Genomic DNA, 288,358 nt, shown 5'->3' on the forward strand with positions numbered 1-288,358 from the left:
TATGTAGGTGGCTCTCAGGGCCCCAGCTCCCTGGCACAGCCCCTGGGAGCACCTAAAGGATCAGATACAGACAAGGACTTTCAGTTGCCCAACAAAAAGCCCACAGACCACCCTCATGCGGTGCCTATTGCCAAAGGATTTGGGGATATCACCACTGGTAGTGGTCTTAACAGTAAAATGAGGCGTCTGGACTCTCTCCTGCATGCAGACCTCTCTTTCTTTTGACCACACACAGTACAGCTGCCACCCTTGTGCCTTTGGTGCAACAGGTTTGCTTGCAAATCCAAGCCAGTAACCTCTGCCATGTCCAGGTGCAGTCTTAATGTTGCATTGGTACATACCTCAGTTTGGATTCCCCAGTTTAGAGAGGCAAGAGCATCACTTGAACTTGCCACTGAACTTGTCACTGTCCTGGAGGGACATGAAGTACCCAGAATGTAAACTTAACTTTGTATTAATTGAGCTCTCTGTCAGCAAATTTAGATGTTAATCAATTCATGGTTGTCAAACTAAAAAGCCTGCTAGGACCTTCAAGTCCTGTATCTCAGCAGAGTGCTGCATAGGTGCAGCATAGGTACTCTGGAAATGAGTGAAATTAAATAAAACTGAGTGGTGCAGAGTCAAAAGCCTTCATATCCAAAAAGGATGTATTAAAAAAAATAAACAAATGAAAACAAGACATGAACACTGCAATAATAACAACACAAGACCTTCAGGATTTTTATTGGAGAGAGAAAAAAAAAAGGCAACAACAAAAAGCCACAGGAATGGGGAGGAGAAGGGAAGGAGAAAAGGAAGGAGAACGGGAAGGAGAAGAACGGAAAGGCGTTACGACGAGCATCCCTTTTTAGCAAATATGCTTCAATGAGACACATTTTCAAGAGCACATCAACTGTGTCCGAGGCTTCAGCCATCAGGTTTTCAGGTGTGGACCCATTCATATTATAGGCACCCATGTGCTTATGCGTGTATATGTATCTCAATCCGACTACTTAGTCGTGAGCCAGTTTTGGTTACGCACTATGCGAAGAAGAGAAAGATGGTCTATAAAATGTGTAACTTAACCAAAAAGCCATATGTGTGCAGACAGAATCCCGGGGGTGGACAAGCAAGTTATGAGTCAGTATTACTCAAGAGGATAAGCATTTGTCTTAGTGCACCAGCAGTCTAACCCCAATACATTTTTTGTAGGCTTTACAAGAAAAGAGCTTTGCAGAGGAGTCTGGGGGAGGATCGCGAGATGGCTCTGCGGGTATTTATGGGAAGCTCATCCCACACAGGAAGGGTAGCCTGGGAGAATTGCAAAGCTGGTTAACATGTGGAAAGTGAAAGCTGGCACTATAGCCTGGTCAGACACGGTGACTTGCTCCTTCACAACAAGTGAGAGGAGATAAATTATTTTCTGTGAGAGCATTTGGGCCTGCGGTGGTTTTGAGCCTGAGCTCCACATCCCTGGTGCAGTTTTGACTGAAGAAATGTTGGTGACCAAGCACAGGATACCATTTTGGGAATACGTCTAGATGGATATGAGGTATCTTGCATCTTGCTTGGTCATTTGTGTAGGTTTGTAAATATTTATGCAGTACTTTATGCAAATACTACTAAGCCTCGTTGATTGCTGTGGGCTTTTATGAGATACTTCATACAGATAGCAATACAGGTGTCTTCTGTCCCATGCAAATAATCTTGCCAAGCAGTTTTCCGTCTGTGTCTTTGCATCCATAGCTTTGGCGTCTGTCCTTTATAAGTGTGTTTTTCCATGAGATGCAGTGTGTGAACGTGAGTTTATCCATTTCTTAAATTCTGTATTTTCCAGTGCCTGTACAGGTACTCAGCTGGGTTATGAGAACTCCAGCACAGATCTGTTAGAACATTTTGGCAGGTGCTGTAGAGTTTGTTCCTTAACATGTCTCGTCTAATAAAACAAGCCTGCTACGAACAATTTCTTGTATAATTAGGTACCTTATTTTTGAATGGCAGTTCAGCACTGTCGGAAAGAGTGGGCTTGTCACACACTTCCAGCATCTCTGCCTGCCTGCTTTGTGACCTGTGGCAGGCAATCTTATGATGGCCTTGAACTTTGATCAGGCCCCTAAAGAGTGCCAGGGAATTCACAGGTCTCCTGAGGCCGAGAAGTTTAGAAACATCTGGTTGCTTATTCATTAAGTGGGATTTTACATTGCATAGTAGCTTGAAGCTAAATCAAAGTGATTTTTCTCCATGTACATGTCACTGTATGAGCCAAAAATGAGCCAAAAGTTTTGCCACAGCGTTTCTGTTCACAGACAAGAGACCTTTCCCCATGACTGCTAGCAGTGGTACCAGGACCAAGAGCATCTGAGGAGCTGTCTAATATTCTAGGGCTAACTTGTACCAAAAAAAAAATGCCATTCTTGCACAGTTGCAATTCGCCTTGCAAGGTTAAATCACTCTGATCCTTGTTATCTGTGCTATTTACATCCCACACACTCCTGCCTACGGAGAAAATCACTAATCACTGCTTGAGAAGATCACATGCGTATAGGAAGAACCAAAATTAATTTATAGGAATTTATGTTAAGTATGATCTCTTGCAATCATTTACCTTGCTTTCTTGCATAAATTGTGCACTGATGATGATTAAAACTATTAATATACTCTTAAGAGCAGTAATTCCGACGTATTCCAAATTATAAACCCAGTTGCAGCATATGTATCTCATTCAGTTTGATTTCTCATTCTGGTAATATTAGTCAAGTCAGTTTTGCTGCGCTCAGACCACTGCGACCTAGTGTGCATTAGCACCTTTTTATAGAGCTGGAAAGAGAAACCAAAGCCCTTGATTTTTTCAGTAAAACCAAGCACGTAACATTTTGAGCTACTGCTGTTGACTTCAGAGGATGCAAAACTGAGCCTTGACTGTGGTGAAGAATGTGAAGCAGAGAGGAAAGAAACCTCCTTGAAAATAACTTGCAGTAATAAGAGATAATACAAATTTGGTCTTCAAGCATGGTCTGTTTTTTTTTGCTCTAGGTCTACTGCTATTACATCCAACATTGCTAGCTATTTGCGCTGTCAAATATTTCCCCTGAATCTTCTCTTTGATTATTCTGGCAGAGAATAGCACAGTTCATGTAACATGGTCATCGTGGGTTTCTTTGATTTACTCAGATTTTGAGGTCATATATCTGAATAAAAGCAAGTGTTGCATGATCAGTACCTAGTAGGCCCGAGTGATTTCTCTAAAGATTGAATGTGTATGAAACAGGGCAGAGCTTGTACTAGAGGAGTGTATGGAAAGAGATGCTTGCACTTTAATATATTGCACATTTTCAGCCACAATGGCAAAGAAAAGGAGAAACTCTTGTGATTTATTCCTTATGTGACTTAAAAAGAAAAAAAAACAAAAAAACAAAAAAACGGGAAAGCAGCATTAAGATGTTAAAAAACAGCTTACAAGGCGAGGCGTGCTGTCAAACATTAAGTTAAAAACCGAGCAACCAAAACCTCATCCTATTTGGAAAAACTGGACAAAAATAACTTATTTTGCTCTTTCGTGCAGGAACAACACCGCTGATTATTACAGAGATAAAAATAAGACTGGGGAACGGATAAGACTCCGTGGTAACACTGGTATCTATAATGTTTTTTCTGTATCAAGTGTTGTGGGTATTAAGTAATTAGAGCGTTTGTTTTATCCAACAATTTTCAGCTTCCCGTGTACAGTGCAAAAACTATCCAAATAGCTGGAAGTAGCGCCAGCACTGACTGCGAGGCACAGCCAGCAAGTGTGGAAAATGAGGGATACCTTTACGTGTACGTGCAACTGAACTTTTATAAAGTGAAACAGCAGCAGTGTAGGGAAGTTGGTGTGTTTTTAAGCGACGGGGGCTGCTCAGGAGTGCAGCCGAGGAGGGTGCCTGTGAGCACGGCCACCTCCTGGGGACATTCCCCCTGGGTGACCTCACAGCGGCTGCAGCAGGCACTTCTGCGGCACCGACCCTTCCCTCCAGGCGACCCCCTGAAGCCCCAAAGCCGGGATTTGGCCACCCCAACCCCTTCAGAGGGCCTGGGGAGCGAGATCTGCGGCGTCCCAGGTGAGCGGGCAGGGCCGGGCGTGAGGCAGGGCGAGGGGCGGGGAGCGCGGCGAGGCCGCCCGGCTGCGAGGCGGGCGGGGGCAGCGTGTCCGGCACAGACCCCTCCTCCCCGCCGCCTGCCTCCGCCCGCCCGCCCGCAACGCTCTCCGGGGGACGCGGGGAGACGCCGCCGAGGCCCGGACCGAGCGCCGGGGCCGCCCCTTTTCTTCTTCTCCTTCCTCCTCCTCCTCTTCCTCCTCCTCCTCCTGCCGCCGCCGAGCCCCGCTGCCTTCCATGTAGCGCGGCGCCCCGCGGGGGCTGCAGCAAGATGGCGGGTAGGGAGCGCCCCCCTCCCCCTTTCCGCCGCCTCCTCCTTCCTCCTCCTCCTCCTCTTCCTCCTCCTCCTCCTCCTCTGCTCTCCCGTGCGGGTGCGGGGGGCTGCGGGGTGGGGTCGGCACGGAGGGAGGGAGGGAAGGAAGGAAGGGAAGGAGGGAGGCAGTGTGTGAGTGTGTATGGGCTGATGGTGTGCGTGTCCCCGCAGATCTGTCGCTGCTCCAGGAGGACCTGCAGGAGGAGATCGACGGATGTGAGTGGGGACGGGAATGGGACGGGATGGGATGGAGGGAAGGGAAGGGAAGGGAAGGGAAGCCGCGGGGCTGCTGCCGGGCGAGGAAGTCGCTTCAAATGTGGATGCCCGGGGTGCATTGTGGGAGGAGGAGGAGGAGGAGGAGGAGGAAAAAAAGAGGAGGAGGAGGAGGAGGAGGAGGAGGAGGAGAGGCCATGCTCGGCGCTGCCCATGAAGCACGGCCGGGGCTGCGCGGGGCTCCGCAGGGCTCCCCCGCGGCAGCGCCGGGGTGCGTGAGGCGCCCGTTGGCGGCGGGTAACGGGCGGCGGGGGGCGCCCCCAGGGGCTGAGGAGGAGGAGGGATGAAGGAGGGATGAAGGAAGGGAGAGGGGGTCAGGGTGGTGGTGGGGGTCGCCTTGCACGCCCATGGCCTCGCCTGGGCAGCCCCGAGGGGAGGAAGGCGGTGGGGGGGTGGGTTGGGGTCTCCCCACCCCGCCCCTCGCCTGTGGGAGAAGGGGCTGTGTGAGGGGCTGTGAGAGGGGCGGTGTGAGGCACAGGACCCAGTTCTGGCTCCAAATATGAGCTCAGGGGTGCCAGGTACCAGGTACTGCTGTGCATAACGTTACCCAGGTGAGGCGGCGTCTCTCAGCGGGGCCAGCGCCCAGGCAGCGTTGGCAGCACAACGAGCATCAGGTAGGGAGTGAAAATGGAGGCAGCAGCCCTCTCTGAGGCGGCTCCTGACGTAGGATCCTGCCTGGCAGCCCACAGTGGGTGAGCAGACCCTTGCCACCGTCTGGAGGTGCGTGTCTGCTGCACAGCATGCTCACGAGGAGGCCAGGCTGCAGGAGAAACCCCCCATCTTTTAGTTGTTTTTGTTTTTTTTTTTGCTTCATTTTTACTTCTGGGGGTGTTATTTTAGCTTATCAGAGCCCAACCGAACGTTTTACATCTCCTTCTCTCAGTTTTGGGATCAGATGTGTGAAGGCTTTTTGTTGTGTGTTGCCTCACACAAAGAGAGAGCCTTTTTTTTGCCAGGCTTCATTTTTTTTGTTTGCTTCTGCTCGGCCTGAGAGCAGAGCTCTTTGGAAACTTTCTGTGATTACAGGAGGGCTTCCTCAGAAGTGGCACGCTTTGAAAAGCCAATGCCTTCTGAAATGTCTACTTAGGTTATGATTTTTCATGACTGTAAGACAGGAGTTGGAGGAGGATATGACTGTAGTCATCGGAGAGATGATTCTGAATCTATGGTTTCCCTGGTGGTGGTTTGAATGTTATGATCTTGTCTTTAAAAAGGGAGAAATTATATATGCTGGGATCTATATGACTCAGTCCAGATGAGAGCATTCTGAAGGCAAGAGCCAGAGAAGTCTAAAAACTTGCAACCTCATTAAAAATGACTGAGGTTTTGATGGAAGCAGATAAAAGTCAATAGCTCGATATTTCAGTGTTTTACTTAAACGCGAGAGGAATCGGTATGAATCAATGTGCGCTGTCTGGGCATAAGTCAGTCACACGATGTCTTTTATGGTTCTTAATTTCGTATGGTTTTGCTCTTGTGAGGTGGGCGTGAGTTACCAAAAAGTGATGATACAGAGCAGGGAGACTGTACGTCCCTAGGGACGGTTTTTGTACTTGCTTGAAATAACCAGATCTTGTATCCGTGTACAACAGGTCTCAAGCGATTTGTGAAGGTTTTTGCAAGTGATGCATTATCTGGGATTACATTTCATGGTTGCAGGGATTAAAAAGACAGTTTCAAAACAAAAAACAGAAATACCACAAAAAGCCACTATTTTTGCCTGGCATTACCAGACCTGAACCCCACCCTATAGGACCTTGCTGAAAATATTTCAAATGGTTACAGCTCTTCTGAGCAGAGGAGTTAGAAACTGTTTGGGAGGTGTATTCCTGCATGCTAGAATGCAACTGTGAGAAAATTGGGAGTGCTGGCAGCTTTTACGCGTGTGTGATTCTGGCAGCTGTGCTCCTGCTATTAAACGTGCTGCACAAGGAGAAAGAAGTGAATTGTGTGAGAAGGCTGAGATGGGGCCAGCTGATAGACTATTGAGAAAAGCCAACTGTGTAATTTCAGTCCTCGTGCTTCTGACTGATCTGGTATCCGCCGACAGCGAAATGTCCGTGACGTTCACTGGAAAAAGCCAGGAGGAGTGATACAAAAAGTAAGACTAGATACGTGTGTAAAGATCTGGACTGGGCATCTGAAGCTGGTATCCACTTAGGCCCACGCCTTGGTGTGCTTCAGGAGGTTAGGCCTTCAGTTGTAGCTCATCGGCAGGTCCAGGTTTGATGCTGAATCACAGAAGTGTATTTTTTATGGTGATAATTCCTAAGGTGAGTCACCATTTTCTAATGCAGTAAGAGTATTACAGGAAATAAGGACGTGGAATCAATAAGGTAACTAACAGATAGCTTTTATTGGTCGGGTTGTAAAACAGTAGGAGAAAGTCCCGGAGCTGAGCAAACAACAATACACAGTTGGTGCTACAAGTAATAAACTAGGCATCTGTACAGCTTCTCAGAGCTGACAACAGCTATTTTATGGTCTTGGTGTTTAAGGTCTGTAAAACAAAGTATTTTAGCAGAAAAGTGGCATTTAATGAACAACTTGCACAACTCTATCTTTTGTGCCACCCCTCGGTTCTTGTGCCTGTTCACTGCATGCTGATTGACCTGGACTAGCAAACAATAAATTATCTTTACCTTTGCAGTGCTGTTTCAATGGTTGCTCGTAAAAGAAAGTTTACCTTTTCCTAAAGAGGACTTGATAAATATTTAAGTTCACTGTAACTTTTTCCTAGATATCAGTAGAGAGTAGTGATCTGCTTTTGGGGTTGGGGAAGATCTTCAGGGTGCATGCAGAAAGCACCTATTTAGAAATTGCCTTTTGTTTATTTGTTTAAGAGGTCAGAGATTAAACAGGAGCTCTTATAAGAAAGGCTTTTAGAGAGCGGCTGACAAACCAGCTGGATTGACTTTTAAATAATTAATTTTGGCTGTGGTTTGCTTTTCTATTTTGAAAGCTTCGTATTTTCTGCTCTCAGTTGCTTGGTAACCACGGGAAAGCTCAGATTTTTATTTTTCAGGTGAATGCATGCTTCACACCTGACAGGACATTACCCAGATGATTCCTTGAAGTAGTTGCAGAGCTTGGCGAGTGGTATTTCAGTGCTTGAATTCCAGCTGATATTTTGTGTCTGTCCAGGTAGCTCCTGATATTAAAGGCTATGATAGTAATTAAAGAGATTCTGTTTCTCCCGTGGTCAGCCAGCGGCTTTTCCTTGTTTGGAAGTTTGAAGATTAAAGCAAAAAACCTCAGTGGATGCATTCTAGCAGGATGTACAGAAGGTTATAAAAGAAATTTAATTCCTAAATGGAAGTTCTTACTGTGAAAGCAGCTTTGCTCTTAACTGTAGTCGTCATTGTGTTCTGTCCCCGCCCGGTTAGTAACATTTGGTTGCATTTTGTCCGTGTGGAGGTGAGCCTAACAGAAATCCTAGCGTGATATCCATGAAGGTAAAACAGGAGGGAAAAGAAATCCATGATGGTAAGAGGGTGAAAACTCAGAGTGGAAGCCTGCAAGAAGATTCCCCATCCCATCTGGCCACTATGCAGAATAAGATAGCAGCTCAGTTTCAGCTGGGCAGTTACACTACTTGAACTGTCAGTTTTGGTTTTCCATTGGAAATGTTGTACAGTACGTGTAGAGACATCTGGAAATTTGGCTTTTGTTCAAATACCTGTTTTGGGCATTCAAAATAGGAAGTGTAGCAAGCTAAGGGGAGATCAGGAAAGAAAATAACCACGACCAATGATCGAAAAGTAAACACGAGGAGTGTAGAATTACTTATTTTTGCTGATAAACAAAAAAAGCCTTTCTGATTCCTCCCAGATGTATTCTACCTCCCTCCCTTCCCCATGGATGCTTCTGAAGATAGAACTGATCAGTCCAGATAGATGCAATCAAACGTACCGTGATGCTTGCTCCTTTCAGTCTGCTCATCGATGTGTGCAGGCTGCGTGCTCTGAAAAAGAGAGCTATCTGTAACCAGGATTCAGGTTGTGAAACAGGATAGCTTGATTTCATTCAGGATTTTAATTGTGATTTAAATCGAGGGAAGGGAGAGATTCTGATTTAATAACTGGTTTTACTATTTTGCCTTTTTTTTTTTTTTTTTTTAAAGTTTATTCTCATTGATAACTGACAGCTACATTTACATACAGCTTTTGGACTTTTGACAATCACAAGTCTTACATGCGTGCTTGGGTGATTTAGTAGCCTAACATCCAGATGCTGAAGCTTTACCATTTGTCATGTTGGCAAACAGTGATAGTTAGTGTTATCTGTGCAGATAGTGTCCACGTGATTTAAAAATAAAGGGACTGGTATTTTAAAATCTAAATGTAGTTTAGACAGGCTATAACTTTTAAACGAGGCTTTATAGCTAAATATATATACGTGTGTGTATATATAAAATTGTTTTCCTCAGTATTAGGCTTTAGCATTAAGATGGTATCTTTTTGTTAAACTTTAACACTAGCCTCATTAACTGTAAAAACTAATTGGATTTTACTGGTGGATAGAGCAGTCCTAAAGATTTTTTTTAAAAAAAGAGTCCAATAACTTTTATCTAATAGATCTCTGCTTTTGGTATCTAGTTCTTTTTTCAGTGATTGGAAAAGGAGGCCAGGTCTTTTTAGCCTTCTCTGCCAGCGAATGAATGAACCAGTTATTTAGCTGAGCTGAAGAAAATGCTCTTTGTGCATCTGCAGATGTCAAAAGCTGGTTTATCACTGACGTTTTCATGTTCCAGGTAATCAGCAAATCATCTGGCATTAGCAGTGAGTTTGTGTTGGTTGAATGCTTTTAATTAAATTATTCTATTAGACTTTGGGTTGTGCAGAAGTATCTTCCCAAACAGGAGCTTATTTCCATTTGAAATATTTAATTTCAATTGCATTTTTGATTTTTTTTTTTTCAGCAATACTTAAAGTCAAAAGATTTTTTTTTCCCAATTAAATAGGTCTGCCTTTCCCTGTGGTGTCAAATCACAGTTTGACACCGTGTTTTAGCTCTTGTTCTCTTGCAGTGAATTGAGTATTGTGTACTGAGACACCGTGCTATGTTAAAATTCACCTTTGCTTTCTCACAGCCGTACACGGTACCAATGTGATGGTCAAATGCTGTGCTGCAGTACTGGCCTCGTGGTCTCGTCAGAGAGACAGCTCTGGTGAAGGAACACCAAGATATTTGGAGTCAGTGGGTTGGTGTTTCAGTAGCATGCCACCCGTCTCTGCACTGCAAAAATTAACAGCAATTAATGGCAGACATGCTGTAGTGCTCGGGATCAATTCTCTGGCGTGACTGAGGTTCTGGTCAATTGGGAATCTAATAATCAGTTTTCAACGCTAATGAAGCGTACTTGTTCACTCTTTTTTTCCCCGGAGGTCATGCTTTAATTCTCCTGACTCCTCAGTTCATTTCTTTGTCTTTTAACTGACCCTCACAGAAACTGGGAGACTCAGGTGCTTGGCTGTGTCCCCACGGAATTACAGTTGTGGGCGTCTCAGGTGGGTAATAGGTAGTCTCTCTTTCTTGAGAAACCTCTTAGGATCCTAGAGAGGAGCTGATGATTTGAGGAAAGGGTTGTGCTTGAATTGATACAGGCTAATGAACCTTCCTCGTGCAGCTGCACGTTTTCTCCATTACCCGTAGCAGAGGATTGAAGGAGAGGTAATTTTCCAGGCTTTCAGCTTTCCAAGGTCAGTAGCATCACTTTTGATGTGGAAATACGTTTTTCACCAGCCACCTTTTATGTTCCTGGCTCTGGCAGAAATCCTCGGTCAAGGTTGCCAGCTCCTGTTTTTTTTTTTTTTCCTTTTGATTTTCTCCTAGGGCTACAGGTATTCTCCGCCTCTTCCCTTCCTCTCCCACTTGGAGAAAAAGGGGAAGGAGGGGAGAGAGTCAGGACAGAGATGAAAGTTACCAAAACCTTAAGATAACATGAAACCTCGGCGTTCGTGCAGTTCGTTCTGCTGACCTGTTGTGGAGGTGGCCGACTGCAGCGTGTTGAAGATGAAATGCCTCTTTCCTCTGTGTGTCTTTTGCTGCTGAGACTCTCTCGCTGTGTGGGCAGAAAGTTTTCATTCTAAGAGCAGCTGCTGCAAGAGGTGGCTTGGGCAGGAGCTGAACTGGCTGAAACGGCAGCCTCTGCTGCGAGAGCTGGAGTAACAATTCTGTTTTCAGAAGGCTGAGCCAGGAACAGCTTCTCCTGAAGGAACCCAGGACAGCAGGGCATCTCTGCCTGCTTTGGAAGGTATAGCATGAGAAAAGTCAGCATGGCTTTCAGGACAACTGCACTAAGAGTTGAAAGCATTGCTTGTTTGGTTTTTCCTACTATTTTGAAGGCAAAGGAAAATGAAAGGTAAATAGCACAAAAAATGTGCTGTTCCAGGATACAATTTCCATAATAGCTAGAAATATGAAGAAATGAAAATGTTGTTCTGTGGGAACCCTAATGCAGCCCGTTGGAATGTTTTTCTCTAACAAACAAGCCTGCTTAGGTATTTTTCTTTTTGTCTTGTCGCCATGGTGCCTAAATAGCTCCCAAATCTTTGAATGTAAGCGAGACCACCTTTTCCTTCCTCTCTGGCCTGCAGGACAAATAGCTTGATGTATCCGTAGGGATACTTCATGTGTGTTTGCTTGTGTGTGTGTGTGTTATTAGAGGAAATGGCTTTCGGTAACGTTGAAATTAACATCCATGGTTGTTCTTACTTTTTCTAAGTGTGAGTCCAACACATTCAGTGCTACTTCGTCTTTTCCCCTTGACCAACTTTACACTTTGGGCACAAACAGGAAAAGTGTGAGGAGCTGCAGAAACAAGAGGAGTGTGAGGAGTCACAGAAAGAGCTTCCTCCTGTGAGTGCTCAGGAAACACTCAGGCTTATCCCAGCGCGCGTCTTGAATTCTGTCACAAAATAAAAGTCTGCAGAGCATTTAAGTGGGGAGAGGAGAAGGACAGCTAGGAAGTTCCAAGTGGTTGATGTTGCAGAGCTGCATTTTACAGACTGTGGATGTACCAGTCACAAAGCTTGCCTTTGCTACTTTTGGCCCAAGTAAGCAAGTTTGAGATAGTGTGCTCGAACCAGCAACGTATCTGCACAGAGAAGCAGTGCTTGATCCGAGTGGAGCACTTGGATTTGTAGCTGATGTGGTATAATGCAGTGTCACGTCATGGCTGAAGCCTTTAAGCTTCAGCATTTGAGCTTCAACTGCTTGCTTTGTAATGCTCTCCCATCCAAGCTTAAAACACAGTTCGAGCTCGATGGTTTTGTGTGTAACATCTGCCCAGTTAGGGGCAGAATGTGAGTGTGGCTCCAGGCACAGTCCGTGTGGGCATCCTGTCATGGCAGGACCAGGCAGAGCATCTTGGTGGAAGTGGGGTTCTTTCCACAGCGCCACAAGACTCAAATAGTCGTGCAGACGATCAAAAACCCCAGAAGCAGCAGCGGGACACGTTCAGAGGGTGGATACCTTTGACTGTAAGGCACTCAGAGCGGAGGAAAAAAAGTGCCTTAGAGTAACTTCCTGCTTGCACTGTCTTTGACTTCGCTCCAGCCTCCTTCCAGGAGCCTTAATTGCAGGCAGTGCAAACAGCAAGGGACACGGATACCATGGGGATGGGTGTGACATGTTCCCTGCAGGAAACTGGTGGACGAAATATAAACTGCTGATTGTTTTAGCTGGTAGCTTGGATGTCCTCTTTGTTTCAGTTTCCTGCAGACCAGCGCTTGTTGCAGGTCTGGCCGTTAACCGGTAGAAGGTCCATTCTGCTGCTGTGCTACAGAAGGAGTAGTGGGCAAGAAGAGATGGAGCTTTATTTCCTTCACTTCGGAGCAGATTTGGTTTTGCAGTGCTGTCTGTGTGTGCCTTGAAGAGACAAACCTGTTTGTAGCTGCACCTGTCCTTGGTGCTTTTAAAGGATTTTGTATCACCCCTCGTTTTCTCTTCTGTTTGAGGAGAAAGGCAACTCCTTTGGCATGTCTGATAACTGTCTTTTTTTATTTTTGAAGGCTTTTGCTAGACTAAAATATTCCCTTAGTCTGTTATGTCTAGTGGCTCCTTTGTATTTGCTGTACACGGGTTCTGTGTGCAAACAGCTGCTGATTTGGATTCCTGCATCTTTCTTTCATCTGCTAAATGCTCCCCTCCTGAAGCCTGCAGTCAGGTCTGATTTTAACGGGTTTGCTCTTTGCGTCAAGCTGTTCGCAGCCTTTACTATGCAAGTGCTGATGTGGTAAGCCTTGCTGGTAGCACGGCAACTTGGGATCAGAGCTGCTTTGCACCTTCCCCTCGTCTTCCTTGCTTCTGCCTCTCTCCCCTTTCTCTGCTACCACCGAGCCTGGAGTGCTGACGGGGAGGTGTGTGCATACAGGTGAGATTTAACACGCATGGAGCAGGAGCTGAAGTGGGGATAGCACTTCGTGCTTCACAGCAGAGTTGGGGTGAGAGACAGAAAAGGGGAAGTGTGGTTCTTATTTCTACTGATAGGTGGCCAGACAGAAATCTCCAGTCACCACCTGCAGATCCTTTCTATACTTCCACTCACCTGTCTTGTATTTTGCCGAGTGTAATCACTCGCTGTTCAAACTTGCATTTTTCTCTTACAGCGTTTACAAAATCAGGGTAAACTTGAGACACCTTACTTGCATTTTCAGCCTCCGAAATCTGCTGTCTGCTTTTCTACTGTAGTATCTCATGGACAAGGCAGCTCTCGCGTTCTGCGATCAGTAGTGAGTAGTATTAGGCAGGTGAGGCGGTGGAACTTGGCGTTACACACACCTTTTGTGATATCTGTTTTGTTGCTCAGCTCAGAGAAATAAAGAACCCCTCCTATTCAGAACGCCTCTCTGCTCATTGCTGACTTTCTGTGCCCAAATGAAGGAGGCTGTGTTCGTGCCATGGAGCCCATAGCAGATGCAGAAGAATACACGTGACCTTGCTACTGAACAGTCCGTGGTAGAAAGTCATTCGTGTATTATTAAATATAAAAAAAAAAAAAAGCAGTGATTATTTTTTCAAACGTGATCTTTTGTGCCTGTCTGTAAAGACATGACATGAACAAGACCTTTGTGAACGATCTTAGGAAGATGAGACTTAGAGTAGAAAAATGAGCTCCCTTGAAAATTGGCCTGCAGGCAACAGTTTTATAGGGGGCTGAGCTGTAAATGGACTTCACTGTGTTGCATGTAACTTCTCAGCCAAACTTGTCAGTGGTTGGCTAAGCACAATCTGTCTCAGCAAGATGGCTTTGTAGTGTTAGTTAATAACTGGGGCAAATAATTGTTGTATCCCTGCCGTAAAACAGAGAACTTAAGGTAGGTGTGTGTCTATATATTCTTGGTATGGTGTGGATCAGATGCAAGACAGAGACAGGCCTGAAAAACTTGCACGAAAGAGTCAAACAAATGATTGGGCAGGAAAACAAAGGCAGAGAGGGGAATTACGTGGCTTGTGTCATACATGTCAGTGACAGCCAGACACTAAAACAAAATTCAGTGCTTTTCTTGTTACTTTGTACTGCCTTGTGTTTCATGGTGGTAGCGTAGAGTTTTGAAGAATCGAGAATTTCCAGAATGGCAGTTTGCAAACTCCCAAGTACAAACCTGGGCCATCTAGATAAATGAATGCATCTATTAATTTTGCACTGCTTGGTTCGTATGGACAGAAAGTAGTGGCACTGCGACTGCTTTTCATGCTGTTGGCCAAAGCGTTCCTCACCCCACCACCACTAGGGACTTCGAGTTAGTGGGAGAGGATGTTTTTATAGAAACCCCTAATTTCCTAGGGGTTCCCTTCTCTGCCCTGTTGGTGTTCGTGTTGCTTTTACCAGGGTGCTGCCATTTGAATGAACTCTCTGGCTAAAAGCTGAGGTGCTGGGGCTGAGTAGCGCTGCTGAGTAGTATCAGTAGCAGAGGCAGATCAAGCCTGGTGCAATGCTCAACTTAATTTTACAATGTGCAAAACACTGCAGAGTCAAATGCACGTACCTGATTTTCTGTTTGATTTAGAACGAGACCGCAAACAGAAATTGTAAGTAGCTCCCAATATTTATGTGTATCATCTTGATATTTGTCATTGATACATCTGACACTGGTTTGGCCAGGCGAAAATTACGAGAACATTCAGTTCACTTAAATCAAAGGCATCAGACCAGATGTCTGTATTTGTGTGCCAGTATTTGTATGGCATAAATAGACTGCGTGACTAGTTTGTATGGCATAAATGGAGTGAGCTGTCTTCGTGCCCTGCAACGATTAAGATGATGTCCGCCTTGGACCACTGTAGGAGTAGCAGACCAAGGAGAAATGAAGAGGGGGGGAAAAGGGAGGCGTTGAACACAAAGTTGAGGTTGAGAGGAGAGAAATAGAGGAAGTAAATTAGCGGAGGTTGGTGTGATGTCAGCGTATTTATCGATACTTTTGATAAATAAAATAATAATTCTTTTGGCGACTGTATTTGACATGGTTTCCGCAGTTTATACATGCAAAGGTATAGTCTGATCTACAGACTTTAATCTAGGAATGTAAGATCCTGTTATAAAATTAATTTCACTTGAATATTCGAGTGTCATTGTCCCCGCCAGTTGATTATTTTTGGAGTTTAGAAATCAACCTGAGTGCAGTGGATTAGCCACCTAGTGAAGGTAATGACTGTAGTGATTAAAAATAAATAGTGCAGCTCATTTCTTGGGATGAGGACTATGCATCTGACTTAATTCATGTATGGGTGCTGCAGAATGAGTTCATAGCGTCAAAAGCATGTCTTGTATCAGCCCTGTGAAAGCAGGACCTCTTCTACAGCAGTAAGACAAGTTGGTGTGAGAAAGGTGTGTGTGCAGAGGTGTCTTGGTGTAAGTACTAACACAGGAAAACCTCTGGTTTCAGTTGAATTTGATTCTGTGAAAGGCTGTAACCTGCTTCTTGGTAATTTACCTAATCCGAACTTGCTTTGTATGTTTTTACCTTCCCTCACCTTTTCCTGAAAAAATAAAACTGGGTCTCGAGGAGGAGAGGAGAGAAACCAACCAACCAAAACAAACCCAGCAACACCCAGAAAACAAAATAAACCCACAAACCCGAACCCTTGTGCCTCGGTCCCCTAAGGTCTGGGCAAACAGAAGTTCAAACAGTTGTGTAAACCCGGGTTGCTAAGTGCTTGTCCTTCCTGCTGCAACAGCTTTATGCAACTGACCTTTCTTCAAGCCTTCCTCCTCCTCCCCCCGCAGTGTTCCCCTCTACCTTGGGCATATCTGAGAGCACTACTTTGTCTCTCAAAATTGCTCTTCCAGCTGCTTTGGCTCTCTCTGTATGTTTTTTTCCTTGCCACTCTCTGATTCCTCTTGTGCCCTGCTCTTTTCCCCATCGCTTCTTTGCTTGCTGTCAAGGATTTGCATGTGCTGCCAGCGAATGCAGAATTTGGACCTTCATCCAGGCATAGGATTTATTTATGACCACTTAAACGATATCACTGTTTCTTTACTGAGAAGATGGAGAACTAATTTGCTGGTAAACGGATGCAATTAATTCAATTTAGGTGTGAAAATATTACTCTTCTATAGACCTTTGGTTGTTAATTCTTTTAGCATTTGAAATATGATGAGGAAGACATTCAGAAAGTGCTAGCTGCTTAGGTATTCTGACTGTCGAATATTGAGGTTAATGGTGCTGTGTCTGATAATCAATATACTGTAGCTGTATGGAAGGGAAGATGTGAGTAATCTTTTTCTCCACAGATTTTACTTTTTTTTTTTTAAAAAAATCATCATTAGACTTAAAGAACAGTCGACCTATCTATATTTGTCAGCTTTCAAAAGGCTTTTCAGATAAAAGCCCAAAGAGTAAGTTGTAGCATACTGCAGTGTCCCATTTTCAGGGGTGAAGCTGGTGACCTGGGATAGCCCTTGCAAATAAGGAATTGCATTTAAGTTGTTGCAAATAAGTTGTTGCGTTTGCAGGCTAGGTTTGTTATCAGTCTGCGGTGTCGCGTAGCTTAGAGGGCATACGGAAACTAAAAAACGTGGTAGTTCAAGTCCTAATACTTCAAGCAGCTTCGCAGAGCAGGGCTGGACCCTTTTTCCAGTTCGTTGTGGTTTCTGTTCCTGTGAAGTTGTCTTTTGACAGGCTGGTTAGTAATTGTGCAGTAGGTGAACTGTACCTGGTTTTTATTTGGTAGTCAGATAACAGCAAGGCACCTGAACTTTTTAACATACTTTTTTTTTTTTTTTTAAATGCTTTTTGTTGCGCTAGATGTTGCGTTACCTCTGGACTAATTGCACCTATGATTTTAGTCTGTGTATGTTCAAAAAGCTGATTTTAGAATTAGCTAAAAGTCACTTGCCTGATTTTATATACATATGTATATAGTATAAATGTCAGATTAAAATAGCATGAGCCTCGTATGTTTAGTGAAATGTCATGGTTGGGAATTTAGAGACAATACCTAAAAATTGGATTAAATGAATTTTGAGTAAATGACTTTTGTATAGGAAAGGCTTCCTGGGGGCTGGGGAAAGGCAGGGGAAATGATTTAGTGCAGCTAGTAAATATATTGTCATCAGAGCCTTGCCTAGACTTGTGTATTTCAGCCCAACAACAGACATCATTTTAGTGTTAAACTACTGTGATTATAAGGAGTATTTCTGATGTCTCTGATAGTTGGTGTGGATGACTACAGCTCAGAGTCTGATGTGATTATTATACCTTCAGCCCTGGACTTTGTCTCACAAGATGAAATGTTGACACCTTTGGGAAGACTGGACAAGTACGCTGCAAGTGAGAACATATTCAACAGGTATGCTTTTTAAATGTCTGCCTAACAGTGTGCAAGCTATTAATCTGATTCAAATCTGACAAGTTAATTTGCATGAAATACAAATAATTATTAAAATATATATATATTTAAGAATTCTTCAGTTTCCACTCCTCCTTTTCTTTGCTGATGCTTCCTCTACTTATAGATAGCAAAATGTTCTTCATAGCAGAAACTTACCCTTTAATATTGTAGTTAACTTACCCGTTAACATTAACTTATCCATTAATATTGTAGTCTGCGTTTACCCACTTTTATGACGGTAATGCCACTGAGCTAATCGCTTCACTTAAAAGCACAGGTATTGTAGAATACTTCACAGGCCTGCGCCCACACACGGTTCCATTGGAGGAAGAAATTCAAACCCAACATTTAATTGTAACTGTAAACAGATCACAGAAATGTATAAAACTACTTTTTCTAGTGTTTTATTTTAACATAGTTTTGTTTGGTCTCCAAATACATCTTTAATAAAACCTGCTTGCTTTTACGTTGAATTCTCTGATTTAGTAGCATATGGAAGATAAATCTGTGATCAACCACCCTGTGGACTAGCCTCTCAATTTTTGTTGGTCATGGTCCCTTCTGTATGATTTAGCCACATGCTTCAGTCATGTGAAATATGTTTAAAATTCCGTACTACATACATGAACATCTCCCAGTTTGGAAGGTTGGTTTATTTTCCTTCTTATTTAACTGAAGCTAAGAAATGTATTATGGTTTCTCTTACAGCCTGCACGAATCTGTCTGTATAAATTAGTTCTGAAATGACCAATTTTAAAGTTTTTGTTTGTTTTCCTGAAATTCAAAGTTTGTAGCATTTTAGAGTTTGAGGTCAAGCCAGTAACTTGCCACCCAGCAGGGTGGGTGTTTTTTGTTCAAATTTTGTGGGGAGGGAGGGATGAGGAGACAGCTTTTAGATTTATAGGTATTTCATTGTGACAGTCACCTAATAAAAGCCTGTAGAGTGAAGAATGAACTTGGAAATTCAAGTTATGTGAAACTTGAGTTTTCATCAAGAATAGAAGTCCTAATGTTTTACTGGGATGTGAGGCATGCAAAAACTTGAAGTCTTTTGATGCTGCTGCCCACCTTTATGCATCCTGTGCTTACCTCTGTCTTTCTGCAGGGGAAAGTGGGTGGAGTAACTATAATTTTCTCTGGTTTTTGTTTTGTTATAAGTGTCTTGCTTAATCCTAGCTGTCTTTGTTAGGCCTAGGTGTGTTATGTAGCATAAGAAAATATAGGAAATAGCATATGGTAGTCATTAGTGATAAGACTAAGTAGCAGTTCAACTTGAATGAGTTAAGTATTACAGACAGGTTATGATGACTTAGCATCAGGCAGGAAATATGGGAGAGATTTTTGCTCACAGAGGTGAATTGGAGCATTTCATAGGCAGAAGATTGGAATAAACAGCTTAAGTATAAATTAGTTTCTGTCTTATTGAAATGCTGTAATCACATCCAATTACTTTATGTATAGGTTCAGATTCACTTATATTATGATTAAGTTAATAAAACTAAGTTCCTGTGACCTTGAACCTACATTCGTGTTCAGGCTTCACATAGTAGATTCCCAAACCCTTGAAACTCAATCATTGAGCCTAAGTAAATTGGAATAAGGTTTTTTCTTTAATTAAATGGATGAGTTTATATATAGAAAAATATATCTTTACAGGTCATTTTAAAGTATTTTTTTCTTTTTGCATTGTTTTTATTTCCATTTTCTATCTGGTTCGTCATCTGCTTATGTATCACATTTACGGTGATGATTATATTGAATAAATTGAAATTATTTTTACTGATTACTACAGAAGCCTAGTCTTTGGGTGGATTCCTGGAGCACTTGCAATTTCTTAGTTGGTTTCTGAAGGTCAAAGGTAGTTCCTCTGAAATGGAAATTGATCTGTCTGGATCCTAAGAAGTATTAGCAGATAAGACTTGAATTTGTAAAGAGGAATTGCCTCTTTATTTAAATATATATAACTCCTGATGGGATGAACTGGAAAAAGAGTATAAGCTAGGTTAGGGAATCCTTTACCAGCTTTCCGAATGGCAGGAGTGGTTGCTGTAATAATTTTTAGCATATTGTGGTCTGCATCCTCACTCTTTGTACGGGTTTTCCGAAGCTTTGTCACCATTAACTTGTTTCTGCTCATCATTAAGAAGGCTCAAAGTGCACAACAGTCATTAGTAGGTCTATCTGAATGGCGAGATAGTACCTGAACAACAGACCAGTTCCTTGTGATCAGCCTGCTTCCTGAGGAATTGCTGTTGCCCATTCTCTTTGTGGCGTATGGGCTGCTGCAGTGGAAGTTAACATCCCAGCCAGACCCGGTACATTCTTCAAACGAAAGCAGATCTTGGTGGCAGACTTCCATTCATCAGTACGATCAGCCCAGGCTATCAGTGAGGATATTTAAAGTTACCTTCTTGCCACGCTGCTTTGTTTTCTGAAGTACTTCTTCACTTTTCCCTTAGAAAATAGTACTTAAGAAGTTGTAGAAGAGTCCTGTTGTGTACCAGTGTAGGAGCTCTAGCAGAGGCTACCTACTGGCCAGGCTTTCTCAGCTGTGAGAAAACCTCATCCATCCGTCCATCAGAAGAATCCACCTTGTGACTGAGTATCTGGAAATGCTCTGTCTCTTCTCTGTAGGCATCCTCTTCTTTGGATGAGGCTCATTTAGGTCCCAGAACTGGTGATAGTGATTTCAGGATGTTTTAGGATGATCTCAGGTTGTCTGCGTTTTTTTTACCAATTCTATTAATACCTGATATTTTTTGAAATACTAGGTCTTTTTTTTTTCCCCTTTTATTAGTAGTTTTAATTTCAAAAAATAGTTTAATTTCAAAATAGTGGTAGAGCAGCACTCAGTGGTAACTGAAGATATATTAGATCTCAAGAGGGATTATGTGTAGGTGTGCTTGCTCATGTACAGTTTATCAGTAGCACTTCTGCTGTCTACAGTATAGGTGAATATCTGCCCTAAAGCAGTCTGGGTGATCTGTCTTTTTTTGCCTTCATGGCACAGGCATATTATTTTTGATACAGCCTGTGGAAAGTAGACTTCCTGCTTTCTGGACTGCAGATGGACTTTAATGTGGCTTTTTGATTCCTAACTCCAACAGCACAGTATCCAGTTTGCTTTGACATTTCTGTGATTCTTTAGCCAATCTCGAAATTTGTAGAATATATGCTCTACTGTGGAGTGAGATTTTTCAGGAACTGAGAAGTCCATTTCTTCCCAAAGAATTAAGGGTAAGGATGAATTTTTAGAAATCAGTGTCTCAGGTCCTTATGTTGATTGTTGAGCAACACTATCAAGACCTTCCATTAGTTTCAGAAATTACCTTGCCTTATTTTCGTTCAGATCAGATTATAGCCAACAAGCTGATTCAGAGTTTGGTTATCCAAAGCTACCCCATCTCTTTTTTCCTCACCACATTCCCTTTCCCTCTGTCTGTGCAGCCTAGCCCGGTGTAACCTTTCTGTTTTCTGTTTATTTGGTGAGTACTGACAATAAGGAAATGAAAGCTCATGCAAAACCCATGCAAGTGCCATTTCTTCTGACTAGGATGTTTCTCAAGGAACTTGTCATTTAGGATAAATCAGGTTAATTTTTACAATTTCTAGCTTCTCTTTCCTGCGTACTGATGTTTCAGTCCTTCTGATCCCCCTGTATGTCAAAAAATAAAATGTAGTAAAAATGAAACAACCCCCAAAACACAGAATTGCAGATACATACATGCCAAATTAAATTTTAACATAAATTTAAGTTAATTTTACTTTAATGTACACTTTTAAGTTAAATTTAAGTTATACAAGCAAAACTATAACACATCATAATTTTCCCTAAACACTAAAAGTAGTCTCCATTACTCCTGATATTTGTAATAACAAAGGGAGCATGTACCTCTGTGCATTTAGCCTTTCTCCTTAAGAAAGGTGTAAAGATGTTCATTTTGAAATTGGCATTTGATTCAGAATAGCTTCTGAGATTGCTTTGCGAAAAAAGTGCCATGCTAAGCTACTACCACTGATACTCATGTAAAAATAAGAGGTCCTCAATTCTTATCTTAGAACTTGTCTAAAAACAGGCAAAGAAAAATTTTTCTTTCACTCTTTCTCTTTTATTTTTTTGGTAAGGTTAGTAAAGTATTCTTGCTGGCTAAATGCACCCCTTCATCCAGATGAACTCTAATTTAAATTTCATGGTGTAAATTTAGTAAGGGGCTAATAATGATTGGTACACAGCAATTACATCAGTCCCAGTACTGATTCCAAATAAGGGCAGTGTATAAAAGGGGTTTGAATGAGCCAGGCAAAGGTATTTATAGCTCTTCTTGGACTGTATCACTGTATATCCCAATTATGTCCTTGTGCGCAGTTTTCGAAATGTCTGTGCCATGCAAGTGGTCGTAAATAAAGGCAGGGAGTTTGTAATCTATCCACATTTTCTTCTGCTAGTTACAGTGAAGTAGTGCCTACGAATATCCTAAGTGCAAGTCCATCAGTTTTTCTAGTGTTTTGTGAGCTCTCCTTGTGCATGCTGATTTAAAAACAAACAAACAAAAAACAACAACAAAAAAAAACCTTGAACAGGTAAAGTTGAACTTCACAAATTGTCTTGCTTCTCTTGAGCATTGAGCCTGTTCACTTCTTTTGTTTTCATATCCATGTCTAGCTCAGACAAGTCATCCTTCAGAGCTCTGTTACAATTTCACCAACGCTCACCTGGCAGCTGCTGGGCAGGCATGTGCTATGCTACTATCCATGAATAGTTCATTCTGCTGTAAGCTTTTCGTAGCTAGCCCACCAGTGTTTGCGTGAGAAGGATTAGGCTGCTTGGGCACTGGGGACCTTTCCTTACTCTCTACTCTCCAGCTTGTGGTAAATGTGAGGTAGATTTAGCTCAGTCTCCCCTGTTTGTGATTTGGAAGCACCTGGAGAATTTGGATAGATTGTTGGGGATAGTGGCAGAACTAAGAGCCCCTGATGTTTTAGGGGACCTGAGTGAACATCGTCTCCCAGAGCACTGGGCAGATGGAGGTAGAGATTACCCTGTCATTAGAGGCTGTTTACCAAGTTGTGTTTTCTACAAATAAGCCTAACTTGCCCTGTTGCCTTCTCTTGTAATGCTTCTTAGCAGAATCTACTAAAAGCAAAAGTAAATGATTCCTGTATGAGCAAAGGAGAGAAGTATCACAATATCTTCTATCTTCAGTACATGAGAAAAGTTGAATGTCTCTTTGAGTGGATTTAACAAGAAGTCATTTCTATTTCAGGTTAAGTTTTGTGTTTTCATCTCTTCTTGAGCAGAAGGTTTGTGGCCTTCAGTGTACAGGGTGGTTTATTCAACACAATTTATACCTCTTCTGGGTCATCAGGGTAAAAGGTTATCGACAGTATGCTTGATTGGAAGCATGTTGCTCTAAAACTCAGTTCTGTCTCCATGCCCAGCTGGGAACAGTGTCTGGGGTGTGTGTTTTTGCTCGATTGTACCAGGAGTTGCTGACCACCATCTCTTACAGCTACATGTGGCATCTGTCTGCCCTCCAGTCACTGTTCATGTGTCTACATCAGTAGGCTGAAAATCCCAACCCGGTGGGTCGGCTGTCATGTCTCTTTTGCTTTTCAAGGTTATGCTTAATGTGTAGGAGAGACAGGCATCCAGGCAGGCTGGTGCATGAAATACGCTTCATATGTTCCTCTTCTCTTTTCAGAGCTGTCCAGCCCTTTAAAAGACCAAGCCAACCCTGCTTCTAGGTTAGTCTGTTTCCCTCCATTAGGATTTTGATAGCTGAACTTGCGACTGAAAATCAAGATCCCTGCCTAGAGACATTGCGCTTTTACCATGTTGAAGAGCGAGGAAAAGGAAATCTGTTAAAGGCAAAGAGTGTTTTTTGAGCTTGTTTGGTTTAGAGGATTTTGTTCATCTGTGTGTCAAAACAGTTTAATTTAAAAGAGTTCTGCAAGTGGCCAATGTCAAACAGTTTAAATTACTGATTTTTCAGCTTGAGAAAACTTAAATATTTACTTGACGTTGGGAATTCATGAAAGCCTACTGCGTTTCTCCGATGGCGTAGGACTGTGAAGTTCTCAGGCTCCCCCTGTACGCTCGGAATCCAACCATCTGTTTGTTACCAGCTTGTGGCAACTGCTCGCAGCCACCACTTGTTGTGAACACGACCACGTTTATTTATGTTTCCGTCCTTGTTTACAGCACTGCTGTTTGTCAACAGTCCTTATATCCAGGCTACACCCTAACAGTGGTTCTGTCAGTCAGTCCTGGAAATATCTGGCACTTGACCCCTGCTGCTGCTTTAGCGTTTTGATAAACTGCTCAGGGGCAGTGCAGGAGGTAGCAGCACGTTGGGCAGGGCTCCTTGGCCCATTCTGCTGTTGGGATCATCCTGCTAGCTCTCTGAGCTGATGTTCTCCAGCCACGTTGATCAAATGGGGGAAGAACAAAGTCAAGATGGCCATATGTCAATACAGGCTGTTATTGGGAAGGGTTGCTCGCTACACTGTCAGCTGCTTTGGTTAAAAACTTAGGGTTTAGAGCTCTGTGACTGATGAGTATGACTTTGTAACATAGGCTGCAAGGGACTGGTAGGAGGAAAAAAAACCATTTGGCTGCATCTTGTCACTGAGAAGTTAACCCTTAGAAAAAATCCTCGTGTATTAATAGTAACTGAGGTGATTCTGACTCTTTTCCTGTTTCCCTAATATTTCATTTGCTGCTTTGCTTAACCTGTGTCCCAGGTGCACGTGTGCTTGTGTGTGTGTTCTTTTTATTAGCACAGGATGTGCCCACTGCTCGCTCTATCATTTGAATGAAGCTCAGCCTTTAAATGTCATCACTGGTATGGAAATCTTCGGCTTAAAGTTTTCACACTTTAGTTATAAAAATAAGTTCGTAATTATGACTGAAACTGTTCTGACAATGGTGGTGTTGTCACGCTTTGTATGAATCAAGTGAGGGAATTCGGAGGTGAGGATGGAAGGCTGACACTGGCTCCTAACTTCCCACGCTCCTCTTTGCTCACTTGGCAGATGGTTACCATTGCTTAAAGTTGTGGCTGGTTTCTCTTACTCTTGTAAGCTGAAGAGATATTTTTTAATGTTACATTTAAAGTAAACAGTTCTTCAGAATTATGCTGAATATTGGAATTGATAATTCCCAAAGCAGGGCTAACTAAATTTACTGAATTAAAAGTGAACTTATGCAGAATTTTATTGTTTAAGAAACTTGCACAACTTTTTGATTTGGCTGTGTTTCTGGGCACAAATAATTCTCTCTCTATATTTTTTAATTTTTCCTCGTAAACTAGGCAAATGGTGGCTCGAAGTTTGCTGGACACTTTGAAGGAAGTCAGTGATGATGAGAGAGATTGCATTGCTGTGTTGGAGAGAATCAGCAGATTAGCTGATGATTCAGGTAAGTAGCATTACACATTTTACTGGGTTAATGAGGGAATATCAGAAGTGCTCAAGTTGGACCAAAATCTCTTCATCGATATTCAAATTAGGTTTCTACAGAGTGCAATAATGCCATAAAATTGCATTTTCCTCAATAACATCTCCCCTCCCCTTCCCCCAAGACGTTTTTCCTTACTATTTTCCTTGACAAAATTAATCCCCTTCAAGGTGTGTGACTACCACTTTCCATCAGTATAATTTAAAAAAAATTGTATGTACTTTGGCTACTCATCAGATTTACATGGTTATTTTAGATTTGTAGATAAAAAAAAAAATTATTGCTTTGAAAAGGATCTTGCAAAGCATCTGTGCCAATCTCCCATTACTTTTGATAGAATTTGAGTGCTGAAGGTGTTCTTTTGGTCCCTTTTGGGCAACCAGTGGTGAAGATGAGAGGCAGCAGGAACTGGTAGGCAAGATGCAGATAAAAGTAGTGAGTAAGAAGGAGATGTGCTTCTACTCATGAATTTCTTGAGACTGCTGGGTGTTTGGAATAAAATGTAGAAGTAGGAGAATAATGAAAAACAAATGCGAGAGGAAGGAGGAGCTCTTTAAAGAGGGCTGTCTTGGGGAAAGGGTTGAGGGGAAAAATGGTGTGGACAGAGCTGCAATAAAATTCAAGGCTGAAGATTTCTCTGTAAAAAAATTAAAAGGACTTGACTGGAATCGTGCTGATATGGTTGAGGCACCAGAAGAAAGAAATAAAAGGCTTTAGCAACAAAGCATTAGAGAAATGCATTTGTCATTGGTGAATGCTATGAAGAAATAGAAAAAACTTTTTGTTAAATTTAGTAAAAGATTAAAATTTGTTCCTTTTGTTTAAGGTGTGTTAGTTCTTCTCCCTTCCAGAATTGCATAGCGCAATGCTTTCCAAAAGTAAAAGAAGTACTCTGCAAGATCCTACTGTTCTCAGTTGAAATGCACGTTTTTACTTTTGTGAGCTAATGTCCTTGTTTAGCCAGGAAAAACAGCCTGTCATAAGCATTACCTAATTGTATTGACTACTTCTGCAACACTTCTTTAAGAGGAAGAAAACGTCACTATTCATTTCAAACAAAATGGTTTTAATCATGAACAGGGGCATGCAACTGTTCCAGAGCGCTTAGCTAACTAAGCTCTGCTTCTCTACACATTTTGTGTGGCACTCTTAACAGCTTTGAGCACCAGGAACTTGCTGAAGTTTCATTTCGGCCTTGGAAATAAGACAGATGTATGGAGGAGAAAATGACTTTGTGCAGCAACTTCGTAGCCTTAGGCTTTTCCTTGGTGATCAACCAAGTGTGTCAAAGTCAGGCTTGTTTAGGTAGAAACGTAATGATTGCCAAGAATTGAGCTCAAATCAATTTGTTGCCTTTAACAGGGGTGGAGTACATTTTTAGTCAGGGTTGATATTTTCCCAGCGTCAGTAAAAGCAGCATTTCAGGCTTTTCCTGCGTTGTAGAGGTTGTCTTGGCTCTGCCAAACTAGTAGCACTGGATTCTGCAGCTGCTCCACAAATTAAATTTCTGCAAACTTAGCTGTGAGTTTCACGCCTCGAGCAGTTGCAGTGTTGGACTTGGTATATTTCTGTACCAGGGGTGATTAGAATAACCTTACGTCTTTAACCATACCAAAATTCATTAGGAAACTAGATCTGCTTTGTAGCCTTACAATGTGTGTTCTTTCATACTATTTAAACGGCAGCGTAGTGGGGTTGTTTTGTTTTGTTAAGGTTGCTATTAATAGAATTGTTTTTCATTTTTCTCATATCTGACGCTTTCTTTTCCATAATTTTTCCTACTTGCTTTGTAAAACATATAAAATAGCTGAATTTGGAAGAAGAAAACATAATATCAGCTGTGCATTTTGACTTGCTTGGTTTGAGCCGTGTGTAATATGGTCAGGGCCATCCTGGAGTCAAATCATGTTTAAATACATAAATAAAAAACTGCTGGGAGGTCAGCCTAAACTGTGCGCAGGTCTTCTGATTTCTAATAGCTGATACTTACTAGCCTGTTCTCCAACTTTGGGGAGTGTTTTCTTGTCAAATCAAGTCAGAGAAAGTATGACACTTTTTTGGTTTTTGACAGTAGTTGCTATGTTAAGGTTTGAATTGAAGAATGCAGCTGGGATATACAATATCCATGCTGTCTTTGTACTGCTGGTGTTATCTAAAACACTGTAAAGATATCTAAGCAGTCCTTTGCCCTATTAATACCCTGTAACTTCTGAAGTCCTGTTGCTGGGCTGATGTTTTTCAGACACGTTCTTTGCTCCTCTGCCTGAAAAATGTTTCCTCCTGTTTTTGGATGAGTTGGGACTACAATGAGACAGCTGTTTCTTGTTGTGTTTGAGGGCAAGAGAATTTCAAAACTAATTATTGTTATTGTTGTACTGTGATAACACTGCATGAATCTAAATGACATCGTTGTTGTGCTAAACACTGCATTCATGTGAAATAAAAATCTTTACTAGAAGATCTGCATTCAGATATGTGATTGCAGGAGGGAAAGAACAAAAATCCATGAGATGTATGTGTCAGTATGGTATTAATATCATGCTGACACATCTTGATACACCAATCCCTATACAAGCCCATCTTGATATACCAATGGGCTAGCCGTGATGTAAATTTTTGAGGGATCATGACAAATATCAGCTAAAACTACTTATAAAAAAAAAAAAAGGTGATACAAAAATTGTCAGGTATCTTTTGGTAGGAAGTCACCTGGACTTTTCAAGTAGTCTTGTTAGCATTACTTATTTATGAAAGTTTCTTTGTTAGGGTATGGAGGAGGAGAATTAAGTATTGCCTATTGAATAGTGTTTGTGCAAGGGAGTTGTGTCTACCGTTGTGTAGTTACACGTACAAATTGTATGAAGTGGGTCTCTTCCTGGCAGGGTATTTTGGGTGTTTTCTAACGGAGGGATTCCACATTGTTTGTGGCTTTGCAGCTTAGTGTTAGATCACTAGTATCCACTTGAGACAATGCTGAAAATGAGGTGCTGCCAGCTTTGGTGTGCTGAGGGAATGCAGGACTTCCTGTGTCCTAGCATCATACCCTGCTGTAAGTGGCAGCAAAAAATACTTACTTCACTGGAGGAAAAGCATCAGTGACAGTTTAGGAATAATCTGCTGCTTCCAACCCCCTTACTTGCCAAATAAACTTTTTCTTCCCTATGATCTTTGGTAGTGAGTTATCTAGCATAGTTCCAGCTGTGCTAGGAAGGTGATAGTAGATTTCAAAGAAATATAAGGTATTTAATCATGTTGTAATTTCTCTCTTTCTTTAGGGTTGCTAGGTATTGCTTCTCACTTAAGTGTTCTTATGGTGTCTTTGAACCCATGCAGGCTTGGTGATTGGCAAATGTGATTTTATTCCTCAAGAAACCCTTGTTAGTGTTAGAAACAGCTGGGCTGTCTTCATTCTCAAGTGTAGACTAGTTACAGACTTTCATGAGTTTGAACAAGGCCCTTATGTCTTTTTCACTTGTATGAATTTGTATTCATTTCTTTTTATGCCAGCCTGTGAATGGATTGTATAATGCAGGGCTTCATTGCTGCGTGCACAAGTACCATTAGCTTGCTTTGAAAGTTAGCCTCGGCCAGAATTGAAACATTCTTGGCATTTTGCTTCGTGTGACTGCAGTGCTGTGCACCAGAAGCTTTCCGTCTTTTGCAAGGGTTCTTTTAGAGGGAGAGCCTGGGTCTTCATTTTTAAAAATGGATGTGGTATTTTAGTGTCCTGGGAAATAAATACACACAGGTATTCTAAAGAAATGCTGCAAAAAAAGAAAGTGAATTCCTGGAGGAGTTGTACTTACTTGCTTGAATGTAACCAACTAGAAACTTTTCTCCTGAATGAAAATAGTCTTTTTTTTTCTTTTTTTTTCTGCATAGAATCAGTTGTGGATGCAGTTTGCAGAGCACACTGAGTTTTAGAAACAATTATTAGCCTAATTGGTCATTAAGCTTCGAAGCTGTGTAATCAGCCTTAATGTGGATGGCCTTGCAACCTTAATTACTTAATAGTGTGTTTAACCTGTGTTAGCAACACCATTCAAATCAAATTGCAGTTGTTACAGTGAGAGGTGCCAACAGTGTCTGTCTGACAGCACATAGTATGGCACTGCATTTAACGAGATCTTAACATTCATGAAATATCAGTGGGAGCAGGGAGTTCCCTTTCCCTGCTGACAGTAGCTACCCTCATACCTCTTCCCCCACCTCCTGCTACGTGATTTTTTCCCTTCTGCTGCTGCAATCCTTTTTCATCTCCCTGTGCTTCTAATTGATGACTAATGGGGACTTTCCCCTCACTCATTACTTAACTGTGCTTCACTCCTGGTTTGTCAATCAGTAATGAAATTGATTTCTAGTTAGTAAAAGAAAATAACCTGACTAGTGAAGCAGCACGCAAATCAGACACATCCGTCTGTCTGATGGACCCTTAAGCTAAAAGGATGGGCTCTGGGCACACAGTGGATTTTCACTTGTCTAGGTTTTCTTTTGCCTTCAAAAAAAAAAAAAGGTAAGAAAGGTGGAGGGATATATGAAATAGGAAACGAGAGAAATTGAAAAGAGCAATGTAGTTAATGCTAGAAGAAAAAAAGAGGGGGAAGGAAACATACTTGGGAACAAAGAGGGTGAAGTTTGAATTGGTAAACTGCAGAATTTATTTAATTTAAAGTTTATTTTTGACCATGCAAATGACTCTTTCCATTACTATCTAAAATGATGTTGATAGATTTTCATCTCCAGTACGTTGTCGACTTCATACTCCGGCTGAATACATAAGTGAGCATCTGTACAGGGGGATGGGTATGAAGGTGTTTTCCACATGGCTTGTTTCTCTCTAGTACATGCAAATCAATATTTTCATTTGGTCTTTCACCATAAGATTTTTTAAAGAATGAATGTGTAAATGGAAAGCTATGAATTCACACATTTCTTTCTTACTCAAAACCCTCTGTCTATGAAAATAAATATTAATACTGAGGTGTACTTAAAACATTAATCATAGGCGTAAGTTGAGGCAGCCTTAACATCACCAAGTCGTTTTGTGTTGGTAGCAACACAAAAACATCACAGCTCCTCACAGATGCAGGGGAAATTGGTCATTTTGGGATAACCAAAGCTTTGCAGAATTTGTTCCAAATACTGTATGTGTTGCAGAATAACCAATTGTGAAATAAGTCTAATTGTGAGTTGGCTCTGGAATAATGACTTCATTTAAAAATAACTGTTCTGGAGCAATTAGTCTGCAGTAATCCCCTTTTCATTTTCAGTATGCAGCTCTAACCATGGTGCTTCACTTCCTCATAGCTGAAGAATACAGTAAGCATTGCACATTTATATAGGAAATTTGAGGGAGGTAGAACTGTATCATTTTATTATGGCAACTTCTTTATGAAGTTATTCCACAAACAGAAGAAATAGAAGTTTATTTTCACTTCTTCTGTCATTCTTTTGGATTGATTTCTAAAACTCAGTTCAGTAATTCTGTGTCTAGAGAATACAAGAGAGCTGACAGAATGAAATAAAGTGCTAATGAATGAGAAAAACGATTGAGTTTGCTCCTGAAATCTAATCTGGTGTTAATGTTTCTTTCCAAATTTTCTTTGTTTTGACAAGTTGCAGGGTTTTTTCAGTAGCCTGCTACTTTAAGGCATAGGCTTGTACCTTCAGGAGATAGTATTTTTAAATGTGCTTTTCAAACTTACTCTTCCAAATGGAAATAGTTATGTTCTGAGCAAATGGTGTGGAGAACCTAATCGTACACGGTAATTTTCCAGAGTGCTTAGAATAGAAACTCTTAATCTTGACATGAAGTGAAATTCTCCATCCAGATTTGGTTTGTATTTTGTGAAAGCCTGGTCCTGACTCTGTGCAGTGTAAAAAATAAAAAATAAATATATTTTTTATATATATATATATATATATATATATATATATATATATATATATACATATTATATATGAAATACAGATGTGTTCCCCATCTGGATAAGCTTCTAATTTAAGAAGCGTCATGTAATAATTCTGTTTGATACTTCCACAGTTCATTTGCTGTGTTGATGACCGAGGCATAAATGTGGTTATAAACTACTGAGAAGTTAAAACTAAAATGGCAGGCACTGTGTTGAAGCCTGCTGACAGGCCTTAGGAGCTGCAGCCCGGCAAAGCCGAGGAATGAATTACAGGAATGACAAAGTGCAGGATCTTTAGTAGAAGTCTTTGGCATTGAGTTATGTTTCCTAAAGACCCAAGCAACAGCAAGAAAAAAAATTGCTCAGCTGTAACCTTGTCAGACTGCAAGATTAGACGCTATTCAGTACACACTGGAACATATGCTGCAGTGTTTGGAAGAATTGAGGTCTTATCTAAATTGGGAAGCTTACAGTTCAGGTTCTTGCACAGCAGCAGTAACTCTCTGGAGCAGCACAGAGCCTTTTTGGTAGTAGATTACAGCGTTGCTTTACAGAGCCAACGACACACAGTGCAGGTTTGTTTGCTGGTTTTAATCAAGATTACTAAGATGTCAGAGCCACGTACGTAAAAATTAGGAGATGTACGAACCAAGATGCCTTTACGGTCCTAATTCATTCCTGGGCATGAATTTTTCACGTCTTTAATTGTAGCATCCCAGCTGTTCTACAAGAGTGCTTCATAAAGAAATTCGTGAAGTCATTTCCACAGCAAAACCAGTTGGTTTAGGGAAAAGGAAGCGTTGTTGTGATGCTATCAGTGGGCACGTAAACTGCAGAGGTATCAAAGTCAAAGCAGCCTGCCCATCGTGAGTGCCTGGTGTCTGGAGCTTCAGACGTGGCTCTGGGTACGCTTAATGTGGAGCTCTTGTTGGGTTTGATTGCAGCGATAGCCTTTATCCAGCAGTGAAGCCAGAGTTTAAGGCTCAAATTGAATGAAGTAGCGTGCAATTAGTGCGTGAAGGGTTTGGCTTAAGCATTTCACACAGCTTCGTGCTGGACAAAGGAGCAAATCAAGCTCCTCTGAGGTATTTTGCTGCTCCTGCTCTATTCAGATAATAGTGTCACAGTAAGTAGTCCCTGTGCCCTCTTTTACTCTCTTCTTGCTTCTGTCATCAGAAAGTTCTGCTGCTTGACAGAGATGTGATTGCAGAGGGAAACCAATCCAAGTGCCAGTTCTTTCTGTTTAATCATCCTCATGTGGTGGGGCAAGAGCTGTGTCAGCCAGATCAGTCCCTTGATAGGGCTTGTTGGCTGGCTGCATTGGCATAATGGAAGGGCCAGCTGCAAGGTTGGGGTTTGGGAGGGTGGGAACCGCCTGAAGCAAATTCAGGAAGAGTTTAAGAAGCGCTGCTGCCAAACACAAAGCCTCAGCTGAATTTCTTCTCCTCTTTCCCACTCCTCTTCCCAACCACCCCTATCCCCCCGGTAAGTATCAGTCATCTTCCTTTTGCCACAGGGAGCAAGGCAGGGGTCCGAAGAAGTGAGGAGATCCTAGTGATAAGCATTTTGACACAAGCCTGGTGTACCCTTAGATCATGTCCTGGACATGTTTTGAAGTAGCAGCCTTATGAGAAAGGTGGGAGGAAATCCCTCCAGCCCTGGCGTTGGGCCCTGCTTCCAGTTTCTTGTCCAAAGTAAAGCTAGGCCTTATCTGATGAAGGGAACAGAATTCAACGTAGGAAGAAATCAGATGGTCTTGCCAAGTTCGGTCTTGAAAACAGCTGATCTGCTTTTGGTTTTTCCTGGGAAAACCTCATCCAGTGAAGATCAACAGCTTACGCTGTCCTGTGTGCTAATGAATCTTTGGTGAATTTTTATAAGGAAGTGAAAGATGAGGTACTGTGTATTAGGCAACTTTAAAGCTAGGAGGTGCTGAAAGCTTCCAAAAGAAAACTAAACATAAATTAGAAAAAACAGACTGAAGATGGTAAATTTTTATTTTCAAAGCTTTTTAGAAAAATAATAATAATCCTTTTAGCAAGAATTAGTATTTCCTTCCATTATGTTAATGTGATACATAGTTTTTGTTTTTTTTTTCTTTCAAAAATTAATGATCTCATTAAAGTTTATCCTATGTGCAGGTGCTTAGTTTGGTCAGCTATTATGTTTAATGTTAACAAACACTGTGTTCAAACTGAAATCCAAGTCTTCTGGTATCTGTTCGTTTTCATTATTTCAGGTTTACTAAAACTTGCACGTAGTTTGAGTAGTATTTTTCAAGATCTGGCTTCTTCAGTGCCAACTTCTGTGTGTATACATATGTGTATTGCTTATGGAGTTCAACCTGCACGTGTTTCAGAACAACTGAAATTTAAATAAGAAAGCATTTGTCATATATGTTCTTATTTTATTGTTTTAAGAAGAGAAACAAAGCAGACTGGGAGACTTTTTCTTTATTATCATGAACAGCAAACCTATTCAGTATTGATTTGTCTGGGATTTCATTTTGTATTTTGAACTTTGCCAGGAGGTCATAAACTCTACAGAGCTTTTTTTTTGTATTTTTTTTCTATAGGAAAAATAATTTAAGTCTATAGTCAAAGAAATGGAGCAAACAGACGTTTGATAACTTTGTGTGCTATGATTCTGTTCTCATCCTCAGTGAAGAGACTACACAAAGCATGGTACTTGCTTTGTCTTTGTTCTGTTTTATTCAGTCTTAAGCTGTCACTTCTAACTAATGCTCAAGAAAGCTAAGAGCTGCATGCATTATCCATGTAAAATACAAATCACATGTTCCTATTTAGCAAAAGTTTATGGTTTTAATGTTTCATGTTAATTCCAGGTATATTCTAGGAAATATGGTTTTGTCACACCATTGAGTTTTACCTGGACAATTGCTTAGTAAAAATCTAGTAAGGCACACGTATCCCATGAACAGTATAATTTTCAGTATTTTTAAAATATTATAAATCAGTTTATTTTCACTTGAGAGCAATTGATGGGTTTTCAGTATGTGTTCTTGTAGGTAATCAGTTCTCTAGCAGTAACCACAGATGTAAACAAATTTTGAAAGGAGAGAAATACTTAGTACTTAGGTCTGAAATGATTTTATTTTATTCATGTGGATAAGTGGACTATTAGGCATGTGGTAATGCCCTACTTCTTCAATTGAATATGTTCTTTTAATACTCAGTTGGAATTTAATCCATATTTAATTTTTCTTGTTTCTCCTCTCATTCCCCAAATAGACGAGCCCGTTCTGCAGGGATTAGGACTCATTCAAGCAGTGCAGCGTTTTCTTAATTGAAAAAGTAAATTAAGTATTCTTGAACCAGTCACCAACTCTGATGAAAAACTTATCTAAAAGGTTTAAGAAACAACTGGAAGGACTCAGGACTATTTCTATGTGACAAGAATATTGGTAGACTTAAAAAAGCATAGAATGAAAAAAGCGTCTGTGGTTGTGGCTGTTTATCCTGCTTAGTGAATCTTTCCCACATGAAAGGCTGCAGCCAGGCCAGTTCGAAACCAGTTTGTTTCTTCCCATAGTGGTAGCAGTGTTGGGATGACTTCCTGCAGAGCATTTTTCTTGGAAGCAGGTGATGCTTGTAGGGAATTTGGTTGGATTCTGATACTCAGTGTTTGATAACTTGCTCTTTTGTGTCTGTGGTGTTGTTGGTGTCTTATTTATTTATTGTAATTGATAATATGGGCCAAGGCTAAATATTTTGTAGAAGTTAGGAGTACACAGTATATTTGTACCTGGTTGTGCAAGAAGATGGTGCTTATTGAAATGACACTCACTGTAAAGATACTGAAATGAGCACTTGAGAATGCAGTTTGTATGTACAGAACTGTGAAAAGGCTTATCCTGGCAATATCTGGCAGTATGTTAACATTTACAATGCCTTTTTTGGTTTTATTTTGACCCTGACAGAGCCTACAGTGCGGGCAGAACTGATGGAACAGGTGCCTCATATTGCTATGTTTTGTCAGGAAAACAGACCTTCAATCCCATATGCTTTTTCCAAATACTTGCTACCTATTGTGGTACGGTACCTTGCAGACCAGAACAACCAGGTAAGTGTCTTGTAAAAACAGTTTATAAGCTAGTTAAATATTTCTGTTGTGAGGTTTTTCAACTTAGCTTATTTAGGATCATATAAATGGGTCATATTTTTAAGTGAAAAAGGTTTTGAATGAGTTGAAGTACATGGTACTCTGAAATCATTAAGAACTTTGAATATTTTTCACTTAAAGTGATCTCTTCTGATCTTGGGGCTTTCATATGGTATTATGTTCTTACGGGCAAAATCAAACAGTCATTTTTCTAAGCTAACATAATTAAATTCTGGCAAAAAGGGAATTTAATAGTTACAAAAAAGCTGACTTCTTGTTGTAATTCAATTTTTTAAGCGCTGTTACGTACTTTCATATCCAGTTCTTTGTATAATGATCCAGTAATTGCTGTTTTATAAGCTGAATTTGCACAGAACTTTGTGTGGTTTTTATGTCTTCATGTATGAATTATCTCATCTGAACTTTTCTGTAGGATTCTCCAAGTCATTTCAGAGTCAATCCTAGCTGGAGTTTTATCTCAAGTAATTTAGAACTCTGAGCTTTAGTCATTATTATATATATATATATTTTTTTTTAACTTTTGCCAGGTTTTCCATAATTAAAAGTAGGTATCAAAACCAGGCATAATGCTTTTCTACTGATACACATGACCTTGTGTTTGCAAGTATTAAGTTCATGTAGTACAAATGAGCTTTCAATTTATCTGGATTGTTCCAGTTGACTCCAGCAATTTCTGAATCATCTCCAAACTTTTTATCAGTAACTCTGGATTTTTTTTCCCAAATGATAGCAAATGCATGATGTTACATTTGTCAGTGCTAGGTAGACAAATACTGAAGAGCACTGAGGACTAATTCCCCTAGAAACAGTTATATTGAGTAATAATTATCTCCATCAAATTACTTTTTGAGTGTCAGTAGTTAACTACATATGAAGTCCAATTAGTAGTGGTCATCCTATTTTTGTACATTTTTTTTTTTGCTAGATGGAACAAAACAGAATTGACTTTAGGAATTTAAAGCATGTTCAAAAAAAATGCAGTTATTTATTGTCAATCAAACTCAGTAATCTCAGAAAAAAGAGGATTTGTTTAATGAACCTCATGCCATAGAACTTTGTTACTCCCAATTAGCTATGCTGCTTCTCCTCTAGGGCTTTTTTTTTTTGGCATGGCTGTCATGACTTTTGGGAAATACGTAGGCGGACACTCTTATAATAGCGTTGCATTAGTATATAATAAGCTGGCATTCTTGGATCTGATGTTTTGTTTCAAACACTAAGTGTTTGCAAAAGCTTTTTTGGAACACTTGTCTCCTCTCTCTGAGTCCCACAAAGAGTAGGTGTGTAGCAGTGGGTATGTACAGCTCCCAAAATACTAGAACAGTTTTTTTTTTTTGTTTTTAAAAAAAAAAAAAAAAAAGCCAAACCACTTTAAACTCCTTGGTTTGATTTTTGTCTTCTTCTGTCAGGTAAGAAAAACAAGCCAGGCAGCATTGTTAGTTCTGCTGGAACAAGAACTCATAGAGAGATATGATGTGGAGACCAAAGTATGCCCTGTTCTGATAGATCTGACAGCTCCAGACAGCAATGATGATGTGAAGACAGAAGCCGTGGCTGTAAGTAACAGCAGCGTTGAACTATACAGTACAGCATTTGCTTGAATGGTTGGTGTTGCCATGCTGCCATGTTTCCAAAGATGCACATCAATGTGGTGAGAGAGAGGAAAATTTACATTTCTATCCGTAACTAATCCATAATTTTTTTTTTCCATGCTGTCTTACACAAGTCAAGTTTAAACTCTATAGCTTGTATGTGCTATGAAGAAAAACCCAACTGGACAAGCTGAGGATTAATTTTATTGACTCCTAAAGCATCTGCTATTGATGGTTTCTTGTTTTTTTGCAGGTTTCTTTTGTGGAGGTTTAAATTACATATGTGGAAAATTTCCACCAGTGGAAAATGTTTAATGCTTGAATTCTTTTGGTCTTTATATTTGCTCTCTTTATTGATTTTTTTTTTTTTGATTGGACAAAATAGAAAGCATTTGAATTGACTTCTTTTTTGTTTGTTTTTGCATTGGATACAACCTTGATAATTAAAAATTCCTGTGTGCCAAATTAAAATAGAAAGCAAATTAAAAATTCATAAAGGAGAAAGGGCAGAGGCTGTGTGTGCAAATGCTTCTGTTTAATTTTTTTTAGTTTGTGTTGATGGTTTTTGCTGGATGAATTTTTTGTTCTGAGTGGATAAGAAAAACCTCATTAATATTTTACTGTCATAATGTGGCCGGATTACTAAATTGGCTGGGCATTTGACACCAAATTTACAATACTTTCTTGATGAAGCTTACAAATCTGTAAAGGAATAGAATTCAAAGCAGAGATTGCTTTATGCATCTTCGTTGTTTTGAAGATACTGAAACTTGAGAAAGATTTCTGTACTAAACTAAGTATTTATTAGTATAAAAATGAACGTAAGTAGGTATATGGATATGAGTAGGAAAGTTAAAATTCTTCTAGACTACCTTCTTTTAAAAAAACTTGTAAAAATCAGAATGAAAGAGCAAGGTAAAGCTGGTATGATATGATTCTTTGTATGATATATTTGGTATGGTATGATACATTTCTTTGGTATGATACAATTTTTCTCAGTAATTTTATGTTAAGGAATTAGAGGTAACCAATATCAACTATTGTAATTAATTTTAAAATCATACAGGAGATATAGAAGTCACTTAACCATATTAATTGTCAATGCTTTTCTGTTAACTGTCAAAGAATTCCTCAGGTACTGGAATAGTGAAAGTGTTGTAGTTACCGATTTATTTTTTTTTGACTATAATTCAGTTTGGAAAAAACACATGTAATTTCTGAGAGCTCACTTATTTTAATTGGTTTTCATTCTGATTTAACTCATTGAAAGGCCAATGTCTCCTACAACTGCATTGCATTATAGCAGGGAGAAGGTTAAAAAAGAAAAAGATAAAAGGAAGGGGGAAAAAAAAGCTTTTAGCTTTTTTGTAGGAGTGGCCAAACCTTTTCAATTCAAGATCTAGATTTCTTCCAATATTTTTCACAATTCTCAGTTTTTTGTATCAGAATAAAAAGTAAATGTAAAAAGGCTCTGCTTAACTGACACGGAGTTGTCTTGTGCAGTCATTCCTAATTATTGTCTGTCTTGCCACTAGATAATGTGCAAAATGGCCTCCATGGTGGGAAAAGACATCACAGAACGACTTGTTCTTCCTAGGTTTTGTGAGATGTGCTGTGACTGCAGAATGTTTCATGTTCGTAAGGTATGAATTATCAGCATCTAGTCTGGTTTATCTGTGAAAGGAGTGTCATCAACTTGGGACTTGCCTTTGTCTAAATGACATTGTCCTGCTAGATTTCATTTGTGACGTTTGTAAGTGAAAGCTATGGGGTTTTTTTGTAGCTTGTCTTTCCACAGATTGTGTATTTGACACTTGAGTTTTTTTTCCAGAGTACCTACTTTTATTATCAGAAACAAAGAAAGAAGCTGTATGTCCTTATGATTGTGCAGGTAGCCATGAAAATGTGACCCAGCTGTATCTGATAAAGCATCAGCTACCTGAGCTCATAGCTTAGTACTTAGAATTAAAGATGCTCATTAAGATGAAGCAAACCAGTATTTTATCATGGAACTTAGGTGCTGAGGCTGTGTTTCGGTTTCACCCTGCCATTGTATAACTTCTTTTTCTTTATAATTGCTTGGGGTGTTTCATCTGACAGCACTTTGAACATATTTAATCTTCCTTTGCTTTCACTTAAGTTTTGGGGTGCTCCTTTAATGATTTTTAAAAGGCTGATTAAAGTTGAAGATTTTTTATTATTTTGTTATTTTTATTTATTATCATTATTATTTTTAAACTGTAGAAATTGATGGATTGGGGAAGTGGCTGATTTTGAGTTAGCACCAAAACTGCTTTTATGGTTTTAAAAGCTGTTTAGACTTTTCATGCTGTATTAAAACAATTGTTTTAGTAGTTATCTCTTTCATTTTGTCTGCAAGGTATGTGCAGCCAACTTTGGAGATATCTGCAGTGTGGTTGGGCAGCAAGCCACTGAAGAAATGCTGGTAAGACACCATCTCTTAAAGGTTTATTCTTTTTAATAAGAGTCCGTAGTGGAGTTAGACAAGGTATACAGAAGGACAACTGAAACTATTAGGAAACTGCTACGTTTCCCTGGTAAGGAGAGACTGAAATGCTGGGACTCTTAGTTTAAGTGATAGGAGGTTGTGACTGAGGTTTGCAAAATCTTTGAAGACCGTTACCATGAATACAGACCTCTTAGTTGCCAAATCACACAGTCTAGAGCTTAGGGGTACTAAACCTAGAGGGGTATTAAACCTAGGGGAAGGGTTTAAAACTGACCAAAGAAAATACTTCAGGTTGTAAAGACAGAGTACCAGCAAATTCAAAAAGGCAAGAAGTAGGCAGGAGTGTGTCTGCTAATGTCCGTAATGCAATGTGAGATTGAGAAAATGAGACCTAGTCTGATCCTCAAGAGGTTTCTTATTTTCTTACGGTATTTGCTGCATTTTCCTTAGGTACTGTGTGATTCAAGCAATTTGATAACGGAGTATCTTTGCTCAGATTTACATCCTACATGCTTCTTAATTAGGGATGTAAATTGATTTCTTTTACACAGATGCTGTCTTAGTGATACGTGTCAAGAATTTGGATTGGAGTATTAAAAAAAAAAAAGTGGTTATTAGTATGTCAAAGCAATATCACGTAGCTAGACTGTTCTTAAAAATGTTGGGAATGTCTTTCCATAACGAAAAATGCTGTTTTGCGTGTTCTTTGTCATGTGAAGTTAGTTAAACTAATTCATCTGTTGAGTATGAGGGCAGAGAACTTGATGAAGGAAGTGGATAGGAAAAAAGAACCCACTTTGAAACAAATATTGTCTGCCAAGACTTGCAAACTTGCTATGTCCTGAACAGTTGCCGAGGTTTTTCCAGCTCTGCTCTGATAACGTGTGGGGAGTTCGAAAAGCCTGCGCTGAATGCTTCATGGCCGTTTCTTGTGCAACATCACAAGAAGTCCGACGGACGAAGTTGTCAACCCTTTTTATTAATTTGATTAGTGATCCTTCACGATGGGTAAGAACTGTTTTTTATTTCTTGAATAACTGTTAATGTTTAAGGTTTTTACTGTGGTATTCCGTATGTAACTTCTCCCCATAGGTATGGATACCACGGGTTTCACACATCTTGAGCAATTCTTGTTGGAATGCTTAGTTTGTCAATAGGCATAAAGATTTCCTCACATTTCCACTGTATGTAAGAAAAATTATGTCACTAGGACAGCTTTTCTTAGTCACAGAACTACCTGTGACTTCATGTTGCTAAAAATCATCAACAGATCTAAAAAACTAGATGCTATTTACTGATATTTCTCAGGTCCGTATCACCATCTCCTTTTTGTCCTCATGGTCTACTCTTCAAACACTGAGGTTGTTGAGCAGACTACTTCTAAAGAGCCAAAAGTGAACTTTTGCAAGCTGTGTTTAAAAAAAAAAAAAAAGTCATGCGAGGTGTGGCCCAGCAGAATTAATCTAATAATAGATATGAACATAGATAGGATCAGTGGTGGGAGGGGAAGAATAAATAGCAGGAGAAAGGAGAGGAGCAAATGAAGGATGTAATGAACTCAAAAGGGAAAAAATACTAAGCTTGTCATAAGTCAAATTCATGATACTGAAATGTGTTTTTGCCACACCACAACTCTTTCCTTCCAGGTCGTTAAAATTCTTAACTGAGCTTTCAAATTTATACTTCTGATATTTAAATAATTTCTTTGGTTGTGGGGAATGAGCCTGTCAACATACAGTTACCTGTGACTTAAATGTTTTTACGCTGTTTTTTCTTAACGTTTTTCACCTATCAGTCTAGATGTACAGCTGGCTTGCTTTTCTAGAAAAGAGCCTCTGCTGTTGCTTTCCTTCATAGATCTACAACCCTTAGGTCCTCCTAACAGTGGTCTCTTATGTTTTGTAGGATAGCACTATTTATATAACTTCTTTTTTTTTTTTTTTCTTGGACCCTTTCCACTAGGTCCGTCAAGCTGCTTTTCAATCTCTGGGGCCTTTCATATCAACTTTTGCTAATCCCTCCAGCAGTGGTCAGTATTTTAAAGAAGAAGATGGTAAAAACCCAGAGGATCATGGTTCTTCACAGGAAAACAGGTAAAGAATTTCCTAAATCTACAGATTATTTTTTCTCCTTGTTTTTTCTTCTATGTGAACTTCAAGTTCAGAAAGTTAACTTTACTGCATAAATCTTGGAAAAATCGGGAACTTCTCATCTTACTGAACAGACGACCAGAATTTTCAGTTATTTACAAAAAATTACCTGGTAGATGAGGGGAGAACAGCAGATATTGTCTACGTAGAATTCAGTGAGATTTTTTGACACCATCTTCCATAAGATCTTCACAGAGAAGCTGTTGTTGACTTATGGGGCTGGATGGGTGGACAGTGAGGTGGATTTCAAACCGCCTGAAGAGCCAGGATCAGGGGCTGGTGATGAGTGGCATGAAGTTTAGTTGGAGGTAACTAGCAGTGTGCCCCAGGGGATCAATACTGGGTCCAGTTCTGTTCAACATCTTCAGTAATGATCTGGATGACCGGGCAAGGTGCACCCTCAGTGAGTTTGCAGGTGACATAAGACTGGGAGGAGCAGCTGAGACACCAGAGGGTTGTGCTGCCATCCAGAGGGATCTTGAAAGGCTGGAGAAACGGGCTGGCAGGAATTTTGTGACGTTCAGCAAGGGGAAGTGCACAGTCTAGCACTTGGAGAAGAACAACCCCAGGCACCAGCACATGGTGTGAGCTGCCTGGCTGGAAGACAGCTCTGGAAAGCAGAAAAGGTCCTGGGGGTCCTGGTGGACACCAAATTGAATGTGAATCAACGTGCCCTTGTGGTAAAGAAGTCTAGTGGTATCCTGGGCTGCATTTAGGAATGTTTCTGGCAGGTCAAGGAAGGATCATCCTTGCCATCTACTCATCAATGGTAAGGATGCATCTGAAGTGCTGTGCTGAGTTCTCGCAAACCTGACAAAGACTGAACAACTGGAGGAAGTCCAGCAAAGGGCTAGAGGATGATGGACTGGAGCATCTATCCTGTCAGGACAGGATAAACAGAGCTGGGACTGTTCAGCTTACAGATGAGAAGGCTCGGGAGGGGATGTTATTAATGTATAATACCTGAAGTCAGACTCTTTTCTGTGGTGCCCAGTGCCAGGACAAGAGGCAGTGGGCACAGAGTGGAGCCCAGCTTCCCTCTGAACATCAGGAGGCACTTCTGTGCTGTGAGCTCTACTGAGCACTGGGACAGGTTGTCGAGGGAGGCTGAGGAGCCTTCCTCCTTGGGTATCTTCAAAACCTTTCTGAACGTGGCCAAGGTGTCACTGCTTGAGCAAGGGGCTTGGACCAGATGACCTCCTGAAGTCCCTTCTAATCTCAACCATTATCCTTTGGTTCTGTGATTAATTTTGCTATGCTGTAAGTAAATATAATGTGATAAATAACAAGCTGATAGTATCTTTATGAATTTTCAAAAATAACTGTTTGCAACAAGTTTATTTTTTTAAATAGTCTGTTTGCTTTGTCACTCAACAGTGAACAAATCAGAACCCCAGAAGATGTCACAGCAGAGGATGAGCACAACAGAACAGAGGATCTGTCTTCACGTGTCGATAGTGATGATTTTGCAAGAAAACTTGAAAATGCCGTGGGAGATCAAAATGCAGTGGCAAATCACTCGCAGCGGGAAAGCGATTTCCAGGCGGAGTCACCCTTTCATTGCACTTCATCTTCAGAACCATGCGGGGAAACGGCTGACGAGAACGAGCGAAGTTCTCATCACTGTACAGCAGGACTGCGGGAGGCCGGGCAAAGTTCACAGGAAACCTCTCTTTCAGAGCAGGAACTGTACAACTCCTTTCATTTCTGGAGGACTCCACTTCCTGAGATAGATATTGACTTTGAGCTTCAGCAGACCTCTGAGATAATACTCGATAGAGAAATTCAGGAACTCACAATGCCGGTGTCTCCAAACATTCCTATGGCAACAAGGAAAGAGCTGGAAGAAATGATAGAAAATTTGGAACCCCACATAGACGATCCAGATGTAAAAGGTATTGTAAAGATACTGAAGCATTTTTGGTGTTTGGAGGTGTGTGTGTGTTGTGTTAGCAGTTTGGGCTTGAACCTTATCTCAGAGTCAGCAGAGCTACTTTCTCCTCGTCCTTGAAGAAATCATTTCTATTTTGATTTAAGTGGGAGAAGTGATGATGTACCAAAATGGAACTTGCATTTGTATAAAAATGTTTCAAGGTAGCATAATCCCTTCCATAAACTGAATGCACCTAGCACTATAAAATTTTAACTGCCTCTTTTGACAGTGCAATCAAATAGATGGCTCAGCGGTATAAGCTGTAGGTTGCGATATGATTTTCTAATTAGCACACGTGCAAAACAAAGCAGATAAAGGTTTTTTGAAACACCAAAATACGAGAAACTTGGCTTTCATTTTATGAGTTGCCTATTTTGTTCTTAATGAATCAGTCTTATGGATTTTTCTATAAGATCTTGATTATTGCAGTCTCATGTTGTCTACTTCAGTGTGCCAAGTGGAAAATTGATCCAAGATGAGTTTTTTGAAGTGAACACACATCTTGCATTTTAAAAGCTTGACTAGCTGGTACGGTATCACCTCAGAGATGCCTCCTGGGCTAAAATGATGTGGCTGTTTCACACCTACCTCCTGGAGATAGGTGTCCTTGAAACTCATACGCTGAATAAATCTTAAGGCACATCAACTTCGAGGGTTACAGCTAGAAAAAATCCAGAGCTACCACTGAGGAAGAAAGCAAATGATTCTGAAGCTGAAGAATCCCTAGAGGAAAGCATGCATCTATACAGGAAAAAGTAGGAAGGAACAAGGGGGGGAAGTTTGGAGTGGGGAAAAGCAGATGTTTTAGAACAACCTGTTACTGCTTTGAACTGCTTTTTATTCTGTTAGTTGGGTGATATGCTAAGAATATGATTCAGATCCACTTTGGATTACTTCTAGCTGGTCTACTGTAAAATCAGCAGATTTTAAAAAATTTCTTTTTAAAACTTTAAGAACGCTGTGGGCAGTCTGTCTTTCTAAGGAAGGAGGAAAAAAAATCAGCCTTACTGATGATCCCAGTCTTTAAATAACCCGTCTCTGAAGGCCACTGTTAAAACTTTCGCACAGCTCTGTCCAGTTACAAAAGATACCTTAAACAGTTTTCATTAAGATTGATGTAGGCAATGTGTTGTGCATCCAGATTTGTGTTATGGGGTTGTTTCTGTCAAGTGTTCTCATGTCTTGTCCCAGGGCCTTGTTTTGTAGCTCTTTTTTTGACCCTCTGCCAAGAGGTGTTTTGTCCAGCTGCTGACCTGTGCTGGTGCATTTCAGGAGAAGAAAACTAGATTGTCAACACCATGAGTGCCAAGTGCCCATGAGTTTAGGAAGGCTTTGAACTGGGGTTACCAGGGCCATTTATTCTGGTTTGTTTCTTTGTTTTGGCCTGAGTTACGCAGTGACCCTTCAGAACCTCTGACTTGGTCGAGGCTGTGTACTGAAGCCCCATGAAACACAACTTGAACACCTTGCACTCAGTGCAGAGCTGCTTGGTTCGCTTCTTTCCCTCGCATGTGCTCTCATAATTTCATCCAAATACTTCAGAAGCCAGAACTTCACAACACGCCTGTTTTGACTGGGTAGCGTTGCTTTTAATTTTACACTGCAGTTTTAATTTAGCAGTGCGTTGAGGCATTAAAAAACGAGACCAAAACTGATAGAATGAGCACTGAAACACTGAAGCATACATAAAGCGATGGGCGTCCAGACCTGAATCTGTTAGTAGCTGACTTAATGACGATGATTTGGGACTTACACTCTGCATACTGTGGTAATGGGGGGGTGGGCAAGAAGTTTGGAGCCCTGACCCTGCCTCCTTGCTTCTGGCAGTACAAGGAGGAATATTTCTCTCGTAATTATCTGAGGCTGTTTTTGCAAAGCAGTGGTTTAAATATTCAGTCTGAAGTTTGTCTCAATTTGTTATCCTCGTGGCAATATTACAAAATTTCTTAATTTCACAGGTTACTGTCATCTTCAGTATCACTTGTCCTGCAACTGTTTGCCAAACAGTCCCGGTCCCAAGTGTTACTTAGGGTTTGTATGTTTTTCCTCTGAGACCAGCCACTGCTTTTTTATGAGCTTTGTACTCCGAGTCTGCTGGTTCTTGACAACAAAGACTGAGCATGCAGTGAATTTTCTCTTCTCTTCCCCCTGACTTCGGTCTGTCTGTCTCTTTTCTCCCTGCATACCCAGCCACAGGAACCACTGGACATTTGCATTTGAATCCCTTCCTCCATACACATTTCCCCTCCTGCTTCCCTTTTTTTTTTCCATTTCCCTTTCTTCCTATATTCCACGTTCCCCTCTACTTCACACCTCGCCCCTGTACATTGTGTAGAGGTGCTGCTTTCTCACCTGCTTGCACCTTCATAGGGGAAGGCACGAGAAAGAAGTGCCACTTAGAAATACTCGTGTCTTCTCGTGAAACATCAGGAGAAACATACAACGGCAGTGCAGTATATTGAAAGGGCAGAAACTCCTGAGGAGCAGAGTGTGTAATAAGGCCAGGTAAAAAAGGATTTTTGAATTCAAAGGTTGTGCCAGTTGTTTTAGGATGTGGGTGCAGTAACCAAGAGTAAAAAGTTCCGTGCTAAAAAGTGCCTGAACCTGAAGTCAGAGGAAGAAAGAATTAATTAGAGGATGGTTTAAGTTCTAGTGAACGCTGACTGTCTTACCAGTGCAAACTCTTTGTGAAAGAAGGGGAGGAGAAGCAGCCCCTGCAGTGAGAAGGGTGTGTGATGCCACGATGAGGGGATGTGCCCCAGCAGAGAAGACAGCTCATCAGGATGCTCTTGAGTTTCAGGATCTTCAAGGCCTGGAGCCTTGCAAACATGAGCACATACTCACGCAAGCAGTCTCTGTTTCTTGTCCTGCTTTATACTTCATCACTTCCTAGTCTTACGTGGATTTGGCTTTTTATTTTGGCTAGGACCTTAAGATATTTATGGATTTCAGGTAATTCACCTTCCAGTGAATTGGCAGCCTTCCCTGGGTGTGACAGGACCTATGGAGGAGCAGTCAAAAAAAAAAAATAAAATAGGGAGGCATTTGGTGCCTTCCAGACAGGGTTTAAGCAGTTTGTGGTGTCCAAAGAAGCCTTCGTGAAAAATGTCTCCTCGATGTGTGGCAGGATATAATTCCATTTAATTTTCTTGTTTGGTTTCTCTAAATGAGAATAAACTAGCACTCTGGCTGGCATATCTTGCCTTAGCAAAGGCTCTGAAACGTCCGCCTATTTTGCATGGCTTTTAGTTGGTGGATTTTGGGGTTTTGCTTTCCGTATGTGAGGTGTGTTTTTTTTTCTCATTTGATTTGTTTTGGAGAAATTTACTGACCTTGATCCCGTTCACTCTCATGGACCCTGAGGTTCTGAGGATTATTGTCAGTGGAGTAACACTCGAATAGAGAAGTTGGAGCAAGCTTTTGTTAACCTTAAGACTTCTAGTGTGAAATTCCTAATGCTATGCTGTGATTATACATGAAAGGTGCATTATTATGTTAGGATTTTTTTTTTGGTGGAATTATTGCTATGGTGTTGGCTTCGTTTTTGAAGTGTCTGATTTTCCGTAGCTTTTTCCTGTTGAGGTGAATTGCAGTAATTTTAGGGAAAGAAAATCTTCCAGATATTTTAGAAACTTGACCCAGCTCTGGAGCAGGCATTGCATATCGAAAAGAATCATCTTTGCTTCTGCTTAGCAGACCTCACCTAGAAACCACTCAACCAGCTGAGTGTTATACAATTTTTCCTAGCTGAGACTGTGTTGAGTTACAGTTGTGCTTCTTGTAATGGATATATTGCACAGAAAAAACGCCTTCTATCTACAAATGAGCCCAACTTTTTGTCTAATTCTTGTTGGTAACTATCAAAAAAACTGGAGCAAGAGATTCTGTAACTTGGTATGGCAAAGTGAGATTGGACACAAGCGTGTTGTTTGTCATTTAATGAGCGTAGCCTTTAAGAAACCTTAGGAAAGCCATTTGTCTGCCGAGCAGAGCTGCTGGACGGCTGGGTAAATGTAATGGCTCGGGAGGTAGAGGAAAAGAAGACAACATAAATCAATCTGCACTGAACTTTGTGCTGCTTGCAGGGAAGGTTGCTCGTGATACCGATCCGCTTCAGTCAGGCTCAACATTGCTCAACAGAAGTTGTGGGTTTTTTATCTTTTTTTTTTTTTTTTAATTAGCAGGAGGCAGAGGGTTGGAAAGCAGAGGAGTCTCAGAACTGCTGGATCTCTTTCAAAAGAGTGGATGGCAGAGCATGAAGTGCTAACGCACCCTTTGATGAGAGGACATCAAGCAGTGCAGCCTGCCTTAGTGGTGTGGAGGCACAAGGAGTATAAAGAAACTGTCCTGCACAGTTTCTGGGGTCTAGGGCCTCCCTACATAGATCCAGCTGGCGTTGCTATGAGAACTCGGTCTAGATCTTGAATTCGTTGTCTGTGTAGCTCTTCAGCTGTTCTTCAAGTTATTAGTCAATGTCTAAAAGTTGCTTTGTGGCCTTGCTAAAAGTTTATTGCAGCTCAGCCCCTCATGTTTTCTTCTTTTTCCTATGCTGCAGCACAAGTGGAGGTGCTGTCTGCTGCACTCAGAGCATCCAGTCTGGACCCTCAGGAAGAGACGACGAGCAGCGTGGGCAAGGGAACAGACTCCCAGGCTGAGCTAACCATCAGTGACCAACAGAACTTTAAACCTATCCTGGGTGATATCGTGCCTTTAATCGGTGACGCTGTTGAGGTAAGATGTGTGCTTTGTGCTTCTGTTTTTTTCCCCACTCAGATTTCCAGGGCTCCAGTAATAGAGCTGTATTCTGTATTTGTGCAGGAATTGCAGTCAAAAGCTTCCTCCTTTGGCTGGCGTGATGTTTGGTTTTGTTGGCTGGGATCGAAACGCCAGCTACTAAAATAAAAATGAGTCGTTTGGGGTATTTTTATTTTTGCTGGGTTTGTGTTTATCCAGATAAATTCTTGAAATTGTTTCCATTAACATCTTTGTTGTGACTATCATATTTTAAGATGTTTTAATACTACTGCAGCTTATTACTGTGCAAGTGCCTTGCTTATAACAGAGTCCTGCTTGACAGTAAGTGAATGTACCCACTGCATTGCCCTCCCTTGCTCCCTCTTTTTTTTTTTGGTGTGCAGAAAGAGGTAGGTTGTTTCCATGCTCCTTGGAGAAGGGTTTTATGGTAGTTTAGAGAAGTTCAGGACCTGAAATGTAGAATGTTGTGTGGATAGTGGAAAGAGAAACTATTCTAGCAACTAGGAAACTTTTGAAGGTTTTTTTGGTTGTTTTTGCACCTCTTTTTTCACCATTCTGCCACTGTCCTTAGCCTGCCTGAAGTCTGGTATTTGATACTACTACTCTTAATTTTCTGTTACCTACAGTGTCAAAAACACTACGTCAAAAACAACTGGTCACTGCACGTAGTTCTGCAACTTGTAATTAAATAGAAAGCAATGGTTCCCAAATACAATTTCCATTATCTACAACAAGTGATTTGTTGAACCATGTTGCGTAAATGGCATGTGCAGATGACATTTTGATAAGTGTCCGTGAGAAGTCCAGGAGCTGACGTCAGCCCAGTGCAGGCTTTTTCAGCCCTCTTTAATTAGAGCAGCGTTTCTAGATGATAATTAACGTTTCATCTAAGCTGTTGGACTGTAGAACCCAAAAACATTTGGTGAGTGGAGGAATGTTGTGTGTGTTTGGGTACTGCTCTGTATACACAGTCATAATGTAACACTGCAAATGTGTTTGTCCTTTTTTAAACCAAAAGCACACACCCCAAATCCTGATATCCTGCTTGATGTGTTTCTTTATCACAGCATCCTTTGTAGTCAATTTTTTAATATTAACCTGGAAAAGGACAGCGTGAATGAATCCTGTCCTTCTGATTTTGGGGAATAATGAGGGTAGTCTTTGTTCAGAGGGACCTGTGCTTGCATTTTAGTGCTTTACAGAACAGGGTGCTGACAAAGGGTAAGAACGTGTCACGTTTTTGGTATACATTGTTTTCACATGCTTCAGTTTTGCTCTTTGAAAGGATGCTCGTGATCTGCCAGTTCCTTGTTTGTTTCTGGCCCTGAACCAAATGCTTATTTTACAAGTGAAGGGATGTCACAGAGGTGACCTAGAATTTGGGCATCAAGCTGTGATCTGTTGGGCGAGTGGCCTGTTGCCTCTGGCAGTGAAGAGAGCTCTGATTTTCGCAGGTGGCTGAGGTCTTTTTGTTGTTGCTTCATTTTGATTTTTATTTTGTTTTAGGTCTCGGTGCAGCGAAGAATCGGTAGGGGAACTGAACTGGGAGCTTTAGAAAAATCAGGCTAGAGTATTCTATATTTGAAAGCAGCCTTCACAGTTCTGCACACAAAGCAAAATCAAACTGCTTGTCCTCCTCCAGCTGTATAGGCTCCTGAGTGAGTTAGAGCTAAATGCTAGAGATTCTCTATTTAAATGAAAAAAAAAAGATATAATAAAGAGAGCAGATAAGGCTTTGGAACATAGATGTAGCTTGTTGGTTGAGTGTGAGGTTCCTTCTTTCATTTTTTTTCTCAAGAACAGCCATTTTGGTTTTCTTTAGTTTGTCTGCTCTCTGCAAGATTTCAGAGGATGAGTGTGGGCATCCCCTCTTTTTGGTTGAAGGCAGAGGGAGCAAGAGGAGGCGAATAAAGGGATAGGAAACTCAAATACAATCAGCCCATCTCTGTCGGGCTCACATACCTCCCTCTACGAAGAGGGGGGGTGCCACGAGGAGGCTGGGGGCTCCAATCTGGACCCCTGGGACTGGCCCCTGCTCTCCGTGTGTTGGCTTTCTGCCCTGACTGTTGGCATCTCGGAGGTGGTCGCTCACCAGGTTGAGATGCAGAAAGTTTAAGACTAAACCCTGCTATGTTCTGATGTTGTGGCTCTGCACTCTTCAATTCAGTGTGTGCAGGTAACACGGAGGAAACAGAGGGTAAATTGCACCTGCAGGAACAGAGGTGATGCTGAAAATCAGTGCTTGGATGAAAGCAGGTCATGGACGAGGAAAAGCGAGTGTCTGAAGTCAAACCAAGGAAGGCAGGTGGTATCATGGGTGCTGTTTTGAAGGTGCTTATAGTTTTTTGAAGGTGCTTATAGTCTTGTTATCAAACAGATCTGAACAGCTCGCAGAGCTGGCATGCTTTTGGAGCTTATACTGACCCGAGAGCTCACCCTGCGGTGTTTATAGATAATCTGGATCATACCGGGCACAAAGGTCTTTGCCCTGTTCTACCAGACAGCAGCCTGATCTGCATTTCAAATATTCTTCTCATACTTCTTGAAATTCACAAGCTGATGATGCAAAGCTCACTGCATTTGGAGGACTCCACTGATACAGAAAGTGACACAGCTGATCATAGCGCATCAAACCTTTGCATCATGTTCCAGTTCTGAAACAGACTTGGAGCCTTCGTCCTTATCTTCAAGGCACAGATATGCACCCAGGATGCTTGAGTGATTGCCCAAAAAACCCAATTTGCTTAAAAAAACAACTGCTGAGAGGTTTGAAGACTGGTGCCAACAGCCATTGTCCACTCGGGCACTGCTTTATAAGGTGAAGCTCATCTGTGGAGATGATTATAGAGTAATCACCTCCAGGAAAGGAGCAACAGCATCATCAGTTTCCACTCCTGTGTGTAAGAGTGGCTTTATTTTGACCTTTTCCTAGCACAAATGCAAAGCACCAAATCCAACAAAATCCACTACAGATGTTTTCTCGTTTTCCCTTCGGGGAAGAAGCGATGTGACCCACATATTATTTACATTTTCCTTAATGCAGTTTCAAAGGTAGTCCTCTCCTGTGATTTTCCTTCCTTCAGAACCAAAATGGAGCAGATTAGGAGGAGTCCTTGTTTGAAATTTAAAGCAGAAAGATTTATCTAATAAGACTTCTGATTTCAGGCTGCATCAAAATTGGATTTGATAGTAAAACATGCATTTCTTTAATCTAAGACAAAGGCCCTGAGCTGAGGGTAGCAGTGCCTGATGTTGACGGTTTTGTTTTAATCCTTAAATGAATTTTTATGTTTTTGTCTATTTTTAACAGAACATGGATTCCACACTTCACTATATCCATAATGACTCGGATTTGAGCACCAATAGTAGTTTCAGTCCTGATGAAGAAAGAAAATCCAAAGTACAGGTAAATGACTGTGATTTCTGTTTTTCCTGCGTATGTCAGAGTAGTAGGATTTTTAAATAAATGCGGAGACTTCTTTTATGCTGTCAGTCTGATGCAGTCAGTCTCATTAAGTCATTTTGTATGTAATTTCTCTAAAATATGGCAAACCTCTTAAGTAAGTAATTTAAAAATACTCAGTGTTTCCAGAGATAATGGCTTAATTTGGCAGTTGCTTCTGTTTTAATTATGTATAAGAGATGACAGTGGTTTTTTTTTGTTTGATGCAAGAACAACTATCGTAGACTTCCAGGTTCTGGTTTCGTTGGGTTTCATTTTCTGTGGGAGCCGTTCTGTAACGGAAATCAGGTTATTAAGGAAACGAGGTTTTTTGTTAAATGTTTTGAGTGGAAGCACCCTCATCCCGTGACAGCTTTTTGAAGAGAAGGTGTGAAAGCATTTCATTAAACTCAAGCTGGCTCTGTCATTTTTTTTCTGAGGGAATTTTTGTTGTTCTGGAGTTCAGTATAACATGCGACACCCCGCACACCGCGACTCTTTGAGTGGGAGCCTCAGTCACTCCGGCTGCTGCTGGGAGCTGAGCTATTCAGCAGCTGTGTGCTGGGGAAATGCTCCTGGGCAGAGTCAGTGCCTGAGATGAAGTGACAACAGCTGAAGCAAAGATGGTGGTGAAAAACAACACAGAGGCTTTCAAAAAAGTTCGTTTCAGATGCTTTAATTTCCTCGGTGGAGAGAAAGATGGGTCTTCATCAGGGTTCTCTGCCTCTGGAGAAACCTTTTCCTTCATGGTGACTATAATCTGTCTCCCAATTCCTCCCAACCACAGGATTTTAATTCGTGTTTCTCCTCTTCCCCCAAAAGACAAGCTTTTGAGAGGAACAGCAAAACAATTTTTGAAACGTTTGCTCTTCTGCTCATTTTATGGATGAGTTAAAATAGGCAATTTGTACAGCCTGTGAGACTGAATGTTTGTGGAAAGGTAAAAATGTAGTCTCTTCAACCTCCTGCTTTGCCGAAGTAGACAGTGATCCACCCACCGCTCATCTGTTATGTCGGTCTGTATATTTTCTGATAGCCTCCAGACATGTCATCATTTCTTGGGAACTTTTTTGGTGGAACGTTGTACGAAATATAAAACTTCTGCGTTCTTATTAAGAGCCTGCAGTTAAATAATTCTCTACAGTTGTGGAAAAAATGTTCTTCTGATGGCGTTCCTGGAATCTTAATCAACTTTGGAGGTTGTGTTGAAAATGATACCAACTCTCTACCCTTCTCTTGCTGTAGGATGTTGTACCTCAGGCCTTGCTGGATCAGTATTTATCAATGACCGATCCATCTCGCGCACAAACCGTTGATACTGAGATCGCCAAACACTGTGCCTACAGCCTGCCAGGCGTGGCGCTGACATTGGGCAGGCAGAACTGGCACTGCTTGAAAGATACCTATGAGACTCTGGCGTCTGACATGCAGGTAAGCTCAAGAAAATCTGGGGAAAAAAAAAAAAGCATAATGTGAAGGTTTAGGATCACTTCTCTTGTTTAGTGGGCGTTGGTTGCTTTGCTTTTTATGTGGAGCTCCCTGTTGCTAATGTTAGGTGTTCATATAATGAGCTGAAGTACAAGTGGGGGTGTGTGGTGTTCGGGCAACGAGGAAATGGGGCAGTTGGAGTGCATTTGTGGAGCTGGATCTCTGTTGGCAATGTGAGGAAAGGTCTTTGATCTCTTCTGCTTGCTTGAGATCTCACCACGGCAGTGCTTGTGATTCTCCTCGGTCTGAGAATCCGGGCTGTGGGGCTGTGTGTGAGCAGCCATGTGCCCGTGCAGGCATGTCTGGAGCTTGGTGAGTCAGCCTCACGCCAGGATCTGGTGGCCTTTTGATGCTGTATCCAGTTAGTCATAAGGGGATAGCATCACTATCACAATGCAGCATCGCTGGTTTAAAAACAAAGGCTGGAAATAGCAGCATTTTCCTTGTCAGGTGGTGAGGAGGTGGCTTTGTGCATTTTACTGTTTCGCAGTTGTTTCCCAGTCCTCTGTTCCTTCCTTTTTTGGAGATTGTCTCTTTCTTTGAGGCATTCTCAGACTACTTCACCTCTTTTGAACTTGCTGCTTGCGATGTCAGAGCAGCAATTCTCAGTGATATGTAGTGAGTAATTTTATACGTGGCTATTGCTCATATTTTCCTAACTGTTCCGCAGCCTTTAAAAGCAACCAGCTAATAAATTTAAAACACACATAAAAATAAATTACCCTGCTTTCAAAACTGTTCAGTTTCATCGCCACTCTCATCTGGGTTAAGACTGAATCACCAAATCCAGGTAAAGGGATAGTACCCATAATAATTGGAAGGTGCTAAAGAAGAGATGTTACTTAATGGCACAACTAGATGCTTTTAAAAATTATAACATGGAGCTTTCACTCAACAAATGGAGTGAAAATGCACTTACCAGTCCTTGGACTACTGGGCGCTCTCTGTGGGTGAATCTTTACCTATTAGGGAAGCTAAAAGGTGCCAGCTGAAGTAGTGTGGGATATATTTTTTGTTCTGTTTTATAAGTTAAACAAGTAAAAGAATGGTAGCGTGGGACTGATTTAAGCGAAAAGATTTGAGGCGAAGAATTCTGAGATATTCAGGTGCAGGAAATGAGACTATCGTTTGTCTTGGATTTGTAAATACTCTCTCTTAAGTCCAGCAAAGATGCTGACTGTCAGTTTGAAATTGGAACATATCAGATGATCCAGAGATGAAAATTATTTATCAATTTATTCATTTCTTTATTTCAGTGGAAAGTTCGGCGGACACTAGCATTTTCCATCCACGAACTTGCCGTCATCCTTGGAGACCAGCTTACAGCTGGAGATTTAGTTCCTGTGTTCAATGGCTTTTTAAAAGACCTAGATGAAGTTAGGATAGGTGTGCTTAAACACTTGCATGACTTTCTGAAGGTACGTCTGTGTTCATCTTTGGTCCAATGAAATAATTTTTGTGTGTGCCTGCTGTTTAACATAACACCAGTGTAACTCTTGATGGGAACCCAGTCAGGTATCTGTTGAATGCTGGGGTGTATTTAACATCCGCATCACAAATCTTCTGCATTCTTTTCTGTTTATTCAATGCACAGGTGCTAGGGGACTCAGTTAAATTTCTTTTTGCTACCTCTAAGCTCTCTGCAGCAACTTAATTCTCAAACTTTTCTGTAACTGCCTCATTTTTGGAACTGAAATACACGAATCATAAAAACCTTTAAAAATCACTACTTTACCACTTACCCTTCTGGGTTCCTAGAGTACAAGTAGAGACGAGATCAGATTTTGCTTTCATAATGCCCCATGCGATTTTACTGACTAAAGCATGATAGAGCTCAGCCCAGAAAAGCAACACTATTGCTAAAGATTAATTATTTTGAATCAAAACAAGTGTTTCATTAATTGTATTTTAAAGCTCTTGTGCCTGGTTGTTCATAAGCTGCATTTCTCCACATAAACTTATGTTTACTGTTACAGCTCCTTCATCTCGACAAAAGACGAGAGTATCTTTATCAGCTCCAGGAATTCCTAGTGACTGATAACAGCAGGAACTGGCGTTTCCGTGCAGAGCTGGCTGAGTACGTGGTTTTCTGGCTGCTTGTTTTTATTCTTGTGGGTGTTTACAAATTTTACAGTGATGAAACTAATGGAAAAATGATGCTTTAAGACATTTGTTTTTACTTCGTGTAAGCTGATTTTGGCTTTTTCGTGGAACTGGTAGGTGGAATGGCATCTCTGGTGGGAGGCATCTCTGAAGGGTGAGGTTGCTTCGGAAAGCTGACAGATTTTTAAGAACAGCGTCCTGCAAATGAAAGGATGGTCCATCTGGGTGCTCAGAAGCAAAGAGATTTATCAGGAGCCCAGCTTGGCTAAGAAGGGAACGCATAACTCAGCTTGAAAGCAAATAGAGATTATCCGGGAGGTGAAGGCAGCAACAGGGTGCAAAGGAGGCATTTAGAAACGTTGCCCAGGCATGTGGCATTATATTAGGAAAGCCACAGCTCAGCTAGAGCTGAGGCTTGCAAGGGCTGTCAGGGGCAACGAGAGTTTCTACAGCTATGTCAGCAATGAAAGAGTAAAGGAAAGGAAAATAGAGCTGTGGCTGAAGAATGTGGGTAGTTTAGTGATGGGAGATGCAGAGAAGGCTGAGGTACTGTGTTCTGCACCTCAGTCTTTACTCATAAGGTTTTCCAAGCCTCTGCTTAGATTAGAGTAGAATTCAGTGGTGGTTGATGATCCATCCATGTCTACAGGGGCTGCAACTGAGTGTGCTGACGGAGCTGGCCCATGTCACAGCAGGGCTGTTTGCCATCATCGTGGAAAGATGGTGGAGTTTAGGGCAGCTCACCAGGAACTCCTTGAGGTTCTGTCCAGCCTGAAGTTTCTTAGGATCCCACAGTTTGCTTGATGAAACAAGGAGTGTGTTTACAGCGTTTATTACAGTAGCGTTCTTGAGTAGGAATGATGAAATGAGCACACTTTAATGACTCATCACAGGGTCTTTTGAATTCAATCTTGAACATATAAATGACTCTTTTTGCAGTTAAAGATAAAGTTTTCATTATTCTAATATTCCCTGCCTGGTGGTTCTTCCGTCCTGCAGGCAGCTGATCTTGCTTCTAGACCTGTACAGCGCCAGAGACATCTATGACTACTTGCGACCTATCGCGTTCAGCCTCTGTGCAGATAAAGTGTCTTCTGTCCGCTGGATTTCGTACAAGCTGGTAAAGTAACCTGAGGAAATTCGGGATTTCAGACTTCTGAGAGCTGGTGGTCAGAAATAAACGTTTTTTTCCTTCCTTCCTTCCCATTTCTTCTAGGTTAGTGAAATGGTAAAAAAGCTGTACATGGCTTCAACATCAACCTTTGTGGTAGACCTCATGAACGAGCTTGTTGAAAAGTTCTGTAGATGCCGCAAATGGTCTGGTCGGCAGACTTTTGTCTTCATCTGCCAGGTGAAACGTCTTTGCTTTTTTTTATTGGAGGAGGGATTATTTTTAATGCATTAATAATAATACAATTATTATTTTGATGGGAAGAATTATGGGGAGATGAGCACCTGGAACTCTTTAAGCTGTCTGTTGACAATTTTTTCATGAATGTTTGAGAACTTGTTGCCAAGGAAATGGATTTGATGGCTGCATCCTCAAGCATTGCCCCATAGATGAGCAAGCGTGCATCTTCAGCTTAGCTATCGGCCTCGGGTTGTCAGATCTGATATTGGATGTAAAACCAAGTCATTAAAATAATCCCTGAGTTGGGAAGCTGCTTTGTTACTCAGCGTGAAGTGAGATTTTATAATATGCTTCAGCAGCTGGACACCCTTTTGCATTATCATTCAGAAATCAAGTTCTCGGAGCTGCTTGTACCTCTGTAGCCAGCTAGTGTAGGTTGGTCAAAACCAAAGTATTCTCTGCAAAATAAGCAGAAAGAAATGGTGAAATGTAGAGGCTGTAGCAAAAGTGCTGTCCGTGAGCCATCATGACAGTTGCTTAAATAGGGCAGCGCTTTGAAGCGTTTAGAGAAATGTGAGCGTTGAGCTTATTTAGAGAAGCATGTTGGGTTACAGTGGATGTTTATTGAGACAAACTGTTCTTGCCTTAATATGACACCTAGTTACAACGAAGACAAAATTTGTGTTAAAAGATAAGGCAGGAAGCCTTTGACTTTTTTTCTCCTGCTTTCAAATGTTAGTGATTGAAAATGAGTTACTAGACTTCATACAAAATAAAATGAGCCTCTAACTAAGCCTGAATTTCCTCAGCCCTAATGTGCTGCATCATTTATGACTTGGTGCTATTAAGTACTGTACCACATTTTAAAACCTAGTGAATACTCCATACTGTATTCATGCTAGGAAAGTAATAAGATCTGTCAGTTCTGGTTATGTGTTGGGATTTTATCTTCACGGTGCTGAAATCTAATGAAATTGCCTCTGTCTCCTTGCCAGACTATCAGTGAAGATGACTGCCTGCCCATGGACCAGTTTGCTGTGCATCTGTTGCCACACTTGCTACACTTGGCATCTGACAGGGTTCCAAATGTTCGAGTCCTGCTTGCAAAAACATTAAAGCAAACGCTTTTAGAGAAAGGTTAGTGGTCAGAAACAGTTGCAGTGGGCTGACTCTTATCTTTTTGTCGCTTCCCTTCCCTATGCTCAGCTGGGAAAGAAGCAGCAGCGTGAGATGTGGGTCAGACGAGCTTTTACAGCCTGTTTGGTGTGGGGTGCTGCCTTGGCTGAGATAAAACCATAAACCTTGTTGTGTTATCAGAGCCACTGTTCCATAAATCTGGAAAGTAAAGAGTTCATGCTCATATGCCAGCCTTTTCTTTTTTCTTCTTGCACTATTTTCCCTGAATGAGCTAAGTTATAGGGGGCGATCAGGGTACAGCGAGTATGTGTGAACTGTGAAGCGTATAATAAGGATAAAGAAGAAAAATCCTTCCATAGAAACCTGGCATCTGTTCTTTCACTGGGGTAGAAGAGATGGCTGCTGTTTGCTTTAAATTTTATGGTAGCAGTGAGAAGAAAGTTTCCCTGGAGTGCCTTCATTTGCAAGCTTTGCTTAGGAGAGGCTCCTCAATGCATAGCAGATGCCAGAGGAGTCAGCAGTGCTCAGATTCCAAAGCACTGCAATGGAAAATAGCATTAGAAATATTGTGCCATTTTGTAGAGCAGCTATATTTACACTTGAAATGCTTTGTTTCTGGTGACTTTCTTCCTCGAAACATACACCAGCTCGAGAACTGCCATTGCTAGCACGGAAAACTTTAGGAAATATGGCAATGGTATGAATTAAAATGCAAAATGTTTAAAATACTGGACAATGCAAAGGATGCATACTCCGAACTGGGCTGTTGCTAGCTGTCATGTGTGTGCTGGAGGCTCTGAGTAATCATATGTAGACAGCTACTGTGGATCGGCTGATGTGCAGTGATTTGTTATCCTCTGTTAACCGTGCCAAGGCTGTCACCATTCTTGCTGTTATCGTGTAGTTTTGGTGGTTGTCCTCATTATTTTTGTGTTCCCCTCCTGGATCCTACAACTCCGTTCTGTATCTGTCTCTTCCTCCTATAAGTCTTGTGCGTTTTCTCTTCTAGAGTATTTTCTAAACTCTGCCAACTCGCATCAAGAGGCCGTGGAGCAAACAATTATGGCGCTTCAGATGGACGACGACAGTGATGTCAAGTATTTCGCAAGCATACACCCTGCCAGTACCAAAATCGCAGATGATGCTATGAGCACTGCTTCATCAACGTATTAAAAACTTCCTGAATGTTGCTATAATTAAAAAAAAAAAATTGAAACAAACTATCCTCATGCTTCTAAAATGGTTGATATAGGACAACCTCTTTGGAAGGAGAGTTTTCTTGCCAGACTTAACAGGTGGATGCTATCTAAACCTGATACCAGGGATTTTAAGTCAAGAAAAAGTAAACATAATTATGTCAGCTTGACTGTAGAAAAACACTGCTCAGAGGATTATTTTTGCCACCGAAGCCTTAAATCTTCTGTCTTCCTGAACAAATGAAACTTGAATTGGCAGATCATTTTCATTGTAGAAAGGATGGGATTTCCAGACACCTGCATTGTTTCTCCTGAGGAGTTAACTTAGCAAGTATTTTCTATAGCAACTGATAGCTGAAATGGCTGGAAAGGCAAATTTATGCCAGGATGTAAGACCTCCAGTATTAGCGCTCAGAGTTTTTATCGTTCAAGGACTTGATCTGTGTGCAGCTGGGCACACCCTTAAGTGGGAATAGCTTTGATGTGTGTAAATGGGGAAAGTAGAAATTTGGATTTCTCTTAAGGGCTCAGTGCTAACACTAAACTAGAATTTGATTTTAATCCTTAAATGCAGCATATTGCTGTACCCATTAGCAGAAAACTTTGCTGAGTACCTGTGTCCTAATTATTTTCATGCTGGTCATGACCTAAAGGAAATTTATTAGCACATATACTTTAAGTCAGGTATTTTTAACTTGATCATGATCAGCTCTGAGGTGCAACGTTTTTCTTCATTTACTGTACATATCTGTGAGCCTCCTTGGAGTGCTGCAGTCTTTAATCATGTTGTTTAAAGCTGTTGTGATACAAGTTGTTCTCTACTTGTCCAAATAAAATTTATTAATAAGATTGAAAGCAATCTTGTGACCTTTTTAAGACATTAAAAGAATAAGTTTGAAATTCGTGTCTTTTTTTTTTTTCTCTTCTGGTTCTCTATGCTTTGATGACTGTGGTGGGGAAAAGGGATTGCGTTAGGATTGTGAAGGGATCTGTATTCAGAGATGGCGTGGATGCACTTCGGTGTGTCACTGAGGTTTTGCTAGGTTCTCTTTCCAGAGTCCCTGTTTCTCTTGGGAACCTGCCCCTCCAGTGTGCAATGGCAGCTCTGGGTTGCTGAAGCGAATCCAAACATCCACCTCAGCCCTGACTGATGGGAAGCCGTAAGCCCCAGCTGCCCTTAACCTGTGTTCAGTCCTGTGGCTGCTTTTCTTTCCCCTCGTTTAAAATCACTGATGCAGTGCCTGCTTGTGTCTTCCAGGGGCAACGTGCCTGTGTCGGCTTCCCTCCAGCCTGTGGAACCTGAAGTGCGAGAAGCTTTGTTTTCCTGAGGAGGTAGAAATGGCTCCGGCAGCTGGCCTGTGATGTGTGTTAGCAGAACGCTTCCATTTATTAGTTGGGTGACTGATAACCCTGTGTTAAAAATGCAACCCTGCATCCTGTTCGAAAGCTTCTGTAGCACAGGTAACTATTCTGGTCAGATGTGCTTCTCCTCAGGTCCTCCTGTACTTGGTCAGAAATGGTGCAGATCACTGGACCGTGCGTTGCGCCGAGTGGCAGCGGGTTGTCAGAAAGCTGTGACCTTCAGGCAGGAGGAGTCCCGAGCTCTCCCTGCTGCCATACAGAGAGCAACTGGGAATAAGAAACTACTCCTCTCCCAGGCCACATGATTCCCATTACAGAAATATGCACTGAAGTCCCATCAACTTCCCCGTTTTGTTCGGGGGACATAAATCCCTCCCTGTTTTTCCTCAGTGTAAAGGCAATTGAGTTGGTGCTGGGTCGTGGGTATATTTTGAAGTGAATGGGATCAGCTGGTCAGAGCAGAGCATCCTTCACGTAATCCTGTACTTGTGAGCAGAGCCTAGCATTCATGGGAGGAGTTTTTTGGTGCTTCAGGTGAAATCCTAGTGTTTGGAGTTAGGAAGTTTGGAAGTGAAGGGGAAGGGAGGACTTGCCTTATTCTCCGAGCTGCCCCAGAGCATTCAATCTGCAGCTGGGGGGCTGGGGTCTCTTCACTTAACTCCAACAGGGAGTTTTTTCAGGCAAGCAATGCTAGAAATGTCAGATGTCCCTGAGGGTGTGGCTTGGGGAAATGGAGATCTCACTTTGGAGTGGTGAAAAAGGAGCTGCCTTTTTTTCTGTGTGGGGCAGCGTCTGGGAAGGCTGCCAAAGATGCTGTGACACTCCCTCTTGTGCGTGCTTCTTCTCGTGAAAGCCTGGAGCTGCGTGTCTGTGCATTCGTTCCTTTGCTGCTCGGTGTGTCTGAGCAGACACTGGGGGAGCTCCCACGTTGTCATCTGCTGGTCCAGGGTTGCCCAAAGCAGTGTCGCAGTTCTGCCCATGCCAAGTCAGTCTTTAACTGGAAAACAATGAGAATTGTTCGTCAAAGTCTTGGCTCACTCGTCTTGGAGTATTTTTGCTGGGAAATATATATTTTTTTTCCCCTATGTCCCGGTTGCAGCAGTGTCTGCGTTTCTCCCACGCGCTGTGTTTCACAGTGGGGACCCTGTCCTCTGTTGTGCCCTCCCCAGAGACCCGTAAGGATTTGGAGGGCCTTTCGTCACTGCACTTTCTTGCAGACTTCACGCCAATAAAACCGGTAAATGCGTGGAACCATCTAGAGGGAAGTTTGCTTTTAACCTAGTCACGACTGTTGTTTGAAAAATCATCTTTTTTTTTTTCCTATTTTGAATGTCCCCAGTGGCTTTTGCACAAATTCCTGGCCCCCTGGGTATGATCCTGCTTTCATGAGGACTGCAGAGCAGCTGGTTTGGTTTCAGCCCCGCTGAAATAAATGTTTGTGTGGGTTCAGCAGCCTCGGTGAAAGACCAGGGAACCCTCCTGGACAGGCGTAGGTCTGGTTTAATTTAATCGAGCTCCCTTGGTTGTTTGTTACCTGTGTGTTGTTGCTGGCCCCTTCCGTCTGCAGTCCTCAGAGGTTGGGCGCAGGGGTGGCTGATCCCAAAGGGGCAGGGCCGGTGGGAAGAGGGAAGTCCAGGCTGTGGCTCGGGATGGATGTTTTGGTCAGGGCTCTTCCTGCCAGCAAGGCTTCCTTTTGTTCTCTTGGCCTTTGCTAGGGAAAACTTGGTTTAATGCTCATGTTCTCCAGACTAATTTCAGCCCGGGAACCTTGCTCTTGTTAGGATGAGGAGTCTGAGACTGGAAGGTGGCTAAAAACTGAGGCTGTTCTCCACATGTTTTCTCACATGGGTTCTCTCTGACACTGATGGCAAAGGCTTTTCTTCCTGCCTATGCTGGCATTCAGGCAACACACAAAATGCATTTAAAGTGATTAACCTCTTGTTTGGATGCAGAGTTGGGCTAGCCTACCCATAGACCACCGTAAATATGTAAGACTATGACAGGACAGCTCATTTAGCATGTGTGATGTCAACTCCTCCCTTCCCTTTCCTCTCCTGGTTCTGATTAAACTCCGTTGAGAAGTAGCAAAGATAAGTGAACAGATTTGGAAACATCTTACAGCTCTGCCATCATAACCAGCCTGCTTTGAGTGCTGTGACCTCTTTCTGCCGAGATGGAGCCATGTGGCTGCACGTGAGGGACTTCAAAAGGCTGCAGGTCCTTCTGAATCCCAGTTGTTAAAAGTGGAAGTACCGAGTGTGTTTTTAAATGTTTTACCAAGAGCAGAAGAGATGCAGTGTTTGAATGTCAAGAGAAACTCCAGTTGTCTTCCATCATTGCAGGTTTCTCTCCTCTCCCAAGTCCAGCAGTGCTGGGGGAGGTGCTGTTCAGAGCACGGCAGCCTGGGTCTCTTGATAAGAAGGCACCTTGGAGGGGTAAGGCAGCCTCAAAAACAGCACCTGAGCACCCTCAGCTCCTCACCTGCTGTTCATTAGACAAGTACTTGGAGATAATGTGAAAGAAAATTTTCAAGAAACATTTCAGCAGTTTGGAAACTAAACTGCTCACAGCTGCTGTGGGCCAGCAGAAGCAGCAATTCCACCTGAGTCAGATCTGACTGGTGAAGGCAGCAGGAACAAGCACAGCTGGTCCTGTGCTGGAAGTAATGACATGAGTAAAATAGAATGCATCTCTAATAATCCTTAATTTGATCAAATTGAACTTGATTTTCAGCTTAATTGTGGAAATTGTCTATGAAATTTGATTGTGGACAACGTTCTCTTAGAGGAGCACCAAATTCATTTTTGTATCAGGTGCAGGGAGCTATCCAGGAAGGGTGACTTGTTTGCTTTAGAAAAATGTATTACATGTTATGAAGCAGATAAACTAGAAACTTCTTTCAAATGGCTGTTGAATTTATTTGCTTGATAAATACAATCCTAACAAAATAAAAGTTAACCAATATTAAGAGATTTTTCTGAAGAACATTAGAAAAATCCATGACAATTCAATAGGAATTAGTGTGAAATAAACAAACAAAAAAAAAGTTTAAATATTGCCAGCAAATATAAAATGTATGTAACGAAGGCAAGGGAGAATGCTTTAGTTTACATTTGTCATCTGACCACATTTTTCTGTGTTTATAAACTTTTTTCCCCAAATTTTAAAAAAATACTATGCCGTTTTCTCTAACATATCAAAGCATTATTTGTACAAAATCAAATCATGGCCAATGATTCACAACAGTGCAATAGATACAGAATATAACCACATCCAACAGGTGCCGAAAATAAATACCCAGATTTAAAAAATACGACAGGCTCTCTGCACGCTGTGGAGCTTGCTGTCTATCCTCGCCGTGACGGACGCGTCTCATGAGCATCTGCAACACTGAATGGCCCTGAAGCACCGCCTGACCGGAGGCTTTAGGGGCATGGAGGCATTGAAACAGCCAAACCAAAAGCAAGTCCCAGGGTGGTGGGGGTTAAACAACAAAAAGAGGCTCTCACTGAACCCTCGCTGCCTCCAGCAAGCACAAGAGAGTTGCGTTAGTGCAGCTGGAAGTAGGTATTGCTTGGTTGGGCAGGTTTCCCCATTACTGCCTAAAGCATCCGTCAGTGGCTCACTCCGAGGGACCGGGACACGAAATGGGTTAAAAGAAAGCTGTTGGCTAAAGGGCAGCAGCAGGAACACGGCCTATCCTACACAGGTACGATGAGGGCTGGTTTATAAATGAGCAAATGGGGTAACTACGCTGCTAAAAGAGGTAAGCGGCTCTCGCTGAACGGTTCATCATACAGAGACATAAATAACACCTGTAAAGTTTTACATTTATTCAGTACATCTTAAAACAAAAGAGAAATTTAAGGGCATGTTAGGTAAACATGATACCCCCCAGTCTCCCAACTTTTCAGCCAACCCAGAATAAATTTAAAGCTCCCGTGTATATAATCTGCATCAGAAAGGTATCAAAGGCACAAGCAAGAAGTGACTAGGTTAATAAGCAGAAATGATGGTGAATGAGAATGAGCAGATTCACAAGGCAAATAATAAGTGTGGGTGGGTTTTTGTTCATTTACTGAAAATGAGATCTTCAGTTCTGCTCTGATGAATGTAAATAATGGTTTTGGTTTAAAATAAAACTGTTACTGAATTATTTTAAATCACCTGAAGGAAACCAGTCTTGAAATAATCTGATACTAACTGGAAAACTCTTCTGGCCTTTCTCAACTCACCTGAGTCTGATGAGTAGAAGCCACAAGTGCTGGAGACAAAAGTCTCCAGGGCTTAAAAGAAGTTTCTTTACATAATGTACACAGCCAGCAATAATTGTGCAGTTTGACTCAAGTTACAGTAATTTGCACAGTTCAGTTGATTTTAAGAACCTCCAAGGAGCCCGATCAAATGGGAGTTTCTTTCCTGTCTTTACTGGGTGATGGCTTGACTTGCTGCTCCTTGCTTGCTTTTGGCTGCTCTTTGGCTGCTTTTGTCTCCAGGACACTGTCTCTGGGCTGCTGAGAAACACCCCCACGTTTTTCCGCCTCTTCTTCTTCCTGCACCTGCTGCTCTGATTTCGCTCGCTGCAGCAGCCGCAGCTGCACACGCAGTTCGATGATGGCCTCTCGCTCCTCATGAATTGCTTGGTTCAGGTGATTGTTCTTTATCTTTTTGGGAAGGAAAACAAACATCAGTGCTCCTTAAACACAACTGCTGCAGCCTGGGGAGGCCAGTAAGCGTTGCACAATGAAGCTTTGCTGCTAACCCAGACAGCAGCGTGGCCTCGCACGCAGCAGCGAGTTAAAAACAGAGCATGTGGGTTTCATGCCTAGGCATGACCGACACAACATAATCTGTTAGCACACGTGCAGGCACCTCTGTGTAGCAAGTCACCACTGAGGAGGAGAACACCCGTCAATACTAGGCTTCGAGTCTTACCTCCAACTCCTCGTTCTGCCGCTGCAGATCTTCCAGGATGACCTGCAGCTCCTCCTCATCTTCGCTCTCACTCTCGCTCTCAGAAGAATATTCCTCTGTTTCGCTTCGGCCGTGCTGCTGGCGACTGAAAGAGCAAGGACACACCCAGATTGAAACGCTTCCTCAAGTTTGCCAGAATGGTAGCAAATTAAAAAGGTTAATTTATGGCTAGCAAATAATCTAAAATGGTTTTAAAAACAAAATCAGAATTTGGTTTAAAATCCTAATTTAACAAATCAGTGATTTCCTGTGGAGGTGGTTTTCTTGGTGCAAACGCCTCGTTCTCTTTGTATTGTCACTGCGTTGTTATATTAACAGGAAAGATCCGGAAAGGTGCAAAGATGGGAGGTTTCAATAAAAGGAAGAGGCTTTCAAATGCGCTGGTGTGCACAGGGTGATCTTTTCAGTGTGGCTCAAAGTATTGTTTCAGGAGAGCACACATGCACGTCAGCGTGCGTGCCTGGCTGTGGATCTGACCCGAGCAGTCTGCCTTTTACCTTTGTATTTCTGCTATTTCTGCGCGGAGGCGATCGATTTCTTCCTTCTCCGAGGCAATTTGTCTCCGCAGAAACTGCTCCATGGCCAGCAGTTCTTCTTGCTCCGTTAAGATCTCGTTCTCCTGCAATGATCAGTTAGTTCACTCAGAGCCTTGCCTTTGTGTTCTGTGGGAGCACGGGCAGGGGCTGCTCCGCTGCTGTGCCCTGGGAAGCGCTGAGATAGGCAGTTCTCTAACCACCTCCAGGAGAGGTGCTTAGCGCGCCTGCTTTGAACTGAGTCACCTAGACCACAAGCCAAATCCAAGTTCCAAACCATCACTGCCTGCTCTGATTCCTCAAGGTGATCGCTGCACTGAATAGTTGTGGCGACGATGCACCAAGTCCTGGCATGTTTGGCTGTTTCCTTAAATCACAGGGGAAAGCTCTGGATAACTAGAAAAACTAAATTCTAACATGGCTTTGAAGATGGATATAAAGAGGAAAGTGCAGAAGAGAGAAGATCAAAGCAACTGCAGGCAGAGGCAGGCAAAAAAGCCAGAAGAGTTGCCTTATTTCCTTTGATCAGCAGTAAAATCATTAACAGTACTACAGCTGGTTAGATTTGGAGTGCTTTCTAAACACGTAACCAACACAGCCTGCTTTTGTTGTTGCAGCATCTCCTTTCTGCCCTTAACAACAGAGCCCAGTTCCAGGCTCACTCTGGCAGGTAGCATTCTTCCCCTACTTTATTTAGACTTAATACCTGAAAGACACAGAACAAGAAGATACTAGCAGACAAATCCGTGCTTGCCATCTACCTGTGCAAGTAGAATATTTATAACTTCTTCATTCTCATTCATTTCTTCTTTGGAGACGTCCTCCTTCGAAAGGCTAGCGATTTCTTGTGCAATCTTTGTTTCACACTCCTGCCAAAGAAAAAGTACAGTTTTCAAACCACAGCTGGAGGATCACGATACTGCTCCTCAGCCTTTTAAGAACTAAGATGAAAAAGCCTGCATCAAAAAGACTGAAAGGTGGTTTGATCTGACTGGGTTGCCCTTGCACATTATCAAAATTTAGGGAATGCTCAGATAGTTTGTTCTGAGTCATACGAATTGTAAGAGTTTCAAGTAAGTAAACTCGTATGAACAGCAGGAAATAATAGCGAAACACCTCGGTGGCACCCACACTTTGTAAATCCACATTACAGCCCCCAGCATCCTGACCTGTACCGGAACCATCTCACAGTTACAGTATTTTCAACTGTAATGCTGAATGATGCGACCCAATAAACAGGGGTAAACAGTGAAAAACTTATAGCCATGGAACTTGGGAAGAATGGATGTTGTTAAAAATACCCTGACATAATTTTCATCTGTGATTTACATTTGGCCAATAAATAGGTTACCCACCTGCCTCTTAGCTTCTCTCAGTTTCCTCTTAAGAGCTGTTAAAATTCTTTGCACCTCCCAGAGTCTCTCTTCTTTGGATAAGTCTTTTATCCCTGCTTGCAAGTCTCGGTGTAAACAGTTCAGTAGGAACTCCTAGAAATATTGTCAAAGCAATTACGTGTCTGTAAGTATATCACAGCAGGGCAGAATGGGAAAAAAAATAGTTTTGGCTTCATGACAAAAGGCTTGGAGTTCTGCTTTTCAAAGCATTACATGTGGTAACCCGCACAGGACAACTGTGATATAACCACAAAGTGCATTATTATATGCTTATAAGAATTTATCTTTGTCCTGGACTTGCCACATTCAGTAGAAACAAGAACACTGAAGTAATCACCAACCTGGCGTCTGATTTCTTCTTTGATGCTTTCTTGTGTTTCTGGCAGTGCTGGCATGGTTGCCATATTTGACCAACGGAGAGGTTTTGTCACCTGTTTTAGGGTCACATTCCCGAAGAACTCTTGGACATGTGTAAAAAATACATAGAGGACACGGTTGCTGATCTGCAAAGAAAGAACAGGGCGGTTAAGAACACTGCTTAGGGTGATTTCTGCATATCACCTGTATCTGTGAAGCACAACATCTTTCTCCAGAAATGCAACAGCCTTTAGTATCCGTTTCTGTAGTCTTAGTTTGCACAAAAAGATTAAAAGCTGGGTGAAAAATTCTACCTTAGATGGCCCAGTACTGGCCTCAAGGAATCACTAGGCTGTCTCTTAGCTGTGCAGCCGAGGTGTTTTCATGCTAAGCTTGGCATTTTCACGTCTCACCCTGCCACAATTATTTCCATCACTTATATTCATATAGAATTTAAGTGATACAGAAATTAATTAATTTTTTCTTCTTGACCACATAATGAGAGTTAGTGATAGCAAGAGGTAAGAGGGGAACACCAACCATACTGTGCTATGGCTGGCCACTTTCTCTCCCCTCCCAAAACCTCAGAGTATTTTCTACAACTTCCCCTCTCCGATGATTTAAAATAGTAGATAAAAAAGTAGTTGAAAGGAGCTGGTACTGTATTCCTTGCTTTAACATGAGACAGAAGCACATACGGATTCTGATACTACATCATCCAATAAAATGTAAAAGTTTATCCTGAAAGAAGAACTAGAATTGTCGCTACCTGTATTTTAATTGCTAAAATCTACTTCACAAGAAAGCGTGATTGGGCCTGCACCATTTTACATTAATTGTTGCTGCTTTTGTTACCTAGAAAATGACTGGCCCAGCAAAACAGCAGAGAATAACACCCAGCCCTTTTGCTGCTGAGCCGCCACCTTGACTCTTAATAAAAAAGCAAAGCTTTTCCGAAGTGTGGTTTTTCTTCTAGAAGCCCCACACCCCGTGCCACGTTCCCATCGTGGACAGGACTGATTCTGAGCTGCGTTTAATTCTCTGCAAGAGAATTCCTACAGAGAAAGCTTTTTTTGGGCTGAAGTTCTGCCCTAACGCTTGCTGTGTGCTGCACGTACCTGGACAGTAGGGCTGAGCACTATGGAAATGTTCTGGATGTTCATCTTTGTTTCCAGCTCCTTTGCAATGACGTGGTCCATATGCACAACCAGCCACGAGATGAGGAGGTGGTTACACTCCGGCAGCTCTTTCAGCAGCCTCTGGCACTCCTGAACCTTCTCAGCTTCTGTGCTCTTGCCACAAGCATCCTCAAAGCGGGGCATTAGCTCTTTGGTAAGCAAGTTTTCAGGCAGTTCTCGTAGGTATTGTTTCAGCAAGCTGGCTACAGTATTGGGCTCATATTCTTCCAGGTTGGGAGATTCTTCTCGATCGTAGGCTGCTTTTAGCTCGTCGACTTTTGATTTTATTCCTTAAAATATTTAGATCAAGAATTAAGAGAAATCTTCAACTGTACATGTGCAATAGTTAGAAAGGTTTTTTTTTTTTTTTTTTTTGAGATGCACCTCTCCTTACAATTAGGTTAATCGAGGAATACCTCTAAAAGTTATCTACACATGGCACAGTTAAAATCATGACTTAAAATTACCTGATCGCTGCATCTGAAAGCACTGAGCTCTCCTGTGAGGCTAACCCAGAGCATTTCTGATGTTCTGACTCAGAACTGAGGTCAGCAGATGCCCTTGCATCAAGGGACATGAAATAAGCAAGGAAGGGTAGGGGAATGTAAAAGCAATCATTTATCTGACTTCTTCCAGGCTGCTCACTTCTACAGCCCTAAGCCAATTCGCAAATACGGCCTTATCAACTCCAACACCATGCAACGGGTTCTACCTATGGGTGTTTTTATAGCTCAGTGATACTCACATCTTCCAAAAGTCAGACAAGTTTCGTTCTGAAAGCTCAAATGCTCACCTGACTTTCACTGACTTAACGCATTGCCATGGCTTGGCTCAGATCAGGAAACAAAGCTAGGTGCAGCTAGCCCATGGCTAATGCCAGGTGAATTGTGCTCTATTTCACGCCCAAATAAGTTGTCACAGCTGCTAAAAGCCACTGCAATCGTCTTTCTGAGCTCTCTAAACAATCTTACCCACACCAGAGGGTGCTATTGCACTGGAGAACACATAGGAAGCGCAAATGTCAAAAACGCCTTACAGCAAACAAACCTTCTGTGAAAATTCCCAACACATCATGCCTTGAAAAAAAAAAACACACAGACAGGCTGTTCCAACAGGCAATACCAAGAAACAGCTTAAACTGCCGTGGCATTTATGCACCCCTACCAAATACCACGCAAGTCAGCAGCATACAGGCAGCTTAATGAAGCCTTGAAAAATTGTTTGATTGCTGCTTTGCAGTGCTGGATCATAACTTGCTTCCAAAGCTTCTCCTCGAGTTCCTTTTCTCACTAAACTTTCCCCTAAACGTTCACACGGAAGTACTTACGTGAGATTGAGGGCACGAGGAGTTCACAAAGGGCCTGTTTTGTTTAACGTGGCTAAAACCGACTGCGATTTATGTAAGCTGCTGTTACACAACTGCCGTGGTTAATTACCCTGGCTGTGGCTAAGGCTAAATGCCGAAACTCGCGTTTTCTGCCTATTAGTGGCTCTGCTTGAACAAAAGGAGTTTTTATGAAAAAAAAAACCAAAAAACAAACAACGGAAAAAGCAACAGTGGGAAGCTTAAGTAATGAAAAGGCTACTTCTCTTCTTTGCCCTTCCCATCAATTAGCAGAGTAATTCTTAATGCAGAAGTAAAAAATAAAAATTATGTACAAGCTTGCCAATCCAGGGAGCTTTATTCATAATTACCAACCTCTCAGGAAAGGCCCAAAGCTGCGTATTTTTACGGCCATTAGCAGTACCCTCGTGTTAGCAACTTCTCTGCTATTGCAGCCCGAGGGGGTGTGCTGAGCCGGAGCTACCTGATTATCTTTGAGATAGCTGAAATCTGTATCAAGACACTATAAACAGTGTCTCGAGGTGCTGGAAGTGGTAAAACAACGCAAAACGTGCAAGACCTTAACCACCTGCACGGCCGCGCGCCCGCAGTACCTGACACTCGGTAGATGCCTTCGCACTTCATGCCGTACTTCTCGACGTAGTCTATACATTCACGGAACACGGCCGGCAGGCGGATGCCATCGTACATCATGGTCCTGTCCACTGCGTCAGACAAAGGAATGCCAAACACAGGCCTGTGACTGGGCACATCCACTTGAGGTATCTCTGGCTCCTGAATTGGCTTCTTCTTTTTCTTCTTCTCTTTCCACTGTTTTACGACGTCCGCTGCGGTTAAGTCTTTTGACTTCTTCTCTTTATGCTTGTCTTCCTTATGCTTGTCTTCCTTGTGTTTTTCATCTTTGGGTTTCTCTTTTATTTTAAAATCCTTTTCCTTCTTTTTGGAAAAGCTGGGCTTCTTGAAGACGTGTATTCCCTTGGACCGCTTCAACTTGGAAGGGCTTTCAGCCTCGTCACCGGAGCTGTCCTCCTGAAAGGCAGCGTAACCTTCGGCTGGTAGGAAAGGGGGGCAAGAGGAAAAGCAAGAGGACAGCTGTGAGTTTGTTCACTTTCTAGACATAAAAATAGGAGAGAAAAGGTAATATATAAGAAGGAGAGAGCAGTTGTGTGTTAAAGCAGTGCCTGCCTGACTCTTCAAGAAGGTTTTCTACAGCTGTTACACAATTAAGTGGACAGAGACTAAATGAAGGTCACACAGTTGCATCAAAGAAGCCTCAGGGCTCCTGAACAATCCAAACAATTAATGCTTCGTGTACTTACTCATAATGGCAATGTCCATCCTAAGGGCTAGCTTCCCATCTAATTGTCAAGGAAATGCAAAATAAAAACAACTGTCTGGCAACTTCTCTACGGTCCTGTAAGCAACAGTATAAGAGTCGCTGTTAAGGATCGGCCACCACACACACGGAAGGCTAACAACAGACTTCAGACCAAACTACACGTCAGCCCCAACCCCGCTCCAAAGCGTTACGCATTTGCAGATGAGCACAAAGCTCATGAAATTTCAGCCTCGAAAAAAAAAAAAAAAGTCAAAAAAAAAAAAAAAGGAAAAAGTCCAAGCAAACTTACTTTTCCACAGGGAGGATAAAACAACTGCAGTACCACTAGCACAATACCTGCCGGTGAAGCCGTGCGTTTGCCTTAACAAGCGTGGGGGAGAGCTTCAAACGAGTCCTTGGGCAGAAGGCACTGTCTCAGCAGCAAAACACCAAGCGTCATTTAAAGCACGGGCACTGGGGCTTTTACTAATTCCGCCTCTGCAGCTGGCCCTGCCTAGCCTCCAGGCAAGAAGGAGGAAATCTTTAAAGGTAGATTACGACAACAAAAAACCAACCAACCCACCCCAACAACAAGCACGACCTAAACCAACGTACAAACCAGAGCCACTTCCAATCAACGACTTGTGATTTTACATACACAGAGCCTCGTGTGGGGAAGGCAAGCCTGAAACCTGTTCAAGGAAGAGACATTTTACCTGTCTCTAACACGGAACTACCATCAAAGAATTACAGCTGTTTGACCAGCTTTCCCATCCTGGGCTCTTCCCTAGGCCTACCGAACACACACGCTTCCAGGGAAGAAATTTCCTGTCCAAGTGAATTTTTAATATAAAAAATATAAAAATGCAAATGTTAACTGGAGAACGACCAGCAACCAGGCCTCATCTTCCTACTTGACTGGCTGTATCATCGCTGACTCTTTTTGTAAACTAAAAACTGGAATGGGAAAGGAGTAAGGACTCCAGTCCCACTGTGATAAGGAGAGAACTGCTGAGAACATCACCGCTAGGTTTTGTGAGATTGAGATGGGGCTGGCACTGAGAGTAAGACAAGGTTCACAGATGGCATTCCCCAGCAGAAAGCTAAACCTTCACCAGACAGAGCCCCAGACTTCCCAGTGGCTCCCCCTGCAGATCACTGTGACCACTACTGGCACATTCTCAGCACCAGCAGAGGGAATCACGCTCAGAGGCTGATTTCAGCAGCAGGCAAAGCGCCCCTGTCGCCTCTTTCCGCGCCTGGTGTCGCAACACAGGCTTTATAGGGCTCTGCCAGATCTTTGGTAATGTAACACCAGCAATGGCCCGTTCCTGAAACTGGTATTTCTTGACTTTGCGAGAAGACAAGAAGCAGCAAGTCACAGACATAACCAGTCTACCCCAATCTGTCCCAGCAACGTAAGTTTGGAAATACGTACTGAGTACAGATTCACCGGGAATCTCTCACCCATACCATCAGGGGGCTTCTACATCTTTCAGAGCAGGCCGACTCCGCTTAGAAATAACCACAGCTCTGGTAATAAAATCACTCTAGCTGCTTCATCAGAGATACATTTTCTTCTGTATAAATGTAGGTTGTTTACCAAAAGCACTTGATAAATAAGAACAATTACCTATCACTAGTGAATGATTTCTGCTCACTGTTTCCTCAAGGCTCTCGGCGCTAACAGCCTGCGTCTCCCACCACCCTGTAATATGTGCCAGAGATGTTTTCCTGCACTTACAGGGGATAAGTATCAATTTAATAAATACTCCACTGCCACAAATGTAACGGCTGGACTACCTGCAGCTCTGTGCTCCAGCATCATTAGAACTTCCCCAGATGTGTTAGTGAGTGCTTATACTGTGCATGATGTTGCAAGTATAGCTTTTGGCTTACTGAAAATAATGAAAATCTCTTCAAAATACATTAAAAGACTCAGTGTTACTCTGGTAGAATCTGATTTACAGAACTAAAAGCTTTGTCATGCAGTAAGGCCACTGTTCCTATGAGTCTGCAAACTCGGGAGTACTCGTTTCCTGAACCCTCCCAGCGAAGCTACAAATTCATGCTGTAGCACTTACTGTTAACACAAAGGGCTCTACAAAATGTAGAACTGCAACACTGCAAACCTACTGTAAGACAGATTTTGTGCATCAGGTTTCTGACGAGTTTCACATCATTTGTACTTCTCTATCTTATTTTGGTTCCCTGGGGATCTGCATGCCTCTGCAGTTAGCTCACTAGAAGAAAACACGGACTGTTTTTACACACAGAAGATCAGTGGGTGAAACGTGACTATAAAGGCCAACAAGCAATGTTAGTATCGGTTATTTATTCCGTTTGTCAGAGGCTTTGCCACCAACTTGTACAGCCTTTCTAAATAAAATGATAAGAAGGACACACAAGCATAATGACTTTCAATTATATGGTGTTGCTTTTAATTCACATTCAGCTCAGCAATAAAATCCGATCACTCCCAAACAAGTTCTGCACTCATGTTGCTTCGCTTCCCCTTGCAAGCAGAGCAAACAAAGTTTGCTCTCATGTGCATCACAGGCAGCAAATTCCAGTGATGTCTTATTCTCTAGACCTGGGAACTGCCTTCAGAGCTGCTCAACACATGAAATCAATAAAAATAATGTTTTCTTTCCAATGGCAGCCGCTCGGTTATTGTGCAAGATGACAATGGCCTCCTCACAATTTCTAACAGCCCTCTCTCTGAAGAGCTGGTCTCCACTGCTAGGACTCATTTCCATCAGCATTTTGCACAGAACGGAAGGATCGTAAGCACAGAGACAACTCATCATTTCAGGGCTTTATCTGGAACAGCTGGGAATACCATGAGCGCTTTTGTGTGGCTGCCAGACAGCCACACTGCTGATACATTCCTGAGCAGAAATCAGTTAGGAGAAAAATCCCACAGGATGATGACAGGCTCCTGTCTTCTAGCTGTTGGTGCCCATCATAAAGAGCTGCAGATTCCTAGGACCCCACACAAGATAGAAACTCAGGAGAAGATAAAGGTTAGCACACAGGTGGGGACCAAGCAGTGTTCAGAGCAGGTCCCCAAGTCAGTAGCAGAAGTATTTACGTTCTCATCTACATCCCCCAAAACATGGGAAACCTTCCCCAGGACATTAGGAATTCAGACTTCAAAAAGACTGCCTGAAAAATTCAGAAGATATCGTTATCCCTTCACAAGACAGTTTAGTTTACAATTCAACCAATTCTCTATTCTCTAAAGAAACATTTAAAGAAAATGGTTACAAATAAAAAAAAAATCCTAGCTCCATATTGAACCCATTTAGCCCAGTGGTAAGATATCACAGAATCACAGAATTTCTAGGTTGGAAGAGACCTCAAGATCATCGAGTCCAACCTCTGACCTAACACTAACTGTCCCCAAGATATAGCTCTTTCTTCATAAGTATTTCTTACAATCTTTTGTAAGGAATTGCATCTTTTATGCATTTTACTTTTTTTTTTTTTATCAACACGTGATTACTGAAAGGAGGTTAAACATTTACTTTGTAACATCGGTTCTTCTGGTCACTGTCTCATAAAAGCCATTCCTGCTTCAATAAAAATCTGTTTTTGCTCTCATGCTGCACAAGTTCTTCCATGATGCACAAGGGTTGTTTTGAGTCAGGAAACAGATTCAAATTAAAACTATCCCCATAAAAAGAAAATACATTTTAACCCCTTAAGTCACCTAAAATAACTCTACAGCTGACCTCCACTCTGGCTACCACAGAGGAGTGGGGAATAGAAACCGTAGGCACATAAAAACCAATACGCCATTTTTTTTTTTTTTTTAACCATTTCCAAAATATCTTTAGCATTTTTTCTTAGAGTAATTGCTGTGTATTATTAGGTTATTGCCACTAACGTTAAAAATAGCAAATCACTATATTATCCATATAGAATAAGTGATCCCTTGCAAGCATACCATTTTTTTTTTTCAATACATAACACTACCGAAGTAAGGAGTACCTTGCTCCTCCTGCAGGTAAGATTTATCTTAAAAACTCACCCAAATAACTATGGGGTATCTGTCCTTCTCTCTCCATATACCCTCCTGTTCTTAAAGCATTACTGAAATTTATACTTAAGACTATTAAAAAAATACCTCCACATCTTTATAGGATTAAACTTGCATACAGTTTCAGGAGTTTGGATGACAACGTCATTGATTCAGTAATATTTTAATTTCAATACACATTCACTCTGTCATCACGTAGTATCAACACTTGTCTTTTTTTTTTTCTCAATGAAATGTTCGATTGTGTTTGTTTAAATCCCAAATTACTTGGCCATAGCAGGCTGTGTATTGCCTAAATGTCAAAGCATGGGGCGAGAAAAGCTACCAGAGAAAAGAAACAATCTGAGCGCGTGCAACAGAATAAGGTGGAATTTAAAGTACAGAAGGAATAACAAGAGCCTAAGCTGGAAGGGGAATTCTTGAAATCAGCCACGTTAAGCAACTGTAAAGAACCCTTGTTCCATTACATAAGTGGAATGCCTCCTCAGAGTACATTTACAGAAATGTCCATGTTTGGATTGCATGAGAGATACCGAAAGCTTTCTATTTAACTTACTCTTGTATCTGACTGGCAATTATAGGACTTGCGTACAATAGGGCTAAGATGTGCTGAATGTGTTTCACATTACAGCTGCAAGAGATAATTTGATTCTTCCTGCAGTTTGCATTTTTGTGGTTTTGATGATTTTTCACATCTTTCAAGTTTCAAAAATGCTTTACATCAGCTACACAATGCGTTATAATCTCTTGTGGAAGAAAGCAGTTACTTTGCTAATGTGCACAGACCCGCATTTACTTGCTAAAGAAGCATTTTTCCTCTTCATTCTTCAGTTTGCCTATAGGCATGAGACATGCCGAATTACACCACAAGGAAACCCACTCTGTGTAATGCTGACCTCTAACAATTCTAAATTTAGAGGCATCTCATTGAGAATTATAAAAGAAAGCTGATGTGCGAAGAGGGAAAAAAAGAGCTAATGGCTTTATTTTAGACCCATCCGATACAGCTTTTTTTTTCTACCACCAATTCAGTATTAGTATTAGGTTAATGTCATTTACAAGAGAAAGAAAAAAATAAGGTATCGGTTTCAAGCACCAACTTAAACTGCTAGTTTTAATTAAAGAATAACACATTTTTGAGTTACAGTATCCTTTGGGCACACAGCCATTAGTTAGTAACAATAGCCCTCCGAAACTGTGGCAGAAGCAACAATTCCTGCATTCCTGGAAATTGGTTTGATTTATAGTGCTGTGGCAGCAAATTCTTCAAGAGTTATTATTTAAATATGTGCGTGCTTGTTAAAAATAGTCACTATCTTCATTCTAACACGCCAGAATATTGCCTACTGTCTCACTGGTTTTGATCTTCCAAATTGCACTTTTAGGAAGCAGCAAGGTGCAACAGCATCCAGAGCTTCCTGCCTTCTGAGACACAGGCAATGGAGAACATGAATATTATTTTGAAACTCTGTTTAAACAAATAAATCACTGACATTCAGGCCGTGATACTTGGGTGTTAGAGGGTTGGACAGTAGGGATCTTTCGGACACAGAGTGCTCAGCGTCAGCTCAGTATTTCTAAGTGCTTTGTTCTTTCAGATTATGTAGGAAAATTATAGGAAAAAAAAAAAAGCAATTTCACGTTTCCAAAATTTTCTACACCACTCCAAAGTTGGCAATCAAGATTTCTCTTCTGTTATTCTGGGTGGTTGGGTGGGGGTATTTCCCTTAAAGGAAAGTTTCCAGTTTGGATACAGGTACACTGACAAAGACCAACTCTTATAGTCTTTTACTTTCTTTCAACCCTTACTCTGCCAGTTCCTAATCCAATGCTAGCTTGCACATTTTTGAATTCTTCCATAATACCTAGGTAATGCTGGAGGATACCACGTGGCTAGACTAAACTAAGAAGCTAAAGAAAAAAGGACCCATTTTATGACTCTTCCAGCAGTGGTACAGTGTGCCTCTTGAGGTGGTATGCACTAGCAAACCCCAAATACAGGTGTCACAAAGGAAGGGGGTCAAAGTTCTTCAAACTGGCTCTTCCAAAGTTAGAAGTGTAAAATTCAGGTCAAACTTACAGCTCTATTTTAGCTAGCGTTTCAGCTAAAATGTCAAACAGCACGTATTTCGAAATCCACTTCAAAATCTCTACTTAGAATCAGAGCAGATAATGAGGTAAGAACCCCGTGCCAGGCAATTACTAACACTTTGTTAAAGATGTTGGATAAACATGTTTATTGGTAATTCTGGCATGTGCTTGGCACCTGTGCCCATGCAATCCTTTATGTGGTTAGGGGATTTTTTGGAAGAGAAACAGGTATTGCATACAAAGTCTGTTTGAGTAAGCTCACTTCCTTCACAGTTAAACAAGTTTAAGGAAAAAGAAACAACAGCAAACCAGTGGGAATACTGAGCAATTCTGAGAAAGAAAGAAAGAGAGAAAGAGAAATGGGAAGCACGAAATAAGCCAAGTTGCCTACTCACTTCTTTTTTCTTTCTTCTTAAATTTTCCTTTCTTCTTCCCATGCTCCTTTTCATCATCAGATACTATATCTGGAGGCTCATGCAAGCTGTCATGAGGTGGCGAGGGCTCACCGGTGCGGTACAACCCCGGGAATTTTGTAGGACTGATTTCTTCAGAGCTGGGAGTACGAGCAAGACCCCCGCTGTGTTCTACCCGACGGTGTTCACTGGGGCTGCTAGTGGGAGGCAGGAAGCACTCGGTCATTCTGATTCCCTGATATCCAAGTGAAAGCTTCTGCTACCTGTCCATCACACCTGGAGCAGGGAAAAGAAAAATAAAAACATCACAATTTTAAGCACTGGTTTTCAAACACCTTGTTTAGAACTCCGTCCAGAAAATATTACAGACAGCAACGCCATTTGCAATGAACACTGAAACTGATGTCACGAGGCAGGAATATAACAGCAGGTCCTAAGCTCAGTGTTTGCAGAATCTGCCCATTAACTCCTAAGCCATGTTAACAGAGTAAGAGAGCTGCTATTTCAGCCACCTCTGCTTTATACTGTGTAAAACATTACATATTAAGTCTGTATTTTTACATTTGAAGCAACTCTTACAGAACTCAGAGGCAGTTTGCATGCTGATTGTTAACATTTATTATGAAATAGTCTTTAAATTTGTTACATAAAATAGGGTTGTCTGGAAGCTCGGGGTGTTTGTGAGCACTGCAGCTGCACGAAGATAATTTTCATCTTTCCCAAGCATATTTTATAGATGCAAATAAGAACTTGCTTAGCCTGTTGCAGTAAGACAGAAAAAAAAAGTCTTGAAATCAAATCCATCTTCAGATCATGCTAATGCAAAGTAAAGAAGGTAAAACAAGAACAATCAAGTTTTTTAATCATCTACAGCAATCACAACTTCAAGTTTGAAGAAGTTGTGTATTGGGTCATCAGCACCCAGATGCTGCTATGTCGTTTGCTTGGGAGTTGTAGCAAAATAAAAACGAAAAAGCAAAAAATATTTCCATCCATGCAGCTGGATGACAGCTCAAGTCACTGTCAGACACTAACTCTCATCTAGCTCGCGTCTGTGCTGCTGTTTAAAGGAGCGCTTAAATCTACTGGAAGACAAACAGAAGGGAGAGCGATGATTTTTAAAGCTCCATCAGCTCCATAACCTGGCTGTCTCTGCAGCCACTCAAACGCCACGGCAACTCACAAAGTCATCGAGGTGGCTGTGGAGCCGCTGCCCCAGAAAACAGAATTAAAGCACGTTACGATTGCACACCAGGGCACATCAGACCTACCTCCACGAGTATTTGAGGTACAACAACAGCACATCCAGCTGTAATAGCTCTGGCTTCTGCCCTAGCCATCAGCCTCTAAAGCACTCGCACTGTTTAATGCAGATAGGGAGATCACAAGGAAGGACAAAGTAGCCAACACTTTGCTAAGCTAGACAAATGATCACAGATACTCAGTATTTTATGAAATCCTCATTCAGGGAAACAAAAGATACCTACTGGCTAAGCAGGAACTCAACGTCCAGGTCCCTAAAGCTTTAGGCTAAAGAGATATCCAAAAAAAGGTCAATATTTGCAATTACAGAAGCACATTCACTACCACCAGCAGCACGGTCATACCTCACCTGAGTATGGGAACGAGCAGTACACGTCCTACGCATCACCTCTCTTATTTCATTCACCAAAAAACCACAACCTCAAAAGCTGTTGAGCAGCAGACACCATTTCAACAGTAACTCATGGAATGAAATTAGAAAGACTACACATCATTTCTTCTAGTGAACAGGATGCCCCTTAGCCTCTGGTCTATGTCTAGAGTGGGCAAGACAGGTAAGTGTGAAGAGGGAAAGGATAAGGTCGCTGTGAAGGATGGAAAGAGCAACCTGGAGAAGAGCTGCCTCGCCTCTGGCCTCCAGCACGTTATACAACACCCTACAGCAGTGTTTTACTCAGCTGCTCAGCTCCTGGGGTCTTATTTACAGACTGGGAGAATACAGAAAACAACACTGAATTGTGTTTTGCCGGGTTAATAATCTTAAATGTGTCCAGCTAAGTGTTGTTGTTGTTTTTTTTTTTCTTCCATTATTTTTAAACCCTCCTCCTTCGGTTCTCTGCAGGCAAACCAGAGCGAAAAATTAATGACACGTGAAACAAAGTAGCTCGCTGCAGGACAGCACTCAGGGAGTGCTTATGGAAGGAGCAGCTCCTCAGCTGCGGATTTGAATAGGGCACAGCGAGACACAGGACTGGGAAGGGAAACAAAATATTAATGAGATCTTTTATATTGCTCATTCTGTATTCTAGAGACACTAAGAACAAGAAGAAGGGTCCTGCTGGGAGGATCCTCTCTCCGCCGTGACCCTTTCTTCCCGGCCTGTTACTGCGTCAGTGCTCTGAAGGCACCTGCCCCCTCTCTGAGCAGCTCAGGGCTGTGGTACAGCTCCATCACCCACACCGCACTTCGTTCTCTGCATTTTCCCTGTCCTTTCCAGCTTTGTTTTCGTTACCGCCCACTGCTAGCGCTGCCACAGCTCCAGCCTGATTTCTGTTTCATCCTCAGCAGGTCACACACAACATGCTTCGGCCTCTCTGCCCCACTCCTTGCTCAGGCTCACGTTTGCTCCTCCCTTGTTCTTTATTCAGTCGGTTCCTCCCCTCCAGCTGCACGCTGCTTGCTTCCAGATGCGCCTGCTCAGACCTACCTATCCTCTTCAGTTCTCCCAAAAACAAGGTTCAGGGAAAGTCTTCCTGCCCAACGTGGAGCTGAGCATGCAGAATAACTGTGTCACAAAAATTGGCACCAACACATTAAAGAGGCCCTGTTTGAAGGACCAAACTCACAGCCCTCTTTCATTCGGTACAGAAGGCTCCTTTATTTCTGTTTCGCACTGAGCCTGTATTAGGATTTTGGGCCTTGTAACAAATTGCAACAGCTGAAGTGAATTGAAGCAGGTGACTGCAGGCACGGATGCTGCTTCGTAAAACTGGAGAGCAGAGTAAGAGACACTGGGAGTTCTGCTGCAGGAATTACACAAGACCACAGCTGAAGTGTGGAGGACGTCCCCAGGTCACCCCACTTGGCCACACACTGAAAATTCGGATGTCCCACTGAAAATAGCCCCAGCAGAGGACGGAGGCGGAGTGAGAACCCGCTGCCTTCACTCCATGAGAGCAGGGTCCAGACCACAGCCATGTTTCTCATCACTGGTGTTCAGCCCAAAACACCTGGCCACACGTGAAGAAGTGATGTTACTCAAAGACACGAGGCAAGCTGCTTTGGGGGGAAATCACCCCAGTAATAAGCACAGCTCCACTTTGGAAAGTAGTGAGATGGAAGAGGAAAGGAGAAAAACTGCCAGCTGTGGTCTACGCACATCAGAGCGCTTCAGAAACTGTGAGTGGTGCTCCCTGATACGACGGATGGTGAAAAAAGATGACTTGGAGGTGAGAAGACAGAGTCTGAAGCGAGTTACTGAGACTACACAACACCTGAGACGTGGCTAAGTTCTGCACCTAGCTCAGGCTGCTGCAAAGCCGTGGGCCTTCCAGGATGGCACAGCTTAGGAAGCCCCAAATGAGTCATCTTGTATCTCCTGATGGCTGTCAACTACAGCGACAGCTTGGGCAAAGAGCAACGTTTCTACTCGCTCTTTTATTCACCCACCAGTCCCCAGGTGCACCAACAGCGCCCCTTTCTCGGCTGAACAGGGCAACGTGAGCATGGGAAGAGAAAGCCAAGTGCATCAAGCAGACGAGTAAAGCAAGTTTACAACTTCACCAGCCAGAGCAGTCACACAAACAGCATGGAGTAACCCTCAGGAGCCATTCACTTTCCACAACTGGCACTAATTAAAGCTTCAGTACACTGATTTCTCGTTCCATGGTCTAGCCCCACAGCTTCCAGGCTCAACCCTTCTCCTTTAGTTTCTCCATTTCCTCTCCCGCAGCCCTGTTCCTCCACCACCAGCCCTGTCCCTCTCCTCTCTCACAACCTCCTGCTCACCACCAAGACCTGCACAACTTCAGTTTCACCATTCCTCCTCTCCACACCCAATACTTCATCTAATCTCACTTCTTGGCTGCTCGCTGCCTCCTAGGTTTTCCCTTACCACCTTCTGTTCCTTCCACGTTCAGTCCTGCTTTTAGGGCTTCTGAGAAGTACGCTCCAGCCACAAGCAAGGATATTTGGGAGTTCATGTCCTGCCAGACTTAGGTTTCCCCTCTAAAACACAAATAGCATTAACAAGGTTAGCCCAATTACTGGAACACTTTTTCATTACAGAAAAGGGATTTTCTTCCCTGCTACCTTAATTCTCAGAAGTAGCTTGAAGGATTTGGTTAGTGCTTTTTAGATTTTTGAACACCAGCTACTGGTATCGTTCACTCACACTCCACTCCCTCCACTCAGCCAGCTTGAAGACAGCAGTTCATTCGGTGGAGCCAGTCTGAAAAAAACAAAAGCAAAACCAAAAATAACCCCCCGACCGGCTGGACTGAACGTACTAAAAATGCTACTCAAAAAAGCAAATTCTAATCAACTGAGTGAAGAAAAAATGAAGCAGATTAGAAGCTGACAGATTTGGCATCAAATACTTCATGGACGTGCTGCTTCAGCTGCATGAATTTAAGCCCATGGGGCCTGATGGGATTCATCCCAGGGTCCTCAGAGAGCTGGCTGGTGTCATTGCAAGACCTCTCTCAATTATTTTTCAATGGTCTGGGGAATGCGGAGAGGTCCCGGTTGAGTGGAAGCTGGCAAACGCTGTTCCAATTTGCAAGAAGGGCAAGAAAGAAGACCCTGTTAATTACAGGCCTGTCAGTCTCACTTCAGTGCCTGGTAAAATTATGGAGAAGATTATTCTGGGAGTTACTGAAAAACACCTGAAAGACAATGTGGTCACTGGTCACAGCCAACATGGGTTCATGAGGGGAAAGTCCTGTCTAACGAACTTAATTTGCTCTAATGACAAGGTCACCCACCTAGCTGGGTAAGGGAAGGCAGCTGATATCTGTCTGTGTTTCAGCAAAGCTTTCAATGCTGTTTCTCATGGTACCCTTCAGGACAGACTGTCCAGCATACAGCCAGACAGAAACATAACGTGGTGGGTGAACAATGGGATGACAGCTCCAGCGTAAGGGGTTACAGGAAATGGGGTTACATCAGGCTGGCAGCCAGACACTAATGGGGTTCTACAGGGCTCCCTTTTAGGGTCAGTTCTCTTCACCATTTTCATAAATCATGTGGACGCAGAACTATAAGATACACTGAATATGTTTGAGAACAGCATTAAATTGTGAGGAGCAATTGACTCCATTGAAGGTAGAGAGGCCTTGCAGAGAGATCTGGACAAATCAGAGGCTGGGCAATCACCAACAATATGGAGTTCAGCACGAAAAAGTGCTGGATTCTGCACCTGGAGGGGAAGACATATGAGGAGCAGCTGAGGTCCCTTGGTGTGCTCAGCCCCGAGCAGAGCAGGCTGAGGGGAGGCCTCATGGCGGCCTGCAGCTCCCTCACGAGGGGAGCGGAGGGGCAGGCGCTGAGCTCTGCTCTCTGGGGACAGCGACAGGACCCGAGGGGACGGCGTGGAGCTGGGACAGGGGAGGGTCAGGATGGGGGTTAGGGAAAGGGTCTGCACCCAGAGGGGGGTCAGGCACTGGGACAGGCTGCCCAGGGTTAGTGGTCATGACACTGAGCTTGCAGAGTTCAAGAAGCATTTGGACAACACTCTCACACATAGGGTCTGGTTTCTGGGTGGCCCTGTGTGGAGCCAGGAGCTGGACTCGATGGTCCTTGTGGGTGCCTTGCAGCTCAGGATACTCTGTGATTTTAGTTTCAAGCATTTCTGATATCATTTCTAGAGCACCTACAGACTGAGCAGGGTGGATCATGCAATGGAAAACCAGAACCCAGTGTTCCCAACAGGCCAGAACTCCGCACCCTCAGTTTTGTCACACAACTCAAAAACCTAAGGCTATGTATGGCCCAGAGTCTAAATCCAACCCTCCCGCCCCCGTTTCTTAAACACTGCAGATGACAAGCGTTAACAGCAAGTATGACAGACACTTTGCTTTGGCTTTAGCCCTGGTAACAAGCCTGGGACATGCCTATACACCAGAAATACGCAATAGCACTCTGGTATATCTGCACCAACAGCTATTTGCCTGGCAAAAACAGCAGCAGCAGCGCGATAGCACCCGAGGCCCCTGCCAGCAGCTGTGTGGAGCCCTGGGAACCCCCTCAGCTCACACACAGGCAGACACCACCAGCACTGCACGTGCACCAACACCTTTCTTACCCATGCCAATCACTCCCTGACAGAGTCCCTTCCCAGCTTTCCTGTAGGCTCCTTTTAGGTACTGGCAGCCCAGGGTAGGGTTGGCTTCTTGGGCTGCTGGCACACGCTGCCAGCTCACGTTGAGCTTCTCATCCACCACCACCCCCAGGTCCTTCTCCTCAGGGCTGCTCTCAATCCATTCTCCACCCAGCCTCTATTTGTGCTTGGGATTGCCCCGGTCCAGGTGCAGGACCTTGCACTGGGCCTTGTTGAACTCCATGAGGCTCGCACATGCCCCTCTCCAGCCTGTCCAGGTCCCTCTGGATGGCATTTCTGCTCTCCTGCATGTCAGCCACACCACTCAGCCTGGTGTCATCGGCAAACTCGCTGAGGGTGCACTCGCTCCCGCTGTCCCCTGTCACCGACAGAGATGTTAAATAATAATCCTTTAACTGGCAGGCCAGCGTTAATGGTTGTCTTACCATTGAATGAATATTCAGCTCTGAGGCCTATCACTCCCAGAAACAAGCATTTCCTAAAAGTAAAAGTAACACCAAACGAACCTTTTGTGTTAAAACTGTAAAAAGTAAGTTTCCTGAGCCTTACATTCAATTTTTGCCACCATGTATTGAACACAAGAAGAGTTCTATAAATTACAAGCTGTCACTTGAACTGACAACTCCATAACCTAACGAGAAACTAAAAACAGCTTTACTTGGATGCCTTCAAAATGTGACACATGACACAGATGATCAGTTCCTACAGATGATTTTTTTTGCCTTGATCCAATATAATTCAAGCAAATCATATCCAACTTCTTTCTGGTGAACATGAAAAAAGAACTGTGGTGGTTGCTCATTCTGTAGCAGCAGAAAGGAAAAGCAAAGATTTCGATGCAGCAAAACTGGTTGTGTAACAGCTTCTCTGATCATTTTTTAAAACTATTTACTAATTTTGTGTCTCAGCCAAAACCAAAGATGTTGCAGAGAAAGAGTCCTGCGTAGTAGCAAGGTAACACCAGTGGCTCCTGACCCAGACACTAAAGTTAACAAAAAAATCTCCCCTCCTGCCTTCACCAGGCTTTGCATTACCCCCACATACACTACACACTAGGTTGCATTCAAATGTTTTCCCAACCTAACTGGAATGGATAGAGTGGGATTTTTCTGCATTCCCAGCACAGCAGTTTTAGCAAAACCTTATTTTTTTAAGCAGTCTTATCCACCAAAACATTTTTTTTTTTCTGGTATAGCTCATTGCATTTGGAGATCTGCACTGAGTCATGCCAACAAAGCAATTGTTTCATCAATCTGTGTTACATCCACAGGAGCGCAAGCTGCTGAAGGAGAGGCCGATGCCTTTCATACAGATCCTATATGTAAAAGAAAATGATCTTTTTTAATTAGTTTGGTTTAGGAGTTTCTCCACAAAAAACAGGACCACACAATCTCCTCTTTTCGAGCATATTCCCATTAATGCCAATGTCAGCTCTTCATCACGACCACGTGAAGCATTTAGCCTTTATGTAAACTTAAGTTTTGTCATTTTGTTCAGTATCCTAGCTAGAGTTGGGCCTGACGAATTCTGTTTTGCACCTCTGCCCCAGATCTGCCCACCACCCAAGAGGAGAGTCGATTTAAATACGTGTAAGCTCAGCAGATTGTTCCTTCTGATTAACATCACCACCTCCAGGGCAGAGATGTTGCAAAGTGCCGGGCAAGGTGTGGCACCCGTGGTGTGGGGCAGCACCGGGGCTCTGCAGTACCTGTAGGGCCAACAGCCTGTGGCAGGGACCAAACTCCACGGAGGTAAACTGGGAAGGTGCCTTGGGCCCGTTTCCCACTGCTCAAACAGCTGTCGTACCCTGCAATACCCACAAGTCTTCATAGCCAGGCAGCCTTACGAGAAAAGGCATACGAAACACCATCCTTCTACAAAAACAGAGGCATCTTTAGAATTTCAGGTTAAATTCACATGCATTTGCTAAAACCAGCTTCAGAGTACCATTAAAAACAAACACCAAAACACATTACCCCACAAAATGCACAACTGCTGTTTTTAACTTGATTACTAAATATAATAAAAATGAACGGAGTAACAACACAAGCAGACGCTAAAACAGGGCACGTGCCACCTCTGGCCAAGAAATTAATTATCGCACAGCACAGGACAGAACAAGGTCTGAGTGCCCTCCCACACCTGCTGCGTAGCCCTGCCTACACAACAAGTCAGCTTACTTTAAATAAAATTAGTGTAGGTACTCTAATGGAAGCCCGGGTGTACACAGGCTAAAATAGCATCATCCTCCCCCCACCTCTAAAAGAAAATAAAACTGCCTCAGCTGGTATAAGGCATTTTTAAGAGTGGTAAAATCCTTGCTGTTTAGGGCTAAGAAATACCTAACGTAAACTACCTGTGAAAAACACAGATCTGAAACTGACTGCTTCAATGCCAACACTAACTCTAAGCGTCATCGATGTACAGTTGTGGATGTGTTGGATGCTTTCAAAGTCTGGCTGAAATAGCGTATTAAAAACTTACTTGTGAAAGAAGAACTTAGAAAGAACCGGTGACCAAGATAAAGCTGAACCATGACAGAGAAAGGTAAGCCAGGTCGCCATAAAACTGTCAGCACAAAAAGACTACTGAAGGGAACAACAGATGCAACTTTTTTTTTTTTGATAGAGGATTTTGGCACATTCAAAGATAAGTTTGCAACAGTCGTTGCCAGAAAATTTGTTCTTTTAAATTATCTTTGTTGTAGAACTTGATTTCAATCTACGCCTACATGTGACAGTCACATTAATGCACAGAGCCATCTAGACAACAAAAATCCCAACTGCATATATGCAGCAGTTCCTCCTTCACCTGGAAAGCTGAGTTTCGGTTCTTTTAAAGTCATTTTCAGAACAAGACATAAAAAACCACTTGATCACATGAGCTAAATACGCTGTGGAGAAGTGCAAACCAAAATTTCAGGATTAAAACTTCAGAAGTACAACCTGTGAAAAATCTTTTCCTTTAAGATTAGCTGTCTTATGTGTCTAGTCCATTCAATCAATTAAAATATCCTGTCAAATATGAAAAACTCTTTAAACTGTCTGGAAAAGCATCATTTCTGAAGAAGCCTCAAGTGAAAATTAAAGAGGAGGGTATCAGAAAATACTTTTTTTCCACATTCAATTAAAAAAGAAGATATTTTAGCTTTTATACAGACTGGTGTTGTGCTTTTATATAGCAGTTTGTTCTCAATATTAAAACTACAAATACAGTAAAATATCTGCAAGTTTACCATGTTAGATCAGGCAGCATTACTGAATAGACTAACGTAAGTGAAAGCTGTGTATTGGAAAGAGGAAAAAATAGTCATGCAGTTCCATAGTGACAGGGTAGAAAAACACTACTAATACCATGAAGTAAGGGAGTTTCGTTGCTGGCATGTTTACCTTTGGAATTTGCATTTTGCATTTGATGCACTTCTTGCTAATAAAAACCAGTGAAAATTTGTTTCCATTGCAACATCCCAAAAAATGTTGCTCCGCGACTGGTGATGTGAATTTATGTTTAAAATGCACCTGGACAGGCTAGAAGCACAAATAGAGCAATAAGCCTAATTACCAGGGTAAGTTAAATATTAAATTTCACAAGTTATTATTAAAAAATATATATATTAAAATTATAGCTTCTAATGTGAGGTGCAACTCCCACTTTAAAAAGTTCGGTATGGTTTTAAAGAGAAGTGATGCTCTTGCAGAAATCTTACTACAATTTTTGAGAGAAAGGCAAGCTGCAATTTCTGTCAGTGTGATAGCTTTTTCCCAAGGTGCCAAGTTAACAGCACTGCTATCATATACGGTGGTTTTAAAAACCCTTTTTCCAGCTCAAGCTATGGTTGCATCACAGCTCGATGTTCAGACCCAAGAGCTCCTTCCTGCCAGATGTCTTTTTTCTAGCGAGAAGCTCAGTTATTCTTAATACAAAAGCCAAGGGAAGCAGTCAAAGCTGTAAAACAGGAACTGAATTTTGTTATCAACTTCATCTAGATCATATACACAGAAATGTGACATTTTTCAGACAATGCAGGACAAAAATATACAGATGAAATGCATTTTTGTTTCATAGCTACATGAATTAAGTGAGTAGTGTTTCACTGACTGCTATCAAATGTACAAAAGAGCAACATGAGACCAGATTCATTTGGCTTAAAATTATTTTCAGTTTGCTCCAAAGTTGTGCCCGCTCTGCACTCCTCCTCTGCAGCAGCTGCCTGGCCCCGTCCCTCCTTATGCAAGCAGCCAGCGCTCATCCCTTTCTACCCTTGTACGCCTCCAGAGACCAAACCAGCCAGTCCAAAAAGCTCAGCTCCTTGCGAGCAAGGTGAAAAAAGGCAGCAATGTGGAAATGAGAAAGCTGCTGCTACTACTTCCAAAGCTGCCCCTTCCATTGCACTGAAGCAGAGGGCAGCAGACACTTGTACAAGAACACCTTTCCCCACAAGTTAAAATTGTGAATCTTGACACACTGAGGCGAGGGCTTCCCCGGCTTTGGAAGTGAGCTGGGGACTGCCCACGAGGTCATACCAAGAGCTGTAATCCTTCTTTTGAAGAAATTTCAGAGCTGAATCAATCACTTAAGGTCTACATACTTTCCTAGCACTTAAAGGAAACGCACAGATGACAAACTATTAACGATTAAGGGTGCACCAATGAGGATGAAGTGACTTCCTTAAATTATTATAATAATATAATACCAACAGAATAATGACACAATTAATTCCGTACCTAGAAGACTACTTCGCTTGGTTATTTAAAACTAAACATTTTCTCTACCAACGCTAACTAGGTTACCTACCACAATCACCTGAACTATTCTAATTATTCAGACTGATATTATTATTGTTTTAGCAACTGGTGAGAACCAGTTTCTTTATTCACTATTTCTCTCTTTATTATTTTAAAATTCATTAAGCAATTAGTGCTATTTTTTATTCACAATCTTATGTCAAGCTGCTTCTGGAAGAAACTGCAACTCACTCAAGATGATAACTGCTTATCATCTGTATTTTTCTCTGCTTGGTATTAGAGAAGCTATGCAAGAAAAAAAAAAACCAACCACGTTCTCTATTTAAATACACCTTACTTGCGTACCAAAGGAAACACCACTGGCTGTGAGCTGATTGCTCCTGAACATTGCGATCTCGTGGCTTTGAATTGGTAGATCTCAGTCTCGCACACATACTTTGAATTCATAGATAAGATAAGAAAAACCAAAGCTGCTGCTTTTTTGATTTGAATAATAAACGACACCTAGAACTCCTATTACATCTCCCAAAGCTTTTTGTAGGGCATGTTTTGTTTAGCTGTTAACTTCGGTTTGTATCTCCCCAATAAATTACACCACCCTCCGAAGCTGCTCTACTTTTTCTTCATCTTTTTCACAAATGCTTCCATGCTAGTTCAAAACTGTCACGATACTTTACAAAACCTAAACCGACAATGCTTCCTGGTGCACTGTCTCCTTGTAACAAAAGAGAGGAGTCTCTCATTTCTCTGGATACCTTCCAGCTGAGCTCTGCACACGCCTCTGTGCTGGCTCTGGCTCCCCTCGGGTCCCGAGGTGGTTGTACATCCCTCCCCAGAGCACTGCCCCAGGAAAGCCCCTCTCACCGCCACACGCCTGGGGATCCAGCTAAGCACCAGCCTCTTGCAGGTCACTCCCAGCCCAGCGACATGCTCGGTTGATTCCGTTGTTGTTGGCTTGGTTTTTTAAAGCAACAACTTGCAAATTACGGTCCGCGAGACACTGGTGAGTTGAAGAAAGCTGACGAATTCTTTAGGTGAAAATCTGAAGCCGACATATGGCAAACCAGGACTATTTTTAAGGGTTGTGAGTCATTCACTGAATTCAAAATAATCAGATGCGCTGGTTCAGAGAAAAGCTTAGCAGATTATACCAAACATACAATTAAATGGAGATAAATGTCATACTACACTTTATTTTGACATTTTGAGGCCAGCTACATGACACCAAGCTTTACAGAAAGAACCTAAATTTGCATTTGTTGGTATTTATTGCTAGACAACAGCATCTTCCCTTTTTTCTCCCAAATAGCTTGTCAGAAATAGCAGCGTGTGCTGAAAAAGCATTCTAAGCCTTGCTGTAAGAAAATATAGCCGAAACATTTTAGGGACGTGCCTAAACGACACACGTGAGATCAGAACCCCGAAGTGCTAGGTGCACACGTGCACCAGTTGAGCTTCACCTGCCCCTACGCAGTGTAGCCACGCAGCACACAGAAATGGAAACAAGGCACCCTATAGAAGAAACCTCTCCCCTGTACAGCCGTAACCACGTAAGGGCTTCTACAGCAAAATCGTTACTTTTGGAGAAAAATAGCATCTCCTCTATCCCCCCCAAAGCACCTTCATTCATGATGGAATAATGCCAGAATGACAGTGGATTAGACCTCTGAGGCAGCTACTCCCACCTTCTGTTTCATATATGAGAATATTAGGGAACACAGCTGATTTTCCCAAAGTCAGAATTGAGAACCCCAGCACAGACAGCTCCAAGCGCCCTGCTTCTCCTTAACAAATAGCCTCCTTCCGACCTAGTTACCTGAACACTGCAGCAGGGCTGTTTGCTAAATTTCAAGCACCCCAAGTAGCAAACACTCAAACCCCATGACAGCTTGCAAGCTTTTTTTCCCCATTTCACTTCTCTGTAGAGGAGAGCCCCTCAAGAGCACGTGCTGCACCGACTGTACAAGGCTATGCTAAAGCGATCTGCAGGAAGCCTACACCATGTTTCATCAGCAACTGTGTGTAACAGCATAAAAAAATCTATTCGAAGGGACCTCTCCCCAATTTTTTTAAGCTTGCTGATGAATGTGAATCATTGCAATCCTGGATCACATCCCCCAGGGCCTTACTATCGCCCTTAGAAGGGTGTATGACAGGTGGAGTGTCCCGGTGAGCTGCTCACAGAAAGGCTTGGGTTGGAGGAGCGCTTAACGACCGGTTGGCTCCAACCTCGCTTTCCAGGTGAGAAACAGGCACAAGGGATGCTGCCACAGCTGCCTTGCTGCGCTGGAAGGAAAAGACCCACGCAAACCCACCTCTTTTACGCGACTTCCCCAAAGACCTCTGCCTATTATTACTCTATTTAACAAGAAAACCACCAACCCCAGGACACCCAGGGGAGGGCCACACACAGCATTTTCGGGGACAGACCCCCTACAGCCTGGCTTCCCCACACACAAGCACCCCGCCAGCTGCCCCACAGCCCCCCACACCCCCTCAGGGCTCCCCCACCCCAAACCCGGGCACTGAGCAGCACCAGGGGCACCCCCGACACCACACGAGGGCAGGGAGCAGCCAGCACACCCCTCACCCTCCCCACCCCCCCCCACAGCCCCAGGCCGCCCCCCCCCTTCCCGGGGACGCCTCATGAGGCGCTGCCCCCCCCCCCCCCCTCCCCCTCAGCAGCCGTTAACGGCCGGGGGGGGGGGTTCGCGCCGCCCGTTACCCCCCTCCCAGCCCTGGAAGCGGCTTCCTCAGCGGGGTTACCGGCGGTAGCGGGGCTCCCCCCGCGGGCACTGACCGTCGGGGTCCCGCTCGCCGGCGCTGCGGCTCCGCCTGCGGTGCCCATCCCGGCCCCAGCCCCGGCCCCGGCCCGCAAGGACGCCTGAGGAGCGGCGCGAGCTCGCCCGCCGCGCGCATGCGCGGGGAGCCCCCCCGCGACGGGTTGCGGGGAGCTGCGCATGCGCCGCGTAGGGAGGGGGCTGAGGGGTGGTGGGGCCCGCGCGCGGTGCGTGATGGGTGTTGTAGTTCCAAGGGAAGGGGTGTCGGAAGGGGGGGCGGAGCGCGGCTTCCGGCCGCCGGACTACAACTCCCAGCTGGCTTTGCGGTCGCCTTATGCCCACCGCTCCTGTGTGGAGGGGGAGTTTTTACAAATAAACGTGTCCGTTAGTGACGGTTACAGCAGCACACGACTGAACCCGCTGTGGTTTAACGCCCCTTAACGTCTGTAACGGCACAAGCACCGAGCACACGGGGCACAGCCCGCCACAGCCCCGGGGGCGCTGCCCCCTGGTCCTCCTGTGTGGCAGGAGGAGCCGCCTCCTAGGGCTCCACCTCCTAAAATACAGCTTATAATGTTACAACCTGGGTATAACATTATAAATTGGGTTAAATTGGGTCATAAATTGCCGCTTGGCAGGACGTGAGGTGACGGAGAGTCGCCCCGTGCCAAGACCCGTCGCCAGCTGGGCGCGCATCCTGTTTACGGAGACATTTGGAGCAATTTTACCCTCTTCTAACGCGAGTTTCTGTCACGTTAGGCACCTGCGGATCTTGAGCCCTTTTCAGGATTGCTGGCCCACAAGGGGATCTGCCTCAGTACGAAGCGCCCCGGCTCGTTCCCGCTGCCGGAGCCCCCGGAGCATGAACATGGTGGCAGCGTGCCACCTGCTCCCGTCAGCCGCTCGAGGCTCAATGCTGCTCAGTCCCCGTCAAAGGGGCTCTTTGTGTGGCCTCCTGGGGTAGTGGAAGAGGTCCCCCGCAGGAATTGGTGCTATTCAGTAGGCAGCACAAAGGGGAGGGCTGTAAACGCTCCCGATTAGTGTTGGAGAGCACGGGGATGTTGTCCCCGCAATGTTACATATTATTATTACATAACCACGTGGCTTCCAGTGCACCTCCTCCCTTCCCCAAGAAATGGTTTAACACCAAGTTACCTTCTGGTTTATTTAACTTCACGTCGCAGCTAATGCTCTGGGGGATTTCCGTCGGGGAAAGGCTGGACTGCTCCTGGCAGCAGAAGAGAGGGAGGTTACTTGGGTGACATCCGAAGGCATCCGGGATGATCGCCTGTGAGGAGCTCCACTCGAAGCGACAGTCGCCAGAGGCTCTCAGTTCTGAAGAATAAGCATTATCAGCGGCTGTTGCCAACACAAGTTTGCACACAATGGGCCCATCAGCTAATGAACACGGAATGAGCCCTCTCCCATTTTTTGATGAAGACAAACAAGAGACTGTGAGCAGAGCTTAGAAGACCAATTTCCTGCCATGTGAAATACATTTGGCTGACTCCTGACTTTACAAAACTCGTTGTGGTCTGAAGCCTGCTTAGACAGAGGCACGTTCTTACCCTACACACCCTGCATTTACTCCTCCTAAAACTGTTTTAAGGACAAAGTCAAGCAGAGATGGCAAGCTCTCTGCTTTGAAATTTGTCTTGCTGTTGCATCTGAGCCTCTTATGTGTAATGAAATAATAATGGAGATACAGAAAGCATTTTTGTCAGGAAAAAAAAAAGGGAGAAAAAAAGCACAGCTGTGTAAATGAGTAATTCCCTGCCATTTTCTCTCAGTTGAAATACCTCTTCAAGAAAGCCAGCTCAATGGTTGAGGTTGTCTGTTTATTAGTGAAAGCTAATAACTTCTTCTGATCATCAGTCTAAAGTAGCCCCTCAGAAGCCATTTTAGTATCTCATGTTCTAAGTTTGTCCAAAATTAGTCAGAAAATAATGCTCCTTTGAACAAGATGGCTCCTCCCAAATATGATCAGCTCAATAGTTAAAGCATGTTCAGTGGTTCACTGGCACTCGGTCTATGTGGTTGGATCTGCTGGTACCATGGATGAACTCCCCAGGAAATAAAGCGCTGTGAAGTCATTTTTTGCTTACACAACTAAAAGAGCTGTGCACACAGTGGAAAGTACCAGATAACTTCCAGAAATCAATTCCACATCATGACCAAAGGCCAAAGCAAGCGCACTCATTTTAGTGCAGAAACCATCCATCTTCCTTCCTTGACTAGCCACATAATTGAACTGAGAGTTGAACTTGGTATTGTCATGAAACACCCGGTCCTTCAGAGGTGAAGAAAAACTGGCAGAACTTGAAAAAAGGGCCTGCGCTCCCCACGGCCTCTGTTTCTCCCAGTCCTGACTGCACCACGACTTAGTTTCAATGGGGAGAGGGGGTGATGAGAAATGCTCTCTCAAAACCCTCAAAGAGGGTGGGTGCCTGTACAACTCCCTTGAGAGTTATGGAGGTACGCTATTTTAAAGTCTTTGCACTCATTCAGATTAGTAACTTTTATACTATGCTTCCTGGTAACATTTGCCTTGACAAAATCACGAGAATGAAAACACAAGAAACAGTAATGTCTTTTTATTAAAATACCTCTTAAAACACTCATCGTAATAAAATACATTTGCTATTGCTGTATGACATTAGCATACACGCAACGCTTACAGCAAACTCTAGACAGCATTAAGAATTACAAAAATAAGGCAAGCCCCAGAAAGTGTGCATCCTCACTACCTACTCTCAGGCCATTACACAGACCGATCTATTTACAATTTTATGCTGTTCCCCCAGGGTTTCCCAGACACGTGTTAGGCAAGTCTCCTCCACCCTCGCTGTTCCTTTGACTTGACCTCAGTGAAATCCTGGTGATGTGAGCGGAGTCGGTGTCACAGATCCACGACAGCACGTGCCTACCCAGAAACATCAGCTCTGTTTTATTTTGTTTTGTTTTTCCTCTCATAGAAGATTCTGAACTACGGTAGCGTTTCAAATAATTTAACATTTTGAAGTCTTAAACATGCTAGCGACCTGCAGGAATGCTCACTACGTGCCTTCTGAATTGGTGAAGAACAACGCATCGTCCTCCAGCCAGAAGCGGGCACAGCTGCTCCTAACATATTCTTTCTCTCATTCATTTTAAGGAAATCAGGAAAAAGAAAAGATAACATGAATCGTCAGATATGCAAAGATCAACTCCTTCATTACAAGCTAGGTTCTTCTATTCACATCTACAACTTTTTATCACTTAATTGCAAGTTTAAAGTATGCCGGTACTCCGTTATCTGCTAGTTCAAAACAAACTGTCATCTTTCAAGTACTTCTTTACAGCTGGAAAAGAGACTGAAGAAAGTAACGTTATTTCACAAGAGTTATTTATATATTGGCTTGTTGAAAGAGCTGTATGAAAAAACCACCCAGGCAACCTTTCAGTAAAATAAATGTAAAATGACTGCTTTCATTTGTACACGGTACAGATACACAGGAGTGACTAGAAACAGTGGAATCCCTCTGGACTGAGGTTAGTGAGAGAAACAGGACTAGTCAAATTCTTTGTGTGTGCATATAGATAAACGCATATATGCATTAAAAAAACAAGGAGTTAAAAAATACACCATTATAAATACCAGAAGCTGATCCTAAACTACTCACGCACTTTATTCCTGTACTCAGTACCATGATCAGTGGAGACTTCATTGGGTCCTAACAATCACCATGTAACATGTTACAATTCTTTTTTACAGACATGGACAAGGTTCTGTACCCAGAACACCCTCACTTTGCCTTTGAGGACACATCTTCAATGACAACATCTGAAGGGAAAAAAAAAGGATTAAGTTTTGGAATAAATATTCAGAGCAAACTAAATGTGAAGGTGTCTGCTGCCAACTGCTCAACCATAGCACCTGCTAGTTCACGCTGTTTCATTCTTCTTTATTCACTTAGTCATTAAATTCATAATAAACTTTCATGTTCCCTTTGCTGCACCGAATGTTCAGAAATTAAGCGTCCCTAGAGAACAGTGCAAAAAGAGGGAGATGCAACTGCACCTAACGTATTCAAGAAGACTGAAAAGATTTTTTTTCAGTTCCCAACGTACTGAAAAGTGCAGGGCAAACAAAACTTGTAGAAGTGTCCCATACAGTGTTGTGTTGGGCAGCCCTTCTAAGAAGCTAGGATTTTATCCATGACAGCCCACATTTTGAATTTGAAGGGAAAGCATTACTTATTCTTCAAATACCGTTTTCACAATAAAAGGCTACGCTCAGAAACTGAAAGGTAATAAGATTTGAAAATAAAAACCTAAAGAACTCTCCCTCTTCAACTCAGTATCCTTTTAATTACTTGTTGAACTTAGACGATGGGAATCTCATTACCACGTGCTTAAGGCTTCCCTACCCTAACTACTAGCTCTAGTATTACCTCCTGAAAACCAATACAGTCGATAGTTTCAAATCAGAGGAAAGCAAATCAGAACAGCAAGGATGAGCACAGCTGTACCATTCGAACAGAAACAAAGAAAAATAAACTTAAAACGTAATGTCAAAACATCTACAAGTTAGCCTTGCTTGAATTAAAAAACAAAAAAAGGAAAAAAGTTTCAAATTTTATACATCTTTTTTCAACCAGCTACATTTAGTTGCAACCAGTAGGCACTCCACCACAAGGCAGTGTTTTCCAATCCCCAGCTCGGAACTGCGAGGGATTACTTTGGCCTCCATAGTACTGTATTTCACTTTTCCTGCTTCAAAACATACAGTTCATGCATTTTACAGTTTTGCTGCCGTAGTCGATGCATTCTGGGCCGATACACTCACAGCAGGCGTTGTGAAACCATCGGTACTTGGACGCTCCCATGGACTCGCAAGAGATCTTGCACTGATGTATTGACATGCAGTCATCAAAATACACCACAGTACACATGTGTTCTAAACCAAGAGGGGGAAAAAATGGTTTTAAAGGTCTTAAGGTACTTTAAAAGGTCAGTTAAAAATTAATTACACATATAGCTTTCGAGGTAGGAGTGCAATCATCATGACTATGAAGCATAAAGGGAAAAAAAGGCGATAGGGAAAGCAGAGAGAGGAGGCAGAGACCCTAGGGGAGTGAGATCTGTCAATTTTAAGTTCTCAGTGTCTACAACTCAGTCTGTTGTCTGCTAGGATGAGCTACGCTGAAATAACAAACCAGCACGTGTCCTCTGGAGGTACAATCTTTAGCATTAAGATACCACTTTTGCTGTTGCTGGCAGTTTTTGTATGTTATCACAAAATACTTACATTTCAGAGAAGTTGTTTTAAAAACATCAAACCCCACTCATTTAAGTATAAACATTTTCTCCTCGCCCCCCTGGTTCAACACTACTCTCACACCACATTTAATCAGTGCGTCTAGAGCCACAGAGCCCCGTTTTCCTTGGCTTCAAACAGCACGCTTTTTTAATTATTGTCTTCAGCAGCACCAGTTTTACTATGACGATTAGGAAATCCTCTCTGCCTTGTTGTCTAAGCGCTCTCTTTGTTGTTCAGTGGCTTGAAATGCCCTGAAGTTTGGTGGTGTAACCCAAAACCGGAGCTGAGGCTTTTACCACAGCTCCAAAACAAAAAGCAGCCCTCCACGGCCGGCTTCCAAGTCCCCGAGCTGACGGCTCCCTCCAACTTTTCTCTCTGCTGCGCCTGTGATTACCCCACAGATAACTCTTCATCCTCCAAAGGATCTTGACTGCAGGACATTTACCCCCAGGACTTGTGAGCTGGGAGCAGCAGGAGGCTTTCTAGCCTCTTTCTGCTTGAAGTGTGTGGACCCAGAAGAAACATACTGACCTACACCCCAGGTGGATTAGGAAAATGTGATCCAAACAGACATAATAAATCAGACCGTGTTGGTTTCATTGTTGTTTTTCTTTTTTTATAGTGATTATGGAGAAGGGGAAGCAACCAAAGGATGCCAGGCGCGATGCAGCTGTTAACCACAGCTTTCATGCTGCCAGCCCACTGAAAGCAAGGGAGTGTTGGCTGCTTTGTTCAGGCTCTGAGCTGACAACCTTCTCGCAGGCACCACGCACAAAGCGAGAGGCATGAGGAGCCCTGAGGAGGAAGCGCGGAGCCATAGCTGAAGCAGTTCTCAGCTCTCAGGAAAGCTGTGCTGTGAGTAAAGCTGCAGTTATTCAAGAAATCTCGGAGAACTTGAAGTACTGCTGGGAATGTCAACAAAAAACGCAGTGGCTGCCTAAGTCCCGTCCCGTTCTTGGCACTTCTCTTTCTACAGCCCTTGAAAATAAAGCCCAGCAGGCACCCTCGTACACCAAACAGTCCCAGGATACCAGGGCAGCCCCGTTTCTGTCCCCCTCACTGCTCACAGGAGGTTCTCAGGCATCAAATGGAGGCCCAGAGCTTCTGCCACAGGCGCTCCTAAATCTTCCTGGATTAGCTGGGATTAGAAGAGTTCAGTAGGAAAGGACCTACAAAGATCTCTGAGCCCGACCGCCTGCCCACGTCAGGGCTAACCAAAACTTACCGCATATTACCGAGGGCATTATCCAAATCTCTCGCTGCGAAATCAGCTTTGGAGGCGCCACCTCCACCTGACTGCCCCTAATCTCCGGACTAGCTGCAGAAGGCACAGCCTCTCGTGGCTGAACAGCAGCAAAACAACCTTGGAAAAAAAGCTGGAATACGTAATTTTTAGGCCGCAAAAATCAACGACACCGAACTACCCCTGGCTGAAGTTGCAGTCTCCTGCTCCGTGCGATGCAGCCCACACGTGCTCTGCGTCGGTGGCTCAGGGCACAGGGACAGCCTGTGGAAAAAGCAGGGCTGTAACCCAAAGAGCAGAGCACACGGAGCTACACGCAGCTACACAGCCCTGCTCCTCCTCAGCAGAGCCGGTGTTTCCGCCCAGACGCCAAATTTTGGAAAGAGCTCCTCACACCAAGCATGAAATCCCCCTTCACAGGCTGCAGAAACAGGGTCGTAAAAAAAGAACTTCGACCAACCAAAAGTGCTGGCTCAGTGGGGATCTGGGGGAGTATTTAAATTGTTGAACAAACTTAATTAGGCAGGCACTGCTGCCTCCCTGGGTGTAGATAAAAGGGATGGACAGGGAAGGGGAAGAGGAGCGGCAGGAGGCTGCCAGCTCCCTAGCTCTTTTTTGCCATATCACCTGTTAGAAGTCAAAAAACAACAAAAGCAGCATTTTTTCAGTATCTTCTTGGCACAGCTTCAGAGGCCGATGCCCTTTACGGCCCTGCCAGACCTCCTCTACCTGGCTGGCACTCGCGGGAAGCCTGGGCCCAGAGCTGCCACCATGCGCCGTGTCACCGAGCAGTTTGAGTCGGAAACCCTCAAACTACAAAGCAGATTTTGTTTCATCAGCTGCCAAAAGATTATCTGACTTCCCCCTCTCCCTCCTGCCAACATCCTGTCATCATCTGCAGTGCTTCGGCTCGTTCAACCATCTCAACCCGCTGCTCAGAGCTCCGAGGGTATCAGCTAAAAGCAAAGCCAAAAGGAAGAAGAAGAAAGCTCAGATGCAACCCCAGATTCATAACCACGGTGAGCAGTGGCTCCAACGCCTGAAGCCACCGATACGAAGAGCTCCACCTTCACCGGAGGGGAGGGAAGGCACTCGTTAGGGTAATAATAATAGGGGAAGCTCGAGGTGGTAGCTGTGGTAGGCTGAGGCAGGGCAGGGATGCTTTACATCCTGCTGCATCCCCCCTTGGCGCTGATCCGCAGCCTTCTTCCTTCTTTTCCTCCTCCTCCTCCTCCTCCTGGGGCCCGGTGGCTCCCCACCGCCATGCACAAAGACCTTCGGTTCCCCAAAAGCCGGCGCTGCTTTTCCTGGCAGCCGCCCAGGGCTGCAGAGAGCAAGTCTGGCGGCCCACAGCAGCTTCACGCCGATCCCCGCGCGAGGGCGGGCTGAAATTAAAATCAGAGGCGAGGGGTATTTATAGGCCGAGCCTCTCCAAATTTGGGGATGTTTTCCATAGGGCAACGCGCAGCCTGCTGTCCCCTGACCAAAATCTTCATCTCTCCCTTTACAGGCAACAAAAGAAGAGGGGCTGCTGGCAGCGCACCACGCTGGAGCAAAGCACGCACGGCTCCGCAGAAGCAGCCCAAAATAGCGAGGGAGAAAACAGAAAGCATCTGTGTTCCCGCTCACAGGGGGATTTTTTTCAAAGCCCCCGAATGCCACGGCCTTAAAGACAACCGCCATCCGGAAGGCATCTCCATCTGCAAGATCTGCCGCTAGGACTAGCAGCGTGTCTGGCAAGCAGGGAAGGGCACGGAGGCCGTCTGCAGTTTCTTCAGCTGCAGGCAAAATTTGTGTTTCCTGCGACTGAGCAGGCAGCCCCGCGTGCACACCGCCCCATCCTCTCCCACAGCGCTTCTTCTCCCACGTGCTGGCTTGTTAAACCACAGCGACGTGATTATGGGACCCAGCTCTGCATGGGAAGCAGCCGCCAGGCTCCTGCAACTTCCTGGGCTCCCTCCCTCCTTCTAACCAGGCTCTCGGGCACTTCACCTCCTACCCCTCCACCTCTCAGTCATTGCTTCCCCCATAAACTCAGTCAAAATGTTTTAGCAACAGTGGCACCGCACGGGCGGCGTAACGTTCAGCACACCAGAGGCAGCTGGCCACGTGTCCTTGCTTCCACCATACCAAAAACATCAACTGCCCGAGGCCGGCAGCTAATTTTTCTTTCCACCTCTTGTTCCCACACCTCAACTCAGAGTTTTTAGAAGCAAACCTTAGCACAACTCCACAACAGGGTGACGTATTTAAAAGTATAAGAAATTGAAAGCCATTTTTCTACCTTTTCCTATTCTTCACTGATCCCGAAGATGGAGGAGGCAGAGCCAGAGGTTACAGAAATGGCTCTGACATTTATTTCTCTTCTAAGTGTCTCCTGAAGCCCCAAAACCCGAGGTATTTGGAAGCTATTTCCAAATATAACTGTTGGTTTTGGAACGCCATCCTTCCAGTGGAAGCTCTCCCAGCCTCATCTCTACCAGGTCCTTAGCAAATGAGACGAAGGAGACTTTTGACGGCGAAAAAAAATTGCAGTTACGTATTTTCTGTGTTGTTAAACTCAGAACTCCTCCACACCCTTGAGATGCAATCCCAATTCCAAGTTTAATCCAAAGCTATCATTAGCCCGTCCTGCTGGTGCGGGAGGAAAGGGCTGTCGGGGAACGGCCATCCGGCTGCTCTACCTAAGTACAGCGGGCTACATTCAAGGTTGTTCCAAGCACAGGTTTTTTTTCCAAGTATAATTTACCTCCTGAAATGCTGTCGTGTTTGCACACATGGCTTTTTGTGGCTTGCCATTTAACGTGGCTTTCTGCATCGCTCTCAGAATGGTGACCAAGCGTTTTAATAACGTCAAAGGCTCGCAAATGAGATGTTTGCTGACCATCTGGCTTCCCGGTTCTGGAATTAATTTCTTTTTCTACCATGCCTTAACCAAAGGAAGTTAGAAAAGTTGCCATTACGGTTCCGTTTAATCAATAGCAGGCCTGCTCAGAGACATAACTAGGTCAAAGGTTCACGATGGCATGGAAAAGCAGCACGTCCATCAGTATCTTGCCTTGATAAGATAAAAGCGCCATCACAACAGCGACACGTGGGGTTATTAGTGCTTAAAAGTGTGTGTTGGGAAGGAAGCAAAGCATTAATTACACTACAATAAAACAAATCAGATGCTCTTTTCCCCTGTTAAGCAGCAATCTTACTGAGAGCTGTTTGTAAGAGTCCTTTAAGTCTGATGTAATGATTTGCACGAAAGAGTATTTCAGGTTTAGTATAGAAACTGAGAGGCACTGAGAAGTTTTCTTATCCCACTGCTGTCATGCCTCAAACTTCTCATCTTTTACTCTCTCACCCAGCACACAATACTCTGGAGTGTGTCCTCCAAACTGAAGGTGGAAATATATTTTATATGTATGTATAAAATAAATATAATTACATAGACATATATATAAATAAGGGCAGGAAGTCCTTATATAAGTTGAAAGCCTGCAACCCCAAAGTACTTATTTTTAAAATTCTCTGTCAAATCCCTCCTCACCTTGCTAATCTTACTCAGGTTTACTATAAATGCTGGATTTTCCACAAACCGGACGGAGTTCAAGTCATGCCAGCTCAGACCTCAGGAGTAAACACCCAGCCCAGGTGCCGTGGTTTGTGGCACGTTGCTTCCTCACGCCTCTGAAGCCGTGCATTTCAGTCACCTAGCGCTGCACTGACACGGTGAGGTGGGTTCAGTTTTGGCCAGTCCTGTCTCCTAAGCTCCAGGTGTCTGCTTCAAAGGACATTACCTGCTGGTGCCCGTGAAATTATCTGAACAAACTGCCTCATGCTACAGGAGGAGCTATACAGGTGACAAACTCGCATCATTCAGTGTCTCCTAAGACCCTCGGTCACTTTAACATCATCCTCCAGGTTCCTCAATGCTTTTGCTTCACTCCTTCTTATGTCACGCTCAGAATTAGCCTCAACTTTTTAGGTATGTTATATGGGAAAAGAAGCAGCTAGCACAGAGCAGCACAGAAGATGCCCTGAGAAAGCTCCTGGAAGAGACCGGAGGAAGTGCCGGGAATTTCTCACCCTCTGCTCATTTACCTTTGTCGCTAGAGTAAGGTGCGTGGACGTTGTTGCTCGGCACAGAGACGTTCTGATGCTGCGGCTGGTTGACTGTTTCTAAAAAGGAAACGAGGTTCTCGTGGTGCGACAGTTCTTCTGCAACGGGGAAGGAAACAATATTCCAGTTCAGCTGGGTATCCCCTTCCGTGAGCGCCCGGAACAGCGAAGGGATCGGTTCGTGCAGCTCCTCTACAGTGCTCTTGGACGTTGGCGGCGTGTCGCTGTAATTGCGAGGGTTGCACATGCCTGCAGAGGAACGAGAGAGCGAGTTACACAAAAAAACACGCCTGCGACCTGTGAGATCCAAGAGAAAAGAAAAAAACCCTCTTTTTCACTTCTCTTTCCATGCTCTAGCATTACATATCAGATCACGAGGAGTTCAGCGGAAGGTTTGTTCCCCCTGGGAAAGGAGACAAAGCGCGGCGTAATCGATAGCGGCACGAATCTGGACTGGAAGCTCCCGACTGAACCCAGATAGCATCTTGACAAGGCCGGAGGTACACGAAGCTTTTGATCACAATTCAAGTATTCGATCTCCTTTGCTTCAGCAGCGTACTAGATCTTACTAGTCACCTGCCAGGGGTGCAAAGATCAGTATCAGGAGCGAGCAGGAGTCTGAATTACTTCACCTGCTTAGCCACGGCTGAGGTGTTCCTGGCTTTTCTACTTAGTTGGAGGGATCGCTACAGGCAAAAACGTTCATTTCCAGCCTACCTCTTCCACATTTTTCTCCATCTCCTGGGGAATCTTTTTTGAAGCCTATTGTCCACCTCTGCAATCCTCTTTGACAGTTCCTACAGACAAGTTTTGTGATGTGCAGTGTGCAGGGGGCAGTTTTTCATTAACCATTTAAGCACAACTGTTTACTACCAGCAAGGAAACTGCAGGGTATCTTCATCTCATCAAAACACTGAAACCTCCAAAACTGAAAATAAAAGTTGTATCTGCAGAGGTATTTAAACCCAGAAGCCATAAAATACTATCAGAAGTCACCTGGCAAGAGACAGAGAAATCTATTTTCCTCACGTACATCTGGATATCATTTTGGGTAGTTTCACAGATAGTTTTAGCCAGCTACAGCTGCAGAGCAAACCAGTCCTTCACTACTCTTCTTTCAAAGCCATATGGGATGTACATGTTTGAAGTCTACCTGCCCCACACGCTCAGAAAAGCATCTCTTGCCCCGTAGACCCATCAGGAGTCCAGCTTCAGAACTCATGTTTAACCAGAACTTTACACAAAACCACAATCTTTTCAATTTCAGTCGGCATATTTCCCTAATGGACAACGAGCAAAGTTTGCCTGTAACAATTTCAGCGTGAGGTCTGACAGGACTCAGGCGTGCTGTCAGCATTACCAGCAACATCTAGCAACAGGAACAGCACCTGACAGGCAACTTCTGTAGAAAGGTGAGCCAAGTACTGGCAAAAAAGGAAAAGCCTCTTCCAAAGAACATCAGGTCACACTAAAAAACAATTCCACTTAAGCCAGCTTCCCACTGCGAACGCTTTATTTTGCTACCCCTCATAAAACAACTTGTTATTCACAGATGTTCTTGGACTCCGTGCTTGAACTAAGCATTTACACCACTGCATTACCGCCTTTTAGGGAACCCTTGGAATATTCACAATAAACTTGTAATAAGGAAAGCCCATCCAAAATTTAATGAGGAAGGACTCAACGTGGCACAGACATGTCAAGAGACATTGCTGTGAAAGGGAAACCAACAAGCTTTTCCAGAAGCCACCTCTGTCAAGTGAGACTTGAAGGTGGCTTTCACTGATAAGAAAGACATGTGGGGAGGAAAAAAAGCATAAAAGCAGAAAGAATGTTTATCAAATGATTGCAGTTTGTGTGTGTATCAATCCAATAAGAAGATACAATCTTATAATGAACCAAGAAACCACTGCTCATGCCACTGGTAATTGCTCATTCCACAAAGATCCTTCCTCTTACCATTTGTTATGGTATTTTAACGTGTAATTACAGTACAGTAGCTTTGGTTAAAATGAAAATAAAGAGCTTAACTTACGAGCAACTGGTAAGGAACAAACATGTCCACATCACTGCTTTGGAAGGCAATGATTTATGACAAAATACAGTAACTAGATTTTAAAACATAACTGAGACACTATGCTAGAGCTAGGTCTCTTGTCATGGAAGGAAATGCAGATGTGTTCCACTGTAAAAAAAAAAAATAAATAAAATATTCGTGCCAATTTAGGTACTTTCCTTTCTTTCCTGCCTTCCTCTTACCCAACTCTCTCAGTACAGACTTACTGAAAATCTAAGCTCCCGACCAGCATCACAGCCCCCCCAGGGATTTCAGCCAGCCACAGAGCTGTACCCTGCGTTCCCAAGCACTCCCAATCCATCTTCCTTGGGCACGGATGGAAAGATGCAGAAATGGACTGCAGAAACAAGGGAAGCAAGAATGCCAGGGAAACCTCTCACCCCCACCCTATGTTAAAGGGAAGCATAATTCCTGCTGAGCAGGACCACACCACGCAGCCAACAAGTTCGGAGGCACCAGCAGAACCATCAGGAGATGTTTTTGGCTACCCAGTGATGGGAAACGGAAACTAAAGCCTTGCTAGCTTCTCTCCTGGATAACACTACAGGAAACAGCAGCGGAACAGGGAGTAACCTGTGGATTTGGAAACAAAAATCCCCATGTGTAGACTTTTTTTTTTCTTCACAATCCCAATAGCTAGGTTCTTTCCCCTCCTGCAGTACATCTGCATGCTGAGCCTTGCTTCCTACAGCAGATGATGCATTGTTCTGGAGGAGGGAAGCCACCTCCTCTCCTCCCCACCCTCACGACTGAACATGACCACAGTGCTCTTTGGTATTTCATTACAAAAAGCAAGAAGACGTTGGAAGGGCAAAGGGGATGGGGGAAAAAAGAATATATATCACTTTGTAGTGAGCCCATTAAAAGATTTCAGCTCAAATAGAAAAACCAAACTCAAGACCTCCTCCTAAATTTACAGCCAGAACAGGTGCAGGGGCTGAAAATACTTTGTGCCACTGGGGAGAATGAGGTTAAGGATGGGAGCGTGCCACGCTGCTGCTTCCTGCAGGATGGAAAGCAAGAGTAAGTGAGTGAGAACCACGCAAGAAGCAATTTTGTCATATTCACATCGTGATGGAATGGGAGAAGCAGAGAACAGTGAAAAAGAGCACTTTGAAGCTCATCATCCTCATGGACTCTGAGAAGAACCAGCAGGCAGAGAAGCTGAGCTCAGGTACAGCAGTCAGGATGCATCCCCCCTCGTGGGAGCCAGAGGGATTGTGAACAGCAGGAGACTTCCAGCAACCACAGAAGGATGAAGCTCTCAGCACATTGAAAACCCAAGGCAGAACAAGAACATGCCCTCCTTCAGCAGGGGCAGCTTTCACTTGCGGAAACCTTGGGGCTCTGAACACAATCTGCTAGTAACAATGCTGTTCTTGTCAGGGCTGTCACCTACTACAGCGCGATGCCTCTCTCTCACCTTCCAGAAAGAGCTCTTTTGGCAAACAGAAGAGCGATGGAAGAGTTGGGCCATGCATATTTACGACTAATCCCGAAGATTCACAGGGGAACTCAAAGCTAAAATTGTCCCTGCGTGGTACCTGTCGGTCCAACTCACAGTCAGAAACCTCCCTACAGCGTCCATCCCACAAAGCAGGTGCTGCGTGCTTGCACTGATGACAAGTTGACAAAAAGTCTGTGTTTTAGAGGCAAAACAAATGCGAACTTACCAACGCAGTCACAGCACTCATCCCAAAGTGTGCCGAGGCAGAGCATGCACTCCTTGCAGCAGGAACAGTTCCCTTCCCCTGGGCGGCACTGACACAGCTCCTGAAAAACACATCAGCGTGTTACACCGCAGCAGACCCAGACGTGAAACGCCAGCAGGGCACAACAATTCCTCCTCCAGCTCAAACTAAAAGAGCTCAGGACACTCACAGAGTGAGTAAATGGTAAAGCACTTGTAGCCAAAGCAGCAATCCGAGTTTACAAAAGGATCTTTTGTGAGTGTTTTTTTTTTAAAAAGACTAAATTCTAAACAGAGACCTGAAGTCAGCTAACAAGCATTTAAAAGAGAAAAAAATCCTATTCACGAGAAGCTGTTTGCTTCTGTGTGCCTGAATCTACAAGTTCTTTGAATGCTTTTCCCTCTTCCAGAGGAAATTCAAAGAAGGATGTTTCTTTATATATAAATAGCGAGCAGGAGTTATAATTTAGCTAAAAAAGGAAGTTACCATAAACAGTGCACATACTCGGAGGACGTGCAATGCCTGCCATCACACCTATCCCTGGATGCTAAGAGGAACTTACTTGGTTAAGTCAGCTGGACAAAACCATTTTGTGCATCTCTGGATGCTTGCTACGCCTTGCTCTCCATCTGCAGTGCCAGTAACTGTATGTCAATTTTTTATCCCAGGTCCAGCTGATTTACTTTTTGCTCTGAAGGAAACAACCTTCTCCCTCCTCCTGCAAAATAACACCCTGGGCACTTCAAAGCCTTCAGCGGCTTCCAGAAAGTAGAGCAGTGTGCACGTGTGTTTTTCTGTAATCACAAAGGCCTGGAAGCAAGAAGACAACCCCCGTTTTCGTATTACCCAAACCTGAAGGCAGAGGTTTAGCAGCCCCGCTGAAGGCGTGCACTGGAAGCATGGAAACATCCTCCACGTCCAGAGGAAATCTAAAAACCAGGCGGTGTGCTTCCTCTGGCTCACAAGCACGTAGCAGCAGTTCCAGTTTGGCCAAAAGACCGCGGCTAGCGGATGACAATCCATGGGCTTGGATTACGCCCTGGGCAAAACCTCACTTGTTAAACAAAAATCCCTCATTCCGGTATCATTCTCTTAGCTTCATCGCAGCTTAAGAATTACAAATCCTCTTAAAGACAGCAAAAAGACCAAATGCCCAAACTACTGTGTTCTGCACGATGCTGAGAAGCTACTGCCTGGGTAGTTTAATCCGAAGTGTTTGCACTTTTGGGGGATTGAGTGTGAGCTCTCTGTCCACACGCGTTCCTGCGATGCGCAGCCTTAAGCCTTATTTTATTTACAGAGTGGAAAAGTACCAAGGCTTCTGACTTCTTCACTCTCCAAGTTTATTCATGTCACCTATTACTCCGCTGTTTCCAAGCGAAGGATGGAAAACAGGCTCATTAAGGAGATATCCAAAGTTTTCCACAAGAGGAGACGCCACAGCCTCCGAAAGATGACTTATGTGAATGAATGACGCATTTCTAAAATATTTATCTTACAGCTCAACAAACAGATTGTGTCAGCCTCCGGAATAAAAAAGCCTGCATAGAGCAACTTTTAAAACCAGCCCCGAGTAAAGTACGGTTAGATGGGCCAGAAAGGAATATTAATATGTATTAATGTTGAAATAAAACTATGTATTTGTTCTTCAACAATACAACCAGGCAAACAACCTCACACTCATTAAAGACGTTGCAACACCAGCGAGCCAGTGTGTGGGAGGAGGTAATGCTCCATAAACCATTAAATGCAACATTATGAATCAAAGCCAGAGAAATCACCGAATTCAAGCTGTTTCAGCTCTAAAGACCAGCACCGTGAGAGCCTAAGAGAAGAGTATTGTTACAGAACTAAGCGTAACCTTAAATCCTGTACTTGCAATAGGAAAAAATCTTCTTGGTGTCCATGTGTCCGGACCACCTATCTTACCGACGTTGTTTTTACAGGGAGGGCTCACGAACACTGTGATTTTTAAAAATTTAACTTTGGTTTGCTTCTTTTTGTTAGCTTGGAGGAGGAAGATGGAAGAAGTGGCAGCCAAGCTGGTCTTCCGCGGGCGGTCTCCGTGTGTTTTTCCGTACGCGCCTTCCTCGCACGGAGATGATTTCCTTGCACCCCTCCTGGGCTCCTCCGACTGACTCACCCCCCGGACACCCGCACAGGACACATCTCTGGCAAAGAACGCTTCCACGGGCCGGGGGCGAAGCGGAGCCGAGGAGGAACGCTCCCTGTCGATAGCCGGGGGTGGCGAGGCGTCAGTGGAAGAAAGCATTACTCATGAGCGGGGCTGGCAGCCGCCCAGCCCCAACAGCCCAAGGTGCACCAGAGAACCTATTTTGCTGGGCAAGAAATAAGCCTCCCAGCCTAAAAATACGGCACTGCCTAGGAAGCAGACATGTTTGTACAATCGAGATATTTCTGTTCCGCAGAGCAAATAAAAGAATTTCTTTTTTTTTTTTTTTTTTTTTTTTCTGCATTTTTTCAAAGCTTTCTTGAAGCGACACAGGCTATTTTCTCGGCGCGGTGAGAAACAGGACCTGAAGGCATTGGCAGCCTCTTTGCAAACTGGAGGGGGGAGCGAAAGAAAAAGAGCTAATGTGTTTTTTCTTCTTTTTTTTTTTTCCTAGAACAGTTAATAACAGCAAATCTCCTGGAAGCAAACCAGCCGGAATAATGCTGTTAACCCAACTGTGTTACGTACTACGGCTACAGAACGCGGGCCGGCAGCAAGCTTTAGATACGTCAGCCCCAAAGCGGAAAGGGGGTGTTTATTTCATACCATGGGGCAAAAAAAAAAAAAAAAAAAAGGTCTTGGAAATGCTGAGGAGCTTGGGCCTGAGATTCCCAGGAGGTGAAGACCCAGAGGAAGGGAGATTTTAAGGGGAACGAAGGGCAGAGCCTCACGCTCCACTTCATTAACCGGAGGGATCTGCAAGATCCTGGAATGCAGGCGTGGGGCATGGCTCAGGGTCAGCTGCCTACCTGGGAAACGATGCAACAGCCACTCTAATCCTAATCCTAACCCCAAAACCAACCCTAACCCCAACCCCAAGTCGCTGGGGCCCAGGAAGGAGCTGCATCCAAAGCCTTGGAGGGAACCAACTTTGTGGTCCCTCCCTGCCTACGCTTGTAGGTCCCACCCGCAGCTCCTCTACCAACTGCAGGGAGCTGCAAAGTTTCCACGCAGGCTAAGCTGATGCGGAGAGGTGCCTCCAGCTATTTTCTTGCAGATCTTTGCTTACAGAAAACAAAAAAGCACAACACGAAAGCACCAGCGAAGCCAGGGCCCTCCAGACGCAAGCCGCAAGCCGAATGCGTGCGAGCTGTTGATCTCATGCTCCATCCTGGACCTAACAAAATAAATATTTATGTAGGGACCACCCTTACGCAGAGCAGCTCGCGAGGAGTGGCCGTGAGGACTGTGCTGACTTCTAGCAATGCTGGCAAGAAATATTTACATTAACCGTGTGCTTTTCAGGGCGCTTTTTCTTCTGCCTCCCCGCTCTGCTCAGCCAGGCACAGCCCCACGTCCTGCCTGCAGCTGGCAAACGCCACGTCCTGCTTGCTCCTCTCTCGGCTGCAAGCCGTGGCTCGTGCCAAGCTGGGAGGGTTGTGAAAATAGGACAGGGAACCGCGTGATGTGATGGTCAAGCGAACCCCCTTACTTTGGGCAGGCTTCACGCCTGGAGGTGGCACGAAAAAACGCAAGGGAAGGATGGCTGGCACATCTACACAAACACCAGCACCGTCTTCAAGAAGGAGAAAGTCAAAAGCTCCTCTCTCGCCCACACATTTAACAACTCTATAGACAATGGCTGAGCTAGGAGAAGCAGCATTTTTTCTTTACTATCCTTATTTATTTTTAATTTAAAGCGATGGTGGTGTAGAAGCCACAAAGAAGGTGGCTCAGCCGACAGCCAGTCTTCATTCTGCTGGGTGCGCTTGTGAATCTGGCAACTATTTTTATGCACAAACCAGATAAATAAGATTTATACAGAATGAAGTGCACATGGAGATGCTTCATGCCACCTCCGCATCGTTTTTCAGATCGTAATTGTACATTTACTGAATGACTTACTAGCATATGGTATCTGTGCTCTCTGCTTTTCCTTTCCCAGTCTACCAAGGGGTACTAAGAAATGGTTTAAAGAAGCTGGAGCTGACCATATGAAGGCTGGACTCGTGTTTAACACCCACTGCCCCCTCATTCACCTCACGGGTCCATTCTTAGGTAGCCCTGCCTGCTAATCAAGCATCGCTAACGAAGAGACAAGGCTCCAAAAACCTACTGACCCTACCTGGATGAGGCATTTGCTGACATCGCTGGCACACAGGGCCTTGTTGCAGCCGGCAGCCGGCTGGGCCCACAGCAGGAGCAGCAGCAGCAGCGCCGTGGCCGTGGGCGCCGCCACGTGCCGGGGCCTCATGGTGCCGAGAGGGCAACCTCGAGGGGCTGCTGGAGCCGATGGTTAAATCTCAATTCCTCTCCCCCTCGCCGTTCCTGGAAAGAAAAGAGATTAAATATGGCATTTTTGGCAGCATAAGGGAGGTCGGAGCCCTCCTCCCCCCAGGATCAAACTTCTTCATCTGGAGCTTTCTGCTGCGGCTCCTCTGGGCTAACGCCGCGGTGAGGCTGAGGTGAGCGGCCCCAAGCTCGCCCTGCACCCCATAAGCAGCAACAAGGAAAAAAAATAAAATAAAAATAAAAATAAAAATAAAAAAAAGGGGGAAAATCCCAACGGGGACACCCATGGGGCTGGCAGATAGCCCCGGGTGACCACAGCGGAGCCAAACCGGCGTCACCCCCAATTCAGCCGCCGCTGCCGGGGGCACGCAGGAAGCTGTTAAGTTTTATTTTCGGGCTGAAAAATAAAATAAATAAATAAACAAGTAAATAAATAAGAGTTAAACGGGGCTAAAAAAAAAAAAAAAGCCCCCAAGCCCGATCCCGGTGCGGCTCCCGGAGGCTTCGCAGCGCGGCGCGGCGCTCCCCGGGGCGCTGCAGGTGGCCGGAGCGGAGCAGCGGCGAAGCGAACCCGAAGAAAAAGGACAAAAAAAAACAAACAAACAAAAACACAAAAATACAAAAAATACACACACACACACACACACAAAAAAAGAGCCGGGACCGGGACGCGCCGGGCTCTCGGCGAGGCCGCATTGTTCTCACTGAGGGGGGGGAGAAAAAGCCCCGGGCCGGGCCGCCTCCCTCCGGCTGCCGGGGCACCAAAGGCCCCGCTCGGCTCCCTCGGCTTCTCCCCGAGCCCCCCCCCCCGGCCCCTCACCGCCTCCCCCCGGGGCTCCCCTCACCGCTCGGCGGCGCCGCGGGCCGGGGGCAGCCCCCGCGCTCCAGCGGCGGCTCCGGGGCTCCGGCAGGGACGGCGCGGATGGGCCCGGCCCGGCCCGGCCCGGCCCTCGCTCGGCCGCGGGCGGCCCCGCCTCGGGGAGCCGCCGGGACCCGCCCTCCGAGCGCAACCGGGGCGGGTTTGGGGCTGAGGGGAGCCGAAAAGGAGCCGGGGAGGGGTTTTTTGGGGGGTGCTCGGAGGAACAAAGGGGTCGGGAGCCGGGCTGGCGGCAGCCGCTAGGGGCGGCGCGGGGAGCAGGTGGAGGAGGAGGAGGAGAGGGGTAGGGGGATGAAGGCTCCGCGGGGCCGTGAGGTGGCATCTGCGGGCAGCCCTCGGGGTGGGGGGGGGGGGGAAGAAAGCTGCGAAGTCGTGCACCGCCCGCTGGCTGCTGCTCGGAAATAAAGCTGGAGACAAGGGGATCTGATCCCCAAAACGGCCACGTGGCGCTGCTTCACCCCCCCAGGTGCCCAGTCCCAAAAAACAAGCTCGGTCCCTGGCAGCAAGGGACCAAAAAAAAGCCAGGAGAAACCCAACAATCCCCCCTCAAGGCTTCCAGGAGGCAGCCTGGCTCTTTGGAGGGGATCACGGCCTTCTCCCCAGCGAGGTGATGCCGTGCTTCGCCTCAGCCCTCCCGGCTCGCATGGCACCGTGGAAATGCTGGAGGCACGCGCTGGGTCCTCACACAGTGTAAACGTGCACAAACGGGGCTGGAACACAATCCGGATTCACACAGGGAGTGTTGTCCCTGGGACTGCGACGCTTGAGGCTAGGCGACGTGGGCAAGGCGACGTTTACTGATTGGTATCAAAACATAACCTGTTGTGTGACACCGATACCAGCAAGGCATCTCCCCGTGTTAAGGCTATGCCTGAGAAACATCCATCTGTGGATCTCCATATAAGTTGTACTGTCAAAATAATTTTAATTCATCCAAGAATGTGCTGAAACTCCCAGAGCACTGTGAACAGCTTGAAGCCTTGCCCCTGCTCAGCCCTCCTGGACCCGCTCGCTGCCTGTGCAAGCTGCGGCTCTGCTCGATTCCCCCATCCCAACTCCACATCCACCCCATCACCTCCTCCAAACCCTCCTCCAAACTTTTTGTCACTCACTTCTTGCCTAACACACTCCCACAACCCAATGCAGCCGCTCTGTTCTTCATGAGGCATTCACATCCCATACTCCAAGAAACCTATAGTAGGTTTGCCCACTTCCAGATTTGTACGTTTACTTTTTATTACTCTGTAAATAATCTGACGGAAATAAATTCACACCCATTTACTAGTTGCAGTTTTATCCATTTTTTTCTTTTTCAGCAGGTGACAACTCAGATTTCTGTGTCATTTTAAAAACTCATCCAAAAGCAGCTGTGAAAATTTGACTTTCAGAATAACACTGTGTTTGCATTTTCCTTACTCTGCTTTCAATTCTCTGTGACATCAGGTAGGCAGTCCCGTATAAAAGCACAAACAACTCCTTCCTCCAATACCTTGCAAATTAAAAGCTGGGAAAAAAAAGAAGCACAGGGCAGGAATTACATATAAATGTATGCTTAATCCAGTTTTACTGTGCTTGAGTTACTGTCACTTTATTCTTGACTTGAACTGGCACCGATGTGCATACAGGAAGGAGTCTGCTGTCTGTGTAGTCTCTCATTCAACGCTCAGTTTGCTCTCCATCACCACAAAGGTACCTGGGCATTCACACAGACATAAGGAGTGAGTGTTCTTTCACCTGGTATTTAAAAAACAGTTCAAACCAAGTACTATAATCTCTTTTCCAGGTAACCGCCTCTCTTGCAAAAGCCCCATTTCTTTCAAAATGAATTTCACAGACACCAGATCCCAAGCATTCTTGAATAATTTATGGACTAGACTGTAACAAATCTTTTTCATGAATATCTATAACCTTCTCATAGTAAATAATTAACTAACTACTCACAGTTCTAAGGATTAAAAAAAAAAAAAGCATAAAATTTTGGTTTTGGTTGAGCCTCCCTACATACATCCTATAACAGGAATGATGACATTTCATAATAATCAAATGTTACAAATTAAGAAGAAATTCCAACTAGTAACATGACCAATAAAATTTATTAAACATTGTATTTACACATATTTACATATCCTTCCATAGATTATTAAAATAGACAATATACAATTTAAGAATTTTCATTCAAAGGCATTTTGTTGGAAAAAATAGGCTCTATTACGAGACCACCATATAAGAGAATTTTTTTTTTGTCGTGTTTTTGTTGTTTTTGTTTTACACAAAAATATTTTCAGCATAGTAAGTCATAGGTATGGCATTACAACAGCAGACTAATATGAAATATGTTTTTTGTAAATGCTACAGTTGTTTAGGTATCAGTTACTGAAGTAAAGGAGTTACGGGTTCTGTGAAGCATGCAATACAGTTCAGTTTCAATTCTTTTACAGTTATGGTGATGAAACAATCAGCTCAACTCAAACACATGCCATATTAAAAAGAACTGCCAACCAGGAACACACTACACTTAATAAAAACAACAACTTTGGTCCAATAAAACATTAGACAAAAACAGTTTTACAGTTAAAATATCTATATTATACAGGTTTGAACATTAATTACAAGACTATTTACATTTACACAATATGTATAAAATAAATTATTTAAAAATGAAGACAATATTACATCTTTTTTTTTTCCCCAAAAAAGAAAACTGTACAGTAATTTACAAAATATAATAAGATTAATAGACTATTTTCCTCCAAGTCATATATTGTCTTCCACAGGCTTTTTCATCATTTTTCTGTGGGAGTTCAACTGTTACTGAAATTTCATTATACAAAGCTTTATAGCAGATTTTAGTTTTTTTTTTTTTTTTTTGGTGGCTGTTTTTGTTATTAACAGCTTCCAGCGCTGTTAACTCACCATGTTTCGTCATCTTTTTCAGCAATAAGCTCTAAAGCTGTAAGCATTTTTAAAATACAGATAATGGTATTTACTAGGAAACTAACTTCAAAATTAGCATCCGTCTTCTGTATTGCGAACAAGACCCCACACAACATTTTTCTGAAGGAATACCTGAATTATTAAGAAAGGCAGTATTCCACAGAATTAAGTGCCCCGTCTTAAACAAACAAACAAAACCTTGTGTATCACTGCACCTCAGTCTCTAGTTTTCCATGGGAAGGGCCAGAAGATACGAGTTGTCATATTGGTGTCAATTCAAAGTCGTCATTAACATCAACAAGAGGAACATAAAACTCTTGAATTTCATAAATGCTGATAGATTTGTAAGTAGCAGGATCAAGTTCTTGCAGTTTAAGCTGCCACTCCAGTCTTTGTACTGCGTTTAAAGCTGCTGCTTCATGCTGCTGCCTCATCAAAAGGCACGTCTATTTTGAAATTAGAAAGAAGAAATTTAAATATTTGAAAAAAAAAACAACCCACACACCACATTGCAACAAAAATATTAAGAACAGAAAAAAGATCTAGGAGCATCTTTGATGGTAGTAACTGCCCCACTACATATTTAAGATGTTACAGATTATTCCATTAAATTATATGGCAACATTTTTTTTTTAAATATTACTAGACCTTCATTCATGTTGCCCTTAACATATTTACAATAACTTAAAATTTTGCGAATATATACAAATACATATACAAATCTATGGTTTCTTAATGTAGTTATTCATCTCATCTTTGTAGTTTGTAGTGACATTAGAGGCACTTTTTCCCCTAAAGATATGGAGAGATGAAGATGTATACCTTCAATTTGTCAAACTTATCGTCAACGTCCTGTAACCACGACATAAACTGTCTCGCGTTGAATCGATCCCTCACTGATGTTTTGCTGTCATCAGCCTGCCAAAAACAAACAAAAACAAAGGGTAAGTTATTTGATAATTCATCTTAGACATGCTTTAAAAACATAGAAGCATACTTTGTGGGAGCTTCATAATCAGTGCTTCAGATGGAAAAATAAACTCCAAGTCAGTGAATCAAGGTTTGTATGTACATGTGAGCAAATATGTTGACCACCACTCTCACTGTCAGCCAGCTACTCACTAAAAAAGGTTATTCCCAGATTCCTCCCAGCTAAAGCTTTCCTCTATTTTTAAAATTAGAGTAGGAGGCTTCAAGATTTATGCCTTAAAGTCTTAATCAGTACAAGGCATATCTTCCACAAAAATTGCTATCTCTTTTCTCGTTCCTTTGAAAATTCAGTAACAAATTAAATGAATGTCCCCTAGGGGAAAAACAAAACATTAATCAAGGAAAACTTGAGCAATCTGACTTCACTGGCTGCACAAGTATTCAAAAGCAATTTAAAACAAAAAGTTACCACAAAAATCTGCAAAAGGGGATTTAAAAAATGTCTTATTTGTCCTGCCCAATGAAAGCTTTCAATACTTTAAAAAAAAACTATTTCATAAGAATCTGGAATATCACATTCATCCATTGTAAGAAACTAGATATTGCATAGCTAGTCCTAAAGCCAGACTATGTCAATTTAACATTTAAATAAGCATCACTAAACAGCACAAGCTCCTGTTACATTTTTAGAAAAGAAAGCCACCTCTTTTGCAAGAGTACATAGACTGCAGTAATGGGCAAGAACAGGGGGAAAAATGCAGACGCTGAGATCTCCAGAAAACAGCTGCCTGAGATTTCAGATGTTCCTCAAGGGAAAACTGACTGGAACAGAAAGAGCCCTCAGCAACACTGGTCTTGTGGTCCCACACTGTTCAGGTGAGCTGTACCCAGCTAACAGTCTGATCTCCTCAAACTTGCGCCTTTTTCCTCCCCCATCTTTGGTTTGGTGCATATGAGTACAGTTCTCAAGGTCTGCATGAGATTAGAAGCTGCAAAGGCAAGCCCTGAAACATCAAGAAATCCCACAGACACAGCTCCCAGACAGTCATGTTCCTACAAAATAAACCAGATCTCTGCTCGCAGATCTTTCCCAACTATTTGCTCAAATAAAAGTTGAGTTAGAAATGTTTCTTCATCGTAGAACAAGAGCTGCTAGATGGATAGCAGGAAAGCATCAGAATGAATTACAAGGGAATGATTTCTGATCTGTTTATATTCTTCCAGTGAAGATTTAAATTAACACATCGATTTCAAGCTGGCAGCTTCACACATTGTCTTCACTGATAATTAAAAATATATTTAATACTTTGGTGAACATTATGTGTGGTATTTTCATTTTCTAAGAAAAATTAGCACAGAGGTAAGGAGAGGCATTTTACTACTATTACTACCATTACTGTATGAGGATAGTCAAAACAGCAGCAGCATGGTGAAAAAAACTTCTCCCCCTATAAAGATCCTTTTGTCTTATATAATGATCCTATATTTGAATCGCATTTAAAATCAATTGAAAAATGTTAATAATAAAAAATGCAGATATGTAGAATACAAACGCATCTCAAGTTCTAAGCACTAATAGTAATAGCCTCTGAATTAGGGCAAAAAAATGATTCTGAAGTTCAGAACTAACAATGACTGTATTTTGACTGTTAGGAAAAGAGAAAATTCTCTTCAGAAGATGATGACTTAAAAATTTGTCGGTATAAGGCTTAAAATGGGAGAAAAATACAGCTTCCATAAAAGTGGTATTTTCTGCTGAATCACCTTCTTGTCCGCAGCTCGTTTTTTAAAGATGGAAAAAATGTAATGACACAGATTGAGGAAACGTTGAAACCTGTAATAAATGTGTAAGGGGTTCCAGGTCTCAAGTAAAATTCCACATGTCAGAAGCGTAGGTGTTTCATTTAAAAATGCCCACCATTCAGTACCTCAAAACTTTTATTACCTCTATAAAAGCCAATTTCTTCCTTGCATTACATGCTTCTCAGTCACCGAAACAGGTACTGAATGCAGTTTCCACTGCTGTTAGTAGAACCATTCACAGAATACTGACACCATGAAATCATATTCCCTACGAAACATGGCTGTGGTAAACTTCTGAGTGGTAGCCCACACAAGATATGCAGATTAAAAGCATAGTGCTCACCTTATCGTTTAACCAGAAACTAAATACTAACACTGAACGTGTAAACAACATGGAGCATGTAATATAGAGCTTGAGATGATTTTGAAAAAACCCTACTTTTATCTTGTAGAGTTCTCCATTTCACTGCTGGTCTTTTTTTTTTTTTTTCTTTTTCTTTTTTCATATAGAACAGTTCTAACGCCTGCCTTACAGAGAAGAAGAAAACCTTACACGAGTGTCTCCACAGACTATTTCCAAATCTTTCAAGCCAGTCTCACACATTGCTTTTGTCACTAGTCCAGAGAACTGGGATGCAGCAGTCTTATTTTCTGACATTTTTTTGTTTTGCTTAAGATGTATTTGTGAGCTTCCAAAACAGGTTCTATTTGCAATTTAAATTTGACTTCATAAAATAGAACAACAAACAAACAGCAGTCATGTTCCTATTTTATCTCTCACATCATTTGTGGAGGTGAAAGAAAAACAGACACAGTACAAAACAGAAAACCAAGAAAACCAGTGTACATACCTGCGCCCTCTTGTTATCGCACGCCTGACTTGGTGTGCAATATGAGGCCTGATCAAAATAACCTACAACATGCAAAGTCTTGATCCCAAGGAAATCAATGACAACTTCAGTATGGGAACAGAATTCTCTCCGAACGCTCAATTTGAGTCAGACTAGAAAGGTTTCTTGTTTGAAAATCTGAAACGTATCTCTTTACCTGAGCATCCAGAGGCACATTATACACCTCGGCATCCAGCAGAACAGTGCAGGCACTGAATGGTAGTGTTTGATTAGCTAGAGTTCTTGCTGCTCGATAATGAACGCGTAGAACTTCTTGCTCATTAGAAACAATAAGCTTTTCCTAATTGAAAAATGCAAAAGGATATAAATACATGGATAAAAAGGATATAAACGGTGATGCATTTGATATAAATTATTTCAGTTTGATTCATAAAAACATCTATGCATTTAAACATCTCTCTTTTAAGGCTTACGATTCTGAGAGGTGTGAGAGGTGGACTGACAGGGAAAGGGGTAGCTGTTTATCCAATCAACTCCAAAATTCCAGTTTATTGATGCAAAGAATGTTCCCTGCATCTCAGAACTGGAAACATTCCCTCCTCCCCCACTGCTGGGTGAATGCTATGCCCGTATTTTCCACTCAGTGCTGATGAAGCAAGCTGTAGTTGATGAAGGTGAAGGATGAAAGGCTGAGGCACAGGACTGGGATATAGGTTTGCAAATCTCAACTGTACGAAGAATTTTACACAAAGTCAGGTCAGGTACCAAGGCCAAGCAATATCCTTTGCAGATTTTTTATTTTGTTGTTTTTAATTAATAAAATAACATGCAGAACTCCCTAAGTTCATAGCTAGACAAAGTTTCTTGTCTCAGTTCAGGAAAGAATGTGCCTCAGCCTATCTTGACATACAGTTGTATAAAAGTGGATTCTATCTGAAGAGCAGTTTATTTGAGCAAAATAAATTATTTCGTATTTAAGACATAATAAAGGAATTTACTGCTCTGCAACATAATGGCTCTAATTTTTTATCAAAATAAAACACAGTGGATGAAAAAAAAAATAAGCCCATAAAACAGCACCTTTCCTTCATTTGGTCACAAGTATTTTCTTTCAGAAGTGAATACAGAACTTGAACCATATTTACATTCTTTGTGCTTGTTAATTTTTACCTAGCTTTACACTGTAATACCAAATTCAAGTAGAACCTCCTCCCTCGACTGGTTTGGTAATCCACATTAAAATTAACATAATCAAAAAACCCTACATTGTGTTTTAATGAGCTAGCTGCTTGTGTAAACTGTGTGGAAACCCTTAACACGCAGTCCGCATGAAAAAGGGGCCCTGCCTGTGTCCACAAGCAGTGTGACCAGACACCTAAGCCTAGGCTGCCTGGACAACACAAAGAATATTCTTAAACTAGGGATATTGTCTTAATTTCTGTGTTCAAATTCAGCGAAGCCTACACATGGTGTTCTAAAATAATTTTAGACAGTTAATGGAAGCAGAATATTGCAAACGGTGTTTTAGTCAGAACTTAGGAGAATTGCTCCACCTCCAGGGGACTGGAGCACCTCTCCTACGAAGAGAAGCTAAGGGAGTTAGGGTTGTTTGGCCTGGAGAAGAGATGGCTCCAGGGAGACCTCATAGGTCTATGAATACCTAGAGGCCTTCTATAGGCCTTCCAGTACCTCTCAGGCCTATAGAAGAGCTGGGGAGGCTCTGTCAGGGAGTGCAGTGAAAGGCCAAGGGGGAAAGGCTTTAAACTAAAAGAGGGCAACTTTAGATTATGTATTTGGAAGAAGTTCATCACCCAGAGGGCGGTGAGGCACTGGCACAGGCTGCGCAGTGAAGCTGTGGGTGCCCCATCCCTGGAGGTGCTCAAGGCCAGGCTGGATGGGGCTTTGGGCAACCTGGTCTGGTGGGAGGTGTCCCTGCCCATGGCTGCGGGGTTGGAAATGGGTGATCTTTAAGGTCCCTTCCGACCCAAACCATTCTGTGATTCTGTGATTCTAACTATGTGTCTTCTACCAATACAGAATTTACTGTTGTTTAAATTCTTTTAACTAAGTTCTGAAGTCTACAACGATTATTAGCCTTCACAACTGGAGGCTACTCTACTTCTTCCCCCTACCTGCTGCCCCTAGGGAAAAATCTGAGACACATCTTAGAGCAGTAAAGAGGAAAAAGCTGCTGTCTTACTGACTTGAGTATTCTGGTAACAGTTGTCCAAACTATCATATAACACTGAACTAGTTTTACTTATTTATATATTTACAAGTTGCTCCAATTCACAGATTTGGTTAGAAGGCAGTTTAGTTCTAAAACACTGTTAAATTGAGCAAAACCGTGTATCTATTGAAAAGAAAAACCCTGAGGTTGGGAAATAAAAAAACCAACTGCTTTATTCTTACCCTTTCAATACTGTGCTGTAAGCGTAGCTTCATCCTTACAACCTCCTGTTGTTTAAACAGTTCCTTAAGAGGGTCCGATAGCGAGGGAGGTGGTGTAATCTATGGAAAAAGTTTCATAAATAGTAGAGTGAATATATATTTAATGTATGTTCAACATTGCCTTGAGCAACTTGAGCATTTACTAAAAAAGCACAAGGTTATTTTTTTTAAAGGGAAAATGAATTTTGTACATGCCATTAATTATATGACATCAATCCATTTGCAATAAAAGGTTTTAAGGTTTCTTTACTATGAAGTTAATGAACCTGCCTGAAATGGCATTTCAAACCACTGAATGCTTTTAACCTACCATTGGAAGCATGTAACCTTTCTTTAAAAGACTTGTACATTAGAAGATATGCAACATACAACTTTCTTTCAATTTTAAAGACTTTTTAAAGTACCATTATTCATTCTGAAAAAAATACAGATACAAATACAGATACAAATACAATACAGATCCCTCAACTGTCAAAAAATAAGAAATGCATCATGAAAACATGGATGTTACTAGTTACTTTACACGTTGTATTATGAGTGTCAATCTTGCTTCTATACTCTCCAGTAACAAAGTGATTTATTGTTTGGAAGATTATTTCAGGACAATTCTTCTTCCAGCTGGAAGTTAACCAAGGTTTTTGGAATTAAAGAACACATTGGTTAACTAACTGTGGTGTATTCTTCACATCATTATGTAGTATAAAATTAGATGCAACTCCATGTTTCAAACCTCTGAACGACACACACTTCACTTCTCTCTTAATGAAAACTCTCCAGCTCTCAAAACACTGAGTTTATGGCACGTGCTATTTTATTATGCAAGTCATCAGTGTTAAAAAAAAAACAACAAACAAACACAAGAACAAAACAAAACACATGCACACACACAAAAAACCACACCTATGGCACTCATCTGTCTTAGTTATAGTGGATTTCATTATGTTTGAGTTCAGCATGAGGTATTTTGCAGTCTAGATTTGCCTGGAAACTTTGTATTTATGGCATGCTATAACATTGCTGCCTTATTTTTTCAGTAAAATAAGACAAGATGCTCCTAACTATACCATATCTTGCAAAGATCTCTCAGAAAGCTCAGTGCCTTTGTTAATAGAAAAGCATACAGCACAAGCAAAATAAACAATCCGTCAATAAATGTTGATTTGATGCAGCTAATTTATCCAGAAACAAAAATGTCAGAGTTGACAAGCATCCGTATCAGCTGAACAATTTAAAATTGTACTAACAAATGTTTTTCTTTTAAATTCACATACCATGTAATTTTGCAACACGGTAGAAAATAACTGGAAAGGACTGGATTATTTAGACAGTGAACTTGTATGCACTTTATTTAAATATCAAAGAAAACTCTCACCTCTGTGAAGCTGCTATTGCACAACAGCTTTTAATAAAAGTGTTTTTCAGATCCCAGAACTGTTTTATTAGATTACTGATTGGCCACATCTGTATTTTCTAACCAGTATTTAAAAAAGAAAATGGAAGTTTCATGCCACCTAGTAGCTAGCAAGTTTTCAGTAGCCAATCTCACTAAGACCCATGGCACAATAAAGTCATTTCAAGCAGCAGGTGGCACCCTAAAACCGTAAATCAAAAGGCACTGAAGTTTAGCTCTTGCTGACAGATTCCTTTTGCAACTCAGGATGTTGATTAACCATGCCTTGACTCTGTTTCAAAATTGAAATTTCATTTCCTTGTAGGACATAAATGTACATTCTAGAGATCCAACCATGCTAGAAGAACCGTACCACCAGGCTGAGGGCTTCTGAATTGCAATAATTGTGGCCTTCCAATGAAGGTTGAACCCCAAACACTCCCTGCAAACTCTCAGCAACTCTGTGCAAACACTACGAGCAGTATGAAAAGCAACAAGAGATATTTATGATCCCAGAGATTACTACAGCCTCTGGATAAATTTTTAAACACTTGATTCCAGTAAGCCTTACCTTGTCTTCTAAAACATAAAGCTCAGTACAGGACTGAATTTGTTTCCTGTAATCCCTCCAAATAATTTCTCCCCCTCTCTTTTTGGAAAGACTGGAAGAAAGCCTCAGATCCCCAGATTCTGCAATCTGAATTCCAGTAGTCTGACACCACCTACTGGAAATCCCAGATTGTGAACTGACGCCGGATTTGGACAGAGGAAATGAACTTTCTGGCCTCAAAGGAAACTGAAGTAAAAGGTTTCAAGGGAACCTGAGGACAGCCAGAGGAGTCTCACTGATCCTCTGCTCAGAGAGGCCGCCAGTAAGAAGACAACAAGAAGTGTGCAGGGAAAAGATGACCACATATGTTGGCACTGCAAGAAGAGAGCATGAAACAGGATGCCACAAGGAAAAAGTGACCTCAGTTTCTTGTATAACCCAAGTAAATTATCAGACCAGTTTCTTAAGGGGCCCAGGCTCCACACAGACCACCGGTGGACAGACGACCCCTGCCTTCTCACACGCTCTCTAATCCTAGGCTGAGCAGCTACCAAAGGAATCTGGGCAGCATCCAGCCCTTCACCTCTTTGCTCCACAGCACTAGCAGGCAGACACCTGAAGGGTTTTGTTTGGTAGCAGCTAGGGATCGAGACATACCTGCAACACATTACAATAAATTACAAAAGTTTCTTGCATGCTTTGCGTCCTTCTTAACGACTGCCACAGGATTAATTCTGTAAACCTTCAGTTCTCATTTGTGGCTGCTGCAAGAAAGAGCAGCACTTCAGCTAGCAGATTAACACAAACACAAAATTTCCAAGATTATTTGCATACAGCCCTCTCCATCTCTATCTCTCCTTGCCAACTGGCCTGCTCTGTTGCTGTTCCATCTCATTTATTTAGGAAGCAAGCTTCTGGTAACATCACTAAAATTAGCTTTACCACTTAAGTTTCTACAGCAATGCCAGGGAGACTGGACAGAATCCCTTTTATTAGAAACGTATCTGCTAGATAGCCAGGGAAAGCTGGAAATGAATAACCTTGGCACCTCTTCTCAGGAGGCAGTAGAGATAAAGGTGACTAAACCCCAGTAAACACACCGACGTAGGGCAACATAGCTAAGTACAATTTAAATTAAGTCTTAGAAGATTCAGATTTGTTTCCTTCTGTTTTGAACTAACCCGATATCACCTCTCTTATACTTCACATTTGCACTGCTAAGAGGGAAGCCACAATTCACATGTGACTATCATTACAGCCTTAGGTGATATGGGTCATAAATTGCAGTATATAAACAAGGTAGTGGAAATCAAACTTGAACACACCATCTCGTGCTTCCCACCTACAGGATGTTTGAAGTTCATCAAGATACACAGCACTGTGTCATTAAAATTCCAACGCAGAGAACAGTGCGTTACACAAACTGCTCCGAGTCTCAGAGCTAAATATGTTGTCTTCATGCAGACATTCACACAGTGATACCTAAAATACAGGAATGCTTTAAGAACAAATATCTGCCTTCCTGTAGTCTATGTATGAAGCAGGAATGAGGTTAACAGAGAATCACCTAAGGAAAAATATAGAAACAATCCCAACAGAAGGGTCATTTTACTGTTGCACGTTACATTATGCATATAATAATGCATAATAACACGTGCAGATGACTCCAGACTGGGAGGAGTGGCTGATACACCAGAGGGTTGTGCTGCCATCCAGAGGGACCTGGACAGGCTGGAGAAATGGGCTGGCAGAAACCTCATGAGGATCAAGAAGGGGAAGAGCCAAGTCTGCACCTGGGGAGGAACAACCCCAGGCACCAGCACGTGCTGGGGCACCCAGCTGGGAAGCAGCCTGACCAAAAAGGACCTGGGAGTCCTGGTAGACACCAAGTTGAGTGTGAGCTTGCTGCTAAGAAGGCCAGGGGTGTCCTGGGCTGCATTAGGCCACACTGGGGTGTGGGGTCCAGTTCTGGGGCCAAGTAAAAAGACGTTTTAATCCAAAATGTCTATTTCTACAAGTGACAGTAATTAAACAAAAGAAGCATTTAGATGATGAAACAAAATGAAAATGCTTAAAATATCTTCAGCATTTTTTCCTTATGTTCCTAACAATAGGAAGTAAAAAGCTTCACCCATTCTTAATGCCTGAAGGGAAGAAACAGCCCAGAAATCTAAACCAGATAAAAATCACTAACTGCAATCCTTCAAGTATACAAATCACATTTTTGTCAACCTGTTAAAAAGAAAAAACCTTTTAAAATTAATTAAAAGCCATGAGAATGGGGAGCATGTGTTCACCTCTGATATTTACTGGACATAACTTACCCGAGAAATTGGGCTACACAACCACTTAAATTTATCCTCATGAACTACAGAATCCCTATTAGACACATCAAGAGACAGGAAGGGAAGAACGAGGTTGTTCTAAATACCAAGTCATCACCCTCCCTTTCTTCTAGTGCCATTTATGACAGGGAAATGAGCTCCGTTGCCCAGGTAGAAGATGGATCATGGAAAAATGTAAGCTGCATTTCTTCACTTTCCAATTATCCCAAATTAAGCACTGAAGTTTGGTGCCAGAACACTCAGTTGTAGCTTGGAAACAGCAGCTGCTAGTCAAGTACATGCTATAAAAAATAAATCTTTGCCTCTGGTGATAAAGATATACTCCTGTGGCTGCAACAGCTACTTAGAAAGTTTTCTAGGCCAAGGACGGTCTGGTACGTTGTAACAAAACTCATAATACATTCTAGTTTGTTACAGACCAAGTAAAATGGTCCCACATACTCCCTCAGATTATAATGAGCTTCCTAATTTCAAAGAACTCTGGTCACCATCAGATGAGACAGAACTCAAGGTTAGAGTATGTACATACATCCTCTCTCAGGAAGATGGAGGGCACAGTGGACAAAATTAGAGGAGACAACTTACATGGAGATTATGACTACCTCTGGAATGAAGCACAAGCTTTAAAATGTACTTTTATGTATGAAATTTGTGTTCATTGCTTGATCAGAAATAATCTTCAACTCAATTGGAGAAAGCTCTACAGCATCTCAAGTAGGAGCAAGTTATCTTCACCGAACCAACATAGTAACACTATGCTATTCAGAAATAGAGACTGAAGACTGGATGCTTAGACTGTGCACACGAGCTTTCAGATCTACAAAGAAGCTCAGGCATTTTTGCCATTAGAGGATTAGGATAGTCTCCTCATTGCTCCTAAACTCAGATTTCTCCTTAACTTGACACAGTAATGGGCATACAACCAAATCCTACTGAATTCTGACATTATCAAGCTACTGTACGTCAGCCAAACAACTATTCTGGGAAATCAAACACACGGTCTCAGCCTATTTCAGCTCTTAAGTGTGTCTGTCAGCTTAAACCATTCAAATGGGTTTAAGCTAGTATGCTTTACCTCAGAACTAGACAAGTTTAAGTGTAGTCACAGTCAGTTAAAGAGCATCAGATAACAGATGGAAAACTAGAAAACTTCCTTCTACTCCCAGGAGTAACAATACTCGAAGGCGGCTAGCAAAAAACCCTCAATGCACAATGTGCTGGGTCCTTCCTCTTCCCCCACCTACATGCAGTATCAGGTCTGCTGAGGAGCAAGGAAAGGAAGTTTGAGTCGAACGCTACCAGGATTATGCTGACTTCAAAGTAGAGCCCAGCAGTTCCAGGTTATTGTCAGATACGTTGAGGGGCACCTCCCCAGCAAACAGAGATATTAACTGCACTTCTGTGCAGGCAATTCTGTGCTGCCTTGCACACAGGAGTCCCAAATTATAAGCGTCTTCTCTGCTGTCATAAGGAATATGCCCATGCCAGAGCCACGGAGAGCTTAGAACTGAATAATTTTTAACCAGATTATTTCCAGCAGAAATTTGGAGAAGCTCTAAACAACTGACCTTACAGCTTACTTTTGAAATGGTAGCTTCTACAGGAATAAACACTTTGAAATATATTTGTTTGCCTCTCACAGATTTCATGCATGATGGTTTGTATTGTAATGACTTTGACTCTACTGTTTGTATTTCCACCAAATGGGGCTTTTAAATACGACATTACTAGTCAATGTTAATTTGACATATTTCAACCTTATTTGCAGCACAAGTATTCAGAAGCGAGTTAGGAAATACATGCAAGTTACAAAAATAAAACCAAAACATGCCTTTCCTTGTACTGCATAATTAAAGACCACGTTACTTACAGTTGGAATGCATATCTTGCTCAAGGGATTGCCATCCAGTAGATACGATCCATTGAAGGTCACATATTCATCATAATATTGAGGTGCCTGAGGAATAACACTGCACAGTAATTTACGCTTCTCTTCTATCTTCTTCCTTATGTGCAAGTACTCAAAATACGGATTTGCTCTCTCGGAACTGTATGGCTGAATCTCTTCGAGTTTCAAAGAATCAACAATAGCTGCCAGCGACTGCTGGGTTTTCTCTTTAGCTTGCAGTAAAGAAGGGTTCACTTGCACAGGCTGAGGCACACGAGACACCTTTCTTTTACGTGGATGATGTACCTGAGCATCTTCATCTTCAGTTAATCTAATCCTTCCTTTCAGAGATGCTGATGAGTCAGTCTCCTTTTCTAATGTCTGCATGCAGCTGACAGGATTCTGCTTGCCCTGGTTTGCAAGCAAATTTGCTCTGTTTCTCGTGATTCTTTGAGGTACTTCTTGCTGTTCCACCTTCTGATCCTCAGCAATTTCTTCCTCTAGTTTAACTATTTGGCTGTATTTATGCACCTCTTCCTGTATAATCTGTTGTGAACTATTTTCCAAGTTGGATAAAGGGTACTGTGGTGGATCATCTGTCAACACATCGTCTCTGTCTTCAGCACAGGGTTTTTTATTAGCTGATTCGTTCCCAATTCCTGACATTCCTGAACTTAGTTCACAGAGATCAGTGTCAGCTTTATTATTAACAACATGTACTGAAACCAAATTTTCTTGCTGTCCTTTTTCATTTCTAATGTCTGCAATATCTGCTGTGTTACCATCTGCTTCAATCTGAGCATTCTTGCAAACAACTTTATTGAATGCATACAAATTTACATTTAACTGTGAACTGCCATCACATTCAGGACTATCTTTTTCTAACAATACCACAGGTAAATCATTCACCCTTTCACAGCTCTGTGAAGTAGCTTTCACAGAGCTCTCAGAATATACAGCAATAGGTGCATCAGGCTTCTTACTGTTTGAGGGGAAGAAACTGTTTTCCATCTCTCTGGTACTACTAGCATCTGTACTCAAAGCAGAAGATGCAGCTTGAACTACACTTTGTTGTTGTACAAATAATGAATCTTGACTGCTATTGCCTGGTAAAGAAATGTGTTTAGACATATCTGGGAGTGGCTGAATAGGTAAAGAACAAGGCGACTGTGAAGGAAAAAATGATGCAGATTCTTGAGAACCGGAATTTCCCTTGCTTTCAGCATGCTGAGGCAAAAATTCAGATACTTTTTGTTCTTTTAAAGTCCTGTTTTCAGAACTGTGCACTGCTATAACATTATTAGTATCTTGCTCTGATACACCGTAACCTGAGCTGTTATACTCACTGTTTAATGAATTAAGTCTGTCAAAAGGCACATCCCACGGTTTGGCTGGCTGAGTCACACCACTTTGACTACATGGCTCTAAATGCGTATTGCGTTCTTCTGAAGGGCTCATCTGAACAACATTTTTAATGGTAGTCGTACCCACTGTTACCTGCTTGTTGCTACCAGTTCCAGCTGGGGATGACTGCAAACCAGACATACTGCACTGAAAGTCTCTCTCGGGCACGCTACATGGTAGTTCTGGTTTAGGAGAAGTGCTCGCGTATGTCTGAATCGACAGTTGAGGGTTCTGGTTATTTTCTTCTGATATTCGAGGCTGTCTGTTGTGTTCAGGCACAGCAGCGGGCATGCTGCATCTTCGAACCTCTACGACAGGTCTACACTCATTTAAAACCAGTTTGACGTCTTCAACAGATGCCGATCTAATGTATGCTGGTGGAAGCCTGTTTGCGAAAGGCGGCTTAATCCGATCTGGCAACTCGGTAATGCCATCGGCCTCTCTTTCAAGAAGGGCTGGTGATTTGGCACTTGCCAAAAATGGCGATTGTGAAAAAGGCGTTTGGGATTCAGAACCTTCTAGCATGACATCTGAATCATATTCAATTACAGGCCTTGGCGTAGTTACTGTGGTATGGCAAGAATCCTCAGAGCTCGCAACTGAAACCATGGACACCGATTTGGAGCTCAGGCCCATCTTCTCACTTTCTGATTTGGGGGATTTATTTAAATTATCTAAAACCAACAAAGGCCTTATGACATTTACATTTCTTGTATCTACTGACTGGGACCTACTACTTGTAGCGTCTTTCTGCTGTTTTTCCTTCGTGCAAACATCTGGCAGCTCTGAGCTTTTCGAACGAATCAGTTCTTTGCTTTTCACTTCAGCTAATGACTGTTTGGGTTTTTCTTTCATCTTGTTGAGTTCTAAACAAGTGCGGTTTCTTAAGCGCTCCTTCTCTTTCTGTTTTATTTTTTCTTTGTGTTTTCTATGCCACTGCTCTATTTCCAGATCTTTAAGGCTAAGCATTCTTTCAAAACTAGTCTGCATTAAATCATCATTGACTAATCTTTTCTCTTTAGGCCGAGCATCCTTTGGTGCAGGAGATGGTTTAGGCTTAAGTTTCTCATGTTCAAGTTTTAGCTTATGTAAACCACTTTGATGCAGTTTATCTTTATGTTTGTCTCTCTCTTTGTATCTGTCTATGTCTTTATCTTTTTTATCCTTCTCTCTACCGTCTGGAGTTTTCAATAAATCGTCTTTTGGTTTTTCTTTCAAAGACGACAATTTGTCATGCGTTGTTTTGTTACCTTCTGTAATACTACATCTTCTTTCTTCTTGCATGTGTTTTGAGTTTGCCACTGCTGAGCTCTCTTTGTCTTTGGATTTGTCTTTTTTTTCAGATTCCTTTTCTTTGTCTTTACTTCTATTTTTTTCTGACTTAGTATATTCAGATTCTTTTTCAGACTGTTTCACTTTTCTTTCAATGCAGTGTTTTTCTTTGCTGTCAGCCAAATGTTTTTCTTTATCAACTTTTTCTTTGTCGTGCTTCTTATCAGCCTTTTCTTTATTTTTTTCTTTGTCATCAGTTTTTTTAAGAGTAGCTGTGCTTTTAATTTTATCGTTTTCCTTATGGCATCTTTCTGCTTGCTGGAAATTGGGCTTTTCCTTTCCTTTCTCTACAGTTTCATTTACTTCTGCTTTCTCTGTCTTGTATTCATGTTTTACTTTTTTCTCTTTTTCTGCATTTTTTCTTTCCATCTTGTCAGCATCTTTTTCTTTGGCTGAGGTTCGCTTTTCAGTCCTTTCTTTATTTTCTTTTAAATTCTTTTCTTGCTTTTCACTATCTGTTTCCTTTTCTATTAAGTGCATGCTGATCACCTCATCTTTAACACTAAGGCAGAACAATTCCATTTCTTTATCTGCAAGCGTAATTTCCTTTTCTTCTTTTGTATCTTTTATTTTTTCATCCTTAAGAAACCTCTCATTTTCCTTTTTGCTCTTCTCTTTCTCTCTTTCTTCTCTAGCATTTCTCTCCTTGTGGAACTGTCTCTCCTTAACTACCTTGTCTTCTTTTGACACAGCTTTTTCCAACTTTGATTTTCTGTCTGAAGAAAGAGATTCATGTTCTATATTTAACAACATATCATCAGTTTCATCACTTTTGAAAAAGTTCTCTTTCCAAAATTCTCTGTCAAACTCAATACTTCTTTGGACTTCTTTATCTTTGTGTTTATGTTTTTCCTTTTCCCCATCCTGCTCCTTCTTGTGCTTGTCCTTTTCTCTTTCTTTGTGCTTTAATTTATGCTTTTTAAATGCTTTACCTTCCTTGTCAATCTTTCTCAGGGTATACTCTGAGTTCTCAAACGTTGGGCTATTATCTTCATCTTTAATTTTAGGACTAGATTTTTCACCAAATTCTAACTGAAAATCTTTCTGATGATGCTTGCTTTTTTCTTTATGCTTGCAAGATTTGCCACTAGAACTTTCTACCAGATAGTCAGAATCAGTGTTGTGATCATACCGAACTAATTCGGATTGCAATGTTATTTCAGAGCCTCCTGGTGATAAGCAAGTTTTGGTGTTTTCTTGCTTTAATGCTGTTGCTTGCTTTTCACTTAATCCACAGGGATGCTTAGGAGATTTGCCGGCAGTAATGTGAAATAGGTGTAAAGAAGAATCTTCTTTTGGGCTGAAAGACTTCTTAAAAGTTTCTTCCTCTCTAGTTTTATCTAAAGAATCTAAAACAGAAGCAGCTATATTTGTTACTCTAGCATTTTCTTTTTCTTGCTTTAGTTCTTGATTCTCTTTATTTTTACTCTGATTTTTTACTTTCCTTTTAACTTTGCCTTTTTGTTTGTGTTCATTTGTAACAATATATTCCTTCTTCACTCTTACATCAGAATTTGATGTCTCTGAAATAGAGCAAGGAGAGACTATCTTCTTGTCCTGAAGTATTTCTTCATCTGAACTTTCAGAACTTGAATACAAAACTCTAGATGGTTTCTGTTTCTTGTTTTTAAGTGATTTTGAAATGACAACCTTTTCCTGTTTCACAAATAAGCTGTTCTTTTCAACTTCAGGCTCATCCTCTTTCCTTACGTCTTTTCTAAGAATATGTCTGTCATCACTCATTTTTTTCATTTCATCTTCATCATCATCTTTAAACTCATACTCATCATGAGCAGATTGAAGTGGTGCCTTACTAGGGACCGTTTGTTTGTTTTCGTTGGCTACAGAGTCTTTCTCTACTTCTGAATCAACGTTCCCCTCTACACTGGAAAGATTTACAGATGGAGCTTCTTCAGATTCTAGATGGAGAAAAACAGAAATTAGTTGAATGTTAATTGGACATTTTTCTACTTCAGTTCAGGACAAAAATGGAAATTTTACAGAAAAATATATAAAAAGAATATCATTAGGAACATGGTCTATTCAAAAAAGTGATCACCATTGCTGCTGTTCTTGTCACATAATAATTGATCCTCACAGAAACCAAACCAAAACATACCAAGATTTTAAATCACATAGTTCCTACCAATATGCTCAAATATCTTAAAACATGCTCTTAAATCCATTAACTTTTTTGTATGAAGCAAGATTCTTAGTGTGTTTTTCTATAAGATTATGAATTTTTCCAAGTAAATATGAAAATAAAGATTGAAGAAAGAGTGATAGACATACAGAATTTTTAGCAACAGAAGTCATGTCAGACCATTAATTCATGAGTTTCAGTACATTTTATAAAAGCATTAATCTTATTTTAGTCTCCATTTGTATCCCTAAGAGGTCTACCATATGAACAAAAGGGTAACGAAACAAGACATCTGTCATAGCGCTAAATAACTGAAAGAAGAAAACACCCTCGAAACACATAATACACTTTCTTACTAGAATTAGGCTTTTCAAGCAAAATCGAGAGAAACCCTCACACTTCACAGGTGTCACCCAGGTACATAAAGACATTGATTACCGTTCATATCCCAATCTAATACAAGCAACTCTTTAAATTTAGCAAACCTCATCTATTATGTGCAGTGCCTGCAAAACCTTTTTCTCAAGGGCATCCTTCAGTGATGATTCATTCCCAGAGGAATTCATCAACTCTCATGCTCTCTAACAACTAAACCACATTCTCCTCCACATGAACTATTTCAGTCAAAGTACCTTGTTTCAACAGTTGATGAGTTTAATTCTTAAAAGACAAAGAACTGCTGGTGTAAAGAAATTACCTTATGAATCTTTAAACACGTGATGCAGACAGCCTAAAGTAGGCTCTGCTATAATTCTCTACAACTGATCTCTGCTGTATGAGTGCACAGTGTGAAGCAAGTATGATGTCCTGGACATCCTCTCAACTGTTCCTCAAGTTAAATTTTACACAACATATGCAGTGTTATCATTAACTGATCAAATGAAAATTTAGAAATCAAAAATCTTTTAGAAATCTTTCTGGATGTATTGCTCCTTCTAGATAAGGTCCCAAGCCAAGCCTCTCCAGATGAATCTATCCATTTGTTTTTTTAAAAGAATTGAATTCAGTGACATTTAGTACTATCTCTAGAGAATTCACATACCAAATAAGAAGCAACAAAAGAGTTTGAAATAATAGCATAAGGAAATAATGAAGCAGTTTCAATGCATTAGAATTTTGAAAGAAGTAAAAAATACATTCTGCTGCAAAATTCCCCCTCATTTCCCGTAGCATCCGCTGTGAACCAACTGCCAGTAAGCAATGGTTAAGAAGTGTATCTTGCTAGGAAGCTTCTCAGCTGCTTTGTATTTTACACAGTGCCAATAAAATAGAACCTTGAAGTCACCATTATTTTCTGCATTATCTTCAGCATCCAGAATATATTGCTAGTTCATGCTATCAATTTTTTATTCCTCCCTCCCCATCTCTAATATGTACGTGTCATCCTCCTCCTGTCTTTAGCTCTAATCACTCTTTCCAGATTGTTTGTGCCTTCCCTTTACCCTTTTCCTATAAAGCAGTTGCTGCTTCTTTCTTCCTTCTCCTTATATATATCTCTTAGATCGCAATTCTTCCACTGAGGATATGAAGTGACTTCAGGGGATATTTTTCCCCAAAGAGACCTCTCAGGAACCTCCTTGTATTCTAGTAAATATGGTATTTTCCTCTGTATTTTTTTCTCTGATATAACCACCACTCTGAGGTAAGCTTGATTTGGATGGTGGAAAGGGATTAATGAAGAGAGATGGAGATAAAGACAAAAAAAAAAATGGAGCAATCAATTCAACAGAAAAATTTGAAAATCACTTCTAAAACTTAAAGTAGAAAACAACCTTAAAAATTGCACTTGCTACTTACAGCAATTCTTCCTAGCTAACACTATGCAAAAGATTAAAAACACCTAATTTCAGATGAATTGATGCACTTTAATTATGCAGTGAAATGCCTACTTTTACCTGAGCAGCTGTCCTCATCATCAGAGATAGGCACTTCTCTTTTCAATAGCATTTCCAACTCTTCAGTTTCAGCGACATCAACAGGTCTCTCCCCATGCTTATTGGCTTGAAATGGATTTCCACCATGTCGAAGCAACAACTTCACAATCTACAGCATTAAATAGAAGAACGTTGAGGTTTTCTACAACATTAATTTACCAGTATAAAAACCTTCCATTGGACAGAAAAGGCAGATAATGTGCCACATAATTCCAAACACCTGTCTCTGAAGTTGATACCACAAAGCAAGACTTCAACAACTAAAATGTAAAATCCAAGTATGTAATATGCTTGTTAAAAGAGCTTATGGGGAAGACTAAAGAAAGTTGTCCATGATCACACAGATACAATATCATCATAAAGAACAGCAACACTGACATCTTTCTCACTGTTCTGGCATCAATTTGTACCATTTAGCTGGTTCCTCACCTACCAAGCTCTCTAATCCTGTGCACTCAGTTCACCTCCTTGCTCCAAGTTTTATAGCATTTAACTATTTAACAAACAGGAAAGGTTTCTCAAGCAGCAGTATTATTGGTTTGCATGGCATTTCAGAAAAGCCCTATTGGAGATCTAAGTGTCACTGGAGGAACAAACTACTCCCCATACCCAACTGTTACCATACTGTGAAATCACCAATGTCTGTCATCATGGCCAGAAGTGTTAAAAGGCAACGATAACATGGCCACTGCATTTTCATGACAGTATCCAGTATCAGTTACTTTTTTTTTGTTGTCCTGCATGCTAAGAATGGGGAAATCCAGCAGACAGTGACATGTTCACAAGAAACTTCAAACTTTTCTGATACATGCTACTGAGATGGTCACAGATATATATACCAAGACCAGATAAGCAAGACATTCTGTTCTCCAAACCTCTACTACAATTCTATGAGCACTCCACCTAAGGACCACTTCCGTTTTGATACCCGTAAGAAACCATTACTAAACACTTAGCGGAAATTTCACAGATTATTGTGTATATGAATAACACAATTATTCATGTAATAACATCACAATAGACAATGTCAATTATTATACTGTACAATACTGATTACATATTCTGTAATAAACATAAAATATAAGTATTATATGAGAGAGAGAGAGTTTGGAGACATTTTCTTATTGAGAATTCTATACAGTACAAGTCTTAAAGTTCATTAAAATGTGTATTTATTTAAAATAATGTGAAATTTTAAATATTTAAGAAGCAGATGCTAGCACAAGGCATCTTGCAATAGCATTACAGTGAAGAGCAAGATGTAACAAAGCAAAACAAAAAAAATAAGATGTCCCTAGAACAGCAGAAGCAGCATTGTAAAACCCTGCGAGACCGATCTGGACAGTTAGGATTTGTTGTAATGACTGAGTATTTCAAACAACTTAGATACTTCCCCTGCTCTCACAGCACACTCACATTTCTATGCCCACTGCTAGCAGAATCATGAAGTGGAGTATCATCATCCAAGCCCTGCGTGTTCACGTCAGCTCCTGCTGCTATCAGGACTTTAGCAACATCATAGTAACCAACATTGCAAGCTTCATGCAGTGGTGTCCAACCTGTAAGAAAGAGTGGTCAGTGTAAGTTTGAAAGGTCAAAGTTTTGTTTGTTTGTTTGTTTTTGGTTTGGTTTTCTACTGCACTATCAATCTATGGCCTTGAAACATTTCAATACACATTCATATACCAGTTCAGAGGAAAGTAATGCCATCCGTTTAATGAATATGTGCTTTACCAATCCTGGCCCTCACAGCAATAAGTTATACATTTTACCATGAATACACTGAACAGAGAAATCAATAATCAAATAAATTAAAAACCTGGCATAAAATCCCCAGACTAAACACGTTAGAAATTCTTCTACTAGTACATATTAGATTGCATTATTAGGTATATATAAATATCATCATTATATATAGAAACAGATTACCAATCATACTATTGGGAAATATGGAAATTGCCACAACAAGTGTACATTTAGAGCCATTGAACATGTACCAAGTATCACTAATAACATTCAGCAACGATTAGTCAAGATAGCAAGCTGTTAACAAATACTGGCAGGGAACTTCCTCCAGATACTTCTTAGAATATTAGTCCTTAGCAATTTTGATTTCACATTGATAATCTCAAGCTCACTGCTCATTTTTTTTGCAGCAGAGCCTCAAGTGAAGATGATGAGAAATCCAAACCCACACATACTACATTCCATACCTCAATCTCCTCTTCCCAACTGGATGCATCCCATTTCATAGCTATCCTGAACTTCCAGGCTATTTTTGATGACTTTCCAAAGACTAGCTCTGGAAAAGGATTCAACTTCTGTCTTAAATAACCGGTGCAAGTCTGGAAGAGTTTACTCACTATACTCCACATTTTGTAAGTAATGGTCCTGTACCTCTGTTCAGAAACCCATGATTTATCCAATACTTCACCAAGGAAATTCCTCATCTTCATGTCTTACTGAACTTCTGACCTTCCACTTGTTTAAAAAATAAAACTGACAGCAGCAGCAAAAAACAAACAAACAAAAAAGCAACTTCTAACTTACTCTGTAGCAAAACACTTCCTATTATTTGTAAATTAATTTTTTTCCCCCATCATCACGTGGATCGTTCACTTCCAGCACTGCCTGGCTACCACCTTCTTCTTTCCATTTTCTTGTCATCTGCCCCTTTCCCACTATCCCACAGTGAAAACACTGTTCTGCTTCCAGCCCTTTGATCCCTGCCTTCTTCCCCCTAACAATGTCATACTTAATTTTCTCCATAATTCATTCTTCCCTGTGTTTTACTGCTTTGCCTTTCTATCCTATCAAAACGTCCAGCCGGCCAACACTAGTCCTGGCTTGCTCTCAACATCTGTTTCCTTTACTCCTGTTCTCACACAGCAGTATTGTTCTGGCAGATACCCCATGAGCAGGGTTACTTCCTCCATTACTAATTCATTTTCTCCTCCTTTAGTTCTGCCAGCTTCTTAGCTAAAAAACTCTAATTCTCTAAACTTCACTGCATCCTAAATTCATACTTTTTGTCCAATCGTGACTCACTTGTCAAACCCTCCCCCCTCTTCTTGACTTCTTCCTTTGCACAGCATTTTGAAGCTCAGCCACCTCTGCTTCTCCCTTTGGATTACCAATGGAAATTATCTCATTTGATCCCAAACACCTCGTCAAGAGTTCTGAATGAAGCCTTTAATGACTTGCTCTCAATCAATTCCTGGAACCAGCTCTCAACCGTTCTCCTCATGTTTCCATCTACCTTTGAAACCGGTTACGTATCTGTACTGGGCCTGCCTGGGAAGAACTTAAAAAATTAACTTCTTTCATAGCAGCACATATGGTGCTCTGTTTTCCATTTGTGGGTAAACTGTGTTGATAACACACCAGCATTTTGGCTACTGCTGAGCAGTGCTTGCAGTGTCAATGTCTTCTCCCTCTCTCCCTGCTTTGCCCCCAAGAAAGCAGGCTGGATGAAAAGCTCAACAAGAGCCAGCAGTGTGTGCTTGCAGCCCAAAAGGTCGACTGCATCCTGGGCTGCATCACCAGAAGGGTTGCCAGCAGGGGAGGGAAGTGACTGTGTCCCTCTGCTCTGCCCTTGTGAGGCCCCACCTGGAGTGCTGTGTCCAGGGCTGGGGCCCCCAGCACAAGAAGGATGTGGGGCTGGTAGAGTGGGTCTAGAGGAGGGCCACATGGATGATCAGAGGGCTGGAGCACCTCTCCTATGAAGAAAGGATGGGAGAGCTGGGGATGTTCAGCCTGGAGAAGGCTCTGGGATGACCTCACTGCAGCCTTTCAATACTTTAAATAGGCTATAAAAAAGATGGAGAGCAACTTTTTGCTCAGGCAGAAATGACGCGACAAGGGGGAATAGCTTTAAACCAAAGAGGGAAGATTTAGATTAGCATTAGGAGGAAGTTTTTCACTCAGAGCGTGGTGAGGCACTAGAACAGGTTGCCCAGAGAAGCTGTGGATGCCCCATCCCTGGAGGTGCTCAACGCCAGGCTGGATGGGGCTTTCGGTATCCTAATCTAGTGGGAGGTGTCCCTGCCCATGGCAGGGGAGTTGGAACTGAGTGGTCTTTAAGGTCCCTTCCAACCCAGACCACTCTGTGATTTGATTCTATGAAACAAGATACTATGTACCAGTGTCTAAGCCCAATCATTTTCTTCAAAAAAGAAATTTGAAAACCTCCAATTAATTTTAAATTATATTTTTTCATTTAAATATAGCACGAAGTGAACTAAAACCTGTTAACAACTTCAGTATCAATTTTGAATTCATGCAGTTAAGCAAGCATGTATCAACTTACCTGCAAAATCTTTTACATTCACATTTGCACCTAAACTGATGAGTTCTTTAACTTGTTTAACATCCCCTCTAATTGCTGCCATATGTAAAGGAGTTTCCCCTCGTTCATTTCTTTTGTTAACTTTGTCTTTTTGTCTTGAAGAGGAAGTTGGAGTTTTCTTCTGTGCTGGTGTTTGTAAGGAATGATTTAAGTTGGAATCTACAAAATAAATTTTTAAATGGTCATTACAAGTTATGTAACAGTATTTTTTACTTCATTATAATGCTTGTATGAAAAGATAATTATCAGTGAATAATTAAATAAAGGATGTTTTTGACACCACGTGTATTAACACAACACCTATTTGCAATATAAAAATGGTGTTTTACAAAGTCTTACTGTTTTTAAAATAGTTTTCAAGAACGGACAAATTCTATCCAAACTACAAAGTTGACATACTCTGGCATAAATTGTTCTTAAACAAGACAAAGCATCACCATGCAGATTAGTCTCTACCCTGCTTCTCTCTTCCTCTGGTATATGTCATCTAGATCTTTAGTGCAAAGCCAGTATAGGAATTACCAGCTGTGTGTTGTACCCTGCACTTCCTTAGCTGTGCCAACACAATTACTTTGGGGGGTGGGGAGGTGGGTAGTGAACTAAAGTTTCCTCAGAAAATTTTCAAAAAAGAAAAAAGAAGCTTTAATAACATGTGACAGGGAGCTACGGACTATCCGTCTGGTTATTTTCACCTTCATGATTCCTTAGGTTTAATTTCTCAAGGAACACATGCCTATGAGACAGAGACTCCAGTGTTTTATATATGCGGCAGAATTCCCCAGTATGAGAGAATAAACAATATCCCTTTTTCCTCCTAAATTATTTGAGTCTCAGTTTTTTTAAAAGATACTTCCTCCTTCCATGAAATTGTCTTGCCTTTCTCTACACAGACTTAAACACAGCAGGATACCGCTAACCAACACCAAATTCTTAAAGAAATGCAGACATTCACTTTTAAAAAATGCAGATTTTGTAAAAACACATTTTTACAAACAAAAACACATTTATAAAAACAAGATTTTTTTTTTTAAATACAGCTGGAGCAAGGATAGTTTGAAGTTCTGAGTTAAAAACAAGGCATCTCTCATTAAAGAGGGTGTCCGCCCCCCTTTAAATCCTAAGAAGTTGAATCATTTTCCTACTAAATGGAAATCCCACTCCAAAATAGAGGCAATGAGACTGTACTTAAACTCCATAAAAAAGTAGCACTTCAGTTTAAATAAGTGCATGGAACAGTGTCTGAGAGGTAAAACATAAAAATAAAAACAAAATTAAAATAATAAAAATAAAATAAAATAAATAAAATAAAATAAATAACATAACATAACATAACAGGAAGAAGAAAACTGTTAGCTATGTAAGATCACCTGGACTGTTGTCTCTTGCTGTCATCTGCATGAGAAGTGCCATCTGCTTGCGCTCTGACAGAGGATAACCAAAAAGGATGCTAACTGGTGCTGATTTCTTGTTTGCAGCATCCTTCTTCGTTTTCTTTTTCTCCGGACCTTCCTTCTCTGGAAATATGAACATTGTAAGGCTCAAATTGCTATTCTGCTATAAACTTTTTCTAGAAGTAAAACCATCTTTTCAAGGTATGTGAACCGGTGATTGATGACAGAAGATAAACAGAAATTGCATCTCTAATTTGCTGCATTTGCATTAATTTTGGTTACCTTTTTAATTATATTAGGCTAAAAGCTCCCGAGTTGAAGTACTCAGAGCTGTAAGAAGGAGTACTAAAAGAAAGACAAAACCTGTTTCACATTGCAGTAAGACTCACAATTTCAAACCTTGGAGTAACAAGTCAGATCCTTAAAAAGTGCTTTAAGATCAGCCAGTTCCCTTCAGCCTCTTATACACATTTAAGACTCTTCTCTCAAGACCTCATGTTAAAAATTAGGAAAAGTCTTGTTAATACTGATGTTTGTTAGATAATGGAATACAAGATTTCTTCTCTCATTCTGTTACTTCACCTTAAAAGCAATTCCTTCTTGGAAATTCATACCCTTCCAAAACATACACCTATTTCATATATTTTACAAGTATAACTTCTTTTATCAATATTTACTGAAGATATGTGATACTCCACATCCAAATTTTGAGCCAGGAGATAAAATTATACATCTGAATAAACAGATAATTTCTAAAGCTATCTCAGTACCTAAGAATTCTCACAGATCTCAAGATCAGTTAAGTGCACTCTGAAATCAGATAACTTTTTGATATATTAAAAATTTCAAAACGAATATTTTATTTGTATAACTTGGAACATTTGTTTGATCTATATCTTCCATCCTTTTCAAACATTCTTCCTTCATTTTTTACACCAATATTTCCTAAACCAAACACAAGCATTCACCTTGAAATATAACAGAAAACAACTGATTTGTGATGTAGTGACTAAATTGCTTTTAACTGGAACAATCTTTAATGATCTCAATATCAGACAAGTATAAACTTCCCATGCATCATATTTCTTTTCCTACAACTATTTCCCATACACCTCCCTACCTTGTAACTGTATTTTCCAGAGATGTAATAGTTTGCATTTATTCATAGTGAAGACCATTTACTTCATGTAATTATCTCAGCTTTCCAGAAAATTGCTCTTTTTTTTTTTGTCTGAGAAGGTTCTTGTCAAATTTAGCATTTTCTATTTCATTAAGGAGCTTAGTATTATGTGTTAGATATGTAACGTCTACCTTTTTCTTCAGCCCCTAAGGTTACTGCTTGAAAGTAAACATCCTTGGTTATTTCGAATTAAAATTTTTGAAAGCAGTACAAAAAAAAAAAATCTAATTGATACTATCAAAAAGGAACAGCCTGTTTTCTAAAATAGGCTTAAATTAACAGAACATCTCAAAATTCTGAGCAAATACTTCCCTTGGTTCCCTTCCCTAGAAGCCCAGGGTCATTATGAGCTTCTCCTGTTCATTCTGCCGCACCCTCTCCTTTTGGTAGATTCCCTGCCTTCCACGTTCCCGACATACCTTGAAACAGTCAGACATTGCTCTGCACCCTACAGTCACTGGGAACCCCAATTCACCCTCCAGACTGGACTACTGAGCACAGAGATAAGGGAAGGATTCAAGAAGGAGGAAGGTCGTCTGTTGGCTGCTTTCTCCTCTGTGACTAGCTAAGCCATAAACTTTATGTTGTTGCTTGAGATCTAAAAATTACAATCAAGAACATGTAATAAGAGAAAGGGGAAAAAATGTTGGACTGATGAGCTGGGTTTGACTCTATGAAAATGCTAAAATTTGGTCAGGGATTGTTACTGTTAGTAAAATAAGCTTGGTTGCCACACTGATGACTTTAGTTCTTTGTGCAGCACCTTCTCGCATCTTACCCTTACTGTAATCAATTATCATCTGATGAGGCACTGCTCATCCAGTTTTAGTTAACCTTAGTATTTGGGGACATATTAAAAAAACATGGGAAGTGCAGTTAAGGTACAGTTGGAGGGGAGGGGATGGATTTCATTTCATCACTGTCCCTGTGATTATATTGATCTTCCAGTTTCCTTTCCAACATCTCAACCTCAAAGCACCCCTAAGATAAAAGCTTCATTAAAAATCTGCTATCTGCAGAAGATGAAAATCTCAAAAGACTCCACTGAGGCAAACTTCACTTCACCGCAAACTTTCTGCAGAGGAACAAAAATTAATAAAAATTACAAGTAAGAAGCTTAAGTCCCACTGAGGTTCCTAGGCATGTACCATTCCACACTTCATTAATCCCCAAACTGACCTTTTTTTATCTTTTGATATTCTCTACTTGTTTCCAGACCTCTCTCCGGGCCCCTCCTCATTTCATTCATTTCCTCTTAACTCATTTTCTGCCTTCCTAGCCCTCTCTAAATCTCACCTTCTAGGTTTGCTTATATACAAAGGCTCCAGTAGTGCAATGCTCTAAAGGCACAGAAAGCCATGCAACCAGTGCACATTTTCAACTCCATACTGACCAAATAAGAAATATATGCTTTTACAGACTGAACAATTACAATAAAATTATTTTAAGAATGGAAAGGAGCAGACATACATGTAAAACCTACAAATTTATCCGTGTTTAAAAAGGAAACAAGGAGATCCCTTTTACACATGTAATTGTTGAGATTTTTCTGAACTGCATGCATCTCACAGTTGTGAACATCTAAAAATACATACAATGTCTAAATCAAGCCTGCTTCCCTGTTTGTAGAAAGTCTGCATATAGGAAAACCTAAAGAAAACCTACAATAAAATTTTACTTTCAGGTTTTCAATGTGATTATGCTGTTCTCTCTCCGAAGAGAGCATACTCTGTAACCTTCATCGGCTAATATAGTATTTCCAGCAAAACAACATATTTCAGTTTGTCTGGCACGATTTGCTGTTTCTTAGTTTATGCTATTTACCACTTATGATTCTTTTTCAAAACAAAACAAAACAAAACACACATTCATTTGCATTCTGAATCATTCAAAACAATTTTATAACTATATTCAGCTTGGGAAAACAATACATCCAAATGATAGCGTGGGTTTTGTTTGTTTATGCTTTTATTTTTTTTTTAATCATTTTATTAGAAATACCTATTAAGCATATGAGTGAAATTCAATCATGTATCATGGTTAGTGTTGTGAAACAACACCGAAGTCCTACCCAATATTCCAAAGCTTTTCACTGGTGCAACAGTGTTTACAGAGCATTTCTAGGTCTTACCAATTGCTCTCACCAAGTAGATGCTAGACTACGTATGGATTTTCAGAAAATCTGAACAGTTCAATACACAAAATGAGTATGACCAACAATAAAGCAAAAAAAAAAAAAAAAAAAAAGTGTCTTGGGACTACAGCAGGTGCACCTAATAATCCATTTACTGGAGTACATCCGCAAAGAAGCTAGTAATTTTTCCCCAACTCCAGTTCTCATGCATATGGCCTAGATTTAAACTAGAGGATAAAAACAAAACAAAACAAAACACAGAACAAATGTGTGGAAGGAATCGAAGGGGAAATAGTAGGGCATATAAAAGAGAAATTTAGATAAACTAAAAAAAAAAAAGTACTTTTTTGATCCAAGAAAAACAACTCTACAACTGCTGATAAAGACATTATACAAAGCCACAGAAAAATCTTATAAATGATTGGGAACTCCCACTGTGCTAATTGCACAACAGATTATTCGTTTTCACTGCTCCAAGATTATCATCACACTATACTTCATTTCGCAGGAAAAAGACTAACTTAACAATCTAAAGCCTCGACTATTTAATTATTCTTTATCTCGTGTTAAACAAAAACTTTTCACAGCCATGTTCTTGACGTCCATACAATTTGAACAGTAATAACTTCCTTAATATGGAGATAATATCAGTTTGAGAAATATAAATATAAAATTTCACTTATAAAACTGTTGAAGTCAATTTAATTTTTTTTATTTTTTTTTAAGTTTTGAATATTTTGTTTTCAATGTCTATGAAGTGCAAATATCTTCTTTCATATTCACTTTCTTGTCACTTTTTGATATTCTTCAGCAGTTAGGACATCAGGGAATTTCTTACATGTTATTAACTACAATCCAAACTCTTCAAATGGATCCATGTATGATTTTCTTTATTAAACACCCTTCATAATACGCAACTAAATCTATTTGGACAACATTCCTTGTAATATTTTCCTTTTGCAGTGTAAGTTTTCCACATAACACTTAAAAAAAAAAGTTCAAAAATAGTTATGTGAAACAGTGCTATAACTGCATTTAAGCACTTATTTTTGTATAAATTCATGAAATTCACTCACACTTTTGAAATGTATCAGCAGCAAAAACATCATCAGCAATTACTTTAAGAGAATGTACGCTTCACAGATAATGTCCCAAGACAACTGATAATGTACCTGTTTGTTTTGGATTTGGATAAGTTACAAACACTGGATCAACTTATTTCTAAGTGGTTTAGGAAAATAAGTTGGTAAATAAAATTACATATGGATTCCTCAAAACAAATCATGCCAAACTAACAGAGTATACCATATTGTAAAATAACCACTTTGGTGGATAAAGGAAAAAGCAAACAGAGCAAATTCCAACTTCAGGGCTTGTTCCAATTCTACTTTTACATCAAACTCCTGTCAGTGCAAATTATAAGGAATAACTGCACCAAGAAATAGGACCACATGAAGCTAAAATATAAACTGCTTGACATAAAATAAACGTGTCTACAGCAGCTAAATCATTAAGTGATATAGACCAAGACACTAATATCCTTATTACTGGCAAAAGCAGAAGACAGGTCATGGTGATCAAATCTGCAGATGAAGTTATTATTTTTAAGAGAAACACATCAAGATTGACTGCTGCTTCCTACACTCAGTTAAAGAGAAAGACTAGAATGTGATGCAGGGAACTCGTAGTATACTGTACACTTTAGAGAAATTTAAGGTACTGTTGTGATGCTTAATTAAGTTAATAGCAAATATTTACTGAAACTTATACACACATGCACAAAGACACATCTACTTTCCTGTCTCTGGCTCATACATTAGATAAAGAAACTTGTCACGGTTTAAGAGCTGAAATCCAGCAAGTAGTACCACAGTTGTCCAAACAGTCCTTTTAGAGTCCCACTAGCCTGTCTATAGGAAGCACACATATATGCACTGTTAGGATGAGGTACACATGGAACAGTCTTCTCTGGGTATCTATTACATGATAGAAGAAATGACTGTGCTATGCTTGGACTACGTTAAAGGCAGGAATTGCTGAGGTCAGATAACAAAACCAAGGTATTACTACAAACAGAAAATCTGGAAGACGTTATCTCCAAGGAAAGTGACAAGTTGGTGTGTAACTGTAACTCTTACTGTTCTTTGTGAATAATCAACTATGTAACAAGATTAAAAAATGCCTATGCTTAAAATGTCTATACTTACCTTCACCATGAAAATATTTTTCCATTCTGCAGTTACATGTAATTATATAGAGAAACACAAATTTGGTTCTTCAGATTAATAAGGTGGTGCAAGCAAACAAACTTGTCCTTTAAAATAGTAGCACTTGCCTGCTGTGTTCTCACTCAGAGAATCTATCACAAAAATGGATTATTTAAGAATAACCAAATCAATTAAATTACTGAAATTTAAAGAATGCTATTTAAGTACTCTAAATAAGTAGTCCTTCATGCAAATGGTGATTTTGGATTGGGAAACTTCAAATCAGGGAACTTATTAAAAAAAGTTATGAAAAATGTTTCTTCCTCCACCATCAATTCCACCAGTCTTACGCAAATCTTAAATGTAAAATCCTCCATAAGGTTATGGGAAATTAACTTCAATAAAGGTTAAAGCTACACTGCAATTAAATTTGACACACACACGCATATATATAGCATTAGCTTTTTGTGGTTGCTCTTGATCACAGAATGGGGATGTCGTAACAGAGACTTCAGCTTAGGATAAGCATCCAAACAAGGACAGCACACGCAAGCCAGATCTGCTCAAACAAATAACAGCAGTATAATAGACACACACCTGCACAATAAAAGAAAGTAAGAACAGGGTTCTGTTGATTAAAAATTGGCACACAGTGCCATTCCAGGTGCTGGAGCTGTCCCATAACAGATCTCCCACAGCTCATGTTGTAAGTCAGCTTAAATCTGTGCAGACTTAGCGACCGCAGGCATCTCAGCTGGCATTGCATGCCTACATTTAGTCAACGGGATTTGATCCTATCCAGTATGAAATTATTAAGAAAGGAACCTACAAGCTAGATATTAAAATATTTTTCATTAATTTAATGCACCAGTTTCTTAGGCAAAAGCTAATACAACTAATTTAAATGCAAATCTTAATAAACAGCAAGACTAAGCGTTGCTCTAGACTCTTACAGGACACTACAAATGCAGTTTGTTTTCAGACTTCCCAAAACTGACTGGATGTAACATTTACTTTATACACAGCTTAGTAGGAATCAATTTTTTAAAATACATTTCCAAGTGAAGTTAACATCCTTTTGGATGTCCATGTTTATTATCACTTATATAGTTTCTTGACAATACCTGAATGAAAAGAAAAAAACAAAACACAACAAAACACCAAACACAAAACAAAAAACCATACCACAAGAAACCAAAAATACCAGGAAGAGGAAGCAATAGGTAGAATTTAGGGAGAGAGGCTGAAGCTGGTGAGAGAAACATGTCACAAGAGGCAGCATTTCAATCCAAAGGAGAGAAACCGGATAAAAATCAGTATTTGTCAAATAAAGGTGATTAAAAAAAAATAAAAATCTTAGTTTATGTATGCATATTCTGGAAATAGATCTGAGACAAGTCCAATGACGTAGTGCTCTAAAAATAAGATATTCCCATTTTTCCAGTAACTCATTTACCTTCCTAAATAGGAGGGAACCCAATTATCATGGGGTTTCTATCATCAGCTAGCAACCCTATCATGTGTTTTGGAGATAAACCATTTATTATGAACAGTTGTTCACTAAATTAGAACTCTTACCCTAAATTTACTTTTCATGGCACTCCTTGATTTTTGTTTACCCAGAGATGTTTTTAGATGACACCAAGTCTTTAAAAACATTTGGAAAGCAAACACAATGGTGTTTTATTGATTACAAATAAACTATTTAGCAAACTAGTGAGAACATTTTTACTATACTTAACTCTGAAAAAAATATATTGGAAGTCAATTAAAAGTAAAACAACAAGGAAAGGATAAAATACATCCTGGAACTATAATGGACAGGGTGAAGAATGCAGTAGTTCCACAATTTTTCTGAACTTTTCTTATTATGAATTGTGTACATAACCTCTGATCATCTTCCCTAGACTGCTTCTACATATTTTCAACATGTACCAGAAGAAAACAGAATCCTGCACCCCTTTTTTTTTTAAGAAAACAACACCCCTTTCATGCCCCCAACCCACTAGTACTACTAGCTAACAAGAAGCATTTCATCCCCTCTTCTTGATTCCATATCTGGTTACTCTGTCACCTCCAAAACTTTCTTTCTTCCCAAATAATATTTGCCATTCTCTGTACCTAGTTAGCAAGGAGACACTTCTGCCAGAGGTAAGAATTCAGCAGCTTGGCAGCAATATGTAAGTAGTTAATGCTCACTGGTCTAAGCCAATTGGTTAGGTACAGAATCAGCAAGACAAGAACTGTTCTTTGTTGTTATTTGGTTTTGGTCCCAGTAATGGTCCCAGACTCTATGGCCTTTGGAAAGCCTAGGTACCAAGTTCCTCACCTGTGAAACAGGATAGTTATCTTGCCTTCCTTCCTCAGCAGTAATGCACACAGAAGTTTGCAACATGTCAACAATGAATCAGACAATAAGCACTGATGTTTGCTACAAAATAATTAAGAGTTATGTGCCTTCCATTGTTCTGTGAAGTATTTCTTGCCCCTACTTGAACTGTTTCCATCATCCCTCTGCTACAACTTAAAAGGTTTTGTAGTGTATGCACTGCACTGTCTGTGCTTGTCTAGACAGCTAGACTAATCCATCTTGTTTGCGGCAACTGTGACAATAGATGCTAGAGCAAGAGAAAACACAAAATTTTACATTACCTTACAAGATGTTGTGACAATGAATTAAAGTTGATGGAGATGGTGAGAAATGACAAAAGATTTCCAACACAGAACACATTAAATAAGTGCTAAAGACTACTTCTAAATACATTTAATTCCACTACAAAAAAACAGTTATGGTATAACACCAAACAGTAAAATCAACAAAGCAAATGCTGGGAGCATACATATATAACTTACACATGGTCTTTTCAGAATCAAGTGGTATTATGAATAGTATACGACTGTAGAATTCTGTAAACACACTGAAAACTGAGCTTTAAATCCAAAAGTTCTGGTTTGCAATGCAACTATTTCAAATTTGGATTTTATACCACATTCTCTTTACATTAACAAAAATATGTTTGTAACATCCAAGAATCAAATTGTCTGCAAGAAATCAATCCTGGACGAAAAGTATGTACATACTTAGGTACATAACTAGAATTAAATACAAGTATGTTAACTAATTAACTTTTCTGAAAAAAATTATGGAAAGTACTAAATGAGAAACTGTCAGACTGAACGGGTGAGAAATGTGGGGAGCAGACCTTCTGGTGACCATCCAGAGGGCTTGGATACTGTCTTGCTGGCAACAGAACTGTTACTGGACTACTGCATATACCTAATTAGGTTAATTGTACTCTTGGAATTACATTTAGATTCCTCCATCTTGATTTGAAAAGAGCCATGTTAAGAATGATATTTTGAAGTCTTCAAATCAGTTGTAATAGAATATGCTTAAGTCAGGAAAAACTACCAGCCTGTGCAGAAAAGGCATCCTGAGCAGATCAGAGGAGCTCAAACTGAAAGAAGTTTGTTCTCCATAGCTAGTTCAGTTAGTTCCATAACCTTAGCAACTTTTGTATATAGGACAGAGCACTCCCCATCTTCCCCCCCACCAACAACAGGCTACAAAAGGCTAAGATCTGTGCCACAAATCAAGGCACTTACACATCTTTCCATCAATTTACTTGCTTTAGCAAATGGACCTCTAGAGATGACCATGAAAATAAAGTCTTAATGACTAAAATGGAAGCAAAAGAACAAGGTTAGGAAAGATCTGGAAAATGTAGATAAACTACAATGGCATGCTAGCTTTTGGTAACATCTGATAGGATGAAAGCCTATCAGACTGAGATGCAACAATCAGAAGCAAGCAAGCAACGTTTATACTTAGTATCCTTTTTAGAGGGAAAAATCAATGTAAAAACATAATATACAATTAATTAAAATAGGATGTATTTTACCAACAAATAATTAGTTAAGGAAATAAAAAGGTTCTACCTGTGTCTGAATTGCGATCTTCATTTCTGGATGGACTAATAGTAAAAGGAAGTTTACGTTTCATGGAAGACTTTTCTTTCATCTCCTTCCCCACATCACTCCTATCCACTTTTGGAGTTTTGCTGTAGGATGCAATCTTGTCCTTGCTCTAATATAAATAAAAAGTATACTAAGTAATTTTTGCATAAAGCAGGAGAGTCTCATAACGTATACAGACTGAAAAGACTGCTATGTGAGAGCGTATGTGCAAGTACTTGTATCATTACATAGTAGCTCATTCAAAACCTTTTAAGGTAACCTTACTGAAAATAATCAATAGCATTTCTTTCCTTTTAAAGTGAGAATCTTCTGTGTTATATCTACTTCCAGGTACATCACTGTAGAAGTGCTGTTTGCTACTCGAGCCTTAATTAATGGTCAAAGGAACACCACCAACTGGACAAGACTTTGCTGAGTCTCAGAACCTTTAATGACCACGCCCATTTGTTTCCCTGACTATAGTACAATAATCACATTAACAGTACATTAAAAGCCCACACTGCCATTCAGACTGAGCAATAACACAATAACAAAAACCCCTAAGAACCTTCCCCTGCCTCCTCCCCATCCCCAAACCCATCCATACAGAGAGCTTCCCTTCCATTTCAACAGGGATAGTTAGTGCATCATCTTCAGAAGCAAAATTTTCCAAGAACATAGACAAGCTATACCGAAATTTTATTTAACTGGTATGAAATTCATGAAAAAATATGTACAATTTGGAATTTTTAGGTGCATAAATCTAGTATTTTTGCTTATAAGACATTTTACAATAAACAGAGAAAAATGGGATGGACTCAATAACTTATGAACAATTGTTTGATAATCTAGGAGCTTGAAGTATGGAAAAGGCAGCAAGTTAGTAAGATGAATGCTTAAAAGATCCCTCTGCAAAGCCCAACATTTTTGCATACCAATCAAGAGCCAATGCAGAGAAATGACATTTTCTCTTCATTATGTGCTGTAGAGGTACATTATTCAGTTACCCCAACTCCACAGCTCTGTATTATTCAACAGCTGATCGAGTGAAAACACTAGTAGATTCATTTTCTAAAGGTAGAAGAGGAACATACACTTACTTGCCAATCAGCACAAAACTAAAGGCTGTTCCTTCATGCTTTTGAAGCAAGAAGTTAAAAGATTTATTCTGATTAGAGGAAACTAGCAAGCAACGCCAAGCAAAAGCACTCAAGAGCACTCGTCCTTTATTTTAAAACATAGGCAGGTAAGAAGGGTAGCTTGATTATATCATCTGATACTCCGAGTTTAAACTGTCGCCTAGAGGACAGGCAGCAATGATTACAAAGAGAACCCACAAACATCCCCCCTACGTGGTTCAGACAACAGATGTCCGTACCAGGGAAGTCACAAAGAAGGGTAGGAATCAGTCTATTTAAGGAGAATTCCTGAAGTAGCGGGCTGATGCCCCCAGAGAAACCTATAGTCAGTCCAAGTTTGGAAACCTGGAAAAAAAAAGCAAAAAATACACCCCTTACCCATCTCTCCCCCCAAACCAGAACAAGCCAAAACAGAAAATAGAGCCCACATACCAAAACCACCCCTCTCCAAAACCCCAAAGAAAGCAAACACCTCCCCAGGCCTTTTCCTTAAATGTTAGAAGAAAATCTAGAAAACCCTAAGATTCCCCTAAGCTCTTGGTAGGTAAAATGTGAATGTTACTACCTTTAAATGAAGCTAACCAATCTAACAGAACTGATCATTAATGTCTGCAAACACACATATCCATTGACAAGGACAGACCTAAACTACATTAAGTCCACTCTGAGCTCTTCTACTAAAGTCTTCCACTTCTGCCCAGTCTCACCAGGAGCATTCTTTCCTTGTCCCAGACAGCTTAATCCAGTTATTTCTCATACATACCTATAAGAATCTCCCACAACATGATAGAATGACAGTACATTTTTATTGCTGTCTTTAGGATATTATCTTACATTAGTTACAAGGCAAAAGAAAGCATCAGTTAAGATTTGTAAACAAGAAACACTCAAATAACTGGTTTAACCTTGTTTTGTAGAAAAAAGACAAGCCTTTCCCAATTGGAAATCCTTAAAAAGCAACATTTTTTTAGAACTAGTTAGTTCTAAAACTAATTAGCAGGTGTTTAAAGAAGCACAAGCTGCTAAAATAAGTTGATAACTTCGCATTTATTCCTGTGTACATGCATTATGTGAAATTTGATTGGCACACTACTTTTGTTTTTGTTTTGTTAATCACTGAATATTCATTTGTATGATCATCTACTTAAAAGGAGAGCATGCTCAAAATGTATACTTTCAGACAAATAAAAATGCAATGAAGTGAAAGAACATGCTGCACACAATACACAGAAATTACAAGACACATCTTAGAATGAGTATTTTGTTCCTTAGCTATTGTGGAAATAAACATTTATCCTTTTCAAATGAGAAGTATCCTAAAATTTGCACCTCTTTACGTGATGTTCATTGTATTAAATTTACTTGCTTTGAAAGCAAGCAAGTTTCCCACTCTGTGAGAAACAAAATATATTAAAATGGTATATAGCAGAGTACTCGATAAAGCTTTAAATCAAGTAAGCATCCAATACAAATTAGGCAGTGACCACATACAAACAACAAAGCACACCGAATAGGCTAAAGGGCTACTTAGAATGTCATGAACAACCAGGGGCTGCCTTTCCAATCCGAAGGATGCAATGAACAAACAGGCTGTTTGAGAAGTCAGTGCCAAACCCAATGCTATTTAGTATTTCCAGTGACTACGCTGATAGAGATGCAATTAGGTATGCAGACAGTATCACGCCTGGGCAAGAGGGAGTTGCAAAGATCAATAGCAAATTAAAAATATAATCACTAGCGAATTTGTAGAGCAGTCTTCATTTGATAATAGTTTAAATACAAAACAAAAGGAAAAGAACAGGATAAAAACAAGGTTCTTCAGACTCTTCAAAGACCCCACATAAAAATTCAGGTAACTCGTAACAGCCTCCTGGATTCAATTTCAAGTAAAGGAAGGCAAGAGGAGGCAGCCCGCCCTGTGAGTTAGAACAGGTACTTCAGCTTAAAGAGTGAGCATTCCCTGTTGCACCTACTCCTGCTCCCACCTACATCTTTTTCAGGGTCCACGCAGGGTTCAAAATTCAGCCTGAATAAGTCTATTGATTAGCTTCCTGCGATCCACAAAAGCAAACTAAAATGAAGCTGACACCTTTCCTTCAGGGGCCTATAATTCAGAACATCTGTGGATTTTCTATGGCAGATCATTCATCTAAACTACCAACTGAATAAAACATTGAATAAAGACATGATAATGTTCAGATCCGTAAACTAAAAAAGTGCTCCAAAACAAAATGCATTGCATATTCTCCTTGTCCACTAGACTCAGAGAATGTTTAATGGCTTTTGACTACAAGGGGCAAGTAAAGGTAATTTACCTTTCCACTCTTTCCAACTGCCCAAGGAAACTGTGGAGTTTCCACCAGTCAAGGCTTCAAAGAAAAGGTCTGGCCAAGATTTGTCAAGAACCGTGTACAGCTTGTTGTGCTCTGGGGCAAATGGATGAACCAGAGCTGCGCATCTCAACATTGAACACATGCCTCACTGGGAGGTGTAGTAACGAGAAGAATTTTCTACCTCAGCAAAACCATACTGATGTGCTACCATGAGGACATTTGTAATCTGTTCCACAGAAACAGTCTCAGGAGGTTAACAAACAGCAGCCTGGACAATCTCTTAATATCCCATTCCAGCTCTATTTTCTGCTATGTCTACAATCAATGACAATACACAAAAGGAGACAACGCAGTGCCATATAATTTATAATCTAGCAGATGTACTAAACCTCAGTAGAATGAGCATTTCTTTCTGCCTATCAAAAATAATTACATACTGAAGCACGTTCTGCATGGTACTAAAATGGCTTTGGGAATAACTGTTGTTGGAGCCTTCTAAGATGAGATTTACTTTTTACAAAGCGAAAATGCATTTCTCCTTTGGACCACAGATCTACCTTTTACTTGCAGACTTTCTGCCATTGAAGATATACATTCAGAAAAATTAAAATTTCCTTATGTTTATAAAATACCTCTTGCAAACACTGAAGGATCTACCTGTTGTACAGTCTTATCAATTTTTATGTTCGTAGGGCAAGCAACAAAAATAGAAACACATATAACATATATGCTAGAAGCTCGTTTTATTAACCTGAATATTACTCCATGCATGTTCTTAAGTTCTCAAAAGAACTAAAAAAAATTAGCTAGTTCACATAGCTATTTACTGGTTATCAGAACAGCATAGTAAATATCAACTTTCACTCAACAAGTATGAAAGATTAAGTCTTATAGCAACAGTAACTTTAGGACTGTTGAATGTAAGAACACCTATAATTAAACTACCTATCTTCCATCCATATAGTCAGAGAAATTAAGCTCTACAAGTAGATCAAAAATACTTCTGCACCAAAAAACTTGTATTAGTGGACACAGAAGTAAGAACAAATTTACATGTCGAAGTGCAGAAGTGGTTCGATTGCACTCTCCTACCAAAAGATTTGAAAAGAAAGCCAAAGCTACATGAAAAATAGAATGCATTTTTTATACTAAGGACCACTAAAAATTTTTACTTCTTTATTCTTTATACCTCCAGCAGCATCACCTCCTTACGGTATTACATTAGGTTAACTAATCTTTTTCATAAGAAGTTCTAACGCTTAAATTATTATTGCTTTTAAATCCATGGTTGCAGATATGTACATATTACATATCTAATACGTATCTTTATCTGCTTTACAGAAATTTCAACTACTTTCTAAGGATACTTCACTTTAAATAATCACTATCCAATTTTGCCTAATCCATCTTCACTTTAGTTTCATGTTTGTGCGATACAATTTTGCCCCTTGATTTACTTTGTTTCTAACTCAAATTTTAGTGTTACCCTGTTGTCTGTTGAATTTCAAGTCATTTTCCAGGCTGAATCCAAATGATTACATTTTGGCAATATTTTGTCTATTTTTTTCCTAATACAGGAGGAGAAACTGCACATTATTCAAGGGCCAGCTGAACACTACTGCCTATTGCTTGTTTTTATGTTGAAGAACAGTGTGTGTGTGTGACTTACATGACTATTTACTATCTTAATCATATATTCATTTTTCCTCGAAATAAGGACAAAAGTAACCAAACTGCACTTATGCTAAAAACGTGACTACAGCAAGGTTAACTGCAATGCTTAAGAAATTCTGTAACGTTACTTAGGATCACAGCTTTTCAGCATTATTTATTCTTATTATTTCCGTACAACCCCAAACCTAATCCTACGTTAGTCTCAAATTACACCTCAAACAACATGCCAAGGTAGATAGTGAACAAGACTGAATGCAACAAAGGGAGCAGTTTGTCAATTTATTTTTTGGTATCCATGTAATTAGTCCACATAGCCATGTCCTTGGTCAAACTTCCACTTTCTCCTGGGCTTTAAGATGCCAGTGAAGGCTGGATTACTTGGGAAAACTAATCTCAAATACTGAGTAACCCAACGTGTTTGTCCATGTTTCTAATTAGTGCACTGTACAGTCTTACCAACATGCATTTCCTTGTTAGAGCAACCAGCTATGGACAAACCACCACCACAACCAAAGTGACAATGGAAATGTTTCATGTGACTACTAAAAATAGGAAGTTAATTTAGTCCTTTCTAAATCGAATGAAAATTTACCATATTTCCACCTCCCCTACCTGGTGCTTAAATAAAGGACACCGTGTTCAGCTTTCTCTTTCCTGGAAAAATTACTAACTTCATTCATAACAACTACTACCTTTGTGCAGCTTTTTTGCCAGAATGTATCTGCATTTCAAAAGCTTACCCAGCTTTTGCAGAGATAGCAGGATATGGGTGTTAAACGGCTCAGCAGAGGGACCAGTTTATAGCGATCAGAGACAGGAGATTACTGCAGAGAAAGATCTCAAGGCAACTAGCAAACACTGAGCTGGGCGTAAGGGTCACTGCTAAGGCAGCTCCTTTGGCAATGGCTGCAAATTCACCAGCCACTGGCATCATTTTTCTACTATAGTAGCACGCAACAGGGAGAGGAGAGTCAGAGGTGGGGCATGGAAGAGGAAAGGAGGCCTCAGCACTAAACACTTGGTTTGACAAGTTGATTTATTTTTAACTCAGACTGCAGAGCTCTTTGTATGTAAAATTCAGAGCTTATGGATGAAGAAAGTAATTTGAACTATAAAAATATGAACAACTATTTGTATACACATAAACCTATAAGTAAATGCATTCCAAGCATTTCAAGCTGTATCTTTAGCATAGAAACAGGAAAATTTAGAACTTGACATATGCCAGAAAACCCACTATTTCTTTTTTGATGCAAGTGAAAAGATGAAAACATACTTTAACCTGTTCTAGATTTTTTTTTAATTAAAAACACATATAAAACTTGAAAAAAAAATGACACAGGTGGTTTCCTAGAATGAGCAGCCATTGCTTATCAAAGATTTTCAGGTGTCAGAAGTTTTTTTTGCCCAGAAATACTGCAGTGTCAAGATGTGAGTTTATTAAGCCAGAAAATATTTTTGTTAGTTAAATAAATCATCTAAAAGCTTTAGAAACTCTAACTTACTTACAAGTAAATACATAAAAAGGCAGTACTGAATTCTGCTAGATTTCACTGCAATACCCTTTCTGTTCCTCCTGTTTTTAGGTCCCACTGATTCCCCCCTCCTTTCCAGTGTTGAATTTCCCAGTATTTCAGTTAACTTGACTATATGCTAAAGAAGAACAAGAAGGAAAATAAACACACGTTTTTTTTGTCCCTTTACTATAAGTCAACTTCCTCTCCCCATTTCACTCTAACTTCTTTCTCAGCTATGTAATTTATCACTGTTAGCAGATATCAATATTTTTACCTCACTTTACTGGGACCCATAAAAGAAACTGAGAAGAAGCTAAAAAGTCTAATGTTTTGTATAGATCTTTTTGGAAGACATACATTTTAAAGCAGATGCTGGATCTTCTATTCCCCCCCTTTTTTTTTTTTTCATCTCCACCTGTCTTATTCATTAAGTGGTCTTCCAGGAAAGACTTCAACAAAATACTAAGTATGAGCAACACACCATCTCCTTTTCTAAAGGAGATAGCTTTAAACATCATTTGGGAGCTAAATGGATTCTGTCTCCACAGGGCAACATACAACTTAGAATAATATTCTGTATTTTAAGTTATAACTGTTACTATTCATTACAGCTAATTACAGTTGTCCATTTTACAAGTGTACCATGCAGACAAAACTGAGAACTGGGTTATTTATGACTTGCCTCTAGAAGTTAGAAAATGAAAGGATACTTCACATTTATGAACAGACCAGCTTTTAGTACCACTGGACCCTGCATATCCCTTTATTTTCCAGCAGTCAAACATGGATTGTACAGTTTTTAACATGGCTTCACTTGTACTGGAGCTACTCTCAACCCCTCTGCAGCATTTGGCTTTCGAGTCCTCCCAGAGGGGAACAAGTACCTGTGTTACAAAGGATCCTAAGAAACTTGTGTTCGCTCATTGGTCTGCACTGTTACAGGCCTTCAGAAATGTTTCACCTGCTAGTTACAGAGACTAAGACACTGTAAAATTAAATTAAATATGAATCCTTGCTCTTGTGAGTGTATAAAGACTTCATATGATCTAAGATACGGAAATTATGCACTAACTTGCATTAAAAATATCAGCATATCCAGCTTCCTTTTGATCTAAGTTGTAAGCTATAACAAAAGGCATAAATTCTGTTCCCTAATTTAATTTAGGCATGAAAGCATGTAAAAAATTGCACTAGATTTTTTTCCTCTGTAGGTAAGATTTCAGAATTTAGTTTTTTTATTTATTTCTTCCCATTACAGCAACAAAAACTGTGATACAACACATGCTTTTAATTTCACCAAAATGAAAGGAACACGAATATAATTTTATTACCTTTCTTGCAGTTGGTTTTTCCACCATGGTGCTATCACTGTCCGAATTTTCTATTTGAACTGTTTTTGTAGATGCAAATTTGGGCATTTTATAGCTGTTTAGCTAGCTGTATTTTGTATCAGTGGGTTCATCGTGTGTCTGAAAAACAAACAAAACAGCAAAACCAACATTATATAAATATACAAATTAAAGTGTCGTATCAAGACAAATGTTCTTATCGCAGATGGTAACAGAGCTGAATTGTACTCCAGAAAGTAGACTGACAGTAATAGCAGACTTCAAGCATCCTTCTCACTTACAGCTTCCACCCTGGGGTGAAAACCTAAATGCTAAACAGAAACATGGCTACTGCTGAGGACAGCGTCATTGGAAAATCATAAAGCCACCCACTGAACTGCCTCATCCTTCCAACCTACGTCTTTGGCGGACTTAAAGCTTTCAGGTATTTGACATCTCATTGCTGCTCACCATGTCACTTTGTTTTATAGGTCATAAGACTGGGAAGATGCACGGAACCATTTCCAGCAACACTATCAACAAAAATTATTTTTCTAGCCAGGGAAACTGAAATATTGTGTACCTAAAATATTTCAGAAAGGCAGTCAAATCTTGGTGACGTGCTATCCATCTGATAGAACAAAAGAGATACATTAGAAGAAAAATCTTTTAAAGGTTAGGCCTGGAAGTAGAAGCCTTAATTCCCGTTATCTAGCAAATCAACCACATAAGCCATCACTAGAGATGTGTGTATACAAAACTCAAAGAAGTCTGTGGTGTTTCATCTCCGGGGCACACTGAATAAGCATCATGACAGTTTCACATAATACAATTTTTAATTTCCCATGTTACTTTTGGTTGCACTCTTCTACTTCAAGACAGTTGAAACATTTTTAATACCTGACAGTAAAAGTCAAGGTCATCCCAAAAACTTATTTCAGAAACAGCAGAAGACTGCCCTTCACTGCCAGCAGTACACAGTCTAGTGATTTCTAGCATTATTCATTTATAATCTTTTTAAGAACTATAAGTTCTTACAACAAAGAAAGTAGTTATGATCAATTAAAAATCCAAAATACCCTGTCAACACACCAGAATTTTTACTACACAACCCGTTAAGTACTACAACATGCAAGTTTAGACTGAAAATCTGCAAATGCTATCGATTCTGAGTATCAACCAAGCAAAATAGCTAAAGCTTCCCTTCATGTTCTACATTTAGGGCAATTGTCAGAGCAGGAGCCAAAACAGGATGAGAATGAGCAGAGCACACTCAGCTCACTACAGTGAATGAGTAAGAGACTGAAAAAGAAAGGCAGACAGATGACGTTAGAAAGTTAACCTAAAGAAGTCTGTATCAACAACTCGCATTTGACTCGGGGGAGCTCATGAGCAATCATCTTCAAGTCTCCAAAGGCGTGCTGTTGATTTACTCTGCTCCGGCTCGTTAGAAGTCAAGCACATTGCTAAGGCACTGTATGCTCATGTTCCTCATAAATCCCAAAATCCAGTAAGAGATTTGTGGCTTAGCTGAGACTCAGAAGCCAATTCCCAGCTCCGGGTGAAAACCAAGAGATCTAGACCAAAAACATGGTCTACAGCAAGAACAGTCATAACCAAAAATCCTGAAGTCACTTGCTGAACTCATCCGTCTTGCACCTGTAAAAGTGCCTGAGATGAAAAGGTCATGTGAAAAGAAAAACTCCATTTGACTTCAGTTTAAAGCTTGTGATGTCATATTTATCTCTTGGAGCTGATGTGTCACATTTACAGGATCACAGTCTTACTGACTCTTGCAGTAATTTTTATTATTATTATTATTTAAATCTCAACTAGGTTTTATTTCAGGTGTGAAGTTTCTATTGCTACTTTACAATTAAGATTTTGGGATCACCATGCAGAGAATTTGCTGCTGTTACAGGATCAGGGCCACTGGTTTGGTTTGACACCGGTAACCAACAGACTAGAGCAGCAGAGACCGCTGGTTTCTCTTTAATGCACGCTAGTCCTGACACCCAAAACTTTTAAGATTCAAACAAATTTCTCCCTCCAAAAGACCTAAACTTATGTGAAATTCTCTTACAGAATACTTGGTTGAGATGAATACTGTTGCACACTACAGAGTAACATCTTACTTCCTTATTCTTCCATAGGAGGAAGAGAAGAACAAGAGAGGAAGAAAAGTTCAAAATGCCCAGTCCCAAAGTCAGCAAATTAGGAAATGCCAAACTAAAGTCTGATCCTTCCCTCCCCCTGCCCCTACGCTGAAGTATTTTTCTTTTAACATTAACCACAAGCTTATAAAAAAACAGGAAGAGCTTAATTAGAAACTCTCACATACAATAACCTGAATCTTGTTTCCACTGTTACATCAATATAAAAAAAATACAATACTGTGAAATTCCTAATATTTTACTTTTGCCCAAGACACAAGAAACAGTAGCGTATTCCCTCACTTCGAGTAGGGTCAATGAGATTTTATCAGTGTCAGTGCTGATATAGAAACAACCATTCATTTTTAACTGACATTGAAACACGTTTATATGCCTGTTTGTTTTCCTTGTTTTTTTTTGTTGCAGGAAGAAAAAAAGAGTTATCAAGGCAACAAAGAGTGTTTTTGAATTAGTTTCCTGTATTTCGCAGGAAACATTTTTTAATGCTAAAATAAGCAACGAGTTAGTACCGTCACAGACAGCTAATACCACGCTGATTGCACCACACACGCAGTGCTGCCACGAAAAACAAATATTTCTGTTTTGGTGGGTTTAAAAAAAACAACTCCCCTAAAAAAACAACAAAACCACACACACCACAAATACGCTTTTGCTCAGTTAGCCTCCCCAATCCTACGTTTCAGTTGCAACAATTCCCAAGTTGAACTGTGCCCCAGTTAAGGCTTTTGTAAAAATTAAAAAAAAACAAACAAACAACAACAAAAAAAACTTCAGCAGCAATGATGCTCATAGTCTGAAATTGTCATTCATTGCTTTATTTCGAAAATACAACAAAACGGCCTGTACATTCTTCCTGTTAACTATTTGGGTATATCATCATGATCACAACTACTTTAAAACCGATTGACAACATGTAAAAACGATATTTGAATCAAAAACTGTCATTATTTCAATCAATGTATTTCTTATGGCACATTCAGCCATTTTCTTTCCCTCCTTTTTCCCTGATGCTTGACTCCCTGAAACCACCTCTGCTGCTGCTGAGCTTCTCTTCCCGCACTGCATGGGAACGTGCCTGGCTCTGGCAGCATGGAGCCCACCTCCACCAGCTCCAGGAGGTCGAGCACCAGGCCTTGGCTCCTGCCTCACTGGATTCACCTGCATTTGGTGAAGGCCAGCTTCTCCTTCACGAGCCACACGGCCTCCGACAGGGCCGATCAAGGACACCCTCAGCAAGTCTTCAGATGACACCAAGCTGAGCAGTGCAGTTGATAGAAGGGGAGGAAGGGATGCCACCCAAAGGGACCTCAACAGGCTTCAGAAGTGGGCCCATGTAAACCTAATGAGGTTCGAAAAGGACAAGTGTAAGATGCTGCACCTGGGCCAGAGCAATCCCAGATTTGAGCACAGACTGGGAGAAGAACTCAATGGGAACAGCCCTACAGAGAAGGACTTGGGGGTTCTGGTGGACAAAAAGCTCAACATGAGCCAGCAGTGAGTGCTTGCAGCCCAGAAGGCCAACTGTGTCCTGGGCTGCATCATGAGAGGGGTGGCCCCTGCTCTGCCCTTTTGAGGCCTCACTCAGAGTACTGTGCCCAGGTCTGGGGCCCCCAGCACAAGAGGGATGTGGGGCTGTTAGAGCGGGTCCAGAGGAAGGCCACGAGGATGATCAAGGGGCTAGACCATCTGTCCTATGAAGACAGGTTGAGAGAGCTGCGGATGTTCAGCCTGAAGAAGAGAAGGCTCTGGGGTGACATCATTGCAGCCTATCAGTACTTAAAGGGGTCTTATAAAAAGACTGGAGAAGGACTCTTTACTTGGGTAGATAACGATAGGACAAGGCGGAAGGGTTTTAAACTAAAAGAAGAGAGATTTAGATTAGAGGTTAGGAAGAAATTCTTCACTCAGGGGGTGGTGAGGCACTGGCACAGGTTGCCCAGAGAGACTGTGAATGCCCCATCCCTGGAAGTGTTCAAGGCTAGGTTAGATGAAGCTCTGGGCAACATGATCTAGGGGGTGGCATCCCTGCCCATGGCATGGGGCATTGGGATAAGGTGAAACAAGGTGATCTTTGAGGTCCCTCACAACCCAGGCTATTCTATGATCATACAAGGGCAAGAGGATGATGGAAATGCTTTCACAGTAAATGTAAACTAAAAGTATTCTTTAAATAAAGATCAGATGATGTAGTTGTAAATACAACTTTAAAGTTGCATAATCACAGAAATGTAAGTGAATGAACAAAGCAAGGGTGTTCCTATTTTGTTCACCACATGATCAAAATCCAAAGTGAATTCATTTGGTTCTTGACCCCAGGCTAATCATGATTTGAAGAGAGAAGGGCTTTAGGAGATCACAAAGAGTTAGTATCACATACTGGATTACTAAAGCAGGTTATTAAGCCACTCCAACTATCATAGAGACTACAGCTGCATTTTCATTACATGTTTTATATACCAGGTTTCTATTTTACAATCCAAGGGTAAAATACCTTTCAAACACATACCCCAAATACTTCAGAAAAAAATAAAAGTACATTTTGTAAAAAGGTAGAGTTGTTTCTTTCATGACATGGCACTACAGTCAAGAAATGTAAGCAAACTACTCAACCTATGATCATGTAGTGGATACTACTGTAAAATCCTAAACTGACGAAGTGACTTCACTGATGTTTTTACTTTATTTACATTTGCCTGCAAGGTCAGTGCCATTTTAACTCATGTTCTCAACACAGGCCACAGACATTTGCATTCCCAGTTGAAACGTAGAACATTAGCAGGTTCTTCTAGGGATACCTCAATCTGCCTGCTCAGAGTTTCCTTCAGGGGTGCTCCTTAATGCAGGTACTGGTTTATCAGGAAGCCTCGATGTTTCAAACCAGCAGAACCCTAAATTAAAAGTTATACTCTTTACATTTAAATTATTTTCCTTTGTCACAACACTGTCAAAACAAGCAGTTTCATCACTTTGTCTGACAGACAGGCACAACTGTGCTTTTCTTCTAACAAATGGATCCATTTCATGCTTTTAGTGAAATGTAAAAACTGCTTTCTGCTAAAGAAACTTCCCCACATTTAACAAAAAGTGAGTACTCTGACTTCTTGCTCTTTATATTGGGATGTCTTTCCTGGACATTTGTTATCAGTCAATAATCTATTATTTGAAATAGCGTATGGAACTTTTCTCTCAGTTGTTTTTCACTTAAAGCAACTTAAAATAAATCCAATTTTGTCATTAAAGTAACAAAGGTAAGCATTTTGACAGTTCTACAGAGTAATATAAAAAACTAGGATTATGTAATCTAAATCATAGAATCATAGAATCATAGAATATCCTGAGTTGGAAGGGACCCTTAAGGATCATCAAGTCCAACTCTTGACACCGCACAGGTCTACCCAAGTTCAGACCATGTGACTAAGTGCACAGTCCAATCTCTTCTTAAATTCAGTCAGGCTCGGTGCAGTGACCACTTCCCTGGGGAGCCTGTTCCAGTGTGCAACCACTCTCTCTGTGAAGAACCCCTTCCTGATGTCCAGAATAAATAAGCTAATAAAAACAAAATTTCAAGTACCTAGCTACAGAAAAGGATGGTTACATTAAATCCCTAATACGTACAAGTTACTATACTAGATTTGTTACTTTATTAGATTTGTACCTGCTCACAGCTAGCTGTAATGAAAGGGCACGCCTTCACACACAGAAAACAACCAAGAATTTACACAGTACTCCAACAGAGTCGCTGTCATTGTTGGTCAATCCCTTGGTACAAGTCCCTGCTTTCAGCCCAGTTTCCTGAGAAGCTGAGGCCTGTGTGATGAAGTTGATGCATATGCATGATTCACTGATGGCTTTCAAACCTGTAGATGGTTTTGTTGAAAACTTTTCTTTGCTGTCAGACTTAAAAGATATTAAGCAAGTTTCGTGGAAAAAGGCAGTTGGCAGAGAACAATTATAATTATCTGTCACTTTTCCCTGAGGGAAAGTTTCAGTATGAGCTTCATACCACGCAGCACGTAAGAAAAATCCACACAAAATGGCCTTTATAGACCACTTTTCCTTCTTTCCCCCATTTGCAGGGGAAAGTTTCAGCTGAGACTTGCATGTTCCCTGTCAACCAAACATACAGCAAATCTGTAAGAAATTAAGCATCGCTTAATTATCCCAGGATGTCTTTGCCCTAACACATACAGCAAGAAGTTAGATGATGCTTGGGGAAGGTTTTCTTTGGTAGCCCTGATGCAGAACTGATCTTGAAGGTTTGCTGACTGCCCTTGTAGCAAAGTAGTGGAGCACAAGATTGAACTTCTGTAAGACTGAGAGCAGATGGGTTAATTTCCAGGATACTGAATTTATCCTTGAGCTCTAGAATGCATTTGCAATTAAAAACGCAGGGGAGCTAGCATAAGGCAACCTTTTTAATTACCTTCATTCTTCAGTATTTCCCTTATCTTTTTATCCGCAGAAGAAAAAAAAAAATCCCTCTCTTCCAATAGGGATTTACTCCAGAGTGGGAAACAGTGAATCAACTGCACAACATTTCTGCTATAAATTACTTGACAGGAGTACTTCAGAATGTTTTGCTAAAATTAAACTTGTGTGAGTGACAGCTAAGGCTGCATCTACATTAGCAAGAAGTGCAGCACATCAAGAGCAGATCTCTTGAGTACAACAGCTGGTAACAAAAATCCAGAATTGACACTAGTCACATTTAGCAGTTTTGCTCCAAACTACTCCTATTGCAGCGCCATGTGCTAAAGGCACTTCAAAGGCTGGAGCGCATTCAGCACACTCCTGAACACATCTCAGTTTCGCTTTAGCCAAGAGCAATCAAGCCTGGGAATTGAGCAAACTGAACTACGGCAAGGAGAGATGATGGGGACGGTCACTCTACAGGTGTACTGCTGATTCAAACTAAGACACTGATGTACGTATCCTCTTTGACATCTCCTTCCTCCCACACCCTAAACTTTTCTTTCAAATCTTTTTAGAAATGACTGGTCTGACCTAGATCTCAACACTATTGAACATCTGTTATGGGAAGGAAGAAAGAAAGCTGGTGGATGAGTACGAGACAGAAACCTGAGAGCAACTGAACTGAGGGTGAGGGAGGCAAAAGCCAGCAATCCACATTCTGCTCAGAGAAAGCCAGCCCGTACGTGCACATCAGCAGCTCCAGCCTCGCCATGCCCAGTGTTATCTGTACTCTGGTGGGAGCATCAGATGCAGCTGAGGTTAACACATTGGCCAAAAAGAAATGGATATAGTACAAAGGACCAAAATGCACAGACAATTGGGCATTTAAAGGACAGCGTAAAAGGCAGTGTTTTAAGAAAATGGATATTAGCAAAACATATTCATTTAACTAAGTTGAATATTCTGTAGTGTTTTTTGGTTCTCCCCATATCTTTCTTACCAAGAAGATGCGGATGGCTTTGTACTTTATTTTACAGTAAAAGCATCTCAAAGGAAACAACTTTGAGAAAAGATTTCTTTCCAAAAGAGAGGTTAAAAAAGCTAGCAGTGCCAATGATACATAAAACTTTGTGACGGGTTGTGTAGCAGCACTGACTTTTTCCCCCTTCTTACACGAGTCATTACCTCTATAGTCAGTTACTCAAACATAAGCTTCGGCTATACAACAACCCAGCTCCCAGTCAGACTGCAATGTATGTGTTATCTGAGATTAGCATCTGCTTTTTCGCCTACAGCATCCAGTAAGAAAATGAATGGCTTGAGGTGGATCAAGAGAATTACGTGGGATATTTTGGTATGGGGTTAGAGACATGTAAGAGGCACAAGACCAGGAGGTTGGGACCTTGGCAAAAGGGACAGTTCAGGTCTGGACATGCAAGATTCAACACAGACTAAGAGGTAGGAAAGTCCAGCAGCACAGAGCTGGGCTTTTCTGGCTCAGAAGGTTAAGCACCACATCTGTGAAAAGAAACGCTGAATTTTGATCTATGTCCCACACAGTACGCCTGTGGATGAGGAGTACAGCTTCAGATGAGCTTCTTCATTTGTGAGAGAATGCAACTGTGATGAGGAAACAGCAGAGACACAGACTTGAGAGGACAAACATGGGGAGGAGATCGCACAAGACTCCGTGATCAACCCAAGGCTTCTCTCCCTCCTCACGATGTGGAGTACAAGCCAGAAATACCTAAACATTGGCATCCTTCTGGCTGTGTAAAAAATAAAAACACAAGCACTGCAACTGCTTTTAGTTTCAACTGAGAATGACAAACTTACTCCTGTTGTCAGTTTCCCACTAACTGCTTGGGGAGACACATTTGGAGAAACAAAGGCTTAAACACCGCTGTCATCTTAGGAGAGCATCAAGATGAAAGCAGAGGGCAGGATGGTGCCCAGGGCACGCTGCATATTTTCTAATACCAGAAGAACTGGACCAGGTATCCATCGCATTTCTGAGCTTATGAAGGGAACTCATGTATGGTTCAGTGCTTCACACCCAGCAGGCTCCATCGGGGTAACTGGAAGTGGACTTCTCATCAGAACCAATAAATGCAGCTAGCAGGAGGCAGATGCTGTGAGAAACACCGTGTGGGCAGCATTGTCAGGAGACAGTAACAGCATTGGGAACAGAGCCAGGAAGGAGGCTGGGGAGAAAAGATACAGAAAAAGATGGAAGCCAGGCCTGCTTTAGGAAAGCGCCAGAAGGGGCATTATAGACAGAGCTCTGCCGGTTCCACACAACTTGTCCTTCTCTGTCTCTTCCTATCCCACTCCCCTGCCCATTTTCTTCAGTGGGAGTTACACCTCCCACTCTTATCTCACACTTCTTATCTCTTTGCCATAGTAGAGAAAGTTCAGATCCCAAAATAAGGTGTATGGAAGAACATCTTCCAGATGAGAGGTATAATTTCACTTAAAGGCATACTGTGACATTCTTGCAACGTGTATATTTATTCTCTGATCACCTGAAAATTAGCAAGTTTTGCAGAAGGAGGGTGCAAATCAATATCAACCTGTCAAGAAACAGACAGGTGCCCTGAATTATGCTCTGTAATACAGCTCACTGCAGCAAAATGAAAGATTCTTCCAAAAGATGGTCAAAGCCTTTTTCTCCTTCAACAGAATAAGATTCATTAAAAATGGCCCTTTGAAGAGAAAGCCTACTTACAAGTCTCGTTAGAATATTAGACAAAATTATATTCTGTAATTTCTAAGTGAATGGTGACTGTAACTACAGACATATTAGTCTTTGTATCAAGGTTTTCATTGAAGGACTGCATAAATATAGCTATCCTATTGTCACTGCACCAGTTTATTTGATATTTGCAACAGAAACAATAAAAGGGTTACTAAAGGCTTAATTCGAGCAAAAGTAGCTCTAAGTCTTTGGTACAAAGTTCTGTGCAAGTGACACTGCTCAGCAGTGTTACTCAACATCTAACCTCCCAAATTGCTTAAGTCAAAGCTGGCTTGGTACAAAATGTCTATAGTAGTATTTTTTTCCCTAAAACTGTTAATACATTAAATATACCCAGCCAGAATGGCCTAATCATACACTTAAGTACATCCGTACCGGCAAGCCCACCTCCAGCTGCAGGCCAGAAGCATGCTGTCCTTTACAAGCTTAAAGGAAAACACATTTTGGGTAACAGGAGGTGAAGTAAGAAGCTATTTGCATCTTACACTATTTAAGACCACATTTTACCATCACTCGCTTCCTGTACGTAGCGTGCACTAAAATACCAGCTACGACGAGCAGAACAATTTACCAGGCACTTTTTGCCCCTCACTCTGTGCCATCTCACCATGCTCGCAGTCACCAGCAAGCAAGCCCTGCCACCTTTAGGTAGCCCACAGGTCTGGTATGTTGGAAAGAACAGTGTCTGAATGTTACACGCGGTGACTTTTAAAGATGAAAGACGACAAGAATGTTTTGGTTTTACAAATATCCACAAGCTCTTTCACATATGACCACGACAGCTCAGCCCATGCAGATTCCAGGGTGAGAGCGATGGTGAGATCTAGCGTGTACTCTCAATCTAACGCTGCCTAAGGCAACAGTCTGTTGTGGAATTAAGTGCAAATGCAGTACCCAGCGTGGACATGAGTCACAAGTTTGGCAGATTCTGCGGCATTTGACGATAAAATATGACAAAAACACTGCTGGTCCCGAAACGGGGAATTCTTCGTTCGTAGAATTTTCCTTTAAGCCTTGCACAGTGCTTGAGGTGACTGTGGCTACAACACGCAACACCGAGATCAGTTTTACTGCTTTGCTACAGCTATTGTGCAACCTCATAAAAACTGCCTTCCCTCCGCAGCAATTCCCCCTCCAAGGTTTTAGATGATACATTAAAATCAAAGAAAAATAAAAAAAAACAGCATAGACACAAGCACGCCTTTTCGAAATGCCATGAGAAGACTGGGATGTGTGCTTTGGAGACTCTCAAGGTCCTAGCTAATACACGGAATGGATTACAGGAGTGTATTTCTACATTTATTTTGAAATGCGGAGATACTTGAGATCCAAATACATTATAGGAAGATTTGTACAAGAAATCCTTTTGTTTTGAAAAAAATATTTGAGCCTCATTTTCGAGAGGTGCCCTTGCAGAGTGAAATAGGAAGGCGCAGCGACGACTCAACCTCCGGAACAGCTTTTAATACACTCCAGAGTACCTACTCATAGCATGCCAGACTGCACTACACAGGGATAGGATGAAGTCCCTAAAAAACAGCTGACATTCAGGCAGCAAGAAAGATTTTCCAGTACTTCAGCTGGAACTCACCACTACTTCCTACCAAAATAAAGAACGTACCTAATAGTCTAGGAATTTCTACTAGGAAGAGCAAAAAATGAGAGGATATACAACTCTGTCCTATTCGGAAAGGAAAACTAGGATCTTTGCAGGGATCTTGTTGTACTTGCCTAGATTCTGACCCAGGACGCCTCATTTTAAGAGCCTGCTTTTACCTGTGCTTGGTTTCACGTTTCAGACACCTCACAATACTCTCCCATTTATTTTCAGCGCTCACAGTAGGATCTAGACTTGTCAGCCTCTTTCGAACAAATACACTCTTTTAAAGGGTGCAACTGTATCCTTGTTTTCTGATTGAATTTTAGTGAGTAAGGAACTTATTTAACTAAACTCACCAAAGAATAAGCTTACCAAAGAATACAAAAACTTCCAGACTTACAAAATAGCCAGGGTTGGAAGGGATATCCAAAGGTCCCATAGGTCCCTTCGTTACCTGGTCACTCAGACATTTTCAACTCCCCTCCTACCTTGCAAAGAGCAGGTCAAGTTCATTACCTGAACAGGAAAAAAAAGGTAAAAGAAACCTTGGCAAATACAAGCCTTCCTGTTCTTGACCAACTGTAGATACCTATAATTCACACACCAGGGTTATAAGCAGCACATTGAGAAAAAAGAGAAAGCTTTGGCCCCAAGTTTAATTTACAAAATCTTATTCACTGATTTGAAATAGCACACAGCAGCATGCCTGTGAGATTTGTTGCATAGATTGACTTGAATTTTAAAGGTACTCTGGATAGATCATCCTCCAGTAATGGCTGTATATGAGCAAGAGATTGCTCCTCTGTCATACCACATCTCATCACTAGAGATGACTCCTTCGGTTTGGACAGCTGTAATGTTTTCTTACGACTACACTTACAATAAACACCGACCAAAAAAAGAACTGAAACTCATAGCACAGTAGTGCTGGACGTGTCTTGCCTCATACCAACTAAAACTCCATTACCTATCTGTCAGAATGAAACCAACACACTGGCACTGATTTGCTTCTGAAAGTAAAAACGTTAAAAAAGCAAAACAGTTTTACAACTCTGATTTTATTTATACTTCCTCGGACTTGAGCAATATTTTCACTTGCTAATCACTCCTTTTAAACTGAGCCACTACTTGAGCCCTGAGAGCTCCTGCTGCAGTGCTAAGTTACACTCAATACAAGAAGTGGACCTCAAGCCCCTGTAATCACTCTTACTCCTGGCAATCACAGGCAAAGTGCCGCAGCACTTGAGGAAACTTGCTTCTTTTGCTGTACTAAAGTTTTTGACAACCTGATGAAGTTCTGAAGAACCACTGACCAGAAACACATAGGAAGGGGCTTCATTTGCTTCCAGAGAAAGTTAAACCTTTTGCCACTCATACCGTGAATATTCCCTATTTCAGCTTGCCTTCACTTCCCCCTTAGGGAGAAGGAACCAACTTCATTTTTTTTTTTTTTTAAAGTAAACAAAAAAAACCCTTAACAGAAGGGCAACTTATCTTGGACAACACCCCAGAACCTTCTAGCCATAAATTAAAGCTTGAACTAAGAAGGTTTAGGCTCCCCTGCCTTCATAGACATTATTTTCGTAACACTGATGGAAGATGAGAACGCTTTGCTTCTTCCTTCATGTTGCAGATGGCAACTTAAGTTCAGAGAAAAAGTAAAAGCCAGGAGTTTTACTAATCTGTCGTAGCCATAATACATCAAGGACCTGATTTTTCAGAGTATTTCACATTACAAAGCACTTTGTACGTGGTTAGACCATAGCTACTAGTGGCTAGTTTCAGCTTCCATCAGCAGCTCCTCTACCCCACCACTGCTAGAATGGAAAAGGTAAAACAGTCTCAAAGCAATTAGCCACAAGTGAGGAAAACACACATCAAATACTCCTAAAAAGCCTGTATCTTACAATATTTCCACAACAGATGAAAATGCATTAGTTTTTAGAAGCAATACTCAGATTTCTTCAACATGGGATCCTCTCCTGGCAACCTCTTCCTAAAGTAGAGGACTTACTCCAGCCTCTGCAACAGGACTCCTCTTGGAGCAGCCTCCTTGACCACACAGCTGTACTTTACCCCAGAGAGCTTGTGATCCTCCTCATTATTCAACGTGGAGTCTCCACCGAAGAAGAGTCAGATCTTAATCCCACCCTTCCACCAGCAGAAGGGCAATCAATGCTACCCCAGTATACGGGGTATACAGACAGCATTTCTGACACAGCATAACATGAAGTGACACTGAAGTACACAGAAAGAGGATATGCAAATATGGACAAGAAGCACTCGTTTCACTTTTGTAAAACACTCCCATTTCCTTCCTTTACTCTCTTCAAAAATTCTAAGCCTCAAAAAGTTTGCAAGATCCTCCCACTGCAAGTGTCACCCTGCACATCATTTTAGTTATGAAAAAGCTAAAAGCTATTTGTTGATATCAGATGTCCAAGCTCACATGGAATTAATTACTGTTTAGATCTTGCCAAAGCACTGAAAATCAGAAAAGCTAACATTTTGACAAAATGTCCTCGTAGGTGCTATGCCAAACAATCTAGTCTTGCTCAGCATACAAGAGCCAAAAATTATAAACAGACCGCGACAGAGGAAAAGAGATCTAAAAAATGACCTTATGCTTTTTTCGCACAGATCAGCGAATATGGAAGAAAAATAATATGTTAGGCTCTGGTTGGTTCACTTCTGCTTTAACATCTCACAACAGAATATAAAATACTGAAGCCCAAGTATCCCAAAAGGCGTCCTTTTCAAAGGATTGGATACTCTCAACAGTTCTTAGTTGTCTACTGAAAGAAATATACAGCATCAAGGAAATGTCTGTAAAATAGGTACTCTGATTTATACCTACAGTTCAGAAGGGAAATCCTATCAAGTCAACAGTAGGTTACAGCACTGTCCATTACTTCAGAGAACACTTTGAAGGGATATGTGTTGCTGAGTAATGAAGCACATGGACTATATATATAGATAGATATACACACGCACATTTACACACACTACAAATCAACCTGCAAAACTGTAATCTTAAGAAATAAATTTTCACAACAGAAGTGGAAAAATACTAGTTTCAAAATGGTATACCAGATTGTTCAAGAATGGCAGAATAAATACCAACAAACCAGTACTATCTTACTAATTAAAATAAATAAATAGGTTCTATCACCAGTATCTCTTTATTCCCTCAATTTACTTTTAATATCCAAGAAAAATGCTGTATTCAAAGCATTTAAAGTAATGTTTTCTGACATGACTGATTTTAAATGAGGCAGGTTAAAATACTGAGGCTGAAACCGTGGAACCTGCGTAACATGGATCAGATGGCATTTACATCACAGAATAGCTTGGAGTGATTCAGAAGCAGAATATCCTGCCCGATCCTGAAGGATCTCTGTTGAAGCTTCCTTTTATGCATATTGGTAGGCACACGTCCTCCCCCTAACTGGGAGGGATGAGATGTAAGAAGCAGCATTGAAAAGAACAGGGCTGGCTCCTGGCATTAATGACGGTATGGAAACAAACCCAGAAAAGCATTCCCTCTCCCCAAAACAGCAATAAACCTGCCTTCCAGAAGCCACCGCTACCGACTCCCCTTTCGGCTGGGCTGGAGCGGCTCCCAGGCAGCAGCGAGGAGGGGACACCATTCCTGCTGCCCCGCTGACACCATCGCCAAGGCATGCCCTGCATTCCTCCGTGTGGGCCAGCACCGAGCTGCAGCCGGCTGCCAGAGCTGGCGAGGAACCTGAGGGGTGTTTGTCAGCGTGGCCTTGTTCTCCAGCGCGCCTCCCCGCTCCCAGGCTAACCCTTTGCACGGAAGAAATGAGGATTGCTGTTTCTACGTACGGCTGCTGCTCTGCGAGGAAGCGCTGGCAAGGAACAAAGCAGGTAACGAGGAGAGGACAGACACAACTGGTTGGAGAAATACTTGTTTTGCTGGAAAGGAATTCTGCCGGACCAGAAATATCCCAAGCTTCTTTTCAGACGTTATCAACAGTCAGATGATCATATCTGAAGAAATGCTCTTATCAGTATGTGTGCTCTAGTTATTTTTCCTACTGCTTCTTCCGCAGCAGAAAATAAGGTCGTTTCACTTTCAGTTTCCAACTCGCAAGCTGAAGCCCGAGTTGTACGCGCTGGAAGGGACTTGCTTCAGTTCAGTTCCAACACAAATAACATAGAATAAATACATACATCTGTCTTTTTTTTTTTTTCAAAATAAAAAAAAAAAGTAGAGACTGCACCTTTAAGAAGTGAGATGAATTGCAAATAAAATCTTATTTACGAAGTCACTTTTTTTTTAAAAAAAAAAAAAAAAAAAAAAAAAAAGACATAATTGAGAATCCGTGTAGCAGAACTGGGAACACACCACAGCTTTACAAGACTACCACACACAGGTAGTGCAAGAAGAATGCATCTTCTGACTGAAAAAAATCAAGTCAGTCAGGGAAAACACATTACCTACAATAGCTGAAAAAAAATAATAAAAATGTATCCCACAATTGAAAGAAAAAACGCTTGACATTTTTTGGATTTACCCAGCTTTCAGCAAGGGATCCCATCAGGCTAACTAGCCTCAGCAATCTTTTTTTCATGTTATTAGGCTGAATTCCAGGTTGAGCTGGTCATGGCTCCGAGCAATCTGCTCCAGCCAGCCGGGCTCCGAGCAGGGGGACGGACTAGATGACCTCCAGAAGCGCCTTCCAACCACAGCCAGGCTACGGCTCTGTTCCCTGAATTACAAATGCAGATGTTCTTTAACTCGCAGGCAGCACGTCCACCAGCACTCCTCTCTGCCTGCTGATACATTCAGCATACAAAAAGGTTTTTTAAGTCTTTCACGTTCTCCAGCAACTTACGCCGTGTAGTTAGGACAGCATTTATTCCAGGAAAGAACACAGGTGGCTAGAAAAACCTGCATAGCTTGTGAGTGCTGATGTCAGAGTCAAGTTAAATCGTGTCATTAAGCCAGCTGTGCAGAATACACGCTGAGAAGCATCCTATTCTTGCTGAGGCCCATACCTTGCTGTCAAAATAAACATCTGCATGGAAAAAAAAATTTCATCTCCTTACTCAGAATTAGACATACATAAGCTTCCAGAGTGCCAGAAGGGACCTCTCTCTATTCTAGGGAACCTAGAATAAAGCCATACATAAAATATATACACTCTATAAAGGAGATTCTTGATCCTATAAAGGAGAAGCCTCTTCTGGGAAAGAAGAGCAAGCCATGCTTGCCCCAGTACTCTGTCAGGAGCTGAAGGCACTTATTGCAAAATCCATGATTAGTCCTCCCTTTTAATCTACAAGTCTGCAGAACTTGCATGTTCACAGGTGCTTCCTCTTGAGTCTTTTTTAGGATGAGCTACGGGTTCAAAGGAAGCACCTGCGCAGATATTTAACATAATGATACTCCCTTGAAGCCACACGGAGAAGTGGAGTTGGAAACCTCAGTTCTGATCTGCTGCTTATTCCCTAAAGATGCAACAAAAGAAATCTTTGTTGGCTAAGAAACACTGCTCCATTGGTACAGGGCCTACCAAAGAACTTGGAAGCAGCAGCCCCAAAAGGAACACCACCTGAAAACACGCAAAGGCTTTTCATGGGCTAAAAGCAAGTGAAGTGCCCAAGCCCATTAATAGTCCTTCAACTTCAGCAGGATTCAGCACAGGTAAGCGGTTTCCTCGAGTGCTGCTGTTGGTTATTGAGACCTAGAACAGCAGATGTAGAAAGGAAAGCAAGCGTCTGACTAGACTTACAGCTCCCCAAATGGACAACAGGGATTTTGTCCTGGCTGCTTTGTGAAGGTGTGCCAAGTACCCAACGGTCTTCATGGCCATCCCACGGCCATCACCACATATCACAAAGTAGCACAGCAGTCCCTTTACAGAAATGATTTTTCTTTGGGAGAAGAGAGCGCGGTGGAACAGATGGAGTAGAACAGGGAATAGCAAGAACCACGTTTGCAAACAAGTGTAACTATTCAGAGCTGTAAAACTACACTAAGTACTGCGATTAGCACTCAATGTTTTAATGAGTCAACCTGTTCTTTACTTTCCAGCCCCTTCAGTTTCCAGATATTTTCAAGATAAAGCTCTTTCTTTTTTAATTTTTAAAATACGGTTGTCAAGACCACGTTAGGAAAAGAACAGATTAGCATTAGCTCTCTCACGAGAGAACAGCAAGGAACAAACTTTCCTTTACCTATTAACTCGCAGTAAGAACCCAGATTACCACTGTGCCGACAGCGTAGAGCACCGCAGAAAGTCGACTTCTCTGCTAGCACTCTTTGTTGCAGATGATCTTAAAGCAAACAAAAACAAGAGAAAGATGTTCCTGCAAACTGGGTAGGGAAGCTATCTGACCAGAGCTTGAATAGTTTGAAAAGGCAGACGCCTATTAACCAGGATACAAAGGGCTCTGAAAGAGAAGAGAAACTGTAGGAAATGTCTTAATGCAAGTAAGCACATTTCTGCCGTTGTCAGGTGATGGAACTTTCTAAGATTTCTCTCACAACACCTCTTCTGGAACTGCAAAACATTACTTGGTTTCTGTTGCACTTAATACCTTCTGAAGCTCAGAGAGGGGGGTGAAAGAGCTTTTTACCTCTTATTTTCCAGTCTCATGAACGCAAGACAGCACAAGAAGCGGTTCCAACGTTCTCCATCAAGCTACTGGTAAGTGGAAAGCATGTGATGGGGTCAAAGAAAATACCTTAAGCCTTCCTCTTTGCCTCAAATTTGAGATTTTGCCTCTAATATAAATCGTATTTGTGTCTCAAATATTGGCATCAGCATAAACCCCTGTGAAACCAATCACCTTGCAACCTTGTAGCTACCTCAAGCAGGCTGAGTAACACCCATGAAACTGTGGAGAGTTTCTTAATTTGCTGCTTGCAAAAGATAAAAAAGCCCTTGCAGCAGATAAAAGGACTTCAGCTTTGCCAGATCCTGGGAGATAACCCAAAATAAGCCAAGGCAAAGTCACACTAACTCTCAAGGGCTCTTTAAATGAATGTTTAGGTTTTACAGAAGGTGGCAATAAAAGTCCTCAACTGCACAGATAAGCTACAAAGTCTGGCTCAGCAAGCTTACGGAGGAACTTTCCAAGACTTCTCTGGGTTCTGGAACAATAACGAACTGGTAAGGAAAAAGAGTACGTTAGCAAGGCTCTGACTTCTGTTATTCTGTTAACAAAACTATTCAGTGTCATAACACAAAATGCAAGACAGAGTTTGTGCTACTATTTATTTCATACCATCTGTCACCAGAGCCTAATGATGCAGTTAAAAAACATAGTCTGGAGACTAAATGACCAATCAACATTTATACTGCTCCATCTGCAATAGAAGACGCAAAAGAAAAAAAAAAAGCCAAACACTCAGAGGTGGGCTGGGCATGAATAAGATCAACAACAAAAAAAGTCAAAACTAAGTTGTTCTGAACGTGCAGGTTAACATTGCGGCGGCGGGTTAATCATTACACATTTTGTGATCAATAGCTCGTTCCAATTTTACAGGGGATCAACTGCGCCAGTCTTCCAGGCAATTTCACCAGACTAAGATTGCCCAAACATGGCGAGTCGGGTCAACAAACAGAATTTACTTTCACGTAGCTGCACGCTCAACATGGAGGAGGACGTTCTAGCTCGGCCGTTCGTAGGTGCAGTCCTTCAGCTATATCCCAAAGTCTTCCACCTAGTTAAATTAGAGCTGCAACAGTTTCTGGGTTTTGTAGCAATTTAAACAGACTCCAGTGACACAAATAAGCTGCTGCTCCATCCTATAACAATTACTGTTCGATTTCAAGTTTATCCTTTTGACCCTAGCATAAATGGTAACGCAGTAGTATCCCCCCCCAGCTAACGTCAAATAAGTTTCAATGCTTCATGCAAGCAGTCACTCTGACTGCTTACTCAAAGACCTTGTCCTCAAAGAAGCCACCTATTGTGCAAGCCCACTAGAAGAAGCCATAAATGAACTTAGCTCGTTGCGTAGAGCCGGCTCTCTTACACAACATCTGTCATAAGTTTTGCTGCCTGTAGCGTTCAGAGCTCACCAATAACTGCGAATAGTTCTCTCGGTGGGAGAAGGCACGAGGAGATGGCAGCGGAAGGGCAGAAACCCTCACATCTCTCAGATTCAGCTGTCAGCTTGTCGAAACAACCACAGGCCCTCTGACCTCCACTGTCCGCTCTCCAGCCAGGCCCAGTGAGTATTTCATAAAATATATCTGAGAAAAGCCAGGCAATCAGAGAAGGGACTCGCACACTGGACAGAAAACACTGACATCACCACAAGCACACTGCCACGGTCCTCTGGGTGCTGAGGAAAACATTGGCACCCCTTGAGTTTTTGCGTTCCAAGACACCTGACAGGGAAGTCAAAGTACGTGGGGGAAAAAAAAGAAAAAGGAGCGTGAAGGGGTTTACTGCTACCTTCCCAACGTAGCACTGTGCTGTAGCTCAAAGCCTGCAATTTTATCTGAACAGACAGGTCCTCAAGGTTGCACAGAGACCTCCTGAATTCACATGGAGTGAGATTCAGGTCCCCAGCTCATCAAGGCCAGCTGAGGATCTGAGCTTTTACCTAAAGAATGACGAAAAGCAAGTGACACCCAACATCTGCACAAGCCCGAAAGAAAACGCCAACAGGTGAAACACCCTGATGCCTTTTAAAGCTCTGTTACTCCGGGCACTCCTAACCCCTGAACCAGGGCAGAGGGTTACAGGGGGAGGGAGGAAAGCACAGGGTGCTTACCTCTGCCCAGCCGCACAGCACCTGTGGGGGCTCCCCATGTCCCTACCTCAGTGACAGGCGTGAGGTGCACACCGAAAACCACTCGCACTCGAGAAGTGTCTCCCCCTCAGACCATACACGCTGATAACAGGGAATTATTTGAATGAAAGCTAATGATTTCTCAGCCGTGGTGATCTCAGCCTTCCCCACCGCTCCAGGATTAAACAGTTTTTTCCTGGAACGTGAGCACCCTTGGCCCGCTCCGCATCTGCCCGACAGCTTTGTGTTCCCGCAGGCACCACAGCTCGCCCTCCACGCTACTTTATCCCATAAACTGTGGAGTCATCCAGAGGTACACCCCATAAACTGTGGGGTCCTCCAGAGGTGGTCAAATAGAGGTTCCCCGCCTCATCCCCCAAAACAAAGGTGTGGGGAGGGCAGGTGACAGCTGCCACACACCACCTGGCTGGGTCGCACCGGGGAGGTGGGAAGGAAGGAAGGGGGATAAAATGGGATGAGGTGGGATGAAATGGGGGTAATGGGGGATGAAATGGGATGAAATGGGGTGAGGTGGAGTAAAATGGGGTGGAATGGAAGGGGATAAGGGGGGAGGGGGGCGGAATAAAATGGGATGAGGTGGAGAGGGGTGGAATAAAAGGGGATAAGGCGGAGCGGGGCGGAATAAAAGGGGATATTATGTTATAAAACGGGCTGAAATCCTTATGTTTCGTGTCAGCCCCCAGCCCCCCTGCCGGTGCCCGCCCCGCCGCCCTTCCTTTGTTGCCGAGCTCCACCTGCGCCGCCCGGCACCTGGCGGCCGTTGGGTGCTGAGGGAAGGGAAGGAAAGGGAAAGAAGCGAAGGGAAGGGAAGGGAAAGGAAGGGAAGAGAAGGAGGCGAGGCCAGCCCGGCGAGCAGCCGCCTCCCCGCCGAGCCGCCGTGCGGGCGGGCGGTGACAGCGGCGGCCATGGCTCCCCCCGCGGGCAGGCTCCTTACCTCCCCCTCGCCCAGCAGCACCGCTCAGGGGCGCCTCCCCGCCGCGTCCCCCCCCCGGTCCGTCCGTCTGTCCGTTCTGTCCTTCTGTCCGTCCCTCGCTCCGTCGCTCCGGTGGCCGGCGGGGTTTGAACGCCGCCGCCCCAATGCCGCCGCCACCTCCCCCCGCTGCCGCTGCCGCCCCGCCCCGCGCCCCGCTCCCCGCTCCCCCCCCTCTCCCCTCATAGCCGCGCCTAGCGGAGGGAGGCGGGGAAGGGAGGGGAGGGGAAGGAATGGAAGGGGCGAGCGGCGCGCACGCTCCCTGCCGGCCGCCCGAACTTTCTGGAAGCAGCAGCGGGCTGCCCCCCAGCCCCGTTAAGCCCCGGCTCCGTTAACCCCCTCCAGGGCTCCGTTGACCCCCCCCCCCCGGGGTCCGTTCCCCCGGCGGGCGCAGCCCCCTCCTCCCGCCGCCCCCGCCCCCTCCCCGGGGGGGGGGGTTCCGGCGGTGATGGCGCAGTGAGTTTTAACGGCCGGCGCTGCGCATGCGCGGCGGGACGCGGGCCGGCCCTGAGGGGAGAGTGGGGGGGGGGCTGCGGGACCAAAGCGGCGCTGGCGCTGTTAAAAAGCGACCCTGGCTCAGCGCTCGCTGCTCAGAAAGGGGTCGGCGCCCGGTCGTTAAAATAAATACACAGCGTGGCTTTAACGGCGTGTCTGCGTGGTTTTGTGCCCGGGGGGGGGGCTTCAGGCGGCGCCTCCCAGGGTGCTCCTGAGGGTCAGAGCGCTGAGGGGGCGGTGGAACAAAGCCCTGCGGGCGGTGGGGCTCCTGCTGCCCCGCTTTCACCTGTTACTGCGAATAAAGCAACAATCCCTCCCCATTTACCAAGCCAGAAACATCAGTTCTTCCCATTTAAAGGATATTGGGACAACGAAGCATTTGCTTCCGTTTAACTAGAAATATTCTGACACTTACTGGTTGAGGTGGCCTTACCACTTAAGGTGGATGACTTAAAATACTACCCTTGTTTCAGTAATCAATCCACAGGGTTCAGCGAAACAAAACAAACGTGTTTCTATGTTTAAAAAAAAAAAGAATTGAAAGTGCTGTGGTGTTCCCCTTTATAGAAACAAAAGGCATGTGCTGTGCCTCACGCCCACCATCTTTAATGGTCAGAGATGCTGGAATAAATAAGGTGGATAAAAAAATGGGTGCTAACCTCTTTTCTGTTCCGTAGGCTACATTTAATACCTTATTCTGACGAAGAGTAGGTATTCTGTGGACAAGGTCCACCACAAGTAGAGACTGGCGTCACACATCTTGAATATCCCCATGCTGCGCATCGCGTGGTTTAGGTAAACGTGTCTAATTTGCTTCCCAACATTTTTTGCAGAAATCAGCTCATTTCTTCTGCAAAGCAACTGCTGCCGTTCCCCTTTGACTCCATCAGCATACCTTGCGTGCTGTTGGCCGCCCAGGAGCAGGTGCGCAGGCACCAGTGACCGCATGACGAAGGGAGCCGCGTCCACTTCACCTTCTTTTACATCCAGCCAACCCCAAAGGTCATCGCTTGAGGTGGCGAGTGGGTTGAAAAGGAGGAGAGAGAAGTGTTTCCCAAGGCAGAGTATTTGTTCTTCTCACAGTGCTTAACAGGGCAGATGCTGATGATTCACCCCCTAACCATGACAGGCTGCAGGTGCAGTGCGGTGCTGTAATGCTGCGTTCCCATCCTTGTACATCAGCGCAGGCAGTTCCAGGATCCCTGTCTCTGTTGGTAGGTGTTCACAAACAGCAGCTGAGATAACAGGGAAACAATTTATACTTTCTGCAGCAGATGCTATGAGTTGATAATAACATCAGTAACTAAAGAAAATTCAGTTCCTTAAGCCTCTTGGGAGAACTCCAGTTCGGACTCTTAAAAAGCAACGCTTGTTGACCGCTAACCCTACGTTAACATCTTCCCCTTGCCTCCAGGAGTCCCTCCTTTTTACACAGCACGGCTGCAAAGCTCCCTCGTAGCTGTTTTGTGCCGACTTGCGTAGTACTTGCTGTGAGCTGCCTTCGCTAGTGAAACATCTCGTGCCATCAGCTGTGTGAGCTACACTGGTCTTAGCAAGATAAGCACGCACGGCAGCTGGTTCAGCTCTGTCACTGCTGAACTTCATCTAGTAACTGAGTGACTGAAAATCTCAAACTGCAGGAAAAAAAAGTATCTAAAGATAGGGACTTTATTCCAAGAAGTTGCAAAATGTGATGCTGATGAAAGCACACGTGCAAGCCTCGGGAAGGCAGCCATCAGGTCAGTCAGTGGGCCCACTTCAGGCACCGTATGGACAGAACTGAACGTCAGGGCTGGTTCCTTATTGACAGAGCAGTTCCAGGTAACATTTTTCTAGCAGTTCACAGAGGACATGGAAATCCTTTCCGACATCAAATGCATCATTGGGCATCTAGTGGAGTTTCCCATTACTCCTAACTTTATTCCGTCTTTACCAAAGGAAAAAACCACCACCGGTTGGACAGTGTTGATGGCCATGAGATGGACATCAAAACATTTTCTTCTAGGGCCAGAACAAACTGAGGAGACAACTGAAACAATGCAAACAAATCGCCCTGTCCACCTTTACGGATGGGAGGAGTCAGGCATTGCAGAGCTTTGTTTTTAGATACTTCTTTAGAAAAGTTCCAAACGTTTTAGGTAGGAAACTAAGCAGGGCTAAAACTCCCTTTCCCTTCAAACCAATTGTGCAGCTTATCAGTTTCACAGCTGCAAGCAAACACATGAATAGTAATTGTTAGCACAGGATAGCTCCATACCACATAAAAACTTTGCAGTTCTCTTCAGTGTGTACTTCAAAAGGTAACCTTGCTTGAACAGAAATACCACTTTGTTACAGTGGAGCAAGGAGTTTAGCTACAGACTGGTACATAAAAATTGTCTCTGCATCAAGACGTCGTATGCTATTTCCTCATTCTATGCTACTATGGAAGTACTGGAAGGACTGGCCTGCTACAGGAGCGTAACCATTACAAACACTCCAGTAACCTTTTAGAAGAGCATTCAGCAACTTTCATCTACAATCTTCAATCCACGTACTACTTTCTCAGATACAGTGTCCTGTATCAGTTGTATGCACGATTTTTAATGCTTTCTGAGTGACCACTTATGACTTTTATTTGTATTTATCAAACTTTTCCATTCATATGCGATTTCAATATTTTATAAGCTTAGTAATGTAGTGGGTGCAAGACTTGATATCCCCAAGTAATATACACATTACTACTGGTGCAACTACATCACAGAGCCTATGAAATGAAGGTAGGGCATGAACAGGCTACATGAGGTTATGATTATGCAGGGACGGCTGTAGACATAAAACTTAGCTCAGGAAAGGGAGAACAGCTTCGGGAAGTGCTGTTAATCAGAATGTCAAAACAAAACAAATTGAATAAAGAATGCAGTATAAATAATGCAAATAAGCTCCATCTATCACATTAGTAATAAGTATGTAGTTCCACAAGGTATTTTAGAAGAGGCAGACAACTCCCATGATTTTTGTATGGTCCCAGTGATGGACACATTCATTTCCTAACATTTTAAAGCAACTTTGAATATTACTTATAATATTTTTATATTATAAAAATGCATCTTCCAGATTTACAAGCACATGTGCCGACTGTCAATGAGCAGTCACTTTATTATTTTTTTAACGGAGAAATACTTCAATTTCACACTTTTAGATTTTCTTAGAATTAACAGATACACAGGAATAATATCAAAGAAGGGTCTGTGAATCACAGTTTCACATATTACACTTAGCCATGTATTAAACCGTTCTGGTATACTCTAGCTCCCCTCCCCCCCCAACTGCATACTTTGGCTGTGTTAAATAAATTTGTAGAGGAAGTGGTTTCTTGTTGCTCATTCTTTTAGTAGAGTATTACTACTACTACTTGTTTTTTTTCTGTAACATGGCAAAAAGACAGTTTTCACACTCTTCCTGAATGATAATAGGCAGAGTCAGACATGAGAAGAATCACCAATTTCAAAAGAACAGGAGGACCTTTCCTGTTTTTGTTTGGTTTAAATTGCCGTTAAAAGTAACGTGCAGTAAAGTTTTGAGAATCTGCTTTCACTTTGTTCCTTGGGCATTAGCCAAACTTGAAATTTAGTTAGGTTTGCTGCCTCTTTAAAGAGCCTTTAGTCAGAAATAGCTAAAAGAATTTTCAGTGATAGATTAAAATTGCATCTTTTTATCTATCAATGATCACAAATAGACACTTTATAATCTACAGAATCACTTTTGTCCATTTTTTTAATGATCTGAATCATGATTAGGCTTTACTGTAGTTTAGACCACAGTAAGCTAAACACTAATTCCTATTGCTTCCCTTCATTTTAAAATATTAAAACGTAAATCATTTTACTGAGATTAAAGTTACTTTATTATTTTCAGACAGTTTAGCATATATTACAAAGATCGTTAGAGGCATCCTTAGAGGTCAGCTCGAACTCCAAAACCTGGTCCTTTCGGTGGTTCGGTCAGAGATGTAAGGCCACCAGCTGGCTCACAAGAAAAACGTCCACTCCTGAAAAAATGACAGCAGATTTATTCATTGCTGGTACTGTTATAACCGATGTTTAATCACTGGATAGAAGACCTTAACAAAACTGCCTCAAGGCTGAAGCCACTTGTTTCATTCATGTATTCATCCTTCAGAAATGTGGAATGCCACCCTTTAATTAAAAGGTTTTCAAATTCAAGTAACAACAAACAGCTTCATAATTCAAATGCAAGATGTAACTGTTAGGGTTTTTTATTCACTTATTTAAAGGTAGACCAAACAAAGCTGATGTTGATACCACCAATACTAAAGACAACATTCCAATTGTATTAGTCCTGTTTCTGCTAGAGATGTATCCCTGCACTCAGAAACTAGCTTTTAACATCGTTCTCTTATTCTGAAAAAAATAGGAATAGGTAACACACTACAATCGAATGATAGTAATTAATTACGCCATTCACACACCCATTGGTATATTTGAATTAACAGAAAACAATGGGAAGTAACAGGTGATAACAGTTCAGAAATAAACATTTCACAAACTTCCCCCCAAACAGGTACTGTTGATTTACATGAAATCAACATGTAAAAAACAGGTGACATCCTTCACCTGTTAGATACTGAGCCAAATGAAGCTGTGATTTTCCCATTTCACGGTCCTGTAGTCATCAGGAACATGAAATTTCTCTACTCAGTTCTTTCCGGCTTTGAATAAATAGAAAGGCACTGAATAAATACCATGCTATTCAGTAAATTAATTAACACTGTTTAGCTGCATGTTGTGAACTCCTAGAGTTGTAATAGGAATTACAATTTCCTTCCTCAAAAGGAGAAGCCTTCAAGTAGCTGCACATTATCATACAAATACAGCATACCTTGGGCCAGGTTTGGGAACTTTGCCAGCCTTTAGCTCATCAATTATCTCTTCGATATCTTTGGGTGTCAAATCCTCCTAAAAAAATAAGTAAAAAGTCAGCAATTATGCTAACTGCAGCATTTACAATTATCAGATGTGTGGCTATCTAAATGGGGATCCTCACAGGTAATTTTGATCCTGTTATTGACATACATATACCATTTTAAAGAATAAGGAAAATTAAAAAGCCTAATGTAATTTTATTACTAATATTTCTAACTTACATATAGTTGCAGAAATGATGTTAAAGCTAACAACGTTCACTCTAGTCGTCAATCACTTGGGTTTGTGGTTTCAAATTCTTTAGCGAGCTAGTGGGTGCAGTACAGAAGAACAATTCTTAAAAAAGAATAAGTAAATCAGATTGTGTTAGCATCACAAGATAGTTTTAAAATAAGTTTTAGATGGTATTTAAAGACTGCATTTATTCCAATGCATGAATTCTTTGGGCTGATGGCAGCCAAGCAAGCCATAATTCAAAAGTCTAAAAGTTCAAAAATAGTGTTAAGCTAGACCATACTTTCCAACTGACTGTTTTAATGTGGTTTTAAAAGCTTACTGAGTACCTGTTTGATAGAAATTCCAGATTTATAGGCAGGCCGCTATCAAAAAATGCATCAGCACAATGAAATGAAAAATACATGAATTCTGTATTATCTTGTTCCCTTCTCCTTACTATGCCACAGGTTTTGCTTCTTGATACCATTCTTAAGTTCCCTTTATCTTCCATAGGCTGCAGTATTTCCCTCAGGAAACTTTAAGAACTCATCAAGCAAGTTAAGACAGCATTACACTAGCAGTACCGTATATTTTAAGTTAACAGCTGCACCAAGTTTAAACTAATTCATAGTTATGGGCTTTCCAAATACACTGTCATGCCTCTGATTCCAATTCTATACAGAAAAAAGAGAAGCCAAAAAAGGAAGTGACTGCATTGAGAACTTGATTTTCAAAGCAGAATTCTCCTTTTTTAAAAGAGTATTTCCATGTTCTCAGTCACAGTCATGGCGATGGACAAAACTCAAGAATAAATCAGAATGTGACAGTGGGTAACACCAACTTTTACAACTTTAGATACCACTTATGACTCTCATACAAAGAGTCTCATACTAGGATGCTGTATTTACATGAAATATGAAGTGCAAAAGACAAGGCACTAATCCCCTTGACAATTATGATTTTAAAAAGAAACAAAGTCTTTGAGCTACAGCTAGTACCTTTTTGACTACAGTACAATTTCTAGCAAAGGAAAATCGAAAGAAATTCAGGCAAGTGAAAGAACCATTTTTAAAAGGACAGTAAAAAAACAACACTTAGAAGGCTGTTAAGCAAATTGTGGATGTAAACTGCATTAGAAACAGACTGAAGCAGAAAAATTCTGCTTTTTCTATGTAGAAGATAATGAAACACTGTCAGAAGAATTCTATGCTGCAAGTCTACATTAAATGGTTTCAGAAAGCTGGTTAGGAAGGTTGTAACACACAGGTTGATGCTGTTCAGGTTAGTCAAAATAAATGAAGGTAAACGTGAACTAGGAACAAGCTGTGATCAAAATCCATACTGCTGAAATTAATAATCTGATACTAATACACTGGAAAGAATGTTTCAACCCACCTACCACATTCTGTGATAGCTTAACAAAAGACTGCTACTACATCAATAACAGTACTCCCAATGTTTCTCTCTGCTCAGAAGGGATCATGCATTAGATGAAGAAAGCACAATGGTTTTTTGTTGTTGTTGTTATTTATTTTTTACATCAGGAATAGTGGTTTTAGTAGAGGAGTAGAAATCACTATCATAGCATCAGTGACACGTCATCCAAAACCACTACGTAAGGCTTTGAAGAAGTAGCTGGTAAGAAAAGACTTTGATATGAAGAACTGAAGAGCCTAGCACTGGGTTCAAACAGGCACACAGAACAAGGTGTGGCCATTCAGTCCGAAGAGGACTGAAACTTCCTAAGTTTTTATTTTTTGGAAGAAAAACACAATAGAAATAGCATTTTACTCTATACCATCATGGTCTGCTGCTTTTTGGACTTACTCCACAGTGTCTATAGAACTCCATGCTGTACATTTTCTTCTTCTTTTCCATTATATACTACTAAATGACAAAACCAAGCTGTTTGTGCTTCCAGATTATAAACTGTCTGCATTACTTCAAATGACAAAGCACACCTCTGAAACAAAGCCCAAAGCAGAACACCTACTGAACGTATTTATTTAGGGGAGGTAGTTCAGTGCTACTGTATGGAAAGGCAAAACCTGGTAATTAAAGCAAGCTGACTTTTAGCAGATGATGCATCATCTTAACTTGCTCATTAAATGAGAAAAGGAGAGACTGAGAACTACAGTAACCACAAAAAGGCAATGATGCAGAGTTTAAAAAAAAAATCTAAAGGAAAAAAGCATTCTTTCTCAATCTGAAAGCCACCTGTGAAACTGCTCATTCTGCTGGATGGATATGCCAAAACACCACTTCCACGAGAATCTCTATCCATGATCTCATCACCTCCATATGAAAACGAGAGCATTTACAATGTGTGTTCTTCTAGAGACCAGGACATCAATACATTATTGCACAGATGAAGTGTTTCAGGAAGAGGCCGAGAAAGTAAAATATGTTCTAAGCTATCCCTGCCAACAGCGATTTGAGTAACCGACCAAAAATTCACAATCAGAAAGAATGAAGATTCAGGTAGCTCAAAGAAATCTAGTTTCTTAAAAATACTTACATAATAGTTGTCATTTATTTGTACCATCGGTGCATTTACACAAGCACCCAGACATTCCACTTCAATCAATGTGAAGAGTTTATCAGGTGTTGTTTCCCCAACTTTTATACCTAAAAAAAAATAAAATATTAGGTTCAGCAATGGTTATGGATCAAGATTAATAAACAATATTGTAATTACTCCATAATTTCCTCATTACGTGTATTTTGGCCGCAAAAACATTTGTACAGTTAAATCCTCTTAAACGAGTCTAAGACTGTGAAGTTAGTCTTTGGATACATTTTGAAGACCTGATTTAGTTTTTATTTGTTGAAAAATAACCATGAAATGACAGTTCTCAGAAAAGCTCTACTCAGGAATATTTTTAGGAATCAATATGATGTAATAGAAAAAATTGGAAAATATAGCTCTCCTATGTTGATATGAAATGCATTAATAATCAGCGTTAAGTACTGAATCCCCAAATTAACCAAGAGCCAAGTATTAGGAGCGTTGGTCCAAATTTGCAAACAGCTTCCAAGTTCCTCCACAAGAGCTTATTTCCTGAACAACCCCATCATACGCATGCTTAGCTTCCATGACGTGTTACTGCTCTAGTGATATAACCAAAAAAGATACAGACCTCCCCCAGAGGGCAGGTTAGCCAAAATAACATCTCAGAGTCTTAGCTTGCCAGAACATTCTGTGGAAGGATAAAGGCTAAGATGCAATTTCCCCCCATAGTTAACAGGGGCAAAAATTAGTAAAAGTTTAAGTGAGGCCTGTGTCTCAGTATGATCTACACAAACACTCTTAATTCCAGGAAACAGTTGCTTTTCCTTTGACTTCTCAAACTAAGTTTCAATTAAAATCAAGCCATCTTTGCAGCAACAAAACCAGGACAAGCTGAATCTAAAAATGCCTTTTCCAGACAATGGAACATGAGGGAAGCAAGATTATAAACAACTGGTCTTAGCCCTTATCACTGTCGTTTTTCTGAAAGGTCAGCATAACGTGACTGCATAGGATGGGAAAAGTTAGTTGTTGACCTTACCCTCTTCTCCTCATAACACAACAAGGAGAAAAGCGGAGAAAAAGTACACAAAAGCAGTGAGTTCTCCTTACATCTCACATGATGCAGAACTCTCAACTGACTTTTCCCATGAGAAATGTATAAGTCACCTTATTTAAGGAGAAAAAGCCTCACTAATAATTTCGTATAGCGTATACCTTAAAAATCTTATTTTACATATAAAGAAGTGACATGACATTCAGAGCCCTCTCCTGTATATGGGATAGTGCTTAATTTGCAATCCAAGAGTTATATTAGAATAATTCATTTCCTGGCAAATTGCCTTTAAAATCACTTTAAGAACACTAAATGAGACTCCTGACTTTTGTTCTACTGTACTGAAATATTTGGATTTAGTACTCCTTATTTTCAAAATCCTACAGTGATCTCACTCTAAATGAGAAGCATTTCTGCACTGTCTCCATCATTTAAAGGATTTTTTTTTCAGTTAGAAAACAATCCATCATTAAACCAGGGAGGAAAAAAAAAGCATATTACGAATTTGTATCATACCAAGCTTCTTCTTGATGGCTTCTAAAATACTATCAGAGTCCCGCAGCATGCAAGGCGTGGTAGTGCAGACCTGGATATGGTATTTCCCAACAGGTTTACGGTTATACATGGTATAGAAGGTTGCTACTTCATACACTCTCATGGGAGGCATTTCTAAAACTTCAGCAACCTATAATAAGGGGAAAAGAAGACACTGTATTGAATTCTCACACGGCACCAGTAAAGATATTGCAGAAATCATCTCAGTCAAGTCACCTGTCCTGTATCTGCACTATGAGGCTTAGGTACTCCAGATACACAGAAAGAAGGGGATGGATTTCAAAGTGTAACTACGGAAGTGCTAAGAAAAAACACTCGAGTTACTCTGACTGGAGTTGACCTTGTTTGAACACAAGCTCCACTAAGCCAAGGATTAGCACAGTGAGGAGCTGCAGTCAATCCTCCTCCAGCATCACACACAAGCTAGTTTCAAGAAGTCAGCTGGGTCCCAGCTTTCATTATTAGCTCCAGCTCATACTCTGCTTGCACTCTTGCTGCATGAATGAACACACTCGTATGAATCCGCCCACGCTAACCCACTTCAGCCTTCTGGCAAAGGGAGCAATCCAGGCTGGTGCTACGCTCCCCTCACTCAGATACAGCAGGCTTTCTTGGGTCCCGTGACGTACCAGGGCTGGCCCTAAAACCACCACTACTACACCTGCAAATTGGTGTCCCTGCTAATAAATACAGCGACTCTCCATGCAGTCAGTTCTGGTGGAAGTACCCCTGACCTCACTAACCTGGATCCCTGGCACACTGCTCAGATTGAGAACTGACAGCTTTCAAAAGCATGGCTGTTCTGTATTCCAGTACGTATAGCAGCAGGCAAATAACAAGCCACAGAAAATGTTTGCTTGCTTAAAAATCTTAAGGTCATTTTAAACGTATCATTTTCCAAGTAAGCATAAAAAGACTTTTCCCATTTGGTGTTAATGGAGATTTGAGGCTTTATCCTACATTATTTGCAGCTTTATACAATGTCTACTACTGTTTCTAAGCATGCCCTTTACTCTTACTCAGTAACTTCTATAATCCTCACAATCCTGCTTTTAGTTTATCTTGATTGAATTTGAAACACTTCACTTTAAAACTGATAATGCCAGTTTGCAACACAAAATACGAGATTAAGTTGTATGAATAGAAAAACTGAGGTGCAAATTTCTTGGTACTTGATTTCTGCCATGCAACCTATCACTTTGGAGCAACATAGCTGTTTGCTTATTTTGAAACATTTTAATCAGTAACTTGATAAGAAACCAGTCTTAAGGACACTTGCTACGAGGCATTACGAAATACTCACTGTACCCACTACACCAGCACGTGCTTTGTGGAAATCTTTACAGGCCCAGAGATTAAGTACAATCCTGGCCATGTGCATAGTGCTACTGAGGTACAGAAGAATAGTAAAACATCATCATTTTTCTTTCCCCCAAAGTAAGCAGTGAACAGTCTTTCAAGTTTACTCCTACTTCCAGGATGATTCTGGGAAGAGCCTGTCTAACTAAGGCCCATGTTGTCTTTGTTTTGTTCAGCCTGTAGCTGCTAGCAGTGGGCTTATATTACACAAACCTCAGAGGCAAGGTTCCTGCAATAGTTTTCTTTTTTTTTTTTTCTTTTTTTTTTATTTTAACGTAGTCTCATAGTGAATACTCACAGTTCTGTGCTACATGTAAATTCCTGCATTAGTCCACTTTGGTAAAAGTGCTAATATTGTACTATAAAGAGTTAGATTTAAAAAAAAATATGCTTGCAAAATAAGTTAGCACTAAATACCTTGTTCATAGCTGAAATGGGCAACCATCCATGCTGTCTTTGAGCCAGATCTAGTACTGCCATCACAGCTGCAGACTTGTGTCCCCCTGGGTAATTGTTTATGATTGCTTCTATTCGCTTTTTAAAGGAAAAAGAGGAAAAATATCAGTACTGAGCTAAAGAAAGCTTGCATGCTTATGGTGGATTTTATTTTATCTGCATACCTTTTTGTTCTCAGGTGTGAACTCAAAGGGAGTATCTGGATTATTTTCGGGACTATCCCTGTGCTTCAAGAAAAGTAAAAGAAATAATAGAGTTGTCAGGGAATTATTCAAGACAGATTTACTGTTGTGAAGTATTTTATTAGACCGTTACAGTTGAGGTACTTGAATAAAACTGATTTGATACATTCCAGATAAAAATGTCATAGTACTCTATCATAAATGACTAACCATCTCTCAGAAAGTAATAAAACATGTTGGTAATTATTTCATCACTCTTAAAAAAAAAAAAAAAAGACAACTTATTCCTGTTATTTCCTATTCAAGTAGTTATTTCTTCAAGAAATTGGTATTATTTACAAAACAGACATTTGTAACAGCTGATACAATTTGGCAATTATGGTCAAACTCATCACAAGTAGATGAAGAGTCCTCTAGTTAATACCTTAACAAACAACAAAAGACTAAAACCATAGCCCATTTTTTTTTGTTTTCCCATGAGACCTTAACTATAAAAAACTTTAAAACTTATCAAGAAACTTTCTATATAAATATGTCCACATTTAAACATATATTATTAACCAATTTTTACATTTCATAATTTTGTAAGAGTTACCAACATTTCGCATATGATTCTGAATCAGAACAGAACAAGCAGACTTTCCAAATTCCTACTTCCAAAAATCAGGTATTTTATCATAATATTTCTAAGGTGGTGTTCTTGGAAAACATCAAATTGAAATTAGTTCTTATTTTTATTTTCAGAAAATACAAATTTGGAAGTCTTGAAGAAAGTGATTGTTACTGCAATAAAATTTCAGTTCTGATAAAAGCCCTTACCCCCTACAAAAGCTTGCTGCACAAAACTTCCAGTTATCTCCAAGTAGCTCATTAAGACATACTCATAGCTGAGTTTGAGTCCAAGCTTTATGCTATTTTAAAACAGAATGTTTCAAATTAAATTGGAAAAGTACACAAAAATTCAAGCTATACTCAATGGTTGAAGCTAAAAGTCATCCACAACCAATAACTAAAGGAATGAACCCTACTCCTCTGACTTTCATCATCCTCTCAAACAACCTAGGATGATTTTACAGTTTCCACGCTACCTTTTTAGGCTAGGCTGGATGGGGCTTTGAGCACCCTGGTCTAGTGGGAGGTGTCCCTGCCCGTGGCAGGGGGGCTGGAACCAGGTGATCTTTAAGCTCCCTTCCTACCCAAGCCATTCGGTGCTACCTTCTTATAAAGTATGGAAGGATTTCATGAAAGATCGAACATGGCAAGTCACTAACGTTGTGAGCAACTGTTGTCAGTGCACAACTTAAAATGTGGATGATTCACAGCCATTCCTGGATTTAGAAATTTTAATACAGAAACACCGAAAGGTCAAACACAACTTTGAATCACAGCTGGTGTCCTAGTGAGAGATTCCCTTTGCTTATCCCATCGATACGCTGGGGCAGCCAGTACTACTACCGCCGTCAGTTTGAGGGCACAAATATCCCTTTCCCAGTTCCAAGCCTAAAAAACCCTACAATCAATACGTACTCCTCCACTTGAGGTGACTTTCCCTGTAATAACAGGAATTACAGAATGGTAACTGATTTGCTTTGAACACACTGATCTTTTAGTAAGCATGAATGTGTTGTTCGTCCAGTCTAGAACATAAAACAGCTTTCACGAACAGAGTTGCCTCTATTTTAGTCCGACCCAAAGAAAGGATTTCACTCATCGTATGTATTATTGGAGAGGGTTTTCTACCAAAATCAATGAAAGTTCTTAAAAAGAGGCTATTGAAGGAAAAAAGAAGTGACTGGAAATACCCTGCAAGTTTTAATTTCTTTCCCTTACAGATCTGCTGTAGGTCATAGCTGCACTGATAATCCATGATTCATGGTATTTCCATAACTTAACTTTTCCTTCTCAAATCTGCACGCCTGTTTTAGTTCAGGCTACTATTTTGCCTTCCGCTGTTACTTGCTAGTTATGTTTCTACTTGATCTCCCTGCGTCTGGAACAGCTGTTATTTCCAGTGTATCATCTCTAAAATGATGTCCTTAAAAACCATACATCAGTACGAACAATAAAAACTTCATAAAAGAACAAATACTCCATTATAAAAACAAACAAAAAACACCCCACAAACAATTTCCAGTGCTCTTCTAGCAAAAGTTCTGTTGGGGAATAAAAACAAAAGGAGTTATTGATGCTATTAAACAAAACTCTCAAGAAATCACAAAAAAAAAATAAATCACAAGAAGCTAACTAAAGCTCACAGCTTTTCTTTTCTAGCTCCCTTTTGCTAGTTTCATTCTCCTCGCTCCAGCAAGCCACTGAAACAATAATATAAGTCTTGCAAAACGCCTGGAGAATTTATGAAGCTGTCTAGCCTCATCTACCTGACACCGCCATCCATTAGCGTGTCAAAGCCACCTTTTGCCTGTCTTCACCAATCTCAAACTACTCTTGAAGTTTCCTAACTCGTCAGCCTACACTCATGTTTCCTGTATTCCTTGAGTATCAGCTCTCACTCCATAAATCACCAATGCCTGTTCAGGTTGCTGGAAAACTACACGAAGCATGTACTGTAATCCCATTAGCTTCATCCAACGGGAAAGCTGCGGAGACAGCAGCAGCTGCAAAAAGTCAAAAAAAAAAAAAAAGTCTGTCCAAAAACGCTGAGCACCTGCTTCCAACAAAATGGTCAATTCTCTAGAAGAGCGCTGATTTCCACCAAATGGTGGAAAAATGCCAAATTACTCAGCTGTTGGGCTGAAGTCTAGATAAATCACTGAATGGAGCAGAATGGGACAGAAGACATCTCAGAGATGCTTCAGGTTCTCTTCACAGGTAGACAGACAGCACACTTTCTTTAGTTGTTTAAATATTGAGTGCTTTCGTACTTATGCAATCACTATTGCTGTTTTTATGTATTGCAATAATGCCTGATGGACTCAATCATGAATTGCTACTCAACTTATTGTACGTCATGGCGCATGAACCAGAACTGCATTTTTCAACTGCTAGCAAACAGCTAGACCCAGACCCAGACCTATGGTTAATTCTGTGGCAAATTGTAGAAGCCAAGAAACTGGGACCACAAAAAGTGTCACAAGCTTCCATTACAAATTAAATTAACTATAGTAAGAAAAGGAAACAAGAGTTGTTTTGTAATGAAATACATTTAAACAAAATCTCACCTGTAATCACACACAAATGCTAACACCACCACTACAGGAGTTTTCATTATATAAAGAAATAAATGATACCAAAATAAAGCCTTTTCGTACTCTTATCACAACTCTAGCAAAAAGATTTCCACTAGACTTCTACACCAAAGTTCTGCACATCAGAAACTTTAGGCAGATTTAAAAAAATCACATGCCAAACTCTTGTTACACGTCCCTTTTCCAGTAGGGTAAATTACTTACCACAAATAAGGCTCCTCCACTGGAGCTGCATGCTGGTGTTCCATGCAAGTAGCGGATTTGTCTTATCTACAAACAAAATAAAGTAGTCTATAATAATCAGATATCAACTGTCTATAATTTGTATAATCATTTTCAGAATGAGCTTGATTTCTTTCCTAATTGTAAATCATTAATTCTTTTGTCATCACTAAATTTAAATCATGTTGAGAAGAATACAAAGAGCTCTAGGATACTATTAGAGCACAGCTACACTGTCTGAAATGGTCAAGGTATGTTAAGGGGAGTTAAAAGATTTAACTTCAGACTGGTGATGTTCTAACACAGCTTAAATCTGCCTTGAGTACAAATCCTCATTAAATATTTCATGAAGAATTTTGCAGGGTGTTACTTTATAGCATATGTGCTTCCCAAAGTTTGCCGAGGCTACCATTTCTACTGAGGTTCTTCTCAGTTAGGTGTTTCTTGAGCTTTCGGCTAACTGAACAGCACAATAAAAGATGACAAAAAATTAAGCATCTGAAATACCAAGAGAACACAGACCTGTATGCAGCTGTTTTCAGCTATTTTCTATAGTCTATCACTAGATCAGTCATGTCAAAATAAATTGAGAATGCTAGATTCTGGCCAGTAATATTAAAGTCACCTTATGATATTACCTTGTCACAAGCAAACATTTTGCACAAATTTCATCTTAAATCAATATTAGATTAATACTGAATTCTAGACTAATTTTGAGAGCTCTTAAAGTAAGAGAAGGATTAAAAAAACAGCGCTCTGTAACTCTTTGTGCATAAAATTTGTTGGATCTCAAATGGGTCAGCAACCAACAAGCAAAAATAGAGGCATGGGGTCAGAACTGGGATTGAAACCTAACTACCAGGCAACTACAGGCCCTGCTTATCTGCAAAAAAAAAAAAAGCAGCGTGCCAGCTTCTCAGTGATTGTGACAAGAAGTAAAATTCAGGCAAAGGACTCAAAGTGCAAGCAGGGCACGCGAGTACAGCAGAAATCCTGCAGACAATGGAGTTAACCCTGCTAAATCCTAAGCAAGTTTAGTGCACTCACATACAGCTGTGGCAGTGTAGGGTCAGCACAGTAAGCCCCGGGTGCCTAATTTTAGGGTGTCCCGCTGTGAGGGGCAGCCTGCTTGCAGGGGACGCGCTCTGACCCCTTTGCTTTAAGGACACCGCTCTGCTTCCCAGAGCCCAGCCCCAGGCTCCAGGCCGAGGCAGGCCAACCCCTGCTTTTCAGACAGGCCTGGAGGATTTCAGCCAGCGTCGCTGGTCCTCGGCATGGAAAAACAGCGCCAGAAACCAGCCCCCCACCCCCAGCCCCCACACAGCGCAGCGCACCACGACCCCACAGCAACCCGCCGGCCGCCACCAGCCGGCGGGGGCGACCCCGTGAGGGGGCGATGCCCTTCCCCGAGTCCCCCCCCGACGGCCCAGGCCGGCCCAGCGCTGCCCCAAGGCCCCGTGTGGCGCAGAGCCGCCCCCCATCTCGCCGCCCCCTTACCGAGCGGGCGGCCGCGGCCCGCAGGGGAGCGCAGAAGAACATGGCGGCGGCGCCCCCTCCCCCCGGCCCTCTCCTTGAGGCCTGCGCTCGCCCTCGGCGCTGCCACCGCGGGACGGGACCGCCCCGCGCATGCGCGGCCGCCTGAGGAGAGGGAGCCGGCCCTCACAGGCCGGGGGGGGGGGAAGGAAAAAATAGGAAAATAAAAAGAAAAATATCGGTGTTTTCCCACCAGGCTGCCTCTCCTCTAAATTGTGAATTCCTGGCTGGTTGGGTGTGAAAATTTTGTGTCAAATTATCGACCCACAGCATCTATATGAGAACGCTCTGTGGATTGCGACCTTTTGTGGCATGCGCCACTGTAAATAAAAAAAAAACCACACACACACAAAACAACACATTTGAAAACAAGCCTAAAAAAATCCCTTCGAAAACAAGTATAAGTAAAATAATGATAAAATAATAAATAGAACTGGGAATATGTGGAAGAACCGGTGACGTTTTTTGGTCTTAGATTTTCCTCCTCATCTTTCTACCCAGCTTGGTTGATCGTAATAGGATCGCCAAGGAAGAAAAAATCACAACCTTGGCCTTCAATAAACATTTTCATTTTGCAGTATAATTCAGTACAAATTGCTGGAACTGAAAACAAAACAAAACAAAAAAAAAAAAAAAACAAAAAAAAACAACAAAAAAAACACATAACCAATTGGTTCTTCCTTGGGTGCAACAGAAACTTTGGTCACATTTCATCGTTGTGAATCACACAGAATCACACAGAATCACACAGAATTTCTAGGCTGGAAGAGACCTCAAGATCATCGAGTCCAACCTCTGACCTAGCGCTAACAGTCCCCACTAAACCATATCCCTAAGCTGAAGACCCTGTATTGTTCAGATCTTCTGGTTGAGCAATACAAATTTATCTTTCTCACTGTAGAATAAATTCATGTTTTTCAAATAATAACTATGGAGAAAGGATGAGTATTCAGTGTCACAGATTTGCCAAGCATCAGCCGATGTCCCAGCATCTCTTACCATACTATCCTTCCCTCTGAGGAGGGAACTCCCCTGCACGCCCCCATACTGTGGCCCTCAGTGATGCGGCCTTATTATATGCATTCCCTTATACAGAGCCCAGTGAAAATTTATCCATGTATACTTTACATAAATTGATTATTTGTAAAAATTGTGGTGATATCTAGTTAACGTTATGAGTACAAAGTACTCTCAATTCATTCTTTACAGTTTTTTTTCCTTCATCCAAAATGTTAATTAATGTTTTTCATGTCCTTATTGATGTGGGAAGATCTTTTTTTACTTCATATAAGCATTCAAAAGGTGGGATGAACTACACTAGAGAAAACTGAATTTTACTAAAACCATTTAATGGTTACATTATGGATTTATATGGATAAAAGACCCACTGGGTCATGATGCTGGCACAAAAGGCCAGGGCAGGCAGAACTGCAGTGGTTCTGCCTATGCTGCTGGACCTGGAGAGCTCCTCTAAAGAAACCTGTAGGCAAAGTGAGACAAGGGCCTCAATGCACCTCAACAGGTAGTTCCAGAGAAAGCCAAAGAAACTAAATAAAATGGTACATATTAGAACAATTTCAGATGCTTAATTTATTACTCTTTCAGCTAATCGTGTATATACATACAGACATATACATATGTAGGTATATATTTGACCACTGTCAATATAATTAATGTTCTTTTAACAGAATACTTTTCATTTGCACAAATCAGATAGGATATGGTGCTAGCTGTCTGTTGAGATTACTGCCTTTTGCACTTGGGTTTACTATAGTCAGTGGCTGTCTTCCTGCTCCTTATTCTTCATTTCCTCAATGTTGAGAGCTACTATCAGCATTTGTAATTTAAGTGCTGCTACTAGTATTTGATCCTTTCCTTGATTTGCTTTCACTAATTACTTAGTCACTTATAAACCCCATTTCTGTAGCCATCTATTGTCCTGAGGTAATTCTTCAAACACCTAAAAGACAGCCTAAAAGAGAGCAACTGTAGTGGTGCAGTGATGTTAAGGAACAGACTACAGATTGTGTTGCTAAGCCAAATTTTTATATCCTGTTGAGAGTCTGCCCTAGGCATACAATCTAAGAATAGCAAAAGCCTTGGATAATTGGACCCAGGGACTGTTCCTGTGCAGATAAATTTATAAACATTTACTTGTACAATATAAAATATATAATCATAGTAATTGGTTAATTATATGAGTTAACCCAATGTGCATTTTTCAGTAGGACTTCATGAATGTGCAAATAGATGAGAAACAAAAGCATTTGGAAGTATTTGTAATTTAAACTCAGGCTATTTATCAGAAGGCAATACTAAAAAAATAAATTGGAAATGGCATGACCTTGAATGGGAATCCGGTATCTGCCACGATCTGAAGAGTTGCCCATTGGCTTTGTGCCTCCAGCCTGCAGCACGCACTGAAGTGAAGTGCCAACGCACTGTCTGCTCAGGACCTGGTGCATCATAGGACCACAGAATCATTAAGGTTGGAAAAGACCTTCAAGATCATCTGGTCCAACCATACTCCTACTACCAATGTCACCCACTAAACCATGTCCCCAAGCACCACGTCCAACCTTTCCTTGAACACCCCCAGGGACGGTGACTCCACCACCTCCCTGGGCAACCCGTCCCAGTGCCTGACTGCTCTTTCTGAGGAGAAATGGCTCCTCATTTCCAACCCGAACCTCCCCTGGCACAACTTGAGGCCATTCCCTCTAGTCCTATCACTAGTTACCTGTGAGAAGAGGCCAACCCCCAGCTCTCCACAACTTACATCACAGAGCACATGCATATAACTACTCAGACATAAGTGATACGTATGAGGGTTTTTATGGACCAGCATTAAGTTAGACAACTCCTTTTGCAGTGTGACTTGCCAATAAGGGAAGCTGCATAAAGGGAAACAAGATTCCCTGTGTTGACACTTTTGTTAAGGGCCTGGAAATTCAGCAGATGGTGTACACTTGCCCATGTCTCCAGTAGGGCAGTTGTGCATGGACTGGTCAGAAATGGCCACACTGTCCCCTTCTGTAACCTCACACACTGTCCCTAGCAGCCGTGCAAGTTCTAATTGCACGGACTGTTACAGAAGAGATGGAGAATGCTATCATTTGCTGCAAATATAAGCTAGAGAATTATCCTTGCAATCAAATAATTATTTACTGTGTCATTGAATTTCTTTATTAGTATGCATTATGGCAAATAATTGCCTTCAGGCTTTTGTTTTAAATGGAAACATACTAGGGATATTTAATGACTGTCACGCTACTCTGCATCCTGAAATACAAAAATAAACAAATCAGCTTTAATTAAGGTTCCATCCATTATTCATGTACAGGCTTTCGCTGTAAATTTTCTGACATTCAAAAGGAGTACTTCCAGACATAGCAGTAGAAGTAGTATTAACCAGTCTTTGAAAATGTTACATTTTAATAATTTTGTGATACACGCTCTAAAATTATGGAATATTAATAATAAGCAATTTGCAGTATGGGGACTGTTAATGTTGGCAAGTCATCTGAAGAGATTCTTCTGAAAGCAGGTTATCTGGAGAGAACACAGATACCATCAAATGGTAGCACAGACTTCCTATCACGCTGAAAAATCAGCTCCACTGTCAACTGTGTAAGACAATAAATAAATAAATAAATAAAAAGGCTATTAAGCTCTTTCTAAAAGCTCAGCCTTACACACTAGTATGTTTGTGTTTGACCACTACAGTGATCTATTTTATGAGGTGTGAAAACACAGGGGGCAAAGAGAAGAGCTATAGGTTCCATAGCGGAGACCTACAAACACTGGAACACAAACCATCGCCAGCTGCAATCTTCACATTGCAACACTGTGCAAAAAACTGGTTTATTTGTCCAGCGGTGTTTCAGCTATCCTTGTGATAGGTTAGATTTAATTCATCAATAATTTACATGTACTACAGGGCAGAATTAGTGTAACATACGATCTGAGACCTTTTTCTGAAAGCAAAATTGAAGCAAAGCAGATCTGCCTGGTCATTTATGCACTTCACATCCGAACTTTAAATATTGGAATGAGTATTTATTAGCATCCTAGAAGGAGCTCTTCCAACAAAAGATGATTGTATGGATAGTGTGGAGGTTTTACATCGAACTGACTCTGTAAAAAAGTTTTCTTCACAGAAACAGATGCAAAAGGATTGAGAATGGAAAGAAAATGAGAAGGAATGTGAAACATAAAAAGAAAAATGCCAAATAAACAACCACCAACAACAAAACACCAGAAAAATGGCAAAGGAATTGCTCAGCCACAGCACTGAATAACAATTACGAATCAAACTGGAAGTGAACAGTAGGAAATATTGCTGTAGGGGGAGGCTGTCTGGGATGTTAATAATTCTTACTATAACAGAGAAAGCTGGAAGGTGTAGTAGGTGTTACAGCATCTGAAAAGACATTTCTAAAGAAGGGGCACAACGCTGCAACATGCAGCTGACCTGTGCTGGTGGAAAGTGGAATAGCTCCACTGAAGGAGCAAGAACTAAAGTGATTTTCCTCATCTGAGGACCTGGCTCACTGGTTTGTAAAATATGAGCTTTCACAGCCCATTATGTACAACAAATATATTTCCGTTCTTTTGTTCATGATCACTTTCCTTCCATGGCTTGAGTGCTAAATTTGCATCGTTCTGCTACAGTTCCCATGGAGCAAATGGTATCAGTGCCAGTAAATGATGGAGAAAGATGATTGATGAATACAGCTCAAACAGGATTGTGTACCTAATGTGAGTAAAATGCTTGTAACCTGGGCATCCTCTTTTATAAAACCCACTGAAGGAACAGGAGGAAGCTTTGCATTATATGTGCAGACATCAATTCAGTGAAATATTGATACATGATTTAACCAGTTACTTTATCTGATATCATAAAATTTGGGATATATTTAAACATAAAAGTCATAAATATATGTGCTTAATCTCAAAGTGGGCTTCTTGTCATTTCTGATTTTCTTAGTCTGTTCTGTATACAGATGGCATTTTGTATGATTAGCAGCAACACGTGTTATGTTTTATCGTTACAGCGGACTTCTTTTTATGACACTGTGCTATATGCAACATGCCTACACATTGCTGATGTTCCCAGATGTTGTTTTAGTGCTACTGGGGTCTCATGAGCAAGCCCGCAGTGCAGTTGGAAACATTCTTCCACTGACAGAATAAGGAATGATTCAAGATATCTTAATGGTGTTTACTATTTGCACAAGTCTTGTATGTCCCTTGGATAGTTTTGTGCTTTCTGCAGATTGCAAGCACAGTTGTTTCGATAGGCTGTAGCAGTTTGAATATTTCCTTCATGTGGAAGTACATTTCATATTTTGTATGAAAGTGGAAATGTACTTAAAGTAAAACGAGAATCTTAATTTGAACTTTGTTTCTTTATTTCTACTGCTCACATTATTTAGAAATATGTAACAGTCACATAAATGTGCCTATACAGGTATTTGTCCTGAGAACTAAACCTAGCTGATATATAATTAAGACTTTGTTATCCAAAGATGAAGACCTTTTTTAGAATGCGATTAGGAATTTCCTATCTTTATTTAACAGATGGGAAAATGTGAGGCAAATGTATACTGGCCAGTGGTCAGTCACAAGAAGCCCATTGCCTTAAAAGCTGGTGTCCATGGGCCATGCTTTTACCATAGTCTGAGAGAAATTCCTGGGCTGAAGCATGGGAAGGGCACTAGGAACACATTATTCTTAATTAAACTATTAATAGTTTAATTATTAATTTCATTTAATAGTTCATTTTAAATTATATTAAAATATTTTATATACCAAATATAAATATAAACTAAATATAAATATTAAATATACTAAAATAGCATCAATATTTTAGCTTAATGGTTCAATAATTTAATTTAATTAATTAAATTACATTAATATTTAATTAAACTATTAATAATTTAATTTGGATGAGGTGGTGAGTGTGTTCACACCTCGTGTTAGACACTTCCATGCCCAGGCTAGGAACCTGCACTCCTGCAGTTAGCTGAGTGTCTCCTGACTGCACAGAGAGCGTGAAGAGCTTCTTTCCTAAGTCAGCCTCCCAAGTCAGGTACCAAAAGCTGTAAGGAAGAGCCCACCCTCCAAACAGGCTACACAATTTACTCTTACATCTCACATTGTGTCTGCATTCAGGTTAAATATTAATTTAAGCTTAAAAATGTTTTGATATGTAAATAAATGCATTGCTTTAAGAGACGCTGCTTTTCTCTTCAAGAAGGCTGTGAAAAGCTGGCATGGCTTCCATTGGCATCTCATGACTTTCTCATGTTAATCATCTGTGAGGTTCAAACACCATTCAAAAAAGGAATGAACATCTTTGAGCAGCAGCTTTGAACTTCCTTTATTCGAAAGGGCAGCGAGAACTATAATTAGGTGCAGCTAGTTTTCATTATTCAGCTCATTTATTATTTATGTATGCCTTCCTCCCACAGTGCCTGGGAGCCTCACAGCTCGTGCTGGCAGAGATGGGAGCCTGAATGTTGCTCCACTTGTTTCCAAGCTCCAGGTAATGCAGCAGTCACTGTGGCATGCCCCTTGACTCACGAGCTGGGAGCTGGGTGCTGACCAAATGCAGGTGATGTTGCAGCCTCTGGCATCCCAAGCAAAAAAGATATGAACACATTCTCTGCCTTTTAGGCAAGCAGAGATGAGCTCCTGCCTTCACAGCTACTACCTCAATGTATTATAATTCTTGTCACTGCCTCACTGCAGTCTCTCCCTACCTCATGCTGGCTAATTTTTTTTTTTTTTTTTTGACATTTTGCGTGTTGCTTTATTACCATCATCTGCAGGTCTTCTGGGGGATTAGAGGAAGGGAGCTATAGTTTTTAATGGAGATAAAAGCAGGAAGGACATCATGGGATGGATTTTTGTCTGTTTTCCTGTGAGTTCCTGATGGTCAGTATTAAGGTTTTTAAGTATGGTATTAATGTTTTTTTTCTCAAAGTTATGCATGACCAAAATGGTGACAGCTTTAGTAACAAGCTGCTTTGCCTTGCCATACTCTTCAAGAACAAGTTTCTTCTTTTCTGCAATACACAGCTTTCATCTTTCTGGAATTCCTTCCTCCCTGAATCCTTCTCTGTGAAGGCCTAGCAGATGGAAAGGCAAGAACTTGAGAACAGCCTGGTGGGTTTTGAGTGGGTGAGGTTAAAGTGGGGTACAGTAGAATTGTTAAAGCGGATGGGAAATTTCTGGAGTGCTTTTTTATTTTATTCTGAAGAGAATAAGTAAAGATTTAGACTACAAGTTGTTTTAGAATGAGGGCAGTGCAGAAATGGGAAACCGGTGACCTACTTAAAAAGAAATTAAAATGCATTAAACCTCTTGGGGTTGAGGTTACGAAAAAAAAACACCTTAATAACAACAACAGAAAAAGTAACACAATGAATGTGTGCATGAAAGGAGACAACATCTTCATTTCTTCCCTAGAGGCAGCAAAATTCTACCAGGAAGAGTCTGACTTCTAGTCAAATTATTATTATGCAGTTATTATTATGCAGTTTACAGGGATATTTTTACTTTGCTTAGACTTTTAGGGCACTGACTCTCTAATGTGTTGGAATCTTGTCTAAAAACAAATGCTTCTCACCCTGTCAGGTATCCTAGGGCACAAATAAGTTTCTGTTATCCTTGTCCACTATCCTATTTATTAGGACAGTTATACTGTATTTCAATAACATTGTTTCCTTTTCCTTTTCCTTTTCCTTTTCCTTTTCCTTTTCCTTTTCCTTTTCCTTTTCCTTTTCCTTTTTCTTTTTCTTTGCTTTTACATAGTTAGTGCCCATCCTGGATGACCAGAAGCTGTTTTTTGTTTGTCCTTTAATCACTGATCTGTTCACCTTGGATGGTCCTTCCAGGATTTAATGTTTTTTGTTGGCATGTCTCTTGCTATCTCCAGGTCGTATCAGCCTTTCCGTGGCATCAAAGCGGGTCCCCAGGGAAGGAGTCTGTTTTACCTAATGCAAATCAAAACACGCAGACCTTGTCAGAGCTACTTCCACAGCTCTATGAATAATAATTACAAGCACAGGAATGACATTGGTCTCGTATCCAAAGCTTTTGGAGTAATTAAACTTGCTGGGAACAGACAGGCTAATCTGATACCTCTGTGGGTTATTAGATCCAGCTGTTTCCACACTTCGGTACCCACGAAGGAACAAATGGCTGCCCCACCAACAGGAGCATCCTGGCGCGTGGATTCTGCTTAAAACACTGGAGTTTCCCACAGCTGTGTCCCCTGCACCTTTCCAGGAGCCAGCACCAAACCTGGGTCACTGCACCAGAGCCTGGGTCACTCAGCACCAACCAAGCCGATGATTCAACATCATCACACTGTAACAGGAGGCAGAAACTGTGCCCCAGACCCAAAACCATATGTGCCCTTACCCATCTGCAGTTCACTCTTCCTGCCATGGCAGACACTCAAGTTTCACGTTTCATTTTTTTTTTCCTACTGCTGATTGTGTCCCTCATGAATTAATTTCACCCTTTTTTTCCATTTTTTCTACCCTGTCGTAGCACTACCTTTACTCGTCTTCCATCTTCTCCTTACTGCCTCACGTTTCTTTGCTTTGTCCTCTTTACAAACCCAGGCATGATTTAACCTCTCCCTTCTTAATCAAAGTAGTGCCCTTGAACTCACCTGCTGTCCCTGTTTACTGCCTCATCATCCTTTTTCTTTTAATCTCTCAGCACACTTAACAAAGAGTTTACAGTTGCTATCTGCTGTTCCATCAAAAACCCACTTTAATGCAGCTTCTGCCCTTGTACTTCCCTGACACCTAAGCCTATTATTTATTTCAATAACCATCACTTCCTTTTCTCTGCCCTGAGTAAATGCCTTAGTGATTTCAATCTTTTTCCTTTCACAGCCACTCAGAATATTGCTGCAAATGCTGTTTTTCCAAACTTGGCCACAAAACACCTGTGATTACTTTCCTTTATATTTCAATGACTTCGTTTCACTTCCAGGGCCTCTCTCGCCTTATGGAGCTGCATTAGTAACATTCTGATTTCTACTATTCACTCCCCATAATTACTATGATTCAACTGTACAACAGCTATTTCTGTGGCAGGAGCTGGATGACAACAGGAGCTATGGGACCAACAAATGCCCCAGGTGCCATCTAGCAGCATAGACCCCACCTGACAAAATCCATGGTCTGGTCTGCACTATGCTGCCAACTGATACTCCTCAAATATAGTCAGGGACATACCTTGATGCTAACTCATCAACAGAAATGCCCGTCTCCACCACAGGTGTTGTCATACAGAAGAACTCTCCCTCCACCCTGGACGTTGTCCTCATGCAGGGTGACAAGAGGCTGCTTGGCTTTGGCTTGCTATCTGACGTTTGCTGTGAGTTCAGCCATCTCAGCTGCAGGCTGGTCCTATATATATGAATATCTAAAATACCATTTCCAGTCCTCGTTACAGCTCTTCTTTGCACTGGTATTTAAAAAAACACCCAAGGGTAACAGTTAAGACTGCTGGAATTGATACCAGCCATGCTGATGAATGCTGTTGTGTCATTTCCTTGTGCTTCCCATCTGTCCCATATGTACTTCTGTCCCCACTTGTTTAATACTTAGATTGAACCTCCTGGGAACAAAGATAGGAGTTAAGAGGGGCATTATTCAGAAAAACTGTCCCAGTGACAAAAGTAGTCCTGACCATATACATAGGTCCTTGCAGAAATTAGGTCTATTGGAAATCACTGCAAAAAGGCTTGGGTGGAAGAGTGGTGTAAAGGAAAGGGAGGAAAGGGGAACCAAATCCCAGTCCTATTGCAGATTTGTTCTCCTCTCTCACAGTTTTTCATCCATTTGTGGTGTGGATGATTCTGAAGTGCCAAATGTAATATTTATAATCTCAAAATCTGCTCAAATCAGTAGACGTTCAGCACTCTGAATGCTGTCTGCTCTATTTTTCATGATCTAACTGTAATTGGTGTTAAGATATTCCTATTTATTCTGGAAATACAAAATGTGTTACTTTGCTCTTAATCTGCAAAGACTGGAACCATCTGCTGTGATTCACAGTTGAAGAACAAGAGCTTATAAATTCTGTCTAGTACTTATATCCAGCCCTCATTAAACAAATAATCACTCCTGCTAACAAGTTGTAAGTCAGAGGAGTGTCCAATTACAGTCTTACATTTAAGCACGTGATTGATGCAGTCCCTTGAAAACAAAGCAAAATCAAGCAACAGCAAAACCAAACACAGTTAAATGAACTTTTATCTTTTGCTTCCACCTGATGGTCAGAAAGGCAGCTTTCAGTGGCTCAGGTAGAGGATGAGCAAAGGTTGTCCTCAGGTGTACCAGTGGCTCTGATGCCCATGTTGTGGAAAAGGTGATTTGACAAAAGAAAGAAAGGATCAGCTGGTTTGCCTCCAGAAAAGCAGAAAACAAGAATCAGCAGGAACAGTTGTGCAGTAAGAAGACCTAATCATGAAATATATTTTGTTTGCATTGCACCCAGATATAGAATCACAGAATCATTAAGGTGGGAAAAGACCTTCAAGATCATCTGGTCCAACCATCCCTCAACCACCAATGTCACCTACTAAACCATGTCCCCAAGCACCATGTCCAACCTTTCCTTGAACACCCCCAAGGATGGTGACTCCACCACCTCTTTGGGAAACCCATTCCAATGCCTAAGCACTCTTTCTGAGAAGAAATTAATGAAGAAATATGCCACAAGCCTGCTTGATTTAAATGAAGAACATGAGGCATCCCATTTGCCTTGCACCCAGACATACAACGAGACTGTTTGATTTAGGTAGGAAGTGAAATATTGTGTAATATCTGTTTAACATACAGTTGCACAAAAATAGTAGAGCCAAGATAGCTGTGTCCAGCCTGTAAAAATTTGAAGGAATCAGATGGCCAGCACGCAGTTTGCAAACATGCAGCACCCATCTGAAGCCTGGAATGGCACTCAGAAGAGTCTGAAGCCTGTCTGACAAGCCAGAAGAGACTGGGCCTGACCTGTGGAAAGAGAAAGTAAAGCTTTCCACCAAACTGGTCTTGATCCATGGGGAAACCCTATGTAAATACCCATGTAAACACCAAAGGGGCTTGGGGGTTGAGAGTATGCCCCTGTTGATTCTGGCTTCCCTTTGTGGAGAGCTCTCCACGTCATCCACCTCAGTGCTGGAGACCAAGAACTGTCAAAGGATGTAGCCATCAGACACCTCAATGCAGCGTCAGTCTCTTGGTATTGTAAACCCAAGGCTTGACTTGTATGCTTAATTACTGCTTGATTTTTGGTTGTTTACAGATGGATTGCCTAAAGGGTGAGCTTAAATAGGTACCTGCTTATAATATTAACTCTCTCAGCCCCTCCAAACTCTCCTTTCATGGTGGTTTCAAAGTCCCTAATAAGAGCAGCTCCCACAGCTGGCAAAAAGCAGCTGCTGCTATTGACATCAGCTTACAAAGCTTTGCAGAGGCTAAAAAGAAACTCCTGCCAGGAGGAATAAAACTGCCTAGAAGCCAAGGACAGGAAAAGGATATCTGCAAATCCAATCGACCATTTATCCTGTGCAGGTAGATAATGAAGAGCTTTTGATTCATGCACTGGACACGAAGTATCCTCTGTGGTTTGGGATGTTTAAGGTAGATAGATAGAATCGTATCCTGCCCTTCATCCGTGCCCAGCGTTTGTCATCCTTGGACACTCAAAATGCTGATTTGGTCTTGGTCTTAAATCCTGCCAGATTGTACCAGAGGGGAATTTGATAGGTACGTAGATTTTGTTTCTGTCTTAAATAAATAAATAAGAGAAAAGAAATAAGAGCAGCAAGGCTCAATGTGTTAGAGCAGATTTCAATCTTTATTTAGCTTTTTTTCCATGATGCAAGTCTTTCTTCAGCCCACTATCTACCCTTATGTCTCCCAGAACATATTTTGAGTGATGATGCACACTTTCTGGAACTGTTTACTCAACTTATTTGTCATATTTGCGCAACATTTTACAAACAAGATAGGTCAAATTTTTTCCTGTTGACATAATTCAACAGACTTCACTTAGGTTTGGCTAGAAGGAATTTGGTCCAATTAGTTTTGTTTACAGATTTATTCAAAATTAGGAAATGCTTTTAAACGCCAGGCCTGCACCTAGCTTTCTGACTGCCTGACCTTACGATCGGAAAATGCCAAGGCCCACTTTTCACTTGTGAAAAATGCCTTTTATGTATAAATGTAGGAAACTTCCAGCTCCTAATCTTGAGGTTTTTGTTGTAGGCTCTATATAAAATCTTTCAAAGTTTTCCAAGGAAGAGTTCTCTTCCCCATCCTTTTAAGAAAGCAGGTTTCCCCATGATCACAGTGGTATGGCTTTCAGAGGAAGCAATAAACCAGTATCTAAACTGTTGAAAGGAAAAACCACAGACCTTCTCGATAAATTCAACCTACAGTCAGTTTAAAGATACCAACTTTTCCTGTCTTTAAATATGGGACGTGACAGATGTTTTAGCAGAAGGGGATGATACAACAGTGTTGTAACTCTCTGAATGCCCTGGAGCAATTTGAACGGTTTAAGTTAAAGGCAGATCTCCTCGGTCCCAAACCCCCTCAGAACTAGGCAGGTGTAAAACTATCTTAAAATCGAAAGGTCTTGAAAACACAGCATGAAATCTCACCTTGGCACTTCATATCACTGTAATTCTCATGTCTCATTTTGAATATAACACTTTCTTCTCTGTCTGGAGAGGCCTGAGATACAGGGCTTTATCTTCACAGCATTTTAATGGTTGGATAAACGTTAGGCTAGTTTGCTTCTAAAGGTCTGAGCCTTTATATCTGAGCCTTCAGAGGAGAAGATATAAAAAATAATCTCAGCTCCTTTTATCATATTTGGTACAAGTAGCATGTTTGGTTAGGCAGCCCTCATATCTGATATACAAGCGTAAAACTTCTCCTCCTTGAGTAACACTGCAGCATCATGCTTGTATACAGCAAGACGTTTGTAACTATGTGAAAACATACCACAGAATCCCAGGCTGCTCCCAGTCTGTACTGGTGCTTGGGGTTATTTTTCCAAGTGCAGCACCCTGCATTTGCCTTTGTTGAAATTCATGAGGTTCCTCACTGCCCAATGCTCCAGCCTGTCGAGGTCCCCCTGAATGGCAGCACAGTCCCTGTATCTGTCTGGAATGGTCCTGGTCACACAGCTAACCAGCCACAAATTACAGAGGAATTTTAGAAACTGGTGCATATTATTATATATATATATATATATTTTAAACAAGGAGCTGAACGATATTAGGATGATTGTTACTGTTTTACTTGATGAGGTACATGATGCACCAGCCTTCCCAACTGGCAGTACTGTTGCTAGCAGTGCTGTAACAGTAGCAACATTGCTGCTGTTAGGCAGCATCTAAAGTGATCAAGGGTCTGGTTCAAAATGGAAAGAGCAACCTTTTTTAGCAATGTATATAAAAATGAAGAATTTACTGCCATGAAGAATCATCAATGCCAAAATAATATACATGTTGAAAAAGGCAAATGAGACAAATCCATGAAAAAAAAAAAAAAAATCCAGCATAGGCTGGTAAGCCCAAATGTCACCCGTGGGCTCACAAATGCCTGAGATTCAGGCTGTTAGGAACTGTGAGGATTTGGCACCAGTATTGGTTTGCCCAAGTACAATGTGTCCCAGGCTCTACTACTGGCCACTGTTGGACCAGGAGGATCATCAGTACTGACTCCTGTAGCCATTTCTATAGTTGTATGTTATGTTTCTTTAACATACAAGTGCAAAGCAGAGGCCTAGGCCGATGCTGTATTTTTACAGGAAAAATCATCATTACTGAATCTGACTTAGGATTTTCATTAAGATGTCCAGTTCCCTTCAAAAACAACAAGAGGGAAACTTTTAAAAGCCTTGAGGTTGCTGTTTCTTAAAAGATTGGGCTTGGGACCTGAGGAAAGTGCATGCGTTTGGAAAGCTGACATTTGTAAGACTACACTATTAGCTAGTGACAGGTGTTACCTCTTCTTGGAGGTGATGCTCCTTACCTTTCTTATTTCTTCATGGTGAAGAACACGGCATTTAAAACAAGGTTTAGTCAACAACCACCTTAAGAGCTTCTTGGTGAAGACCTGGCTGATTGACTCAGCCTGCCTCGTTATTATAAAAGGAAAGGATGAAGCAAATAGCAGGCTTTAACGTGAGATAAATGGTCACACTGGGCGAACTGTGGGTTTCTAAGAGTCAATATCTTGCTTTGTCACAGCTTCGCTCTCCATCCTGTGATTTTTGGCATAGCAACAAAAGTAGTAGTGCTGCACCTGTGAATTTTAAAGGCCAAATCGTTAGAAGACACACAGCTAAAATTCAGAACATTCATCAGAGGATGCACAAATATGCCAGTAGCATCCTAAAACCTTTTAAAGCAGCAGAGCTGGCTAGCTTCTGGTACAGGGTTTATCTTGTGCGTGGAAGGATCGCTCCCCCAGCCTTGTTATTTAGTGCCACCCCGTGGACATTTATGTCAATTGCTCAGGGCTGTGGTTATCTCCACAGGATGCCAAATTTTAATACACCAGACCAGAGCTAAACTGGAGCCTTAGCTGACAGCCACCTTCATTATTAATTTAACCCTGGCGATTGAGCTTTGCACTGAAGTGAAGGGACGAGCACAAGTTATTTTATTCATTTTTTTTAAGCTCTGTGGCAGCAACATATCCAACTATGTCTTCCGTGTTTTCTAAGTAAATGCGAGTCTTCGTTCCTCAGAGGTGTAGAGAAAGAAGTAGCCCTGGATACATACCTACAGAACCAAGGCATATTGGCTTGATAGAGCTGATTTGGGCGATATTTGGACAGTTGCATTTTTGATGAGATGTGCAGTCACATGGCAGACACAACTCTTTTTTTAAAAAAAATACTTTAAATGTAAGCATGCTTGCACAATTTTAGGAAACAAATGGTAGCATGAAGTACTAGTCAAATGGACACCAACACGAGCATGAGCAGACTACTTTGCTCAGAGTAGTTGTGTGAATTATGCCTATCATCTTAAAATGAATGCCAGGGAACCTTGTGAGCTTTTCTGTAATGTACGTGCTATACATGCTATAGGAAGAGAATTCATTTTCTATAGATCTGTGAATGTCCTAATTAAACAACTTAGTACTAATTTTTTTTTTTTTCTTTCCAGCATACCTTCTTCTTCCCCTCTTCTTCTGAGGAGAGAGGTTGAAAGAGCAGTTGTGGTGGAGTTCAGCTGCCCAGCAAGGTAAGACCACCACAGCTTGATGTCTCCAGACACATACAAGAGATAGCAAGAGGTATCATTTCTATATGCTTAATAAATAAAATTTCTGTGACGTAGTAGATAATTCTGGTGTGTAGTATGCCATTTATTACATGCATCTCAATTTTTCATTAGTAAGCTACTAGGTCAAATACTAGAAAGAACTGAAGTCAAATATGAGGAAGAAAGCACTGAAAGTCCTGTTTTTCTTCACTGCCCCATGTTTTAAGTCAAATATTGGGAAGAAAGCACTGAAAGGCCTTTTTTCCTTAACTGCCCTGTGTTCTAGATCACCATACTTAACAGCCAAAAGAAGCACACTCTTGAGTTGTGGGGGGTAGGTCTTTACCCTCTCAAGAATGTGTCACTGATGACACGACAGACCAAAACAGTAGCCTGTGAACAATGCTGGTGTTCTGAAGAAGATGCGTAATTTCCCAAACTCCCAAAGCATGTTGACTGTCAGAATAAGTTTTTGTTGTTGTTGTTGTTACAACCCAAACGATAGATGGCAGTGCTCTCTCCTACTCTGATGCTGTGAGAAGGGCCTCCTGTCAGTTGGTCAAGACTGAGTTCCTCTGCATTGAGGAAAGACTGGTAAAGGTGGGAACTGTCCCAATTCAGTATTAGATCACATCTGGACATGAAAAAGATACACCTGCAGTGGTCATTGAACAGGGTTTCCAAGCTTCAAAACATCTGTCATAGAAGGAGGGTGGAGACAATACTGTCCTCTGTAAATCTGAAGTACATCCTGAAAAATCTTTGTTTATAAAATTATTCTCTCATGATGATGTGCAGGATGAAATGGACAAGGCCCCAGATATTCTTCCCGATTCTGTGGCATCCTTCTTTGTCAGAATATTTGAATTGTTTCTTTCATGAGAAGTGTTAGGAGAAACTTCTGGAAAAATAAAGAGCTGTTTGCACAGGTTGAGTTCAGCCAGGGGAATTAACCTCTCTTTGCTTATTCTTTAGCCAACGAGGTGAGATAACTTTTTCTACAGTTCATAACAGCTGAAATATCGTGTAAAGGAACCTGCCTGCCCTGGATAACTATGAAAGAAGCTCTCAGAAGTCGTTGCCATGGGAAAGAGGTAAGAAAACCACTGATTATTACGACTAGACTTTGTAATTTTGAAGAAAATGTGTGCATATTTTCCTCACCCTGTAGAGTCCTGGCAAGTCTTGCTGAGGAAGAACTGAGTAAAGTGTAAACTGGTATATAAACTTGTCCACAAAAGGAAGAGTTGTGCTTCAAATATGTGCCTATTTGCAAAGCATATTCCTTTCCTATTGTCTCCTTGTGACCAGAAAGATAATGTATAGCTGGTCTTTGAGAGGAGCATGCAGATGGGTCCCTGCAACAAATGCTGCCTGAAGCAATCCAGCGTGTCTTTTTGTGATTCAGGGAGTGCAATGACACCACAATGTTTTGGGCCAGCATATGATGTTTGGGTGTCTTATCATGCAAATGATAAGTAGTTTCTCAACTGTAGAGCCTGTATCTCCCACTTGAATGAGCCCGAAAGGAGATAACATGTCAGTAGATATATTATTCATATAAATATGAATTCATATGCTCAAATCTTTCCAGGAAACCGAGGCCTATAATTTGATACAAAACATACTTATGTTTTTACCCTCAGTGACAATATTTTTTCATGCAAATAACAGATATCAAAACATTCAGCTGCAAGCACAGCTTTGGGATTTGCACGTGTAAGCACAGATGTATGTGTACGGAGCTCAACTTATTGAAAACATGGCCCAGTAAATGCTTTGGTTCTTCTGGGAGGAAGAATTAAGAGGCACCATTTTGTGTGTAAAATTCTAGGGATGTGCAGTTCCACATAATAAAAATGTGAAGTTAACTAAATAATAGGAACATATTGCCTTCATTTTGAAGTCCTGTATCCCCAGGAGAAGCCATAGACATTTTCTTTATCATTCTGACATGTCAGTGTCAGTGACTCCCATAACATCTGAGTGCATCCACAAAACTTCAAACACTTCATCATCTGTAAATGTTCTTTTCTACGTTTTTTTTTTTTTTTTTTTTTTTTTTTTTTTTTTTTAAGTTTTGGAAAGTGAAGTTTTGTCAGGAAACCATAAAACCTGGAAGAGCAAGTACCTCCGTGTTAGATCTTACTGTCTTTTCTTTCTTCTGTTCTGTAGGTGACCAAGTGGATGTCTTGCATAAAGCTGGAGAATGAGTACTGAGCTCCAGCACTGCATTTACTTGCCAGGCTCATGAAACTCTGGTTGCCTGCTATCACAATCCTTTGTCCCACTTACTCCAAGGAAGAACACTCATCAGCAGGCCAAGCTCTCTGCATAGTTGTTGGACATCTGCTTTTTGCCAAAATAACTTGAGTTTGTCTAAGAACTGGTAATCTTGACTCATTTCTTCAGTGCTGTGTCCTGACTATCCTTGGAAGATGCCTCTGATGAAGTATTGCCTGTGCATCCCAATACCCACTGAAAACTAATTTTTCTTAAGACAAATGTAAGTATTTTAAGCTCTTTCTCTACCTTCACAGCCCCAAGAGATTCCTAAAATTCTCCAGGCAAAGCTAAGTGATTTATTTTCAGAGCTCAGCAGTTCCTCTTTTTTCTATATATGTGAGGACACTCCTGGATGAGTAAGAAATCTTAATGTAACCAAATCTTCATTCTCCAAAATGAGAATGAAGAATCCTGCCTAAGTCAGCAGACATTTTTATAAGCTAACCTTTGCAAGGCAGTAGCTTGTGAATAGCAATTTCTCATCTCCCTTGCTATGCTGCAATTTATTCCTCTGGAAAGACATTTTAAGTAAATTTACCAAAGGCAAATGTAATGATGATAATATATTAAAAGCTCCCAAGCTGGTTAATCTTTAGAGGCAATGGAAAGTTTATTGAGAGCAATAGAGCATCCTGTGCCAGCCTCCAGTCACAAGACATGAAGGTGCTTATTTTTAAAAACCTGAGTGTGGGTTGCACTTCACAGTCTATTTTCCACAGTATCACACTGAGGCCAAGGAATCTTCGGTGCTGGGGAGGGAAAAGGCAGCAGCCACAGTGCTCCCCAAACACTATTAGGGTCTCACTGTCAGAACTGAAATAAAAATTCCCAGTAAGTTTAGGTAGGGGGTTAATGTTCCTCTGAGATGCTTTTATTCGGGATTGGCTTGATAACACATGCAGATACACTACACTGCTGGTTGTAACATGTTGCACCATGACTATCAATGGCTTACATGACAGTGCTTTTGTGTTTTACACACATATTTTCTTGTTGTTAATGGGGGAGAAAAACCTCTTACAGAACTAAAGAGCTTATTTAAGGATGTTTTTCTCTGGGGAATTTTATCATGTCTCCTGGTTTAATTATATCACTGAGAGTAAGCTAATTTTAGTCCCCTTGTGAAGCTCTATGTGATTTTAAACGTTATTTCATCTTTGGCTTAAAATGGTTTTGAAGAGACGTATGCAAAACTGAAAAGAGACGTTCTAAATCCTAAGAGAAGCTACCTACAGAAGTTGTCACACTGCTTCAGTAGTAGCAGTGTAACGATTTCCTATAGCTGTACGGATGCTTTCCCTTTCACAGGCATGTCTCTGCTCTATAGCAGCGACTCTAGATCCAAAAATACTCCAATTTTATTTCCCTGTGGTAGCAGTGCTATGAATTGTGTGCCTGCTATGAGGCGGGGAGGGAGAGGAGTGTTGATCCAACACACACTAGATAGCTGTGTTGGCTACATAACTAATTTCACTAATGGAAATTTCACTAATGGAACATAAAATTTCTCTAATGGATTCCCACCGGAAATATGTTAATAGGCAGCAGCACCTCCATAACGCACCATTTCTGACTGAACAACTGTAAATTGCAGAAGTGCTGGAAAATACACTGGAACACCTGATTCTCTTTCATCCTGAAGATATCCAACACAATTACTGCATATAAAAAGACATAAACACAGATGCAAATACAACTTACCTTTAGATAGAGCCTTTATTCCACCAGAGTGACATAAGCAGCCTGAGAGCAGGAAGAGCCAAGTTTAGAGCAGCAATGGCTGGGGATAAATAGAGCAAATATGATATTACTTAAAGGAAAGGAAAGGAAAGGAAAGGAAAGGAAAGGAAAGGAAAGGAAAGGAAAGGAAAGGAAAGGAAAGGAAAGGAAAGGAAAGGAAAGGAAAGGAAAGGAAAGGAAAGGAAAGGAAAGGAAAGGAAAGGAAAGGAAAGGAAAGGAAAGGAAAGGAAAGGAAAGGAAAGGAAAGGAAAGGAAAGGAAAGGAAAGGAAAGATGTAACTCAGGAAGTGTACCCAGTAAATTAAAGGGATCCAAAATGAACACACATGCTTCGTATCATTGTAATAGTATTTGTTCATTAAATTGGTATCTGCAATTACTGTGAAGATTGAATGTACACCAAAGATCAGCGTGTGAAAAGGATAATTAGTACTTTAGAAAGTGTGAAAAAAATGAGCATCTGAAGCATGATGTTGCAAAAACTAGTTTAATGCTGGGAAGGGCATAAATTTAAAATAGCTCATCTATAAAACTTCCAAGCATTACAACTTCTAAGCAGAGAGGCAACCTCCTATGCCAGATCTCTGCTAAGCCCTGGAAGAAAGGAACTACCTGTCTGGCAAAAGGCACATTTTACTGCCCCTAGGTTGTGACTGAGGGTGCAATATATACATATAAATATATACAACAAGATACAGTAACATATATATGTATATTTATGTGTCCAGTGATTATACTTCACAAATAAGTAATATTTTATTTTTATTATATGACTTATTATATAAGTAAAATTTGGAGTCAGATGGGAGGAAGGATTGCAGAAGCATGAGTCTGCATATAAAAGCCAAGGGAAATGCAGCTTCTAATGACATAAGCATGGACTGTGCCATGGGCAATTGTAGTGGCAAAAATTACAGTGAATGCAGGCTAACAATACAGCTGTTTTCCATCACAACAGGGGAGTTCAACTGCAGTGGCTTCAAATTCAAACACTCCAGAGATTTTGTTGCTATAGCAGCATCGGCCATCCACTGAAGTCCAAACAAAATGTGGTACCATTCCAGGTCTTTCACACGTGCCCATTTTATTTCATAACAAGACCTTGGAAAGCCGTCATGTATCGATACTAGAGCAACCACTGCATTGAGCAGAGGTAAGGGTATTGCTTTCAGGAAACACATTTCACAGCACTTAGCTTGATGAGAAGCATGAATCATAACACTGAAAAATGTTTTTGTGGCTAATAATAGACCGCAATTATTATTTTTCCTGAAAAACAGTTTCTACTGTTACATAACTCTGCAGTTAATGGTCTCAGGGACTATATGATATTTGCATTTCAGTCAGATGAGACAATATTCTGTAAGAATAAACTGTGCTCTATCTATACATACATGAGTCCTACTACTAGAAGAGCATCTTTAGAGTTTTCATCCTCTCACTGTGCCATAACAACAGGTTGCTCTGTTCAAAAAGTGCATCTGAGTGCTGTTGCTCTGTTGTCAAATTTCATAGGGAAATCAGCAGGCCTACATCAGTTTCTTGTCATGCCAAATTCAGTGTAACTTCAGCCAGCCATCTGTAGCCAGTTGAATTGCTTTGCTTGCTGGGCTGAATGAGTTAGCACTGGGAGCTCTAGGCTCTGCCCACCCCAAGTGGCTAAGCTCCATCCACAGGTCTCACACTGCAGCTTTCCTCTTCCCACAGGAGTGAGCTTGGAGAGGTCCAAGAGACCTCATGTACACCTCTGGGGCTACATCCTTCCAGCAATGTGTGCTGATTCATATTTCACACTGTAAAACCTTGCAGCAGTAGGGACCAGGATAAATGTCTAAACTATGTAAAATAGAGGGGCAGAAGAGCTTCTGTACAAAGTCAGAAGGCTTCTGTATGAAAACTTATCATTTTTGTTAGATTTGCCTGAGATACGAGAGCTTGGTCAGAAGGCAAAGCATTGCACAATGTGGATGAAGAGACTTTCAAAATTATGTGTAGGAAATTCTGTGAGATGTCTCAAGCTTAGAGACACTTGTGTATGTTTTTCTCTGAATAAGGACTGTGGGGTAGGAATACATAATTTGTACCTACTTGCTAGTAGCCTGGAAGCATCTCTTAATTAATCAATAGGTCACACGATCCTTTGCTTTTAGAATCAGACTTTTGTAATATACATTTATGTTTTTTCTTTTGTATAATTAATTTTGTTCTGAGGTCTATACAGGTTTTTGTGAATGCAGCAATGATGACATGGCATCTTAGTGTGTTCACGTTAAGACTGTACCCCACATTATTCCCATCAGTTTCCATTGGAGAAGAATGGCACTTGCATTCAGGTTCTGGTGGAAAGAACTGCTTGCAGTCTCCCTCCAAGACGAGAATTACTCAGTTAAAGGGAAAATAAATCCCCATGCACACTGGTGTCACCCTACAGATACTATTCTTCCATTGAGGACAAAGTCTGAGACCCAAGAGAAAAGGAACTGAGGAGGAGTGGAAGAAGAATGGATGGTTGACGGAAAATCATTGCTTGGTAAGGGTCTATCTGAAATTTTTTTCCAGTCATGAAGAGTAGAGTATCTTACTGGTTAATTCATTATCTATATCCTCAAATCTAGACACATTTATACAAATACAAAGGTTAAGCCACTTGCATCCAGAATACTGAAGGCTTTTCTATATATTAAAAATAAAAGCAGATGCTACACTAGTCTTTAAAAGAATTATAGAGTTTGTTCTGAGGCCAGTAAATCTGACTTTGGTGCCAAGCAAATTTGTAGAAGCTATAATGGACACTAAAATCAGTGAGTGAAATGTAAATATGAGCTACAGGGGAAAACTCAGCACTGATTTGTTCTTATTCACAATTTTATTACGGTCTTTTGAAAGTGTCAATGAGCAGATGATTACAGTTGTACATACATGTGGATTTTCAAAAATCTTTTAAAAAGATTCCTTATGAAAGGCATGTAAAGCTGTCGTGATCTAAGTCAGAAGATGTCTCAGGGATTAATATTGAATAGCAGGGAACAAATGTTAAGAATTAATATTCTGTTTTCACAAATGCACATTTCATGGAATTCTTGTCATTCACCTCACAAAGGTTGCACTTGAGCTAGGAAGGATGCTGAGAAGAAAGGCAAGATTGACCTGAAAAGTGGAATGACTTCCCAGTGAAGAGTAAGTAGCTCTTCAACTTGGAAAACAAAATGTGGGAGGAAACAGGGAGATGTGATGAATTGTATAGTATCATAAGTGGTGCAGAGAAGATGATTAAGGAGTGGCAATTAATTATTTCCCACAGTATGAAAACAACAGAATGCTCAGTGAAATTACTGGGAATTGGGTTTAAGAGAAAAAAACAAACAAAGAAAAACAAACAAACAAAAAAACAAGTTCTCTTTTCATGGAGGGCGTAACTAAATCATTAACTCAATTTTTCAGAATGTCATGCAGTCCAAAGTTTAAATGTCTATAAAAGGATTTAGAAACATGTACTGGAGATACTATATCATTACATCCTAAAGCCCAAAAGTTGAAAAATGAAAGGGATACACTAGAAGAAAGATTCCTCTACATTGCTATCATTTTTGCAGACTGGAGTGGCAAACAGGAACCTTGGTTAGATGAGCCTGAGCAGCTATGGCACTTCGTATGTCTGGAGCCACCTGACAAAACAAAGGAAAACCAAGCTCAGAGGGTCCCAAGGGAACTCGGCATGCAAGAAGAGCAAACCCAAATGTCAGTACACAACCTCCTGCCATAAAATGGTGGTAAGTTGTTATTTATGTTTTATTTCTGTGAATAAACAAATATATCTCTCTTGCTGAGCAAAATTTCGCATGGACATCTTTTCACACAGCTACGTGAGAGACATGATGTGGATTCCTGGGTTATTCATTGTGTGCATGAAATACTACATGCCAGCCTAAACTTTTTGGCAAGGGAAGGCTGGCTCATTTACCACTCTTTTGGCCAAGAAATGGGACCAAGAAGTTTCAAAGGCAGTCTGTACAGTGTCTTTTTTAGGCGGAGTAGCAACAGTCCCCTTTTAGAGATTCATAGCAAATGTTTTTTATGCTGCTGGAGAGTAAAATGTCACTCTGAAAGGCCGAGGCTAGAAATGTATTTAAAAAACAAACAAACAAACAGAGGCTTCTTTCTTCCACTCTGGTTCTGCACTCCTTTCTTCCCTAATCTAGTCTAGAAAAATGCATTTGCAGTTTATTCACTTAGAAAAATTATTAATACCTAATCTGGAAAAAAAAAATGCTGATTTGAAGTCATTTTGATTCCTGATGCATCCAGTTGAGCTGCTAATTTGATGAATCACCTGCAGTACATGATGCTGGGCCTCGCATTGCTTTGCATTCAGCCTTATCAGTCTGATGAAGTTTGATCCTTTAGCAGGTATCATCTTATATGGGCAACACTCCCTCCTGTGAAGTGGGTCATGTCTAAATAAATCTGAATGCACCATCTGGCATCTGAGTTAGCAGCAGGTATTGGCTTCCTCTTAAGGGAAAATATACCATTTAAAAACAGTGAGCACTTCTCTTGTTTTGGGGATAAAATTGAGGGAAGTCTGTGGATTTGTTAAGGACTTAATGACCAAATTGGCTCTGGCAAGTGAAAGAAGGCTTAGAGTAGGATTAATTTATCATGTGTAGTATGTACATTAGGACTAGAATGATCTCATCACAGGGTATTTTTCTTATATATATGTAAAAAACAGATAGTTCCCTGAAATATCTGTTTTCTACCTGTACTCAGACTTTCTTACTTTTCCCCCTACTTTTTGGTTGCCTGGCTTTCTTCCCTTGCAACAGAGTCATGCTTTCCTCTTTCTCATCTTAGACATTTAGTCTTGACCTTATTTGTTATCTCCTTATCTCCAACCCCTTTCCTGTCTTATTATACCTCACTAAAAGTGAGTCTGCATCTTATTCTTATTATTTAAATATATATATATATATATTATTTTTATTTTTCCAATCTCATCTGCTGCTCCTGATTCTTAGATATTTTGTCCATCCTATTGCCTTCTTCCAAGTCATATCTCAGAACCAGTGCTCCTTCATTCTCCTCAGTCTGGTCTAGGGAGGTAGACTAAATTTCTTAATGGTTGGGATATACACATGTACAGGGGAGAGAGAAAGAGAGAAAAGTCCACATTCACATTGCAAAGCTTGCTCCCAGAAACAGGCATCATGTGTTTGGGTGCAACCATAACCTGATGAAGTATCAGCATACTGTAGCGAGTCTGAATAGGATGCCTAAATACCATAAGGTCCTGGTCCTTCCTCACTGGAGGGACAGTAATCTTATTTTGTTTTGTAAAGCAGAGTATATGTGACACAGAAATTGTTTAGGGGTATCTAATGTGGAACATCAATCTGTTGTTATTAGTAACATCTTAGGCTGTCACTGACATTCTGAAACCCTTACATGACACTGTTGATTATAACAACTGTTAAGTCTGCATTTTTTTTTTTGTTGTTCAGAGAGTCATCAGTGTGTTTTCAAAGTGGATTCAGGAGCTGATCACTCCATAGTTGTTTTATTCGTCTCACAGAGTGAGAACATGTGCAAAGACAAAGAGAAATACCCTGAGTTCTCTGGAGAAGAGGTGGTCGTACTCATTTATCACCTGCAACCCATAAAGTGGGAAGCCTGCCTCCTGCACAGCCTGAAACAAGGACAAAACTGGTCCCTAAGTGACTAGCAGATTAACTGTAGCATGCTGCAGCAGTGCAGAGTTTATGGGCCTGCAGCCTCAATAACCATCATCACAACATGAGACGGGATGGGGAATGAGAGAGCTGGCAGAGGAGGAAGAAGGGAGGGTGTTGTCCTTGGGTTTCTAATTCTCCCCCAGGCCCCTTCACTGCCTTTCTCCTTCAAGGGTTTTACATGTGGAACATGTTTTTGATGAAGTTGTTAGTGCTGAGAAATTAGCCAAAAATTGTTAAGCATTCCATCCTATTACGTATTAGCTTAATTCCCCTACATTTTTTTTTTAAAGCAAAAGTCCTCAGGTTTTCATCTTGAATAAAAGTGACCCAGACGAGCTTTTATCCTTGGGCTGCAGGTTACAATTCAGGCTGCCAGTGTGCAGGGAACATAAGAATTGATTCTTCCTTCTGCCTGAACAATTAAGACTTATGTGCAGGGCAAAAGCTGAAGTGCCATCCTAAAGTGAGGCTAGGAGCTGAACTACTTCCATCACCTTGAATTATAAACCCACAGGGCAGATGCCCAGCTAATCCCTTGGTCAGGGTATGGTAATCTCAGATATGAGGTCTGATTAGCCACTTATTTCTTCTGCTGTAATTGTAAAAGGCTCTGCCAAATTTTATACAGGTGTAAAGTGCATACATATGAGAGGAGAAATTAGGATGTAAGCCTGTAATATGGAAAGGAGGTGTTCTGGCTCACCTTGGAAATAGGTACATGGTTAAAGTTGTGATCAAGGAGCTAAATGAATGATTTGCTTCCTTGGTTCTCACAAGTGATTTTCCTAATGCATTTCAAAATAATTGTTTTTGACCCGTGGTGCACAAATCTCACAGGAGTGCCTCAGAACTCAGTGCTGCCCCCAGATCTCTGACTTTTCTTAATTCTGTTACTGCTCTATTCCAAAATTAGTATGACAGTTTTCTGAGCAGAAATCCTGGACTTGGAGATATCGAGATGTATGGGTTCACATGGCAAGGTTTTGGTAGCAGGGGGCTGCAGGGGTGGCCTCTGTGAGCATAGCCCAGCAGCTGCCCCATGGCAGAGCAGAGCCAGCTCCAGCCAGCTCCAAAAGGGACCTGCTGCTGGCCAGAGCCGAGCCAGGGAGCGATGCTGGGTGGGACTCTGGGAGAGCAGATTTAGGAAAGGGAGAAAACTGAAGAGCAATAGCAGTTGGAAGAGAGGAGTGAGAAAATGTGAGAGAACCAGCCCTGAGGCATCAAGGCCAGTGCAGCAGGAGGGCAGGAGGTGCTGCAGGCAGGCAGCAGCAGTTCCCCTACAGCCTGTGGAGAGGCCCCTGGTGGAGCAGGCTGTCCCCCTGCAGCCCATGGGTCCCACATGGAGCAGATCTCCACGCTGCAGCCCAGTGGAGCAGGTGGATATGGCCTGGAGAAGGCTGGGGCCCATGGAGAGCCCCCGCAGGAGCAGGCCCTGGGCCGGAGCTGCAGCCTGTGGAGAGGAGCCCACGCAGGAGCAGGGGTCTGGGGGGAGCTGCCGCCCACCTGTGGGGGTCCCGTGCTGGAGCAGTTTGCTCCTGGGGGATGGACCCCGTGGTACGGAGCCGTGTGGGAGCAGTGCTTGAAGAGCTGATGCCTGTGGGCAGCCCCCACAGGCTTAGTTGGGGAAAGCCGGCATCCCCTGGGAGGGACCCCATGGGGAGCAGGGGCAGAGAGGGACCGTGAAGGAGCAGCGGAGGTGAAGCATCAGGGACTGACCGCAGCCCCCATTCCCTGTTCCCCTGTGCTGCTTGGGGGAAGGAGTTGAAGTAGGGGGGAAGGTGTCTATAGTTTGCTTTTAGTCTCTCACTCCTCTAGTCTGTTAGTAGCAGGTAATAAATATTAATCTCCCTATGCTGAGTCTGTTTTGCCCATGACAATAATTGTTGAGCGATCTCCCTGTCCTTACCTCAGCCCCTGAGCCCTTTCCATTGTATTTTCTCCCTCTTTTCCTTTGAGGAGGGGGAGTGAGAGAGTGGCTATGGTGAGGTTCAGCTGCCCAGAAGGGTAAAACCACCACCAGTATGCTTTCTGAGCCCCTCCGATCCTAATTAAAAATCTACCATCCTAGGCTTGATTTGAATGCACTGTTATTAAGAAACCTCCCTGCTTATAGATATATGAAAATCAAAACATGTACCAAGTAAAGGGATCAAATCTTGCTCTCGGTTTCATCTGTGTGACCTCACTGGCTTAATTGAAAAACCGTAAGTACAAGTTAAGCCATAATTTATCTTGCCATGAGGAAGGAGAGGATGGTTTGCTGAAGGCAATTGGGAGTTAATGAAGTCCTGGAGAGATGGGCAGTGGATGGGTGTTCACTCTGCAGCTTGCTGTGCTGATGGCAGGCTACTGCTGTCAGTAAGTTGAGTTTTTCTTTAAGCTAGTCTACACCTCCTCCTTCAAGAGGCATGATATGATATAGGTATGATAACCATACTCTGGCGCCTTATACACACAGCCCTTCAAGGAATTCAGACAAGAAAACAAGTTTGTTTTCTGTTCTTGTTTTGACTTGAGTTTGATCTCCACATAAAGACCTCTGGGCATTGTCCTGCTTTCACCTTTCTAGGAGGTATTCATGAAAATTCAGACACCTGGCATTAACCTTGCCTCTTCTGGATGCCCTGTTGGGCTTTTGCAACTTGTCGTAGAAATGTAGCAGACATCTTAACATACATCCTCATCTGTTCCACACATAGAATTGATGACATGCAAGCTTGCCATCACATCTCAGCCCGCAGTCGAAACAACTGGCATGTTGATTCCTTTCTTCACCAAGGGATTTGGGCTGGGGAGAACCAAAATGTTCAGAGAAATGCTTCAGGTCACTTTTCACATTTTAAAAGCAGCTCTGAGTGAAGAATTTGGTGTCTATTAATAGTCACATTTATTAATGATCACATTCCTGAAGTTTGAAATCCTCTGTCTATTGGGACAAATTAAGTGCAAGTCAAACTGTCCAAAATCACTCAGTCAATTACTTTTTTTTCCCTGGAGATGGATGGGCCACCTTCAGAAATCAGAGAGCAGTTCATTTCCATGCCCCTTGGATTCTTCGTCTGTTTACTGAAATAACAAGGATCTGGTCTGGGATATGTTATCGTAATATAACTATAGTATCTGTTGTTTGCAACATTTCTACTGCAATTTATCATCTGCCATTTGTGGTGCATCACAGCAAAAAGGAGAAATGATGGAATTATACAAGAAAATGAAAGTTAGAGAAATGGAGAAAGATAATCAAAGAGCTGTTCAAAACTGTGAAGGTCACTCATTTTATTTTTCTTATTTGGTAACTGTGCTATATTGTCTCATTTAAATGTCTAAAAAAGATGGTGATGAGAGAGAAAAGAAGATAACAAAATCTAAAGCAGCGATGATTTTATTCCAGATATTTTTACTATCTTATTTCCATAGTCTTTAAAAAGATCTACAGCTGAAAACTGGTCAAAATCCAACGTGTCAAATGAAGCAATAGTGAAGCAATTTTAACATGCATTATCTTGACCAACTGGGCGTAAAGCCAGGTGCTTGCTATACACATATGGCTATCAAAACGTATCATGCCTTTAGAAAACAATCACGAGGCTTGTTAGCCTCATCATTTAGAAAAAGGGAGAACTATAGAGAGAATTAAAAACAGATCAGGTTTAGAGAGGGCAGAAAATGAGACCTGTTATGTCTTCTTTTTTTTCTACTCTTATTTCACTGGAAGGTTATGGCTGTAATCTAAGCCAATAGGAGAAAAAAAAAAAAAAAGGTAGTGAAAATTTTCCACATTAAAACCCATCTTTACTGGAGACAATGCCTAAAAATCAAGATGCAGTATTTGGGTCTATGCTCAGGGATGAATAGGCTAGACAGGAAAGCCTAGGATGACATGTATTTGCTAGCATGAGATGGTTCCCCATGCTGTACCCCTAAGTGCTCTAATTTCACCTTGAGCATCCCAGGCAATGGGCTTTCACCATACTCTGATCACTTTAACAGTATGTTAACATTGTTGGTTTATAATTCTTGTGTGATTAAAATGGGTATTTTTCCTCTTATACTGCTTTAATCTTTCTTCAGCTTTTACATCCAGTTCCCCAGAGTGTTTTGAAGTACTTCTGTCTTTCCAAACAGCTCTTCTTTCCTTGGTATTTCATCCTTTCTAGATGAGACTGTCAAAAACTCTCAAACTTGGCTTATTGCTTTTCTTACTGAAGTCAATAGCTAAAGCACTTGGTTTTACAGCTTTCCGTCTGTTGAAGTCAGTGGATGTGACTGCTTTCCTGACAGGTGCTATGGAAAGTCTGAACTGTCGCTTTTGGATTCAGCGTCGTATGGAAATTTACAATTGCTTGCATTTCTTGGCTACTGGAGCGGCAGAGAAGCTCTCACTTGGATACAGAAAAATTGCTCTGACTTTCTTTCGGAATTTAAATCAGAATGGCACAAACTTGTCAAAAAGAAAAAGAAAAGGAGAAAGAAAACCTGCCTTGCTTTCCTTCCATACAGTTTCACAAGTAGCAAACACCATCTCTCCCACTGTAGTGGCAAGGTGAATATATAAATTACGTAGAGTAATACCTTATTTTCCACCATTAAAACTCTTGCTGATTGTCAGTCAGCACAAGATATCCCAATAATATCCATAATTTAGCCATTTTAAAGGTATTGAGCTCTAATTAGATTGACTTCCATCTAAGCAGTTACATTGCCTCTACACATCCTGACCTCAGCCCACTCTGAACTCTGCCTGAGAGTTAAACTATTAACACTTTAGCTATTCCCACAAGCATCATGATTTAGACTCCAAAGAAAGCCCCCCCTCACAGACAGAGAGAGCTTGCTATCAAATGTCTTTCACACTGCTTTCAGAAGCCTTTTCACAACCTCACAATGGCATTGTGTCTAAGGTTGGGAGAATTTAGCAAATTACTTCAAAATCTGTAATCCAAAGGCCTGGTCCTACAAATGTAAAGCACAGATTTAAATTTATTCCCCCTATTGCCTGCTATAATAAATATTTTGCTCATAAGAATAATACCCTGCACCTTTTCCTGTGTGCAAGCTCAGAAAATCTTGTTAGTTGAACCAAACCCTGAACAAAGGGTGAAAATTCTGTCTTTCTTGTCGATGGTACATTATTTAAGTTACTGCCAAGTGAAAGAATGTAGAATTCGATTGCTATGACTGTTACAATGAATTTCTACCTTAGATTATCTCCTGAGATGACCAGTTTATGATCATTCAGAGAGGAAAACAGCACTTTTCATTACTTCTGATAATGACTGGAGATATTGAGAAGAGACCAGAATTCCCTTTTTATACTAAGTTTTCAGGAGAGAGTGAGAAGCTGATCACAGCTGCCTGGACCAATAAACAATGTACAGCAGCTAGAAATGTGCATCATTTCCTCAGAGGAGGCCCAGAGGATTCAAGAACTGAGCTCTCCCAGGAGCTTGGTGGCACTTGTTCCAGTGCTAGCCTCTCTGAAACACTTCCATCTTTCATCAGCGATTTGATACCCAAATTTGATAGCCCTGCAGTAAATGAAGATGACCAAGACAGCTGAGCAGGATCGCCTGGTGCAAGCAGAAGCTGAACAAGACCCCACTCATGGTGGCACCCTTCACGGTGACCCCACTCCAGTCCCTAAAGCTGTTGTTGGTAGCACGGGGCAGAAACCTGGCAGTGGAATTTGTAGCAGCTGAAGGCCCAGCTTTGCTGGAAAGAAACCGAGATTTTAAACATCCATGCTAGGAAGTTGTGTCAAAGCCAACATTATTCAGTTGTGTCTGGAGAAGGAGAGAAAGACAGATGTGCACACAAGAAGCAGGAGCCATGAGCTGAAAAAGAAGGCCGGTAATGAGTTCAAATTGGATTACATTAAGGAATGCAAACTAATGCGTTGGAGAAAAATAATCCTACCTATACATGCACAGAGATAGGTTCTTAATTATCTATTACCTCTGGGAAAGAGATCCTGCAGTCTCTGCATTTAGCTTTTTGAAAACATCAGTGAAAAGTGAATAGCAAGTCAAATGACGGAGATTATTGAGAAAGGAAATAGCGAAAGGGGGAGCATTGTTATGCTCCAGCATCAATCCACGAATACTCTGTGCAGTGTGACTAAAAAAAAAATAAATAGAAAAAAAGATCTTCTTGCATTAGCCTTGGAATGGTGGCAAACATCTTATGTGCTTTTTTCCAGTGGCCCAGATATGCTTTTTAACAATCCTTATCCCTTTGAAGCTGACTGTTATAGCTGTGAGTGGCACTTTGTGTTGAGTTTTCAGCTCTTGGGCTCTTTCTTTCCTTGCAGGCCATTAGATAGTAATACTTACAGTACTCTAGAGGCAATTCTGACTAGGCTGTGTTATGATTAGTGCTGATTTTGGAAAAAGTAACTCAATCATAAAGCTAGGAAATAGTTGCAATCATCTGTGAAGTGTCAGCCACATAAATTTCCATTTTTTCTTTTCTTTTGCTAGCAAAACATCATCAGGACACAAACTTATCCTATTTCATGGTACATGAGGCAAAATTTCCGAGCACTGCTAGATGGCTGAAATTTTTCATAAACCCTAGTGCCCAGTTGTCCTGGTTTCAGTTAGCACAGAATTAATTTTCTTCCTAGTAGCTGGTGGAATGCTGTGTTTTGGCTTAGGATGAGAAGAGTGCTGATAACACCCCGATGCTTTAATTGTTGCAGAGCAGTGCTTATACTAAGCCAAGGACATCTCAGCCTTTTGCTCTGTCCTGCCAACGGGCAGGCTGGGGGTGCAGTAAGAGCTGGGAGGGGACAGACCCAGGGCAGGTGACCCAAACTAGCCAAAGGGGTATTCCATACCATCTGACGTCATGCTAAACAATATATAGGGGTGGCTAGCTGGGGGGAGGGGGCCGGACTGCTCGGGGTTAGGCTGGGCATCGGTCAGCGAGTGGTGAGCAATTGCATTGTGCATCACTTGTTTGTACATACTATTATTACTTTCCTATTATCACCATTGTATTATTATTGTTATTATTTTTATTATTATTTTGTTATTATTATTTTCCTGTCTTATTAAACTGTCTTTATCTCAACTCACGGGCTTCACTTTCCATTTCTCTCCCCCGTCCCAGAGAGGGAGGGGGGAGGGTGAGCGAACGGCTGCGTGGTGTTTAGCTGCCGGCCGGGTTAAACCACGACAGCCTTTTTTGGCGCCCAACGTGGGGCCCGAAAGGTTGAGATAACGGCAGATCTGACCAGAGTGTGTTAAACTAAAATTGGTGTAAGGATTAGACCTGCTTAATAGTCACTTGTCATGATGCTGATTGCTTTAATCTCAACTCTGCTGCGCCTGTTTTCCAAATTGAGTATTATAGTACATTATTTTCCGTATTTACTCTCTGTCGTGTTGTTTATCCTCTCCGGGCCCTGGTTTCAGATCATTATGGTGCTGTGTGTTGTAGCAATGGCTTATGAGACGATGAAATATGTGGTCATGACTCTAACTTGTTATTTGTATTCAGTAACATCGTCGACTCTGTACTTTGGAAACTGTATCTTGGAAACTATTAGCAATTATACCTATTGTTTTTTTCCATTAGGGAGTCAAGCTGTGGAGGGGAAAGGGGAGGATATTTTTCCTTACTTGCTTACTCTCCCTTTCTCCTTCACCACCCCTGTATCCTCCTGGGTCACTCTGCCTTCCTCCTTCACCACCCTCTTATCCCCTGAGCTTGTCACAATAGCTCTCCAAGATATTGAATATTTCTGGAGTACTCAGAATACCATAGTCTTGTTGTTCTGCCTCATGAATGCACTTCAGGTTCTGCTTAAAGTTAAACAACTACTTGGGAAGCTCTTCTGGAGATCTGCCCGGGGGCAGGATAGTTGTGGGTGGCAGGGAGTATGGGCGGATATGGGCAGGCATCTAGAGCAGTTGGCACCCCCAGTGTGTTGGAAATTCACCCCTGAACAATGGCAAAATCCTCAAAAACTGGCAGAATGCTTGAAAAAAAGGTGTCACGATTCTGGCAGTTCTAAAGTAACACAAATCATTGTAACGTGCTGGGGCCTGGCTCATGCCTATCGAGCTGCCATTGATACTGCTATCAACTTAGTGACAGACCCTGCGGCCACTCCAAGCCCTGTGACAGATCCAACGGCCACTGTGACCCCTATGGTGGACTCGGCAGCCGCTCCAGATCCGGTTCCTGCAGCCGCTCCAGATCCGGTTCCTGCAGCCGCTCCAGTCCCAGCTCCTGCAGCCGCTCCAGATCCGGTTCCTGCAGCCGCTCCAGATCCGGTTCCTGCAGCCGCCCCAGCTCCAGCTCCTGCAGCCGCTCCAGCTCCAGCTCCTGCAGCCGCTCCAGTCCCAGCTTCTGCAGCCGCTCCAGTTCCAGCTCCTGCAACCGCTCCAGTCCCAGCTCCTGCAGCCGCTCCAGTTCCAGTTCCTGCAGCCGCTCCAGTCCCAGCTTCTGCAGCCGCTCCAGTTCCAGTTCCTGCAGTCGCTCCAGTTTCAGCTCCGGCCGCTACTCCAGTCCCAGTTCCTGCAACTGCTCCAGTCCCAGCTCCTGAAGCTGCTCCAGCTCCAGCTCCTGCAGCCGCTCCAGCTCCAGCTCCTACTGCTGCTCCAGTCCCAGCTCCTGCAACTGCTCCAGCTCCAGCTCCTGTAGCCGCTCCAGCTCCTACTGCTGCTCCAGTCCCAGCTCCTGCAACTGCTCCAGCTCCAGCTCCAGCTCCTGCAGCCGCTCCAGCTCCAGCTCCTACTGCTGCTCCAGTCCCAGCTCCTGCAACTGCTGCAGCTCCAGCTCCAGCTCCTGTAGCCACTACAGCTCCGGTTCCTGCAACTGCTCCAGCTCCTGCAGCCGCTCCAGCTCCTGTGGCCGTGTCAGAGAAACGAGCAGTAGCAGTGCAAGCTGCCCCTGTAGAGAAGGTGAAAATATGGTATAGAAATTCAAGTCGTTTAGAACGCAGAGAGTCTTCTGCCAATCCAGGTAAGGCTTCTGCCAAAACTAAGTATAGAGATGACGAAGATGATGACGACGCTGGGCCATCAAGGATTCAGGAGGAGGAAGATGAGGATGCCGAAAGAGCAACAGTAACTACCCGAAGCCTAAACGAGCGCGAGCTACGAGATGTGCGAAAAGATTTTGGTCGCTGTATAGGTGAGCAGCTTGTCACCTGGCTGCTCCGGTGCTGGGACTCTGGAGCCAATTGTGTGGAATTAGACGGCAGGGAAGCCAGACGGTTGGGATCCCTTGCTCGAGACGCCGGCATTGACAAAGCAATTGCAGATGGAGCACGACCCACCAGCCTCTGGAGGCGTCTCCTCTCAGCTGTGAGGGAAAGGTATCCCTTCAAGGAAGATATTTTATGTCTACCAGGCAAGTGGACCACTATGGAGAAGGGAATCCAGTACCTGAGGGAATTAGCCGTACGGGAAGTGATTTATGAGGATCCAGACCAGACACAAACATCCAAAGATCCAGATGAAGTCAAGTGTACACGACCCATGTGGCGGAAGTTTGTACGGAGTGCACCATCATCATATGCCAGCTCATTGGCAATAATGGCCTGGAAAGAGGATGAGGAACCCACAGTGGATGAAGCGGCTAAACAACTCCGGCAGTACGAAGAAAGTCTCTCCTCTTCCTTACAGGCCTGCGTCTCAGCTGTGGAGAAACTTTCTGAAAAGGTTCACCAACTTGAAGAGAATCTATTGTCCTCCCCACCTGAACCAACCAGTGCCCACCGACCAAAAGAGAACACCTGGGAGAAAACACTTTCTGAAAAGTTTCACCAACTTGAAGAGAGATTATTCTCCTCCGCACCTGTACAAAGCAGTGTCTCAGCTGTCAGGGGTAGGCGTTCACCCACACAAGGAAGACGATATGGTGGGTACTCACCCCGTGCCACCCTGTGGTTTTACTTACGAGACCATGGAGAGGACATGAGAAAATGGGATGGAAAATCTACCGCGACCCTAGAGGCACGGGTACGTGAGTTGCAAAAGAAAACAATCAGGAAAAAAGGATTCTCCGAAAAGTTTGCTGCTCCAACTTCCAGCAGACAATCCTTCAAACACAGAAACGAAGAAGATTCTGACCAGGATTAGGGGGGCCCTGCCTCCAGCCAGGGGGAGGAAAGGGACAATCGAGTTTATTGGACTGTGTGGATTCGATGGCCTGGCACATCACGCGCACAGAAGTATAAGGCTTTAGTAGACACCGGTGCACAATGTACTATAATGCCATCGAGCTATAAAGGACCAGAGCCCATCTATATTTGTGGAGTGACAGGAGGATCTCAGCAGTTGACTGTATTGGAGGCTGAAGTGAGTCTGACTGGGAATGAGTGGGAAAAGCACCGTATTGTGACTGGCCCGGATGCTCCATGTATCCTTGGCATAGACTATCTTAGAAGAGGATATTGCAAGGACCCAAAAGGGTTCCGGTGGGCTTTTGGTATAGCTGCCTTAGAGACAGAGGGCATTAAACAATTATCTACCTTGCCTGGTCTCTCAGAGGACCCCTCTGTTGTGGGGTTGCTGAGGGTCGAAGAACAGCAAGTGCCAATCGCTACCACAACTGTGCACCGGCGGCAATATCGCACTAACCGAGACTCCCTGATTCCCATCCATAAGCTAATTCGTCAATTGGAGAGCCAAGGAGTGATCAGTAAGACCCATTCACCTTTCAATAGCCCCATATGGCCAGTGCGAAAGTCTAATGGCGAGTGGAGACTAACAGTGGACTATCGTGGCCTGAACGAAGTCACGCCACCACTGAGTGCTGCAGTGCCGGACATGCTGGAACTTCAGTATGAACTTGAATCGAGGGCAGCCAAGTGGTACGCCACAATTGATATCGCTAATGCATTTTTCTCCATCCCTCTAGCAGCAGAGTGCAGGCCACAATTTGCCTTCACTTGGAGGGGAGTCCAATATACTTGGAATAGGCTGCCCCAGGGGTGGAAACACAGCCCTACCATTTGCCATGGGCTGATCCAGTCTGCGCTAGAGCAGGGGGAAGCTCCTGAACACCTGCAGTACATCGATGACATTATTGTGTGGGGTGACACAGCAGAGGAAGTTTTCGAGAAAGGGAAGAAAATAGTCCAAATCCTTCTGAAAGCTGGTTTTGCCATAAAACAGAATAAAGTCAAAGGACCTGCACGAGAGATCCAGTTTTTAGGAATAAAATGGCAAGATGGACGTCGTCAAATCCCAATGGATGTGATCAACAAAATAACAGCTATGTCTCCACCAACTAACAAAAAAGAAACACAGACTTTCCTAGGTGTTGTGGGGTTTTGGAGAATGCACATCCCAAATTACAGTCTGATTGTAAACCCGCTCTACCAAGTAACCCGTAAGAAGAATGAGTTTGAATGGGGCCCTGAACAACGACAAGCCTTTGAACAAATCAAGCAGGAAATAGTCCATGCAGTAGCCCTTGGGCCAGTTCGAACAGGACCAGATGTAAAGAATGTGCTCTACACTGCAGCCGGGGAGAACGGCCCCACCTGGAGCCTCTGGCAGAAAGAACCTGGGGAGACTCGAGGTCGGCCCCTGGGGTTTTGGAGTCGGGGATACAGAGGATCTGAGGCCCGCTATACTCCAACTGAAAAGGAGATATTGGCAGCATATGAAGGAGTTCGATCTGCTTCGGAGGTGGTCGGTACTGAAGCTCAGCTCCTCCTAGCACCCCGATTGCCGGTACTAGGCTGGATGTTCAAGGGAAGGGTCCCCTCTACGCATCATGCAACTGATGCTACATGGAGCAAGTGGGTTGCATTGATTACTCAGCGGGCTCGAATAGGAAACCCCAGTCGCCCAGGAATATTGGAAGTGATCATGGACTGGCCAGAAGGCAAATACTTTGGGATATCATCAGAGGAGGAGGTGGGTCGTGCTGAAGAAGCCCCACTGTACAACCAGTTACCAGAGAATGAAAAGAAATATGCCCTGTTCACTGATGGGTCCTGTCGTATTGTGGGGAAGCATCGGAGATGGAAGGCTGCTGTATGGAGTCCTACGCGACGAGTTGCAGAAGCTGCTGAGGGAGAAGGTGAATCGAGTCAGTTTGCAGAAGTGAAAGCCATTCAGCTGGCTTTAGACATTGCTGAACGAGAAAAATGGCCAGTTCTCTATCTCTACACCGATTCATGGATGGTAGCAAATGCCCTGTGGGGATGGTTACAGCAATGGAAGCAAAACAACTGGCAGCGTAGGGGCAAACCCATCTGGGCTGCTGCATTGTGGCAAGATATTGCTGCTCGGGTAGAGAACCTGGCTGTGAAAGTACGCCACGTAGATGCTCATGTGCCCAAAAATCGGGCTACTGAAGAACATCAAAACAACCAGCAGGTGGATCAGGCTGCTAAGATTGAAGTAGCTCAGGTGGACTTGGATTGGCAGCATAAAGGTGAATTATTTATAGCCCGATGGGCCCATGACACCTCAGGCCATCAAGGTAGAGACGCAACATACAGATGGGCTCGTGATCGAGGGGTGGACTTGACCATGGATGCTATAGCACAGGTTATTCATGACTGTGAAACATGTGCTGCAATCAAGCAAGCCAAACGGTCAAAGCCTCTTTGGTATGGAGGACGATGGCTGAAATATAAATATGGAGAGGCCTGGCAGATTGATTACATCACACTCCCTCAAACTCGCAATGGCAAGCGCCACGTACTTACAATGGTGGAAGCAACCACCGGATGGCTGGAAACATATCCTGTGCCTCATGCCACTGCCCGGAACACCATCCTGGGCCTTGAAAAGCAAGTCCTATGGCGACATGGCACCCCAGAAAGAATAGAATCAGACAATGGGACTCACTTCCGAAACAACCTTATAGACACTTGGGCCAAAGAACATGGTATTGAATGGGTGTATCACATCCCCTATCATGCACCAGCCTCCGGAAAAGTCGAACGATACAATGGCCTGTTAAAGACTACCTTGAAAGCAATGGGCGCTGGGACGTTCAAAAACTGGGATACGCATTTAGCAAAGGCCACTTGGTTAGTCAATACTAGGGGATCTACCAACCGAGCTGGACCTGCCCAATCAAACCTGTTACGTACTGTAGATGGGGATAAAGTTCCTGTAGTGCATGTAAAAAATATGCTGGGTAAAACAGTCTGGGCTACTCCTGCCTCAGGAAAAGGCAAACCTATTCGTGGAATTGTTTTCGCTCAGGGACCTGGATACACTTGGTGGGTGATGCAAAAGAACGGAGAGGTCCGGTGTGTACCTCAAGGAGATTTAATACTGGGTGAGAATAGCCCATGAACTGAATTGTACCATGTTAAATAGTATATTATACTGTATGTTATCACTACCATGATTACTATAGGTGACTAATTAGAATGTATGGAAAAGAGTGTAACCTGAGCATGACATAAATGGTATGGAATAAGGGGTGGATAGATGTCCTGGTTTCAGTTAGCACAGAATTAATTTTCTTCCTAGTAGCTGGTGGAATGCTGTGTTTTGGCTTAGGATGAGAAGAGTGCTGATAACACCCCGATGCTTTAATTGTTGCAGAGCAGTGCTTATACTAAGCCAAGGACATCTCAGCCTTTTGCTCTGTCCTGCCAACGGGCAGGCTGGGGGTGCAGTAAGAGCTGGGAGGGGACAGACCCAGGACAGGTGACCCAAACTAGCCAAAGGGGTATTCCATACCATCTGACGTCATGCTAAACAATATATAGGGGTGGCTAGCTGGGGGGAGGGGGCCGGACTGCTCGGGGTTAGGCTGGGCATCGGTCAGCGAGTGGTGAGCAATTGCATTGTGCATCACTTGTTTGTACATACTATTATTACTTTCCTATTATCACCATTGTATTATTATTGTTATTATTTTTATTATTATTTTGTTATTATTATTTTCCTGTCTTATTAAACTGTCTTTATCTCAACTCACGGGCTTCACTTTCCATTTCTCTCCCCCGTCCCAGAGAGGGAGGGGGGAGGGTGAGCGAACGGCTGCGTGGTGTTTAGCTGCCGGCCGGGTTAAACCACGACACCAGTGCCAGAACAGGAGGCAGTGGGCACAGGCTCTGAGCCCCAGGCCGCACTTGTGTGCTGTGCGGGTGGCCGAGCACTGGCACAGGCTGCCCAGAGAGGCCGTGGGGTCTCCTCATGGAGACCTTCAGAAGCTGCCTGGCCGTGGTGCTGGGCACCCTGCTCTGGGTGGCCCTGCTGGGGCAGGGGGCTGGGGCTGTGGGCCTCCAGAGGGCCCTGACAGCCTCAGCTGTGCTGGGATTCTTATGCTCAAGCTAATGTACTCATGCACTTTATAGGAAGGATGAAAAGGAGAAGAGAAGAGAAGAGGAAGAGGAAGAGGAAGAGGAAGAGGAAGAGGAAAAGGAAAAGGAAAAGAAAAAGAAAAAGAAAAAGAAAAAGAAAAAGAAAAAGAAAAAGAAAAAGAAAAAGAAAAAGAAAAAGAAAAAGAAAAAGAAAAAGAAAAAGAAAAAGAAAAAGAAAAAGAAAAAGAAAAAGAAAAAGAAAAAGAAAAAGAAAAAGCTAGTTCCCTTTTCTAATGCTCAACCACCAAACTCCACCATAAAACAGGCCAGATTTTCCATCAGCTGTTCTGCTCCATCGCATAGCAAACTTTCAAAGAATTCTAGCAACAAAAGATGGGAGCTCATATTTCTGGCAGTCAAAAATCAAGTAGTTTTAAAATGTTTTAGGGAAAATATTTTATGAAGACACTGCTCTAGTATGTATGACAGCACAATAGGTTGCAGATGTTTTCTTTCTTATGTATAACACTGAAAAGTGTCTGTGTACGTGGCCCCCTTGTTACTGTAAAGCTGTAGCTGTAATGAAGCTAGAATGACTGTGCTCACGTCAGACATACCTGTGAAATGGAAAGTAAGCAAGACCTTCACTTTTGGTTTTGCCAAGTCAATTTTGCGTGACATATTCACATATTTCATACTTTGCTGATAGACAATGTATACTACAGAGTACACCTCCTTCCTTTGGGAATGTCATCACTTAGCAAAATGCTAAAAACGGCTTGTGAGAGGATCTAGCATCACTACTGCACTATTTTTTCCTCTGTGTGCATATATGTGTGACAGTTTTGGCAGCTGCTTTGGAAAATCTACTGTATGTTTTTCCTTGATTATCTTTTTTTTTTTTTTTTTTTTTTCTCCCAATTGTTTTTTTAAAACAATGGGATTCAGTCAAAATTAGCTCCACATAGGGCAAATAGGCCTGTGTGGGTTCAGCTGAGATACCACTGAGAAAGTAGTGGTTTTTTTTGTTTTGTTTTGTTTTGGTTTTTTTTTCTGCTTACTGCTACTGGTGCTGAAAGTGCCAAATTCTGCTCCCTCTACTACTCTTAGCTCAGCCACTTTCAGGCACTGGGGTCACTGAATTTGGCTTTGTGAATTATAGCACTGCAAGTCTGGCAGCACTCAGATAAACAGCAGAGATTGAGGGGCAGAGCCTTTAGGAAGAGTGATACCTGCTGAACTGCTCATATGCAGATTTCAGAAATAGGTATTACTGGGTATGTGAAAAAAAAAATCCCCTTTGAACAAAGAGTTTAAATGGGAATGCAGTCCTCCTGCTGAGGGAATTTCACACCATGAAAAAGAGATACAGGTGTAGGGTCAAAATAATTATACCACAGTTTTAGGAAAAAAAAAATAACAACAAAACACACAAAGTGGAAGCAATGTAATTGAAAAGCTCTTTTTATAAGCAGCTAAAATATAACGCCAGAACGGAATGAAAATTACTGCTAGCCTAAAAGCTATATATTTAAAATAGAGCTTAAATAGGACAGATCTGAACTGATAGAAGAACAGGAAAAAAAAAAAGAAAAAAAAAACACCTAAAAATAGCCAGCCACTATTAGCAGTTGCCAAACTTGCCTTGGAACTCTGATATAATTCAGCATGGTCTGGAAGACAACCTGCACTGCAAATCACAGTCTCCAAGGTAAAAATGGGATATGGTAGGTATCGTACAGAAATAAAAAGTCAGCTACCATGGGCACATCAAGCAGATGCAGAAGAAATGACCCTTGGAGGACTCCATCTGAGGATGCTTTCTGCACACCAGAGAGCAGCACTCTGAAACCTCCACCTGATGAACCAGGTGTTCATCACCTTTTGTCCACTGGGTCCTCTCCATATGGCTCTGTGATCCTGGGAGCCAGGGGGGACTTGAAATAGCAAAGTTCTTCTGTGAATGTGCTGACAGGCGTTTTCCCTGAGGGTAGATGTTCTCAGCACCAAGGCAGTGGGTTTGATCTTCTCTCAGTAGTGGGGACAGGTTGAGACCAAGGCCCTGACGTAGGCCCAATGTAAGGGAACAGCCCATAGTGTGAAGTGCTACAGCATGGCAGTCTCCAAACAGAGATGGAGTTGAAGGTCTCAGTTCAGGCCTCTACTGCCAGGGGTCTACAACGTGAGCGTCTTTGTGTGAGTTTGTTGGTGAGGGTGTCATTATACAGGATGGGATTCGGCTGCCTGGACATGGACCCCTGGTACAGCCTGAGATGGTCCATCCCCGCAGGACTCCGTGTAACATGGCACTCATGGAAAACCCCTCCTCTTCTGGAACAGCAAGTGGACACGAAGCAGTGTTCTTCAGTCACAGTTATGGACTTAGAGCCAGCTGAGGTGGCCAGGACACATTTAACTGCCATTTCAGTAGGGCACGGCTCCCAGAAGCTCTGTGCCATGTCTTCCAGCCTTGTGCACACCTTGGACTTCCTAAGGCATCTCAAGCAGTGATAGATGCCCATGTGTGAGCACCCAAATCAAGCCCCAAGCCCAAGGACTCCATGCCTGGTCTCTGACAGGGCCTTTGCCCTGCAGCAGGTCACAAATTGTCCGTGAACTCTGTGTAATAGCTGCCCTGCGAGTCCCAAATGACACAGGAAAACTATGATTTAGGGCACTGACTTGATTCTGTGACCTCCTTTATGACAGCAGTGCCATAGAGAGCTGCCTCGCCATAGACACCTACACTGTGTGCACCTAAATACGGTGTCTGAATCACATCCTATATATGGAGTCTAATCCATATATATGGATTAATGTAGGCACACACGTAGAAGAGAGCGTTTGGAAGAGAGGCCAAGTCTGTGAGCATGTGGTTCATGCAAAGCTGGTTGCAATCAAAGAAATTCAGGAAATATTTCTCTTGGTTAAAAAAGCGCAGCCTTTTCCTGGTATTGTCCCACACAGGTTATGAAACAAATGATTAGGAAGAGCTTCATGTAACTAACTCGCAGTGTAATACTGTGTTGAGACGTGAGCTGTTTATATGTTTCTTTTGTATTTTAGAAAGTGTTTTGAAGGTACCTTCTTGACATTATTATTCATATGTGACAAGAAGGACATCTCCAACATGGCACGCTGAGTTTCCTTCCCTGGAGATCTGTTGGACAGTCTTCCAGCTGCTCTTGTCCATGTGCAGCTCGTGGTGGTGAGAATCTATTTCAGCTTAAGCTTGTAGGTGGTGCTTCCTGAAACTTTTATTTCTGAGTTTTATTTCTTCTGCTGGAGGGACCCACCTCTCGCTGATGGGAAGGGCACTCGAGGCACCAAGAACTCATCCAGCACAGCTGGAGGGTAAAGGCCCATAAACACTCTCTGGTTATTAGGAACTTTAGCTTTCATAGCGGTCCAGCTGGCAGAAACACGGCCTGGTAGAGGAAGGATTGGTTAAACTCTTCTGCTGCCATAACCTCAATGCCACATGATCAGCTGTGGCTGCTTCTAGGACCGCTCAAGCACACAGGAAGGACTCGGAGTCGAGACCTGTGCTATGTGGGTATCTAGGCCCACCTAACCCAGCAAGATGCCTCTTACTAACCTAACTACTTCTTTGAGTGGAAGGAGTAAGTCACTCAGTCTGCTCAGCCTCAGCCGTGGCCAGGAGGACTTGGTCCAGCAGGGCGTCTCACTGCAGCTGCTCCTCTACCTTTGCGTATTTCTCCAGTTTTGGGTCCCCAACAGGCAGATGCAGTCTCTGGCAGCTGGTCTGACACTCCCACAAGCTATATGTTTGTGGGAAACTCTATTTATAAAAAGGATTTCGCAGGAGGTATTTGGAACTACTTGTGGTGTTGAGCAGATGACTGCGTGACAGAATACTGCTCAACGTGTTTTTAACACAGATTTTGGAAGGTTTCTGTCGGGGTTCGGAGTGATTTCTGAACAACAAATGAGCTTATAGCAATAGTATGAAGAAACAATAACCTGCAGCTGTCTTGTTACTGCTTACATAACTGTTCCTCCAGCTGCCTTGCTGATTTAGCATACAAAGTCAAATGATCGATGGAAAATCAAATCCTTAAGGTTTCACATTCCATCAATTCATCTTCAAAACTTAAACAAAAAAGTTTATGAAGGAAAATACTTTGTAAAAGGTATTTTCTAAGCCAGCAGAGCTATCCAGGAGCTGGATAGCTAGAGCATACAACTTTGCAAAAAGATTTCCAAACTCCATAGCGTGTGTAACCTGCTGTGTCTGTGCAGGGAACACTTAAAACTCTCTCAAGACTTTCAAAATCCTCACCATTTCCCCCTGCCTCTGGTGTTTCTCAGCTCCCTGTGCACAAACGCTGCCACTTCTGCCTGCAGGCGTGGAGCTGGGGCAGAGCTGGAGGCACAGGGCTTGGGCTGGGGCTCCAGGGACGAGGAAATGGAAGAAGTGATGCAAAAGGACAGCATGACTTCTGTCTGCTCTGCAGCTGGTGGTATCAGGAAGCCTGAGATGTGCAAAAACAGGGTTATGTCTTCTCTGTGTGATTTTTCTATAAAATTTCAAGAAACTCACTGTAGATTTCTAACTCGGCCATTGAAAACAATCATGCAAAGGCAACTTGATTTTTCCTTCTTTATGCATTTCCATTTATGCCACAGAAGAAAAAAACAACTTGGAGATGAGTTTTGGGGGCGATTCAGGAGCTGTATTTCAGGCTTCAGAGGTTTCAGCACAAATGGAATTATTTGAGTCAACATTTGAAGCCACTCCCTCAAATGCACTCCAGATTTGTGAGACAGACAGACAGACAGACAGACAGAAAGGTCTGTGATTTACTTACTATTGCTAATGACCTCTTTTAAGAGGGAATGCATTAAGTTAATATTGATATAACTTCCTTGCCCTACTGTTACTGTGAAGCCTGTTTGCTCCTGCATTAAACGTTGCAGAGAAAGATAATTTTCTGTTCTTTGCTTTCGGGTAGGAAAGTTTTTCTTTTTCTTCCAAGTTCCTTGAAAACTTAACCACTTCAATATCATGAGAGTTGCCAGATGGTGTTTGCGCAGGTACTACCTGCAAGTTCAATTTCAATGACAGTTTACTCAGACCTCAAGGAAATAATAATTCTATTTGGGCTACAGCTGCTTTTAAAAGCTCTATAAAGTTTCAAGAGCCAGTAAGGCAACTGAAATTCTTTAATTCATTCTGCCCATATTTTGGAAATGATCTTCCAAGAATATATGTAAGGACCATTGTGACTATAGGCAGGCTGAAGCAAGTGAACAAATGCTTTCCCGGAGCTGAGCCTGTTCTTCTTTAATCAAATCCTTTTTAGGGACAGTTCTGCGACTGCATCCCATAACCCTGCGAACAAACATGCTCTGAAAGCATGTAACACTGTAAGTTGTAATATAACTAATTATGAGACACTTGCAGTATTTTTTTGTATTTGCCTTTAAGTGGCTGTTTGCCAAACTCAGCAACAGTTATAAAAGGCATGCATAAGAGCCAGAAATATTCCAAATAGGCATGCTCATATGCACATTGAGATAAGCCCAGAATAGTTATTAAAATGGGTTTTTGTCAGTTATGGTTCTAAACCACATCTTTCAACTCTCGCTGAAGAAAAAAAACACATAAGAAAGCAATGGCATACCATAAATAGGACCTTTGGATGAACTTTCGGCACCCAGGATTACATGTTTTAGCCTCTTATTTCCAACATCTGCTTTAGATTGATTAGCAGAGATAGTCAATACTAATTATACTGAGGTTCAGCAGCTACATTAAACATAATTGTGAATCTTGGTAATTTCATGGCTCTTATCCTTCAGTTTCTGAGCAGTTAGTAACCCCAAGGCATTTAGTTGGCAGCTGGTATTTTATGAAGTTTAAAGCATGTGCAGATTTGAGACAACCTTCTGATTTCCTTCCCGATTTCCTGCAGTTGGATTATTGTTTGCATTGCTTTGCCCACTGGTGGGTGACATTTTTTGTGTTCAGCACCTGAGTAAAACCCAGTGCAGAGAACTTTGCCTGAAGTTGACATCAGGAAACATAGGTGCACACAAGAAAATAGGAGGTGAATTTACGTGCTCTACTGATAATTTCAACACCTCTTCCAGAGCCAAACCTCCTTTACTTACAGAGAGCAGGACTCAGCATCTTTGCCTGCCTCCTGCTCATTTCTGCTTTATGATTCTGAGCCAGATCCACCACATCTCTCTCCTACAGCTGGCTGTCGGGCACCCTGCAGCTCCTCAGACCTGCTGGCAGATATGACAGTGGTGCATACAAGGGCACGATGACCTTGGTGTCAGGGATTGTGTTCACCGAAGACGGGAGGCATGGCGAAACAATAAGTTTTGTGGCTTTTTGCCAGCTGGCAAATGTAAGCTTTTGTGGGACTTGATCCATATGGATGAATGTGGAGCTAAACAAAGCAAGATGACACCCGGCCCTGCTCTCAGCTACATGAGGGCCAATATGATCAGTTTGATCAGTGCAAAAAGTTGTACTAGAAGGTAAAAGTGTTCATGGAGATGTCTGAATCCTCCCCTTTAGCAAGGACTCATCAAATTGGAGAGGTGTTGCTCTGTGTGAGTCACCTCCTGGAGCTCGCGAGAAGCAGATCCTCCCTTTCACACTCCACTTCTGTGACACCTTATTTCTATCAATTGTCTTCATATAGATGAAGACAATTTTGCAGATCCAAACTTGTAAGCCCCGTTTCTCAGATGTAGCCCTTGGATATGTAGGATAGCTTCTCACAGCAGAAGCATACCCGTGAACAAGGAGTCACATTGCCGGTCCCAGTATGGCTGGTGATGAAACAAGCTATTTAGGGCTTTCCCCTCTGTTGGAGGGGTTATGGGCTACAGATTCAATTTCGGCTTTCCATCTGTCCTCTGAACCATGTTTAAGAACTCTCTTTAGCACCACTACCTTTAAAGTCACTGGTGGTGGGTATGAGGTGTGGTGCTCACACGCTTCTCCGAATGACACCAGACGTTGACTCCAGGACAACAGTCCCAAGAGCTGAGGGACCTCAAACTTCCTGAGCAGGGAACAATGCACCCCACACTCAGGAAAGAGAATGCAGGGGTATGGACTGGTGGGGAAATCTGTGTGCTCAAATACAAGCATCGTTACTTATGGAGAAACTGCAGCTAGAGGCAGAAATGATCAAAATTTGTACTTAATATTTATACTATGTCATAACTCCAGTGTTCAACAGAACATTACAACTCTCTGCAGAAGATCTTGTATATTCAGCATATCTGGCTAGTAAATTAAAAGAAAAAAGTATTTTAACTCAAATGAAAGCTCTCAAATATACTTAAAACATTTTTCTTTTTGCATAATTGCATATTAAGGCCTTGCTTTCCTCTCTAAGAAAGAGAGGGAATGTATAATTAGATGTCATGGAGCTGTGATTGTTTCTAATTCATTGGACAGACTGGCTGTCAGCAGGATAAATGAATCATCTGTAGATAACTCACATTGCCATACTTATGGGAGTGGGATTTACAAAAGAAAAGCAGTCTATAAAAATGAAAACAAAAATGAGAATATTGTTGCAGGACAAGATTCCAAATGCATACTAAATGTGATAAAAAGTGAAATGTGAAGTCTTCTTTCTACTATTGTTTGTATGTTTTGCTGTTTTATTGTTTACATGCCAAGCACCAGCTCTGCACACACAGCATGCTGGCTCACTAATTTAATCTGGTTTTATTTAGACATGAGATGAGTGACGTGGGTATAAAATGGGTAGATCTTCCCAAGAAGTTTTACTAGTTGTAGTAGCAATGGGGGATTAAGTTTGTTAAACTGAAGCACGACACATACTCTGAAACAGATGTATACATTTACACCAGATATTTTGAAGAAAAAGAGCCCATCTCCTCAACAGAGAGTGCGTTATTTAAAGGAAGAGGGAAGGAGAAAAAGAGATGTTCATAATGTCTAAACTAGATTAACTGAGAGATGTTGAAGAGAAGGGTGATGAGCCAGACCGATCAGAAGGGAACAAAGTACTCATGCTAGAGTAACAGAAAAAATCCCAGCTTCCCTCCATGACATGAAGGAACCATAGGCGAGACCTGCACAGTGCCACATGGGTTGCACTGTGTACATCACATCTTTTTGATTAGATTTTCTCTTCCAAGTTTGTTTTTCTCTTAGCAAGTTTGCTTTGCTTACAACATCAACATTTTAGGCTAGTCTGAAAGGCCTGAGATGATATGCCACATAAAATAACTGTTAATCAGAAATGAGAAGCTGGAGAAGAACTGCTACATATGCCTTTGTGCTAAAGACTCAGGACTAAGAAATCTTACGTGTGGGAAGGGTGTGGTGCTCCACAGGCATGGGAAATGCTGAACAGCCTCCAAGTGTGATCAGCCCGTGGAAGTATCCCTGTAACTTAGCGGCCACCTAAGTGTGGTGCTGAGCCAGAGTCCAGAGGAAGAAGCAGAAGGGGTGTTAAATTATTGTTTGTTGCCCATGAGCCCTGGAGGAAAGGGTGTGGGATGTCCAAATGCAGAACCCTCCAGTCAATAGCAGAACTTTAAAAACACCCTGAGACTAACATCCCTCTGCACGGATGAATCTTTGGACAGCAGCAGATTTTCTGGGGGTACTTCTAATGGGTAGCCTTGCAATCATAACACTGAGTTAACTTGCTTCAAAAAGATATGTCCTTTGTATAAAGAATACTGTCTACTCTAAGCATAGGAGGCCCGACTCTGATCCCACTCACAGACGTATGAACTGGGAGCACTGCTGGCAAGAGCTGCAAAATTTCTTTAATGAAGAATGAGTGAGTGACAGACTGTGTCCTGGACTCATCCTGGGAGGGGAGCATGTGACCCATATTTGAGTCTTACTCTTTAATGGTAAAAGGTTTTTTGAAATCCATTTAAGTCGATTAGTGCTCCCAGAAAATTGTGCACTCACTCATTTTCTCAAAATAAATATCCTGGGCTTAATGGAGCACAGTGTCCTTTTACTACCAGTACCCAAGAACACCAATTACGCGTTATTAAGCTATTAAACTGAACCGAACGAAAAGAACTGGCACTTACTGGCAAGATCGCTGCTCTAAAATGCTCTGCAATGAGCTACGGAAAAATTAGCAAGCAGTTATAAAAATGCCGTCTCCTACCAGCTGCTATCGTTTTGTTTTCTCTGGTGGTTAAAATGTATTTCTGAGCACAGCTTATGTATGCACACATATATGTGCACATAGAGGTCTACCTGTGCTCTTACACACTGAGCTGGCAGGGCGGTTCAGCAAGCCAGCTCACCCTTGAGCATGTTGTAGGCTGAGTCCTTACTCTTGCAAGGACTGTAAACTTGGGGTTTCCCAATAAAAAGTTGATGACAACATTATAAAAGGCTTCAGGGATTGGCAAACACCACAAATGATCATCTAACGCTTCACCTGCTCAAAAAATTAGAGAATAACTAAGTTATTGTTGACTTCAGGGCTAACTTACACCTGCTTTATGCATCTTTGAGTGTGTGATGGCTGCATAAGACCAATACAGTGCTGTCCAAAATCCATGGCTAACTTTTGTGATCCTTGCTTCACACAACAGATTTACGGTAAGGCAGTGCCTTCATTGTTTTGTCTGTGCAATGCCGATATCCATTACCGCATATTCCATTTCTTTTATTATTCTTTCTATTTTCTGAGATTGATTTTATAGGTGACAGACATTCCCTTGAGTTATGACTGACCTGCCTCCTCTCTTTCCCTAATGCCTGCATTGACAGTACATGTTTATATCTGCTCGCTCCAAACTGCCACAGTATGGACTGAAAAGAGCCAATAAAAATATTAATCGATTATGCAGAGCTGACGGTGGAGCTAAGTCAGACCTCCTATCCCTCCCTACATTTAGCAGCACAATGCAGTTCATCTCCACAGAGTTTTATCATCAACGAGCCCAAGAAGAAAATACAGTCTCCTGAATGGTTATAACAAAACAGAAGTCTATACCCCACCATATGGAGCTGTAAGAGTTCACAATGGCTGTGCTGGTTGCACCAACAAGCATGTACAGATTTATGACTGCAGACAGTTTTTTCCACTTATTGATAAACTCAGCACCCAAGTGTTTGCTGAGCACTTATAGCCTCTTGCCACTATTGAAATGAAACTGCCTTCACTGCATTTTTTCATACAAATCAACACGCCAGCAAATTTGGTTTGTGAGAATGACTGAGGCTTTCAGGATTTGGTTGGTTGGTGCCATTGGGAGCATGTGGTGAAAGACCCAGTGGGACTTCTCATCTTGTTCCAGCAGCCTTCTATTCTTCTTTCCTAGCAGAGAATCAATGAAGTGCATTTGATACATTTTAAAGCAGAAACTCCTGATAATCATAACCTGGTATCATGTAATAATGGAAATTATATGTGGTCATTTCAAACTGGTACAAGGTCAAATGCACTTTCACTTACTGTGGAATGTGGAATTACTGTTCCATATTCTCAATCATTAACACCATGAAAGCAGAAACCCTCTAATTTGGTCAAAAACATGCAGCTATTCTAACGGCTTTTATATTTAATAGGTGCTAGTTCAACTGAAGGTATTGACTTTCTAGATTGCAAATGAGAATTCAGGGACATTATAAAAGGGCTTACATTTTTTTGTTATATCCTTTGTACAAATAAGCACAGGGTATTATTTATTAAAGTGATAAATTCCCCAAATCCTCTCAGAGACCTTTTATTACTTGGCGTATGACAATGTTTAATAGTATGACAAAATTGTTTAGTGTTACAGATGTTTAAAAATACAGACTAGAAAAAGAAAGCAATATGTCATGAACTCTCCTGAAGACCATTTAAATACATGGGAATTAGACACCTGGAATTGGTTTGGTTACACTCTTTCACCTTCTTCACACTTGGTTCATCTTTTCCCAAGCCTGCTTTTGCTCTCTCTTGGAGGAATGTAGGAGGCAGATATATGCAAAAGTTAGTGGAAATAGGTAAGTGTATTTTGAGATAACCTCTAAAGCAGAATGATATCATGACAAAACTGCATTTCCAATTGTCATCCACATGACCTTTGATTAAGAAGGGAAGATACTCAATAAAAATAGTCATGATGTTAAAATAGCCCTTCACCTTTTCTGTAGAGTTGTCATTTACCCTGTCCTTTTTAACTCTTTCTTTTAACAGATATTTCTGTGTTCTTCGGTTTCCTTCAGTTCATTTCTTCCCCTGTCAATGTTTCTCCACTTTACTGAACTTACTGAGGGTTTTTCCTATTTTTTTTTCCTTTTTAATGACCAGAAGTCTATATGTATCAACTAACAATGTATGTGTTGTTCTCAGTGCTGCCTTTTTTTTCTGAGCATAGTTTTTGCTTCCTCTCTGCTATGCCACTTCTTGAATTCGTCTCTTCATTGAACTGGCATTGATGAGTTCATCACTGACTTGAATTGTGCAGTTGCTCATGCTCTGTAAAAAATGTTTCCTTCATAGCAAACTTGAACTGCTACTATTAGGTGCAAACAGTGGAAATACTCTCCACTGAAGATGTCTTTCCTTGTATCTGTTTTCTGGCATTGTTGCACTTACAAGTTTATTGGACAGTAGCCTGAGATACCGCAAAAGTGGCACGGAGCCTTCCTGAAGAAGTGTCCATGCACCAGTTTAAGATCACTGGGAGTGTGGAGAATAGCAGAGAGACCACTGCTGGTAATGAACCTGAGGCTTTGCAGCCTGTGGCTTTGCATCCACAGGGTATCTATGTACATGCACATCTCAGTACAAGAGTGGCTACGGAGCAATAGGCACAGCTGGTGGGGTTCAGTGAGCCTGAACAATTTATAATTATAGAATCACAGAATCTCCTGAGTTGTAAGGAGCCCACAAGGATCACTGAGTCCAATTCCTGGCTCCACACAGGACCACCCAAACCCCCAGCCTGACCCTCCCCTGTCCCAGCTCCATGCCGTCCCCTCGGGTCCTGTCGCTGTCCCCAGAGAGCAGAGCTCAGCGCCTGCCCCTCCGCTCCCCTCGTGAGGGAGCTGCAGGCCGCCGTGAGGCCTCCCCTCAGCCTGCTCTGCTCGGGGCTGAGCACACCAAGGGACCTCAGCTGCTCCTCATACATCTTCCTCTCCAGACCCTGCACCATCTTTATAGCCCTCCTTTGGACACTCTGTAGTTGTTTTATGTCCTTCTGACACTGTTTCACCCAAAACTGCACACAGCACTCAAGGTGAGGCTGCACCAGCACAGTGCAGAGCAGGACAGTCCTTTCCCTTGACCAGCTAGCAATGCCATGCCTGATGCACTCCAGGACATCTGGCCCTCCTGGCTGCCAGGGCACGCTGCTGGCTTGTGTTCATGGACCAGAGCCCCCAGATCCCTTACTGAGAGGCTGCTCTCCAGAGTCTGTACACACAGCCAGGGTTGCCCCGTCCCAGGTGCAGAATCCAGCACTTGCTCCTGTTGAACTTCATATTGTTGGTGATTGCCCAGCTTCTATTTTATCGCTGCCCTTGAGGGAGTCAACAGCTCCTCCCAACTTAGTGTCATCTGCAAACTCTGTGTGCACTTGACTCCCGTGTCCAGCTCATTTATAAAAACACTGATGAGAGCCGGCTGCAAAATGGACCCCCGGGGAACCCAGGCTCCTGGAAAGAGTTCACCGGAGGGCGCCGGACCCCAGCCAGACGCCGTGCTGGGGCAGCAGTTCTCCTCCCCCATCACCACCCCTTTGGCCCCTCTCGGGTCTCGAACCCGCGGCCACCCCCGCCGCCCCTGCCCGGCTCGGCCCCGCGCGGGGCGACGCGAGATGGCGCCGCGGCCCTGCTCCGACCCGCGGCCTGCGGCTGTGGGGCTCGTACACACACACACCCAGCCCGCACAGAGGGACACTGCTGGGATTTAAATGCAGGGGAAAAAAATAAAATATGATGCTCAGAAGGCAGGGTCTTTACACAGAGGAGAAGCAGCAGGGAGAAACAAATTAAGAAAGTGAATAAATCAAGCAGCCGGCCATGTAATCAGCGCATAATGCCAGAGCGTGCCTGTAACTGCGGTGCTGCGAGCACGCAGCGAGGGCTTGCAGGCAGAGGAAGCTGACGCGGTGGGGATTATGGAGCAGCTTTACCTCATAGCAGCTGCACCGAGCCCCAGCCAGCCCCAAAGCGATCCTCAGCTCCTTGCGACTTCCAGCACAGGCGAGGTGGGGCCTGACAACATCTTTTGAGGGAAATAAAAGAGAAGGAGCACCCAAATAAACATCTGCACACCCCCCTACACTGAGGTTGCTTTTCTTAGGTACAAAACCAGGTTGTAAGCGGGTCTCTGCTTCTCCAAAGCCTCACTATGACATCTGTCGAGAGAAGGAAGGAGAGAAGAGAAGCTGTACAAAGGTCCATATTGACAGGGGTAGACTGTGGGCACAGGGGTTGCAGTAGGAAGGGCAATGTATATACATCTTTAACAGAAGCCGTTTGTGGTGCCCCTGTTGCTGCTAGGAAGCAGGGAGCAGCTGCACCCTGGGTATGCGATGAGGAGGATCTACATCAGATTTCCTGCTGCTGAGTCACTGCTGAGCCGCCCTGGCACCGGGTGTATTCATAAACTCACAGAGCACGCCAAGGGAGTACATGCCTCTAGTAGCAGCCTGGTCAAAGCTGTTGTCCTAAAGGCCCTTTGGCAGCCAGCTCAGAGAAGGACACTTTGCTTATAGTCTGGAGATTCAAAGAAATGTGATAATTTCATGCAGAAATTAGCTGAAATTGGCCACAAGCAATTTATTGCTATGGCCAAGACAAGCCTGGCTCTTATAATAACATTCTCTTCCTCCCTGCCCTTCTGCGATTACAAAAATCTCTCACTCAGCTGTGCACATCTCCAAGTTGAAGCCAAACCTGGAGGAGCTGTAGTGGCTGCAGGGATGTTCTCTGGGACTTCTGGCAAGGGTGGAGCAAAGTCCAGAGCTCGGTTATGTTGGTCGGACTGACAAAGCAGAACAAAGCATCACCACAACAAAAAGCTCTGCCCTGGCTTAGATGAAGGGTTGCTTGTTTGTAACTGCTAGGCTCCCATTGCGGAGAAAACCCCAGGAGAAACTTAATAGCCCTTTAAGAGAGTCCTCAAAGAGGTTTTTTTTTTTTTTTTTTTTTTTTTTTTTTTTTTTTTTTTAGCCATGCAAGTTAATTTCATTAACAGGCTGCTTGTACATGTTGGAACTTGCCTAACAGTAATTTGTTTATTAGGTATTACTGCTCTACTTTGCTGGAAAAGGAATATGTAGAGACTCATACCTTTAATGATCTGGTGAACGGCAGCTGGATCTACTTACATGGTGCAAAACCATGTGGTCAATGGGACTATAAATCACGGATGCATCAGGATTTCATAAGGCCTTGTCACCAAGCAGCCCTCTTCTCATCCCTCTCAAGAGCTTCTGTTTCATACATAGTTAAAAACAGGGAACAACTTTGTAGTGTTTTCTTTCAAGACATTGTGAAAGACTTTCAATGCCTTGTCAAAGGAGGGCACTCTCAGGCAAAAGCAAAACACTTAAAGAACCCAGCCCTATGAATCCTGGTGCAGATGCTGTGTCTGATGCTGAAAGGTCACTCTCAGTAGAACCCACAGTTACATTTTCTACAGCCATAGAAGCGATGTGTTCTTCCCCCCTCTGAGTGCTTTTATAGAAGATGGTGAAACAACAATGCAAAATCGTAATGGTTAAAGCCCGATACATTGCAAAGGGCAGAGATGAGCTGGTATTCTAGTGAAAGGAGCAGTAAATAATAAACAAGACTATTAAGAAACATGAAAAACTCAGGCTATTCTGTAGCTAATAGATAACAGTGACAGTACCCTGAGGATAAAGTAGGAGAAAGCAACTACAATGACTCTTTTCATAGCAGTATATCTTTTCATAGAATATGAGGCACCAAAATACAGTAAAAAGCCCTCAGAAGACAAGTTGTCTGTCTGTGTTATTAATGCAGGAGGAAGAATTGAAAGTGTCTTTGGCCCCAGAGAGAGATCTGTGTGCATCTCCAGTCTGCTGAGAATAAGGGCAAGAAAGGCAAAGCGAATAGTGCAAGGAATAATGGATGAAAAAACAAAACGAAACAAAACAAAACAACAAACTAGACATAAATCTGTTAGTAGGATGAAGTATGAGGCAGTAGTGTCAACTTGCTAAAATTAAACTAATTCATCTAAACTGTAAATATATAAACCATTAAATGTATCTCTGGTGCACCTTACTTGATTCACTGAGAATACACTTGGGATGCAGTTGACAAACAGTGTATATTAGTGAGCAAATACACTGAATCTGAGCACATAGAAATAAAAAAACAAATGATGGACAGCACTGAGCATTTTCTTATTTTAGTTTCTGTAGGACACAGTGACTTACTCTACCCATCCCTCACATGCAGGTTGCTCAAGTCACCAAATACCTCCCAGGAGGCAACATAACCACTGCTCCAACCTCATGGGGAACAGCTGCTAGAGCTATGCCAGATTTTTGGTGCACACTGTACTGTGCCATCCAGCGACCACCTCACTTTGTTGTACAGAATCTGGGAATGACAGAAGGGTTGAGGTTGGAAGGCACTTCTGGAGGTCATCTGCTCCAACCCCTCTGCTCAGGCAGGGACACCCAAAGTTGGTTGCCCAGGACCGTGTCTGGATAGACAGTGACCAGTAGAACCTGAAGACCACAAATAATTTGACCAGCCCCAAACAAATGTGATATTTTAGGCAAGATTTATTTATTTGGTTAATGATAAATCTATTAATTTATTTTATAATAAGTGCTTTGTATAGTCAAAAGACCAACTTTAATTAAAAAAAATGGGGCATGGATGAGAAAGCAATATAGCCCAGGGAAATGCCCTAATGCAGGATGCTGAAGCCTATGACAGCAATTCAGATTTTATCTCAAATAGATGTAAATAGTCAAAGCCTGCAGTAGGTGTAAACAAGCTTTGTGACGTGCCTTATTTCTTATATTGCTTCTGCTAAAGATGACATTCAGAGACAAGAAAGTGAAAAAAAACAGCTGTTTCTGAGGATGACCACATTCTCACAGCCATACCAAATGCCCTTTTGTGGAGGCAGTCAGGGTGGAACCTGTTTTTGTGCAAACACACCCTGGTGCTAATTGCATGCAGCTTGGTTTCCTCTGTATAAAGTCCCCCAGACCTGAGCATTGCTTCTGTGTGGGGTGGTGATGCCAAGCTGTATGAATGTCCTGAGCTTCCACCACACTGCACCCTCTCTCTGTATTTTCTCTGTATTTCTTACCTAGTGAGGCAAAGTTTTCCATCCTGGTTTCCGTGGAAAAGAGAGTGCTAGAAAGTGGGAGCTTGTAGGGAAGTCAGGTATCTAAAGACATTGCTCTTCTGAAGCCTTACGTGTAAAATAGTGGTTTGTTGGTGCAAATAGCCTGCTTTTTTTTTTTTTTTTTTTAATTAATTATTTTTTTTTTTTATTCCTAGCGTTTACAGAAGCCTTGAGCTTTCATAAGTGGTTTGTGGAGCAGGGCTCCAGCACAGCCTGGCTGGGATGTGCTCAGTTCCTCTCTACTGCTGCAGCAGAGCATGAGAGCAGGCCAATAGCCAGGTGTGCTTTCTGGATTACTGATTTCCTTGAGCCACTGTTAAGAGCCTGTTGCTGCTCAGTACCCACCTGTAGGCATTTCAAGTGAATGGAGGGTTTCAGAGCTTTCACAGCCCTGGACTGATCACTTCTATCATGTCCTCTGGGCATCCATGACTGTTCCAGTGGGCCAAAGAAGGGAAATTGTTTTATCTGCAGCCTCTGCACTACTCCCTGTGATCTGGGATATTTACAAGTATTTGAAATGTCAGAGTGCCTACAGGTTGTCTTTGATTTGTTGCAACACCTCGAGATCAGTGCAAGGAGTTTAGGTCAGCTGAGAAACTGGCCACAATACCCCTGTGATGTGTTTTCTATGCTCCTTCAGTTAGCCATTACTTCTATGATGAAAGAGAACCTCTGAATAAAACAAGTAAAAGTGTGAACCTGCAGGACACATGTATCGCTTGTATAAATCCCATTAAAAAATAAATCAATTTGTCCTCAACAGTATAGGTTCTGAGCTCTCCACAAATCTTCATACATTTATCCTCACAAAGTCCCTCCGAGAGCAATGTGACTGTCCTTGCTCTACATGGTGCTTAGGAACAGAGAGATGAAGTGAGCTGTTTGGTGCCAACCATGTCTGTTAAGCACCGGTCTAGTGTGTGGACCTGAAGATCATTCTCTATGCCAGGTATTAGTTATTTTCATTAAGGATACACATTCAAAGTTCTTGAAGCTCAGTCGTGATGAGTGAGATCCAACAAATTTCTCCTGCCTTGTGTCCCACCAATGGTATGCCATGGGCCTTCGCCAGCCCGCTGTTTACTTCTGCTCATCTGGTCTGTAGTTCCTTCTCCCACATCAGGTGGCCAAGGCAGTGCTCTAATATCCCAATAAAGGAGAATCCCGAGAGAAATTGTGATTTGGTCCTGCAGACTGTATCTGCTCCTGTGATGGGCTATCTATAAACACATTTTGTCCAAAAGCCAGATCAAGCCAAGCTTACCGGGGAACATGCTGTCAAAAAAGAATAAACCTAGCTCTGTGACAAAATCATAGGTATCAGTTTAAGAGAATAAAAATACAACAAAGTACTATTTTTAATGGTGTTTTTATCATTTAAATAAATGGTGGGCAAGAGAAGGTATGACACCCCAAACTACATTTTTGCATGCTATCATGATACTTCCATTTCCACATTGCAATGGAGTGTGAGTGGACATGTCCCTCAGACTATCTCGGATCAGTAAAGGACTCTGTGAATCTTCATGGGAGTTTTTCTGTGTAAGTAACCCATGGCAATGATCATGGAAATTTTCTTGCGGAGATTCTTCAGGTGTGTGCAAATCTTTCTCTTCACTGCTCTCTGCATTGCCAAGGGTCCATTGCTAGTTTCCTTGGCAACTAGGTGAAAAATGGCAATAGTTTCTGGGAAAGCTCTGAGAAATGCTCCTTCTCCGAGCACTTTCCATTACAGGAGAGCAGCTGCACAAAGTCCATCTTCTTGGAATTGAGCTAGATGGAGCCCCTCTCTCTGCAGGAGATCTGCAGAGTAACACAAAGGAAATCTGATGGGGAAAACATCATGATGTTACCTTACAACAGTTACCTCTTAATTAAACAAAACCAATTGTCCTTACCTGTTCCTTGTGTAAGATTTATTAATTTCCAAACAGACCTTTGTAAGTGTAATTGATGAGGCTGCAAGGAAGAATTATCTGCCTGGCAGTTTATATCAGTGGATTTCAACAGGAAAGAAGACAGTAAATTGTTGTGAGAGGGTACAGTGCTGCAAGCAGAGGTAAATTGCCAGCCCACTGATGCTTCAGAGCACACTCATTGATTAGTGTGCACTTTCTCCTGCTAAGGACACTGGTTTGTGAACAGCTGGGCATGGATTCTGGCACTCGTTACCCTTCCAGTGACTTGAAGGGACTCAGCTAATTTTGCCCTTGACTTCCCCCAAAAATCCTTAGTGGCCTATAGATATGAGTTACTGTGTGTGGAAGTGAAGATGAAGGCTGGTACCTAGCACTGAAAATATGAACAGCAGCTGTGCGTGAGATGCTGAGCCTGTTTGTGTGTACTTAGAGAGTTTGGTCAGTAAGAAGAAGAAAGTATGAGGAATAAAGGCAGACAAAGCCTCTTTCTTCCCTGTCCGTGCCCAAACCCACACAAACTCCAATCATTTTGCACTCTCTTTTGTGTCTTGAAAGAAGTCCTTGAGCTGTCAGCCAGCATCTTACTTTGCAAACTGCTCGGAGAAGACAGGCTTTGTGTTTTATTCCCAAAGAAAGGACAGCGTTGCTCCCTTATCACTAATAATTAACAGCAGAGCAAAGACATTAAAACAGCCCCCACTCTCCAAAGTCTGTGGGCTGAGATCAGAAGCAGTCTGGACAGGGCTCAGACAGGTCATGTCCTGGGGCCGGCTGCAGCTCGTGCTGAGAAATGAAAGGTGCTGGGGGAGTTTTGGCCCAGCTCTGAGGCCTGTTTGTGCCAAACACTTCATCTGGAGGGCAGGGGATGGAGAAACCAAGCGGGCTGAGCTGTGCCCGCAAGGTGGGAGCAGGGCTTGGTGGGCAGGAGATCCGTGAGGTGGGAGAAGCTGAGCAGGTCCTCCTGGCCACTTGTGGGACTCCCTCAGCGTGCTGCATACAGAATAAAGGCATTTCTTCAGGCCATCCGTGTCATGTTGTGAAGCTGTATGAGCCCAAAGGTTTGTTGTCTGGAGAAAAAGGAAAATCTGTGCTGGGAAAAGAGGAGGCATAAAGCGCACTTGTTAAAACCCACCACCAGTAACAGCTGCAAGGTGCTAGACAGTGTGAGGAGCTGGCATAACAATTAAATACATGGAAAGTGGATAATAGCTCCTCTTCTGGCACTTTTCAAAATCCTTTATAACTATTACTTAATTTTATGCCATTAAAAAGGTGAAAGAGATCTTATTTTGTCACTTACAGCCACTTCAAACAACCTTTTTTTTTATTTTTATTTTTTATTTATTCCATAAGAAAGGGCTTCTCTCTCTCTTCACAGAACTTCAAGTAAGTCCAGGAGAAAAGAAAAATATTTATTCTCACTTGTCATCACTCAGGACTTGCAAAAGCCTGAACATCAATTGACCTCCTCAACCTCACAAATTTATAAACAGAAAGCTTTTTGTGTTGAGAGCAAGCAGACTTTCTGGGAAGAAATGAGAAGAAAATATTGCTTTTACCTGTGTTATTAACATGGTCACTCCTTCCCAAAATGTGTTCTTCTTTAAAATATGTGGGGATGTTGAGGTGTAGAGAGAGGTCAGAGACAGCTGAACATCAGAGTAATGAGACAAAGATGAAGAAATCTCACTTTGTCATCATCTGTCATCATCCCAGGTACATCTCCCCTGTACTTAATGGCTCCCAGGAGCAGAGCAAATCATGGTGTTTTGTTTTGTTTTAATAAATAACCTTGCTATTAGCTCTGTTGGATGAGAACAGAAAGAAAAGGAGGAGGAATAACTGTAGTTACGTGAACAGAAGTTATCCTTAGTGCTGTGTAAGGCTGACCAACTAAATGCTGATACCAGAATGAAAAGCTGCTGAGCCTCCATGGGCATTTCGAGCTCAGCTGAATCTGCCTCAGCATACATGGGAAGAATCTCATGCAGTTTTTTGAACGCAGAAGGACACATCCTTAGGGAAACAATAGCTGAAATGATGAAGCTTTGCGGGAGTGAGAATTCATTACTCATAAAGAAATCTTGATGAGCCACCCAGTCACTCAGGAATTTAAGGTCATTCTTGTTCCCAGTGAGAGCACATATGAATTTCAAAAACATGTGAGAAGAAGCAAATGTCGCAAGAAGTGGATGTGAAGAAGTGAGTAAGTAAAGGGAATTAATGTTTGGATTTTCAAAGTACATTAAATCCCCCATTGCACTAGAAATCTGACACCTGAATGGTACGGCAAGTCGATGTGTTCGCCTTTCAAAGGCAGTTCTCCATATTCTTTTGGTTAGTCCCAAAGGGGGATGCAAATCAGCATGCCCAGGCTACTCCCCACACTAGGTAAAGTGAAATCTGACCACAGGACCTTCTTGTCACACTTGGGGCTACGGGCTAATACAGCTCACAGGTCATGATCCTGTGCCTGCTGCCCTATACACAAGTTGTTCAGCTCTGAATTCATTGCTTTGCTCAGGCAACTTGATTGCTCAGCATGTGTCTTTAGGACATTTAAAGCAGGCTGATTCCTAGTTGGAAGATAAATCATGGGCAGAGTTCGAGGACATTCGTTCTTAGTTCTCTTTAATCAGATCTGGCCAAACTTAGGCAAGCGTGCTTCACAGAAAAAATGTTATTATTTTGACATTTGGTTTTGTTCCAGTCTGAAATTAAATCCACTTTGTCAAAATTTCTAAAAAGAGAGGAATTCTAGGAGAAGTAAAATTACACAGCAAATACCAACAAGGGGGAATATGCTGCCTCAAGTGGTGGACACGGAAAGACATTAAACAGGGAAATGCAGAGCTTGTGGTCATCCAGGCTTGAAGCAGTCTGCCTAAGTAGTCTTCCCTGGACCCAGAAGTTAATCTCAGCTTTAGCTGGGGCTCTAGAGGCTCTTTTTGTCTCTCAGACTGCTTCTTCCAGGACAGAAAATCTGGCTGTGTTGGTGTTGAGGCCTGCCCTGGGGTACCGTGCACTGCAGAGAGCTGGGCTCTACTGCGCCTATACCAGCTCACCGAGTAATTTCCTGATAGCAAAGTGTGATGAGGTTAATGAATCAGAGGTTTGGGATGATTTTTTTACCCACAGTTACTAGCCAGCTATGGTTTTAATCACCGTATGTCTACACAGAGAGAGCCCTTCCTTCTGAGCAGAGGAAGTGAGTGGACCCGTCGGTTCTGCCTTCGGGGCTGAGCCAAAATGTGCAATTCTCGGTAGTTCCCCACAGCAGCGGCTTTCAATATGTTTCTTCATCCCACGCTGATCCCATCTGCTCTGTGCAAGGGCTTTCCAGGTCTGAAGCACCCCTCCCCATGCGGGTGCACGGCTCCCTTTTCTGGGGCCTGACAGATAGCAGGCAGCCCTGAGCAGGGCGTGGCATGGCTTTTGTGATTGCACTTTCCAGAATCTCCATGTCTGGATGCATATGGAAAACACAGCTTAATCTTTGTAAATAGATTTTGCTAAAATGAAAATTTTTATGTGTTAATTCCAGAGTGGGCATGGAGAGAAGTGATTTTTGTCCCAGCTTGCTAAGAAAATGTAACTTAGGAGGTCATAATTAGGTATGTGCTCTAATATTTGAATCCACTATGCAGTTTCACTCAAGTCTTGCAGAAGGCAGCCTCAAGTTCTTGATTCTGTTGCTGTCTGCTGTCAGGAACAGGTTAGTGTGAACTAATTCTCCTCATTTCAGAGAGGATGGGAAGGAGGAAGGAGGAGTGAGGGATAAAGTGATTATCAGCTCCCTGACTTGCCCAAGGCTACAGCCGGCACTCATTCTTTATTAGACATTAATGAATCCAAGCCTTGGTCATGCTTAAATGGCTTTGGATTTTTGAGACAGACATGAGGGAAAAATTATGAATGCTACAAATATTTGGTGTGTTAAGCAATGGATAAAGGAGGTGGTTGTGATGAGGTTTTCTGGACACACTTTAAATAAACTATGATATTAAGTGGCGTATAGGGCAGTCCTCTGAATCCACGTTTAATATTTTTATAATATGTAAATATCAATTTCCTACATTTATGGAAAATTGTATTGAGGGGAATCAAAGCTGGCAGATTACCCACCCCGTTTACCAACACAGCAAGTGGTTACACACACAATGCACAATAGTCAGAAAAGACCATGCAGCGACTGCTGCTCTGTCCATTACATACATGAGTAATGAGATTTCAAAAGCTTTTTGCAGGCTCGGTGTTAGGCTGGAAGATCTCCTAGCCACTCTTTGTCTGCTGGAGGAGGCACATTTCTTTTAATTTACGAAATGATTTAATGCACTGGGGGCTTTGAAAGAGACGGGCTAAACATCAGTAACGCCAGAGAGAACTGCAGGCTGCAGATAGCAGGGATCATTGGAAGTGTTCCTGTTGCACAACTTCCCAGGCATTTATTTCTTATTAGTCAAACACACCATGACAAACAATTCTGCGAATTTGCAATTTTAAGCAGCGACACGTGGAAAAGCATTCAGAGTTTTCCAAATGCAGACAGGGCAATAACATATCGCTGCGTTTTGATTTCACTTGCCAGCGGTGTACATGCCAGATAAAGAGGGTGACGTGTCACCTCTACACCCACTGCCAGAGCATGCAGAATGCACTTAACATCCTCTGCTGTGACAGACGAGCCCTGGTGCCTTTGTGCTGTGCCTGAGGAGATGGGGGCCCACAGCCATGCCCCTGCTTCCTGCACTGGTGGCAGACGTCTGGCAGCAAAACCTGCTGGGTGATACCTGCCCATGGAGCTCAGCCTGGGGCTCCGAGGTCCCATCTGGTAAAACAGTGGTGTGTAAATGCACCTCAGGTCCTACTGCCCCAAGGGGTGGTGGAGAAGCTAGAGGGTCAGAAGCTGCAAAGATCTCATCTAGTTTAAGTTTGTGATTATTCCCGTCATAAATTACAGTCACATAGAGCCTTATGTTATGTCCCGAGTTCAGTTAGAAAGTTGTCCTTAATTTAAGGGGAGCCAATACAAGACTTCAGGGAGGAAGAGGACCAAAGGTCCATGCAAAGTGATGCTTTGGTCCCATTTCACTCAGGGTGCTCATTCTGATGTTGCCTGTCGTCATTTTCACCCCTTTTACCAGGGTTGCTAACAGAGTCGCTCCATCTCACTGGTTCTCCGCTGAGACCTGAGGTACTCCAGAGCATGCAGCAAAATAAATAAATAAATAAATAAAGCTTCTAATTTTAAAATAAAAGATTTTTTTTTTTTTTAAACAAAATCTTCTGGGAGAGTAAATTCTGTAGACAAAATTAGCACAATGTGTGTGACTGGCATATAGGTGTAAATGAGATGCTTAACAGAGGCTGAACCCAAGGCTGCATCTGGCCTCACTCACCGTGCCAGAAATACTCAACAAGGTTGTAGGGTCTGTTTGTCTTGGGGTACCTCGTATGGTCCATTGATTGTGGTGGGATTTAAGATTGCACATCATTGTTTTTCTCGTTAGAGTTTAATTTAGGCATTATTAGAACGAGGCAGTTAGAACAATGGGTTACATTTGTCCTTGAGTATTAATTTGGCTGAGATGTGGTGGTTGAAGAGCAGTCAAGTGGACACCTGGGAGAGAGCTGCGTTCCCCAAAACCAGCCCTGTGAGCAGCAGGGAACCATCCTGGTGCAGTGCCAAGGGCAGGAGTGCTCCTGAGGGGCTGCTCCTGGCCCTGGCTCAGCCAGAGCTCTGGTATGGGAAGGTGATTAGCAACAACTGCTAATGCCTCAGACCCTTTTGGGTCATTTCTGATGGATCTGTGAGCAGCAGCACAAGCAGTTTATTGCACAATAAGCAGGGGGAACAGTGGAAAGTCCAGTTTATTATAAGTCCACGTCTGGCTTCCAGCTTTGATCCCACTGCAGTAACTGCAGCCTCCCCAGCCTGTCCCATCATATCACCCCCAGCATACCTGCAGTTCCTTCTCTATTTAATATCAACCTCTTCACGGTATCTCCAGGCCCTTCCCCACCCACTTCTACCAGTCTGAAGGAGGCAGTACCTGGCTGTGGCTCGCTCTGGACTGCGTGTGTGCTGCCAGCTGGCACTCTCAGGATGATGGAGGTATGTTGAGCTTGGTGCTGTGGCCATTAACTCAGCAGGCAATGGATTTTCACAAATATTATAAGAAAACAGGGCAGGCTTCAGGTGCCTAAACATTTATGTCATCACATGAAGTTGGTGTGCTGCCCTAGGGATTTCCATGTAGGACCGGAGCTACAATAAATATTTTGGAGACTTGTGCATTTCCTGAGCAGCAGATGAAGGATGCATGTAGACATCTAAAATAATACTAGATGCTTATGACTGAGCTATTAAATTGTCTGCTATTATCTATTAAATCCCTTACTGGTCGTGGATGTGATGGAAGTCAGCCAACTACTACTGGGACAGATGTCCAAATGCTACAGAATAGGTCTCATTTCCTCAGTAAATTGAACTAAAAATGGTAGTGAGTAGCCACTGAAAGTAAAAATTTGAGGCACCTAAATGTATCATTGCTTGGTAACTACTTAGAGAAGAAAAGTAGTAGGTTCTGCAAGTCACTGTGAGCTGCTACAAGCATTTAGTCAATCTGAAGTTATGTTACTCCTTCACTCCACATTTATTCACACCCCAAACTAACAACTTTTCTCCCTCAGACGTCTGGCAAAACACAGGTATGTTAATAGTCTCTCCAAAGTGTGCGTATGTCTCTAGACAACTAGATGGGGAACAGCAATGTTCAGAGTGAAATTAAACTGAGATAACTACTCTCAGTCTTAAGCTTAAAAGGATGGAGTGATCTAACAGCAAGGTCTCTTTCTTACCAGATTCCCGAGTCAGTCTTCCCAGAAGCACATGTGTGTAGTTACAGAGTTCAGTATGCAATATCTGTTCTTCTGAATGGTCCCCTATGGCTTGCTCAATTAGAACGATAACCAACAGGGGGAAAAAATATGGAAAAAAGAGACAATGTCTGCTAAAGTATAGGTTAAAAAGTTAAATGTAAAAAATACGGTGTGAATGCTGCAATGTGAAGTCTATCCTTCGTATAGGATAGACTATATCTAGACTATATCTAGACCATGGAGAAGTCTCCTCTCTTTCTCCTTGTGGGAGTAAAGTGGTTGTAGCCTCCGCCCAGTGGAGATACTCCTGTTGTAGCTCTGTGAGCTGAGCTGAACACGTGGCAGGCTGTTCTTCTGCTTACTCTGTGTATGTGCCTGACTGGGCTGGATGAATTTCTTCATCTTATGAAATTGCAGAAGGTACTTGTAAGTGCTTTGTCCCATTAGGGCAGGACTATTAAAATGCAGAAGTGATTTCTCCAGGGCTATATATTTGTAGCTGGCCAGGACACAGGGATAGGATTTATTAGTATGCAGTGTACAATAAGTAGCAATCAATACTACAGTCTTGGCACAGTTTAGCTCTGCAGAGCGGTCTGAAGATACAGCTCATGCCAAATAGCAGCGTAGGATTTAGTGCAGTACAGATGTATTGGAATATTTTATTAAAAAGAGGGGTTATGGAAAACATTTGGCAGTTTCTTGAGCATCTAGCAAATATTCTACTAGATACCATCTATAACAGTTTAGCTGTGTATGTTCAGTGACTAAAAAGAAGTCTATGCCCTGTAAGAAGTTTCACTTTCCATAGAAAGGTGCCTATTTTTAAGGTTTCTAATTAGCCCAGACTTGTTTGGCATCACATTTGTGCTAAGCTCCACTTATTTACAGTCCCTGAGATAGGACATAAAAATTCCTAAACTCTTCTTTGCAGCACTTTCGCAATCTCCAGTTAAAAATGCTCTTTTCTAGGAGAGCAGAAAACTGAATTCTGGAATCTAAAGCCCAAATGTTTCTGTTTTCAACTGGGGAAGAAGGAAAAAGGATTTTGATTCCAATGAACCTCCTTTTAGATTAGGCAGCATTTCAAAGCCTGTCACCATCATGATGAAATTGCCTCCTGAGTTTAGTCATTAAGCTAATGCAACAAAGAAAACATGCATATTAGAGCTAAAACTTAGCTTATCCCTTGGAGTAGCACTTAGAAGAGCTTCTGCATTACAGAGTAGCTATATTCAGCTCTGCTCCACATTAAGCTCCTTGGGCCCCTCAGCAGTATGGACTTTTGTGAAGAGATCCACATCTGAGAGAAATCCCTGAGCCACTAGTGATGAAGAAGACTGCTGATTGTCGCTGCCTTCATTCACACTTGAAATACGGTTGGTTTCCTCACTCTTTTTAGGAGTGGGAGCAACAGTAAATAACATTATAAAATCCCAAATAAATGTACAAATAGAAACTTAAGCAGAGGAAATGTCTTCTTTACCAAATTCTGTTTTACCTGGTTGTACTCTTAGGCCAGTTCTTTCTGCACCAGACCACTGCTGAAGGCTAACAACAGAAGTCTATTAATATCATGTGTTCCCATATTCTTTGACATACTGCAGCCCTAAATGTGTCATTCTCACACTTGCATCACTGCATATACACAAACAGGAGGGCTACAGGGCCTAAACATTTCCCTGCCTGCTGTGGAAGTCACCGGGGCATTGACCAAATGTTAACGTCTGAAGGAAGAGAAAATGGTGACCCCAGAAGGATGCTGAAAAGCATCAGCTCACCACCAAATGATGTACTGTGTAGTGTGTTCTGCACACACTACAAAGATTGGAAGTAGTCCTGTATGTCTGTGATACGATATAGAGGTGATTATGGCATGGGGATTGATTATGGCATGAGCTCCTGTAGTAACCACTGTGGCCAGACACTGTGATCCTTCAGGTAGGACTGGGCCTGGGCCTGACATGGATCTTTCTCTTCACCTAGTGCCCTTTGCAGTGTCTAATGTCAAACCTTTTCCAATGGACAAGCAGAGTCAGATTTCTAGGCATGTGAAAACTGCCAAGAATCAAAAAGGTCTGTTGGAATGATCCTTCATGGTTAAGAGTCTAAATTTTATTATTTTTTTTTTTTCTGACTTGTCAGCAGTGCATAGTCATCTGCAACAACTATGCCAAACTAGTCATCTCGTTCAGTTTTGGTTAAAGGACAATTTTTCCCTCAACCACAACAAAAAAGCTGCATGTCATTGCTATTCCAACTTCAGTGCCTGTAAACTAGTTTCATATTTGAAGGATGGTAACCAAAGTCTGTCTCTTACAGTATTTACAGAAGGCTATATTGCATGATGTGTTCTGGTTTATGTCATGGTTTTGTAGCTGTATAAAAGCCAATGAAAGGCATATAACAAATGTTGGAAATACATTCTCTAAACCACATCACTCATTATAGCGGAGGACTGAATTATTTAAAATATAGTAAGACATTGGTATCTGTAAGATAGTGGTATAGTAAGACAGTGACTGCTTCATAGAAACCTAGGAAACAGCTCATCTTTGACCAGCTGTCAGTACTTTTTACTTGTTAATTTTCAGTGTTCAGAGTTGGCTTGCTTTTCAAAGTGTTTGTTCTGTCTCAAAATATTTTCTCTTGGAAGCCCTGTAATAAATACAGTGGGGAATTTTGTGTGTTTTTAAACTTTTGATGTTTGGATGAGATATTACTAATAGTAACATTCTTGAAATACATCTTCATGGTAGCGGTGTCTTATCTAATGGTGATAGAAACTTTCAGTGCTCTTACTGGAAGAAATTAAGGAACAACCACATTGCTTGGACGTGTTCCATTTGCCCATGTTATCCTATGGTATGCCATTACCAAAGACTGTTTTAAAACAAAATGTATGCGATGACATATCATCTAAGAGCCCCTCTGGGACTTCAGTAGCATTGAGACAGATGCTGCTTCTGATTATAAAAGAAAGAAGTATTGCAATATGTAAAAATGGAGTGCAATAAGTAAAGGATGGAAAAGGAAGAGACATATATTAGTTAGTGTGTGTTCTGGTGGACACACAAACATGCACACAAATACACAAATATGCATTCTGTGTGAGCATGTACCAGCAATAATTTGGCAGCACCCTCTCATTTTCATATCAAAAACCTACCGTACCCTGGTATTAAGACTTGAATTTGATGTAGGACAAGAGGGTGCTGATGTGACAGAACCCCCAGATGCAGCACCCAAAGTTGGAATTAATTGAAGGAAGAGGATGAAATATTCAAGAAGTGAGCTGACACTCCCAGCCAGGACCCTCCTACCTGTGCAAACATAGAAAGAAAGATGAAGGAAGAAGGTATTATGTAGGAAGAAGATAGCTCAGTGTACTTACTGTGTGGTGCAAGAGCTGAGCCAGAATTAAATAATGCCATCGGGTGGCCTTGGCTTAGAGCAACAGGAGCACCACACCAGTAAAAAAGACACTATTAACCAGGTGCCACTACATCTGCTCTAGGCTTTGAAAAGGGCCTGTACTGGGAGTTGTGTTCCTTCAAGCCTTAAAAACAACCTTGAGAGAAATGTCACTAAATGCTTCAAGTAGCATAAATGAAAACGAGGCTGGGAATGCCAGTTTATGTACTGACTCTGAAGTAGGCTTTTATGATCCTGTTGTATCACTGCTTTTGTTCATTATTCCGCTGCATTATTTTTCTGAAATGTCACCATAAACACAAGCACAACAACTCTTTTGGCCGTAGGAGGCTGTTTGGGATGTTTGACTGGGGAGTGCCTACAGTTACTCAGAGTAGGCTACTTAATAGTCAAATCTTTCTGAGAACAGAAAATTGCATGAAAATTGTATTAATGGTATAGAAACATGAAGATGGTATTTCTGTGTAACAGGAGCCGAATTGAAATGGCTTCCCCCGCACTGTGCATCTCTTCAGACAGACACATTTGCTGATCTGGGCTCACTAGCACATTAGACTGGTAAATTAAACAGTGCCAGGGAAAATTTCTTGGCAGTAAGATCTGATCTTTTATGCTATTATACGTTTGAAGCAGTCCCTGTCACGGCTGTGATCCAAGTCAACTCGCATCCCCCCCCCCACCCCCAGTTTTTCAGGCACATTTTGCAGGAAAGTTCCCAACAGGATTACCCTGTTTTGAGGGCTCTCACACACACAGTTTAATAATGCGGGTGCAGGCATTCAGTTTGGGTTGCCAGAGGACGGTCCTGGGGACGTTTCATTATTTTTTGCAGATGTAACATGACTGGAGTAATCTAATCAGTTCTGGTACACATCTCCTTTTCTTAAAAAAAATCATATTTATTTATTTATTTATTTATTTATTTATTTATTGTGCATAAACATGTCCTGGCACTCCTTTTAAATTAAGAGCAGCTTAAACGTATATATGATATTATCAATGATAATTCGAAGCCATTTGTTCATCTGAGCAGGTGTCTGACTCATTAAGCCCTTGGTGCACGTATTTGCTATAATGCACCCAGATGGATGTGGTAGGTACCCAGCAATTAGGCTAACGCAGAATTAAATGAAGCTGTGCTTAACTGTTGTGAGCATGCAGAGATAAAAGATAGTCCAAAGCAGGTCTTTAGTGTCCTATTTTTAATATTTTATTTCCACAATGTACATTGACGTATTTTATTTAGGAGATCTTGTGCCTTTTCTTAGGAAAAGTGAACAGCCAGCACTTTAATAATAAAACGGAGCATAATGTACATCTTAAAAATACTCTGGTTGTGTTCACTTGGTTAGCCTTACAAAGCTATTTTGAGGAAGGGCAGTAGCATCAAAGCTGAAAAGTCTAAAATTCTCATAGGATTTAGAGTAGGAGTAGTGAGGTTAAAGCCACTAGCTCTGTCACTGAACCCCCCAGAAAAGTAACCTTCTTTAGTTTGGCAATCCCAGTCCAGAACTTCTTCCCCAGATACACAGCATTGCAGGCTGGAGGATGATAACGTTTGTGTAGAGAGCTCCAACAAAGGTGGCTTGAGGTGGTGTGAGTGCAGCTGCAGGTGCCACTTTCTGGATCACAGCTTCAATGAAATTTTTTTTCCTTCCCTCACCCTACCTGCCATATGTTCCTTTTTCAGGACATGGTAAATACAACAGTAGATTTTCTAGTATCCGTGGCTGGAGATGCAACAAAAGCTGGTTATTGGTTATTAAGACTGTACTTTGGATTGAGAGTTGTACAGTTTTGAAATAATGTGTGTTCATGTAAATTTTAGTCAAATAAACCTTCTGAGAAGATTAAACAAAACTTGAATTTTTGCATTGGAAATAGATTTTCTTCAAGAGTTTTCAGAGGTTCTTGTGTAAAAACTATAAATGTCAGTCTTTGATCTTGCCAGAAGACATTACACGTCCTATTTCAGGTTCAGTGGGGGTGATATCTTCAACAAAGTGCAGTCAGTGTTAAGGTAAGAAAGTCAATGCAAGGATAGATGGAGAGACTTTCTTTTTTTAAAAGCTACATAATGCTTTTTCAGTGGCGTTTTTAATATCAGGCAATTGTGATAGCGCTGGGAAGAGCCAATTCTCTCCAGAGCAGCTGCATAAGGTGAAGGTTATGCAGCTGCTTCCCTGTTTACCCATGAGCTGCTTGCCCATCCAAAGGCCTTGTGCATTCAGAGAGAAAATGTGGGCTGTGGCTGTTTTATCCATGGTATGTGCTAATTATCACAAGCAATGCTGGTAGGTAAATTTCTCCTGTTAACCAAGTCCATTTTGGCAATGAACAGAAGGTCACCACTAGCAGATCCATCCATCCATCCATCCTTGGAGTGTTTGCAACAGAAGTAACAGAGCTTTAAAAAGGAAGAGGGAAAGGTCAGGGGGTTATAAAAGTACCCAAGGCTGTGTGGGCCCAACCCGATCCTCAGAAACAACCTGGACACGTGTGCTGCAGGCAGTGGGATGAAAAGGGTGGTACGGAAAATAGTTTGTATCCTCTGTGTTTGGCATGACCAAACATCTTCCTCTTGTACTATCATCCTGGTAGACTACAGGAGGCCCCATCCAGCAAGTGCTGGCTGAAATTATCTTTCAGAGTTATTTTTAAGGTCCTTAGTTTGTCTATGTTCTCCAGGCATACCACATTTGTTTTATCTACAAGTAGAAGAACACACAGTAAGATTTACCATGGCATTGTCTTCCACGGAGGGCAGCACACCTTAGATAAAAGTCTTAGATAAGACTTTAAGGATGCAGTATCCCCACTTAGGGGCTTTTTATTGAGGACCTATTTATTTATTTATTTATTATATTTTTTCATTTTTCTCATGAGTGGCCCATTCTCTTAGGAACTTAGGCTAGACAAGAGGAAGGACCCTTCTGTTCATTAAGCCCAGGCCTCCACTTTAATGTGGAACTGCATCACACCATAGCATGCCCCAGATTTAATCAAACTGTGTCTTAATGTCGCTTCTCATGCAAATAGCATTGAGTGCAGTTGGAAGGCACGGGAATATAGGACAGACCAGAGCCTTAGTCTTTCCATGACTGTTTAACATAACAAAAGCTAACTGGTCAAGTAAGCTAATGGACAACCGTGTGCTCAGAAAGAGAAGGCAGACAAAGAGTAAAGGCTTGCAGGATACGGTGTGATTCTATACCATTTGGCACAGTATCTCTGGTGTGATGAAAACAGAGTACCTCCCATTTCACAGAGTCTCAAACTGCTTTTTAAAGGGAATGCTTATAACAAACACTTGTATTACACGAAGAATGACTCTTTTCTTATTGGAGTAGGGGAGATTGTTTGAAAATGTATCTTCAAAGTGAAATTCTATACTCCACTGGGAAATGGAGCAAATTTTTTTCTGACAAGCATTTCACCGAAAAGCTTGAACTAAGAGATTCTGATGCAGATAGATTAGTCTTTGAAGCTATCCCTGATTGTACACAACAATGAAATGGGACTTACAGAAGCTCAGGTAGAGGGATTTTTTAGTTAGATCATGTTACTTTCACGTCTTATTTATCTCTCAATATTACATGTAGGGAAATAGGAACCAATTCCCCCTGAATGACACTGATAACATACAAAAAGGAGAGGTATTTTGAGAGTGCCTTGTCTGCTCATATTAGTGAAAGAAAATATTTGCAGAATTTAATGAGCTGTTATGGGATGAAATGACAGCGAACTGGAGAAGTTTCCCAGTCTGGTGGCTTAGCTGTGTGTTTGCCACTAGGAATTATAAAGCAGATTCTCCTCTGCAGTAAGGTCACTGGCTTCTGCTGCATGGGAATGCCTACCTTGCATAAATATCTCTGTGAGAGGCTTTTGAGCAAGGCTGGTGCTTATTAGCCTGGGCAAAGTGTTTTGCTTCCAGCTCGCAGTTAGCTTCCCACACAACAGCTAAGGCATATCTGCCTTGCCCTGCCTTGTGCTACGCAAACATGCATCAAGCAAAGCTGCGCTGAACTTAGCTAGAATGATGTTTTAGAAAGCCATTTAATGTTAAGGCCTATATAGGCTTATTCTGTTCAGTTTAAGCTGTCTTCTCTCACTTTAGGATACATCTCTAGCTGAGGCCAGCTAAGGCAACGTGAAGTGTCTTTAAAACTACACACACACTTGCATTAAGCTTTGCAGTGCTTTAACTGAAGTGTTTTTAAACCAATTTAGTTAAAAGGCTACAACCTTTGTGTTTTGACAGGCAGTGAAATTCTGGTGCTTTGAAGTCGACTGGACTTCTGCCAGTGTAGCCAGTATTATTTGGAGAATATTTATGCTGTGCCAGTGCTTGAAGTGGCATATAGAGAAAACAAGTTACAGTCACAAAAGCTTACCTATAAACTGGAAGCAGGATCTGGATGAACATTATTGATCAGCAACCTGTGTTTTCAGAGTAATTAAAATGTGTAATTTCAAGATTCACGATGTCATCAAACTCCTCCCAGCGCTGCTTCCTTATGAGCGTCTGATAAAAACAGTTCAAATTCTGCAGACAGAATAAAATCCACAGCCATCATGAAAATAAAGGCAATCAAATTTTGTGGGGGGAGGAAAAAAATAAAAAGGAAAGCCCTGAACTATGCCATCTGCCAGTAAATCATTGATCTAGACATGGATAAACCACAGGGCAAGAATGAAATATTCATCGTAATTAGTGGTATAGACAGAATAGAAACCTCTTCTTTGCACTTGCTGTTGTTATGGTGATTCTTCCTCCCAACACTCCCCCCCCCCAGATGACATTGGCTCTCTCCATGGCTTTCCATCTGCCTCTTGCTTTCTTGTTTATCCCAATGAAATTAGCTCGACTGCTCATTTGTCACCTTGGAGGTGTAGTAGCTGTGAACATGTGCGGTGCGAGAGAGCAGGACAAGCAGATGGTACTTGAGAATAGATAAACAGACAGATGCATTAAAGAGACAGCAAAATTGTTGGTATGAAATAGCGTCTGGAAGATGATGAATTGGATTTTGTGTGTGGTGAGGCATGGCCAGCTACCGTATGCAAAGAAGTGTTGTTCCCCCGTCCTTGTTTTCTTTTGGGCTGCTGGCACCCGATGGGGGCTCTTTTTTGATTGCTGAAGCTCATGGATAAGAAGAACCAGGGATACCAAATTTCAGATGGTACGCTGAGGCTTTATGTGAATTGCTGGAAAACGTGACACATTTTCCTGGCTGCTTCTCCTTTGCAAAATGAAAAACACAGCTCCACAAATCAGCACAAATCACTTCCATTATTAATGTGCGCTCTTTGTCCTAGAAATAGCTCAACTCAGTATGCCATTTATGATTTCTGTGGTATCTTATTTTTGGTTAATATAATAATATTACACAAAATAATAATATATGTGCATAGCAAAAACAATAATTTCACTATACATACATTTAACTGCATTAAATTCAGAGTTGATCTGGATTTATGTCACAGTAACAGTGACCAAAATCTATTGTCCAGAAGGGAGAAGTGAGAGTTATTCTAGGAAACTTCTGAAGAATTAAGGACACAAGTAGGCAGACAGCATAGCATAGGAGTAGAGAAAGAAGACTCATCATCTATAAAAAGGTGACCTATTTGGCCCTATTCCCTTGGCAAAAATCAATTTCTGGCAAAATCAGATTATTAATGATAACGAAAATGGCGTATATGTGCGCATAGCACAGGAAAAGTAATTACTAGAAAAGGATACCCAGACAAAAGCCGGGGAGTATTTACCTTCAGGAATTAACATTACATTTGTCTTAGTTACTGAGGTCAAATTTCTCTTTCCTTAAGCACCAATGGAGCCGAGTTGGATACTAAAGTCCAATAGTTAACCAACTTTGCTCTGTGGAGATCTCACAGCAAGATTGCCAAGCTGCAGCTGTCTAGACTTATACACAACCACTCACACACACATACACATAGCCTGGATTAATGAAAAAGCAACTGTTTAAAGAGGCTGATGGTAGCAAAGGAGCCCAGTTCCAGCCCCTGTACATTGCGGGGAGGGAGGGATGGGTTGGGGCTGTGTGGACTAGTTGGAGGGGAAGGGAAGAGTGAGCCCATACTGGTACATCTCAGATAAGGAGAAAAATGAAAAAGGGAAGGGAAGGGAAGGGAAGGGAAGGGAAGGGAAGGGAAGGGAAGGGAAGGGAAGGGAAGGGAAGGGAAGGGAAGGGAAGGGAAGGGAAGGGAAGGGAAGGGAAGGGAAGGGAAGGGAAGGGAAGGGAAGGGAAGGGAAGGGAAGGGAAGGGAAGGGAAGGGAAGGGAAGGGAAGGGAAGGGAAGGGAAGGGAAGGCAGCAGGTACTCTATACATTGCTCACCTGATGAAGCAGACATGCCTCTGCCTCAGATAAGTAGTTCAGCACTGTCAGTGTGAAGTCCTCCACCAGGAGGCTTAGACCTGTGATAACATCAGGTTGTGGAAGGAGAGGGACGGAAGAAAAATCCCTATCCCTTATTGACTTCTCTCTTACCCCACAAACGTTTTCCCAATGCACCGCTACAGCATGTTCTGTTGCAAACAATGAGGACAAAACATATTTCGCAGTTTCTTTCAGCTCTACAGAGAGACCTGGGAGTCCTGGTGGACAGCAGGCTGACCTTGGGTCAGCAATGTGTCCTTGTGGCCAAGAAGGCCAGTGGTGTCTCGGGCTGCATCTGGAAGAGTGTTGCCAGCAGGTCACGGGAAGTGATCCTCCCCCTCTCCTGAGCTCTGGTGAGGCCACACCTGGAGTATTGTGCCCAGTTCTGGGCTCCCCAGTACAAGAGGGACTTGGAGTTACTGGAACGAGTCCAGCAGAGGGCTATGAAGATGATTAGGGGACTGGAGCACCTGTCATACGAGGACAGGCTGAGAGAGCTGGGCCTGTTTAGCCTGGAAAAGCAAAGACTGAGGGGAGACCTTATCAACATGTATCTGAGGGGAGGGTGTCAGGAGGATGGAGCTGGTCTGTTCTCATTTGTGCCCAGCGACAGGATGAGAGGCAACAGGCACAAACTGAAGCACAGGAGGGTCCGGCTAAGTGTGAAGGGGCCCTTCTTCACTGTGAGGGTAACAGCACTGGGACAGGTTGCCCAGGGAGGTTGTAGGGTCTCCTTCTCTGGAGATACTCAAGTATTGGAGTCAAGGATCTTCAGAGGTCCCTTCTAACCTCAGCCTTTCTGTGATTCTGTGATACTTCTTCATGGGATGCCAAAACTCAGTTTTGACCTCACTGCTGAGAAGTTGGAGCTAACTGAGATAAACACACATACATGCACACATACAGAAGTCAGAGAAAATGAGCATGAGTGTGATTGTAAGGATTAAATCTTTCAGAAGGGATTGAATATTTTCAAGATCTAATTGATGGACTAGGGAATCTTCCAGGTTTTCCATGACCTTGTCTTATAAGAAGCAGTCATCTGTGTCATTCCCATGGCCAGCACAACAGTCAGCACAGGACAGGCTGCAGGCAAGGCCACAGCCGGGCCTGAAGCACATGTTTGCAAGCGAGGATGTTTCAGGCTTGGTTTTATTTTGCTCCTTGATGTTGCCATGGGAAGGCTGCCAGGAGCCAGGCTGCAGCAGTCTGTGTGTTCTCCACAAGTTGCAGACTTTGTTTTCCCTGGGCCAGGAATGCTAATCCAGCTTCCAAAATGTTGAGTGCATATTTCAGAGCAGTGAACACCAGAGGAATTACCAGGTGAACACCCTCACTTAATCTTCATTTGTCATCTCAGGGGTAAGCATAAACTGCTTCTCTGACTTCAGCACAACACACAAAGTGCAGACTAAAGAGTCCTGAAGTGCTGCTTTTATCCCTTCGACTGACTTCTTTCCTGTCTTTGGTTCATATTTCAGGGAAGCACGGTGAATTTGTCCACATCTGATCCATGGTGGTTCCTGTTTCCCTGTCATAAAATAGATTGTCTGTTCACTTTTTTCCTAGAGATGAAAGATTTTGCAGCACAAGGAGCAGTTGTTTTCTTTTACCACTTGCAAAATGTCTCTCTGCTTTACGGAACAAAAATAATTGAGGTATGTAGTGAAATAGAAAGACTTGATGAGGGGCTAGGCTGTTGTCTCAGAGACAGCACCTTGGCACCCTGGACACCTTGGGCCCCAGAGGGATTAGTCTTGTCCTCGGATTGGTTTTGAATAGTGCAAATTTCCACCAAATCTCACTTCTTCAAACACGAGCACATTCAACACACTGATGGACCTCAGTCAGCCAGGCTCACAGACACCTCAAGCGCCTCCAAGTTACAGGAGCCACAGTGAAGGGCACAGTCCAGCCTCCAGCCCTGCCCCTGGGGAGATGGGTCTGGTACTGTTCTCATTACCTGAGCTCTGTGCTTGGAAAATGAAGCACAGCAGCTCCTCTTTCCCTCAGATGCTCCAGGTCTGGTGTTCTGTGAAGTGGGTCCTCACACCTCTGTTTAGTTTTGCAGAGAAATTTCATTTGAGGATATAACAGTTACTGAGCTAAATACTTAATTTTCTGTTTCAGCTGGCAGACATATAAGCAGAACTGTACCTCTGAGTAACCGGGAAAGATAAGTTTAAAATTCATAGACCATAGCTGGTTTGTTTGGAGACACAGCATTGTAACTCTATGATGGGAGGCCAGCATGCTTAACACATATGGTGCACAAAAGGAAAAAAGGAAACTCAGGAAGTTAAAACCAAAGTTTGTTTTAAAATGCAAATGTAGTCAAGTTCTGTTGAAGTTCCAGTTTTGTCTCTTTCTATAAAAGCAGTGGAATATAGAAAAAATGTCATACATAACATACACTGACTTTCTTTGTAAAGCAGATTAAAAAAGTAGAAAAAAAAATCAGGGAAAAAAAGAATGTACTATACTAAAGGGATTTGCATACATCATATCTGCCTAAGTGGGTTTACTGGCCCACAAATGAGATCTTCTAGCACTCAGACAATGAGGAGCACAGGACAGTGGAACCACAGTAGTATCATTATGTTGATGCATTTCAAAATGGAACAACGTGCTTTTAGGTTTAGGGTCATTTTTTTTTTTTTTTCTAAGGAATTACAAGGACATGTTAAATGGGATGGAAAGAAGTGAGGAGATGTTCAGGAAGAACACAACCTCCAGATCACTTTGCTGGAGGGCTGAAAATGAAATCCAGGATTTCCAATGTTGCCTCAGACTTTGCAGAACAAATGGACTCCATTTCTCAGAATAAGTCTCTATGTTTCTATATATTTATATATTCCATGATGATACTGTTGGCCATGGCCAATGTGTGAAGTGAACAAAAGAGACTTCAGTAGGAATTTAGAATATTAATCTCTAATAAACCAACAGTTATTATTTCTTGAGTTATAAGAATATTAGCTGCTGTTAGTAGCATGTCCTAAACTTTTAGGTAGGCCATATGACAGAAATGTTTTGTAAAACCAAGTAAAGCTTAGCAAAGGGAAAGCAGACAAGGTGTTTTCCCTTATTCTACTGAGAATCCCCAAGGGTGGTGCGGCATCCTTACATCAGTCTGTTGGCCCCATCTTTTCTTGCCAAACAGAACAAGAATTCAGGTGCATTTGATGTAATGTATTTTACCCCAGGTACTGCAACGTGAAGACAAACATAGTTCTAAGAATGAGAAATGAAGCTTTTCTGTAGCCATCACATTTAAGGAGGAAACAGATCCTTGTATATTCCCAACTACCTGTCTTGCCTGTCAACATTCAAGTAGTTTAGATTCATGAACCTAACAGTTCAACTTTAAAAACTGCCACTGCAACAGGAAGAACACCAGGAAACTCCCAGCTTGTCTTTCTGCTGCTGTATACCATGCATGATCCTATACATGGACAGAAAATAAATGTACAGAGTTGGTTGTGCACGTGCGAATAGTGTAAGAGCAGAAGAAGGTCTGTCAGTTGGGACTTAATCAGAGTTTTTCCATGCATGTTCCCTCTCTCCTGTAAGGGAGATTTGTTTCTTTGTCATAAGGATTTGTTTCAATTTCATTAACCTGTCTGAGCATATGATAAAACGTATGATGGCGGTCCATGTCCTGCTACTGTTTTAAACACACTGATGTTTGGCAGATTGCTCTGTATTCCTAAGTGCTTCAACACCCAACAGCATCTGAAAAAAAACCACCACACATTAGTTTTAAAATCCTGATGTTCTTCAGGTACAAGCTCATTCTTGTACTAGTACGTTACTTCTCTGTAAATTACATGCCAAGTTGAATTTGTATGTGAGTGCGAAAAATAAGAGGATGTGTCATTAGGCCCTGTGGAGAGCAATGTACTCAGGATAGCAAAGGCACAGGAGCAGCCTAATATCAACTGTCAGGCCCAAGGGTCATAGTCACATCCTCTTATCATCTCTGATTTACATGTCTTCTTGGCCCTTTCATCTTCTGAAGAGAGAACTGACAGCATCTGGCAAGTGCTGAAGAGTACTTGTGAACAGGGATTTTGTCACACTGGGTAAGGAGGTTCATCTACTCATGACCAGATATTCTCTCTGAAACACATACGTCAGTTTTCTAAAATCGTGCCGTACCTCATGCATCAGAGGTTGGAAGTCTTCTACAAGAGCTGTCTCCATGGGACCTGAACAACACTGTGAGGTTTTTACTGGCACAACTGATCAGTGGCTGACTCACATGAATCATCCCAGTTACTGCAGCTGCTCACCATTATGAGAAAAGGCATCCCAGTTTGACTTTTCCTTTTTTTTTTTTTTTTTTTTCCATTCCTTGTTGATCATGTAGTATGTTAAATCTTTCAGGTGAATACAGTACAGGGGTGGTGTTATGACAGCTCTTCATGGAATAAACCAGGAAGGACAAAATAAACAATACTGAGGTATCTGAGTATTTCTAAAGTGTTTGATCAAGGGCTTAAAGCAGCAGTTCCTTACAGCACCGCCAAATCATTTGAAAGATAGGAATACTGAGCTAATTGAGAGTTTACTGAGTCACAGTCTTTACATCTGCAGAAGATCATTTTAAGATGACTGCTCTTTTTAATGAGTAGGTGTGATGCTAGAGCCTGAAGGTACAGCAAGAATTAAACCTACAGCAATTAGTCCAAGAAGATAAAAATCTAATTGGGAGGATATGAGGTGTGAGGTTTCATTTCACAAAATCGCAGAATCCCAGCATGTCCCTCTGGAGGCCCCCTGCCCCAGCCCCCTGCCCCAGCAGGGCCACCCAGAGCAAGGTTCCCAGCACCACGGCCAGGCGGCTTCTAAAGGTCTCCATGAGGAGACCCCATGGCCTCTCAGTTGTTCTGCAGTGACAAGCCCTTTTTTTTCCTACACGGAGAGTGGGAAGATAGAATGAGGCCAAGGATTGCCTAGTGTGAAATTTGTGTGTGGAGTGTCCTCACCTTTAGCCTTTTCACTCTTTCTATTCCATGTGCCAATATTTTGAAGAGCTACTGAGGCAGCATTTACTTATATGCCTTCTTTTCATCCAGTCAGCAGAGCTGGAATGAACTTGGGGCTACCTGAGAAAAGGGCTAACATAAGAGTGAGACTAAGCTAAGAGTAGGATGCAGGGAAGTAAGCAAATTTTCTCATCTCTTTCTGCTAAATAAACTTGCTCAGTGTTTGTGGTTTACAAGTTTTGCCGCAAGGTCTGAATGCTTAGATACAAGGTGGAAATAAAGTTGTTCTTGTTGATATCTATGGTTGACCATACTGAATACTCACCAAAATTCTTGCTTTAGCCATCTTCAGGGTAGATTGCTGTAATGCTGCCTTAGATGGAACTATTTCTGAAGACTTTGAATGTAGTTTTGCCCTCTGCTAATTTATCAGAGATAACTAACGGAGGAGGGGTTACATACTTCTAACTACAGAGAGCAGTAGATCTCAATCCAGGAGAAGCATGGCATAACATGTCTTTACTGGTTATGCACCTGACTTGCAGTTGATAGTTTCTAAGTATAACAATCTATTAACAATCTATTAGTTGCTTTTTGCTTCTAGCTGTCCCAGGGAATACTCTCTCCTAGTGTAGTTGCACCAAAGTAGAAATCACCTGGAGTACTTCATTGTTCTAACACAAGGAACACTTTTCTTTCAGTTTCCCATGCTCTTATATTCAGATAAGTTTGATACTTTATATTACCAGAAATGCCAATTACTTTGCCCTTTCCTAAGGATTTGGGTTGAAGAATAAAATAGGTCAATTTGAAAGTAGTCTGGAACACAGAGTTTGTAACAATAGCATGAGATGATGATAGTCTCCTTAATTGCATGCGTGCCCTTCAGCAAGAGATTTTTAAAGCACTCAAAAAAGACAAATCTGAAAACTTGAAAATGCCTCGGATGCGTATAACTGGTCTGATAACTCAGTATTAGCAAATAATTCATGGCTTAATCAAATCAAGACTTTTTTTTTTTTTTTTTTCAAAAAGAAATTTTCCTTTCCTTTTCAATGTATCTTCACTGAAAAATTCTTGGATGATCTGTAAATTCTACCCATTTAAGGCTTAAATAGGATCATTCAAATGATGTACTCTCACATGGAAAGTATGTACTCTGTTTGTTCCGTTCTATTGCTCATATATTATTACTGCTATGTCTTCACTAGATGAATCACTGGCATCTATGAATTTTGGATTAAGCATAGTTGAGAATTCATAATTATAAACCTGCTCTGTTAATGGTTACCAATTTAATTCCAGGATGTAGTCAGACACTGTTCAAGTACTTGTGCCAAGATTTAAAACAATATATCAAGATTCTTGTACAAAAGAAAGCACTCAAAAGGTTAAGGAAAAAAAATATTTTTTATAACTTTTTTCCTCTCACTTCTTTACCTTAGTGTACTAAATAAAAAGAAAGGCAAAATAAATCCTGATGTTGAAGAAGACATATTGGAGAAGAGCCAAGAAGAAATGGGAAATTGGATTAGAGACTTTCTCTTGGAAATAAATCTTTGTAGGACCGTTATGTCTTCAGAGTAAGTTTTCTTGTCCCTCCGAAAGAGTACACAAACAGCATCTCTGCATTTCCCAACTGCCTTTGCAGTAGAGATCGTGAGAGTGAAATAGCTCTTGGGAATCGTAGGCAAAAGTACCCTTTAGTTTAGTCTAGCTTTTTTTCTAAACAGTCACTGTGTAGGGCTAGGCTGTTCTGCAGACCAGTCCGGAGTGTGGTAAACACATCAGCTGAAATGAAAGGAGAAGAAAAAGCTCAGCTCACCCTGAGTCATCCAGGTGGCCAAGCACATAGTAAAAGGGAATGAGAAACACCTTCCCCTCTTTCGCACAGGGGAGAAGTGCACCAAGAAATTGGTGATGATTAATAAACATTATTCAAACATGAGGTAGGAAAACAAGCAGCTTTCCAAGTAACTCCCTTTACTACGGTAGCCAAGTGGAAAGCAAGCCAACTCCTTTAATTAGGACATGATATCTTGCTCACTTGTTACCTCATCAGCCAGCTGCAACTTATCATAACCTAGTTTATGAGCTCCCAAGGACAGAGAGCATATTTTACATGAGGGTGATGCAGTACTTACTGCTGCAGAATCTGCTCTGTAGCTGACAGTGAAAACACGAGTACTACCACTAAACCCAGCAGAAGAATATGATTTGGAGACAATATTACCCCCAGGAAAATGCTTGTCCATACAGAGCTAACAAATTAGCCTGGTTATATGTGAACTTGATAATAAATCCTAATAAAATCCGGTTCAAGAAGAAATGGTATTTTCTTTTAGCTCATGTAGTAGATGGGGGAATGGTGACATGACGTGTGAAGAAAAACATGCTTATGCAAGGCAGACATACCCACGTTGCTAGTGTTGAGAAAAAAATAACCCAAACAAAAAATAAAAATGTCTTATGGAATAGACATCTTGTGTACATTGCAGAGAGGTGCACTTCCCTTGCCTTTGAGACATATTATGCATTATTTATTGCCCATAAATAATTTGCTGGAGCAGTCCCCGTGCACCTTCTGTTGCACAGGCAGCACCGTTGCCGAGAACATTTCACCACATAATGTTACCTCCTGGGATATTTCCGGAAAGGAGCAGGTACTCAGTCTGGTACTGAGCTGTGGTTTTTCCTTCCTCTCTCAAAGAAGTAAAATGGATAGAACCTAAAACGAGGCCAAACTGAAGATAAACATTGCTGCACACAAACTTGCTAGTCTTTTGAGATTATCTCTTTGAGCGCTGTCCTACAATCCTTACCTAATATTTCTTTCTCCCTGTTTTCAAGGAGATTTCACTTCACACTTGCATGAGAGAAATTTGGCACACCTTCTTGGCACAATCATTCTTGTGTTCCTGGTCAGTTTATAAAGGCTACCTGTCCTTATTCTGCAGGAAATGAGATCATGTAAACATTTCTTCAGCTCTTCATCAAGATACCTCCTTCTAGGGTTGGAGTTGTCCTTCCTTCATTTCTTTCCTGCAGCTTCACAACTCAGGGACTTGTAAGTTTCAGGGCTTCTGCATCATCCAGTTACCTAAGCTTTCCTCAGGAGGTGAGCACTATATGACATAATGCCTGTAAGCTTTCTTGACTCTATTTTGAAGAATTAACCATTTCTTATTTCCTTTGCAGCTTCAGAGGATTAGTTTCCTAACGTGTATCCAGAACAGAAGCAGCTTCACAAGTTTCTAGTGCTAGAAAATGAATGGTTTACACATCCGAGGATGGATTTTATCTTTGCAACTATTTTTTTTTCACACAGTCTTTGAGACATCTTACAGGACCCATTTGTTTTTTAGTATTGTTGGCTATTCAGCCTAGTTTTGATAAGCAGCTAATGGTGGACATGATAAGCTGAGATGATTTCCAAAAGACCAATTCATCCTTCGTGGCTGTCACTAGGTCTCAACAGCTCTGCAAATATCTGTCTGATTTAATATTATTTTGGGGCTCAGCAGTGATGATTGTCTTGGGAAAACAAGTCACCTACGTAGCACCTTCTGGAGACAGATATCTGATTAACACACAGGGTAAGGTTTGAAAAAAATCATGCCTTGAAGTCCATGTTGCAACTTCATGAATTTACTTGACTGCTGCTTCTTGGCTTTCTGCCCAGGACTTTGATACTTCTCTTTGTTAAATGAGCCTTCACTCTGGAGAATTTGTTCTCTCTCTCCCCCTCTTTTAAAATAGGGCACTGATATTCATGCAACATTTGTATTTTTATTGTTTTATCTACTCATTCTCACAGCCATACAGTGAAAATAAAAATGATCTCAGATGATCAGTAGATATTTACTGTACGTACTGCCTTTGATAATAGGGAACGTTACAGCTTAATCTTTGTGATGAATCTTGAGGAGAGAAGCAGACAAGAGGAGAATTTTCTTTCATGTCAAGAAAATCAGCCAGTGGCAGGTTTGCTCTTAAGGATCCTTGGGCCTGAAGAGAACCTGGTAGGGGGAGCATGTTAGACTTCTTCAGAAGTAGGACTCACAAATATATTTTATATATATGATTCTCTACATTATGTACTGCATACTCATTTCATCTGGAAGTATGGCATCATCTTCTTTAGTTCTAGATGCCTTTCTGCTGAAAAGAGTGCCTAAAGAAGTTACTACTACACTCTATAAAAAGCACCAGCCTCGTCCATTCTCACTGTACAGAGATTGTAGATTTGATGTATATGTAGATATACATTGATGAAGGAGGAGAAATATATAATCTACATATTGCAGCACTCATATGACTTCCTCAGGAAGATGATGCTCTTTAAGCCCATTGAGTTTCTTTCTTATTCATCTCTCCCCTCACTCCAGACATCCTGTGCAAGCAAACAAAAACTTCATTTAACAAGACCCAGAGACCAGGTTACAAGTAACACAGGTATTACACACAAACCAAGCCTATCCTCAGTGGACATTCTTCCTACCTTCTTTGGTGTATCTCACCCAGAGACCCTGCAACATCCTTCAACCTTGTGTAGCCAAGGTGTCAAGGTCATCAAGGGGGTTTTACTGTGTTGCGATTCAGTCCAGCTGGAACTACTAAAATTTTCATATTGTTTTAGTTGATAGCAATTGTACATATATTCTGTGCAGCTCACAGTCCCAGCTTGTTTTGCCAACTTTCTGTAGACCACACAAGAAGTTATTAACTTAAGAATGGGTTGTACTACTTTTCTGTGTTACAAGTTTATTGATGCCAACTGAGATGTGCCCCCTTCTGGGATGTTACCTACGTTTTTCACAATAGCTGAGACACAGCAAATTAGCATAGGGTAGAAAGAGATATAGTGAAACTTCTGAAGGACTGGAGCTTGACTGCAATTACATAAATCAGCCCAATCAACCTGTAAACAAACGCTCAGGCTGTCAAGGCTTCCTTTCTAAAAATTTGGAATAAACTCCTTTAACATCTAGTATATGACAAATGTTTATAGATCTTATGTTATATATGAAGGATTTGAAACAAAGCCTAAAGAAAACAGCTACACGATAAACAATTTATTTTATAGTGGTGCTGGCACTTATTTTTATGAGAGCATATGGTGAATATTTAGAAGACAAATCTATGCAATACAATTTCACCTCCAATATACATATTTTCCAGTGAGTGGCTTAAGGCCAAACAGGATAATATCCCTTGTGGGATCCCCCACACCACTCTCAATTGATTCAAGACAACAAACTCAACGTGGGCCGCCAGTCATCCATGGATTCTGTAAGCTGAGTGCTTTCCCAGATGTTAACCTCAGCGGGGCTAAGCACTCCCCTCTCTCTTCTTCACAAGGGGTGGCTCCTGTGATAGCTAGATGTAGCATTTTCAATATGATGCTATGGCTTTTATATTCTCGGTGCATAGAGCCTCTGTGACATCTTTCTATTTAAGAAATTGCTTCTGTATATAGCAGGAAACTGATAGTGTATTGACTCTTTTCAAGAGTTAACGAAAATCAAAGCGTAGTTGTTTTTAATGATATTTTCTCCTGTAATTCTGCCTTATTCCTCCTTGAAACCAGAGTGCTGTAACAGGATCAGTATGAGTGGGTGCCCATGAAAACCCTTACTTGGCAAAGTTGATTGCAGAAACAGGATTGCTCTCTACCACTGTTTCAGAGCTTTGGAACCTCTGCTGGTCTTCAAAGCATTTTCTTGACTATCCTTGACTACAAGGATCAGTTTGAATCACCCCCCTCCCCACATTTTTTTTTCCCCCAGTGGAAGTTTAAATTCTTTTTTTTTTTTTTTTTTCTTCTGTAAACAAAGGAAAATCCTACCCCTGACAGAATACCTCCCATTCCCGAGGCACCATATATTTATTGGGCTAATGGCCCAACCATAGAAAAACAGCGGTTGTCACACTGTATTATCATGTTATATTCAGCATAATACAGCTGAAATAATGCAAGGCTGCTAGGCAGTGAGCAGCCTAGGAGACAGTTCCTGGAACAAAAAGCCTTACAAATCAGATGCAGTTTGTCCCTGGTCCTAAAATCCCTCTTACCAAAACCTAACCTTTTAAGCATGATGAAAGCAGGGGGAAGAATTTTTCCTCTGGCTGTTTCAAAATCGAGTGGAAGGGAACAGACCCTTGGACAAATCCTGCCCTCTGTCTGCAACCCAGTTCCTGCAGGGGTGGCTGGCAGTGCCCCATTCCCTGATTTAGGGAGCTGATGCAGGATGTCCCAGAAACAGAGTGACAGCTGAAACTTGGGCTGGAGATAGAAACGCAGAACCGTGGGTTCATTTAGACGATCCAGCTTAAGTGGTCCCACCTACAGATCCAATCTTGATGATCTTCAGGATCACCAAGTTCAACCATTAACGTGACCTGCTGAGTCCCATCACAGCCATGTCCCTTATTGCCATAGGGAACTGCTTAGGATGAAAGTTGTGTGAAGTCTTTTGTCAGTGTGTGAGATGCCTGCACCCACGGATGGACAAGAGGACTGCATCTGAGAGGAAGAACAGTTGCAGATAAAGGTGTCTGCTAGGGTCTTAGCTTCATCAGCTGTTTGCAGATCCTCCAGAGGCAGAGTTAATCCTCCACCACTGTGCTCCCTTGATGTGCTGTCCTTCAAGCCCAAGCAGCGTTGCATTGTGTCCTGGCCTTGCACCGCTGCTCCTCTGGAGCAGGGATGGATCCTTCCACATGGCTCTGTCACGGTAATTGATCTGCTGCCAGGGGGGCTGCACATGCTGGCTGCTGGCCCAGTGGAAGCGGGTTTCTTTATTCCCTGCAGCCTCCAAGGGCTTGATCTTGTATTCTCTTCCTGGCTAAATCCCTGGAGTGTTTGGAGACCAAGTGGAATGGAGAATCAGGGTCCAAGAGCACGGAAGAAAGGGAAACCTAATTCCATGAAGAGGATTGAATTAGCAGTAATTCTAGAGCCCAAAGAGTGTGACTGGCAAAAGCTACTGAATCACATGAAGAGATGAAGGGGCAATCTGTAATACTCAGTGTCTGCCTTTTTCTATCTCTAATTCGAATTTTTTAAAACTTCAATGAAGAATAATGAAGAAACACAAGGGTGATATTTGAGAGGAATAGGGAAGATCAATTATTAATAAACTGTGCAAAATTAGATATGATAATGCACAGTGCTTTACGAGTGTGACCTTTCCACCCTCCTCATTCTTCAGGGCAGAATGCAGGCTCCTGGTGTTGGTGCTGACAGGGAATATGATTGCAATGGCACAGCGGCTCATTCGTAACCAGATCAGGATTATTTAGAGAGCTCTGTCTTTTAAAATTAAAGCTTGAAATTTTGAAACCTGATCTTATGAAAAATGCACGAAGGAATCATTTTAAAGAGAGAGTCACCCTTAGACATTGCTGCAGCCAACCTTCCTCATTTCCTAGGACAGCACTACGTTCCCAGGAGCAGTTTGGCCAACATTTCCCAAGAGGAATGCAGTGCCCAGACAACTGACACTGGTTGCACAGTGTTTAGCAGACAAGGGGCACTGCAGGAATCCTCCTTTCCAACTCCAGGCCCAGATGAGCTGAGTAAGGAGGGGACTGAGAAGAAAGCAACTCTGCGTGTGTTGGGTTCTCACTGGGCACCCCAATAAGACCATGCCCCAGCTGCTTTGCTCTGCTAGTTCCCATCACAGAAGGATGTAGGCACAGCATCTGGGCTCAGGCAAGCAGACACACACCAAAACTTTCTGCCATCCACAGAGCTAAGTGCAACATCCAGTAGAGACAATCTTTTTTCATTTCTTCCTTATTTTTATTTTAAAGCCTGGCCTGTCTCCACCCTCAGTGCGGGAAGCAGAAGGCAAGGACAGTGGCGGTACAGGATGTTGTTTTCCCAACCTGCAGCACCACGCTTGCTGTACAAACAATCCCATACAATGCCCCTGCTGCTTGCCCTGCTGGCTGTTGGCTGTGCTGCGAGATGGCAGGAGGCCAGCACCACCTCTGAGACTGGTGTCACTGCCAGCCTGTGACATGCCTGCAAGTAGCACATTTTTGTAAGGATCCATGCTCCTCATTCGCCACTCAGACCGGTTTTCATTTGCGTTAAAATCCCTATATATGACAGGGTGCCACCTGAAACTCCCAGGAAATCCTCGAAGATGCTGGCTTGAGCCAAAAGGCGTTTTCCAAGGTAGCAGCTAAACAGGCACGTTTCACACTCCCATGTTGGAAGTGGCTCAAACGAAGTGTTTATTACGCTGTTGTTTTGTGCTGTCATTCTTGGAAGAAGCAGGAAGGACAAATGCACGCAGATCATGAATACTCCTGCTCTCACTGCCCTATTCATCCTGCTCTGCTCTGCCTTTGTGCCAACCACACCGTGCAGTATCCTGATGGGAATCCCACGGTCTCAGTCCTTGCAGCAGGAGCTGCTCTCTTTGCAGCCTCTGCTTGGGTGATTTCTCCTTGACCAGGCAGCTGTCCCCTTGCAGTGGCTGGAGGTCACACCCATGGCCATAAAGCCATGTCTGCTCTCGTTTCAGGCCACATGAAACCTGTCTCAGTAACTTCTCTTGAGGCACTTACCAGCTAAAATGCTCTGCAACACCAAGATACCTGCTCCTTGATACCAGAGGGATGCTTTCCTCTCACAGGCTAGTCTTCTCAAGCCTGATTGGCCCCTTTGTGTTTCATGGAAAAACATGTAGGATCTGTATTTTTTTTTTATTTATTAAACCTTGCTATCGATCTGCTCCAAGTGTAAAGGCAGCCTGGCAAACTCAACACAGCCCTGGCAGGAGCAGGAAGGGGGTGTTTTCCAAGCCTTGCCACACCTCATTAAATATATAATTTAACTTCTACACCCCTCAGTTTCCCAGCTGGCCAAACAGCAGCCATCACAGGAGAGGAAGTGAACCACCATATGTTCCCAAGCAGCAAATGTCCTTGTAAGCCTTGTCTGGGCTTATGCAGGGTCTGAACAGGAAAAACAGTTTCATAATTCCAGCAGTTACTGAGAAAAGAGGCATAACGTCAGGTGCAGTCCTTCTGGGTGCTGGTGGCTTGCATCCTTCTTCTCATCTCCAGGCTTGGCCTGGAAATGGGACAAACAATTGTGGTTTCTTATGGCAGCTGTCCTTTATCCTTGCTGTGATGCTGGCCGATCCCTCCTGCTCCTAGTTGCTGGCCATGCCAGTCCTATGGATGAGCATCTTTCCCACTGCTGAGTTCCCCATCCAAGTTAAAACAACGCAAGGGCATCTTCACAGAGAGCACACGCCTTTGTGAAAATGGGCAAGAGTGCTCCTGCCTCTGTCACAGGACACAACCACCCAGAGGGCATCCAGACAGCATTACAAAACGGCCGTGAGTTGTCCTTTCCTTGCACAGTTCTGTTACTGCACTGGTGTGTTTCCTGAGAGGCTAAGGTCTTCCTCTTCAAAGAGGCCAAGTTCCCCAAACCTCCTTGTAAATTCCTTTCTCTCACTTCCAGAAATGGAGAGACAAAGAAATTCCTTTTTCCTGCCTCTACTTGCCCAAATTTAATTAGTGCTATGGCTTCTTCCCATGCCAAGGAAGCAACTCCTTTTTCTGTAGGTGGCTCCAACAGAGCAGCATTGTGGGGAGGCTCCCTCACTGATGTGAAGACAACATCCCACTGAAACGGTGCTGTTACACTGAGAAAACTCTTTAAAACTCTCTGAAGAAATTCTGGTAAGTCACTGCTGGTCAGGCTTCACCCTTCAGCACTATATCAGCAGGCACCACCTGTATCAGCTCCAGCTAAAACCCATAGGAGAGGCTCCAACATTTCCACGGCCACCTCAGCACACCTGTGGCCAGAAGTGTCAGGTCGCTTGTGCTGCTGAAGGAGACATGCTGCAGAAGCTCGGAGGCAAGAGCAAGCACCTTTACCCAGGAAATGTGAGGAAATGTGAGGGAATGTGAGGTGCCTGTGCAGCACACAGCTCTTCTGGGGGCACCTCTGGCCCTGCTGCCCCGTTCCCACAGGAACCTCAGGCCAGCTCAGACCTCAGCATGCCCTCCTCTAACTCTGAGGCACCTTGCCTTTCATCTTGCCCTCTCCAGCAAACCCATACTGGTGTGTGTGTGCTTGTGTAATTAGGTATTTTTGTGTGTATACATAATAACGAGAGCCTTTGCTGTGCACAGGCCTTTCCCGAGGGAGAGGGCGAGCACACGTGTTATGGGACAGATGTTAGTCATGCTGCTCATTAACCCATGGGGTGGTCGCCTTCACATACTGGTGTGGGAAGTGTGGCAGGACTGAGCGGAAGAGAGAAATCCATTTTGAGGTGTCTGCCTCTTATAAACACATTTTCAGAGTAGGTGGGCACACAAGGCCACCTTTATTTCATCAGGGGACATAAGGTTTCATTTCCAATCCTCATCTGAAAAATGCTGGGTTAGCTGAGAGCACCCCTGCCCCAAGTGTGACGTGTCCTTCCAGAGCACCTGCTCCAAACAGATCGCCTCTGGGCTTCCCAAAGTCTCCCAGAGAGCAGCAGAGCCTTTCGTCTGATAATATTTTTAATCTTACTGCACAAACCAGTCCTCAGCAAATCCAATCAATGACCTAAACCCCAGTTACCTTGGTTTAAGTTGAGATCCGTGCTTGTCTTCTGATTGCTAATCCAGTGTAAAGCATCCGGAGGGCTAATTGCTGTTTCTGATGGCTGTTGAATATACTGCTAAGGGTATAGGTTTTGCAGAGAAGGTTTTGAGGAACATATGCTCTCTTCATGGCATGGGTGGCTGTTTTTAACAGCCATAGTGCCGTAGCTCTGCAGTATTTGACAGATGTTTTATGTTTTTACAATCCAGTGGCACATTATAAACTGATCCTTCAGTGGGAAAGGATTTGCATGCTGTTTGATGTACGTGCCAGCTCGTGGCCTGCTGCTCCCTAAAGCTAAGATTTATTTGCATAAAGCATGCATCAAAAGTAGTTCTACATACATAGCACCACACTCAGATTCTCCGTGAAAAGAAGTAAACTCACCGTGAGGAAGGTTGAAAGCCAATGTACATATCTTTTGATAGTGCCTGTGTGTTTCATCTGATCGGGCTGATATGGAAACGGAATCAAAATTTATCAGTGTGAATGATTTAGAAAGAAAAGCAACAACAAAATATAAACCAGCCATGACTTACACGATATTCCCTAGACATTTCCTCAGTCACAGTCTTGCCTAGTCCTTCATTAGCACAGAAAAAAAAAATCCTAATCACAAAGACCTGCTAAGTAGATTAAAGGACAATTTTCGCTGTCCATTTAACTTATCTTTAAAGCTCTGTATTGTATTTATCTTCTTAATCTGAGTTGAGCTTTTATGCACAAAGGCTGTTTAAGAAAGGGGGAGCAAACACTACGTGGTGACTCAGCTCTTTAATTTCCAAAGACCATCTTTGCAGTAGTCTGGGGTTAAAAGTTGAGTGATGCTGATATGGGATAGGAAGAGATGCTGAGAGGTGTGGAAAAGTTCAGCCAGTCTGCTTTAGTACTGGTCTGAAGAACACCTCCTCTGTCATGTTTTGGGAAAGGCCATGTTAGACACCATGCAAGGGCTCTGGTTTTTAGCCCTGTATATATACATACATAGAATAGAGAGTCCTAAAAATAGGTATAAAAGCATATAGCAGACTTTCTCCTTTAAAGATAGATATCATAGAATCACAGAATATCCGGAGGTGGAAAGGATTCACAAGGATCACTGAGTCCAACTCCTGGGTCCCCAAAGGACCACCCAAAAAAATCAGATTATAGGTAAACAGATAGATAGTCAGATACGTCTTTATCTGTCTTTCTTTAGGAGCCTGTTTTCAAAATATACATTTGATCCTGTTATCTTCAGTGACTGTATCAGCCGTTTGTAAGTGGTTGCTCTTTAGCCTACGTACTTTTAGTAAGGTTAAATACTCAGTGTGTTGCCTGATGTATTCTACAGTAATAGTTGTGGAGGTCCTGCCTCTAGGCAGCTGGCAATGAACTTTCTGCATGTATTGCATTATTTTCTGTTTAAACAATAGTTTCCAGGCTGTAAGTTCTGTGTCTGCGCTGCAGTATGCACTAAGGCTAATCAGTTTATCTCTCAGTGTTGTCTACTGCCCTGACAAGAGACTAAAATCATTGCAGGCCTGCCCCAATAGATGCCAAGGTTAAAAATGTCTCATTGTTTCTTCAGATTAGTTGTTCTCTGCTCCAAGACTGATGCAGGCTTCAGAGAAGTGCGTGCGAATTTTTAAACTAGATTTTACTGCGTGACCTGACTCCCACAGTAAGAAGTATTTCCAAATGTCCAATGCTTTCTGGTATGTAGGTCACAGTAAATTTAGTTAACTTGCTAAGTAGCTCAAATTATAATTTAATTTTGGGGTAGGTTTTAATTTTTTTTTTCATTTCATTCAGGTCAAAAGTGGCCTCAGGTGACAGTGGGCTTGTTCCTTACTTTACTCTCCATCCTGGCTCCATCTGGGTTTCGGAGTCGCCTCTGCCTAACCTGAAGAACCAGCACCGGAGGGATCCTCCATGCTGGCTTTGGGGTGGTTTCAGGTTAACTCACTCAGCTGGGAGAAACCAGAAAGCCTGGTGGTGAGGCCAGCTTCACAAACCAGTTCTGTCACCGGCAGCCAGGGTTGGCTGAGCAGGGCTTATAGCAGAGGGTCTGCAGTGGGTGGAGGTTTTCCCGGTTCTCCAGGAAGGATTAACGTGAGTTATGAGGCTGCTAATCACTTATCCCAGAGCCCTTCCGACCGGGAGCTCAGACAGATTCTGCTAAGCAGGGCAATGCTGCTACTAAATTATTTAGCTCTGTGCTGGGGGGATGCACTAATTATTTGCTGAGTAAAAGTAACCCATGGACAGGGGGAGATGATTAATGTTGACACGTTATACTATAAAGCTGCAGGTGCTGAAGAAATAATTCTGCTTCTGTTCTTGATGTGCCAAAGTTTGTATAATTGGGGAAATGGTGTCCCACCATCCCCCCTCCATTGGGCATCACTCTGCTCTTCAGGACGTCACCACTTGGTGGGTTGGTCTGACAACTGGAGGGCTTGTTTGACAAACGCAGTAGAGAACAAGCTCCATCAGCTTTGGGTTTTCCTGCCAGTCAAAGGGGCTGATTTTGGGAGACACTATCAGTGCCATAGGCAGATGAGGTCTATAACCTTGTGAGGCCTCCCATACCACAGCAAAACTCAAGGCTTGCTTCTGCCAAGGCATGTTTCCAGGCCTGTTCTCAGGGAAAGCAGCATCAGGCCTGTTATTTACCAATAAAGATAAATACTGGGTCAGATGCTGGTTTCCAGGAGTTAATTCTGTTGTTTCTGACTTGTTATTGATGTTTTCTTCCCAGCTACCTCATTACACTACCACCTTATAAAAAACACTTTTTTTTTTTTTTTATGACTACGCATCCATTCCTATTTGTAAAACATTTTAAATGCCTGTACAACATGACAAATTCAACTTGCATTTTACGTGCAAGGAGTGAAGCTGTGGTGTTGTCAGAGGCATCACAGATTGAAGGGAACGCAGATAATTTGTGAAGCCAGGGCTTTGATTTTGCCTAAGAAGTGATTTCCATGACAAACCACAGTGACACTGTACTAAGAAAATACCCTCTCAAAAGTCTTCGGTTTTGTCATGGAAATAGCTGTGACAAAATCATGGCCTTCATTGTTCTTCCTCTCATTCATATATGCAAAGTGGATTTTTTTTTCTCCTGTCCTACTAATACAATGTGCAGAAAATCTAGCAAAGAACAACACAACACATGACTTCTCTAAGATGAAGTCAGGAACGACAGCCCTATTTTAAAGGCACACAGTCTGGATCCATAGGCAGAGGCCTGTGATGAAAGCTCCCATGTGTCTAAGTTACTTAAGACTCTTACACGAGAAGGAAATCAATGAGAATTATGTTCTTAATTGCCTAAGCATTGCCATAGCATTACTGAGAATAGCATTGCAGTTCTTGGTAGCCAAAATATATGGATGTATATAATATATGGATGTATATAATATATGGAGTAAACTATGTGGATGACTCCTCTCCTCTGTAACACCAGTGGCAACTTTTTCAGCAACCCAGAATTGTGCCCTGCTGCTTGTTATTGCAGGATCTGGTATTTTGGAGCCACTTTGTTTCCAACCAAACCCATCAGGAAGACGTGCCCGCTGAGCAATGCCTTTGGGATGAGCCTGTCCACGTGCCCTTTCCTCTCTCTTCTGCAGCTTGATGCAGAGGGATCACAGCAGGGGAGAGAGGCAGGAGGAGGATGGGGAGAGTACCAGGGTCCATGGCAGTTTCTGTGTATACCTAATCTAAAGTCTTATTGTAGGGATTAAAACATCCAATTACGGTATTAAAAAAAAATAAATCAAAGGATTTAACAAGACAAACCAAAATTTACTGTTGTTGGCATTTAATAGGATTCACATTGCGTAGCCTAGCAGCACTTTTCCCTTTCAGTGCAGTATCCGCTTACGCTGCTCAACCAGACTTACTGCCACCAAGAGACATATAAAACTTAGTACCCAAACTGCATTTTTTCTTCTCATCCAGATATCCATATACCTGCAGCTGCTGAGAACACTGGGTTTTATTTATTTATTTTCCGTGACCTTATCTCCTCAGATCTCAGCCTGTCACCCCCAACACCAGCTTGAGGACGCAGGTGGCCTTTGTCCAGCTGAGCGCCGGGGGGCATTTCTGCCACCCACCCCTTGACCTCCTGCAGCTCCAACCTACAGCTGATGGCTGCAGACCAGGGGGCTCTGAGGAGGTGCTTCAGGTCTGTGCAGCCCCAGCCCTAGCAAGCACTCTCAGGATTTCTCTCACCGGTTTCTGCTGGGATGCCAATATTGGCTGGAGCCTCCAGAAGGTATTTGTACACCAGAAAAACAGAAAAAAAAAAAAAAAAAAAAAAAGAAGTCACCCTGAGCCACATATGGTGATATTTTTTAATTCTAGAAACATCTATAGCAGGGCAGTAATCTCTCTCTCACTCTGACCTGAAGGCAGTGTGTCTCATCCTCCTGCAAGATGGATAAGAAGATGATAAACAGGGACGGGAAGCAGACTTTGCTCAAAGCCATTAAGCCTCTGCAGAAAGCAGGCTGGGCTATGTGGAGACTGAAGACATTAGCTGTCATT

At 42.0% G+C, this 288,358-nt stretch overlaps 5 protein-coding genes across 22 annotated transcripts; 1 reads left to right on the forward strand and 4 right to left on the reverse strand.

Moving 5' to 3' along the window:
- Positions 1 to 3,986: 3,986 nt before the first annotated feature.
- Positions 3,987 to 63,526, forward strand: PPP4R1 (protein phosphatase 4 regulatory subunit 1). 12 transcript variants are annotated; one of them, XM_072034708.1, is made up of 21 exons: positions 4,152 to 4,390; positions 4,597 to 4,641; positions 17,358 to 17,493; positions 23,238 to 23,280; positions 24,849 to 24,955; positions 34,847 to 34,989; positions 36,459 to 36,605; positions 38,177 to 38,284; positions 39,022 to 39,087; positions 39,961 to 40,119; positions 41,074 to 41,204; positions 42,639 to 43,156; positions 47,750 to 47,925; positions 51,260 to 51,355; positions 52,637 to 52,822; positions 54,136 to 54,297; positions 54,856 to 54,956; positions 55,982 to 56,102; positions 56,199 to 56,333; positions 57,329 to 57,470; positions 58,480 to 63,526. In XM_072034708.1, exons 5-21 carry the CDS (start codon positions 24,853 to 24,855, stop codon positions 58,641 to 58,643), a joined length of 2,658 nt encoding a protein of 885 aa, XP_071890809.1. In that variant the 5' UTR covers positions 4,152 to 4,390; positions 4,597 to 4,641; positions 17,358 to 17,493; positions 23,238 to 23,280; positions 24,849 to 24,852; the 3' UTR covers positions 58,644 to 63,526. The 12 variants fall into 12 exon arrangements, with proteins under 12 accessions (XP_071890805.1, XP_038029772.1, XP_071890809.1 ...); XM_072034707.1 differs by having other exon boundaries at positions 17,409 to 17,493; XM_072034709.1 differs by lacking the exon at positions 4,152 to 4,390 and adding an exon at positions 4,460 to 4,483 and having other exon boundaries at positions 17,409 to 17,493.
- RALBP1 (ralA binding protein 1) lies at positions 62,923 to 91,701 on the reverse strand. 3 transcript variants are annotated; one of them, XM_027452054.3, is made up of 10 exons: positions 91,544 to 91,701; positions 77,659 to 77,952; positions 70,403 to 70,861; positions 68,405 to 68,754; positions 67,271 to 67,432; positions 66,891 to 67,022; positions 66,297 to 66,404; positions 65,500 to 65,621; positions 64,964 to 65,087; positions 62,923 to 64,692 (listed from the first exon to the last, which is right to left on the reverse strand). In XM_027452054.3, the coding sequence occupies exons 2-10, from the start codon at positions 77,900 to 77,902 to the stop codon at positions 64,429 to 64,431; spliced, it is 1,965 nt and encodes a 654-aa protein (XP_027307855.1). In that variant the 5' UTR covers positions 77,903 to 77,952; positions 91,544 to 91,701; the 3' UTR covers positions 62,923 to 64,428. The 3 variants fall into 3 exon arrangements, with proteins under 3 accessions (XP_027307855.1, XP_071890811.1, XP_071890812.1); XM_072034710.1 differs by having other exon boundaries at positions 91,510 to 91,673; XM_072034711.1 differs by lacking the exons at positions 77,659 to 77,952; positions 91,544 to 91,701 and adding an exon at positions 71,129 to 71,204.
- A 2,401-nt stretch (positions 91,702 to 94,102) lies between these two features.
- Positions 94,103 to 111,416, reverse strand: TWSG1 (twisted gastrulation BMP signaling modulator 1). Its single transcript, XM_027452057.3, has 5 exons — positions 111,257 to 111,416; positions 110,245 to 110,447; positions 105,929 to 106,028; positions 102,161 to 102,427; positions 94,103 to 96,462 (listed from the first exon to the last, which is right to left on the reverse strand). The coding sequence occupies exons 2-5, from the start codon at positions 110,371 to 110,373 to the stop codon at positions 96,281 to 96,283; spliced, it is 678 nt and encodes a 225-aa protein (XP_027307858.1). The 5' UTR covers positions 110,374 to 110,447; positions 111,257 to 111,416; the 3' UTR covers positions 94,103 to 96,280.
- Positions 111,417 to 113,362: 1,946 nt separating this feature from the next.
- On the reverse strand, positions 113,363 to 177,347 carry ANKRD12 (ankyrin repeat domain 12). 5 transcript variants are annotated; one of them, XM_038175428.2, is made up of 12 exons: positions 177,131 to 177,347; positions 156,455 to 156,592; positions 148,443 to 148,590; positions 138,959 to 139,105; positions 137,553 to 137,750; positions 134,660 to 134,802; positions 133,205 to 133,352; positions 126,413 to 131,085; positions 120,219 to 120,317; positions 118,003 to 118,146; positions 115,045 to 115,140; positions 113,363 to 114,668 (listed from the first exon to the last, which is right to left on the reverse strand). In XM_038175428.2, exons 2-12 carry the CDS (start codon positions 156,539 to 156,541, stop codon positions 114,483 to 114,485), a joined length of 6,069 nt encoding a protein of 2,022 aa, XP_038031356.2. In that variant the 5' UTR covers positions 156,542 to 156,592; positions 177,131 to 177,347; the 3' UTR covers positions 113,363 to 114,482. The 5 variants fall into 5 exon arrangements, with proteins under 5 accessions (XP_038031356.2, XP_038031357.2, XP_038031358.2 ...); XM_038175429.2 differs by lacking the exon at positions 177,131 to 177,347 and adding an exon at positions 171,246 to 171,453; XM_038175430.2 differs by lacking the exon at positions 177,131 to 177,347 and adding an exon at positions 169,473 to 169,617.
- A 3,432-nt stretch (positions 177,348 to 180,779) lies between these two features.
- Positions 180,780 to 194,003, reverse strand: NDUFV2 (NADH:ubiquinone oxidoreductase core subunit V2). The gene is made up of 8 exons (XM_027452048.3): positions 193,846 to 194,003; positions 192,331 to 192,396; positions 188,903 to 188,965; positions 188,700 to 188,816; positions 186,885 to 187,053; positions 185,321 to 185,430; positions 182,543 to 182,619; positions 180,780 to 181,691 (listed from the first exon to the last, which is right to left on the reverse strand). Exons 1-8 carry the CDS (start codon positions 193,885 to 193,887, stop codon positions 181,598 to 181,600), a joined length of 738 nt encoding a protein of 245 aa, XP_027307849.2. The 5' UTR covers positions 193,888 to 194,003; the 3' UTR covers positions 180,780 to 181,597.
- Positions 194,004 to 288,358: the final 94,355 nt, after the last annotated feature.

Source organism: Anas platyrhynchos, chromosome 2, assembly GCF_047663525.1.
Source record: "Anas platyrhynchos isolate ZD024472 breed Pekin duck chromosome 2, IASCAAS_PekinDuck_T2T, whole genome shotgun sequence".
Taxonomy (NCBI): Eukaryota; Metazoa; Chordata; class Aves; order Anseriformes; family Anatidae; genus Anas; species Anas platyrhynchos.

Bases quoted from the DNA above. Each gene is read 5' to 3' on its own strand.
- PPP4R1 (XM_038173839.2), top strand. From the start codon at position 4,836: ATGCTCGGCGCTGCCCATGAAGCACGGCCGGGGCTGCGCGGGGCTCCG. The intron at 17,494-24,848 runs GTATGCTTTTTA...CTCGTAAACTAG, and splicing joins AGTGAGAACATATTCAACAG to GCAAATGGTGGCTCGAAGTT. The intron at 56,103-56,198 runs GTAAAGTAACCT...CATTTCTTCTAG, and splicing joins GCTGGATTTCGTACAAGCTG to GTTAGTGAAATGGTAAAAAA.
- RALBP1 (XM_027452054.3), bottom strand. From the start codon at position 77,902: ATGACCGAGTGCTTCCTGCCTCCCACTAGCAGCCCCAGTGAACACCGT. The intron at 67,023-67,270 runs GTTGGTGATTAC...CAATATTTCTAG, and splicing joins AAGAAGAAATCAGACGCCAG to GAGTTCCTACTGAACTGTTT. The intron at 65,622-66,296 runs GTAGATGGCAAG...TGATCATTGCAG, and splicing joins TAAATATTCTACTTGCACAG to GAGAACGAGATCTTAACGGA.
- TWSG1 (XM_027452057.3), bottom strand. From the start codon at position 110,373: ATGAGGCCCCGGCACGTGGCGGCGCCCACGGCCACGGCGCTGCTGCTG. The intron at 106,029-110,244 runs GTAGGGTCAGTA...TGTGTTTTTCAG, and splicing joins TCAGCAAATGCCTCATCCAG to GAGCTGTGTCAGTGCCGCCC. The intron at 102,428-105,928 runs GTAAGTTCGCAT...GTTCCTCTGCAG, and splicing joins TGAGTGCTGTGACTGCGTTG to GCATGTGCAACCCTCGCAAT.
- ANKRD12 (XM_038175428.2), bottom strand. From the start codon at position 156,541: ATGCCCAAATTTGCATCTACAAAAACAGTTCAAATAGAAAATTCGGAC. The intron at 137,751-138,958 runs GTGATCTTACAT...TTTATTTTGTAG, and splicing joins AGCAAGAGACAACAGTCCAG to ATTCCAACTTAAATCATTCC. The intron at 118,147-120,218 runs GTAAGAATAAAG...TTTTTCAATTAG, and splicing joins TACAGCACAGTATTGAAAGG to GAAAAGCTTATTGTTTCTAA.
- NDUFV2 (XM_027452048.3), bottom strand. From the start codon at position 193,887: ATGTTCTTCTGCGCTCCCCTGCGGGCCGCGGCCGCCCGCTCG. The intron at 192,397-193,845 runs GTAAGGGGGCGG...TTTTGTTTGTAG, and splicing joins GGGCCGCGGCCGCCCGCTCG to ATAAGACAAATCCGCTACTT. The intron at 182,620-185,320 runs GTAAGTATTTTT...TTATTTTTTTAG, and splicing joins AAATAAATGACAACTATTAT to GAGGATTTGACACCCAAAGA.